Source organism: Cervus canadensis, chromosome 24 (assembly GCF_019320065.1).
Source record: "Cervus canadensis isolate Bull #8, Minnesota chromosome 24, ASM1932006v1, whole genome shotgun sequence".
Lineage (NCBI taxonomy): Eukaryota > Metazoa > Chordata > Mammalia > Artiodactyla > Cervidae > Cervus > Cervus canadensis.
Window position 1 is genome coordinate 1,023,246 of NC_057409.1, and position 278,488 is coordinate 1,301,733.

The window sequence follows — 278,488 nt, forward strand, 5'->3', positions numbered from 1 at the left end:
AAGACTGCAGCAGGTACTGCCTGCTGTCAGCCATACATAGCAGGGTGTTGCTCCAGGATCTTGCTTCAGACGTCTGAGATCGCCCATCTATTAAGCCATTAATGTTCGTCACTGACTGTGGGCTCTTTCTCTGGTCTTGAGGCTGGGCTGGTACAGGGCTTGCCAGCCTGTGGGGTGCAGCCCAACATGAGCCACGACTCTGTTGGATGGTCTGGTTTAACCAAGTGGGTTTGCCCGTAGGAAGCAGTGTTCCTGGAATCCATAGAAGTGGGTCAAACCCTAGCACCCTACTTACCGGCTCTGTGGGGCCATGAACAAGGCATTCCCCTTTCTGAGCCTCAGTTGCTTCATCTGCAAAACAAGAACTGCAATATCAGCCTTGAGGGGTGCTGGGCAGACAGGAGATGGTGAAGGGATTTAGAAGTGACGGTTGTTGTCATCTTCCACGCATCTGGGGTGACAGCCGGAGTTGTGAGTCAGGACTGTGGGACTGGGTGGTGGGGATGGAGTGTCTGTTGAACCCTGCATTATGGAGTTTTGGGGAGGTGTGTTAGCTGGAGCTGCATAGACCTAGAAGCCATTGCTTACTTGCTGTGTGACTTTAGGTGGCTTTCCTAACTTTCTGTGCCTAAGTTCCTCATGTGAAAAAAGGGGGACCTTGAAAGCAGCCCTTCTAGGGAGTTCTTGCAAGAGTAAATGGGGTCATATATGGAACGCACAGGGCCTGGCATCGCTCAGTAAAGGGGGATTTCCTGCTCTGCAACGGGAGCTAGCTCTCACGGGTTGGGGGGGAGTGGGGTGAGGAGCTTTGCGAGCATGAATGTGAGATACAGTGAGGGACTCTGGTTTCACCTGAGGGAGGGGGCCGAGGTCCGTCCCTTATGTGTCAGGAATCCCAGCCTGCTGTGTCTCTGCTGACAGATGGGTAGGTGAACAGAGCCATCCTGTGAAGGCTCTGAGGTCCCAGAAGATGTCCGTTTCCACGCAAAACCCTGAGAAACGCATTGACTCATCTCTTGGGGGATCGTAACCCGAGCCCACAGGGAGCGGGGCAAGGAGCAGATTCTGAATTTGAACCCCAGCTCCCTCACTCTGCCTCGGTGCGGCCCTGGGCGAGTCACTTCACCTCTCTGGGTCCGTATTCACAGAACCAGACAAAGCCACCTTCAAAGCAGGGTTCCCTGGAGGCCGAGCACACAGTGGGTTCTCTGTAAAGGGGAGTGATTTGTGCAGGCTCCGTGGAGGGCGCGGGAGTAGATGTTAATGAACACTGGGGCTGGTCCAAAAGTCCAGTCTATGAAACTCCTGCCTGCAGCTTCTGTTGCGTTGCTAATGGGAGTTTATGTGAAGGACACAGTGGGATAAGGGCCCATTGTTCTGAGTGGGGACGGTTTTATGACTCTTAGAAAGCGTCTTTCATCTGGGAAACCAGGGAGCGTATGGAACCTCCCAGCCCTGGGCGGTGAAACTGGGGGATGCTGAAGGCTTCTGGGGCCGGTGCCAGGTCGCAGCCACGGTCGGGCCCTCCTGCTGGCGCATCACGGCGGCCCCGCCTGCCTTTGCCCAGGCCCGGGACCGTCACCCCTGGAGACCTGCTGTCTGGTCCCCGGTCTGCAGCCTGGTCTGCTCGGCAAGGCTGGAGGCTCACAGGTCTGTGGGGCTCCCTCTCTGCTCCCTCCGTCAGCGGCCGGTGCCACAGCCTCTTCATCCTTACGGCAGCTTCTAGAATAGGCCTTGGACTCTGCCTGCTGTCAGCTGACCGGCAACTCTCCCTGCCTGGGAGGCTCGCCTGGCACCCTGAGCCCTGGGTAGGGGCAGTAACCTGATGCCAGGAAGCAAAGACCTTGTCTCTCTGTCCTTTCTGACCCGTTGGCCAGGGGCCAAGCAGAGAAACCCAACCTCCCCTGGCTCAGCAGACAGCCCCAAGCACTCTGCCTACTTCTCCCCTGCGGAGGCTGCAGATACCATCGCGAGTGGATGAGGCTGGCTGCCCAGCTTAGAGCGGGCGGGCACACGGGGTCTCTGGGGTCTGGACTGATGGGCAGAGGGTCTTTATGTGTTTGTAGGTGCCTTTGATGGCCTGGGCCGGCACTTCCCGTGTGTCTTTTCCCTTTTGGGCAGTGAAGAAAGGCTAGAGCAGGATGTTTAGATGTGCGAATGGTCCCAGAATCCCTGCTCATCCTGCAGCAAGACAGTGGCCACAGGCAGTGGGCAGCAGCCTCCTCTTATGATTGGACTAAAAATCCACTCAGGTAAGTGCAGGTGAAGTGGGTGTGTGGGGTCTCTGTAATGACCCAACAGTCACTCAGATGGACATTCAAGGCTAGGACAGAATATCACTGTGCCTCAGTTTCCTCATCTGTAAGTCAGGGATAAAAGTACCTGCTTTACAGGGCTGCTGTGGGGATGAAATGAGTTAACACGTGTTAAGCAATTAAACAGAGACCAGTAGAGAGTGTTGTGGACGTTTGCTAGTACTGTTGCTACTTTTTTTGCTAAGGCTGCATGATCTGTGTCTCCCTGTCTTTTTCTCCAACTTTACTTTTTCTTTTCTTTTTTTTTTTGGCCTTTCTATGGCGTTTCTGGTCTCCCAGAACCTCAGCTTGAACTTGGCTGTGGTTTGTTGCAGCGTGAATGCCCGCCCTGGATCTGCCCCGTCTTTCAGGCTCAGCGCCCCGTGGTCATTTGACTGACTCGGTCTCTCAGCTCTCCCGTTGGGAATTCCTGGGTGAAATGAGCTGATTGGCCCAGTCTGGGTCAGCTGTTGACCCTTTGGTCCAATCGGGTGCTCTGGGAAGGAGTGGGCTGTCCTGGCACATGGATGTCCACGTGTCCTGCCACATCAAATCCAGCCTCTTCAGAGGCTGAGTTGTAAATTTTTATGTGAGTTGTAAATGTTTGGCAGGAATATCATGAACTGATGGTGTGTCTCTTTCACTGAATCACATCAGGAGCCTCATGATGTCCAAATGCCCCCAGACTGGTCATGTTAACCCAATCTGACCGCGGGGTGAGGAGGTGTCTGCCAAGCTTCTCTACCGTAAAGTTGCTCCTTCCCCCTTTGCAGTTAACAAGTATTTCGTGGGAAAGTACTGAGTATGCAAATAGCATTCCCAGCTTTCGATTCATTCATTTACTTATTACATCAGTGTGGACTCTTGGCTTCCTATTGTATTTAGTAGAATATGAATCCCTACAATCATTACTTATTGCCATGCTCAAATTGCCCTTGGTTTGGCTAGTGGAGGTCTGTCTAGTCAAGGCTATGGTTTTTCCAGTAGTCATGTATGGATGTGAGAATTGGACCATAAAGAAGGCTGAGCGCCGAAGAATTGGTGCTTTTGAACTGTGGTGCTGGAGAAGACTCTTGAGAGTCCCTTGGACTGCAAGGAGATCCAACCAGTCCATCCCAGAGGAAATCAGTCCTGAATATTCATTGGAAGGACTGATGCTGAAGCTGAAACTGCAATACTTTGGCCACCTGATACAAAGAGCTGACTCGTTGGAAAAATCCCTGATGTAGGGAAAGTTTGAAGGCAGGAGGAAAAGGGGACGACAGAGGATGAGATGATTGGATGGCATTACCGACTCGATGGATGTGAGTTTGAGTAAACTCTGAGAGTTGGTGATGGACAGGGAAGCCTGGCGTGCTGCGGTTCATGGGGTTGCAAAGAGTCGGACAGGACTGAGAGACTGAACTGAACTGACTGAATGGAACTCAGCTAGTGGAAGCCTCTTTTGAGTTGGTTTCTGTGTCCTTTTGCTGTGTTTCCATGACTTGTTGAGCAATTTATTAATTTCTGGCCCAGAAATATGTTTCAGGCACAGCTTGTTCTTCCCCTGGAATCAGTCATCTTTCCAAGGAGATTTGGTCTCTTTTAGCAGAGAGTGGTATTTAGAATCCATGACCTGGCTGCAAAATTTGTTCATTGCGACTGGGTATCCCTGCTCCCAGGCCCTTGCCGGGGACAGAGCTCTGAACTCACACCAAAATCTCCAATTCCAGTCTAACACCACAGAATTCATTCTATTTTTCTCCCTTTTCATATTTGTCATTCCTTTAAACAGGGTTTGAAGTTTGAAATCTTGACTGCTACTATACTAGGCTATCTTTTATCTCTCATCAAAAATATCTTATGATATATAAGTATGCTTATGATACGATGGTATCAAATAGCATATGTATCTAATTCTGTCAGTGAGATGTTGAAAAATCTGTTAGACTATGTTAGATTGATCCTTCAAAATCCTATGGGATTCAGTTCAATTCAGTTCAGTCACTCAGTCATGTCTGACTCTTTATGACCCCATGGACTGCAGCACGCCAGGCTTCCCTGTCCTTCACCAACTCCTGAAGCTTATTCAAACTCACGTCCATCAAGTCAGTGATGCCATCCAACCATCTCATCCTCTGGCGTCCCCTTCTTCTCCCGCCTTCAATCTTTCCCAGCATCAGGGACTTTTCCAACGAGTCAGTTCTTTGTATCAGGTGGCCAAAGTATTGAAGTTTCAGCTTCAGTATCAGTCCTTCCAATGAATATTCAGGACTGATTTCCTTTAGGATGGACTGGTTGGATCTCCTTGCAGTCCAAGGGACTCTCAAGAGTCTTTTCCAACACCACAGTTCAAAAGCATCAATTCTTCTGTACTCAGCTTCCCTTATAGTCCAACTCTCACATCCACACATGACTACTGGAAAAACCATAGCCTTGACTAGACGGACCTTTGTTGGCAAAGTAATGTCTCTGCTTTGTAATATGCTGTCTAGGTTGATCATAGCTTCTCTTCCAAGGAGCAAGCATCTTTTAATTTCAAGGCTGCAGTAGCCATTTGCAGTGATTTTGGAGAACAAGACTGTTTCCATTGTTTCCCCGTCTATTTGCCATGAAGTGATGGGATTGGATGCCATAATCTTAGTTTTCTGAATGTTGAGTTTTAAGCCAACTTTTTCACTCTCCTCTTTCACTTTAATCAAGAGGCTCTTTAGTTCCTTTTCGCTTTCTGCCACAAGGGTGATGTTATCTGCATATCTGAGGTTATTGATATTTCTCCCAGCAATCTTGATTCCAGCTGTTGCTTCATCCAGCCTGGCATTTTGCATGATGTACTCTGCATGTAAGTTAAATGAGTAGTGTGATAATATACAGCCTTGATGTACTCCTTTCTCTATTTGGAACCCACCTCTTCCATGTCCAGTTCTAACTGTTGCTTCTTGACCTGTATACAGATTTCTAAGGAGGCAGGTCCAGTGGTCTGGTATTCCTATCTCTTTAAGAATTTTTTTTCCCCATTTCTTTAAGATAGAAGGAACAAAAGGATTATTGTGTTTTACAGGCACTGGGACTGAGGAAGAGGCTGAGGGTCCTATGGCGAGTGTGGGGGGCAGCGTCCCGTACTGTCTGTGTCCAGCCCCCTGGACATGGGTGTCCATCACCCCCAGTAGTTGTTTCGGGAGAACTTTGAGACTACATCCCTAAAAAAAAGAGCTGCTCAAACTGTCCTCTCCCTTACACCAAGGGCCATAAAGTGGTAGCTCAGAAAAGTCGTTTCCTTCTCCACCTGAGAGCCCGAAACCACCTCCGGCTGTGGCTATGCCTTTGACTTCAGCATGCGTGCTAAGTCACTTCAGTCGTGTCCGACTCTTCGCGACCCCATGACTGTAGCCCACCAGGCTCCTCTGCCCTTGGGATTCTCCAGGCAAGAATACTGGAGTGGGTTGCCATGCCCTCTTGCAGGGGATCTTCCCGACCCACGGATAGAAGCGGCCTCTCTTACGTCTCCTGCACTGGTAGGCGGGTTCTTTACCACTAGCGCCACCTGGGAAGTCCAACCTCAGGTTGTTTCCCCACAAACGCAGGTCTTGCCTCGTAAGGAACCTAGAAGACAGTGAGGGGACGGCTCAGTGCATCCCAGCTCCCTTCATAATGCCTATCCTACTGAACAGGGACAGCAGTGTTCTGGAAAGAGGTTTCATTTTGGTAAGACAGACCCCATCGTCCTCATTCATAATCAAAATGTGATCCAGCATCTCTTAGAGAAGAGTCTGTTTGTGATTGGTTTGATGACACGGGAAATAAGAGCTAGTTGCTTTACGCACACTTTCTATTTATACTGCCTGTGCAAGGGTGGTATAGGCTTGGGAAGTCCACGTTCCCATCCACCCACTTCTTTTCTGATCTGCTACAAGGCTGGGTTGATGGCAGTGGGGCTGGGCTGGGAGGTAGAGGCGGGAGCCCTGGGTTCTCATCCTCCTTGGTCATCGGTTTGCTGAGCAACCGTGGCCAGGTCACTGAGCTTCTCTGGCCAACAGAAGACACCGCTGTGCCCTGGGCCTCCCCCATTCCCCGATAGGCCCTGGAGCCCAGGGGGAGCAGTCCCAGTCCTGCCCAGACGTAGCATTCATGACGATGCTTACACAATAGATCCTGCACCACCAGGATGCTCGGCGAGTGTGAAATTCTGGTTAATTGAATGCTCTGGGACGTGGAAACAGTCCCAGAAATCCTTTTTGTTCCTTTTGGGGCTGTTGAAAGCCAATTGCTCATCTATTTAGCAAATATTTATCTCATGCTTCTGCGCCATCGGGCTCTGTCCCAGGTGTTGGGTATTCCAGCGTGAGTGAGACAGCAGGGTCCGTGCTTCCGAGGACTCACAGGCCAGGGGAGGACGTGGGGGCAAATCCCGCACAAAAGACTGCAGGAGGGTGAGGGGGAGACTATAGGGTGCTATGTGAGCCCAGGAGCCCCGTCTTGGGGCACTGGAGAGCAGATCCTTGAGAAGGTGTGATCAACGTGGAGAGCATCCGAAAGCCACAGTGTCTTGGAGGGGCGGGGCGGTGTGGGACAGTAACGGCATTCCAGGAGAAGGAGCAAAGGCCCAGTGAAATGCTTCGCGCCTTCGTTTATGCTGTGGCGCTCGGCATGTGAGGTCGGGCTGGTGAGAGAGAAGGGGTGCGTTCGTGTCAGAGCAGGATGACAAGGACAGCAAGAAGGCAGGAGAATTGGCCTGGCCTGTGCCTCGCTCGTGGCTCAGCTGGTAAAGAGTCTGCCTGAGATGCAGACCCAGGTTCAATCCCTGGGTCGGGAAGATCCCCTGGAGAAGGAAATGGCAACCCACTCCAGTATCCTTGCCTGGAAAATTCCATGGACAGAGAAGCCTGGTGGGCTGCAGTCCAGGGGGTCACAAAGAGTCGGGCACACCTGAGCGACTACTTCTGGGGCCTGGCCTGGCCTAGAAGGTGAGGGCTGCGGGCTCATTTATTCTCGAGTATGTGTTTCCATGATGTGATTTTCTTCTCAGTAGAATGTAGAGAGAAAATGAAAACACTCATTCACAGAGGGGGTCAAGGTCAAATGGGTGACGCAGGGCTCGGAGGGACAGTGACAAGTGGAAGGACACAGCTCTTTCTACGGCCCCGGCCCTTTGGGGCCGACAGAGTGTGGCCTGCGGAGCCGGGCATCAGCAGATCTTCAGATGTGTTAAGAGAAGCCAGCAATCCGGCAACTTAAGGGAAATCTATCAACTGTTAAATGTTGGGAGCTAATTAACAACAATTACAAAATCACTGTGGGCAAAACAAAATGCTTCTGTAGGCTCCATTTGTTGTATGAGCTGGTAGATTGCAATGCTGGCTCCAGAGGGGTCTACTGCTAAGGGCCTGAGGGTGCTCACTTGGTGTGCTTCTAACCTCTGCTGGGTTTTGGAGACACAAAGGGAGCCTGAGGTATGGCCTCCACCCCCAAGCCTGGATCATAGCTTCCCTCAAGACAGTTCAACTGCTTCGGAGACAGTTCAAGTCAGTACCTGCCCAGAATCAACTAAAAGAAACAGAAGTGCTAGCAGAAGCAATTGACCAAAGGGTGAAGCTGCAGAGCTCAGTGGGGGAGGAGGTTGGGGAGCAGGGGCCATGTGCAGAGGCGTGCTGGAGATGCCGGGCCTTCTGTTGGATCTGGGAAGAGGGTCGGCTTCAGTGCGGCCAAACAGGGGACAGGTGTTCCAGACCAGAGGACTCAAGAGGGCTCAGAACCAGGAGGGAAACAAGCCAGCCAGGGAGGGGGTGGAATAGGCCCAGGGGCTTGTACTGGCTCTTTCTGTGCCAGCAGAATCCAAATGTCTAAATTCTGGTCCAGGGCTTAATGCCATGAGCTCTGAGGTCACCTGATAGACATCTGAAGATGTTCTTGCCGCTTTTCTGGCATCCTGGAAACCTTCCTCCATTGTTTATTTGTCCCTGGAATGGATGATCCAGAAGTGCGGGGGCCTTGCCTGTTTCACTCCATGATGTCTCCTGTGTGCCTAGAATGATGTCTGGAAACAATAGTGTTAGTTGCTCAGTTGTGTCCAACTCTTTGCAACCTCGTGGACTGTAGCCCGCCAGGCTCCTCTGTCCAGGGGATTCTCCAGGCAGGAATACTGGAGTGGGTTGCCATTCCCTCCTCCAGGGGATCTTCCTGACCCAGGTCTCCTGCATCTCAGGTGGATTCCTTACCATCTGACCTACCGGGGAAGCCCGGAACATAGTAAGTGCTCAGCAAATATTAACTGGCTACACACTCTGAGCCCAGTGTTGCCCTGGGCCTGGGGGTTAGGATGACTCTGTGAACAACTCTTAAGCAAGCTCTATGGGGTTTATGTTCTCGTGTGGAGATGGACAATAAACAAGCAACCCCAACAATGAGTAAGATGATTTCAGGGAGCACGGACTGGTGTGGCTTGTCTTGCTGGACTGCGGAGGCCTGTATTCCGTGCCTCCTCCTTGGTGAGGGGGCAGGGCCGCGGTCTCTCTGGTTCCTTGTTTCATTCCTAGCCCCTAAGACTGGTGCCTGCCAAACAGGGAGTAGTTAAAAGAAAAAAAAATGGTGTTTGTTTTTTTTTTTTCCTGGTTGTTTGAATGAATAAACACAGGCCAACACAGACTCCAGCCAGCATAACACCTGTGCCCTTTGGAGGCTGCAAAACTCATCATTATCAACCCGAGTAATTGCTGATAAGCCTGAGTGTGAATTTCTTTGCAAATAGGGAGGTAGCGGGGCAGTGTTTAACAACAACAGGGATAATCTTAATTAATGGCCTGATAACTGTAATTAATTGCATCATATCCGGAGGCGTCTTTGGATTTCTGAGAAGGAGTGACTAGTGTTTGGCAGCTTTGGGAGCTAGAAGGGAGGGGTGTGCTAGGATCCCGGGTCAACCACTTCCATGCTGGGTGGGCTTTGCCAAGTCACAGCTCTGAGCCCCCGTTTTCTCATCAGGAAAATGGAGCCACATGGCAGGCTGGCTGCTAAGCTCAGAGCCCTCACCGCCCGCAGCTGCCAGTGCTGTGCTCCTGAGGCTGATCGGAGCCCTCAGGAGGCCCCTCTGCGGCTGAGACAGGGTGGGGGCATCGCAGGTCTGACTTTTCCTCTGGGGCCAACCCAGGCATCCTCACCCCTCCGGGGAGAGCCCGGGGCAGACTCCTGGAAGGAGGAGAAGCAAGAATGGGCCCGAGAGCCCTCCTGGGACGCCTGGGAGGGCGAGGGGACGCGCGGTGGGCGGTGGAGTGGGGGGCCCTGTGTGACCCGGGGGTCTCTGCGGGCGTCCGTTTCCCCTCGGAGTGGGGCGGGGGCGGGAAGGATCCAAGCCGCTGGGGCCTGGGGGGAGCTCTGGGAGGCTCCGGGCCTCCCGGGGTCCCGCGCGCGCAGCCGCCCGGCCCGCAGGGGTTAAGCGGTGACCTCAGCCACGGCCGGGCGGGGGGCCGGGGCGGCGCCGTGCGCGCGGGGCGGCGGCGGCGGCGGCGGGGGGAGCCGGGCGGCGTGACCTCGCGGCTGCCATCGGCGGCCAGCGGCGGCGCGGGGCGGGGCCGGCCCGGCCATGGGCGCCCGCGGCCGCCGGGCAGCTGAGGCGCGGCCGCCGGCGCCTTTGTGAGCAGCGCGGACAACAAAGGCCGAGCGGTGAGTGCGGCCCGCGGCGGGCGGGGGGGCTCCGCGATCCTGAGACCCCGGGCCGAGCGGCCCCGCGGGCATCCCCGCGCCAGCCCGGGGTCCCCGCTCCATCCTGTGTCCCCGGTTCTGGGGGAGCCGCCTCCGTGTGTCCGGGTGTGTCTCTGGGGGAGGCTCCCGGAGCCGCGTCTTCTCTCTGCGTGTAGGTCAGCCCTGTGTCCGGGAGTGACGGCCTCACCCGAGTGTGCCCTCCACGATAGGCTCTGTGTTCCTCGGCGTCCCGGCCGTCTTCACACCCCCCCGTGTGGCCTTTGTGCATCAGCGTGTGCGTGTGTGAGAGAGTGTGTGTTTGTCTGTGTGTGTGTGAGCGTCTGTGTGTGTGAGCGTCTGTGTGTGTGTGTGAGCGTCTGTGTGTGTGTGTGTGTGAACGTCTGTGTGTGTGTGTGTGTCTCTGTGTGTGTGTGTTTGTGTGTGTGTGTCTCTCTGTGTGTGTGTGTGAGCGTGTGTGTGTCTGTGTGTGTGGCAGGCTCTGTGCAGACAGCTCGGGAATCCTCACTCCCACGCAGTGCTTCCTTGTCCCTCCGGCTCCGCGCGGGCCTTTAGGTCCTGCAATCCCTGTGGTTCAGCTCCCCCGCGCTGACCTGGGGTCCCGGAGATGAGGAGGGGTCAGGGAGCGCTCTTGTTTCTGCCCTGGGCCGGCCTCTCCCACCCTGGAGCCCTGCCCGGAGGCGGAGCAGGGCGGCCTCCTGGAGGAGGAGAGTGTGGGAGGCAGGCGAGAACACCCCGGCCGTGGGGAGGCCACGGCCACAGAGCGCAGTCAGGCCTGGCCTCTGCTGGAGGCAGAAGACGTGTGTCCGGGGTGGGCCCAGGGAACACGAGGACCAGCCTCCCGGGCCCCCCTGGGCCAGTCCTGAGAGGGAGGCCGCCCCTGACCTAGCGGAGCCAGGGGGCAGTGCTTCCTCCCTGTCCCAGGCGGGGACCCTGGGCAAGGGGTCTGGAGGCCCCCTTCAGCCTGGGAGCCCGAGGACCCTGCCTCGGGCCACGCAGAGGGCTGGTGGGGAGGGGTCTCTGGCGCTGAGGCTGGCTCAGAGCCCTCGGCCCTAACCGGGGTTTCCGTCGGGGGCATCCCGCCCCTCTCCGCTGCAGCCCCTCTGCTACCTGCCAGACTCCGGGACAGAGGACAGGCCGTCCGGCTCACTGAGCCTCAGCCCTTCCCTGCGGGCCCCGCTGTGGCACTCCCCCTGTCCCTCTGTCTGTCCTCCCGGCACGGTGACCCAGGGCGTCCAGGCTCCGGGGACGTAAACCACACAGGAGGGCCCGGTCTGGGAACCTCCAGGCCCCCTGGGACTGCGGTGAAACCTCTGAGAGGGCTCCAAACCCTCCCCCCGCCGGCACTCGAGGCCTCAGGGGGCCGTGTCTTTCTCACTCCGCTGCCTCTCCGGCCTCCCCATCAGGGCTCCCGGCTCCTTGCTCTTCCGTCAGAGGGCCTCTGCCCCCGCGGCTCCCTCTCTCCGGAAGGCTGGCCCCGTGCTCCCCCTCGTCTCGCGTGTCCCCAGAGAGCCCCTTGGTTTCTCTTCGCCCTGATGGAGGCGTCAGTGTCAGTTTCCACGGGACGCCTAGTCTGATGGGCTCCCCGGAGTGACCTGTCCTCACGCAGGCTGTGCCTGGCCCCGGACAGTAGTGTGCTGGAGTCAGTTTGTACCAAAGTGAGAGCTGATTACTAAATTTTAGGCGTTTTGTGAGCTGGGCTTTTAACATGCAAGTTTACAGTATATAGTAAACTGGCTATAGTGTACAAATTTATACTTAAATAAATTACACTGGAAACAAGGGTAATAAATACTCAAACTATAGTTCTTCCTCCTTTTCCAGTTTCTCACTGTTGCCTCTCTCTTTGTGGTTATTTGTATCTTTTGTATGTATATATGTTTCTCTCTCTCTCTCTATATATATATACACATATATATGCACATACACAAATGTCCCTCAACTTATGATGGGTCCTGTTAAACCCATCCATCGTCTGTTTAAAATTGAAGTCGAGGGAATTCCCTGGTGAGCCAGTGATTAGGCCTTAGTGCTTTCACTGCCAGGGCCCAGGTTCCACCCCTGGTCGGGGAACTAGGATCCTACAAGCCACATGGTGTGGCCAATAAAGAAATAAAATGTTAAAAAAGAGAATATCATAAGTCAAAAATGCATTGAATACACCTAACCTACATTATAGTTTAGCCTCACCTACCTTAAACGGGCTCAGAACACTCCCATTAGCCTATAGTTGGGCAAAATCATCTAACACAAAGCCTGTTTATATAATAGAGTGTTGACTGTCTCATGCAGTTTATCGAACACTGGACTGAGAGTGAAACGCAGAGTGGCTGTCTGGGTGCAGAGTGGTGGTGAGCGACTGCGGGTCTGGCCGGAGTGGAGGCGGGCTGCCCTGCCCTGCATCACGAGAGAGTGTTGCCCTGCACACACCGCCAGCCTGGGAAAAGATCCAGACTCAGATTTCCAAGTGCAGTTTCCACCGAATGCGTATTGCCTTCACACCATCGTGAGACTGAAAAATTGTAAATGGGGCCTTCGTCAGTGGGGGCTGTACTGTCCACCCAGCCGCTGCCTCCCGTCTCTTCCCAGCTCTGGGTTCAGTGGCTCGCCTTGTAGCTTGAACTTGGCCACAGTGAGAGCATTGGGTGCAGGGGTAAGGAACCCGCCTGCCAATGCAGGAGACGCAAGACACCCGGGCTCGCTCTCTGGGTCGGGAAGATCCCCCGGAGTAGGAAATGGCAACCCACTCCAGCATTCTTGCCTGGAGAATTTAGGCGAAGAGTCGGACACGACCGAGCGACTGAGCACACGAGGGTGTTTACAACAGGGAAACCGGGAAACGCTGAAAATCAAGCCACCCCCGCGTCCCCCTCCGGAGAACCAGTGGTCAGACATCCACCCGCAAGCCGTGGGGATCTGGCAGTGGGCTCCCCGGGCACCGCCCCCCTGGAGCTGGCGTTCTGACGTGACGACCCTCCAGGGCCCTCACAGGAGCAGAGTGAGCCTGGCAGCTCGCCCCGGGGCGGGGCCGGCTGGGATGGCAGGTGACACTGAAGAAGTGGCCCTCAGGTGAGCTCTGCCCTCAGACACTGCGCGCTTGCCTTCCCAGGCACGTGGGATGCGGATACATTTCAGTTAATTGAGAGCCTGCTTGGCCCCGATGGGAAAACCACACTCAAGACGGCCCAGGTATCTGGGAGGCCAAGCGGCAGGCGTGCCCGAGGAGAGGCTGTGGCCAAGCTGAATAGCTCGGGGCTGGTGAAGGTGTTGTGGTTGGGATGCGGGTGGCTGGCGCTGCCTGGGGCTGGCTTCGGCAGCAGTGGGCAGGACGCATCCATGTGGAGTCAGGGGCAGAGCAGAATCGGACTGTCGAATGGGCAGGCTGTAGCTCCTGGACAGTCTGAGAGCCCTGGCTGGGAGAGGGGTGTGTGCCCAGCTACATCCAGGAGGGTGTGCAGAGTGCGGCAGTAGACTGGGTGGGGAGAGGCAGGGGTCTGGGTGGAGAGAACTGCCAAGGCTCAGAGGCATGAGCTGTCGGAAGCTTAGCGAGCTGGGAGTCAGCGAGCTGGGAGTCTGCAGGGCTCGCGACAGAACAGGGCAAGTCCTGAAACTTCCTCAAGTCTGAGTGCCCAGCATCATCTGGGTACCTGCAGAGGAACCCTGCCACACCTCTCCTTCCAGGCCATCTGCTCTGTGCCTGCTCCCTTCAAAATCTTTAATTTGGGGGCACTTTCTTGTTACCCCCTAAACTTGCCCCTGCGCCAGCACCAGGATCTGTGGCTGGTGGACTCTTAAAAGATTTCCGCTTTAATATGAGGCCAAAAGAAGAATTGGGAAGGTGTGTCTGCTTCCTTCTGTTCACCCCAAAGATGAAAGTCATGGTTATTTAGGTTATTCAGTGCCTTTTCTTTCTTTTTGGTTTCAACTTGTGGCATGTGGGATCTCATCATAGTGCCCTGACAAGGGGTTGAACCCAGGCCCCCTGCATTGGGAGCCTAGAGTCTTCACCACTGGACCACCAGGGAAGCCCTGGTTATTCAGTGCTTTTGATCACCTCTGCTACTCCTGCCCTTCGTTTAGGCCAATAATTAGGAGCTTGTTTCTTAAAGACAACTCATGTTTATATTTTATGGAAGACATTTTTCATGCATCGATTCATTTAACTCCATACTGATCTTTCAGGTGGGGACTATTATCCCATCTTATAGATGAGGAAGTGTGTTAAGTCGCTCAGTCATGTCTGACTCTTTGCAACCCCATGGACTGTAGCCTGCCAGGCTCCTCTGTCCATGGGATTTTTCAGGCCAGAATACTGGAGCGGGTAGTCATTCCCTTCTCCGGGGACCCGCCCAACCCAGGGACCAAACCCAAGTCGCCCACGTTGCAGACTCTGTACCATCTGCGCCACCGGGGGAACCCCATAGACGAGGAAGCGGAGTCTTGAGAGGTTGGGTGACTTTCCCGGGGCCACAGCGTGAGTGGCAGGATTCAAACCAAAGAGCTCTTCCTGCAGTCCCGCTCTGTTCCGTTTCCCTTCTCCCGTGGAAGAAGGGAGGGAGCGAAGACTGACACGTCTGGACTCGCGCACACCCTGCCCTTCACGGGAAGGGGATGTGTGTCTTCCCACCCACATAGCTGTGGTCATCACCCTGTAGTTTAGGGTCAAGGCCTAGGATAGAACTCGGTGCTCAGATGGACCGCTAGGCCTGGCATCTGGAAAAAGCAGATAATATCGACTGGTGTCTTGGAGAGCGCTGCGGGTCGTAGCTCATACTGACGCGGGGCAGGCTCGGCGGTGGGCACAGGTCTCAGGGAGCTCCTTCAGTCCTCGGCCACCCTGACGAGGGGCCTGTGTCATCAGCTCCCCTTACAGCTCAGGTGGGTTATGTCGCCTGCCCAGAGGATCAGACGCAGCATGGCTCATCCTGGCCCTGCTTGCCTCAGAGCCCCGGCTCTCACCCGTGTACCCTGGAGCCATGCCACCCCTTTCGGGGCCTGGCCTGGCTGCGCCCCTGACAGCCCCTGGCAGCAGGACCCCACACGGTGGGGACTCGGGGCAGGCGACGGGTCGCTCGGCCAGAGTATAGGTTGTGCCCACCCCCGGGTCAGAGCCTGCGCCGAGCCACGGGCTTCACCTTTCTCTGACCTGCTGGCTGAGAGGGGCCCATCTGCCAAGGGGTTTCAACTTGCCACCAGCCTGCCGGGAGGGCGGCCTCCCCACCGCCTTCGTGCAGGGACAGCCCAGGTCCGGGGCAGCGCAGTGGCTTGGGGTGACCCCTGTGCACGGCCGCGCTTGAGGCCTGAGGCGGGGCGGTGTTTCTGGGGCTGAGCCCCCTGCTCCCCGAGAGCCTGGCCTCCACAGGACCCCCTCCAGCGGCTCCTGATCGGGGTGCGTCCCCGAGTCCAGCCCTGAGTGAGAGGCGGGAGGCGGCTCCCGTTACTGCCCTCTCTGCACTGTTTGAAGTGGGCAGGCTTGGCGCGAGCTTTAAAAATGTGGGCTTTTTATTCAATTTCCCTAGGAAAACAATGGTTTAAATTAAGTAGAGAAATAACAGTCTCTGGAAATTGAAGAATATTCATGAACCCAAACATTACTCAGAACCTTTGAATTTCTTTTAAAATCAGGATTTATTTTACTTTTAAATCATGCATGTATTATGTGACCATTGAAGGAAACTTGGAAAGTTCAGGGAGAAGATGTTTAAAATCGCCCTGTGTTGCACCCCCTGAAGACAACCTCTCTCAGCCCTGCGGCGCGTAACCTTCGTTTGTTCAGCGGTTCATCTGCTCAGTTGGCAGGTACCTCTTCAGGACCCATGAAGGGCTGGGTCTGGGCTGGGCCTGGGAGGGGGTGCAGGGCGGTGGTACCCCGCTCCTCCCAGGCCTCTTTCTCTGCCGCACCTGAATCTGTTTCCCCGTCTGTGAAATGGGGTCACACGAGTACGCTGCTCAGGACAGTGCCCGGCCCCCACCAGAGCCTGGCAGGGTGGCCTGCTGTTACCACAGTGAGGACTTCCCCGTGGGTCTCTCGTGATGGCGGAGGAGACAAAAGCTAGATAAATCAAACAAGGCAACAGGGTAAACGGCATGTGATGAAACTAGTCCTGCGAAGCAAACGACCTAATGTGATAGGACGGGAATAATGGGGTGGGGGCGGGGTTGGCAGAGAAGGGGGTGTGTGTGGGACTAGTGCTGCAGAATCTGTCAGCTCGAAGAGGTCAGGGGGCCTCTCTGAGGGGAGGCATCTAAGCTGAGTCTTTTTTAAAAGATGTTTTATTTTCAAGTTTTTTGGCCACACCATGTGGCAGGTGGGATGCTAGTCCCCTGGTCAGGGATTGAACCGTGCCCCTTGCACTGGGAGTTTGGAGTCTTAACCACTGGACCCCTGGGAAGTCCCCAGGCTGAGTCTTGAATGACAAGGGGACCCCTCCCCCTCCCCCTGCTCAGAGCAGAGAGGAGTGTTCTAGGCTGGGGCACAGCAGATGCAAAGGCCCCGAGGCCAGAACGATCCGGCTGGTTTGCAGCAGGTGGGAGGCGGGAGCAGTGTGAGGGGCCGTGTAGGGCCCTTCAGATCACGGATCACGGCAGGTTAGGATGGTTAATCCAGGTGCAACAGGAAGCCGTCAGCAGTTTTTCTTTAGTTACCCGTGAATACTTTATTAATGAAATATGATCCCCAAGATTTCGCTGTTATCAGTGCTGGAAAGAAGTTTACCTTTTTTCAGATAATTTATTCAGAAATAAACCGAGCGCCTGTGACATGGAAGCTCTGGAGTGGGTGCCGGGGGGTGAGGGCCTCACGCACGGATGGGAAAGGGGAAGCCTTGCCTGCAGGTTCCCGTGTGCCCCCAGCCCGTCCCTGCAGCCCTCCACGGCCTGCTGGAGCCTGGTGGGCTCCGACGTACCTCGGGGAGGGGCCCTCTGGCTGCAGGAAGAGAAGCGGCTCGGGGGCCGGGTGGACTCGGGCCCGGGTGAAGGGCGAGCGTGGCCGGGGTGTGAGTGGAGGCCACGCAGCTGCAGAGAAGTGGTTGCATGCAGGTTGCTTATCAGAAAAAGAGGCAGCTGGGATTGCTGGTGGATTGGTCATGGGGTGAGGGAAAGAGAGGAATCAAGAGGAGTCAAGACTTCTGGAATCTTCTTTTGAGTGTCCGGTGGGTGGTGATGTCATTAAGAAAAGGTGGTTCAGAGGAGGCTGGAAGCATAGCTTTGGGGAATCCAAGAATCCAGTTGGGGTCAGATGTGAGAGGATGGCTTGAAGTCCAGGAGTGACGTGGGGGCCCCTTGGTTGGGTGTCATTAGCATATAGGTGGTGCAGGCGGGACCACACAGGGGTCAGGGGGTCCCGGAGGCTGGGGGGAGGTGGCTGGGTGCTCCGGGAAGGGAGAGTGGGGTGTCTGGGAAGCCGGCACGATGCCTGGGACCGCCGCAGTGCAGAGCTGGTAGTCGCCACGGCTGCAGGCTGTTGAGAGTGCAAGTCAGACCAGACGGAAGCACAGAGGCAGTGTGGGCCACTACTGTAAGAGCGCCTCTGGAAGATTGAGGGGCTGGAGTCTGAAGTGGGAGCGGCTGAGGGGCCAGGAGGGGACCAAGTGTTGAGATGCTGGCCGAGTGAAGAGCAGCTGGGAAAAGATGTCCCCGGGGAGGGAAGTGGCTTGTGCTGGGGGTCAGGCCTGCTTCAGGAGGGCGCAAGACACAGCCGGGCAGCAGCCAGGTCTGTTTGGTTCTGTAACTTTTTGGCTTCACCCTGAAGCATGTGGGGTCTTAGTTCTCCCACCAGGGATCAAACCTGGTCGTGCATTAGAAGGTTCAGTCTTAACCACTGAACTGCCAAGGACGTCCTCAGGAGCCTGTTCTTTAGGCAAACGAGAGAGGGTGGTCCCCGGTGTGATGAAGTGGGGGTGGTGGGGTGAGGCGCTGGGCCCTTGATGGGAGTTCAGTTCAGTCGCTCAGTCCCGTCCGACTCTTTGCGACCCTGTGGACTGCAGCACGCCAGGCCTCCCTGTCCATCACCAGCTCCCGGAGTTTACTCAAACTCATGTCCATTGAGTCAGTGATGCCATCCAACCATCTCATCCTCTGTCGTCCCCTTCTCCTCCCGCCTTCAATCTTTCCCAGCATCAGGGTCTTTTCAAATTAGTCAGTTCTTCGCATCAGGTGGCCAAAGTATTGGAGTTTCAGCTTCAACATCAGTCCTTCCAGTGAATATTCAGGACTGATTTCCTTTCGGATGGACTGGTTGGATCTCCTTGCAGTCCAAGGGATTCTCAAGAGTCTTCTCCAACACCACAGTTCAAAAGCATCAATTCTTCAGCACTCAGCTTCCTTTACAGTCCAACTCTCACATCCACACATGACCACTGGAAAAACCATAGCTTTGACTAGACAGACCTTTGTTGGCAAAGTAGTGTCTCTGCTTTTTAATATGCTATCTAGGTTGGTCATAACTTTTCTTCCAAGGAGCAAGAATCTTTTAATTTCATGGCTGCAGTCACCAGCTGCAGTGATTTTGGAGAACAAGAAAATAAAGTCAGCCACTATTTCCACTGTTTCCCCATCTATTTACCATGAAGTGATGGGACTGGATGCCATGATCTTAGTTTTTTGAATGTTGAGTTTTAAGTCAGCTTTTTCACTCTCCTCTTTCACTTTCATCAAGAGACTCTTTAGTTCTTCTTCGCTTTCTGCCATAAGGGTGGTGTCATCTGCATATCTGAGGTTATTGATATTTCTCCCGGCAATCTTGATTCCAGCTTGTGCTTCTTCCAGCCCAGCATTTCTCATGATGTACTCTGCATATAAGTTAAATAAGCAGGGTGACACTATACAGCCTTGACATACTCCTTTCCCTATTTGGAACCAGTCTGTTGTTCCATGTCCAGTTCTGACTGTTGCTTCCTGACCTGCATACAGGTTTCTCAGGAGGTAGGTCAGGTGGTCTGGTATTCCCATCTCTTTCAGGATTTACAGTTTACTATCCCAGCTCCTTGATGGGAGCAGGGATGCTTTTAGGAAATGGGAGAAGAGGGGGTAGATTTGGATTGCACAGAAGGAAGGCTGGAGACAGTCCCAGCGGACAGCCTCATGTTTCTCAATGAAACCTTGAGCGGAGGGTGGTGAGGTAAGGGCCATGAGGACTGTGAGGGTGAGAATGGGGAGGGTGTGGGCCCCCTGGGAGAGGTCATTCTGAAGCCGCTAGAGGAACGGGCAGAGATGCCTGGGTCCCCACGGTTGGCGGAAGCAGCGACTGACCCCTGTTGTGTGGAGAGAAGGGAGCAGAGAGGTCGGCGGCTGGTCTGAGATGGCGCAGTGGGGCTGAGCCCCTGATCCCTGCCTCCACGGGGTCCGTGTTCTCCAGGGCACTGGGCGGCTGGGTCGCGGGACACAGGTGGCAGATGAGGGCAGTGTCTGAGCCGGTCGGGAGAGTGGCGTCCAGGCGCTCGGAGGACCCTGCGGCAGAAGCTCAGGGCCCCGTCACGCCCGCCTCCCACTTGCCTTCCCCTGAGGTCCAGTGCAAGGAACCCCCTTTCCCTGCCAGACCCTGAACCCCGCCCCCTGGGGGGCCTGACCCCCGAGTCCTCACCGTGGGTGAGCTGCGGGTGCTGCTCCCGTGCTCACCGTTCAGGGGGAGGGGGCGAGGCCTGTGAGGTGAGGTGCCCCCCAGCAGGGCAGGCCCGCACCAGCCTCCAGGGGTGAGGGCACGCGGCCAGCGAGTCGGCTGCCTCCCCCAGGGCTGCGCGTTTGCAGAGGAGGACGCCGGAGCTCACGGGTTTGATAAGTTGCTTTCATCTGCTTGTCCTCGTGTTCCTCCCCGCCTGGCGCGTTTGTATCGGACACTTATTAGGAGCGGGGTGCTGGGCTCGGAGCTGGAGATGAGTGAGATACGGTGACCACGTGTCCGGGGTGGGTGTGGGGACAGGGAGGTAAGTGATGCGGGGGAGGCGCCTGACTGGCAGAGGTGCTCAGGGAACTTTCCCGGGGAGGGGGCGCTGGGCGGAGCAGGGTTCAGGGAGACGGAGGGGGCCCAGGTGTGTGCAGGGGCTGGGCTGTCCTGCCCTGCCTGGCAGAGGAGGTGTGGCCCGGGACTCCGTCTTACTAGGAGCTCAGCGTATCTTGGCCACGGGAGCCGTTGGAGAGTTTCAGTCTGGGGAGGGACGTGCTCAGCATGCTCAGAACTTGCTGTCCTGGGTGGAGACCGAGCCGGGAGGGACAGGAGAGGTCAGGGAGACCTGCAGAGGCTGTCACAGGTGCTCTGACTCCTGGGTTGTTGTTTGAACTCTGCTGCCTCCTCCGTGCTTCCCAGACGCTGCTCGTTTCTCTTGACTCAGGAGGTTCCTGAGACTCAGAGAGGTTAAGCAACTTGCCTGAGGTCACACAGCATGGCAGGGCACCCAGGTAGTGGTTCCTCAAGTGAAACCACCAGAGTCTCAAGGGTGGAAGCAGGTGGTGAGTAACTCCCGGAGAGGGGCTCACCGGAGCTCCCGTGGACCATCACCATCTGCAGGCCCCCCGTGCCTTTAAGTGTTGCCCTTTGGGTCTCCGAGGATGGGTGACGCCCTGGGAGGCGGGGGAGGAGCTGGGTCACTGCCGGGAGCTGGGAACCTGCCTTCCCAGGAGCCGGAGCCGGTGTTTAAGCAGTTTCCTGGGGCATTGGCTTCCTCCCCAGTGACTGACTGGAAAACTCTGGGTCTGGGCCAGGTCATGTGAGGCCTGTGGGGGCGGGGGCGGTCTCCGGGGGCGGGGGGTGGCTGTATTTTACTGATGCCAGGCAGAGGCCTCCTCCTGGGAGCAGGGAGACACAGGGAGGAGGTCCCAGGGCCCTGTCACTTGGGGCGGCTGTCTCGGCTCTTTGGAGTCTTGCTTTACCCCACCTGTGAGGCAGGGATGATACTAAACGTGCTTCCAAGGGAGTGAAAAAAATAAGCAGTGTTTGCTGAATGTGCCAGGCAGTACACATTATCTTCTTTCTGTTCTTCGTGGCAGTCTTTTCAGGTTTGTAGGGTTATTATCTCCATTTTACAGATGAGGCAGCTGAAGATCAGAGAGGGTAAGTAATTTGCCCAAAGTCACACAGCTCGCAAGTGACAGAACTTAAACCTTGATCTGCCCGACTCTGGAGCCTTCCCTTGAAACCCTTCTGGGCCCTGTCAGACGTCCTTGGCAAATCACCTGATAGAGTCCTGAGGGGCTTCTGCTTTCTGGCCGCCCCACTTTGGGGGCACCCCAAATCTGGTCCAACCCCTTAAGGTTTATCACAAGGCCTCGGAGCCCCAGTGGCCCGAAGCCCCTTGCTCATCATTTCATGAGCTTCCCAGGTGGCTCAGTGGTAAAGAATCTGGCTGCTAATGCAGGAGACGTGGGTTCGATCCCTGGGTCAGGAAGATCCCCTGGTTGAAGGAAATGGCAACCCACTCCAGTATTCTGGCCTGGGAAATCCCGTGGACAGAGGAGCCTGGCAGGCTACAGTCCATGGGGTCACAAAGACACGACTGAGCAACTAAACAGCAACATCATTTCCCCGCCGCTTGGGGGCAGCATTCCAGAGATTCTGACCTGCTCTTTTACTGCCCAGGGCCTCAGGAAGAGCCTGGGCCTGGGGTCCCAGCCCCTGGGTTCTACTCCCACCCCTTCCTCAAACCAGCCAGGAGAGCCTGGGCAACATTTCACCCTACCCCTACCTTCACCCTCAGCCTCAGTTTTCTTTTCTGCAAAATGGGCAGATGGAGAATCTAGGGTCTCTCAAACTACTAGTATGAGGTTTCCGGTTTCCAGGAGTCTGCAGGAATCAGATTTTGCTACTTTTTTCCTACTTCCCATCCTCTGTCCCTTGAGGGGAAGGGGGAGATTGAGTTGAGAAAACCTCTCAGGGAGCCTTATAGTTAGAGAGCAGCTTATGGTGTAAGCACTGGCGGAGTGTGGTGCCCAGTGTGAGCGCCAGTGGAGCTTAGGGCCCGGTGTGAGCGCCGGTGGAGCTTAGTACCTGGTGTGAGCACTGGCGGAGCTTAGGGCCCGGTGTGAGCGCCGGCGGAGCTTAGGGCCCGGTGTGAGCGCCGGTGGAGCTTAGTACTTGGTGTGAGCACCGGCGGAGCTTAGTGCCCTGGGTGAGCGCCGGCGGAGCGTGGTGCCCGGGGTGAGCGCCGGTGGAGCTTAGTACTTGGTGTGAGCACTGATGGAGCTTAGTACCCGGGGTGAGTGCCGGCGGAGCTTAACGCTGGTGGAGCTTAGTACCTGGTGTGAGCACTGGCGGAGCTTAGTACCCGGGGTGAGTGCTGGCGGAGCTTAGTACCTGGTGCGAGCACCGGCGGAGCTTAGTACCCGGGGTGAGTGCCGGCGGAGCTTAGCGCCGGTGGAGCTTAGTACTTGGTGTGAGCACTGATGGAGCTTAGTACCCGGGGTGAGTGCCGGTGGAGCTTAGCGCCGGTGGAGCTTAGTACCTGGTGTGAGCACCGGCGGAGCTTAGTACCCGGGGTGAGTGCCGGCGGAGCGTAGGGCCCAGGGTGAGCGCCAGCGGAGCGTGGCGCCCGGTGTGAGCGCTGGTGGAGCCCCACGGTGGGCCCGGCCCAGAGCAGGCCGCTTTGTGTGTATCTGAATGGCAGGCTCCCTGATAACGGGGAGGAGGGTATCACTGGCTATGCTGCGGATGTGAAACTGAGGTCTAAAGAGTTTGGCCGGCTTTCCCGAGGGCCACGCCATAGTTACCTGTATGTGAGGGCTGGACTTAAATGCCCGGGGGCAGCGCTGGGGGTCCCTATGGGATGTCTTGCCTCTCAGCCAATCATATGGAGCTTTGGGCAAAACCCGCCCTCTGGGCCCCCACCCCGTCCGCCCACCCTGGAGCAGGGGTGATGGGGGCCCGATCTGCAAACACTCGCTGGATGAGTCACGGTGGAGACATTGACGGGACCACGGCCCGGAGAGCAAAGCCGTGCTTAGTCCGCTGTTGGCCAGAGCTCAGCCTCACGGGCAGCCCAGGCCTGGGGTGCAGGCCACGGCCGTTACAGAGTCCAGGGAGAGCTGGGGGACATGGGGGCTGAGGACAGGACAGCGGGGTTTAGGACTGGAAGGGCCTTCTGGGGTTACCGGTCCCAGCTCCTGATTTTACACACGGGACATCCTAGTCTGGAGAAGGGCTGTGACCCGCCCCAGGTCCCACAGCCAGTAGCGGCAGACCCACGAACAGCAGAGGAGTGGGAAGCTGCTTTCTCAGCCTCGCCTCCTGGCCACGCTCACAGGGGTGACTTTCTGCCCAGCCCCTCCCACTGCCCTCCCCACCCCCCGCCGCAGCCTCCCATCAGAATATCAAGAGCAAGAACGATGATAGTAAATGAGAGGAACCTTTTTTTTTTTTTTTAAGGATTTCTGCTGCAATTTTCCTTTTTGTAATTGGTACATAACTGCTTGGCAGTGTTGAGTTAGTTCCTGCTGTCCAACGGTGTGAATCAGCTGTGTGCACACGCAGATCCCCTCCGCCCTGAGCCTCCCGCCCGCCACCCCGTCCCAGCCCCGGGCCATCCCAGGGCTCCGAGCGGAGCTCCCCGCGTGGCGCAGCAGCCTCCCGCTGGCTGGCTGTTTCACACGTGGCCGTGTGTATGTATCCACGCCCGCCTCCCCGTTCACCGCCACCTCCCCTTCCCTCACCGTCTGTCTGTCCTCTGTGTCTTCCTGAGAGGAGCCCTATAAGCCCGTTGGGTGCCGTCCGGACCCTGGAGGCGGGCTGCAGGCTCATCCCCCCCGCCCCCTGCTCCTAGCCCTATGACTTTGGGCAAGGCCTGTAATCCTCTAGGCCTCCAACCGTCTTCATCTGTGTCATGATTTAAGCAGACTCTGAGGTCGTAGCACTCTGATTTCTACTCTGGTGCTTCGTGGTCTGACCACTGAACTTTTTTTTTTTGTGGTAAGACTCTATTAGCATATTTCAGGACACAGGTGTTCCCCCAGAACACTTGTGCAGACAGAAACACTGATGCTGCCCGTTCCCTGGGCCGGTTTGCACTCAGGCCCTGTGGACCGACTGCTGAGTCTGGGGGGACCTCCCTACTGAACTGTGATAGCGAGCCCCACTCCAGTCTCCCCGGGATCCATGCCAGACTGTGTCTGCTCCTTTCATTCTCCGAAGCGCCCTCCTTCCTGGAGCGCGAGGCGCTTCATCACCGTCCATGGTGGAGACGGTAGGAGTCTCTGAGTAAAGCCACTCTGTCTTCCAGGGGCTGCAGGACTGGCTGAGACGCCCAGGCTGGCAGCCGCTCACCCGGGAGCAGGCTTGGAGGAGGGGAGGCAGGCGGCCGGGCCGTGGGGGAGGCTGGGGCATGGCCCCCTGGCTGCTGGGCTGGCTCTGCCCCTCGCTCTTTGCTGACCGTGGACGAGACGCAGCCCTCCCTGGCTCAGTGTCCACGTCTATACGATACGAGGCTGCGTGTGTGCTTTCTTGTTTCCCTTTAGGGCTGATGTTCTGAGGAGTGGGCACATTTGTTGTTTGTTTTTTGACCACATGGCATGCAGGATAGTTCCCTGACCAGGGATCGAACCTGTGTCCCCTGCAGTGGAAGCACAGATTCTTAACCACCAGGGAAGTCCGTAGGAGTGGGCACATTCAGTACCTTTTGGCCTCATGCCTTCCCTTGCCAGGTCTTGGAATCATCATCCAAGATGCCCTGGTTTCTGTTTTGGCCACGCCATGTGGCTTGCAGGATCTTGCTTCCTGGATCAGGGATTGAACCAGGGCCCAGAGTCCTAACCACTGGGCAACCAGGGAACTCCTAAGATGTGAAGATGTGCAGATGGGACTTTTCTCTCTCAAGAGGCTCGATGTGCGTGAAGGTGCCAGATGCAGGCAGGTGCTCTGAGCACCCTGGGGATGGGAGTAATTCTCATACGTTCATGCCAGCCTTGCCCCGACAGCCTGCAAAGAGTGCCCATTCTTGAGCCTCACCCCAGGAGACTGCAAGCTTGTAGGTTGGGGTTGGACATTAGAATCTACATTTTTAAAAGTCCCCCTCTCGTTCAGGTTGTCTGAAGTCAGTAGTTCAGGGGCCACACTTTGAAAATGGCTGTTAAGACTCTTTGAGTCGAAAAAGGCTTAGGAGAGTGCCAACCTGCCAGGCTTGGTGATGGCTCCGCGTGACCCTGTTCTGTGTTGCCCCCTTCCTTGGGCACAGCCTTCAGTAGCCAGCTACTCCACTTCCTACAAGCTAGCATTTCCCAGGCCTGGCTGATTATCAGAATCTCCAGGAAGCTTTTGAACAAAGTGCGAATTCTTGAGTCTCACCCTTAGTGATTCTAAACCAGCAGATCTTGGCTGGGATCAGAAGTCACCATGTTTAGAAAGCTCTCCAGGTCTTCTCCTCATTTGCAGTACTCTAGGCTCGGGGAAGGCATTGAGGGCATAACTGTCAGGTCAGACGCAGTCTCGGACCTCATGTCACATGTGCTAGAGCCTGGTGAAGCGGGCAGAGCGATCACATAGGGATGTTCAGCCGGATGGGAAACGTGTCTAGAAAGTGATTGGGTCAGACTCAATACCTGGGCAAAGCTGGTCGTCGTTCAGTCGCTCAGTCGTGTCCAACTCTTTGTGATCTCGTGGACTGCAGCACGCCAGGCCTCCCTGTCCTTCACTCTCCCCCGGAGCTTACTCAAACTCATGTCCACTGAGTCGATGATGCCATCCAACCGTCTCTTCCTCTGTTTGGCCTTCCTGGTAAATTCCAGATTGAAGTAGAGCCCTGAGACCAGTGGCCTTGGGTCACTACTTATGGACTCCTGTCATTTTTCATTACTTATTATTTTATCTACCTAACCATCCATCCATGTATTCATCCATCCATCGATCTACTAATCCACCCGTTTCTTTATCCATCCGCCCATCACTCTTGAATCTCTACCATGTGCCGAGGGCTGCGCTGGGATGGAAAGCATTGCCTCTGCCCTCAAGGAGCTCACAGTCTGGTGGGGGAGTCAGAAAACAAAGCAGATGACCCCAGTCCGGAGTGTTTGTCTCTCAGAGGGGTGAGTGGCTGGCCTTCCCCGTGGGCCTCTTGGAAGGGTTCCCTGAAGTTGGCTCATGTTAAGGTTCAGAATGTAGATGGGCGGGTCCCAGGCGGATGACACAGGGCACGGCTTCCAGGCCGAGAAAGGGTCGGGGGGAGGCAGGTCAGTCTCATCCGCAGTGCCGCCTCCCTCGGTCCCGGCCTCCCCTTCACATGCCCACACCGGTTTCTGCGGCCTTTTGGAGACGGATCATCATCTGATGGGCTTGGAGCCTTCAGAGCTGGCTGCTGCAGGCGGGGCTTCTCACTAGTCTGTAGGGTCATGGGAGGGACCTTCCTTCCCCCGCCAGCCTGGGCCTGGGGGCCTGGAGGGACTGGGGTCCAGCCCCACTCCTGGCGCCAGCTCCCTGCCCCTCCCACTTCACGTCCCCGCTTGGTTTGAGTTCTCAGGGCTGAGTGATTCGGGCAGGCCTGATGCCCTAGGAGATTTGGGTCATAAGCAGGTGAATATGAACCATAGAATCCGCTCCCAGGGAAAACCTGTCTGGGCTGGCTGCCTGGAGGAGGCCCAGGTTCTGAGCTCCCGCCCAGCTGAGGGTCGGGGCGGGCGAGCGCCCTGCTGCGGAGGGGAGGGCACGTGCTCCGTCCCCGTGACCGCGTTCGCCTGACGCTCCTGTCCCGCGGTCGGTCAGCAGCACTGTATCTGCTTTAGAGCGGGGAGGAAACAGGCTCGGCCAAGGCGGAGGTCTGCCTAGGTTTGCACAGCCAAGGGGGGCCGCCTGGAGCTGGGCCGAGAGGGTGTCCCGGCAAAGCCATGCTTTCTCCTCGCTGGGCCCCCAGTAGTTTCTCAGCTTTTCCGGGGGCCACGCCAATGTGCTGAGGTTTGCTCTCTGGCTCCTCTGAGCCGGGGCCTCAGTGTCTCCTTTTGCCAGGTGGGAGCAGGCCGGCGTGGGGTACCTGGCAGGCAGGACTGGGCCCAGGACACCCGAATGCAGTGATTCTGCAGGTAGGATCCCAGGGAGCTCTCCTGGGGCCTGGGCGGGGCTGTGGGACTGACCGCCCAGCCAATCAGTAAGCCTTCTCATGGGGACCCTGTACAAGGGGGACACCCAGGGCCCCCCATCCCTGTCCCCCGGGAGCTGGCCCGCATGCAGGGATGAGGACGTAGCAGCGGGGCTTCGGGAGCTCGTCGTGCTGGCTGTGTGGGCGCGGGCAGCCTCGCCTGGCCCAGCTTCCACGGCCGCCTCTGACAGATGGGAGCCGTGCCTCATGCCTCATCGGGCCATCGTGACGGGGGTGAGGCTGTTCCCAAAGCTCCTGGTGGCGTCGGTGCTCAGCTGCCCGCCCTCCTCAGGTCCTCAGAGAGTGACCTGCAGGTCTGAGAGGGGCTTCCTGGCGATGCCCGCAGCCCCGGAGCGTGGGGTTGTCCTGCAGGCATCGGGGGTGGGGCGGAAGAGGGTCCGCTCCGCAGCGGGACGGGGCGATGTGGGTCAAGCTTTGTCCAGGCGGGATCGGGAGGCTGCCTCTGGCTTGGTCCTCCCCACTCTCCACCCCCTACCTCCCAGCCCCGTGGGCAGCGGCAGCCCCAGACCCTTGGCCCTTCTCCCAGACCAGACAGTCAGAGCGTGGGAGAGGAAGTGACTTGTCCTGCGCTGGTGGGAGTTGGTGGCAGAGCCCGCCTGACCCCTCGCCCGAGGCCCACGGGTCCTGACGCTGCTCCGTCAGTTGCTGGGGCCGCGGCCGCCCGGCCTGCCCCAGAGCCAGCTGTGACCCGGATATTCTGGGCCGCGTGACTCACAGGCTGGCCCTGCCTCCGCCAGCATGCTTCGGGTGTTCCTTTCTTTGCTTTTCCTTAATAAGGTCTCCCGTGGCGCTGGCCTGTGCTTTCTCGGGGCCCGGAGGGGCGGTGGCTTTTGCCCCAGGAATCGTGTTCTGCGGGGGTGGGGCTGCTGGACATTTGGGCTCACAGCTGGGGGAGTTTGGAGGGCGGCGGGCAGAGGCTTACTGCTCTCTGACTGCCTGACTTCGGGAGGTCACCGTGCTTCTCTGAGCGCCCGCTTTTTGGCTCGGTTCAGTCCCACCCACATTTATTGAACCCCTGTTGGCAGCCAGGTGTGGCGCTAGGCATTTCGGTGGGAGCAGCGAGCAGACTCAGCCGCTGTCCTCTGGGAGCCTCGAGAGAGAGCGGCCCGTCCTGTGGGGACCCGGCTGGTCCATCCCGAAGTGCACGTGAAGCCCCGCACCCGGCTCCTGGTCCTACTAGAAGCTCAGCAATCCAGTGAGTCTAAGTTTGAGTCCCTGCCAGTGAGAGCAGCCGCTGGGCTTCCCTGTCAATTCCTGTCGCTTTGATTTCACACTTGTGAGCAGGAAAGCGCAGGACCTAATTCTGGAGGGACAGCCTTGATCATCCATGCACATGGGCAATGTGAGTCAGCGTCCCCGGGGTGAGCTGAACCGGCCGTGTTCCCCCGAGTGCCCTGACCTTGGCGAGGAGGATGTGCAAGCCAGGTCACATCCCAGGCCGTTCACCCCCGGCGTGCAGTGGGCACCCAAGAAGTGTGTGCTGAGCTCAAGAGGGGGACAGCGCCAGCCTGGGACACCTCCTGGTGATCGACACTCGGAAGGAGGGCCAGCTTATGAGAGTCCATGAGGCAGGGAGGAGCCTCGTCCTGGGAAACTCCACAGGACGGAACGAGGGCAGGCTTAGACCTTTCTAATGGGAGAGCACCGTGGTGGTTCAGACGGTAAAGAGTCTGCCTGCAACGCGGGAGACCCAGGTTCAATCCCTGGGTTGGAAAGATCCCTGGAGAAGGAAATGGCAACCCGCTCCAGTATCTGGTCTGGAAAATCCCATGGACGAGGACCCTGCCAGGCTGGGCCTGATGTCTGGTGGCCCTCCGCCCAGCAGAGGGGAGGGCGCTGGCTGGTACCCGGCAGGCACAGTGGGGCCCGAGTCTCGGCCGTCCCTGCCCGAGGGTCTGCTCCAGCGCTGGCCTGGGGGCTGAAGGGGTGAGAGTGAGTCCCTGGTCTCTCAGGAAGCTGCCCGCCCTCAGCCCCTAGCTGGTTCCCGGTGAGGTTGCCCAGCGAGACTTCCTGTGTTTGCATCCCGCTGCCTCGGGAGGGGCCCGCTCATTGAGGCTCTGCTGGGGGCAGCGTGGCTAGACCCCTCACCGGGGCCCCTGGCCGGAGCACTCTGTCCACCCGTCCCCCAGTCTCTCCTCTTGATGTGCTGCCCTGGGGGCCCCCGTCCTCCAGGCGCCCCCCGAGTGGGGTCCTCCCGGTCCCGCCCGCTCACCTGAGTGCTTCCCAGAGCAGGCAGCCCTGCTCGAGGCTGAGGACGAAGCCGTGACCGTCCCGGGGGCTCCAGGCAGAGCCCTGCAGCCTGGGATCCAAGCCCAGCTCCCCCGTGTGTTGGCTGCGTGACCTTGAGCCCTTTCTTACCCTCTCTGTGCCTCTGTTGCCCAGTCTGTAAAATGGGGATGGGAATAGTTCCTCTCTCAAAAGGTTGTTATAAAGACTGACGTGATCATAGGAGTGAAGGGCTTGGAATTGCTCTGGGCCCTTAGCAGGAATAACTGCGTGTTAGGTGTTGTGACGCTGATTTTGGTACTCGCTCCTTGATGGCACCGGGCCTAGTGTCTGGGCCCTGGATTCCACGCACTCAGTACTGCCTTCAGGGATGAGCTCCTGGGCCAGGTCACTGGGGAGAGGTGAGTCAGGGCCGAGGAGGGGCCCCTGACTCCCACTGAAGCCCCCTTTCCACCTGCCTCCTGCTCCTTCCCCTCCTGCTCCAGGGCATGCAGAGATGAACTGTATGTGGTTTCGCTCGCTGTTTCAAGGAGCATCACTCCCCGTCTGTGTTCAGGGCCAGTCCCAGGAGTCCCCCAGGCCCCCAGGTCTCCCCGCAGAAGCCCCCCGCCTGCTTTCGAACCGTGGGGCCCATTCGGTTCACCTTCCCCTGCTGGACTGTGAGTCCGGGGGCTCGGGCCGGTGTCCGTCTTTCTCAGCACCGTGCCAGCCCAGCGGGGCTGCGCCTGCACCCAGCTCGCTGAAGGTGCTTGGTGAATAAGCCGTGTGCTCGGCTAGGCTCAGGGTCAGAGGGGAGGGGGGCCTCGCCCCTGACCCGGGACGGCGCTCCATCTAGTGGTTTTTTTGTGAAATTGGAGGTGGCTGCTAGGTGCTGGAAACAGCGCTGGCTGCTGAGCCGGGGACGGGGTAAGCCATGGTCCCCTCTTTGAAGAGGCTGCCCTCTCTGCCCGCTTCCTGCCCCTCTGCCCACTTCCTGTATTCCGGATGCCACGCCAGGTGGTGGAGGCACACGGGGAAGCAGGCCATGGTGTCTGCTCCGAGATCCATGAAAACAGTGCAGGTCCTTTGGAGACTTGGAGCCTGGTACTATCTGCCATGGAATCTGGTGGCGGTGATTTTGGTCTCTGCGTCCCTGTGACTGATAGCAATAAGACAATCCTGAATTAACAGGCCAGGGTCTGCTCTGATCCTCAGAGGACTTGACCAGATGCCCCGTGACCAGGGTTTTCCATCTTGGCCCTGTTGATGCCGGAGCTGGACGATTCTCTGTTGCGGGGCCGGGCTGTGCGGAGATCCCTGGCCTCTGCCCCTGCATGCCACTCGCCTCCCCCGCCCTCCCAGCTGTGACAATGCAGATGCCTCGAGATGTTGCCGCATGTCCCTGGGGGGCAAAGTCATCCCTGTGGAGAACCACTGCCTTAGCTGGATCTGTGAAAATGTAATTGTGTAAGCCAAATGGAATGGAAAATTTGAAATCCAATACTGCCTCCCTCCAAAAAAAGCAAAAGAGGAAAGAAAAAAAAAAAAAAGCGCCCACAACATCCCGTATTCCTTGGGTTTGGCTTAAAATCCAAACATCCGTTGGGAGGTGGGAGGGCCCTTGGAGGCTGGAGCAGTTGTGAGCTTTGGCCCAGAGGTAGAGCCTCTGGCGAAATGGACGGGGCCATCGCCAGGCCCAGTCCTCTTGTCCCAAGCAGCTACGATGTAGGACAGGTCGTCCAGTGACCGCGGGGAGCCCCTGGGACCAGCATCAGTCCTTGGAGAGTTGAGCTGGAGTGTTGGGCTGTTGCGCTCAATCCCAGTTAAGCCCTGGCGTTCTCCGCCACCCCACGAGCATGGCCTGGTGTGTAACGTGTGTGACGTATGCCTGCGTGCACATGTCAGCCGCTCAGTCGTCTCCAAGCCTTGGCGACCCCACGGGCTATGTCCCGCCAGGCTCCTGTCCATGGGATTTTTCAGGCCAGAGTACTGGAGTGGGTTGCCATTTTCCTCTTCCAGGGGATCTTTTCCACTCGGGTCGAACCTGCATCTCTTGGGTCTCCTGCATCGCAGGCGGATTCTTTGCCTGCTGAGCCATCGGGGAAGCCCGTAACGATGGATTTGTGTGATTGTTTAGCATCTGCCTGCCTGTGAGGTTGTGGACTTCAAGGAGGCAGGAACTGAATCCCCAGAACCTTACATGGAACCTGGCATGTGGCAGTGCTCAGTGAGTTTTTGTGGAATGATTAAAAGATATTGTTGGGTGGGTCCAGAGAGATAAAGACTGGCTTTCCTGGGAACTTCCCTGCTGGTCCGGTAGTTAAGAACCCGCCTCCCAGTGCAGGGGCTGTTAGGGAACTAAGGTCCCGCCTGCCTCGGGGCAACTAAATCACAACAAAGACCAGTTGGCTAAAAAAAAAAAAAAAATACAAAAGCAGAACCCTGGCTTTCCCACCCTCCCCTTGAACTCTATTAGGTCCCCGGGGGAGGGCATGGGGCCTGGAGGCAGGCCTAACGTGCGTGGCACACACATGGAAGGTGGGCCCCTCATCACTCCCTTCCCGGTTTGCATCCTCATGGGAAAGGAGATGCTGTGTCTACCCCTGACCGACTCCTTGGCCACAGGACAGACCTCGGGTGAACCTGGCAGGCGGCTCAGCCTTGGCAGGGAATGCACAGGTGTCTGTGCCTGCGTCCAGCCCGCCCCCCACGCGAGTGTGGCGTCGTGGGGCACCTGTTCAGTCTGCCGGCTGCAAGCGGGGAAGAGAGCCCTGGGTCCCGGAGCCCTGGGTCCTGCCTGCCCAGGTCCATCTCTTCCCGCAGGTCAGCTGAGGATGCTTCTGACACAGTGTCAAGTGACAGCCATGGGCGGGCCGCGGCGGGGGGAGTCACTGTGAGCTTGTTGGCTGGAGGGGGCTTGCTCTCCCTGAGTTTAGCAGAAGACATTTGAGCTCAAGCGAGGGAAGCAGCCTGATATCTGCAGCTCTCTGCAGGCTGTCTCCGGCCAGGGTGCTTTGCATAAGGGCCCCTCCGCAGCGGGCTGCGAGGCTGCCCCGCCCCGCGACCGCGGCGTCCAGGCGGCTGGACGGCCTCCCTGGCGTCACACACTGGGTTTCGGTGGTCGCCATGTTTCACCTGAACTGAGGACACTCAGCCTCGCTGTTTCCTTTGGGGTCTTCTTCTCCCCTAACTGTGACCTCCCTTTCTGGAATCTTCACCTTTTTTATTTGGCTGTGTCTGGTCTGTGCAGCACACAGGGTCTTCACTGAGGCAGGATCTTCACTGTAACACACAGAATCTAGTTCCCTGACTGGGGATCGAACCCAGGCCCCCGCACTGGGAGCAGAGCCTTTCTTAACCACTGGCCCACCGGGGGAGTCCCTGGAGTCTTGACTTGAAAAGGGGTGGGAGGCAGGTGGAAACTTTGTGGAGCCGAGTGTTAGCCTCAGGGCCTGGCCAGGCTGTCCCCGAGCCTCAGTTTCCTCCTCTGTAAAATGGGCTGATTCGGTCCCTCGTGGGTGCCCCGCCCGCTTTGGGGCTTGGTGGGAGGACGGGCATCTCTGTGCCTCCCTGGCAGGTGCGGAGGACAGGGAGCTCCTGGAACACACTCACATCCGTGCGGGAGGCTGTGGCACGTAGTTAAAGGGGCGGCTTGAATCTTAGGGCTGAGACCTCTGGGTCCCCTGGAGCTCCGCATGGGGCATTTCAGGAGACCCCAGATGCTGCCCAGACAGCTTGCCTCACCTTGTTGGGGTGGGCTGATATATTTTTAGCTCCGAGTTCTGCACGGGTTATTTCTTCCTGCCCAGAGCTCTCTCGGGGACAAGTGACAGCCTCTTCGCTGAGGGAGGCAGAGCTTGGGCCAGAAGAAGTGGCTGGAGTCAGAGTGGACCCCTGTGGGCCTCGACCGGGAGGCTCCCTCCACGCGGGCAGACTGCCCGTGGGGGCTGTGTGGCCCTTCCCGGGGTGCCAGGGTCCCTCACCTTCCCGCCAGAGCGGCCGAGGGCTGCAGCCACTGCCGCCTCAGGGTCCCGTCCCCTCTCCCGGCCACGTGCTCCGGACTCACCGGAGCAAGAACCTGGTCTTTGGGGAGCGCGAGCTTGTAACAATAGTCCCACCCACCCCACCCCTCGTCTGATCACTGCCTGGCGCAGGGGCCCGGGCCTCTTCCCAGATGGGTTTGGGGAGCCGCCTCCTGCACGGCTTGGCCCTGCGTCTGTCTGTGCAGTTCTCTGGGGAAGGGCCGTCCTGGCTGAGGCTGGGTGCGGGCGGGCCTGGCGTGGGGCCCCCCTGGCCTCGGCCGCCTCCTCCCCGCCCCTGAGGGTGGCTTTGGGGCTGGCGTGGACCGGCCTTCCTCACTCACGAGCCAGTGTGTGTTGAGGTCTGCTGTGTGCCAGGCGCTGCCCCAGGGCCGTGGATGGAGTGGTGGACGTAAACGATTATGTCCACATTCTGGGCCAGTGTGAGCAGCTGGATATATAGACACCTGGAGGTGCTGAACGCCATGAAGACGGGGGCGGGGGGCCGGGCAGAGGCAGAGGAAACGGTGTGCTGAGGGCATGCGTGTGCTGTTTCAGAAGCGGGTGCTTGGAGGGCGCCTCTGACAGTGGCCTTGGAGCAGAGCCCCGAGTAGCTGCAGGAGTTGTCCATGAGCACAACCGGGGGAGAGTGTTTCAGGCAGAGGAAGCAGCCGCTGCAGGGCTTCTCCGGTGGGCCAGTGGTTAAGGATCCACCTGCCAAGGCAGGAGACACGGGTTCGATCCCTGGACCGGGACGATCCCACGTGCCGTGGAGCAGCGAAGCCTGTGCTCCATGATGTTGAGCCTGTGCTCTGGAGCCCAGGACGACAGCTGCTGAGCCCGTACACCCTAGAGCGCGTGCTGCACCAGAGAAGCCACCCCAGTGAGCAGCCCGCTCACGGCAGGGAAGAGGAGATCCAGGCAGCAGTGAAGACCCGGCGCGGCCAAGAGCAAGCAAACGACGCTGTCAGGGCGGAGTCCCCGAGGTAGGGCGTTTGGGAGCCTGCACGGCGGTCCTGGTGACCCTGGTAGAAAAGCTATGGAGAGAGGTAGGGCTTTAGGTCAGGGAGGGCGGGGAGGCACTCATCAGGTGGGGTCTTGTACGCCAAGGTGAGGAGCCCAGCTTCCACTCTGAATGAAGTGGGCGTTTGAGGGTTTGAGCAGAGGAGTGACCTGCCTGCTGGCTGAGAAGAGAGTGTGTCGGGCGAGGGGTGAAGGGGCAGCGGGAGACCCGTCAGGGGCTGTGCTGATGGCCCTCGAGGTGATGGCACTTTGGGGGGAGGCGGGGGTGGAAGGGGAAGTGGCCGGAAGTGGTCAGATTCTGGACGCGTCTGGAAGGCAGAGCTGCCGAGGTTGGCGGATGGGTGGCACGTAGGTGTGAGAGGCAGAGCGGCCGGGGGTGGGCCCGAGGGGTCAGCCTGCACCCCTGGCCAGCCGGAACTGCCGCCAGGTGAGGTGGGATGCTTGGGAGCAGGGAGGGCGGCACTCAGGAGCTTGGTGGGATGTCACGTCCCAGGTGCCCCGTAGACCGGGGAGTGGACCTGCTGAGCAGGTGTGCTCTGGGCAGAAGTCTGGAGCTCCCGGGGAGGTCAGGCTGGCGGCGTCAGCGCAGAGATGGTCTTTAAAACCACAGAAATGGGAATTTCCTGGTGGTCCAGTGGCTGAGGCTCCAAGTGGCCCAGCATCTGGAGGTCCTTGGCCCTTCCTGCAGCTTGGACCATCCGTCCTTCCGCCACGTCCAGCTCTGTCAGACTGGAGTCAGAGTCGGACTGGAGGCCTGGAGTCAGGCCCCTCCACTTCCTGGTCCCACCTCGTGTTCCCTGGGTGACTTTGGGAAAGTTGCTTCCCCAGTGTGAACCTCAGCTTCCCCATCCATGGAGGGAGGCAGTGAGGCTGCCTTTTGGGCTTCCCCAGTGGCTCAGCTGGAAAAGAATCCGCCTGCAATGGGGGAGACATGGGTTCGATCCCTGGGTTGGGAGGATCCCCTGGAGAAGGGAAAGGCTACCTACTCCAGTATTCTGGCCTGGAGGCTTCATGGACTGTGTAGTCCATGGGGTCGCAAAGAGTCAGACACGACTGAGCGACTTTCACTTTCACTTCTTCCAGCCTGGAAATGCTCTGCTGATAGTATGAGTGTTCTCGAGCCTCACTGGCACTGAATTGCCCGCGAGGTGGGCTCGGGATGGGGAAACTGAGGCGCGGAAGGTGAAAGGCTGGGGCAGAGTCCGTGCTGTGCCCTGCTGGCTTCCAAGTGTGTGTGCGGGGCTGCATCGTGTGGGCCGCCCAGGATGTGACCGGGGATGCAGAACGCGCGATCGGCAATCTTCCACCGGGCCATTTAGCCTGGGGCCTCCTGCCTGGACCGGCTTGCTGGGGACGGAGGGGTTAATGTGCTGGAGGCGGGGGTGGGGGGCCTGGAGGAGGAGGAGGGGGAGGAAGAAGGGGAGGGGCTGTTCTGGGGGCTGTGCTGGCTCTGGTTCCCTAGCAACAGCCCCCACGAGTCCCTGCCGCCAGGGGCCCGGTGGGATCCTCTGCCTGGTGGCCCCCTTCGGGTGGCTGTGGAGGGGGACTGCCCCCCACAGGTCCTGCCGGGGATCCTGGACCCGGGGCACGCCCAGGAGGTCAGTGCGGGGAGCGGGGAAGCTTGCCCGGGGCAGGGACAGGGCCTCCATTGTCCGAGGCTCAGGCACTGGCCAGCCTCACCCCTGCCCACGGCAGGAAGCCCATTGAGTGGCCTGGTGCCCGGTGGGCAGGGAGCGGAGCTGGCGCTGTTGTGCCTCCCGCCCCGTCGCCCCTGCCCTCGGCCACAGTCCGTCTCCGTGACGCCTGGTCCGCGCTGCGATCCCGGGAGAGCCGCCCTGGCCCTCCCCGCCCGCAGCCCAGGGACTCCGCACAGGGTGTCTGCCTCTCTGCCCCCTTTTCCTCGTCTGTTGCGGGAACCCAGCTGGGCCGATGCTGAAATGTTGAGCGGGGCATCTGGGGCACAGCAGTGCTCAGGAGACACCTACGACGACCACTTCCAAGGTGATCGCTGTGTGATCTCCTGGGTGGTGGGATCCCGGAGGTCAGGGCGGCGTCCCTGTGTTCGGGCAGCCTGGCCTCTGTGGAGCGATCAGCAGGATGGGGCAGTGGGAGCCCCGGGAAGGGGACTGAGGTCTGTGAAGGCCCCTCGGGCGCCGTCAGACATCTCTCCTCCCGCACCAGCCTCTGACGGGTGACGGGAAGCAGAGGGTGAGTGCCTTCCTGCGGTCTAGCTGCGGGGGAGCTGAGGTCGCCAGCTGGGCCGTGGCCCCCCTCCCGTGGCCGGGACGCCCCAACCCCTGGGCTTCTCGGCGAGGTGCCCTCGGCTCCGTTCTGTGAGCGCGTCTCCGCAGTGGCCTGTTTGCGAGTCCCGCTGCAGCCCCTGAGATGGAAGGAAGCGGCCAGCCTAGGGAGGGAGACAGGTCCGACGGGGCCGGTAGGCGTCCTGGGGTCACCTGTGCTGCTTGAAGACAGCCTTTCTCCGGCGGCAAACGTGAGCTCCCAGTCCAGGACTGCGAGCCGGAGCACAGGGCTGGGGGTTTCTGTCCGCACCACGCGGCGCGGGGGCCTGCTTCTCTGACCCTCGGCCCCTGCCTTTGAAGCGTGGAGTCTTAATCGCCGGACCGCCAGGGAAGTGCCCCCTGCAGCAGGTCTTCTTTTATTTTATTTTAAAAATTACTTTTGACTGTGCTGGTGTCCGTTGCCGCGCGCAGGCCTTCTCTACTCGAGGTGGACGGGGCTCGTCACTGCGGGCCCCGGGCTCTCCCTGCCGTGGAGCGCGGACTCGGCCGTGTGGGCGCAGAAGCTGTGGCCGAGTTGGGCTTAGCTGAGTGGGCTCAGCAGTCGTGGCGCAAGGACTCAGCTGTCTTGAGGTCTGTGGAATTTTCCTGGGCCAGGGATCCAACCTGCGTCTCCTGGCAGGTGGACCCGACCGCTGGACCTCCAGGGAAGTGCCCTCTCCCCCGGCAACACGCACAGGTAGTTTTTTAAACCAAGCTTGGGAAATACCGCATAAGATGAGTCTGGGGAGGCCTCGCAGAGGAGCAGGGTCTGGGTTTTGAAGGTTGAGTAGGAGTTTGCTTATTGGTTCTGAGAGTTCTCGCTGGAGGGAATAAACAGAGACGCAGAACAAGCGGGCTCAGGGATGGGCCTGAAGCTGCGTGCTCGGGCCCGGCGCGGGAGCTGCCGAGGCGGGAGAGGTTGTGGGGAGTTGGTGGCGGGGGCGGGCTTCATTTTGAGGCGACAAGGAGAGCCTGAGGGTGTGGCCCGTGGGACAGTCGCTGTGACGGCAGAGTTGGGCGGGCCAAGCCCACACCTGACAAGGGCTGAAAGTGCGCGTGGCCCCCGGGGTGTGTGGCTGCAGCAGGCCTGCCCCCGCCCGCCCCGGTCTCCTCCGGTCCAGCACTTTCTTCCTGGTTTCCAGGAGATGGACACGGTGCCTCTGAGGCCAGAGCTGGGGAGAGGCGGGGGCCAGAGCCAGGCCCTTGTTCGGCTCTGGGGGACGGGCTGGCGTCTCCCCGCCCTCCGGCGAGTCTGCAGCCTCACCCCGTCTGCCTGCTGCACCCCTGCCCTCCCTCCCCTCCCCAGCAGCACTCTCCCTCCAGCGTCCAGGCTTCCCGGTCCTCACCCTCCTGGCCTGACTTGTGACGATCAGAGAGGCTTGCTTGTGTATTTCTCTCCGCCTCATTTGGGCGAGCGGATGGGGCCAGTCACTGGAGTGGGAGGTGGGAAGTGGTCCAGCGGTACAGAACCCATCTGCCAGGGCAGGAGATGTTAGAGACCTGGGTTCGACCCCTGGGTCAGGAAGAGCCCCTGGAGGAGGGCGTGGCAGCCCCCTCCAGTATTCTTGCCTGGAGAATCCTATGGACAGAGGCGCCTGGCGGGCTACTGTCCACGGGGTCGCAGAGTCAGACACAACCGATCGACTTAGCACGCTTGGCCAGTTTTAAGAGCGAGTGAGGAGGGTCAGGTGCAGGCAGCCTGGAGGATGACTTTCTGCTGGGCCGGATGGACCTTGAACTCTAGAGGAAGGACAGACTGACAAGGGTTTGCTTAAATTAGAGCCTGGAAGACACCTGCTGTGGCGAGCAGGGCTGCTGAGGGTGGAGGCAAGTGTGAATCTGGCTGCTCTTCGGGGTTCTGGTTGCTGAACTTGACCTGCTTGGCGGGCACACCCAGAGCTGGGCTGCTCCTTTGCATCCTTCTCGGCCTGAATGCGCTTGAGAAACGCCACCTGGGGCTTCCCTGGCGGTCCAGTGGCTAAGACTCCGAGTTCCCAACGCAGGGGCCCCAGGTTCGATCCCTGGTCAGGGAGCTGGATCCCACATGCCGAAATTAAAGATCCTGCATGTTGCAACAGAAACCGGTGCAGGCAAATAAAATATTAACAAATAAAAATAAATATTAAAGAAGCACAACTTGCCTCTGGCCATTCTGCGCGGTGTCACCAGAAAGAGCTGTGTTCAGGGGGGGTCTGCCTGCCTGTCCAGTGCTGGCGGTCGTTTTGAGAGAGAGAGATGACCCCCAAGGGTAGAAAGTCTCCTCTAACCCCCCACCCACGCGGAGGGCTGTGAGCGTCACCGTGGCGACCGTGGGCAGGGGCGCGGGGGGCTGCCTCCGCATGCCCTGCAGTCCCGGGCCCAGGAGCACAGGGTCTCCGTGGGGTGGGCGGGGGCCATGGGGTAGACTGGAACGGCGGCGCGTGGCGGAGCTGGGGTGTGGACTCTGGTCTACCAGCCGCTTCCACCCTTCCCACACCGTCTTGTAGCTACTGTCTGCTCCAGCCTGTGATGTTATTTAGCCTTTTTACAAATGAGAATGCTTGGGACGTCCCTGGCAGCCCGGTGGTTAGGACTTCGCCTTCCACGGTGGTGGTGTGGGTCTGATCCCTGGTCGGGGAGCTAAGAACCCAGTTGCTCATGACGAAAAAACCAAAACATGAAAGAGAAGCAATATCGTAACAAATTCAATGGACTTTAAAAATGGTCCGCATCAAAAAAAATCTTAAAATATCTTAAAAAAATGGGAACGCTTATCTTCATCTTCCCTGCTTGTAATGCTTGCTGTAGAAGAGCTTGAAAATTCAGAAAAATGGAAAGAAAGTGGGAAGAAAATCTGTGGAACCCTGCCACCCTAGCGAACACTATTCATACCCTTCGTGCGTTTCCTTCTGTCCTTCCCCTCCCTGCGCCCTAGGAGCCCAGTGGGAATCCCCGGATGTGGGCGATCCGAGCCGCTCTTGGTTTTCAGTCGACTTTCCTCCCCAGCCAGACCGCCTCTTCTGCCAGAGACCGCCCCTGCAGGAAGGTTCTGGGTCGCTTTTCAGAGAGAGGCTCATTTTAGGGGCATCACAACACATTTCTCCTGGCTCAGGCTCCCACCCTGAAGCTTCCAGGCCACGCGCAGCTCAGGAGAGACCTTTAAAAAAACGAAACAAGGAAGTAGCCAAGCAGCCCCATCCGCTTCTTCCGCACGTTCACGCCTACTCCCGGCTCCTGGCCCTGCCAGCCTGTGGCGTCCTCCGGGCAGGGGCTGTCCTGCCCACCTTACGGAGAGGTAGCCCGAAGCTCTGGGAGGCCAAGAGGAGGCCTGGGGTCCCACCGCAGGGATGAGGCGGAACCCCGCCTGCAGCTGGGTCTGACTTCGCCCAGGTCCCCACAGCTTGAAGCCCTCAGGTTCCCCCGTGAGCCTCCTTCAGCGTCTCTTACGCCCTGGGGTGCAGGATCCAGATCATGGTCCCAGTCACTGGTCCCGTTTTGGTGGTGGCATCAAGGACGGGCATCTCGGCACCGACCGAGCCTGCCAGGGCTCTGAGGCTGAGCTTGGGTGCTGGTGGGAGTCCCGTGGGCCAGGTCCCAGGACCCCAGCTTCATAGATGGGGACACTGAGGCTCAGCTCCCCTGCCAGTGGAGAAGAGCCTTCCAGCCTGGGTCCCACGGCAGAGCTTGGTCATCACAGCCTGTGCCCTGCATGCTAATGACAGCCAAAGAGCGGTGTGTCCCATGGACCCTTCCAAGAGTGTTACCTGTATTTACTCTTAATTTTCTGGAGAACCCCATGAGGTCGGTCCTTTTTAAACCCCATTTTGCAGATGAATGAACTGAGGCCCAGAGGTGGTGGTAAATAGCTCCTCCTGGGTAAGATGGCCCCTGAGCGGTGGGGCCCAGGTGGTGTCAGGGAGCCGTGAATTCTCTGCTGACTGCTGTGCCGGGAGGGTCTCTCGCAGGGCCCCTGGCTGCTCTGAGCCAGCCCTCCTCACTCACGCATCCTGAGCCCTGGCGCACATGTGCAGAACGATCGTCACAGGCTCTGGGTGTGCCGGGGGCTTGTTGGCGTGTGTCCTTGCCCGGGAATAGAGAAGTGAAAATAGACGTCTGTTTGCTCCTCGAGTTAATCACTGTGCCTGGGGCTGCGTGCTAGGTCGCTTCAGTCCTGTCCAACTGTTTGTGACCTTATAGATGGTGGCCCGCCAGGCTTCTCTGCCCATGGACTTTCCCAGGCAAGAATACTGGAGAAGTTTGCCATTTCCTCCTCCAGGGCGTCTTCCCAACCCAGGGATCAAGCCCACATCTCTTGAATCTTCCCCAACCCTTTGCTGAGAGTTTTCAGCGTGGAACTGAAAGACACAGTCACGCACTTTGTGGAGAGCAATTGGTTTTTAATCAGAATGAAAAGTGCATTTCTCTGACCCAGCCCATCCCTCCTAGGAGGGTGCCCCAGAGGTTCACGCATCTGTGGCTCAAGGCCAAGAATGTGGAGAACGGTTTATAGCATCAAAGCCTGGAAACAACGTCGGTGTCCACGCAGGGGTTATGTCAGTCATGGTAGACACCCTCCCCCGGTGCTCTGCAGGTGTTAAAAATGTGAGACTGGTGTCTGTGTACTTGCTCTTCTGAAATGACCTTGGAGGTATGCAGCAGAAACAGTGGCTGCTAGGGCTTCCCGGGTGATGCAGTGGTTGAGTCTGCCGTCCCCCTGCAGGGGTTGTGGGTTCGATCCCTGGTTGGGGGGCTCCTGATAGGTCCCCACATACTGCACACGGCCAAAAAGGAGGAGCTGCCGAGTGAAGTAAATCAGACAGGGAAAGACAAATATGTAACGTCACTCAAATGTGAAATCTTAAAAAACTGACACAAATGAATTTTTTTACAAAACAGACGTAGACAGCAAACTGATTATCAAAGGGGAAATCGGGGGTGGATGGGTAGATCAGGAGTTTGAGAAGGACACACTACCGTGTGTAAAATGGGCTTCCCCAGTGGCTCAGGGGTAGAGTCTGCCTGCACGCCGAAGACAGTGCAAGAGACGCCGGTTCCATCCCTGGGTGGCAAGATCCCCTGGAGGAGGAAATGGCAAGCCACTCCAGGATTCTTGCCTGGAGAATCCCATGGACAGAGGAGCCTGGCAGGTTACAGTCCATGGGATCGCCAAGGGTCGGACCTGACTGAATTGACTTAGCATGCACGCACATGTAGTAAATACATAAACAATCTGTATAGCACAGGGAACCATTCAATATTGTGTAAAAACCTATAATGGAAAAGAATCTGAAAAAGAACAGATATGTGTGTGTATGTACATACACACACTACAAATATAACTGAGTCACTTTGCAAATAAACCATGTGTGTGCTAAGTCGCTTCAGTCACATCCGACTTTGCAACCCTATGGACGGTAGCCTACCAGGCTTCTTTGTCCACGGACTTTTCCAGACAAGAACACTGGAGTGGGTTGCCATTTTCTCCTCCAAGGGATCTTCCCGACCCAGGGATAGAGCCCACATCTCTTAAGTCTTCTGCGTTAGCAGGCAGGTTCTTTACCCCTGGTGCCACCTGGGAGGCCGTAAATAAACTATCAGTTCAGTCACTCAGTCGTGTCTGACTCTTTGCGACCCCCTGAATCGCAGCCTGCCAGGCCTCCCTGTCCATCACCAACTCCCGGAGTTTACTCAAACTCATGCCCATCGAGTCGGTGATGCCATCCAGCCATCTCATCCTCTGTCGTCCCCTTCTCCTCCTGCCCCCAATCCCTCCCAGCATCAGGGTCTTTTCCAATGAGTCAGCTGTTCGCATGAGGCGGCCAAAGTACTGGAGTTTCAGCTTCAGCATCAGTCCTTCCAATGAACACCCAGGACTGATCTCCTTTAGGATGGACTGGCTGGATCTCCTTGCGGTCCAAGGGACTCTCAAGAGTCTTCTCCAACACCACAGTTCAAAAGCATTAATTCTTCGGCGCTCAGCTTTCTTCTCAGTCCAACTCTCACATCCATACATGACTATTGGAAAAACCATAGCCTTGACCAGACGGACCTTTGTTGGCAAAGTAATGTCTCTGCTTTTTAATATGCTGTCTAGGTTGGGCATAACTTTCCATCCAAGGAGTAAGCGTTATTTAATTTCATGGCTGTGATCACCATCTGCGGTGATTTTGGAGCCCAGAAAAATAAAGTCAGCCACTGTTTCCACTGTGTCCCCATCTATTTGCCATGAAGTGATGGGACCAGATGCCATGATCTTAGTTTTCTGAATGTTGAGCTTTAAGCCAACGTTTTCACTCTCCTCTTTCACTTTCATCAAGAGGCTCTTTAGTTCTTCTTCACTTTCTGCCATAAGGGTGGTGTCATCTGCATATCTGAGGTTATTGATATTTCTCCTGCTAATCTTGATTCCAGCTTGAGCTTCCTCCAGCCCAGCATTTCTCATGATGTACTCTGCATATAAGTTAAATAAGCAGGTGGACAATATGCAGCCTTGAAGTACTCCTTTTCCTATTTGGAACCAGTCTGTTCCATGTCCAGTTCTGACTGTTGCTTCCTGACCTGCACATAGGTTTCTCAGGAGGCGGGTCAGGTGGTTTGGTGTTCCCGTCTCTTTCAGAGTTTCCCACAGTTTATTAAACTTCAATTAAAAAAACTGGTTGCACCACAGGGCACGCAGTGCGCTTCCTTCTGTGTAAAGAAGGCACGTGTGCAGATAAACAGGCCGACGCGTACACGGCGCAGTCCTGGAAGGACTCCTAGACACGTGTGACAGCGGTCACTCCTGGGGAATCTGAGAGACTGATTTTCATTGTACAGCCTCCGCTCTGTTTGGACTTTGAGAGACGGTGGAGCACGTGGTTATATAATGAGCACACGGTGGGTCCATGGACCGGGTTCACGCCCTGGCTCTGCTGGTCACTCGCTGTGTGATCTTGGGCTACTTTACTTAACCTCTCTGGGCCTCATTTTTGTCCTAACTTGGATGAACAGATATTAATATTTGTAAAGTGCTCAGTATAAGGTCTGAGGTATAGTAGACACTGACTGCATAGATATTTGCTACTGTTTATCAATTGCTATTTACATGCATTCTATTTTTATTTAGGAAGCCAGTTAATGTAAACAGAGGCTTTAGGATTGGAAAGGAGAACAGGCAGGCAGCCAGTCTGTGGCAGGCACTGATTAGAAAGGAGGGTTTGGAGCTTTCCCTCCAGGGTCGAGCCCCTCCTCCCCCGGCTCAGACTCAGGGGTGCAGAGAGGGAGAGGGGAGAGCTCGGAGGGGTGCGCCTGGCAAGGTTGCTCCAGGGCCCAGCAAGCCCAGCAGAGGCTCTGGCGGCTCGGTCGCGGGCTCCTCCACCGCCAGGCCTGGAGACACTGCACCCCCTGCTCCGAGCATTTGGGGTTCCGCCCCGATCTGGAGCCATCTGCCTCCATGAAGCCCTTTCCTTCCCTCGCACCCACGTGCCCGCCGGCCAAGCTCATGGGCAGAGCAGGGGGAGACAGAGAGAGAGTGGGCGGCCTTTGGTGGGGCCCACGGGGCGGGGGTGGCCCCAGGGCACCCGTGGTGACCAAGCAGCCACGAGCAGGAAGCGTCTGGCCGTGCCCGTGACCCTTCAGGCTGATCCGGCTTCTGGAACGCGGGGGCTGAGCGTGATCCGGCGTCTGAGGCTGGAGAGGGGCCACCTGCGGGCCCAGCTCGGAGGCGCTGGCTGGGCAGAGGGAGGCTGGGCTGGCAGGGCCTCCCGGGCGGTGAGTGGCCGTCCTGCAGCTGCTGGTCTCTCTGCGGGTTAATGATTCACCGTGCTCGCGCCGTCCTGGGCTCCCGAAGCTGCTGGGAAACGGGCTGAGAGCAGCCGGCTGACGTGCACCTGTGGGTCGCGAGCCAGTGACCCCTCTCTGTGGCTGGAACTTTGGCCTCGAACGCCCTCTAATCAGATTCCTGGCCTTCTCTTCACAGGCGAGCGGCTGGACAGTGCTGGTCTGAGCTGCGCCCCGTCTGATGGCTTCCTCCCGTCCTCCTCAGGCTGCCGTAGGTACGGTCCTCTCCTGCATCCCGCCCAGGGCCTCGGACCCTGGGTGTGAATCCGGCCCCGCTGGCGGTTAGCTGGGTGTCCTTGGGCCAGTGGCCTCTGTGGGCTCTGGGCGGGGGTTGCCCACCTGAGGGCCCCTGGGGCAATGAGCAGGACCCCTGGGGCTGAGGCGCCCTCGGGGTAAAACTAAGAACTGCGAGTAGGAGGCAGGGGCTGGGGGTGGGGCTGCCCATCGTCTCCATCTGCTGAGGCACCAAAGCCGGGCGTCCAGCCGTGGTGGGGTGGCCAGAGTCGGCGGAAAAAAAAAGGAAAAATACATACTTACGCTGAAAAAAATTTTTTCATAGAAATTCAGTTTGATGTCCTGTATTTTTACGTGGCGATCCTAACAGTGGGCCCTGGACACTGCTGGTAGATCTGGACCATGGAGGAGCTGGGCTCGAGGCTGTCTGTCCTGCTGGGCCCAGCTTCCCATCCTCTTGTTCTTCCTGGGGGGTGGCCGATGCAGAATGGTAATGAATAAGGGCAGCTTCTCGAGTCCAACCCTGCGGCTATCGCCGTGGGCCCGGCTCAGGGCCTTGGTGTCTCTCTGGCTGTCTCATCGCTCACAAGCAGGGTGTTAATAATGACAGCCTCTCCCATGTGATTGCAGGCTTTAGGTACAGGTGGGGTCCTGGCATGTGCTAACCAATGGCTCAGTGCCTGGGAAATGTTATCACTGGGGCGTTGGCAGGACTGGCTGCCCATGTTCCGCTCTGAGCCCCGGGGCCGAGCCCAGGAGGAATCTCTTCCCCCTTGAACCTGCATGTCCTTCTCCGGCGGGTAGGGGACCAGCATGCTGGGCCCGCCTCCTGCATAGCGTGGGCTGGCTTCCTGGGTCCCGGCCCCCTGGACTCCCTGGGGGCTCACTGGGGTTGGCTCTCTGGAGAAGGGGAATGTCCAGGAACATCACAGGCGTGTGTGGCTCCCTCCAGTCCTGCCGTCTGTCAGTCTGGGTGGGGAGAACTCAGTGCAGCTCTCAATCACCCAGGGATGGGCCGACTGACTTTCCCTTCTGATAAGGCGCCACGGCTAATTGTCCGGGTCTCAGGACCCTGGGAACAGATTCCGGGGAAAAGGGCATTTCCTGATTCATGGCTGTGGCTTTGGGTTCCAGGATGTCCCCCGTCCCCGTCATCGGCACCCCACACCCTTTCTCCTCCACACCAAGGGGCCAGACGTGCAAACTGAGAGCAATTACTTTATGATGAAATCAATTCAGTTTCTTTAAGCAAACATTTGATGGGTGTATCTGATGTTGCAGGCTGATATCTGGTTGAAGCAGGCTCTTGGCCACTCTTTCCGATTCTCTGAGAGCTTCGCACTGTCTCCCAGATAAATTCTAGTCCCCCCACCTCCTCACAGTGGTGTTCTCACCCCGTCATCCTCACTTGCGTCTTCGCTTGCACTGGGCCCCTCGCTGTTGTTCTCCGCCCCTCCTGTGGCCCCGGCTGCCCCACACCCTGAGCCTGTCAGGCCCTTGCTCCCCGTTTCAGGCCCTGCACAAGGGCAGCCTGGTGCCGAAGCTGTGCCCCAGGCCCTGGCAAGCTCGAGCCCCCTCCTTTCTTTAGCACTGGCTCAGTCTTGGGGGTTTTACGTTTTTCTCTGGTCAGATCTGCCTGCCTCACCCTGCAGTGAACTCCTTGACATTGAGGGACCATGTCTTACTTTTGTTGCAATCTTCTGGCCCAGGGGTTCCTGGGAACAGTTCACTGGATACTGTACAATCTGTATGATTTGATTAGTCCATCCTAAAGGAAATCAGTCCCGAATATTGATTGGAAGGACTGATGCTGAAGCTTAAGCTCCAGTAGTTTGGCCACCTGATTCGAAGAGATGACTCACTAGAAAAGACCCTGATGCTGGGAAAGATTGAAGGCGGGAGGAGAAGCGGACGACAGAGGATGAGATGGTTGGATGGCATCACCGACTCGATGGACATGAGTTTGAGTAAACTCCAGGAATTGGTGATGGACAGGGAGGCCTGGCGTGCTGCGGTTCATGGGGTCACAAAGAGTCGGACACGACTGAGCGCCTGAACTGAACTGAACTGAACTGATAGATTGCTGGGCTGACTGAAGCTATTTGTATTCTTTTTTTGATTTTTAAAGTGCAGTGTTTACTTGGCTGCGTCGGGCCTCAGTTGCGGCCCGCGGGCTCTCTGTCCTGTTAGGCAGGGGCTTCCGATGTGACTCGTGGACTCTCTAGTTGTGGCCGTCGGCCTCGGGCGTTGTGGCGGGCGGGCTCAGCTGCTCCGCAGCACGTGGGGGCTTAGCTCCCGACCGGTCCCCTGAATCTGCCGCGTTGCCGTGTGGGTTCCTAACCCCGGACCACGAGGGAAGCCCTGCTGTGTGTCCTCTTAGGGGGCTCGGTAAAGAATCTGCCTGCCAGTGCAGGAGACCCAGGAGATGCCACTCGATCCCTGGGTGGGGAAGATCCCCTGGAGGAGGGCATGGCAACCCACTCCAGTATTCTTGCCTGGAGAGTCCCTCGGACAGAGGAGCCTGGGGGCCACAGTCCGTAGGGTCACAAAGAGTCGGACAGGACTTAGCAACTGAACAACAACAAAGAGAGAAAATACAAAAGTAACCTAAGTCCCCGGGTCGCCTGGGGCTGCGCCTGGTCTGTGGATGGGGAGGCTGTCTCCATCTCACCCGGGGTCAGGGCCTGGGCTATATGACTCAAAGCGATAATAACAGTCATCGCGATAATGATTGGGGCTTCCCCGACGGCTCAGTGAGTAAAGAATCCGCCTGCAATGCAGGAGACACAGGAGATGCGGGTTTGATCCCTGGGTTGGGCAGATCCCCTGGAGGAGGAAATGGCAGCTCACTCCAGTATTCTTGCCTGGAGAATGCCACGGCAGAGGAGCGTGGAGGCCTACAGTGCAGAGAGTCGCCCAGACTCAGACACGACCGAGTGACTGAACACCATGATAATGGTGGTGATACGTCGCCCGTGACGATGAATAGAGTCGCCCACATTTAGCCTGCGAGCCCCTGCCTCCCAGGTGCTTTAGCGTGTGCCGGCTCATCCCGTCCTCCCAGCGCTCTCTCAGGCAGACACTCTTGCTGTTCTCATTCGATGGGCCGGGAAACTGCAGCCTGAGGGTGAAATAAGGCAACAATCACACGGCAGCCAGTACATAGGAGAGCTGGGGTCTGCACCCAGGCTCGCCACTGCAGCGATGCAGGCCGCGTGCAAAGGGAAGGCTCCCCACCGTCCGCCCAGCAGATGCAAGTGGGCAGGACCGTGGGCCCTGAAGCCTCCTTGGTCAGGACAGGTCTGACTCTGGTAGCCCAGAAATAGTTTTGGGCAGGGACTTCGTGGTCACTTATTCCAGTATTTTTAAAAATAACTTTTTGTATTTATTTATTTTCGGCTCCGCTGGATCTTCACGGCTGTGCGGCCTTCCTCTAGTTGAGGCAAGCTGAGGCCACTCCCAGGTTTTGGCGTGCAGGCATCTCATTTTTAAAAAAAAATTTATTTATTTCTGTATTCATGCCTGTGATGGTCTCCCTTGCCGTGCGGGCTTCTCTCTCGTTGTGGGGCACAGGCTTCCCCCTGCGGTGGCTTCTCTTCTTGCGGAGCTCGGGCCCTGTCGGGCTTCAGCAGATGGAGGTGCAGAAGCTTTGTTGCTCTGTGGCGTCTTCCCAGGCCAGTGATCGAGCCCTTGTCCCCCTCATTGGCCGGCGGATTCTCTCACCCCGGGGGCCACCGGAAGCACCCTGGGCTCCTCGTCGCGGGGGCTTCTCCGGGCGCGGAGCGCCGGCTGTCAGCAGTCGTGGCCCCCGGGCTCAGCTGCCCCCCGGCAGGTGGGATCTTCCCGCAGCGGGGACTCGCCCTGTGTCTCGTGCGCTGGCAGGCAGATTCTTTATCACTAAGCCACCGGGAAGCCGTATTCCAGTATTTTCAAAAGTCACTTAAAACTGCAGCCCATAGACCTGCCGGTAGGAGCGCGTGTGTGTATTCAGCAAGTCCTTATTCCGCGCCTGTCGTGTGCTGGGCACAGTACCAGGGGCCGGGAGTGCGACAGACTGGAACGCCTGCCCTCAGGAGGCCTGCGCTCTGTGGAGCAGACAGACAGAAGGACGGGGAGAAGTGCAGCCTGCCACGTGCGGATAAGGCCGCAGAGACGGGCAAGGCGGGCAAGGCGCATCGGGAGCCACAGGTGTCACCCTGGGAGTTCCGGTCCCGGCAGCCTCGGTGGGAGGTGCAGGTGGTAAATAGCCCTGGAGGACCCGAGGGCGGGAGACGCTCCCCGGGGAAGGGGCAGCCTGGACCCCAGGACTGAGGTGCAAAGTCCCGGGGCAGCAGCAGCGCGGACACTTGCGTGGTCCAGCAAGGAGGGCCACACGGCTGCAGGGAAGTGAGCGGGGGAGAGCGGTAGGGCGGGGTCTGTGCCACCCTGTGTGTGTGTGTGTGTGTGTGTGTGTGTGTGTGTGTATAAATCCGGAACGGAAGGGTTGGCAGCAACAGCAAAAGTAATAGCACACGTGAATTTATTAATAGTATGCTGGTGGCTGAGCCGTCATGTCTGACTCTTGCTACCCGATGGACTGTAGCCCGCCAGGCTCCTCTGTCCATGGGATTCTCCATGCAAGAATAGTGGTCATTTCCTTCTGCAGGGATCTTTCCAGCCTAGGGATCGAACTCAGGTCTCTTGCGCTCAGGTGGGTCTCCTGCATTGCAGGCAGATTCTTTACCGACTGAGCCACCAGGGAAAGCCTATTAGTATTATAAAATTTTAAAAAACATCTTCAGTAAGCAATTTATAAAACAAAAAGCTTCCCGGGAGCCCCCTAATTGATTTTATGATCCACCAGTGGGTTGAAAACCATTTGAAGATTACTATATTGCTGGGAGAAATATCAATAACCTCATATGCAGATGACACCACCTTTATGGCAGAAAGTGAAGAGGAACTAAAAAACCTCTTGATGAAAGTGAAAGAGGAGAGTGAAAAAGTTGGCTTAAAGCTCAACATTCAGAAAACTAAGATCACCGCATCCGGTCCCATCACTTCATGACAAATAGATGGGGAAACAGTGGAAACAGTGTCAGATTTATTTTTCTGGGCTCCAAAATCACCACAGATGGTGATTGCAGCCATGAAATTAAAAGACGCTTACTCCTTGGAAGAAAAGTTATGACCAACCTAGACAGCATATTAAAAAACAGAGACATTACTTTGTCAACAAAGGTCCATCTAGTCAAGGCTATGGTTTTTCCAGTGGTCATGTATGGATGTGAGAGTTGGACTGTGAAGAAAGCTGAGCGCCAAAGAACTGATGCTTTTGAACTGTGGGGTTGGAGAAGACTCTTGAGAGTCCCTTGGACTGCAAGGAGATCCAACCAGTCCATCCTAAAGGAGATCAGTCCTGGGTGTTCATTGGAAGGACTGATGCTGAAGCTGAAACTCCAATACTTTGGCCGCCTCATGCGAACAGCTGACTCATTGGAAAAGACCCTGATGCTGGGAGGGATTGGGGGCAGGAGGAGAAGGGGACGACAGAGGATGAGATGGCTGGATGGCATCACCGACTCGATGGGCATGAGTTTGAGTAAACTCCGGGAGTTTGTGATGGACAGGGAGGCCTGGCGTGCTGCAATTCAAGGTGTCCAAAGAGTTGGACATGACTGAGTGACTGAACTGAACTGAACTGAACTGAATCTGGCCTCTGATGCAGCCTCTGGATTTCCTCTTGAATTCAGCATCATGGGGCCAAGAGTCCAGGGGCTCAAGAGAGACTTCCAGGAGGCCTCTGGGCTGAGTGGAGAGTGGGAACCAAGGCAGATAAGCGTTCAAACCTGGCTCCCCACTTTCAGCTGGATGACTGGGTGCTTCAGCTCACCTCAGGAAATCTCTGTGGCCTCGTGAAAAGCGGGGGTGTTTGTGAGGCTTTGGCAAGAGTCACGTGGGCTCATCATAGACTCCAGGTGTCTGCTTCTCCACCTCCGGGGGAGGAGCTCGTGCCCCTGGCCATGTCACCGCCCAGAGGAGTCCACCCCGATGGCCTGGGCCTTAGGGTCCCCAGAGCTCCCAGGAGCAGGGCCTGCATCCCCCCCATTGGTCTTGTTTCGGTCATCACCCCCGGGAGACAGGGAGCAGGGTGAGCTCCGGCTTTCTACTGTGCTCATGCAGCGGAGGAAGGGGCTGCTGCTTTTTTTCTTTAAGATTTTTTTTGATGTGGACCATTTTTCAAAAAGTTTTTATTGAATTTGTTACAATATCGCTTCTACATTTTAATGTCCCCCCCCCCACTTTGGTCACATGGCATGTAGCATATTAGCTCCCCGGGCAGGCATTGAACCCCCACCTCCTACATTAGAAGTCAAAGTCTTAACGTCTGGACCACCAGGGAAGTCCCAGAAGGGGTTTCTTGAATTTCGTACACTTGCACCTGAAACATTCTGCTCTGGAACCCCCCCTACCCCAGTCACTGTGGATTTTTGGATTTTTCTCGTCAGAGTGACTACCGGAATCAGATACGCCCATCTGTCCATCCGCTGGTCTGTCCAGTTGCCTCTCTGCTCCATCCACCTCCCCGCCCACTTGCTTATCATCTATGGACAGTCCTGTCCTCAGGGCCCTCGGGCTGGGAGGGGGCAGAAATGACAACAGGTATCATTGTGTAACACATCCCGGGCAGTGTGCCAAGAGCTACATCTGCTCCAGCGGTTCTCCACTGGGGGCAGTTTCGTCCCCCAGGGGACGTTCGGCTGGCAATGTCTGCAGACACTTTCGGTTGTCATAGCTGGAGAGCAGAGGCCAGGAAGGCTGGTTCACCTCCTGTAGTGGCCCCAACACACAGACCTCGCAGCCTGGACGCGAGGCTGAGGAACCCTCACCTACATCTCGGGTCACTCACGTCAGCTTTATAAGGTAGGTGCCCTTTCATCCTCCACTTTACGGGGGAAGAGGCGAAGGCTCAGAGAGGTGAAAGGCGCTCAGACAGGACCCAGCAGGCCCAGAGCTCATGCCCTGAACTGTGTGACAGTCGCCGTGAGCGGTCTGCTCACGGAGGGAGGGGATCCCAGCGCAGGGAGGGGAGATCAGCTTTAGACTTAAACCCGGCCGCGCTGTCCTTGGGCTTTAGCGTGGGTTGGGACGAGCTAGCTTGTTGCTCAGTCCCTACGTCGTGTCCGAGGTTTGCACAGGCCAGGGAGATGGGCTAAATGAACACTTGAGGTTCTGTTTAGGTTCAGATTCCAGGAAAGAAATCTTCCAAGGAAGAAGACTAGGAGACCTCAGCTGGATGAAACGGGCGGGAAGGCGAGGGCTTGTGATGCCCTTTAGGATGGAGAGTCCGTTTCTTCACCCTTTTAGTGAAAGTTTCTGAGTTACATCTGTTAGTCGCTCAGTCGTCTCCGACTCTTTGTGACCCCATGGACTGTGACCCGCCAGGCTCCTCTGTCCTTGGAGTTCTCCAGGCAGGAATACTGGAGTGGGTTTGCCATTTCCTTCTCCCGGGGATCTTCCCGACCCAGGGATCGAACCCGGGTCTCCCACACTGCAGGCAGATTCTTTACCGTCTGAGCCACCTGGGAAGCCCCGAATTCTACTTGTTGACCAAGAAAAAATGCACAACCTACAAACTGAGAATGATGTTGTCCTTGGAGGGCTTACTGAGGACTGAAGCCCTGGAGGACGCTCTCAGGTAGCTCTGAGGGTCTGCAGAGGACAGGGAGGAGCCAGGGTACATGAGTGTTAGCCACAGAGACCAGGCAGTGAGACCCTCAAAGCGTTACAGTTCCGGAAAACCAGACCCCTCGGGTTAACGAATTTCGCACTTTTTGTGGGAGATGAGGGAGGCTGGGCTTGTTGACGTCATTTCTTCGGTGTGCGCTTCAGCTCTCTACAGCCTGTTCTTTCCCCCGAACCCCCCCAGGGCGCGCCACCGGGTGGGGGGGGGCTGCGTGTCCGATGCCCTGATGCCGGTCACATCCTTTGTTTACCGACCTGGCCGGTGATGTTCGTCTACATACCCCAGGCCGGGACCTGTCCCCTTCGAGGGGGCAGAACAGATCGTTACACATGTTACGGGAACAGATGAAGAGACCGGGAGGCAAAGACAGAGAAGGGATGCAGGCGGGGGGCCGGCCCTGCCTGAGTTGAGCTTTCAGGGATGACGAGGCAGACCTGGCCCCGAAGGGGGTCTCCCAGGAGGGAGCAGCAGGCTCTGAGGCCGGGAAGCCCTCCAGGCTGGGAGCGCGGCCCCCAGCCCCGCCGCAGCTGGTCTGGGCCCTGGTTCCCCAAACTGGCTGTCTTCAGGCCCCAACACTCCCAGATAGCTGCTCCCTGCTCTGTGCGTGCAGAACAGCGCAGGGAGCCCATTGAGGTTGGATGTGCTCATTTGCACGTATGCAAAATGTACAGATGGAAACACACACGTGGAAATACACCCAAAGGTGTGTGCCCGCCCCCCCTCCCCAGGCAGATGCATTTATAAACCCCTCCTTGCTTACAAAATAGGGAAATAGAAAACAAGAAAGTCAGAGGCTTCCTTGTATTCGAGCCCAGATGCACTCACCTCGGAAGCCTGTCCCTGCCCTCCGTGGACTGCCGTCTGTTTAGAGTCCCAACCCAACCCCAGGCCCCTCAGGGGACAGGAGGGCCCCCTGGCCCGGGCATGGGTTTGATCTCATCCCTGGGACCTGCCCTCACTTGGACCCCAGCTGCTCCCCACTTGCAGCCGTCTCTCTGGACCAAACGCGGAGACCCTGCCGCGGGCTAACTCCTCCTTCCTTCCAGGAGATCCGCTGCTTCCCGGAGGCCCAGGCCCCTCCCCCGAGGCGGAAGACGACCCTGGCGAGGCCTTTGAATTGGACGACAGCGACGATGACGAGGACACTAATGCCGGCCCAGGCATCCCAGGCGCCGCGCAGGAGACGGAGGCAGACACACCCCTGATCCACTTAGACTCCACCCCCGTCGCCGGTAAGGTGCTCTGGGAGCCCGATATCTTCACGGCTCAGGGTCTGCAGGACTCCAGGGCGCTCAGGGCCGCCTGGGGGCTTCCGGCTCCCCGTGATGAGCCCGATGTCTTCACGGCTCAGGGTCTGCAGGACTCCAGGGCGCTCAGGGCCGCCTGGAGACTTCCAGCTCCCCGTGATGCCTCGTGCTGTCCCCAGGACGCGGGGACCAAAGAGAGACCGTTGGGCAGAAGCTACATCCCATCGCTTCCCTTGGGCCCTGGAGATTCCTAGCATGCCTGCAGCATCTGGTGCGCTCTGGCACGTCGTAAATGGAAGCGACTGGCCGTCGGTTGTGCTTCGGGGACAGTTACCGCCCAGGGCTTGTCTCTCCCAGGCTCCCCCTCCCGCAGCTCCTTCCAGGGAGTCACCCCAGCTGGAGCAGCCTCCTCCCAGAGCCCCGTGGGCGGGAAGGCCCCGATAAGACCCGTGTGAAACAGCAGCCTCTGTCCTCAGGAGGGACTGGGGACTAGACCAGCAGGAACTTCCTGCAGGCTTGGGGGCAAGGAGCTTCTTGGGGAGCTGAGGGTGGGGGCAGGTGAGAGCCAGCAGGGCGACCGGTTCTGGTAGGAGGTGGGCCGCGGCCATGGGGTGGGAAGGCCGGCAGGACAGGCAGGAGAGCCCCACAGGACAGTGTGGGGCCGGGGGAGGCCGGGGACGGGGCGGGGTGTGCTGAGTCCCAGCCGCCGGCCTGATGGACGCTCCTGTTCACCTCCCGCAGACCTAGAGCCTGAACCAGAGCCCGCACAGCCCCAGACGCAGTAAGTGAGCCTCCTTCCTTTGCTTTGGCGGCTGGAAAACGGGGAGAGACTGGGCGGGAGGTGTGAGAAGGGGTGGAGCTGCAGCCATGGGGGCTCAGGGCAGGCCTTGGCTAAGGACCTGCTGGGCCGGAGGGAGGAGGTCAGTCCTGAAACGTGTTGCTTTTTCCTTCACTGTCCCCACGAGCCTGTGAAATACTAAGCAGGTCTTGCTCCACACCCTGGCTTTGCCCCTTGCCAGCTGCATGGCTGGAAGGAGTCACAGAAACACTCCAAAGTCAGGCTGTGTGTGTCAGTCAGTCAATTGTGTCCAATCCTTTGTGACTCCATGGACTGTAGCCCTACGAGGCTCCTCTGTCCTTGGGGATTCTCCAGGCAAGAATACTGGAGTGGGTTGCCATGCCCTTCTCCAGGGGATTTTTCCCTACCCGGGGATCAAACCCGGGTCTCCTGCATTGCAGGCAGATTCTTTACTGTCTGAGCCACAGGGAAGCCCCCAAAGTCCGACTGTTGGTATGCAACATAGAAGCAATGAAGTGTCCCCTCCACTGGGTTGTGGCTGGGAATTAACAGCTCTCTGGTGTCACCTGCTGCCATGGTCTTTGGCATTGCTGCTTATTCTGCTCCCTTTCCTGTGACTGCTGCTGGGGACTCTGCCCTTCTCCACCTGGGAGCCTGTCTGAGGCAGAACAGCCTAACGGCTAGCAGTCTGGGTATCACGTCACCCTCTGGGCCAGGTCTGGCCACCGTCCTGGTGTCCGTCTCAGCCCTCCAGGTCTTGGTTTTCTTGTCTGTAAAGTGGGCCATTGCCGCCTCCATAGAAGAGTGAAGAACCGTTGGGTCAGACCCCTGGGGAAATCGCAGGCACCTTATCAAGGCGGTTTTACCACTGTTTCGTCTGTGGTCTTGGCAAGTTGGACGGTGCATTTGGGGTTGGGGGCCGTGCAACCCAAGGGCTTTAAGAGCTCTGCTCATGGCTGCTGACTACCAGGCTTTGGGGACCTGGGTGTTTAGAGAGTCCTCTTCCCTGGTGGCTCAGATGGTAAAGAATCTGCCTGAAATGCGAGAGGCCTGGGTTCAATCCTGGGGTCAGGAAGACCCCCTGGAGAAGGAAGTGGCTGCCCACTCCAGTATTCTTGCTTGGAGGAGCCCATGGACAGAGGAGTCTGGCAGGCTACAATCCATGGGGTCTACAGTCCATGGGGTCGCAAAGGGTGGGACACGACTGAGTGACTTTCACTCTCACTTCTAAGGAAAGCCTCAGTGGTTGATGGCCCGGGCATCTGGGACCTGGAGTTTAAATCCTGGTTGCCTGGTTTGGGAGGTGGGGACGATCTGAGCCTCGTTTTGTTTTCTTGGAGTGAGCTGAATCTGGGGAGCTGACTCTCAGGCAGGTGTTGCCAACCTGGAGATGCAGGTTGTGGCCCAGGGCCCTTGGAGCCAAGGCAGTTCTGGATTCAAATTCAAGCCTGGGACACCTTGTTTGTGCTCATTTGCCTGTGGGAGCGAGTGGACCGCGGGAGGGTTTCTGCTGGGCCTGCCCCTGGGTAACTGATTACGGCCAGAAGCAGGGGCCAGGCTCTCCTCCCTGACTGGGGACCTGAAATGAATCAGTGCTTCTGCACCTGGCCTGGCAGTCCTGTCCTGGGTGATCTCCCAGGGGTTATGTCCCTCCAGGGTGGGCCGGGCGAGAAGCCACCGGCAAACTCCATCTGGGCAGGGATACAGATGCGTCCAGGTGGGCACAGGGGACCGGGACACTGACGGGGAGGGGCTGCGGTCTTGGCTGAGCACGGGAGCGTGAATTCACCAGTGGAGAGAGGGGAGGGGTCTGTGTACACAAGGAAGCCGCTGAGCGGGCACGTGTGTGTGAGTGTGTGTGTGTGTGGGAGTGAGAGAGAAGCGGTGTGGGCGCCCAGCCAGCCAGGGCTCCCCTCCCAGGGGTCTGGCTCTTGGCTCTCTCAGGCCACCCTCACTCCCTGGTCTCTGCGTCAGGACACAGCAGCCCGGCCCGGCCCTGCCCACCTCTGCTGTGTGTCCCGGAGGCTGGTGACGGCGGCCAGAGGGGAGGGTGTGTCTGGCTGGCGCTGGCCCCGCGCAGAGGCCGGCTCTGTCGAGATGGCCCAGCGCAGGTTGCCGGGTTCTGGGCAGGAGCCCCGCCTCCGCTTTACCCACCGCCCGCCCTCCACCTGCTCCTGGAGTCGGCCCAGCCCCCGCGAACACCAGCTCCTGGAGCTTCCAGCCCTCCCTGAGTCCTTCGCCAGCTGGGTGGCTCTGGGCTGTCTGTGAAGCTCTCCGGGCCCCAGTGTCTGCCTCTGGGAGGTGGAAACGGCATCCGCCCCAAAGCGTCCTGAGGAATAAGAGGCTGGTGGGGGAAGCACTCTATACCCACACCGGGCTTGCTGCTCTCCCGCTCCTGACCAGCCCGGATGTTCCCAGAGCTGTGGGCCGGGGGCAGAGTCACCGCGCCTCTGACTCCTGGCTGGGCCTGTTCCGCCAGCAGCTGTGGTGGTACCAGTGGTTAGAGACCCGCCGACCAGTGTGGGAGACGTAAGAGACACAGGGTCCATCCCTGGGTCAGAGAGACCCCCTGCAGGAGGGCGTGGCAACCCACTCCAGTATTCTTGCCTGGAGGATCCCACGGACAGGGGCCTGGCAGGCTACAGTCCACAGGTAACAAGGAGTCAGACACGACTAAGGGGCCTTGGCAGGCATGTGAGTGAGGATCACTGTGAGATCCCTCACTGGGGCAGACATTCACGGCCCGCGGAGTGTGGACGTCACTGGGAGTGCTGAGACTTCCAGTCCAGCCCCTCCACTTTGCAGACGCAGACTGAGGGCGGGCCTGCCCCCAGGCCTGGGAGACTCCTCCTCCAGAGTCTTTGCGGCTCCCAGCTTCGCTCCCTCCCTTCCTGGTCTCCGCTCACTTACGTTCCTGCTCCTTCTCCGGATGGTGAATTTCCACTCTGGTCTCCTCTGGGAGAAGAGCCATTCCAGATTGCTTTCCTTCTCCTTGTTATCCAAGAGAAAGGGGAAAACAAATCTTGATTTTCTTTCTTTTTTTTAAAAAAATTTACCCCAACCTAGTCACTAAGCAAACGTTGCTTAGAGAAAAACAAAACTCCCCAGTGGAGGACGTTTCACCTCTTTACACTCATTTCCTTCACGGCTCCTGCCCGGAGGCTTGGAAATGGCCTTGGGCTCTGTCTGGCTGCCTACCTGCCCTGCGGAGACGCAGGGGCTGCCTGACCCGGGAGCCGAGCCCGTTAGAGTCACTGCCCACATCAGGGCCAAGCTGCTGCCTCCACGCTGGGGAGGGCGGGAGGCAGGACCGCCCCAGCCTTCCGCATCCCAGGCGGGAGCTGGGTGTGTGAAGTGGGGCCTGGAGCCCGGGGTTCGAGGGCCCAGGAGCTTGGTTCTGAGCTGCATGGACCTGGCTTCAAGTCTCACCTGTTACTCACCAGCTGTGTGTCACCGGGAAGGTTGTTTTCTCAAAGTTCTTTCTTAACCAGTAAAACGGGGGTGATAAATCAGTACCACGGGGATAATTCTGTGAGGTGTACTTAAATCAACGTTTATTCGGTGCTGTATCCTCCTGGCATGTGTTGGCTGCTCTGGATGGATTTGCTTTTGTTCTTCTGGGGCCTGGTCTGGATGTTGCGTTAGGGGAACTTGCTGGGGTCTGCCCCCCAGGAGTCAGCAGCCCTGGGTCGGATCCATCTCCCTGACCCTGGTACAGAGGATCACAGCCGGGCCGGCTGGGCCTGTGTCACGAGGACGCCCGAGGCTGCTGGGGGGTCCGGGTGACCTGGTCAGGGCCGCTGGGCCCATCTTTGGCCTTGAGGCCTGAGGACTTCCGGGTCCCTTCACCTGGAGAGGGGGCGTTGCCTGCTGGAGGCGGCCAGGCTGATGGGGAAGCAGAGTTGAGGGCATTGATGCCAGTGTGCTGTGCCAAGGCCCCTGGGGCGATTTCAGGGTCGTCCCCCCCGCCTCAGTCCAGGGGTGAGGATGGCTGGGACTGCGTACGTCCTTCACAGTGCCCAGTGGGCTGCGGCTGCCTTCTCTCGCCGCAGCGGGCCACGCTGTCTGATGATAGCAACCGCAGCAGCAGCTGATGATGATAGTAATGGTGGTGACCGCGTTCACTGTGTACCAGGCACCAAGCTAAACGCCCAGTCCCATTTGCGTCTCCCCTCTCCAGGAAGTGGCCAGTTACCCATTCACAGGTGGGGAGATCTAGGCTCAGGGAAGCTGGGCTCTGCCCCCCAGGAGTCAGACAGACCTGGGGTTGCAGATCGACTGTGCCTGTTCATTCACCAGGGCTTCTCTGAGCAGAGGCCAGCTGTTTGACCCTCACGCTACCCCCAAGGGTGCCCTGATGACTCCGGGTCCAGGCTTAGGACCCCAGACCTTGGTTCACGCTGGGGGAGGTGGCCGGCCCACACGGCCAAGCCCCTCTGTGTGGGTTTACTGGGGGGTAGGAACTCTGCCTCTTGTGAGAGCTGACTTGACCTCTCTAAGCTCTTGGGAGAGCAGTTTTAAGCTGTCACTGCAATGACGCATAGACCCCATCTGGGGAGCCAGGCAGAGTGGCCTCGACTCTGCCGGTGTGCTTCTGTGTGGGGCCCCTTCCCTTAAGACAGAAGCAGAGTCAGGCAGCCCCCTCCCCTCTGGCCCACGCGGGGTCTTGTGATGCTTGAGGGTGGGGGGATCTCTCTCCGCCTGTAGGGCGGCTTCGAGGGGACAGGCGTTCTTCATGGTGGGGGGTGGGGGTATTTTGTCTGCTGCTTGGTCCTCACGGCTCAGCGCGGAGCCAGTCCAGGGCCGGTGCTGAAGGCATCCCTGCTGAATGAACAAGGGTTCTGATGGGCAGAGGGGCAGGTCTGCGGGGCGATTCTCAGTGTCTGTGAAAAGGAGGCAGAATCTCTGAACCAGGCTCTGGCTCACGGCTGGCGGGGGTGAGGACGGGCCAGCGGGAAGGGAGGCGTCCAGGGCGGAGGGGCTGGCCCGGCCGGTGCCGTGGGGTCAGCTGCCTCCCCGAGCGCTCTGAGCTGCGTGTCTCCTGTGGGCGATCTCATCTCCCGGTGACGCGGCCCCAGGCGGCGGGGTCACTCGCTGTGCCCGCTTTGCAGACTGGGAACCGAGGCTTAGAGCATTGAAGCAGTTTGCCCGAGCTGTCGCGGAGCTGGTCAGTAGCGGGGCTGGAGCCTGTCTGACTGCAGAGCCACCCGTCAGTGGGAGCTCGCGGAGCCTGCCTTTCTCGTGCACTTTGAACCCTGCACACTCACGGCTGCCGTGAGCGCCCAGCACAGGGCTCTGGCTCCCTGTTTTCCTGGACGCAGGCCGCTTCCCACCGCCATCCCCATGGCCCCCCGCGGCCTTGGCATTTCCTGTTGGCTCCCAGGCTGTCTGCAGGGGCTCTCAGTGGCTCCCGGGAGGTCCCTGTCCTGCCCCTTCCTGGCTTATCCAGACAAGATGGACTGTGTTACCTACGGGCTGGCACCACCTGGGTGGGCCCAGTGGGATCGCGAGGATTTCCATGTGGGGGGCGGGACAGGGTCAGAGAGGGATCGAAAGATTCACGTTGGCTTTGAAGACGAGGGACCACGGGGCAGGGCTGCTTCAGAGGCCCGAAGGGGCAGGTTCCCCCCAAGAGCCCCCAGAAGCCGGCCCCGCCAGCACCTTGCTTCTGCCCCAGTGAAACGCTCTGTGGGCGCCTGACCTTTGCAGCTGCAAGTTGATACATCGGTATTGTGTGAAGTCACTCAGTTTGTGGTCGTTGGTCACAGCCGCAGGAGGAGACCAACGCAGCAGGCTTGGGAAGAGGGGCTTATTGTGGGTCCCCTTGTGCAGCCCCAGAGAGGCACCCTCACGGCTCCCAGGAGCTCGAGCGGCCAGTGGTGGCGCTGGGTTCACAGCCGGCGGGCGGGGGGCGGGCAGGGGCTCTCTTTGCTCTTCCTCTGAAGCCCCCTGCCCACCCAGGTCAGCCCTTCAGCTCCGTCCTCCCCCCTCCAGCCTGCATCTCTGTACTGAGTGCCTGCCCATGCCAGGCACTGTGGCGACCGAGGTGGATCGTGCCTGCCCCCCGGGGGCTGATGGGCGGTGTCTGGGTGCCTTTATCAGCTCTGGAGCCAGGTAATAATGGCCTGCACGTCTTCTGCACATATTACTCACCAGGCCCTGTTCTAAGAGACTCGCCTGCCTCCATTAATCTTAAAGGCACTCTGGCGGGGGCTCTGTCACCCCCGTTTTATAGGCGCAGAGAACACACGTCGTCAGCCTGAGGTCACAGAGCGGGGAGGAGGCAGAGCCTGGGTGCTTCCAGCGCCGAGCTCTGCGCTCTCTGGTTTCGATCCCGCCCACCCTCCACATCCCAGACCCGGGCAGTCGTGGTCTGATCTGCCTAACCTTCCACGTGGTCTCTGAAGTGGAGGCTGGATGAGACGTGAGGACCAGACGCTGTCAGCGAGCTGCTCGCCTCACTCAGCGTCTCCGAAGTGTGCGGGTCTGTCCCGGGCGGCTCCAGGCCCCCGAGGGGCCCTGCACCAGCCAACCCATTGCTCAGTGTTCCCTGGGATGTTTCCCTTCTCCCTTTCTTTCTCTTAATTTCTCTTTTGGTAATAGTCATGCATATTTATTATAGAAAAGTTGGAAAGTGCAGAAAGTGATATGCTAAGAGCAACCTCTAATTCTACCGCTGGAACACGCCCTGCTCAGCATCTTCGCTTTGTATGTGAAGTGCACACACACATTTTATGGAAGCTTGGTTTTATTGCACGTGCTGGTTCCCCGCTCACCTTTTGACCTAATTACAGAGGGTGAGCGTTTTCCCACGGGAAACTGTATTCAGCACCCTACAAGGCTCTTGGCTTGCTAGGGGAGCTGTGTCTCTCCGGGGTGTGACCTCAGAGCCGACGTCAGGAAGTGGGTGCATGCGCCCCGGAGCAGAAGGCCAGGGTCTGTGCAGTGGGACCAGGGTCGAGTGTTGAGGAGGTTCCCCGGGGGTCTGGTGCTCACCCCCAGTGAGGGCTGTTTTATAGACACCACGTCGGGGGCCCCTCCTCCGACTTCCTGGGGCTTCCTCCCGCTCTGGTCATTCCATGAGGGGATTTGTGACCGTGTGGGGGGTGGCATGGGACAGGTGGGCCCAGGACCCTTCCGTACATGAGGGGTGGCCGGGCTGCAGCGTGAAGAGGTGAGCGTGTGCAGGGACCCCGTGACTGGAGGGGTGCAGGGGAGGAGGGGGAAGGGAAGTGGTGTCCTGGGTGTGTGGGAGGACTTATCCTTGCCAGACCCTCTGCCGAATTTTACAGGCCTTCTTCATCTACTCCTTGGGACCCTGAGAGGGAGGTATTGCTGCCCCATTTCACAGATGTGGAAACCGAGACACAGAGAGGCGCTCAGTGCTGGACGCGTGTTATCTCACTCAGTCCTCACGGCAGGAAGCAGAGCACTTATTCACCCTGTCACGCGGCCGCTCCGGGATGTTAAGCCACTGTCCTGGTCTGCAGCCACGGGGCAGAGCTGCGGGCTCATCCCAGGGCTGTTGGCTCCGGAACATGTGTCTCTTGCCCCTTAAGTCTGTAATTCCGCAGTTCTCAACCCTGTCGGCACAGTGGAGCAGCAGGGAGCTTTAAATATACTGCTCCCTGGGCCCCTCTGGACCAATGGGACAGAATCGCAGGGCGGGCCCTGAGTCTGCATCTCAGAGGAGCTTCCCAGGGGACTGCAGTGAGCAGCTCTGTGAGCCTTCTACCCAGGTGATTTCCAGGGGCCTCCTGGCTTTAATGTGCCACATGAACTAGAAAATGGCCAGGGCTGGAATCTGGCAGCAGGCTTCCCCCGGGCCTGCTGGTTTCTGCCTTTCTTCTGTCTCTTGGATTTCGGGACGGTGGAAGTGGTGCTGCTGGGGGGTGTTTCTCCAGGGGTGATGCCAGGAGTCGGGCCACGTCGGGCAGGCCCTGCCGCCCCAGCCCTCCCCGCCGTCTGCTGCAGACTGGGTTTGCTCCAGGCCTTATAAGGCTCATGTTATTCTGGTCCTTTCAGTCCCCAAAGGTGGAATTCTTCCCTCTTCTTATGTTTCATAGCTTGTCCTGAAAAGGGATTCCCTGAGAGCTCAGTTGGTAAAGAATCCGCCTGCCATGCAGGAGACCCCGGTTCGATTCCTGGGTCGGGAAGATCCCTGGAGAAGGGATAGGCTACCCACTCCACATATGCTTGGGCTTCCCTTGTGACTCAGCTGGTAAAGAATCTGCCTGCAATGCAGGAGACCTGGGTTCGATCCCTGGGTTGGGAAGATCCCCTGGAGAAGGGAACAGCTGCCCCCTCCAGTATTCTGGCTGGAGAGAATAAGGCATCTGGAATACTCTGTGTGTGGGGGGCTAGGTGCGTGTGTGTGCCCAGCCAGCCAGGATCCTCAGATCATGCTGGTCTCAGGGGTCTTCTCCCTGACAACTCACCCTGTGTAGCCTCTGGGAAGGGACCCCGGGAATCCGCTGAGCAACGGGGCCCAGCAGCAGCGGGGCTGGGGGCACTGCCATTCTTGGAGTGGGGCTTCCTGTCTTTGAAATAGGCTGGGAGGGACTTCCCTGGTGGTCCAGTGGGTAAGACTCCACGCTCCGAATGCAGGGGCCTGGGTTCCCTCCCTGGGCAGGGAGCTAGAGCCCCATGCCACAGCTAAAGATCTCGAATGCCCTGTGCCTCAACTAAAACCCGGTGCAGCCAGATAGATTGTAAAAATAATAAATAAATCAACAAAATAGGCTGGGGGGACGGGGGCATCCGTCATCACCGAGTGTCCCCCAAGTGAAGGGGCTGACGGAATGGGGCGACCAGGACAAAGGTCCCTGTGGTCACAGGACACTCACCCACCTCGTCCCGGGCTTGTCCCTGGAGTCAGAGGTGGCGGGCTGAGAAGGTGCCTTGAGCTCCGCGGTGGCCTCCTTAGTCTGAACGCCGCCATGGGGGCCTGGGAGACCGCTCCTATCCTTCCGCCGCCTCTTTGCCGCCCGGCCCCTCCTCCTCGGCTCCTCCCCGTGGCCTGCAGTGACAGTGCCCTCACCTTGTAAGAAGGTGTCGTCTTAGTGGCTGGCCTTTCTGCACCTGCAAGCTGAGAGGCATTAGACGTGCAGGAGGCTCAGATAAGGGCGAGATAATTGGCCTCTTATTGCTTTTTTATGGCTCTTTCATTATCTGAAACCTTCGGGGAGGCCCCAGGAGGAGTGTTTGCCCGCAGGGAGAATTAGGTTTTCCTGCCAGGCAGCAGCTGGGAGGGGCTGGCCCTGGGTGGGCGCGGGGTGGGTAGGGTATGGCCGTGGCAGGCAGCCAGAAGGGCCAGGGTGGGCGGAGGCCCCCTCATTTCCTGCCGCGCCCACTGCTTCCCTTGCCGGGGGGTCCCTTCCCTCCCCCTGCCTGGGGTCGAGGAGGACGAGACTTTGCAGGTAAATGGCAGATCTGGCGCCTGCTGGTCAGATGATCTGGGGCAAGGTAATTGCCTATTCTGAACCTCACTTTTCTCATCTGTACGATGGTCATAAAAGGACACGCACTTGTTCTCAAGCATTCTGCAGAGCCCTGGGTGCAGAGGAGATACCCCAATGTGCAGGGAAGGGGTGGGTGGTCTCTAGCCAGGCCTGGGAAGGCCTGCCCACCCACGGGCACCAGCCTCTTCCCTCCTTTAGGGGCTCCTGGTCTCTCTGCTTCCCTCGGCTGTGGGGACAGTCAGGGTGGGCGTGAGGGTGACTGTCGGACCCCCACTTCCCCACCCAGGAAGCCAGGACCAGTGCCCTGACAGCTGCTCAGCAGAAGCCCAGCCCAGCCCAGCATCTCTAGTTGGGCCAGTGGCTTAGACCTACGCTGTCCTGTTCACATGTAGCTATTTAAATTACTTAAAATGAAATAAAATGAAAAAGTAAGTTCACTATGTTTTGATAATGTGAAAAACAGGGGCTCATATTTTCAACCCCACTGTGGCTTTTAGTATGTCATAAAATATTTCCAGATCCATTCTAAAGTTGTCTGACTTCACGCCCAAATACCCACATCCGTTCTCGATGTCACCTTTCGAAATTACCCAGGGCCTTCTCCCATGTCCTCTAGTGGAGACACCTTGCTGCTGGGTGTTCCGATTTCTCCAGGACAGAGCCTTGAACTTGTGTCTCTGACGCTGTCTATGCTGAGCACTCTTTCTCTCCTTTTGAAAACACGGATGGGAGAGGAGTCAAGCGAGGTTCCGTGGCCTTGTGGCACAGTGAACCTGCTGTCGGTGAAGGTCTGAGTGCAGATTCCCTCCTTCCACGTGGTCTGGTTGGAAGAACGCAGACTCTGCAGGCGGACAGTCCAGGCTGCAGGCCCCAGCTCCCTCGGACGAGCCGAGTGATTTTGGGTAGAGTCATCAAGACTTTGAGAGGCTCAGTTTTCCCATCTTAGAGTGAGGACCGCGCTGCCTGCCTCACGTGCATTCCTGTGAAACGAAAGGTGCGAATATGGGTGAAGCCCCGCAAGCGGCACCCAGCGTCAGCTTCCAAGAGCCGCGCGTCGTCCTGGTCGCCAGCTCAGAGCAAACTTCTTAACAGTTCTTACTTTGTGTTGGGGTACAGCCAGTTAACAGTGTGACAGTTTCAGGAGAACAGGGAAGGGACTCAGTCATACACGTATCCATCCTCCCCCGAACTCCCCTCCCATCCAGGCTGCCACAGAACATGAGCAGAGCTCCTCGTGCTATAGAGTAGGACCTTGTTGGCTATCCACATTAAATGCAGCAGCGCGTACAGGTCCCTCCCAAACTCCCTAAGTATCCCTTCCCCTCATCCTTCCCGCTGGCAAACATAAGTTCGTTCTCTAAGTCTGTGAGTCTATTTCTGTCAAAACAAACTTTCAGACCATGCTGACTTCAGCTGGAATGGTTTGGCTCCATCTGAGCTTATCCGAGTGGCTGGACGTGGTGCTTTGAGGCGTCTCCTGGTTAAGAAGGTGGTGACCTAGGACTGTTGTTAGCCACCAGGGCTCAGCTGGCTCCCTCCAGACCAGCTCTGTCCCATCTTGACCTTGACTTCCTGCTGACAGAAAGCGTTACCCCAGGACTGAAACATGCCCCTCACCCCCGGGGTGACTCTGCTCACTTCTGGCAGCAAAACTGGAGTTGAGATGCTTCTCCAGTAGTGCGGAGCTTAGGCCTGCGCCATCCCGTTTGGGGGCTGCTAGCCACATGTGGCTACTTAAAGTTACCTAAAGAGAAATAAAATGAACAATTAAGTTCCTTAGCCACACGAGTTCCACCAGCCGCCTTCCACGTGCTCCGTAGCCACGAGTGGCTCCCTGGACAGCAGAGATATGGTATGTTCCCAGCGTCACAGCCGCCTATGCTGTTACTTGAGATGCAGTCCTGAGGGCCCAGCTTCGGGACCCAGCAGGCTGGCTTCACCATCCGGCTCTGCCACTCACGGGCCCTGTGATCCTGGGAGGGTTCCTCTGCCGTCCCCTGCAGAGCAGGAAGGATGTTAGGATCTGCCCGAGAGTCACTGGGGAGGCGAGGCCATGGGCCAGCTCGCAGGTAGGGGTCCTCCCCTCTCCCTCCTCCTCCCCTCCTCTCCCCTCTCCTCCCCCCTCCTCCCTCCTCCTCCTCCCCTCCCCTCCCCTTCCTCCCCCCTCCCCTCCCCTTCCTTCCCCCTCCCCTCCCCTTCCCCCTCCCCCCTTCCCCCTACCTTCTGGGTGGCAGATGTGGCTTTTTTTGGGGGGGGGGCATGGGCTTTATTTTATTATTAAAAAATATTTTATTTACTTTTGGCTGTGTCGGGTCCTAACTGTGGCCCACAGGCTGTTTTTTGCGGCACAGGCCTCTCTCTAGTTGGGGAGTGCAGGCTCAGTGGTGGTGGGCTTAGTAGCTCCTGGGCATGACGGATCTTAGTTCTCCAACCAGGGGTCGAACCTGTGTCCTCTGTACTGGAAGGTGGATGCTTAATCCACTGAACCACCAGGGAAGTCTCCTGAGCTTGGGCTTTAAAAAAAACCCAAACAAACCCTTTCCACCTTGGGATCGTTTTAGATTTAGAGATGTTGTGAAGGCAGGAGACAGAGCTGCTTGTACCCCCACACCGTTTCCCCACCGCTGGCAGCCGGCACGACCACAGGGAATTTGTCAAAACCAAGAAATCAGCGTCAGTATGTCACCACTCCCCGAACTTCTCACTTTATCTGAATTTCACCCATTTTTCTGCCTACGCTCCTTTTCTGTCCCGCAACCCCACGCGGGACTCACGTGGCCTGCAGGCTCCCGCGACCCCACGCGGGACTCACGTGGCCTGCAGGCTCCCGCGACCCCACGCGGGACTCACGTGGCCTGCAGGCGTCATTCACCCTGCTCTGCTCTGCCTACGCTCCTTTTCTGTCCCAGGACCCCACGCGGGACTCACGGGACCTTCAGTCACCATTTACCCTGCTCTGCGAGTTTCTGTTTCTTCACGATCTTGAGAGTGTTGAGGTGTAATGGGCAGGTGTTTATAGAAAGGTCCCCCAGTCTGGGCTTGTTTGGTGTTTTTTCACAATTCGCCTGGGGCCATGGGCTTGGGGTCAGAGCCCCTCAGGGGTGAGTACCCTGTCGAGTCATATCTGGGGACACGAGACCTGTGTGGTGTCACTGGGGATGCTCACTTGACTACTTGGTTATGGTGGTGTCTGCTTTTTCCCCACTGTGTTCCCTTTGCTTCTCAGCTCCCAGAAGCGCATCTCTGGTCCAGCCCATCCTCAAGTGTCTGTGGGGATGAAGCCCTGCTTTCTGTGTGCAGTCTTTTGAAACTTTGCAGGTCCTTGTCATTCAGATGCAGCCCTCCCCACCAACTACAGCCTCTGTTTTGTATGTAGTGACTGGGACACAGAGATTCCCCCCGGATCTGCCCTGGACGAGGAGAGTCTGGGTGCCCTGGCCAGGAATGCATGTCAGTCAATCCTTGTCAGTTATCATGATGAATACATTTGACCTTTATGCTCTTGTAAAGCAGCAGGCCGGCTTTGCAATGCCTTCTAAAGGTGAGGACGCCAGGAGGGGAAGGGGCTCCTCCGTGCCGACCCAGCCGTGGCCTCCCCAGCCCTTCTGACTCCCGGCCTTGGGGGTGAGTGGCCCCGTCACCTGGTGAGGAGCTGCCTGAGGCTTCGAGGAGCCAACTGTCCCACCCTCCTGGCTCACGGCTCCGTTTCTTGGCCCGCAGGAGGCCGGCTGCCGTGAGCAATGGGGACGCCGTGGACGCAGCTTTCTCCGAGGTCCAGCGCTCCAGCTGGAGGCGGAAGAGTTCCCGTCGCAGTAAGTCCCCCTCCCCACCCTGCCCCCCAGGTCTCAGCCCCAGGAGGGTGATGCCAGGAGAGCCCCCCTTCTCTAGGCTGAGGGAGCTGATGTGTGCTCACGCTCCCTGAGGGGCTGCCTTGCTACGTGGGCTTGGTGCATCCAGCTGTTCATCTGTCCCCCACACCCCCCAAAGCTCCTACAGGTCGATCTGGGCAGTGGGTGTTTCCCGGTGCCCAAGACGAGGGGGTCCCTCTGGCAGCAGTACCAGACACATGAGTGGGCGCTTACTGTGCAGAGGGCGGGTGCCAGGAGGAGGGTGGGAGCTGAGAGAGCCCACGAGGCCCGAGGCAGAGCACAGGAGCAGGCGTCAGGGCCAGAGTGTCCAGGTTGAGGGCGAGGGGATGCCTGTCACCGGGGAAGCAGTGAGTCTTGGTGTGGTGGAGGGGAGGGTCTAGGGGTGAGCAGGGCCCGGTGAGGCTGCCATCTCCCCAGGTCCTCCCAGGGTGCGTGGGGGAGGCCTTGGAGGCCCTGCTTTCCCGAAGGTGCCAGGGAGCCAGCTGTGTGGCCACGTCTGCATTTCGGTCGCATCACTGATGCTCTGGGAGAAGGTAGTGGGGCTGGGTGCTGTCCGGGGGAGGCAGGCGACGGCTGGAGCTAGGGACCTGGAGAGAGGTGGGCAGGTCTGAGGGCCACTGGAGAGGCAGAATCTGTGCTGGTGGGAGGGGGCGGTAAGGGTCCTACAGGGCTTTGGAGGCCCTGCGACCACAGGAGGCAACACAGTAGGGAGGAACGTCAGAGTCCATCTGGTCCTCTGTTCCTGGAAGGCCTGTGGGGGGAGGACAGGTCCCCCGCAGGGCTGGGGGCTGGTTTTCCAAAACCTGTCTCTGCAGGGCTGCATGTCCCTAAAGAGGGCACAGACTGGGCACCCAATTTTAGGGGCAAGACCTCTGTAAATATTGTTTCGGGAGCTACTAACATGGCTACCCATGTGTGTGCTCTGCCCTGCTCATAGTCCACCCAGCAAAGTGTCAAGGGAATAGCATGCTCATTTGCTGATTTTTTTTTTAACCAGTCAGGACCCCACTGGCTGAGTTTTGGGGGACTGTCCTTAACCCCACTCTCCAAATCCCATCATCCCTGCTCCCTGCCATCACGTGTAGTCAGGGTGGCTGCCTTGCCCTCCCCCACCTCTGGGCACCAGGTGACTCCTTTGGGGCAGTCCTGGGGGCCTGGGCGGCTTAAGAGGCTTCCGAGGCCCGGCCCGGCCCGGTGCTGCGTCGCTTCAGGCTCTCTGCAGGTGCCATCAGCCAGGTGCGCAGGCCTGCTGAAGCAGGCGGGGCTTCCGCGGCCTTTGGGAGGGCTCCTTGGAGGGCTGGGGGCGGGAAGAGGCAGCTGTCCCAGTCTTCCGAGAGCAGTGGCCGGCGGGGGCTCCCCAGGGGCCGGGCTGCAGGCTGCTGGCCCGTCCGGGCCGCGGGGACGCGGGCGGGCGGAGCGAGCTGCCGGCTGGTGCAGTCCTGATGTCAGTCTGGCGGCCGCCTCCCGCTGGGCGCCACAACCTCATTCGTGCTCCCTCCCTGTCCTTCTCTCGCAGTCGAGCGGTTTACTTTCCCCGCCCTAGAAGAAGATGTGATTTACGACGACGTCCCCTGCGAGAACCTGGACGCCCAGCAGCCCGGTAAAGCCTCTTCTTTCTGGACAGAGTGGGGGACGGAGGGGGGAGGCGGGGCCTGGCGAGGGTCTCCTTGTGCACTTCCTGCCCGGCCCCACCCGGCGCATGGCCCCTCCTCCCTGCTGTTAAAAACCGCTGCAGTCAAACCAGGAGACTGGGAGAAGGCTGCGAGCTGGCCGGGCTGGGGCGGGGCTAGGGCTGCATGGGCGGGGCTAGGGCCGCATGGGGCGGGGCTAGGGAGCGTGGGAGACGGCTGAGAGCTGGCCGGGTTGGCGCGGGGCTAGGGCTGCATGGGGCGGTGTTCGGGACTCTAGGGGCGGGGTTAAGGCTTCATGGGGCGGGGTTAGGGCTTCAGGGACGGGGTTGGGGCTGTATGGGCGGGGCTAGGGCTGCCTGGGCCGGCGTTAGGGCTCCATGGGGCGGTGTTCGGGATTCAAGGGGCGGTGTTAGGGCTTCATAGGGCGGGGTTAGGGCTTCTAGGGGCGGGGTTAGGGTCCGTGGGGGCAGGGTTAGGACTTCAAGAGGTTGGGGTTAGGGGTCCAAGGGGCGGGGTTAGGGCTCCATGGGTGCGGTATAGAGCTTCCAGGGGAATATTGGGGCTTCAATATTCCCAATAGGGTGGGGTTTGGGCTTCTCTGGCAGGGGGTTGCTGGGCTGTGGATCCCCAACTGTGTCCGACTCTTTTCTAAGTTGCGTCTGACTCTTTTGCGACCCTTATGGACTATAGCCCGTCAGGCTCTTCTGTCCAGGAGATTTTCTAGGCAAGAATACTGGAGTGGGTTGCCCTTCGTTCTCCAGGGGATCTTTCAGACCCAGGGATTGAACCCGTGGCTCCTGCCACATTTCCAGCATTGCAGGCAGATTCTTTACCGCTGAGCCACTGGGTTCTGTGGATCCCCAGGCAAGTCATTCACTTCTCGGGGTGTCCTTTCCTCCTGAAAATGGGTTAATAGTTCAGACATCCCAGGGCTGTTGGGAATGATAGCTTGTTAAAGCTGAACGCAGCAGAGAAAGCCTGGGAAAGCCTGGGCCTGCCTCTGGAGACAGGCCCCTGGTGGGCTGGGAAAGTGGGGAGATTGCGGCCACAGAGGGTGGACAGGGCAGAGGAAGGTCAGTCCCCTGGCCCAGGCCCACATGCTCACCTGGCTCGAGAGAGGACCACCCAGGGAGGAGGGGTGTTTAACGTCCATTCACCGTAAGAGCCATCTTTGCTTGAACACGCCAGTGGCTCTTCATGGTTGGTCTCATGTAATTTGGTTTGAAACTTTGACTTAGGCTGTGTGTGTGTGTGTGTGTGTGTGTGTGCTCAGTCGCTCTTTGAGACCTTATGAACTGTAAACTGTCAGGCTCCTCTGTCTGTGAAATTTTCCAGGCAAGAATACTGGAGGGAGTTGCTATTTCTTACTCCAGGGGATCTTCCTGACTCAGGAATCGAACCCACATCTCTTGCATATCCTTCTACCACTGCACCACCTGGCAAGCCCCTTGGCTTAGGGGATTACTTCCTTATTCTTCAGAGGAGGAAGCTATAGAGGAGGGCTGGGATTTGAACCTGGGTCATTCTGACTCCAAGTCCAGTGCTCTGTCCCTTCGCTGCAAAGGATTTGGGTGGCATTTTATGGCAGATGAAGCACAGTTGCTCCCCCTGCTCAATCAACCTGAGAGATTGGTTGGGTAGGGCCTATGGCTCCAGTTGACAGTCACATCAGAGAGGTTAAGCCACCAGCCCCAGATCACACAGCCAGAATTTGAATAGACATCTGTTTGATCTGCTTTTTGCATAACACGATTCTGCCTGTCTTCAGGGGCTCCCCGTCTCAAGCCCCTGCATTTGAGGAGCTCCCAGTCTGAGAGGGGCAACCATAACCGTGCTGGGGCAGCGTATGGTCCAAGAGGAGAGCTGCGCAGACAAGACGACACGGCCCGGGGTCCCCGGAGGCACACTCCCGACGCCCACCCCAGGAACCGGGAGGCTGGGCTTGTGATCCACGCATCCATTCGGCAAGCCCATCCCTGGAGGAGCCCGGAACCCTTTTCTGCCTCTAGCTGTCTCCAGTCTGGAAGAGTGGGAACGGGTGGCTATATGAAGGTCCCAGAGCCGGGAGATCTGAGTGGCCTGAGGCCATTATTTGGCCTCTTTGGGCTTTTCTCCCACCTGAATCCCATCGAGCCGGTGATTGCTTGGTCACAGTCTTCACTGGGCACCCCTGTGTGGGGATATGGCATGTCCTGTAGTTTACTCTGAGATGGGCAGGAGCAGGTGGCCTAGAGCCAGCTCCAGGCCTGCAGACTGAGGACCAGGGTGCCTGCCCTGGGACACCCGCTCTCTCTCGAGGCTGTGGCCGGCCCTCAGCAGGTGCACGCCACAGGAAACGGCTCTTGTTGTGAGCGTCATACCTGCCAAGGCCCAGCGCTGACCTGTGTGGCCTGTGGGCTCAGTGGGCCCTCCATGGGGAGGGTGTCCACTGAGGTGCAGACCACACAGGCCAGTGGACACACAGCCCTGGGTTCTTACCTGGGTGCTGCCATTGACTCGGGCACAGGGTTCTGTGCTTTGGGCATCGACTTCTTCATGTGAAATCAGAATATCATCCTGATCTTGTAGGGCTTTGGGGAGGGTTGCACCACAGAACATCTTAACCTCTCTGGTCTCATCGGATGCATCCGTAAAACCAGGCAGTACTAGCTTCCTCCTTGGGTTGTAGTAGAGCCCTGAGCAGGTGGTGGTCAGTGCTTTGAAACAGAGGCTGTGATCTTGAGCGTTAGTGAAGCCTGAGGCATCAGCCAGGGCTGGAGGTGGGGAAGCAGACCTCTGTGAGGCCCCTGAAGACTCAGGAATTTGGTGACTCTGACTCCGCAGGAGACAGTGTTTCTCAATGAGCCTGGGGATCGTAAGCATGGCCTCTGTGGAAGGCAGCGTGGTAGGTGGATGGAGCCCCCTTCCCACTCACTGCCTGACTTTGGGCTCCGTTGGTCTCATTTATCTGATAGGATGAGGTGGTAGTTTCTGGCGCCAAGGACCGCTGGGAGAACCTGGCATGTAGGTGGCATGTAGGTGGTTGTAGGTGGCCGGGGCCAGAAGCAAGGGGCAGTGGATGCCACGTGGTTCTTGCTTCAGGGTGCCCCAAGAACCGAGCTCTGCCCCTTGGCTCATGGGTCGTGGAGCTTCTGCTGCAGTGATGGGACAGTCACCCCAGGAAAGGGCACAGCCTGGTCTCCAGCCGCTCGACTCCCTGGAGACATTGGTCACTATTGTCTTTTGCTGAAAAAATAACCGTGCTCCCTCCTGACCCCGGGACCAGAGTCTCCAGCTAAGCCCCGTGTGTCTGTTCTGCTCTTTGGCTGACAGTCTCTCCACACCCCTCACCCCCAGCCTCCCTGTGTGGGGAGGTGGAGGCTTGGGGTCAGTGCAGAGACACTCAAGCCCACCCAGGGCCCCCATGAGAAAGGACCAGCTGCTCTTTGCTCAGCGCCTGCCGCGTACCAGGCTCTTGGCTAAGGGCTTTTCATCCCTGTTTTTTATTTCCTTCACCTTTCAGCTTATTATTATCCCCATTTTGCAGATACAGCTCTGAAAACCAAAGTTCTCAGCTCTTCAGTATGTGCGGTTTCTGAGCAGATTTTTTTTTTTTTTTAATTTTAACCCCCCCACCCCAAAAATAAAATAAAATTTAAAACCCATCCTAGTGCCATTTCCTCTGAGCTGACAGCAAGCATTTTCACCTTTGTGCAGTTTTGGGAGTCTGGTCTCACTTTTGTGAGGCCTGCGTCCAGGTAACAGCCCAGGACGTGAACTCCCATCAGTGAAGTGGAGGCTAGGCTGGGACCCTGGGCTCTGGGCCCAGGAAGGTGGATTTCCTGTCTCGGAAGCAGCATCTCAAACCTGAGTTTACAGGGACCACAGCAGGCCCAGCCCTGATGGCGCCTGTCCCTCCAGGCTGAAGGACTCCCAGGTCTCTGTCCCTGTTTCCTGTGGAAGAAGAGGGAACACTCCTGGATGCTGGGCCAGGCGCGCCCCCTACTGGACTGTCCTGGAGCCTCATGGGGAACTCAGATCTGGGGCAGGGGACCCGAGTCATTCAGTGCTTCAGAACATCTTCACTGCCCGTGTCCCTCCTAAGGGTGCTGAGGCCAGAGCTGAGGGCCTGAGTCAGAACTGGGTTCCCGGTCTTCTCTTTTCCACTAAAAAATGCCAAAGAGGCCCAGAATGAGCACTGAGATCCTGGAAAAGTGATGCCAATAGGGGGAAGAAATTTGTTTTTTTAACTTTTCATTTTCTCTTGGAGCATAGTTGATTAACAGCTTGTGTTAGTTTCAGGTGTGAAGCAAAGTGATTCAGTTAAACATGCACGTGTATCTGTTCTTTTCCACCTTCTTTTCCCATTTAGGTTATTAAAAAAGTGTTGAGCAGAGTTCTCTGTGCTATAGGGCTTCCCAGGTGACTCAGCGGTAAAGAATCTGCCTGCAACACAGGAGATGTGGGTTCGATCGCTGGGTTGGGAAGCTCCCCTGGGGAAGGAAAGGGCTACCCACTCCAGTTTTCTTGCCTGGGAAACCCCATGGACAGAGCAGCCTGGCGGGCTACAGTCCGTGGGGTCTCAGAACTGGACACGACTCAGGGATGGAGCACACATCTCTACTGTCTCTGCCGTACAGTAGCCCGTGTTGCTTATCTGTTTTAAGCATAGCCACGTGTACATGTTCCAGACTCCCAGTCTGTCTCCCCCACCAGGAGGACGTTGTTGGGCCTGTTGTGTGCCGGGCGCATTTCTTGTGCTTTTCTGCATTTTCCACGTCCTCCTCCCTCTGCGGGTGGATGTCATGTTCTCCTTGCCCCACGCTATGGACCAGGAAGCGGAGATGGAGGTCCACCCTGACCCCACCCCCCACCTGCCCCCGCCCACCCCGAGTTCAGAAACTGGGTCTGCTGGGCTTGGCCGCAGGATCTCCGCTCACCAGCCCCGTCTCTTGGCCCCCAGAGGCGGAGAGGAGCCAGCCCTACGAGGATGCGCGCCAGGACAGGGCGCCCCGGGAGCCGGAGGACCTAGGCTGGAGCTCCAGCGAGTTCGAGAGCTACAGCGAGGACTCGGGCGAGGAGGCCAAGCCAGAGGCAGAGCCCGCCAAGCATCGAGTGTCCTTCCAGCCCAAGGTGAAGGGAGGGGGCATCTGTCACCCCAGCCCTGGGCCCCCGAGAGCCGGGCGGTGAGGGCCAGGGCTGAGACTCGTGGCTCAGCCTCAGTGACTCCCAGGAGTGTGGTGAGAGAGGGAGCAGGGGCCCTGGTGTCCTGAGACGGGAAATGACCCGCCGGTGCTGGTTGGCCACGGCGCGCCCCGTACCGAGAATGGGCGTGGTTAGTGCCCTCGCCGGCGCCGCCCAGCTCCGCTGTGCCTGCAGCGGCCCCAGCAACCGAGAAGGATGCTCACGGAGTCAGATCCGGCTTCAGAATCCTCCTCCTCACGGGCTTGGGCAGCCTCACTGATGGCTGAGAGATGACATGTGCCCTAATGGTGAAGTCCAGTCTGCCAGTGCAGGAGACACAGGGGACGCGGGTTCCATCCCTGGGTCGGGAAGATCCCCTGGAGGGGGGCATGGCAACCCGCTCCAGTGTTCCTGCCTGGAGAATCGCAGGGACAGAGGAGCCGGGCAGGCCATGGTCCATGGGGTCACAAAGAGTTGGACACAACTGAAGCGACTTAGCACCAACTCTGCTTCTCAGATCAGTCCTAGACCCCACAGCCCTCTGCCCTGGGGAGGTGACCAAGCGGGCTCAGACAGAGCTGCCAGAGGGCTTCTTTTCCAAAGCCTTGCAAAGTGCCTGGAACGTAGTTCATTCTGTTGACTTCACGGAAGGAGCCACGGAAGCCAAGAGGACGGACTGTCTGGTCCCTCCTCTCCTGTGACAGCCTTGCCTGTCCTATTTGTTCTGGCTGTTCGGTCCCTAGGTCGTGTCTGACTCTGTGTGACCCCGTGGACTGGCTGTAGCCTGCCAGGCTCCTCTGTTCTGTAGAAGCCACCAAAAGGCAGACGCTGTCCATGCTGAGATTTGGGATTTAATGGGAGCCACTTCTTTGAGACAGGCATGCCCGACCAGAGGTGACTGGGTCCCTCTCAGGTTTTTTTGGAAAGACCGAGGCAGGCAAGTGAGCGAGGTGTCCCTGAGTCCTGCCCACAGGGAGGGCAGGGAGCAGGCAGGGGCCTCAGGCCTGGGCTGGATTATGGGGGGTGTCCAACTCCATGTTTTCAGAGTGCCTCCCACCCCTTTCTCAGTTTGGGGATCCCCTGGTGGGGAGGGGGTGCAGGCCAGAGCAGCACCCACGCCTAGGAGTCTTCAGACAGACTTTACTGAGATGAAGAAGGCACCCCAGTCCTCGGGAAGACAGGGCCTGAGCAGGTGTCCCCTGAGCCCCAGTCTCCTCTTGGCTGGTCCCCACGGCAGGGCCACAGAGAGCAGCCTTGACCTCTTGCTAACCAAAAAGTTAAGCATCTCTGACACCTCTTAGGGTGCGGATGGGGGTCTCGGGGGGCAGGAAGACCCAACCCAGGCTCAGGGAAACCTTGTGGCCTAGGAGGAGATACCAAGTACAAAACGGTTTGTCAAAAAGGAAGAAAAACAGGCCTTTCTGTGAACCTGAGCCTGTGTTCCTATGGCCTGCCTGATGCAGGTGGGATTTGATGGGCCTGATCACAGGAGGCTTCCAAGAGAGGCGGCAGGAGCCGGAGGAGGCGGGGGTCCCTGGTGGGAGGAACAGCCCAGACGAGAGCCGGGGAACAGGCCCCTTCCTGCTTCTGCCCTTACAAGACTGTGAAGCCACCGCTCCCCCAGGGGAGCCTCTTGAGAGGAGGGTGGGCCCTGTGTGCCCAGCATGGCTCTGGAGAGTGTGGGCAGCTGGGACTCCAGGCCTGGGCCAGCCCTTGTCCCCAGCCCCTGGCTGTCCCTCCGAGTCCCCTGTGGCCGCGTTCCTGGCCCCCTGCCTTCTTGCTGGGGACCGAGAGGGAAGCGTCAGGCCCTCTCCAGGCAGGAGGGGTATGTGGAGTTTGGCCTCTCCCGTGGGCATTGGGATCATGGGGGCAGACGCTGGGGCCTCACTCCCAGCTCCAGGGCTGGATGGGGCCTGGCCACCTGCTTTTTAACAGCCCTGGGTCCCCAGGGGTGGGCCGGGGGCCCACAGAGCGCTCTGAGAAACGCTGGGAGAGCCCTCAGCTTGACCTGGCCCCAGGTGGGTCCTGGCGGCTGCCTGTGGACCCGTGTCCCGCACACCCTCAAGCTCTTCCTCAGCAGACACATGGCGTGGCAGAGTTCTTGGAATTTCTCACTGCGAGGACTTCTTCCCTGGCCGCGGGCCCGGCCCACCTGCTCCCCTGCGGATGGTGGAGGGCTTTTCCTCTGACAGCCACCTCTGCCTGGGAGCCCCCCGCCCTGAGCCTCTCCTGAGCTCCGGGGCCCCCTCTGCTTGCCTGCGTGCTGTGTGCTCCGGGGCCGCTGACAGCAGAGCTGGGCAGTGTCGAGTCCTGTCCTCGGAGACTGACGGGCCTGCGCCCTGTGCAGCTATGAAAGAACCAGGGGAGCCCCTCCTGCAGGGGTCTGGCCAGGCCAACCCTCGGCGGGCGGACTTTTGCCAAAGAGAATGACAGGGTCTGCAGAGGGACCCCTCAGAAGCCCCTGACCCAGACCTAACTGGAAGCCTGGTCCAGGTTCGCGAGGGCCACGGTCAGTGGGAGGTGCCTTTTCCAGCTGTGAAATGAGCTGCACTGAACGTTTTCCTGACTGTGGCGTCTTCATAATTAAGGTGACCGTGGTCTGGCTGTCAGAGGCCTGGGCAGTAGAGCCAGCTGGGAGCTCAGCTGGGTGACTCCGATCTGGCCGCTGCAGTTGGCCTAGTCCTTCCGACCCTCAGGGTCAGAGAGGCGGAGGCCCAGGGCCTTCATGACTGTATCACATCAATCTTTTTTACAGATGAAACAGGACTCCAGTTTTTTGGGAGGCTGAGTAACTCTCAGGATTTTCCCTGTCCCGTTACTTCTTTGCATATCAGTAGCAAACCTTTGCCTAGTATGGTACAGCTTACAGAGCAGTTTCATTTATTGTTCCTGAGACCTCAGAGTGGTTGGTATCATTTGCTTTAAGAGTCTCATTAAAAAAAAAGAGTCTCATTTTGTTAGGATCAGAGAACCTAAGCGACAGAAGCTCAGAGAGGTTAAATGATGTGGTGAAGGCCACGCAGCCCGTAAGTGGTAGAACCCCAACTCAACATCACATCGGGTTGGGAAGAAAATACTGTGTCCATTCATTCATCCATCCATCCATCCATCCATCCATCTGTCCATCCGTCCATCCAGCCAACTGTCCATCTGTTCAACAAATATTGGGCACTTAGTATTTGAAAGACAGTCCAATAATACTGGCTTCCATTTTTTTGAACACTCAATAAGCTCTAGGTTCTGTCTGCTTCGCCCGTTTAACCTTCTTAGTGATACTATGAGGTGGTTACTATGGCCACTTTACCTGTGAGGAAGCTGTCACTCAGCGAGGTAAAGAGACTTCGAAGCTGGTCAGCGGGGAACAGAGATTTGAAAGTAGCCTCCTTGCCTCTGAGCTCATGCTCCCGACCCCTCTGCTTGTCTGCTTCCTACAAGTAGTTCCAGTCTTATCTTCTCTGCACTTGGCCAACTGCTACCCTTGCTCCTGAGGTTCATGCATTTGAGTGGCTGTCTGTCTGTGCATCTCTCTGTCCATCTCCCCAGATGGTACGAAGCCAGTCAGCCCCGTCCTTCCATCCAGTCGCCCGCCTCTCCCTCCCCGAGCTGTTCCTCCCTCTGTCCGTCCACCCTTCCTCCAAGTGACGGGCTCTGGCCAGTTGGTCCTAGCTCATTAGAACCCGAGAACCAAACATGCACATCCCTCCCCAACCTCACGCTCAGTGATGTCACATCGGTAGCCTGAAACTGTCCGCGGCGAGCATGCTCGCGCCACGGAAATACAGCGAAGCAGGGTGCTTTTCCCTGCAGAACCACTGGTTGACTGTTTACCAGCATAGCACTGCTTCCGTCCACTCACTAATTCATCCACGTTGTTATTCATTTATGACTATCGGTTCGTCCCTCTACCCATTTGCCCAGCTGTAGAATCATCCAACTGAATGTATCCACTTGCTCTCGCATCCATCCATTTATCTGTCCATCCATTCGTCCGTGGGCCTGTTCATCTACCATCTGTCTGTTGCCCACCCAGCCAGCCACCCCTCTCTGCACGCAGCCATCCAGCCACCTACCACCCTTCCATCTCAGAAACTTACCAAGAACTTCCTCTGTCAGGAGCCCCACGCTGGGCCCCCAGGATGGGGAGATAACGGAGACACAGCCCTTGTCCTCTAAGCGCTGGGAAGGGGCCTGGGCTGTTCCCCTCCCCCCTGCCCCCAGCTCCTGAGCCCCGGCCCCCAGCTGGCTGGCGTGTCGGGCTGCGTGCTGCTGGAGCTGACCCCAGGCAGCAGGTCCCCAGGCCCCATCCTGCTGCCCCGCGCGGTCCCTCCTCTGCCTCACCCGAGTCTCCTTTCTCCTCTGTCGCCGTGTCTGGTCTGCTGCCTGCCCTGCCCCTCACCTGCTCCTTCTGCTTGGCTGCCCGGGGCTCCAGCTTTCTCCAGACCTGACTAGGCTAAAGGAGAGATGCGTCAGGACTAAGAGAGACATCCTGGCTCTAAGAGTTGGGGGGAGAGACATGCAGGAGCTGAAGCACAAATGCGATTGTAAGGTACCGTCTGCCTGTCCCTCCTGGTCCCGGGGCGCCCGGGGCCTTTCCTGCTGCTTCGGGGGCCGCGCGCGGGGGGTGGTGCCTCGAGCCCCGGGCCCTGTCGGCGCCTCGCACCTGTGGCCTTGTCTGACGCCGCCGGCTGGCTTGCTCCTGTCCACGTCCTCACCTTTCTTTCTCCCCACCCTTCAGCGACCCCTTATCCGTCTATGGGAATTCCTGGGTGGGCTCTCAAACTTCAGGGCCCTCAGAATCCCCTGGGTGCTTTGAAAAACACATTCCTGAGCTCCACCTGCAAAGAGCCTGATTCTGCCAATCCGGGCCAAGGCCCGGGAATCTGCAAACGGGATGACTCTGGCTAGGTGGGTCTGGGTTACACCTTAAACGTGTGACTCTTGTTGATGCTTCACATTCCTCCTGCTCTGAGCCGCTCAGAGAGCTCCGGGGTTGGGAGGCCAGTGCGGGACGCCTCAGCGCCGCTCCTTGGCTGGGACTCCTGCTTCAGCCTAAGGGTGATGCTGCTGACGGCCGTGGGTCCCACTCACTGCACCTACTGTGCGCCGTGGGCTCTGCAGGCCTGGATCTGAGTCCCAGGTCCGCCCCCGCTCACTGTGTGGTCGTGGGCGGCCTCTCGACCTCTCTGAGTTTCGGTTTCCTTGCCCGTGAGATGGTGGCAGAAACAGTGCTGGCCCTGGGGGGTATGAGCTCAGACCAGTCCGGTGCCCAGCGCCACGCTGGGCACCCCCCCCAGAGCTCAGAGCGTGCTGACTGATGTTACGTGTGTGACCGTTTTCTCCCCCGGCGCCCGGGAGGCCGCCATCCTACCGCTGTCATTAGCGTTAGTGAGGCCGGCGAGTGGCTGGTGGTCACAGCAGCGGTCAGCAGCTGAGCCGGGACTCGAGCCTGGGTCTGTAGGAGTCAGAGCCGGCTCGCCCTCCGTCCTGCGGCCTAGCCCAACCCTCAGAACCGGAGGTGTCTCTGGAGAAGTGGGAGAGGCGCTGTTAAGGTTTGCAGGTCCCTTACTCAGCCCCTCTGAGAGCCTGTGCTGGGGGCGGGGGCAGGTCTGACTTCTCAGGGAGCCTCAGCCCAGCGGTGGCAGAGAGCGCGTGGAGGGCGGTGTGCGGCCTGGGTGCTCTCCCGGCCTGGCCCCCGAGTCGGCCCCGGGCCGGCCCGTCCTCGGCGCCGTGCGATGGTGGAGGGCGGTGTGCGGCCTGGATGCTCTCCCGGCCTGGCCCCCGAGTCGGCCCCAGGCCGGCCCGTCCTCGGCACCGTGCGGTGGTGGAGGGCGCTGTGCGGCCTGGGTGCTCTCCCGGCCTGGCCCCCGAGTCGGCCCCGGGCCGGCCAGGGTGACCCAGCGATGTCCCTTGCGTGTATGCCTATTGCTCTATTTTTGCCTAGGAAGGGCTTCTGATGGTTCCCCCAAAGACCACTTTGGGGGTCCCTAGGGCAGCCCCCCAGTTCCTGTCTCAGGACAGAGACCTCCATCTGGGAGTCATGACCCCCCAGAGGAGGATGGGCATCTCTGTGCGGTTTCTGGGGTCAGCGTCTGTCTCTCTCATTAGATTCTCACAGGCACGTATGGTACCCCCGCTAGTCCCTCCAAAAGGCCGAGAATCGCTGCTCTAGAATCGAACCATTTAGATGCAGGGAGGGGCCCGGGAACTTCCCTTCCCTCCCCAGCCCCACACCAGCGCCCCCTGGCTGTTGGTTATTTCCAGACAGTCGCCTTGTTCTGAAAGGTTACCGTCCTGCCTGCAGCCTCAGCACCCACTGGGTGTTCAGCAAGCCTTCCTGGCCCAGACCCGCGAGAAGTGCCGGGGCTCCTGCCGTGGGGACCGGGAGGTGGCGTGGAGGACGGTGATAGTGAGAGCAGAGAACAGGGGCCCCCAGATGAGTGCTCCCCACTTTCAGCAGAGAGCTTCAGGGAGGAGGGGTTTCCCAGAACTACACTGTCCACTGTGGTGGCCACGTGCCTCTTCACGCTTAAGTTAATTAAGTTTAATTAAAATTAAACATCACCGGGACTTGAGGTCCTCCGTTGCACCAGCCAGCTCTCGAGTGCCCCGTGGTGACGTGTGGCTGGCAGCCACCTTGCTGGGCAGCGTGATTGCCTTGCAGAAACTTCCAGCACTGGCCGTGCACTGGGGAAGCGGCCTCGCTGGGGGGCGAGGTGGTCGGGCTGAGGGGACCATAGCTCTGTGTGCCGGTGAGGCTGCCACCCCCGTCCTGGGCGTGTGCCCGCCCGGGGAAGCTGTGCCCGGCTCTGTGGTGCCCAGCCTCCCCGGTTCCCAGGCAGAGGCTCAGCAGAAGCCTGGCTGTCTGGGTGGGGTGGGGGGGTGCCCCAGTGGGATGGAGGGAGCCCCTGCGGTCGTCGTTAGCTGTGAAGGGAGCCTGGGGACCTGTGCTGCCCGTTTACTGTCGGCGTGCTCACCCGCACCCTGTCCGTTCAGTCCTCAGGCCCTGGCGGGGCTCAAGGGGGAAACTGAGGCTCGGGGAGGTTGAGTGTCTCGTGCAGGGTCGGGCAGCCGGGGGCGGCGGGGCTGGAGCTTGAGGCAGGCCTAGGACTCCAGGCCTCGAGGCTTTTTGCCAGTGTCACACCGTGTCCTTAACTGGACCCCCAAGGGAGAAATCTGGGTGAGGAAGTCCCCAGGGAGCCCCCCGCGACGTGAGCCCCTTCCCTGGAGGCCTTGGGGTGGCCCCGCCCTTGGCCTCAGCTGCCAGCACCCTGGGGGGGGGGCCACTCTGGGCTCCCCGCGTGTGTAGCCCGGTCCGGTGGCCCTGGGTAGTGGCGGGTGTCCCCAGGCCCGCCCTGCATCCCTGAGAGCCCCTCTGCCTCTGCCCAGATGACGCAGCTCATGAAGGCGGCCAGGAGCGGGACGAAGGACGGGCTGGAGAAGACGCGGCTCGCCGTCATGCGCAAAGTGTCTTTTCTGCACAGGAGGGACGTCCTGGGTGAGGCGCCGGGGCGGGGGGCGGGGCCGGCGGGCGGGCAGGGTGAGGTCGCCGGGCGTCTGGGCGCCTCTGATGGGGGGCCTGGGCCTGGTCCCCACAGGCGCCAGCTTGTTTCCCAGGCTCCGGCAGGGGGCCCTGTCTCTCCTGGGGACCGTGGGCCTCTCCCTTCAGCGTCCCTGCCCTGGGCCTCCTGCCTCTCACACTCACCTAGCCTCATCATTGCTTTTTTTTTCAATATTTATTATCTGGCTCAGCTGGGTCTTAGTTGTGGCATGAGGGATCCTCGTTGACTCCTGTGAGGTCTTCCTCTCAGCGAGCTGGATCTTTTTTTAGTTGCAGCTCCTGGGAGCTTTAGTTGGGGCTTGCAGGATCTAGTTCCCTGCCCAGGGATCGAACCCTGGCCCCTGGCCTGGGGAGCACCACGTCTTAACCGCTGAGCCAGCGGGGAAGTCCCTCCCGACCTCATCTTTGAACGTGCCTTTGTCCACTCACCCCTCTCTCCACCTGCCGACATTTATGGAAAGCCTGCTAAGTGCCCTGCTCCCTGCTGAGTGCAGGGACGCTGTTAGCCGAGTCGCCTCCAGGAGCGCCTGGTACACTGCGGGAGGCGGGCGTGTCAACAGGAAGTGACCAGCTGCTCCGCGGGGTACCATGGTGGGAGCCTGGGGGAAGTGAGTCTGGAATGTGGGAATGAAAGATCGGGGCTGAGAGCAGAGGAGAAGGGGACCCAGGTCTCTCGGGCAGGGCACGGGGGGGGGACGGGCGCTCCTGGCCGAGGAGCCGCGTGGGCGACGCTCCGGAGGTGGGGAGGACGAGACGGTCAGGAAGTCAGTGTTTGTGGAGCGTCTGTTGGGATGCCAGGCGCTCTGCTAAGAGCTTTACAGCTTCTCATTCAATCCTTATAAGCACCAAACTGGTGCGGAGGGCTGTCCTGTTCCCACCTGGACATGAGGGAACAGACACAGAGTGGGTGAGTGTCTTGCCTGGGGACACACAGGCGTGGAGGGGACGGAAGAGGCTTCCTCTGGCTGGAGTGAGGCCGGGGTGAGGGCTCAGGGCCCGGTGAGCACAGGCGTCCACGCCAAGGAGGACGGTGAGGCCCCGCACCTTCCTCAGGGCCCCGTAAGCACAGGCGTCCACGCCAAGGAGGACGGTGAGGCCCCGCACCCTCCTGAAATCTGTGCACATGGGCCTCCCTGTGGCTCGGCTTCCTCGTCTGTACGTTGGGGCTGATCGGGCCTGTGTGTCGGGGGGCCTCGGGGAGATGACTGAGCGGTACGTGGGAAGAACCCAGCACAGCTGCCCGCCCCGCGTGTCAGGCCTTCTTCCCGGCGGAGCCCCAGCAAGCAGGCGTTTGGTGCTGGGACAGCGTCTCGGTGACCTGGCTGCCACCCTGGTGCCACGGCCTCCTGGCCTCGCCTGGTCCTTCCCCTCATCTGTGAAACGGGCTTAATCCCGCCACGGCATGTGCTGCAGGAAGCCCCGGCCCCGATCAGGGAGGGAACGCTGGGCTGGGCCGGAGCCGGGACGGGGCGGGCAGGCTGGCTGGCCAGAACGGTCCCTGGTCGCCTGCCCCATCCCGGGGCCCTCCCCACCCCGCCTGCGAGCCCGGAGCCTTTCCTAAAGTGACCCTCCCACCAGAGGCGTTATTAATAGCCGCGGCCGGCTCGGATCACCAGCCAAGAATGTTCCCCCGGGGCGCGTGGGGGAAGAGGAAGCCGCGGGCTGGGCGGCCTGGCTGGGTGCGGGGCCGGGCCCAGGGGGCCATGTGGGCCGGGCAGGGGGCCCTCCCCCGCGCCCACCCCCCCACGGCCGGGCGTGGCCCGTCCTCCTCCTCCTCCTCCTCCGTCTCCTGCTCAGGTAAGGCCGGCCAGCCCGTCCCCGCCCTGCCCCGGGCACCTTTCCTCCTGCTTCCCCGGCGCCGCCTCCTGCCACTCTGGCTGCTGACCCGGCTCCCAGGGCCGCAGGCCGCGGGGTCCCGTGTCCCCGGGCCGGTGTCCGCCACTTGGGGCCTGCGCTCTGCCTGACTCTGCCTCTCTGCCTGAGCCTCTGCCTGCCCAGCTCTGCCCTTGAAGAGCCGCCCCCACTTGCGTCCGCGTCCCCTGCTGGACTCCAGCTGAGCCTTTTCCCTTTTGGATCTCTTTTTTGGGGGGGGGGGAGATGAAAACACAGAGCCAAACAGCTTGTTCTCAGGGCTTGCTTTCTTCCCTCTTTTCGGCGTCCAGAAGAAAACTATTTTTAGTGCCTGGTGATGGGGACATGGGTGGCCTGGCCTCTGGCAGGCAGAGGCGGGTGGCTCTGAGCAAGGACAGGGACTCGGCAGGGTGGGTCCTGAGAGCTGAGCCCCTGTGGCCTTCTCCCCCCTCGCTCCATCGCCCTTCACCTCTGTGTCCAGGCGGGCATCCCCCAGGGGATGTGAGGAGGGCCGTCACCCTCCGAGCCGCTCCGAGGAGCTGCTCTTCCCAGGACGCTGGTCTGCAGGGGGCATGGCTCCGGCTCCTGGAGTCTGAGCAGGTGCGTCCTTCTCACCCGGCACACGTCACCAGCCCACCTCCCTTTCCAGGTGACTCGGAGGAGGAGGACATGGGGCTTCTGGAGGTCAGCGTTTCGGACATCAAACCCCCAGCCCCGGAGCTGGGCCCCATGCCGGATGGCCTGACCCCGCAGCAGGTCTGTGGGGGCGTGGGTGTCCCTGGGGGGTGGGACAGCGGGTCCCAGCCTGCTGCCTGGGACTGCGCCTGTCTGGGTCTGGAAGGGGAGGCGACGGTCAGTGGCAGAGCCCAGCTGGGAAGGGGCCTCCTGGGACCCCACTCAACCCGCCGCACAGGCTGGCCGCGCTGGACCCTGTGGGTTGGCGCTGCTGTGCTGGGTGGGGCGGGGCTGCCCCCGGCATCGTCGCCGCCCAGCCCCGAGGCCACCAGAGCAGCTCCTGCAAAAGAACGAAGGTGTCTGAAGAAAAGGCCTGCAGTCAGGAGAGGGCTGGGCAGCATCGAGCTCACCCAGCTCGGAGGGGACCCTGGGGGCGCCTGGCCCCCTGTCTGCCCGCCTGTCATCAGTTCAGACCCCAGAGTCACTGCGGGTTTCCCAGGAGCCTGGCTCTTGGGTGTGTGTCTTCCTCCTCCCGGAGGGTCACATCGAGATCGGGGCACCCGTGCCCTGGGACCCTGTGGCAGAGCCATGACCGAGGCCCTCCCCATGGCTGGTTTTCCCCTCCCCGAGGCCGGGGGGTGACCCCTACCTCCCTCTGGTCACGAGGACTCTGAGCAAGACACATCGGGGCGGCAAACGCATGGAGCAATTGGCCGATTTGGCGTTGGCAGGACATCCTGACTTCGCACCCCTTTTGAAAATGAGAGATTCGGCCACACCTCTCTCTCGGGAGCCTGTCTGCCTCCTTCCTTCCCTCTTTCTCCTACTGGGACCCTGGCAGCATCGGGGCGGTGGCCCCCAGCCTCATCCCTTGTGCAGTGAGTCACCGTCAGAGCTCAGAGCCGGGCGGGACCCCAGACTGCCCGCCCAGAAGCCGGGCTTCCCCTTTCTGGCGTCGGCCGGGTCGGGAGCCTCTTGCATCTCTTGGAGCAGCGATGTTAGTTGCTCCAGGCCAGTGGCTCTCGGTGGAGGTGATTTCGCCCCCCAGGGGATGTTTGGCCGTGTCTGGTGATGCTTTGGTGCTCACCGCTGGGGGTGGGGCCCCTGGAGTCTACTGGAGAGAGGCCAGGGGTACTGCTGGCCGCCTGTGGGGCACAGGACCGCCCCCCACGTCAGCAGGCGGAGGCCGAGGGTTGCTCTGGGCGCCCCTGGGAGCCGGGAGTCCTGGACAGAGCGTCCGTTTGCAGGGCAGCTTGAAGGGCGGCGGCTGGCTCGTCAGACAGCCTGAGGGGCACAGTCAGGCCCAGGCCAGGCACGGCGGTGGGAAGAGAGGCACAGGGTGCCCCAGCGCGGGGAGGGAGGAGGCGGATGGTGGTGGGGGGCACCTGCACCGCCGTGCTCAGGACGGCTCGGGGGCGTGGTGGGGGTCGGTCACCCTCCCGGCCCCGGGCCAAGACACCTCTCGCCTACGACACCTTTCTTGGGCCCTGTCCCAGCTTTGCTGCACAGTGGGGTCACGCGGGAGGCTTAAAAAGCCCCGCTAGCCAGGTGGCACCCCAGAGCAATTCAGAGTGTCCGGGGTGGAAGCCACGCGACTCCAGGGTGCAGCAAAGGCCCCCGCCCCCGTGTGCTGCTGTGTCCACGTGAGGGCTTCCTGAGCGGGCGCTGGTTGGGCCGCCCCTGGGGGAGGCATGATTTGGGCTGAGAGATGGGGGGAGAGGGGAAGGGAAGGGCTGGGATGTTTAGCCTGAAGCAGAGTCCGCTTGAGCAGGTGGGAGGACACCCTCAGGACTGTCTCCTGGGAGAGGGATCGGTTAAGGATTGGATCTGTAAGTGGCAGGAGCTGAGATTTCAGTTCTAAGAAGGAGCTCTGTACAAGGGTGGGCCAGAGGTGGAGGAGGCCTCCCGCCCCGTGGAGGAGCGAGGTGGCTCCCCATCCCTGGATGGGAGTGCACAGGCCGGGCAGGACCCTGCAGTCCCCGCGCCCCCGGACCTCATGCTGCCATCTGGGGAGCTCGGGCATCTGTCTGGGCTGGGCCGGGGCTCTGGGAGGTGGTGCCAGCCGCCAGAATCCAGTGGTCCAGGGGTGGCTCTGGGAGAGACGACTTCCTGCTGCTCCGCTGGCTGTGACGCCTCTCCCCGTCTCCGGGTGCCCCGCCCGCGCTCCACTGGCGTCCTTGGCACGGGTGCTGACTGTGCTCTCTGCCTGAGCAGGTGGTCCGGAGGCACATCCTCGGCTCCATCGTCCAGAGCGAGGGCAGCTACGTGGACTCTCTGAAGCGGGTCCTCCAGGTACGACTCCAGGGGCTTCAGGAGCCCCTCGAGGGCCGTGTTACAAGGAGTGTTTGGGGGCTGTGGGCAGTTTTCAAGGGAAGGCACCAAAAGCCAGTGTTTCTATGGGGACAGCAGGACCTCCGAATGAGGGACACTGCGAATTTCAGGTGCCTCAGTGCACGGGATGACTGGGTTTTCTGAAATGACGTTGGGGTTCAGTGAGATGAGATCTGTCCCGTGGGCCTGAGAGCGAAAACCGAAGGGCACGCAGTCGTGTCCGACTCTTTGTGACTCCATGGACTGCAGCCCTCCAGGCTCCTCTGTCCATGGGATTCTCCAGGCAAGAATACTGGGTGGCCATGCCCTCCTACAGGGGATCGCCCCGATCCAGAGATCTAACTCAGGTCTCCTGCACCGCAGGCAGATTCTCTACCATCTGAGCCCCCAGGCCTGGACGGGAGACTGTGGTCCCTCTGGTGCCCAGAATAGATCCTGCGTCCTCATCCCTCTGGGATCCCTGGGGCGGGGCCACAGCTCCCCATTGTCTCAGAGCTCCTGGGATGGGGTGTCGGGCTCACCCCCTCCCTTGCCATCAGAATGCCCAGGAGCTGCTGAGGAGAGCCTTGCATGACCAAGGTGTGCCGGCCTGGTCTGTTTGGTTTACATTCCTGAAACAGTGACTGTTCCGCCATGTTGTGGGCTGTCTGTAAGGACCCCGGGGAGGGGCATTGTTGGGGTGGGAGGATGCTCGGAACACTCTTGCTTCCCCTGCCGAGTCTGGATCCACAGCGGAGGGGCCCAGACCCCGGGCAGGTGGAGACAGGATACCCCGTGTTTCTGACAAAGCCGGCTGGAGACCGTGGCTCTCGGTCTCGCTGTGACGTCTCTGCCACTGCTCCGTCGGGCAGACTGGCTCAGTGGTGGGCAGAGCCGATCCGGGCCAGCCCCTGGGGCCTGCCTCCATGGCGCCCCCTGCAGGCAGCGTCTCCCCCAAACCCAGCTTCCCACTGAAGTCACGGGGGTGGGCTGTGGACGGGCGGAAGGCTCAGGAGTGCTGCGTTCGCGGAGACCCGTCCAGGCCGGGTGAGGAGCGCGGGCCGAGTGCTCTCGGCGGCAGGAAGGTCCGCGGAGTTCTGCTCGGTCGCGCCCCGGGGTCCCTGAGGGCAGTGGGGGGCGGGCCTTGGGGCGCTCACCCGCCCGCCTGCTCCTGGCCGCAGGATTACCGCAACCCCCTAATGGAGATGGAGCCCAAGGCGCTGAGCGCGCGCAAGTGCCGGGCGGTGTTCTTCCGCGTGAAGGAGATCCTGCACTGCCACTCCATGTTCCAGATCGCCCTGTCCTCCCGCGTGGCCGAGTGGGACTCCACCGAGAAGATCGGCGACCTCTTCGTGGCTTCGGTAGGTGTCCCCAAGCCCCCGCCCCCCGGCCCGTCGCGGCGCACACCGCGGCCCTCACGGGCCGTCTCTCAGGCCAGCCTGCTGCTCTCCCTGCTCCCCGTGTCCACGCCAGCGGGGTCCGAGGGCGGCAGCGCCCGAGTCGGCCGGCCTAAGCCGGGGAGGGCGCGCCGCCGCGCCGCGTGTCCTTGCAGACGTCTCCCGGCCGGCGTTTGCTCACTGCTCGCCCCCAGGAGGCTGGCCGCTGTGGGCAGCCACCTAGCCCATTCTCAAGTCTCCCGCGGAGCGCTCACACAGGGCCGGGCCCGGCCCCGGAGGACCCCCAGGGGCGTCAGGGCAGGCCCGATGGGCCGTGCGCCCGGAGATCTGCCTGTTCCCAGCGCCCCCTGCAAGCTCGCGCTGTCTCTGGGCTCAGCTCCCCATCTGTGGAAGGAGAGGATTGTAGGCTTCTGAAACGGCGTCTGTGGGCCCCAGAGAGATGCCGGGGGTGAGAGAGGGTCGGGTTGGCGAAGCCTGCGTTGACGTCTTCTAGGCAATTGGGTTAAAGGCAGAAAGTACCGTTGTGAGAGCCCAGCGCCCTGGTCGGTGCGTCCGTGGCTCGGCCGGGGAGCGCCGTCCTCGGTGGCGGGGCTCGGGGGTGGGGGTGCGTGGAGCACAGGCCCGCCGCCCCCTCTGCCCGCAGCCCAGCCCCCGGGCACCGCCGCCTGCCCCCCGTGACCTGGGGTCTGCGCCTCTGCGCCCTGTCCGCTGCCCTCACTGGGCGACAGGTTTCCTGACCTCCAGGCTAGCCAAGAGCCCCCTGGAGGGGAGGGCTGTGGCCGGCGGGGAGGGTGGGGGTGCCGCCCGCCGGCCCCCTCGCCTGGATGTGACCCTCTGGCGGCACCCCTGCCCGTTCCAGTTCTCCAAGTCCATGGTGCTAGACGTGTACAGTGATTACGTGAACAACTTCACCAACGCCATGTCCATCATCAAGAAGGCCTGTCTCACCAAGCCCGCCTTCCTCGAGTTCCTCAAGGTGGGCTTGCGGGTGGTCTGGGGCCCCTCCCAATGGAGCCCCGGCTGTGGCGGGAGGCAGGGAGGCTTCTCAGGAGGGGGGGCCGCTGCCCACCGTTTCTCTGGTCCAGACACCTCTCTTCTTTCCTCTGGGGCATCCCCAGTCCCCTGGGAGAAGATGAGCCTCTGCTCCCCGCCCCCTAAGGGGGTGATCGAGAATTAGAGGGTTCATAAGCCACTTGGGATCTGGAGCTTTGACTGGAAGAAGGGGAACCGTGACATCTTGCTGATAGGGGCTGGGCTTGGGTGGGTCTTCAGGTGGGCCTCGGCGCTGTGGGGTCACGTGGAGTAGCCCCCTCTCCTTAGAGCACGGTCATAATTCAGACGGAGACCCTGCCCAGCAGAGGGCACAGGTGGGCCAGGACCCCCAGCCCCAGAAGACAAACCCACAGTCCAGATCCCAGAGGGTCAGGGGGCTTTCTCAACGGGGTCCCATCTGACGCGGGTCCTGGGGGGATGGTGGGGTTGAAACAGGGAGACAGGAGAGTGTGTTCCAGGCACCAGGGCGGTGGGCAAAGGTCAGAGGCAAGTCCAACTGGATCCTGGGGGCACGGGGTGCCCGGGAGAGAGGCGCAGAGCTGCTGAGTTCAGTTCGGGTAGATCTGGGCCTCAGGCCCAGGGCCTGGGATGTCATAGTGCAGGCAGTGGGGTGCCGCTGAGCTTTGGGTGGACGCAGATGGAAGTGGAGGCCGGTGGGGACGTCCCTGGGTTGCAGGGGCCGAGGTGTCAAGGTGATAGGTGTGTGGGTGGCGTGGTGGAGACAGAAGGGAGACCCAGGACAGTGAGAAGCCCCGTGCCCACCCCACCCTGGCCCAGGCCCGTTCACTTTACTTTATGTGGAGGGAAAGGTGGTCTCAGCTCCTTCCAGAGGCCTGACCTCTTGAACAAATGGCTGAAGGTCCTAGTTATTACACTTTTAGCCCAGAGACCTTAACGTGGTCCTCCAGGCCCCCGAGGCTGCGGGGCTGTGCTGGGGGCCCCCATGGAGGCAGGGACCCCTGGCTGCGGACCTGGGGGCCTCCCTTGCTCTTCCCTCGGGCCCGAGGCCAGCCAGCGTCCTGGGGAGGGGAGCCCGGGTCTGCACACTGTGTCTGGGAGCAGGGCCCCCGCGCGGGGCGCTCAGTGAGTGACACCCCCTCCCCCAACAGAGACGCCAGGTTTGCAGCCCTGACCGCGTCACGCTCTACGGGCTGATGGTGAAGCCCATCCAGAGGTTCCCGCAGTTCATCCTTCTGCTGCAGGTACCCCAGCGGGTTCTGGCGGCCGGGGCGGGCGCATGCCTGGAGGGGTCGGGGTGGAGGCCTGGCTCTGCCCCGGCACCCACAGCCCTCGCGTAGGCCGTGCAGGGTGGGCAGGGTCTCGGCCCCTAGCCCTGCTTTCCTCGCCCCCGGGGTGGAGCCCATTCAGTGCGACCACGTCCTTTCCCTCCGCTGGTGGAAACCCGGTGATGGGTGCGGACAGTCACCCACGACAGTGGGGGGCACATGGAACCCCAGTGCCCTCGGGGCTCCTGGCAGGGGGGAGAGGCCTGTGAGGGCTTTGGTCTGGGTGCTCCAGGCTTCCCGAGGGAGCATCAGCCCCCCAATTGCCGGGGGTCTCTGGGCAGGAGGTGAGCCCCCGGAGGGCCCCAGCAGCGTCTTTCCCCGTCCTCAGAGCGGACAGCGGCAGCAGTGGGTGTCGTCTCCGTGCTCTCTCTGTCACTGGGGCCAGGCTGGGTCCCCCCAGTCGCGTGACTTCACGTTCTCACGCGGTGGCTGTTTCTCGGGGCCTTGCTCCCTGCCAGGCCCCGGCTCCCCGGGCTCCCAGCTGGGTCCCTGTCCGGCCGGGTCTCTGCGGGGACCATAGAGGCTGAGGGTCTGCTGGGGTGGGGGTCTCAGTCCTGGCTCCCCCTGGGCCCCCACAGGACATGCTGAAGAACACGCCCAGGGGCCATCCGGACAGACTGTCGCTTCAGCTGGCCCTCACGGAGCTGGAGACGCTGGCTGAGAAGCTCAACGAGCAGAAGCGGCTGGCCGACCAGGTGGCCGAGATCCAGCAGCTGACCAAGAGCATTAGCGACCGCAGCAGCCTCAACAAGGTGGGTGCGGCCCCCGCCCGCCACCCGCCTCCCGCCGCCCCGCCTCTCAGAGCCTCTGGGTGGCCGACAGGGGTGGCTCCTTGCTCCTCTGGGGTCTGCAGACCTTACCATGAGGATAAGTCTTTTTTTCTCCCCTAACATTTATTTATTTATTTTGACAGTGCTGGGTCTTTGTTTTCCTGTGGGCTTTCTCTGGTTGCGGCATGGAGGCTTCTCTTGTTTTGGGGCACGGGCTCTCGGGGGCGTGGGCTCAGTTGCCCCGTGGCCTTTGGGGTCTTCCCAGACCAGGGGTCTAACCCGCATCCCATGCATCGGCAGGCGGCTTCTTAGCCCCTGGACCTCCAGGGAAGTCCCGAGGAGCAGTCTTGACTAGACCCCCTCCCGGCCACCCTCACATTAGTTTACTACTCAGGCATTGTTAGGATAAAAGCTGATTTTGTTTATCTGTAGAATTGCCAGTAAGGACGCCAGAAATGATAGCCTAGTATTATGTTTAAACCACTGGGCCGTGGAGGCAGAGTCTGGGTGTGAATCCGGATTTTGCCACTGGTGTTTACTGTGGGGACTCACCCAACTCTCTGAACCTCAGTTGCTTCCTCTGAAACCTTCCTCTGAAAGGAGTTGGACAGCGCCTGACTCTCAGGGTTTCTGCAAGGCCAAGGAGAACACTGGCAAAGTGGCAGACCCAGAGTCCTTAATGCAAGGTGGCGTTGTCATTAGTAGTGTTACGTTTTAAGAAGAAAGACCAAAAAAAAAAAAAAAAAAAATCCATGCCATATTTTGAGATTGCAACTTAGAAACATTCTAGCAAAAAAAATCTTAACACTTCAGATGAGTCTATTAGAGAACCCTGTTTTTTAAACTGTTATTTATCTATTTTATTTTTGGCTTCGATGGGTATTCTTTGCTTTTTTGTGGGTTTTTTTTTTTAATTTGCAGCGAGGAGGGGCTACTCTTTGTTGTGGTGCATGGGCTCTCATTGTGGGGGCTTCTCTTGTGGGCACAGGCTCTGGGTCCTTGGATTTCAGTAGAGACAGCTCACAGGCTCAGTGGTCACGGCTCGTGGGCCCTGGGACACACAGGCTTCAGTGGCTGTGGTTCCAGGGCTCCGTGGTTGCGGCTCTTGGGCCCTGGGACATGAGGCTTCAGTGGCTGTGGTTCCAGGGCTCCGTGGTCGCGGCTCTTGGGCCCTGGGACATGAGGCTTCAGTGGTTGTGGTTCCAGGGCTCAGTGGTCGCGGCTCGTGGGCCCTGGGACATGAGGCTTCAGTAGCTGCGGCTCGTGGCCCTAAAACGTGGCGCTCAGCAGTTGTGGTGTACAGGCTTAGGTGCTCCCAGGCGTGTGGAGTCTTCCTGGACCAGGGATTGAACCTGTGTCCACTGTGTTGGTAGGTGGATTCTGGGAGGTCCCTGGAGAACCCTGTTTGTAAAACACAGAGAGAATCAGTCCCCTCCCGGAGTCACCCGCCGGGGAACTTCAGTCCTGTGTCTCCTTGGCGGCTTGTGGCACACACATCTTGCAGCTGCACCCACATCTGGGAGGTCCCCCACCCCGGGCTCCGCCCCCTTTCACTCAGTAGAGGGTGGGATTTGGCCCTGATGGTTTGCAGGGAGGTGACCACACCCCAGGGCACTTGGCAAGAACAACAGTTGTTCCCTGGGGAAGGGACATCGCGTAGGGTCACAGGAAGGTATTCAGATCACCCGGGGGAGAAACTGGGAGCCTCCTGGCTCTGTGCCCCCAAAAGCAGAACTCAGGCCGGTGACTAAGGTCAGTGGGATTTCAGCCACAGGGGAAGAGCTTTCTAATGTTTGTCGAGCGTCACCATGAGTACCGCGGCCCTCCCCACGTGGCCGGCGCTTTATAGCCTGTGATGCTCTCTGACCTGTACTGCAGGCCCGTGGAGCAGGGCCAGGACAAGGTGTTCTAAGCTTCGGGGTCCTGCATCTTAAGACGGTCCCACCTCAGGCCAAATTCAGGCTGCACAAGTGTACTCAGGCCCACACAGGACTTTTAAGGAGATGAAATTGGTTGCCAGCATTTAGAAATGGAGAAGTGTCCCACAAAATTTAGACTCGTTCATCTTCTTGAAGGGTTGGAAGAGCTGGCATCCTGGCCCACCTTCTCACGCAGGGCCAGTCACCCAAGTAGCAGGTGCCCGCGCCCCTCAGCCCCCATCCGGGTCTTTCCCCTGAAGTTACCTTCTGGCAGCTGGGTTTGCTTCACCCGTTCCAGGAGGATAGAGCTGGGAGGAAAAGATAGGGCAGGAGAGGAGCCCCCTCCCCAGGGGTGCCCAGGGTGGGCCTCCAGGGTGGGGGCATCCCTCCGGGCGGGGCTCCCCCCAGCCTTCTAATTCGGAACGCCTCTCAGGCACGTGACTTCGGCCCAGTCCGCTCGAGAAGCGCCTTCTTCTGTCTCCTGCTTGCGCTCCTCTTCTGTGACCGTGAGGGCTTCTCTTGCTTCGGTTCACACACCTGTGCAGTCACCTGGGGGAATTCTCTTTACACCTAGGCTCGAGAAAGAGCTGTGCTCCCCTCCCCTCTGGCCACTGGGGGACACCCAGGCCGCAGGAGCAGTGGCCTCTGGCTGGAGGTCAGGGAGACCCGTCTGGTGTTGGGAGACGGCCTGACAGCCCGGGCCCGAGTCCCCCATCGTCATGTGGCCGTGCGGGATGCGTTCAGGGTGGTGTCGGTGGCTGCACACCGCGCCTTCTCTGGCGGGGGAGCTGGCCCCCGGCGTGGTCTCGGCCGCTCTGAGCCGGCGCTGTCCCCTCGCCGCCCGCCCCCCAGAGAGAAGTGGAAGCGAAACCGGGCGTGCCCGGAGCGGAACCGGTCGGCCGTTTCAAAATGTGCCTGCTCAGGAGCTGGCCGCGGGGGCTGCTTGTGCAATATCCGAGCGTTCGTTTGTCTTTTTTTTTATCTGCTTAAGTGGCAGGAGGGTGGTTGCCAGAAGGCAGGGGACTTTCCTGTCCCACGTTCTGGGTCACGGCACATGTGGCTGTCTTTTCTGGGGCCCGCTATCCTCAGGGTCCCAGCTGTGTTTTCACAAGCCGGTGGTCAGCTGGGTGGTGGAAGTTGTGAGGTGGGGGAGCCCAGCCTTTGCAGTAATGGGGGGACCCCTGGGGGACCCTGAAATTTTTTTGTGTGTGCGTGTGTTGGGAGCCACGGGCCTTTCCCTGACTCCTCTCACCCCCAGCCCAGACCTGGCGGGTGTGCGGCCAGCTGCCTCGCACTGAAGACAGTGCGTGTGGCCCGGCTCCAGCCTGCCCTGCTGCTCAGCCAGCAGGGGGTCTCGGCAGGCCGCTTTGCCATGGGGGTCTCTGTCCCCTCATCCGGGAATGGGGGGCCTTGGGACCCTCGAGCTGGTGAAAGGAGACGTGGGCTCTCTAGTGGCATGTGGAGCTGCTCAGGGTTCCGTGCTGCCCGGAGAGACATGGTTCTTCAGAGGATGGCAGGGTGTTCTCTCCGGGAGAGGTTTTGGGGTGATCTGCCCTTTTCCTTGCGAGGATGGGGAGGACGGGGGTGGCTCTTGTGAGAATGTGCTTGGCTTTGGGAATGAACTTGGCTGAACACTCTTCTTCCTCCGCAAAGTCCCTTCTTAGCAAAGACGTGTTTTCCGTGGGTCCCTGGCTCTGATCCCGGTCCCGTGCTGGCTGGTGTCCGCCTGGGGTGGGCACACGCCTGCCCAGAGGTGTGAAGGTCTTCAGCCTGGTCAGCTTGGTCCGAGGGCTGCCTTGCTGACCAGCAGAGCCCTCCCAGCCCCGCATGAGGCCTTCCCGAAGGTCTGGGGCCGACACAGGTCAACAGGTCAGGGTGAGGAGCGGGACTTGCCTTCGGGCCAGGAGTCTGCCTGCTTGAGGCTGCGTGAGCAGTGGGGACAGGGGCCATCTGCGGGGTGTCCCACCGTGGGGCTGGCTCCCTAGGGCCAGCACTCAGGGGGCCCTGCATTTGGGTTAACGCTCTGCCATTGTTGTCTTGAAGTTCTTAATAATTCTGAGTGAGCCCCGTCCGGGGCTCTGTAGGTCGCGTAGCCGGTCACATGTTTCCCTGGCGACCTGAGCTTTGGTGCCGTCACCCACGTGACAGCCGAGGAGGCCGAGGTGTGGACAGGCGGCCCGGCACCGGCCCGAGGGCTCCACGGCGTGCCTCGGGGCCAGGGCGTGGCTCTGTGCCCCGGAGCCTTGCTGCCGGCAGGGATGGAGGGGCCTGGTGGTCAGTGCCTCTGGTCCCCAGGGGTGGAGGACGTGGCCCCGCCTCACCCCCGCCTCTCCTGGTCGCAGTCCCCTTTGGGCGTGGAAGGACCATCCTGGGTATCTGGTGCAGTGCTGTCTGCGGATCAGTCCGTGAGCGATGCTGGCGTTGACCTGGCCCTGTCTCCTCTCCTAGCTTTTGACCTCGGGCCAGCGGCAGCTGCTTTTGTGTGAGACGCTGACGGAGACCGTGTACGGCGACCGCGGGCAGCTAATCAAGTCCAAGGAGCGCCGGGTCTTCCTGCTCAATGACATGCTCGTCTGTGCCAACATCAACTTCAAGTAAGCAGGCCTGGCCATCACCCCCCACCCTGGGGACCCCTCCTGTCGCGTCCCAGTCTGTCCTGCCGGGGTCCGGTGTGAGCCCGGCTGAGGGCTCCAGCTGTCTGACGTCCTCTTTACCCCTCTTTGCCTGCTGGAATCCCGGTTCCCAGAGCTAGGAAGCACCTGCAAAGGTCACTGAGGCCAACGGCTGGCCACGGCTCAGAGTGGGCTCTTCTGGAGCTCTGGCCTCAGAACGGAACAGCCTCCCGAGTTTTGACCACTTTGAAATCCAAGAGGGTCTTCCCTGTGTCCAGCCCAGATCCCAAATTCCTGCTGTAGCATCGTCATCATCATCATCATTATTTTTGGCTGTGCCATGCAGCATGTGGGGTCTTGGTTCCCAGACCAGGAATCAAACCTGTGCCCCCTGGGTTGGGAGCCAGGAGTCTTAGCTACTGGACCGCGAGGGAAGTCCCCCAAGTCCCGGCCACTTTAAGTCAAGTAGGTTTTCCTCCAGCCAGGTCGCAGTGGTTTTAGCACAAGGCTTTGCCTTTTTCCCCCACTCCCTGCCAGAGCCTGGTTTCCTGGTTCTGGGTCAGAGGTTGCAGAAATGCCTGGGGCCAGCCCGCCGGGCCTGGCTGGAGTTGGGACTGGAGTTGGAGCCTTACAGTGGGACAAGGGCCATGCCTGAGGCCTGAGTCTGCAGACTCGTGGCCTGAGGGTTGCAGTAGCCCTCCGGAAATCTTATGTCTGGCTCCTCTGGGGAATTCACAGAAAGATTGAGACATCCAACTTCTCTTGAAAATGGAAGATCCCACATTCTGGGCCCACACTGCCTGGGACCACATGGGCCTGTGTCTGGGCTGTGTGAGCCCTTTACGGGGCTTCCCAGCTGACCCGGGTCACCCCCACCTGCTGCTCGGTCCTCTGGGCATCGGGGATCGTGACTCTTGACCCCGTGAAGGCCCGCGGGACCTTTCCAGCAAGACTCTTAGCCCTGCCAGTGGAGGAGAACCTCATTCCTCACTGTTCGGCAGCGCTTTCAAAAGCTCCGGAAGCAACAGCTGGCAACAGCACCCCAGACCCATGAGGAGAGTCACCCACAGTCAGGGGTGAACCCTGCCCGGCTCTCCTACACGCTCAGCCTCCGCGCCCTCGTCCGTCCGTCCGATTGTCCTTCAGTGTTTACTGGACCCTTACTTGGTGCCCGTTCACAGGTCTGGGGGGACCCTGGTCGGGGCCTCAGGCCAGGCAGCCTCTGACCCGAGTCGGTGCGGCTCTGCTGGCGACTCATCCCTTATGCACTCACTCAGTCACCCTCTCATGTGAACACTGGAGTTTTTTTTTTGACTGCACCGTGTGCCATGAGGAATCACTTCCCTGACCGGGGATTGAACCTGAGCCCCCTGCATTGAGAGCATGGAGTCTCAACCACTGGACTGCCATGGGTGCCCCGAGCTCTGTGATTAAGTCCTGTCTGCATCCTGGCTCCGTGCCGGTGCCAGGGATCTGACCGGTACCCGCTCTGCCCTCCTGTTGCTTGGAGCCTCCAGTGTGTGAACGTGTGATGGGGGTGTTGAAAAGTGAAAGCGTTAGTCGCTCCGTTGTGTCCGACTCTTTGTGACCCCTTGGACTGTAGCCCGCCAGGCTCCTCTGTCCATGAGATTCTCCAGGCAAGGATGCTAGAGTGGGTAGCCATGCCCTTCTCCACAGGATCTTCCCCACCCAGGGATCCAACCAGGATCTCTTGCATTGCAGGAGATTCTTTACCGTCTGAGCCACCAGGGAAGCTGATGAGGGTGTTGGTGGCCCACTTTTGGGGGATCATTTTGGGTAGCTTGGGGTGAGTCATGTGACCTGTCTGAACCTCAGTATCCTTTTCTGAAATAAGGCAGGCTTCCTAGCAGGGCTGTGGTGGGAATAGGGGGTGAAGGAAGGCTAGCGTCCGGCCTGGGGAGAAGCCCCACATGTGGTCCCCCTCCGCCCTCACATGGCCCAGCCCAGCGGCCGCCCCGCAGGGAGTCTCAGCGCCTGCAGAAATCGCTCAGCAACAATAATGACCCTTCTTGTCTTTTTCCTCAGGCCTGCCAACCACAGGTAGGGGCTCGAGGCGCGGGGTGGGCGTGCGCCTCTGGGGCTGGCCTGGGTGCCGACGCTTGCGCCTCGCCCGGCTGCCCGCTCCACCTGCTCGGCTGGGCCCCGGGGCTGTGCTGGGCTGCCAGGTGCCTGGCTGAACGAACGTGCGGGGGAGCGGCTCTGGGCTGACCCTGGGGCTGGCGCGGCAGGCTCTCCAGGGCTGTGTCCTCTGTCCCTGGCAGGGGCCAGCTGGAGATCAGCAGCCTGGTGCCCCTGGGGCCCAAGTACGTGGTGAAGTGGAACACAGCGCTGCCGCAGGTGCAGGTGGTGGAGGTGGGCCAGGAGGGCGGCTCCTACGACAAGGACAACGTGCTCATCCAGCATGCCGGCGCCAAGAAGGCCTCGGCCGCGGGCCAGGCCCAGAGTGAGTGCCCGACCCCCTGCCCCCGCCCGGGCCGCCCGCGGGCACTTGGCCTGGAGACTTTTCCTGCTGTCTGTAGCTGTGCACACACACGCACCTGTGTCCCTACCCGAGTGTGCAAATGCAACCCCCCTGCAGTCACCTCTCCACCCCACCGCCCCGCCCACCCCAGCCCTGTACACGCTCACACACATGCACATACATGCACACACAGGCGTGCACACGCAGTGACCTCAGATCTGAAAGCATGACCTCTAGGGCCTGCCTGGCCATCGCCTGCCTCCCTGTGGGACTGCAGTTTGCCCGTCTGTTCTGTGAGGGGCCCGGGTGGCCTGTCCCCAAAACCCCCAGAGCTCAGGCTCAGGGTGGCCTCGATCTGCCTGGATCCTCCTTCCCTACCCTGAGTGTCCCCTCAGACTCTGTCCGATGACGGGGACAGTGAGAACTGGGGGTGACCGGCTCCCCCGTCCGCCCGCTTCCTCCGTCTCCTGCTGCTGCAGGACCTCCTGGCTGCCCCCCCGTCCTGCCCGCCTCCCTCCCGGGCCGACTCTTCCAAGTGCACGCCAGAGCCGCATGTCACCCCGCACCTGAAACGCGCCGGTGGCTTCCCGCTGCCCTGGGCTGAAGCCCGGCGTCCTCGCTGAGGCCCGTACGCCTGTCCCGGGGGCCCACCCCCCACCCCGCCTCACCCACCCGCCCCCTCCGGCCCGGGCCTCTGTTCCCGGGGGGCTAAGTGCCCTCCTGCCCCAGGGCCTTCTCCTGGCCTCTGCCCCTTTCCGCGTGTTCTCTGCTCTCCGGCCCTGTCTCCCTGCCGCTACTCATCTTGGCTCAGGTGACCCCTCCTCGAGAAGCCTTCCCGACTCCTTCGGGCCTGCCAGCTGCCGGTTCTGTGCTCTCAAGGCCCGGCTGTGTTTTCACCTTTACAGTGATGCTTTGGTTGCCGTCTCGTCTCACCCCCTGGTGTGACTGTGGCCCTGCGCCCGGGCGTGTGGTGGGTGTTAACACACGTTTGCCGAGTGAACAGAGGAGGTGACTGCAGGGCGGCAGGGGTGCCCGTGACTCTCGGCCTCCCCACCAGCCCTGTCCCGCCCTAACCCTGGGGGTGCCCTGAGGTAGGGGCTCGCCGCACACTCTTGCCCTCGGGGGGCCGTACCCACTTCAGCCTCTGGGTGCACCTCCCCAGGGGGCTGTCCTGCTTTCCCGGCTGTCTGTTTACAGAAGCCCCGCCGGGAGGGGCTCCCAGCCCGCCTGCCCCCTTCCGAGGCACCTCCAGCCCAGGTTCTGTCTGCTCCACTTTCCCGGGACCACTCGGACTTCTGCTCTGGGCCCCCTCCTCCAACCACTGTCTTATCTGTGACCGCATTTCTCAAAGTAGAGGGCTAGGGTGCCAGTCCCCCTTCAAAGAGGAGAGAAGAAATCCTTGTTGAGCCCCAGTTGGCCTTGGATGAGATTTTATTATATTGTTATTCAAATATGTGCAGCTCTAAGACTAGGTATAATTTTAATAAACTTCTTACGCTTATATCCCTTGAACAACCATAACATCTAAACAGAATCACAAGCGGAATAGAAATGAAGCTACAAAACAATAAAATGCGAATTAGCAGCATTAGTGGAACATGATGGATGAGGTTGTTTTGCTGGAATGAAGTCGCTCTCAGCCTGCGTGTGATTCTCTCACGGGCCGGGTTCTTTCGAGCTGTCTGCGCCTGTAACCCTAAGGTGCCTCGTGTGGTCCCCGTTGCCCTCCAGCTCGTCCCGCTGGGGTCACTGCAGAGCCCGTCTCTGCCCGTCCTTCGGTGGGAGCCTGTCTCTTACCGCCCACGCCCACCTTGCTCCATGTTCATTGCCTGCTGGCCAGCACGTGGCTGCAAAGTCAGGAAGCCCTCACGCTGGCAGCAGGGCGTGGATTTCTTCCTTCCTTCTTTTCTGAACACACCACGAGGTACGTGGGACCTTAGTCCCCGACCAGGGATAGAAGCCATGCCCCCTGCAGTGGAAGCACAGATTCTTAATCCCCGGAGCGCCAGGGAAGCCCAGCATGTGGCTTTACAGTCATTATATCCAGGTGACTGAGGGTGTGCACCTGTTTGTTAGATGATCATCTGGATGAAAATCCAGGTTAAGTGCCACCACCCTGCCCTGGGGCTCCGTGAGAGCTCAGCGTGGGTAACCGCGGTGTGGAGAACACAGCCGGCTTCCCTGGCCTCGTGTCTAGAGCCTCCCCGTCCGACCCTGCTGGGCACTCCTGCTGTTTGTCGCTGCCCTCCCCCAGGTCCCCGAAGCTGCAGCTGTATCATCCCCAGAGATCTGGGTGCTGCCACCCCATCCCGTCTCTGTCCCATCACCCTGATACCTTCCTCCCTAGTGCCTCCCACAGTCTTCTTAACTGGCTCCTCCCCCACCCCACTGGGCTTCCCAGGTGGTGCTAGTGATAAAAAACCCGCCTGCCAGTGCAGGAGAGGAAGACACAGGTTCCATCCCTGGGGCAGGAAGATCCCCTGGAGGAGGAGATGGCAACCCGCTCCAGTATCCTTGCCTGGAGAATCCCGAGGACAGAGGCACCTGGCGGGCTACAGTCCATGGGGTCGCAAAGAGTCGGACTCCACTGAAGCGACCTAGCACGCGTGCCACCCCGACCAGGTCATCCGCTCCACGAGAACAGGGACCTTGTCTGCCTCACGTGCCGCTTTCTCTCCAACACGTACAATCCAGCCTGCCGTAGAGCGGGCTCTCAGAGCATCTGTGAGCTGCTTGCTGTTCACGGTCCCTCGGCACGGCTGCTTTCCTCTAAGGCGGTGCCTCCTGGCGCAGCTGGCTCTCAGTCTTCCGGTCTCCTGTGACCCGCTGCATAGACTGAGTGTGGCCCAGGCCCCAGGCGCTAGACTTTCCCCCGACTGGATGGTCCCCGCTCGTAGACGAGAGCCTGGTAACATTTCCTTCTGTATCTCTAGTGCCACATCCCCAGGGCGACAGCTCTTCTTTTTTTAAGATGTGTTTGTTTTATTTATGGCTTTGCTGCCCCCATGGGCTTTCTCTCCTGGCCTGAGCTGGGCTCTTCTCTGGCCGTGGTGTGCCGGCTCACTGCAGCAGTTTCTTTTGCGGAGCGCAGGCTCCGTACCTGTGGTGCACCGGCTCGGTTATCCTGCGGCTTGTGGGATACCCCCGGGCCGAGGATCCCCCCGGGTCTCCTGCACTGGCCGGCGGACTCCCAGCCGTTGAGCCCCCGGGACGCCCGGCAGCCCCTCGCCGCTGCCGTGAGCGCCTGCTGGGGTTCCTGCTGGTGCCTTCCCCACCCACAGGGTCTCTCTCTGCCCAGATAAGGTGTACCTCGGGCCGCCGCGCCTCTTCCAGGAGCTTCAGGACCTGCAGAAGGACCTGGCCGTGGTGGAGCAGATCACCCTCCTCGTCAGCACGCTGCACGGCACCTACCAGGTACCCGGCGCCGGCCTGGGCCGGGGGCACGGGCCGCTGCCCTCGCTCGGTGCCGGGTGTGCCCTGACCTTGGCCCCCCAGCAGTGCCGGGAGGTGCCCCATCGCTACTGGGAGCCCGGCCGCGGTCTGTGGCTCGGGCAGAAGCTTTGGTTCCGGTTGAGCAGGGCCCAGCTGTGGGCATCGTTTTGTTGTGCTCTGTAAAGAGTCTGGTTTGTCCTGCAGCGCCTTCCCAAGCCCATCCCAGGCTGGGAGGGGGTGTCCCTTTCAAAGGAGGGGTGCTGGGGGCGGTCGGAACCACGGCCGGGCGCCCGGGGAGTGGTGGAGTGCGGGGACCCCCGCTCCGCTCCTCGTGGGCCCCGACTGCGCTCGAGGGCGGCTCTCGGGGACAGCGGGCCTTGTGCTGACATCCTTGGCTCCCTGCGCCCCAGAACCTCAACATGACGGTGGCCCAGGACTGGTGCCTGGCCCTGCAGCGGCTCATGCGGGTGAAGGAGGAAGAGATCCATTCAGCCAACAAGTGCCGCCTGCGGCTCCTGCTCCCTGGGAAGCCCGACAAGTGAGAGGAGGGGCCTGGGAGGGGCGTCGGTCCATCCTGCTCCTGGCTAGGAGGGGCTGGGCATGGGCTGGGCCTGGCGCGGCGTTTGGCACAGTGCAGGTGCCCGTGGTCCAGTGCATCAGTGAATGAATGAACAGAGGACCCGTTTGTACCTGGGGGAGCCCGTCCTCCGTTAGGCTGCTCGGACACTTTGCCAGCGGTTGGTCGACCGTGCCGTCCCCTGGGACCAGGTGCACCCAGCCTCCCCCAGATGCCCACACAGGAGCTGGTGCTCCGTAGACCCAGAGCTGGCATTTGTGGACTTGACGCAGAGATGGAGATGAGCCGTGTGGTCCCCACTCTGCAGGTGGGGAGGTGGGGCGCAGACGTAGGGGGCGGGGCCGGGTCCTCAGGATCCCCACTCCCAGGCCTAGGCCGGGCGGTGGTGGTCAGAGCCCAGTTTGTGACCCGCTGGGTCTGTTGTCACGAAGACTCAGACATGACTGAGTGCACGCGCGTGTGTGGCGGGGTTAGGCAGGGAGTCTTACAGGCTCCGTGGCTGCAGGGCACGGGGATTGAAGCCCCGGGTGGGGGCCTGAACCTGCGAGCGGCCCTCCTGCTGGCTCCCGGCGCCCTGCTGAGCCGCCCTGTCCCCCCAACCCCGCACGTCCTCCTCCCCACGCCCCACAGAGTGCTCGGGACCCTGGGCCCACCCACCTCTCCCGGCTGGGGTGGACCACAGGGGTGAGACGAGCTCAGAAACAGTGAAGGCGCCCTGCCGCTCCGAGGCGAGGTGACAGGGACAGCAGGGACCTCGCCCCCCAAGCCTGCACACACCTCCGTTCACTCCCTCCATCATTCATTCATGTATCGTTCAGGGGACGTTTACCGAGCAGCTGCCCTGCGTTGGGCCAGGCACAGGCCCGAGTCACAGGCTCTGGGCCAGGCGTGTGCGGGCGGCTGGCGAGGCCTGTGGACGCTGACCAGTCGGGCCTGGGGGGCCGCTTGCATTGCAGCCTGCAGAGGCCCAGACCCCTCTGGCCTTGCTGGGCCCCTGGGCCGGGCTGGGAGGCCGTGGCCTTGTCGCTCTGGGGACCTACCTGTCCCTGCGGCCATGGTGGGTGGAGGAACTCTTTCCCCAAGGGACGGAGTCTTTGCCAGGCCACCAGCCTCTCTGGCCGTGTTTCGATGCTGTGCACAGACCACGATCTGTCTCCAGGGCTGGTGGGGGCGGGAGAGGGGCTGGGGGCCTCCCCGGGGAGCCCCATTCCGGTACTCATACCCTACTCTCTCACCGAAGGTCTGGCCGCCCCATCAGCTTCATGGTGGTCTTCATCACCCCCAACCCTCTGAGCAAGATCTCCTGGGTCAACAGGTTGCACTTGGCCAAGATCGGACTCCGTGAGTAAAGCCCTAGGGTCAGGGGTGGACGGGAGGTTTGGGGTGTGTGTATGTGTGGGTACGAGGGGGGCGTTCAGTCTCAGGGGCCGGGGGGGCTTCTGGGTGAAGGGAGATGGTGTACTGGGCTTAGTGACCTTGGACATGTCACTTCCCCTCTCGGAGCCTCAGTTTCCCTGTCTGTAGAATGGTGGGAGCTGATGGAAAGTTAATTGGTGGTTGCCTGGGGTCTGGAAGAGGAGAGACTGGAGCGTCACCACTAAGGGGTTATTTTTTGGTGAGAAGGATGAAAACGTTCTCAAACTAGAGAGTGGTGATGGTGCCCAACTGAGCGCCTATACCAGAGACCAGTGAAGTGTACTCTTTATTTAAGGGGTGGATTTTACGGTAGCGGAATTATGTCTTGATAAAACTGTTGTAAAAAGGATGATGCAGGTTAGACTAAACTGATTCTCAACCATAGGCCTCTTTATAATTCTTTTCTCCGCTGCGGTGCTTAGTCGCTCAGTCGTGTCTGACGCTTTGCGACCCCACTGACTGCAGTCCTCTAGGCTCGTCTGTCCATGGGACTCTCCAGGCCAGAACACTGAAGTGGGTTGCCATGCCCTCCTCCAGGGGATCTTCCCAACCCAGGGATCGAACCGAGGTCTCCCGCATTGCAGGCAGATTCTTCACTGTCTGAGCCACCAGGGTCTTTTCTCCTATTCATCCCCCTTGAAATAATGGACATTTCTATTTATAAAGTGTCTCCTGTGTGGCAAGCCTTTTTCTAAGCATTTTACACACCTCTCTCTCATTTCACATTCTTAGTAACACCAAGAGGCCAGTCTGTTGTGAATCCCTTTGAACGGTTGAGATTCTGCGGCCCAGAGAGGTGCAGTGACCTTGCGGAGCTCACGCAGCAGGAACAGGTTCAGAACCTGGGCGGTCGGCTTTAGAGCCCACTCTTAATTCTTGTTCATACTTCCTCAAGTTGGTGAGCTTCTGTCTGCCAAACCACATTTGTTAAGCTATAAGCACTTTATTTGTGCTTTTTTTGAATTGACAAAAGGCCTGGTTTGTTGCCCATCAAAACCATTATTGTCTGTGACATGCTAGAATTTCCATATGCTGATTCTAGTCAATAGCAGTGATTTTGGAGGTTTTATTTTATTTTATTTTGTTTCTGTTTCTGGTGTGATCTTTTTCGAGATAAGTATTCGATATATATCTCCAATAGATTTTAAAACGTTTCTGGAAAGGGGTCAGGACCTTTGTCAATGGCTTTCATCAATTAAAAAAAGTATTGAGTCTCTACAGTTATTTGAGAGGATGAGATGGATGGCATCACGCACTTGATGGACATGAGTTTGGGCAAGCTCCGGGAGTTGGTGATGGACAGGGAGGCCTGGCGTGCTGCAGTCCACGGGGTCCCAGAGAGTCGGACGCGACTGAGCGACTGAATGACAACAATGCAGTGATTTTAGGCACAGGGATGAGAACAATGAATAAACAGAGGTTCACTGTTCTCACGGAAGTTACAGCTTACAAGGGCAGGCAGAGGCTCACAGGAGGAGCAAGTCCGCAGGGAGGGCCTGGAGCCACCAGGCGGGTGAAGCCGACGCGTGACCCGCACGCAGCCTGGGGTCTGGACTGGTCAGGGCGGGCCCTGTGGAGGTGACGTCTGGAGCTGTTTGGAGGTCTCGGTCCAGTGAGCCAGGCCGTATGGCAAGTGCAAAAGTCCTGAGGTGGCCAGAGCTGGTTCACAGCCGGGTGTGAGGGGCGGCCGGCGGAAGTGGGCAGCGGGTTTACCGGAAAGCCGGGGTGAGGTGTACGGAGTTTGTGTCTGGAGTGTGGGGGCTTGGTTGCTGCGCTGAGAGCCGGAGGGCGGTGTGACCTGATTTCCGATTCAGTGGCTCGTCTGGCTGCTGCGCGGAGGGGGCGTGGAGGGCGCGTGGGGGGCGCGGAGGGGGCGTGGAGGGCGCGTGGGGGGCGCGGAGGGGGCGCGGAGGGCGCGTGGGGGGCACGGAGGGGGCATGGAGGGCACGTGGGGGGCACAGAGGGGGTGTGGAAGGCGCGGAGGGGCAGAGGGGGCGTTGAGGGGGTTTGGGGAGGTGGGCGAGGGAATAGGGAGAGGGCCTGGGCTTGGAGGAGCCGGGATCGGGCCCTCCGGGGTCTGGTGCTGACCCGTATGGGCCTCCGCGGGATGTTCCTATGAGCAGGAGGCCTGTGGACGGTGGAAGAGGGGGTTTAAGCCGAGGCTGCCCCGGCCCTGGCGGAGGGCGGCGGGGATTCTGGCCGCGGTGGCCTCCCTGCTGGGCGTGGGCCGCGTGCTCCGCTCCCCCCGCCCCTGGGGGAGGCGTCCAGGGCCTGAGCCCCATGTGTGGACCTGTGAGCATCTCCCATCTGAAGCTCAGATGCTTTGCCAGAGGGTCCCAGCATCGGCCAGAGAGGAGCTCACTGGTGTGAGCAGCTCCCTTCTCCGCGGCCTGTGAGGACGCTCAGCTAGCTTATCTCCACCCAGTTTCACTACAGCAGAAGTTTTAATGGAAAGAGAGTCATTTCAAATCTTATTTGAATGCCAGGGTTCCCCTGGGGCTTGAATAATTTGGTTCTTTTATTTGGCCAGTTTGTTTTTTTATCTGCAGTGCCTGGTGCAGGAGGGGGGTGGGAATAATATGAGCCTGTTAGAAATAGAACATGTTAAAAGCATTGATTCACAAAGGATGTTATTCCTTTAATTTTTTCCCCTGTATCTTCCTCTCTTCCTGAGTCCAGTCTGCCGAGATCATAATCCACAAAGGCTGAGAGCTGAGGGCTGGGCAGGGGCCCTGGGAACTGGGATGGGGAGTCAGTCCTACCCTTCAGAAGGGCAGGGGTCCTGGGGGGTCCTGGGACCCCACTGACACCCCTGTGTGGCCACCGCCGTGCACTGAGGCCTGAGGAAGGCGGGCTGTCTCCCCTAACCCGGCCTGAGTCTCCGGGGCCTCTTCCTGTGCATCGCGGGGTCTGAGCACCACGTGACACGGAGCCAGACTCTGTGGGTTCAGTTCCCAGCTCTGCGGCATGCCAGCTCTGTGATCTTGGACAGACGCCTTCACCCCTGCATGCCTGGGATTCTCCATCAGAAAATGGGGATGTTCTCAGGGTGTGGGCTGAGCGTAGGGGAGATGGTGCCTGGAAGGGGCACTCCCAGGAAAGGGGTGTCTGCGTCTCCCGGGGGAGTGGCCGGGCCAGCCTGGGGTCACATTTAGTGCAGAGGGGGCCAGGACACCCTCCCCCTGCCCCCTGCCAGTTAATCTCCGTTCTCTAAGGCTCGGGAAAAGGTTTGTCGAGAGGAGGCCCCGGAGGTGGGGCTGAGGAAAGGACAGGTTGGGGCTTCCGGCCTCCCTTCCTGTCCCCCAGCCCTGCGACTCTAAGTGCCTCATCCGTGGCCCAGGGACCCCTGGAGCCTCTCCTGACACGGCCTTCCTTGTTCCCACCCCTGGAGGACCTGGGCCAGGCATACCCCAGGCCGGTCCCGCGATCAGACAAACAGGTCCTCTCTGGGTCTTCATTAACCCTCAGCCGTCAGAGGGCGGCGCCAGGACCTACCCAAGCGCTCAGCTGGAAGCAGCGGGTCTGCTCTGCAGGGGGGCCGAGGGTGCTGGCCTGGGAGCCCCTCTGGGGTTTACCCCAGCCGGGTGACCATGGCTGCCGCCTGGCCTCCCTGGACCCCAGCGTCTCTCTGCAGGGGCGAAGTGTCGGACAAGACGCGTGCGGATATGCCCATGGCCGCGGTCTGCAGCATCTTCGTGGGCTGGGCAGGTGTGACGGGGCCTTGGGTTTAGGGCGTAGAGCAGGGCAGGCTGGGCTGTCTGCTGGGGCCGCCGTGGGGGCCAGGGTGCGGGGCTGGGGCTGAGCGCGAGGAGTGGGAGGCAGGCGGGGCTGGAGACGCTGGGCAAGGCCGGCAAGGGTGGAGGGCTCGGCCCGGGAGGGGGGTGGTCCAACCTCAAGCACAGTAGTCGGCATCCTCTTCACCACGAGGACGGTGATTGTAGTGGGTTCTATTTCTTTCTGTAAAAACACACTTTAAATAATTGTTTATTTCTTTGGCTGCGTCGGGTCTGGGCCGAGGCAGGCCGCTTCGTTGCCGCAGGCAGGCCTCTCTCTGGCACATGGAGGCCAGGGGTTGCGGTGGGCGGGCCTCGCTGCCCTGCGGGGTGTGGGATCCCAGTTCTCTGACCGTGCTTCGAACCTCCGTCCCCTGCCTCGCAAGGTGGCCTCTTCGCCACTGGGCCAGCAGGGAGGGCCTGGGTTCTGTTTCTTGAGTGTCTGGATGTTTGTGTGTGGTCTTCCCTGTGCTCACAACTCTCAACGGCTGGAGTTATTTCCCCCATTTTCCAGATGAGGCCACAGGCTCAGAGAGGTGACATGTGCGGCTCTGAGCCACGCAGGGCCCTGCTGGCAGAGTCAGCCTCCTGCGGCCGGCGGGCGGTCCCGAGGGCTCGGGGGCGTGGGCGCGGGCAGGGACCCCAGAGGTGGGTGGGTGCTGGCGGACACAGCCGATGCTAAATAAGCCCCCACTTAATGTCAGCTGGAAATAGCGTCTCTGCCGTTGGTGCCAGCTCTTAATGTCACTTACCCCAAGCGGGCTTTCAGCCTCTAAGGAGGCAGCCTTCTGATTCAGTCTCAGCCACCCCGGTTTTGTGATGGGAATAAAGGCAGCGGCAGATGGGGAACAACAGCCCCATTTTCTGTTAACATTCCCAGTCACAGGCCGGGAAGGCACCATCTGGAAGGAGAAGGTCAGATCATTAAAGGAAGAGACAGGATAAATTGCTGGGACTCGATGCGCTGGGAGTGCGTGGAGGGGAGGGGAGGACAGCTCCGGGCGACGTGGTGATGGGGGAGCAGACGCATCCACTCACCGAGCCCCGGGCGGGCAGGTGGGCTCGGACCGCTCTCCTGAGCCCCTGCCCGCGGAGGCGGGGGTCTGCGTGACTGTGAGTGCCTTGAAAGCGGGGCCAGACTCTGCAGCCTCGCCGTCTTACTCACCGCCTGGGGCTTTGTCCAAGGGTGGCGGGCAGCCCTAACGTGAGAGGGCGTCCCCGGGCAGGCAGGCGGGCTGTCTTAGCGCTCACCTGTCTTGCAGGTGCCATGCAGGCTGCCTCCGGGGTCTGGTTCCTGGGCTCCTGGGCCCTGTCTTTGGCTCCCGCCCTCCGTTCCCCCGTGTAGATGGGGACAGAGACTCTGAGCTCGCCTGCCGGCTGGGGGAGGGCACATGAAACAGAGCACTGGAAACCGTGAGGTGTGGTGCGCACGGCCGTTCCGCTGCAGAGGTGCACATCCTCTGCTCAGGTCCTTTCCTTGGCGGCCTCTCCTCCCCAGCGGCGGGAACCAGGGCCCGGTGGGGCAGAGGGCCTGGCGCTTCGGGTGCCCCTGGCCCGCTCAGGGAGGGAGCTCTTTGCCCAGAGACTCCGCTGCTCGAGGCGGTGGGCAGGCGCCGTAGCCTCTGCTGGAGCCGGGGCTGGTTGTTCGTGAATCCCCGCTTTTGTGAACGTCCTCGTCTTCTCCAAGAGCCTCGGCCCCTGCCCCCTGGTTCCAGCTCGTGTTGTGACCTGCACACGGACGTCACCTTTCTCTAGTGGAAATGGCCATCTTAAAGCCCCTTTACTGCGGTCTTACTGATATACAAAGAGCCGTGCATATTTCATGCCTACAACTGGATGAGTTCAGAGGTAAGCATACCTCGTGAACTCCGTCGCCACAGTCTACGCCCTAAATAAGTGCGTCCTCTGCAAACTTCCCTCCCGCCCTCTGCCTTGTTATTGTTACTGGTGTGTGTGTGATAAGAACACTTAGCATGAGACCTGTCCTCTTAGCAAATGTCAGAGCACACATTGCGTGCTCAGGTGCTTCAGCCGTGTCCGACTCTCTGAAACCCTGTGGACTGTGGCCCCCAGGCTCCTCTGTCTGTGGGATTCTCCAGGCGAGAACACTGGAGTGGGCTGCCACGCCCTCCTCCAGGGGACCTTCCCCACCCAGGGGTTGAATTCACGTCGCTTACATCTCCTGCATTGACAGGCGGGTTCTTTACCACTAGCTCCACCTGGGAAGCCCAAAGCACGTGATACAGAGCTGTTAGCTACAGGCGGTGCAGACCATCTCTGGGATTTATTCATCTTGTGAAAACAAAGCTTCATGCTTTTCCCAGTTGGCCATATTTCTGCAGTGCTTGCTCTGTGCCGAGCGGGGCTTGGGGAGGTGGCTGCTCTTGGAGGCCATCGTTCTGATTTGACTAATCCAGAAAATGGGGCTCGGGGAAGGCGCTTCGTTCATGCCACACGAGGGCATGAGCCCGCTGTGTGCCTTGCCGTGTGAACGATGGAGTGGGGCGGAGGACGAGGTGTGGGAAGCTTCGGCCTTCACGGGAAACGGGCGTAGGGGGAGGCCGGTGGACACACGAGGCCATGAATCACACGTGCACGTGCATTCACGCGTACACACACGTGTACTTGTGCGTCTGTGCACACACGCACACAGAGGGAAAAAGACGCAAGCCTATTAATAGAAGAGCCAGAAATTGTGGTCAGGGCCATTGTACACACCCGCAGGGCTGGGACAGAAAGCGATGGAGGTGGGGGAGTGGGGCGATGGTCAGTTGAGGCCTTTCTGAGAGGGTTCAGCCTCAGCCTCAGCGAGGAGCAGAGCCCGCCCTGGAGAGGGCGGAGGGCAGAGGGACGCCCTCCTGCGGGCTCGTCCCGTTTCAGCCTCCGAGGAAAGCCTGGCACGCCGGAGCCTGCTGCCGGGGGTGAGGCTGTCAGGGAAGGAGGGTCCTCGCGGCCCTTCCAGGAAGAGTCTGGACTTTACTCCAAGTGGACCAGGACCCGGCGGAAGGGGGATCCACGAGGATGGCAGAGGCTCAGCAGGACGGCGCTGGCTGCCGCGGGGAGGGCGGGCTGTAGGGGGCAGCAGTGAGCGTCCAGCGGCAGGGTCAGCACGTGGGCGCGGGCTCCCAGGCCCCGTGGGCCACTTCGTCCCCGTCTCTAACGGGCCCTCCCCGCCCCTTCCTCTCGCGCAGGGGAGGAGAACCAGCCCGGCTGGCTGTGTCCGGATGAAGACAAGCAGAGCCGAGCCCCGTTCTGGTGCCCGATCCTGGCCTGCTGCGTCCCCGCCTTCTCCTCCAGGGGCCTCAGCCTGCAGGTGAGTGCGCCCGGGGGCTCCCAGGGCAGGGGAGGCCCGGCCGCCTGCCCCAGCTTCTCCACGTCGGGCCCAGGGGCTTGGTCTCGGGTCGGCGCTCCCCCCAGAGAAGGGGGCAGGCGACCTCTGTGGGTCAGGGAGCCGATAGTTCCGGCGTCCTGAGCTGACAGACAGCGGCAGTCTGTCAGCTGCTGGCGTGACGCCCGCTCAGCGGACAGACTGGAATGGTTTCCCCTCTTAGGACGCTGCCGGGCCAGCCGGCTTTGGCTCCACCGCCGTCACCCCTCAGTGCTCAGCCATCCCTCGCTTGTTATCACGTATGAGATCCCACGAGTAGATGTCTCTAGGTCTCCTTCGCAGGTCAAGGCTCAGGTGACATGATTTTTTTAAATGTCGTGGCCAGTGAGGGTGAGAGGAGGAATAGGAATCTGGCTCCCTGACGCCTGCACCCCGGCTATAAGCCCAGGGACGCTCAGCTCCAGTGCGTCCATGCCCGGGACCCCGGCTGAGCGCAGCCGTCCGCCTGGAGAAGTGCCCGCCCATCCTCCTCCCTAGGAGGTGAGGTCGTCTGAGCTCCGGGCAGGGGAGAGCAAGCCTGGGACCTTGGGACTGGATTAACCCCCAAGAGACAAACTGGACTGTGGATCTGGGCTCTGAACAGCTGAAGGAACGTACCCTTGGGACGCCAGTCCGTTCATTCGTGTGTTCATCTGTTCTGCATGTAATTTTTCTGAGGACGTACTGTGTGCCCGGCCTTGTGCCCACTCTGGGAATGTGGTGGCGACCTAAACGTGCAAGGTCCCTGCCCTCTTGCAGCTCTCAGTCTAGACGAGAGAGGCAGGCAGTTAGCACTACCTCCCACCCACCCCCTCAGCAAACAAGGCAAAGAGAAAGGAGTGCTGCGTGCTATAGAGAATAAATCAGAGACAGTGGATGCAGGCCTGGGGCCACGTAGTTAGGGGGTCAGAGGGGGCCTCTCAGAGGAGGTGGCGTATAAACTGAGCCCCTAATGGTGAGGAGGATCCAACCACGGGAGGGCCCAGGGGGAGGATATTCGAATCAAACAAACCGACACAGAAGCCTGCGATCAGGGCAGCTGGCGTGGCCGTGGCTCCGGGAGCCAGCAGGGAAGGCTGGGCTCTGAGACCCGACGGTGGGTGAGCTGGTTCAGCTGCCTTGCAGGCTGCATCAGGTTTGGATTTCATCCTCGGAGCAAGGAAAAAACCAAACGTGGCTCCAAGCAGGGGACCAGCGGGACCTGGTTTGCCTTTTGGAAGGGTCATCTGATGCTTCTGACCGGTGTGCGGGAGGGAACTGCGGACCCGGAGGGGCCAGGACGGGAGGCTGGGACCCTCGCAGAGCTCAGGGCCGGGGTGGGGTCCCGCTGAGACGGGGCGGGACTTGGTGCAGGTGGAGGGAGGCCAGGGTGAACGGAGACCAGGGTGGCTGTGGAGAGCTGAGTGAGGCACTGATCGTCAGAGTAAGTGATGTTTTACTGCAACGCTTAAAGAAAATTTAACTGTTTTACTTTAAAGTGATTCTTTACTACTGTGGCTCAGACGGTAAAGTGTCTGTCTACAATGCGGGAGACTGGGTTCGATCCCTGGGTTGGGAAGATTCCCTGGAGAGGGAAATGGCAACCCACTCCAGTACTCTTGCCTAGAAAATCCATGGACTGAGGAGCCTGGTGCAGGCCACTGTCCATGGGGTCGCAAAGAATCAGACATGACTGAGCAACTTCACTTTAAAGAAAAAAGTCAGACCGGCCCACTGTGGGCTTGGCTTGCCTGCCTTTTTTTTTTTTTTTTTAGTGAATAAAGAGCCAGGATTAGGGAAAGGCAGCATCCGGTCCTGTCTTTATTTCAGCTCTTAGTAATTGTTCACCATTGATTTTTTGTGTGTGTGTGTGCTAAATTTTTATTGTAAGAAATTATGTTTAAACCTTTTCTTGATGTCTGAGTATTGCATCCCCCGCTGAAGGGTGCCCCTGGGGTGAACATCCCGCTCTCCTCCCCCTGGTCCTGGCCCAGGTGGAGGCAGTGGGCAGGGGGAAACTTGGGGACAGGTCTGGGCAGTGCTCTGGGCTCGGCCTGGCTGAACTGGTGAGAAGCTGGGGGCCGGGTTGAAGGAGACGAAGGACTTGCCGGGTCTTCGGCTTTTGCTCCTGAAGGCTGGGCTCAGTGGGGTGCTGGGCCCTGTGCGGCGGCCTGATTTAGGGGTTCAGTGACTCAGGCTCCTCACAGTGAGCCTGACTCCTGGCCCCTGCTCGGGGGACAGTGGCCACAGTGCTGTGCTGTGCCGAGTCGCTCAGTCATGTAGCAGTGACACTAATAACAATCAAGACGACCGCGACGTTACCTTAAGTTCTTTAGTCTTGACAACCACACATCATGTATGGATGTGAGACTTGAACTGTAAAGAAAGCTGAACACCGAAGAATTGATGCTATTGGACTATGGTGTTGGAGAAGACTCTTGAGAGTCCCTTGGACTGCAAGGAGATCCAACCAGTCCATCCTAAAGGAGATCGGTCCTGAATATTCATTGGAAGGGCTGAAGCTGAAGCTCCAATACTTTGGCCACCTGATGGGAAGAACTGACTCATTGGAAAAGACCCTGATGCTGGGAAAGATTGAGGGCGGGAGGAGAAGGGGACGACAGAGGATGAGATGGTTGGATGGCATCACTGACTTGATGGACATGAGTTTGAGTAAACTCTGAGAGCTGGTGATGGACAGGGAGGCCTGGCATGCTGCAGTCCATGGGGTGGCAAAGAGTCGGACACAACTGAGCGACTGAACTGAGCTGACCGGAGTGTTGGCCACAAGGGTCAGGTCCTTCCGGGACCTGTCTGTGCCAGGCTCCGCCCTGGGCCATTCCCGGGGATGGACTCTGTGATCCCCAGCCACCCTGAGATGGAGATCCAGGGGCCGTCACTTGCTCACGGCCCTGGGAAGGAGAGTACCCTGACCCTTGCCTGATCTGCTCCTCCCCAGCCCGGCCTTGGCTGGCACATGGCCAGCGCAGTTCCCCCTCAGACATCGCCGGCCTCTGTGGGCCTCCAGTCCTACCCCATTAGTAAGGGCTGCCTGCGGGGGGTCCTGCCGGCTCTTGCCCCAGGGGCACAGCCTGTGAGCGGATTCCGGTCCACCCGCCTGCAGCTCTCCTGACCCGAGCAGATCCCATAGAGAAGGACTTCCGGGTGCGGAGTGCATCATCCCGTCTGCCCCAGGGCGCTGGACCTCTGCGGAATGCAGGACACAGGCCTGCCCTGACAGGTCACGCCCGGGGTGGAGGCGTCCCAGACAGGCCGCTGCCCCGGGGCCTCCCTGAAAGGACGCCCTCCACCCCCGAGCCGGGAGTTACTCGCCTCCTGTCACCGGGGGTCGTCCCCATGTGAAGCCCTTGGGCTGAAAGCACCCTCAGGCCCACTGGTGTCATGGTTTGGGGGTTTTCTGATGGCCTGATTGCTGAGGTGGTAGGAGGTTCTTCTTGGACTTGGGCTCCATCTGAGCTGTAGGCCCGTCCCTGGAGGGTGATTGGGGGGGGGCAAGGGGAAGGTTCAGGGCAAACCCATTTCCCCCTGCAGGCTGAGGTTCCATGACAGGCCTGCCAGGGGCTCGGGGCTCGGGGCGTGGGTGGGCTGCTGCCCGCTCCAGGTAGCTGTCATATACAGGTGTCCCGGGGGGCCGAGGGCTGCAGCCCAGAGCTGCAGAGGCAGGCTTGCTTGGGCCTCAGCGCACCAGGCAAGTGGCCTCAGTGCTGTCCGCTCCATCAGCCAGAGTTACCGTCAGTGGGTCCCTGTCCCCGAAGTCTGGGCCACCGTTGCCCCTCCCCCACAGTGCTGTTGGCTGATGGAGTTACTCCCGTGAAGTGCTAACGTGTCCCAGCAGAAGTCCTCCTGACCAGTGGCTGCTGCCGGGGACTCAGGCCCTGCCAAGGGCGTTACGTCCACCATCTCTAGTCAGGGTCCTGCCGAGATGCCAGGGTCCCATGACCATGAGGAGCTGGTCTGTGGGGTCCCCTAGCTGGTAGCACATCCCAGGGGGTTCTAGGGGTGAAGAACCCACCTGCCAGTGCAGGAAACTTAAGAGACGTGGGTTGGATCCCTGGGTCAGAAAGATCCCCTGGAGGAGGACATGGCAACCCACCCTAGTATTCTTGCGCGGAGAATCCCCATGGACAGAGGAGCCCGGCGGGGTGCAGTCCACGGGGTCACAAAGAGTCGGACACGCCTGAGTGACCGAGCGCGCATGCTGGTAGCAGCTGAGCTGGGACTGGAGCCACTGGCTGCACCCAGAGCCCGGCCGTTCAAGGAACCTTTGAGTCTTCGCCCCCGCCTCAGGCCCGGGCTCTGCTGACTGGCTGACGGCTGGCCCGCTGGGGTTGCCATGGAAACACCCAAGCCAGGCTGCGGTCCCCACGCCACCCCCCACCCCCGCCCCACCAATCCAAGAGGAGAGGAGCAGGAAGGGCCAGGCACTCAGTGGGCTGTGGGCCCCCAAGAGACAAGGTGATGGGTGCAGGGCCTGAGGGTGCCCGGGAGACCGGGTGTGAGCTCCCGGCCCGGCACATGCTGTCCCCCAGGGGGCCACGGCCTCCAGCGTGGTGGCCCGGCCTTCGGGTAGCGTTTTAACCGAAAAGAGCACTGGGCTGGGATTCACAGCTAGATTCCGTCCCTGACTCCGCCGTTCCCTGCTGTGTGACCCTCAGCCAGTCACGTCCCCCTGTCCTCCGAGTTCACGTTTGCCAGCCTCTCAGCAAGGGGGCTGCGGCAGGTGACCCCTTTGGGTCCCGTCTCCCGTGGCCCTTGGAGACTTCATCATTAGATCATCCCAGCGGGCCCGGGACGAGCAGGCCATGGGCACCAGCAGAGGGCAGCACCTGCCTGCTCAAAGGCCCTGCGGTGGCCGCGTCCTCCCCAGGCACCCCCACGCTCCCCAGCCAGCTTCCTCCTTGTTCTGGCTGGAGTTTCCAGCAAGGCCCCTGAAAGCGCCAGGCCCTCCCCTCACACTGCCATCCTGGCCAGAGACGTGGACGGCAGATTTAGTTCAGGAAGAGGCCTGAGGGCCACTGGCGTGGGGTTGGGGGCTGTGATGCTGAGGAGTAAGCAGCCGTGGTCCTCAGTGACAGCGCCGCGCGGACGGAGCCCCCAGACCGCGGACCGGCCCTCCGGTCCTGGCGGGGTCGGCTGAGGGGGGGCTCTGTCAACCCGGGACCCCCTCTGTCGTGCTTCTCAGGGGGTATGGGAAGGCCAAGGGTGCATGCCGCCTCTATGGCCTCGGGCAGTTGCTTGTTTTCTGTGGACCTCATCTTCCCCACGTATGAAATATGAGCGGTGCATGTCCATGGTTTTCAACAAAGCCCAGGTTGGAAATCCCTCTGCTGGCCCAGAGATTCGTTCAGGCTGCAGAAGGTTCCAGGAGGGCGGAGGTCACCTGTGAGTGCCTGGGGGCTGCCTGGGAGGAACCTGCCCCTCGCTGGCCCTGCCCGCAGGGGCCTGGCTGGGGGCCTGAAGGGGACGCAGGAACCGGCAGGGTTAGCAGCCCCTGACGGACGTGCAGACCAGCCGGTGCTGCCAGACGTCAGCACCCCCGGCACCGCGATGCTCACCCCGTGTGCCCTCTGTCTCTGCAGCTCGGGGCCCTGGTCCACAGTCCCGTCAGCTGTCCTCTGCTGGGCTTCTCGGCCATCAGCACCTCCCTGCCACAGGGCTACCTCTGGGTGAGTAACCCCCACGTCCAGCCGGGGCCTCGGGCCTCGGGGCACGAGCAGAGGGGAGGCACCTGGGAGGGGTGCTGGAGAAAGCGGCCAGCCCGTGGGCCCCGTTGTGCGCACCTTCACCCAGCGAGGTCTTCCTGGGGACTCCGCGGCAGGCTCTGTGCTCAGAGCTGGCATGTGTGACCTCAGCAGGGACAACAGAAAGCCAGGGGACCGATCAGAGAGTAGGATTCTTGCAACTGGCCTTGGTGCTGTGACAGAAATGAACAGAGCAGTGCGGAGTATCGGGATGGCAGGTCTTGCCCCCGGGCGTCAGGAGGCAAGGCTGCCCTTCTCTCTCAGAGATCCCAGCCCACCTTTTTGCACCGGGATTCTGCAGAGCCTGCCTTGATCCACATCCGTGACGTGCTCCTCATGTGACTTGTGGTGCAGACTGTGGCCTCCCATAGGTTTCCTGAGGTTCCAGCCTCACCACCCCTCCGGTCAGTCTTCAGGCATTCAGGCAGGGAAACTCTGGCTTACCCTTCAGAGTCCAGCCCAACTGTCCCTTCTGAGGGTGATTTCTTCTTCACTGTTTTTCCAGTGTCTAGTATATGATGTATCTACCCATCCACTATCCTTCCATCCATCCATTAATCTTCATCCATCCATCCATTAATCTTCATCCATCCATCCATTAATCTTCATCCATCCATCCATTATCCTTCCATCCACCCATCTATCTGTTATCCTTCCATCCATCCATCCACCGTTAGAATCATCTGTTCATCTACCCATCCATCCATCCATCCATTCATTCAGCTAGTCGCTGTCCCTTCCATCCATCTGTTCATCCATCCATCCATCCATCATCCAAAAGTCCTTGTAATCATCTGTCCATCCTTCTAGCCATCCATCCATCCATCCTTCATCCATCCATTCATCCAGCCTTCTATCCCATCCGTCCATTCTTCTATCCATTCATCCTTGTGATCATCCATCCATCCCTTCATCCATTCAGCAAGGATACGATGAGTGTCTACCATGTGCTAAATGCAGAGGTAAAACTGAAGGAGACAGGGCACAGTGTATGCTTGCTCTTTGTTGCTTGAAATTTTCCTTAAAGATAAAGCAATAGAAAGCTGGCTGGGTACCTAGTCCACCTTAGCTCTTTTCCTGATTTTCTTTGGGCCCCGAATCTAACTTGTTGCCGTGGCAGCTGGGAACAAGTGACCTTCAGTGACCGCAGGACACCTGTGGGCAGGAGCGGGCATGTTTCTCTTGGTGCCTAACCCCCGTGACAAGCAGATGCTCAGGGGGGCGGGTCATGGGAGGCAGGGGCTGCGTCTGCGTCCACCCAGGAGGTGCTCACCTGACGGCCTCTCTCGCCTCTCCCGTAGGTCGGAGGTGGGCAGGAGGGTGCAGGCGGCCACGTGGAGATCTTCTCCCTGAACCGGCCGTCACCCCGCACGGTCAAGTCTTTCCCGCTGGCGTCCCCCGTGCTCTGCATGGAGTACATTCCAGAGCCAGAGGAGGGCGACGGCAGAGACGGGGATGAGGGCTGCCCCGCTGCTGACGCCTCGGCCGGGGTGCACCCCATCATCTGCCTCGGGCTCCAGGACGGCAGGTGAGGGGCCCGGGCCAGGGAGGGGCTGGGAACCCTGGGCTCTGCCACTCCAGCTTCACTCCTCACCCCCAACATTCGGTGCCCCTGGTAGGAAGCAGGAGGTGGGGGCCAGGAGTGGGAAGTGGGGCCCAGAGTGGGAAGTGGGGTTCAGGAACAGGAAGTGGGGGCAAGGAGTGGGAAGTGGGGGCCCGGAGTGGGAAGTGGGGTTCAGGAGCAGTAAGTGGAGAGCAGAAGCAGGAAGTGGGGGCCTGGAGCAGGAAGTGGGGACCAGGAACTGGAAGTGGGGGCCAGGAGCGGGAAGTGGGGGCTAGGAGCGGGAAGTGGGGGCCTGGAGCAGGAAGTGGGGGCCAGGAGCAGGAAATGGGGGCCAGGAGCAGAAAGTGGGGGCCAGGAGCGGGAAGTGGGGGCCTGGAGCGGGAAGTGGGGGTCAGGAGCAGTAAGTGGAGAGCAGAAGCAGGAAGTGGGGGCCTGGAGCAGGAAGTGGGGACCAGGAACTGGAAGTGGGGGCCAGGAGCGGGAAGTGGGGGCCTGGAGCGGAGAGTGGGGGCCAGGAGCGGAAGTGGGGCCTGGAGGAAGAAGGGGACTGGGAAGTGGGGGCCAGGAGCGGAAGTGGGGGCCCGAGGATGTGGGGGGCGGAAAGTGGGGGCCAGGAGCAGAAAGTGGGGGCCAGGAGCGGGAAGTGGGGGCCAAGTGAGCAGGGAAGCAGTGGGGGCCAGGAGCGGAAAGTGGGGGCCAGGAGCGAGAAGTGGGGGCCAGGAGTGGGGGCCTGGAGCGGGAGGTGGGGGCCTGGAGCGGGAGGTGGGGACCAGGAACTGGAAGTGGGGGCCAGGAGCGGGAAGTGGGGGCCAGGAGCGGGAAGTGGGGGCCTGGAGCGGGAAGTGGGGGCCAGGAGCAGGAAATGGGGGCCAGGAGCAGAAAGTGGGGGCCAGGAACGGGAAGTGGGGGCCTGGAGCGGGAGGTGGGGGCCTGGAGCGGGAGGTGGGGGCCTGGAGCGGGAGGTAGGGTTCAGGAGCAGGAAGCGGGGGCCGGGAGCGGGAAGTGGGGGCCGGGATGCCCAGCCAGTGTCAGGAGCTGCTCACACTTTAACCAGGACGATCCAGGGGCAGCTCTGTGCCAGCTGGCTTCCCCCCCGGAGTGTGGTCCTCGGGCGACGCTGGCCCCGCTCTGCGGCAGAGCTGGGTGTGGGTCCTCTACTTCCCTGGGCCGTGTGGCCCTCTGTGAAGTGGTGTGACCATCCCCCGCGTGTGGGGCTGCTGCGGGAGCTCGCCAAGACGTGAGACACGTGAAGGCTTCAGGTCCCTTTGCTGTCACTGCCCGCGTCCAGCCGTCTGTGGCGTCAGCTAGCCTTGCAGGGCAAGTGAGGGTGCGGGGTGTGCCCAGGCTGTGAGACCTGCTGGCGAGGCGGCCCCCCCTGTAAGGCCTGCCTGGAGCTGGTGAGTCAGCAAACACTTCCGTGCAGCAGGGGCCGCCCCTGCCCGAGCTTGGCCTGCTGGAAGGCCCAGCCATGTGGATGGAGGGTGAGCATTCATCCCGTTAACTGGACTGTGAAGACGGCTGTGAAGAACCTGAGATGGGCTGCACCCCCATCCTCGTGTCTCCGTGCGCCTGGCACCTGCCGTAGAGTCCGGGGACTTTATGCACACCTGCTGTGTGCTGCTCCCTAGGCCAGGAGCTGTGAGCCTCGCAGGGGCTCATTTCCCGCATGAGCAGCCGGGGGGAGGAGCTGAAAGCTAATATACTTAGAACCAACTTGGAGGCACTAGAGGCTCCATGCTGTCCGGGTCTGGGTTCACGGGGGCCTTGTGAACACTTTGCTTTTAATGAGATCAAATTCAAACTACATAAAATTTATCATTTTAGCCATTTAAAATCATGCAATTCAGTGGTTTCCAGTACATTCATGATGGGTAGCCATCACCACTACTTAATAACATTCTCGTCACATCCCCCAGAACCTGTGTATCACCTCACATTCCCCGCCCCAACCCCTGGGAACCACTAACCTGTTCCCATCCACTGGTCTAGGTTTGTCTCTTCCGCTCACTTCATACGAACGGATTCACGCAGCGTGCGGCCTTTTGTGCCTGCCTTCTCTCGTTCCCCCTAACGTTTCAAGGTTCATCCGGGTAGTGCACACGCTGGGGCTTTGTTCCTTGGTGTGGCCGTGAGGTAGGCAGCCCGGCCCCATTTTTCAGAGAGGACTGAGGCTCAGTGGTCCAGGCTGGCCAGCTGGAGGGGGACAGTCAGCTGGGTTTGCCCTCAGATGTGACCCTGGAAACCGTTCTCCCAGCCCCCCAGCTGTGCTGTGCCCAGAGACCCCTGTTTTCCGCGGGCTCTGACCCCAGCCCATGGAGAAGTCTGAACAGTGGCCTGGCCACACAGCGGGAGGCAGGCTGAGCTGGTGGGAGGTGGAGCTGGGGGCTGGAGCCCTCTCGCCAGGAGGGCGGGGGGGCTAAGTGAGTCACCGCCTCTCCCCGCAGCGTCCTGCTTTACAGCAGCGTGGACACGGGCACGCAGTGCCTGGCGGCCTGCCGGAGCCCCGGCCTGCAGCCCGTGCTCTGCCTGCGACACAGCGCCTTCCACCTGCTGGCCGGCCTGCAGGATGGCACCCTCGCCGCCTACCCTCGGACCAGCGGTAAGGATGCGGTGCTGGGGGTGGTGGGAGCCGCCCTGGGCCCCGGCCAAGCGCCAGACCCAGGACCAGGGAGGCAGCTCGGCGAAGAGTCTGGGAATCAAGTGCTGGAGAGACTGCAGGTCCCTGATCCCCATCAGGGGCCCCAAAGGGACGGGGCGCTCACTGTCCTACGGACAGCTCAGCCCATTGCAGGAGACTCTGCTGCGTAGGAACAGGGTCTCTGGGCTCAGGGAGACCTGGCTTCACATCTGGGCGCTGCCCTGATGACAGGCATGTCCGCGGGTGAGCGGCTGCTCCTGTGGGCCTCGGCTTCCTCATCTGTAAAATGGGGATGATGGTAACACCCGCTGCTCATAGGTACAGGAGCGGGTGAGCCTTTCAGTGAAGGCAAAGCTTAGCCCGGCACAGGCGGTGCCCAGCGGGGTCAGGCACTTCGGTCTCCGCTGTTCGATCGAGCCGTCGATGGCACAGACGATGACGTCTGGAGGGAAGGCGGACGGCGTCTGAGCTGCCGTGCTCCGGGACGGGGTGACGTGGCGCGTTCTTTTAATTCTCACCACGAGCCTCGGGAGTGGCCGCCTCCGGACGGAGACCGATGCTGAGGTGCAGGAAGGGATGTGAGTGCTACGGTCGCCTCCCTCACGGCTTCCTCAGCTCCCAGTCCAAGGACAGGAGCCGGGGTGGAGGGGAGCAGGTCCAAGACCAGCGCCCCCAGAGGCTGTGCTGAAGCCTCAGCCTTCCTGCCCGCCCCTGCCCCGCCCCGCCTCTGATTGCTGCGTCATCACAGCCTGTTGCAGCTTATAAGCAGATATTTGTACTGAGCTTTTTGTTTTTGCCACTTGGCACTGTGTTGGTATTTTAAATTAGCTTTTGATAAGGCGTTTATAGTTTTTAATTACGGGGGTAGAGGGAGGGGAGGTGATCCCCCTCACTGTCAGACACACCGTGTGTGAGTGTCGGGCCGGGCTCAGATCTTCGGCAGTCTGCACCAGGGCTTCTGGAGGAACGGCCACCCTCTGGCTCCTGCGGGAGTCAGGGCGCCCGGCCTGGCCCGCTCTGCATCCCCCCCAGCCCCCAGATGGGCTGCCTCGGGCCTTTCCCCATTAGCTCCTGACTCTTCAGTTTGGGAGTGCTGGTTGGGAGGAGGTGGGCAGGGTGTATCCGTGTGCCGGAGCTTCCAGGACCAAGTACCGCAGGCCGCGTGGTTTCAGCAGCCTGATTTACTGACTGCCATCTGGAGGGTGGGGTTTGAGAGCAGGGTGTCGGCCGGGCCGTGCTCTCCCTGAAGGCGCCGGGGACGGGTCTGTTCCAGGCCTGTCTCCCGGTTTCAGGGGGTTCCTTGGCTTGTGGCAGCATAACCCCCATCTTCACGCGGGGCTCTCTTTGGGGGAGCCTGTGTCCAGAGAACCCCTTGGGTCACGCCCCACCCTCCTCCAGCGTGACCTCATCTTAACCAGTTCCATCAGCAGTCCTACCAGCAAACAAAAAAAGGTCGTGTGCTGAGGTGCTAGGGGTTGAGGCGCCAATGAATGAATTTGGGGGACACAGTTCAACCCATTGAGGGTTGGGGTCTAAGCACTGACTTTCAGCCTGGGGTTTCTCAGAACCAGAAGAGCCACTGGGGACCATTGGACCCAACTCCCTCACTTTCTGGGTGGAAAGGGACTCCGCGGAGCCCCATGGGTGAGCCAAGACCCGAACCTCAGGGTCCTCCTCCCAGGACTGGAGTCCTCTCCAGCTTTCAGGGGGCTTTGGCTGCTCTGGGCAGAGCGGGGTGGCGTCTGGCCTGGAGGAGGAATTGAGATGCTCCAGGAGCCGTCCTGCCTTGCAGACGTCTGTCCCCCAGATGTTTACCGAGCACCCATTAGGCCCCGTGGATGTGGTGGCCAGCAAACCGGACGTGAGTCCACCCTCACGGCTTACAGTGGGAGATAAGACAGGTTTGTAGATGAGTCGAGCGAGCCCGCAGGAAGCTGACGGTTATAGGTGGCGCTGGTGGTGCCAAGGGGCGGCGCAGGGTGTTGGGTGAGGGCCTGGCCCTCTGTGCCCGGGATGGGCTGGTTGGCAAAGCCCCTCTAAGGGGCGGGACCCCGAAGCTGAGACTGAAGAGAAGCGGCCAGCAGTGGTGAGATGACTGTGAGGACTCTCGGGTCACTGGGCCGCCTGGAGCCCGGGGCTGTCGGAGCTGGAGGGGCCTCGGGGTCCAAGCAGTGTGGCCGTGGCAGGCAGCCTGCGGCCCTCAGGGTCTCTGCTTGTCTGCGTTCCTTCCTTCCTTCCTTCCTTCCTTCACTCGCTCAGCAGGTACGCGTTCATGAGGTGCCAGGTGAGCCCGTCCCTGTCCATCCTGGGTTTGGGCAGAGCTGCCTGCGTGCCCTCTGTCCATTCCCCCTCCTGGTCTGTCTCCGAGCAGAGACAGGGACTTGACCAGGCCTGGTGGGGCTGCAGGAATGTCCCTGGTTAGCCACTGGGGGCGGGGGCCACAGCTGCCCCCCAGAGGAGCCAGATGACGGGGTGGGTGAGGGGGGCTGAGGGGTCAGGAGGAGCCCGATGACGGGATGGGTGAGGGGGGCTGAGGGGTCAGGAGGAGCCCGATGACGGGATGGGTGAGGGGGGCTGAGGGGTCAGGAGGAGCCCGATGACGGGATGGGTGAGGGGGGCTGAGCGGTCAGGAGGAGCCCGATGACGGGATGGGTGAGGGGGGCTGAGGGGTCAGGAGGAGCCCGATGACGGGATGGGTGAGGGTGGGCTGGGGGGTCAGGAGGAGCCCGATGACGGGATGGGTGAGGGTGGGCTGGGGGGTCAGGCTGTCGGGATCGGGTCCCCACTGTGAGAGACTGGACCTGTCCCTGTTTCTCCTCTCGGGGCCTCAGTTTCCCCACCTGTAAAGTGGGCGCGAATCCCACCCCTCCGCACAGGGTGGCTGTGAGCGCCAGGGCCAGGCATCGCAGGTGCTCAGCACGGAGCATGGGGACAGGCGTGCGTTTCCCTCCCTACCAGCAGCGTCACTGTTGTGATCACTCCCGGGGTACTGGCCGCCCTTTGGGTCCCCTCGACCTCAGTGGCTTTCTGTCTGTGTCCTCCCTTCTGGCCCCAGACCCCCGAGGACCCCGCTGGGCTTTCTGCCTGCAGTGCGCAGCGGGAGGGACGCCTGCCTCTCGAAGTTGCCTTTGCTGTGACAGGGCCTTGGTCTCCATTCACTAGACGTCAGCGCGGGTCCAGGTCCAGACAAATGGGCTGTCATGCCGGGGCGGGTGTGACTTTGGAGGTGTGCATGCCTGTTCTGGAATTGTGTATGGACAGCCGCTGGAGGGCGGGGAGAGTGGGGAGGGTCGTGGACCCCCCAGAAGGCTTGGGGTGGGCAGGGGGCTGGCCCTGCCCAGAGTGCCCGCTGATCCCGACTGAAGTCTTAGACTTGCGGCCTGTGGAGGCTGCGAAGAATCTTAGAGGTCAGAACTCTGGGGTGAGAGGGTGATCTGCTTGTGACATCTGTCACCCCGTTGACCACGAGGGGTGAAAGTGAAAGTGAAGTTGCTCAGTCATGTCCAACTCTTTGCGACCCGTGGACTGTGCAGTCCATGGAGTTCTCCAGGCCAGGATACTGGAGTGGGTGGCCTTTCCCTTCTCCAGGGGACCTTCCCAACCCAGGGATTGAACCCAGCTCTCCCACATCGCAGGCGGATTCTTTACCAGCCGAGCCAGCAGGGACACCGCAGGGAGCTGAGACAAACCCAGGGGGGCGCCAGGCTTGACTCAGCAGAATTCCATCCCCTTGGGGTGCAGGCGGGAAAACGGAGTCCCAGCAAGGGACAGCCTCTTGTCCAGGGTCCTACCGTGGGCCCCTGAATCGAGGAATTCCTGTCCTGTGTTCTTTTTGACATAATGATATTGGTATTATTAAATTTTTTTAGAAGCATTTTTAATTGGAGGATTAATTAATTTAATTGGAAACTATAATGTGTTGGTTTCTGCCAGACAACAACGTGAATCAGCTGTAAACATATGCAAGTCCCCTCCCTCTCGACCCTCCCTGGTGTTATTACTTTTTATCGGTTAATCATTTTGTCCTGAAGCCAGGTCTCTTAGGAGATACCAGCAAGTGGAAGGGTGGTCAGGACACGTGTGACCCTCAGGGGTATCAGACGCTTCCCCTCCCCCAGGCAGGCGCTGCTCCTGGGGGGCAGAGTGTACGGGGGCTCGGGGGCGATGCTGCTCCCAGGGCAGAGCGTGCGTGTCCGCTGTCGGGGCGCGGTTCCAGCGTGTCTGACCGCTGCCTTCCTCACCGGCCCGGGTGGCGGGCGTTCCGGCTTCTGGCCGCTGGGGGGCGCTCAGAGCACCGCCTTTCTGTGGCTCTGGTTTCCTGGGGGGGCCACGGTCTGCGGTGGAGGCCCGGGCGCCTGTGGTCCCTCTTCCCTCCTGGACTCCAGCCCTGGGCTCAGAGATGTTTGGAAACTCTAGGAACCTGAGAGAGCAGCCAGGAATGGGGACCAGGGTCAGCTGAGTTCCGGCCCTGGCTGGCCGGCACACCCCCGCCTGGGGTGTCTGCGCAGACGTCCCGGGCTCCCCGCGTCCCTGCCGTCGCGTGAGTCCAGTGAGGTCCGCACGCTTGCGCAGGCGGCTGCCTGGAGGCAAGGGACAGCCAACGGCCAGGGCTGACCCGCGGCCGGCCCTGCCCAGCCGCGTGGTCTGAACTGGTTCTTTCAGCCCTGCGCCTCAGTTTTCTCAGTTGTAAAAGAGGGAAAAGAATAGAATCTTCCCCCCAGGCTGGTGAGAGGTAAGGAAGCAGTTCATGGAGAGAGCGCCCTGCACGCTCACGGATAGCAGAACATGGCGACAGCCGGCGGCGCTCTCCCTCTGCTAAACGTGCCCCACCTTTCCTTTGAGCCTGGCTGCATCTGCGAGGCGTGGGCGCGCTCATCACACCCGCTCTACAGCCCAGAAACTGAGGTTCCCAGCGGCGGCATCGCTTGTCCAAGAACCTGCAGAGGTTGACAGGCTGCAGCCAGGACTCCGGCCCAGCCTGCGTCCCGCGTTCACCGCTGGGAAGGACCCGGCGTGTGTTGGTCGGGCAGGGGTGCCGGGGTGTGCGTGTGTGTATGTGTGTTTCCCGACTCAGCTGAGCTAGGGGTCTTCCAAGTTTAGGGGGTGCTGAGGGGGAGAGGAGGCCCTGTTTCACAGAAGGGGAGGATGTGGTGGGGGAACCTGCTCTGCCGTCCGGGGGCTCCTCTGCAGACAGGGGTGCCCGTCCCACCGCCCAGCAGCTGGCTCGGAGGGACGGCCTGCGCCAGGGCTACCCTGCACCCCTTCCAGGGACCCGGCGGAGGAGCAGTGGGGGGCCGGGGCCTGGTACCCAGCGGCAGGCTCCGTCCTTCCTCCCTCCACCGCCCGCCCCTCAGGGGTGGGCCCCACTTCCTGCTCAACCCTCCGGGCCCACCTGGCACCCTGGCAGGACAGGACAGCCAGGGGGGTTCTGTGTGGCGTCAGGCGTGACTGCAGAGAAAAACCCGTCTCAGTGGACACTGCTCGCACGCCAGGGGAAATCCTTGGTCTGTTCTTGGGTGAACTGAGCATCCCTCGGGTGGGCAGAGGAGAGCGTCATTCCACGCTGGGCCAGGTCCCTTCATCTGCCCATCTTCAGGGATCGTGGGCTGGGGGCCGATGGCCTATGAGGACTTCCTCCTTCCACACCTGGGGTGGTGGCATCTCTGGAGGAGGAACGTCATTGGAGATCTCAGTAGAGGTGACAGAGTGCCTTGGAGTGGGTGAGAAGGTCTGTGAGAAGCAAGGACAGTCTCAGTAAGTTACGGCCTCTGAAAAGTCCTCGGAGAGAGTCTTGTTGGTGGCACTCTCCCCATTCTCCAGATGGGGAGACTGAGGCCTTGAGAAGGCGAGAGAGACTCTCGAGGTCCATAGTGAGCTGCTCACAGAACCCAGTCCGGGACACTTCCCACCACATGCTGCCTTCTTGGCAGGGCTGTCTGGATGCGGCCTCTTCCGGGAAGCCTTCCTGGATTTCCCCTGTGCAGAGCTGGTTCTTTCCCTCTTAATGGTGCTCAAGGCCGTCTGTGCCCGCCTGGCCACTTGGGCCTGGCCCTTTGTGTGGTAACTGTTGATTAACCTTTTGGTCTTGCCGGCCAGGGGGAGTTTTCTTGAGGGCAGGGTGTGTGTCTGATTTATTTCTGCCTCCGTAGCCCTGAGCACGGGGCCCGGTGAGTCGGCGTGCGTGTGGGGTGAAAGCATGGGAGAGGGGAGAGGAGGAGGGAGGAGCGGGGGGCACCACAGAGGGGAGCAGGGGCTGGCGGGGGGCAAGGGCGGGGGCCGGGAGGAGCCTGGAGCCGGGCTGGGCCCCCGGGGGCCTGGTTCCCGAAGGTTGGGGAGCCCGACCTGTCTGCTGCCCGCCGCCCCCCTGCTGACCTGCCGGCTTCCTCTCCCTGCAGGAAGCGTCCCCTGGGACCTGGAGAGTCCGCCCGCGTGCCTGCCAGTGGGGCCGGGGCCCGTCCGAGCCCTGCTGAGCCTGGAGGAGGCCGTGTGGGCCAGCTGTGGGCCCCGGGTCACCGTCCTGGACGCCACCAGCTTGCAGACTCAGGTACCGGCCCTGCCTCGTGGCTCGTGGCCCCAGGGGGCCGTCTCTAGGCGTCCCCTCTGCTGACCCCTCGCACACCCTGCCGGGCACTGCCCTGGGCTCCCAGGGGCGTCTCGGGGTCGTCAGGGTTTCCTGGGCTGCACGGGGGGCGGGATCCCCATGTGGCCGCCCCCTGCCTCCCCCGACACGCTCCCTCAGGGCTGCCGAGAGGGAAGGGTCCCCACCCTGCTGGGCAGTGGGCTCACTCCTCCGTCGTGTCTGCTGCTCCCTGGGGAGCTGGGGCTGGGGTCCCTGTGCCCCCAGGGAGCACAGTGTGTGAGGAGCCACACCCTGGCTAGAGGCCTGAAAACCCGCTCTCTGGGGCTGCCTCTCCTGCCTCCAGCTCACTCAGGGACCGGGCTGTGCTGAGGGAGCAGCCGGTGTGGATGCCGGCACTCGGGGCGCCGGGCTCTTTAGCCACTGTGGACCCCACGGGGAAGGGGCGCTCGGCCAGCACCGGGCTCCTGCCTCATCCCGTCGTGAGCGCTGCCCGATCCTCGGCCGCTGCTATGCGGGCCTCGTCTGGGGGTCCTCCCTGGCCCGGCCTGGACCCTCTCCTGTCGGTGACCAGCAGCCCTGCCCACCCCCTTCGCCGCAGCCCAGGCTCCATGCTGCCTGGCTCCCTGCGGGGTATTTTGGTGACGATCCCTGTTACTTGATTTGCTTGGGTTACCAGCTTGGCCACCAGGCCCCGGGGGAGCCTGAGCCTGACCCTGCTGCCTTCCTGCAAGGACCTTCTTCCTCGCCCCCTCGGTCCTGCCTCAGCTTCTTCAGCAGCCAGGCAGTCTGGGCTGGATCCCGGATGACAGGTCCTGGTTTGGCAGATGCAGACCCTGAGCCCGGGGAGCTGAGGGTGAGCCCCGAGACCCGGGTTGAGCCTCAGGGTCCCAGTGCTGACTCCCTGCCTCTGTTGAAGCTTGAAGCTCAGCCTTCACATCTGCGCCTTCCCGGCTCAGCCTCCTGGTGCTGGCCCTGTGAGCACACACGTTTTCCTGCCCCTTCCCCGGGGTCCCTTCACCTCTGTGTGAGATGATGCTCGGGGGCCCCAGTCCTGGCCAGGGAGGTGTTTGGGTAGCGGCCCTTCGGGGCGCTGGGAAGGCAGGTGGGGTGGGTTTGCCCCCAGCACCTTGGACAGCGGTGAGAGGCCGCGCGCGGGCAGAACCAGAGGGTTTGGGTGTGCAGGTGCCATCAGGTTTTGAGAAGCGTCGGGGGGCTCACGGTGAAACGTGGCCTGCCCCCCCCTTTCGGGGCTGCTTGAACAGCCCTCCCCCCCATAGGCTTGCACCGTGGCACCGGGGACCTTTGGCCTCCCTGCTGGGGCAGGCCTGGCAGAGGGGGTGGGCTCTGGGAGGGGCCAGGGAGGGGCCGCCCCTCCTCTGCTTCTGGATTTCCTGGTCCTCCTTCTCCCTGGCAGATGGGTGGGGACGGGGGGCCCTGACTGGCTGCAGCCTCAGACCCCCTTCCCAGCCCTGCCCCGTCACTGCCTTCCGGGGCCTCTCACCTCAGCCTTCTGGGAGGAAGCTGACCGGGGGAGCTGGCTCCCTGGGCGCTCAGGGTCACTGATGGGCTTGGGTCTCAAGGCGTTTGGGCGGAAGAAGGATGAGTACCCCCTGCAGCCCCCCCAAGCAGACCCCTGCTGTCCCCATGCCACGCCCAGTGTCTTCCCGGGTTTTTCCTGGGCCTGGGGAAATGGCAGCCCCCTCCAGCGTTCTTGCCTGGAGAATCCCAGGGACGGGGGAGCCTGGTGGGTTGCCACCTATGGGGTCGCACAGAGTCGGACACGACTGAAGCGACTTAGCAGCAGCAGCAGCAGGGGCCCAGCTTAGGGCCTTGGTGGATGGGCCTCGTTAGTGTTGTGACTGCCTAACTTGCATCCTTCCCGCCAGATGTGTGATTTCTTCGGGAAGTCAAGCCGCTCCTTTGGAGTCGCTGGTGTGGGTGGGGTGGGGTGTGTGTCCGCATCGCGGGTCTGCCATCCCCTCGCTTCGTTGGCTGGGAGGCCCCCTTCTGCCGACAGCTGTCCCAGGAGCTTGAGACAGATGGACCAAGGGAAGGACAGGGCCCAGGCGTGACCCTGCCTGCCCTCCCCCGATCCCACTCCTCGCCAGCGGCCGCACCGTCCTGCCCAGCCCTCAGCTCAGCTCCGGGAGCCCTGCGGTCCCCAGGGCGGAGGGGCCACACGCTCCAGCGCGAGGCTGCGATGATTTAAGATGAGCTTGGACCCCCCGCTCTTAAGAAGGGCTCAGTGTGGCCCTTGTCCTGCTCTGCATGCACGGGGGCATCGGGTGGGCCCTGGGTGGGGGGAGGCGGGATGGAGGAAGGGGTGGCTGAGGAGGCCCCACGGCAGGGCGAGAGGGAGCCTGGAAATGGAAAAGTTTGTGGGGGCGCGGGGCGGGCAGTTTGCCTTCAGCACACACCATCCTCCACACAGTAACGAGGAGACCGCCATGCATACTTAATAGAGCCTCGCTCCGCCGCTGCTCAGAGAAGAGGAGGCCGACCCACCTCCGCACTGGGCTCCGGGACGGCCATCTGGCTGCTGCTAGAGACCGCCGGACCCAGCCGGGGGCTCCGTGCGCCCGGCCGGAGGACTGGCCTCTGGGCTGGCCTGCTGTCCAGGCTGCCCCGGTCCCCAGGGCTCAGGCGCGTCCTCACCGCGGGGCACGCCTCCGCCTAGAAGGGCGTTGTGCCAGACCCTTCCCCAGGACCAGGAGCCCCGTGGGGGCTGGAGATCTTCCACGCCAGGGGGCCTGGGAGGGTCCTGGCGGTCCTGGGTGTGGTTGCCCATCTCTGGCCCGAATGAGGACATGGAGGGTTCATTTAGAGATTTTGTCAACACTGAGGCGCTTTCTGCAATTTCTCCACCACCAGGAAGTAAAATAATAACCAACACACACTGAGTGCTTAGCATGGACCCGGCCTGGGGTTAAGCGTTTTACGTGTCTTAGCCCACTTAATCCTCAAACCACCCTGTGAGCTGGGTACTTTTATTGTTCGTAATTTACTGGTAAGTGAACAGAGGCCCAGAGAGGTTCAGTGATCGCCCAAAGTCACACAGCCAGAAGGATGCGGAGGTGGGATGGGAGCCCGGGCGTCCGCGTCTGAGTCTGCTCTGAAGCCCCGGGTCGGCCGCTGGGGGCAGAGGGGCGGTCTCCCTGGGCCACACTGTCCGCCACAGTCTCTATCGCATGTAAGTTTCGGGCAGTGTCATCTGTTTAAGTGCCGCGTTCGCCAAAAAGTTTATTTCGGTCTTTCTGTAACCTCTTACTGCTTTTTCCACCAACACATCTTCTGGGCCGAGGATGGACCTGCTCGTTTCCCAGCGTCTGTCTGGCTCCCGTAGCAGGCGCCCTGAGCCAACAGTCACGGAGGATGGGTAGGAGGGGTCCTGATTGGCAGGGCTTCGCGCAGAGAGAGGGCTGGAGGGTGGACTGGAGTGAGACCTCGTCTCAGCTCTTCAGGAGCTCGGAGCAGGCCCAGGATGGTCAACGCTGGCCCAGGGAGGGAAGAACCGTGGGGGGCAGGCCCAGGCCCTGTGGGGGCCCAGGGGAGGAGAGAGGGCTTCCAGACCAGGGAGGAGGGGCGGGAGCAGGGGAGGTCTGGGCGGGGCAGGTGAGCGGGCCTGATGGAGACAGTGGTGGGGGGGGCTTGGGGGTGGGGAGGGGGGGCCACTGGCTCAGGCAGGCCCGGCTGTGTGGGTGGGGGGCTCCCGGGAGCGGCCCTGGGCTGCCGCCCCCATTAGGCCCGCTGGCCTCCGCGGCCGCCCTGACCCTGCAGAGCTGGTGACCGTGCGTGGGGCCCGCCCGTCTCTGGGCTCTCTGCTCGCCCCCCAACTGCTTGTTCAGCCCCTTGATCCCCGCGGAGGCCTCGGTGAGGCCTGTTAAATAATAATGTAGCTCACCAGGGCCTGTGTCAACACCGCATCCTCCGTGTTCATTATCTCGATTGCCACCTTCAAAGTCTAATCCAGTCGTCTGGAGTTCATTTTAACTGATCGCTGGAGGGGAAGCGGGCTGTGGGATGACTGTTGCATCTTAATTAAAAAAAAAAAAAAAGAATGGGGACAGGAGGCCTGAAGCTTGTGGGGCGCCCTCCACCCAGCCGGCGTGGTCGGGGCAGCGGGGCAGGGCGGGGTCTCCCTCCCCAGCTCAGGGGAAGGTGGAGGTGTGATGGGCGGGGCGCCGGAGAAGGGCCTGAGCCGCGGGTGGGTTTCCTGGGTGGGTTTCCTGGGTCGGGGCCGGCAGGGCCCCTTGTGCCGAGGGGGATGCCCACTGGAGGGCGGGGGTCTCTGGCCTCCGCTCCAGGCCCAGCTGGCCCCTCTGCCGCCCTCTGAACGTGCCAGGCTCCTTCCCCTGCCAGGCCTCTGCCTGCGCTCTTGCTCTTCCCCTGCCTGGGGCAGGAACTCCGTGCCCGCGGGCTGTCCCTCGGGCGGCTCCTTCCCGTCCCCCCCCCGCCCCCCCCACCTCGGCTCGGCGGCCCCCTCCTCTGTCACCTCCCCCCCGGTCAGGGTCTGCACACGTCAGCGGCCTCACTGTCCCCAGAGCATTGGTCACCGTCTGCAGCCGTCTCCCAGATGGCTGTTGTCTCTCTGCACCCACCTGGCCGTGAACAGATGAAGACAGGGCGGGGCCTGGTCTTTTTTTGTTGTTTTTTTTCTCGGCAGGATCTTAGTTCCCTGACCAGGGATCGAACCCATGCCCGCTGCACTGGCAGCGCAGAGTCCTAGGCACTGGGCCCCAGGGAAGTCCCATGGCCTATCTTGTCCCCAGAGCTCCCACGGCTGCGTGCTGCGCCCGCCTCTCAGTCAGGGCTGCTGGGCGTTTGCGAAACCGCCCCTGACCCAGGGCGGGTCGGCAGGGCGGCTGCCCGCTGCCTTACATGTTCTTTGGGGCCAGGTGTTGAAAATCTGGGTGGGAGGAGGCTTGGGGTTCTGGGGCCAGTTGGGAAAGCGCCCTGGGAAGAGTTGGGCCTCAGAGGAAGCGGATCAGGTGGGGGAGGCCACACTGGACGCGCTGGGGAGGAGCCCTGGGCAGAGGGTCTGCAGGCGGGCAGGGCTGGGTCCCGCTCGACAGTGGCCGCCAGCGCAGGGCAGAGGGGCTCGGCAGCGGCGGCTGCGTCCCCCCCGACCTGCCCCGTGCCTGCCTTGGCGGCTCCCTCCTGGGGGCCACTGCAGCAGAACAGGCTCCCCCGGCCCTGCCCGGAACGTGCCGGAACGCAGGGCGCCTTGTGTCAGGTTGGGCCCGGGCGTGGCTCCCGCCCCGTGGGGCTCTCCCATTAGGCTCCGACCCCCCACCGCCCCCCAGAAGCCTGTCTGGACCTCCCCCTCCCGCCCTTTCACGGGCACTGGGTCACACCTCGTGACCTGCAGCCGCAGCACCGCAGCGGGCCCCTCTGCTCCGCAGCGCCTGACTTTAGGGGGACGGTTAGTGGGAGCTTAACCGGATGGAGCCCCGTGGGGCCAGCCCACATCTGGTGGGCTCCCACAGCCCCCCCCCTGCCACATTCCTGGGGCCGGGAGCAGGCTGACGCGTGCTCGGTGAAGGGTGTGAAGACAGCAGACGTTTCTTATCCTTTTTTTTTTTTTAACTTTTTTGGCCATGCCGTGTGGCCTGTGGGATCTTCCCCAGCTGGGGTTGAACCTGCGCCCCCTGCGTCGGAAGCACAGAGCCTGAGCCACCGGATGCCAGGGAGCCCAGGCCGAGGGCGTCTCTCTCAGGGGGGTGGGCTCCGTCTGGGGTGGATCTGAGGGTGCGGGTGGGCGGGACAGTCGGCCAGCGGAAGGCGCTTCCCCACGTGCGTGCTGCCGGCTCTCCGGCCTCCTGGGGCTCCAGCGCTGCCTGTCCGTCTGCCTCCCCGGCACCCGGGTGCTGGCTGTGGATACCAAGGCGCGGCAGCAAAGAAACTTCTCCGGCTTCTTGGACCAGCACCCTCCAGACTTCCCTGCCCATCCCCACACCCACCCACCTTCCCCACCCGTGATTTTCACGTTTACTGCCCAAACTTAGTTTGCATGTATTAGCTGTTGTAAATCTATCATAACAGTGTGACGCGGCATGAATAATGCATCACTGGGCTGTAATAGTTTTCTGTCTCCTATCTTATTTATGACATGAAACGGGTGGGAATTTGCAAAAGCGAAATTCAGGCGCAGGGCTTTTTGGGTAATGGCATGCAAATCGGCTTGAGGGGCGGAAAGAGCCACTCAGCCCGCGGGCGTCCGGGGGCCTCCGAGGCCCGGACCCTGGTGTTCAGGCCCCTCAGGCTTTTGGGTCAGGGGGCCTCTTGCTCTGCGGAGTTGTCTCAGTTCCGCAGTTTTAATTTTTTTTTTTAATGTGTCTGTCATCGTTTATTGTTGTCATCCTGTTCTTTTTGCTTTAATTAAAAGTTGGCAGGTGAAACTTAAGAAATCGATTTTCTAAAGGTTGTGGGGACTTCACCGGAGGCTCCAACACTAAGAACGTCCAAAGGAGTGCAAGTGTTTTCTAGCAGCATGAAGGACTGAGGTTAGATGCTCAGAGGGACTTCCTTCCAGGCCGCTTTTGGAGGATGGAGTGTGACCCTGTGGGGGCTTCCTTCCTAGGAGGGCACCGAGGGGTCGGAAGGGGCTCCTGGCCGTGGTTGTGGCCTCTGCCCTCGGGTCTGGGGCTGTGGGGACCCACCTGGAGGATGCCGGCGGGGCTCGGGGGGCTTAGGGGCTGGGGTCTAGCTCCCCTTCTTCTCACCAAGATCTCAGGGCTTTCTTCTAACAGTCAGTCTACCCTTGTCCTGAAAGATGCAGGTTGAGGGAAGGATTTCATGGTTTAAAAACAATAGTTTGAAGTTGTTGGCCGAGGGAACAGGTTCTAGGAATCCGTGGAGGGAGAACAGGGAGACGGTGGAGGGAAGGCGGGATGGGCGGGGGTGATGGCGGGAGAAGAGACTGGGGCCTGAGGCGGGCGGGCGGGAGGGCAGTGGGGTGGATGGCGGCTCTCTGCCCTCTGAGCCCTGTCCCCCAGCATCTCTGGCTGTCAGAGGCTGTCCCCCCTCCACGTAGCTCTTCCGTGTCCACCCCTGGTCCCCCGAGGTTACTCTCCCCGCTGAGCCCTGCTGCACAATCAGGGGAGGAGACACCATAGGAGCAGTTGTCCAATGCCCTGGGATTTGGCAAAGACTCAGCGAGCCGTGGATGGACCTGCGGGATGCCAGGCCTCGGGCTGGGCCTTAGTACAGTGGAGACTGGACGCTCGGGCAGGAGGGATCACGCGGGCAGAGGGTTGGGCTGGTGCCCGGAGTTGAGGGTGAACATGGTCGGGCATGTGATGGCCTTAGCGAGCCTGGCCGCGGGGCTGGGGGAAGCTCTGCCCAGTGGGGACCGTGAGAGGCGTTGCCTGCTGCCCCTGCCGTGGTCTCACTGGGCTTAGACGGTGGGTCGGTGTGGGTTCGGGAGCCGGGCTGGCTGGTGTGGGTTCGGGAGCCTGGCTCCACTACTGACTGCGTCAGTTTCCCCACCTCTAAAATGGGGAGAATTATAGACCCTGCCTCAGGACTCAGCATCGAGATGCACATAAGACTCCCCAGTTCTGCCTGGTGAGGAGTCAGCACGGGCAGGGAGGGTTTCAGCCTTCGTTTTGTGGTGACTGCAGAACCTCCTCAGGGTCACAGGGGGTGGTGGGCTGTGCCCTCCTCCAGGGGCTCTTCCTGACCCTAGGATGGAACCCGCATCTCCTGCACTTTCCTGCATTGCGGGCGGACTCTCTGCCCACCAAGCCGCCCGGGAAGCCCTGGTCCTCTTGCCCACCCCTTCTAGCCTGTCGGGACGCGTCCGGCTTCTCCTCGGTCATGGTCCATCCTGATCTCTCAGGTCTGAGAGATCTCCTGGTCTGAGGCGGGACCCTCCCGGGCCTCACCCCGCACAGGAGGGCAGGACCATTCCCGGGGCCTCGCCCCACACGGGAGGGCGGACGCTGCCTGGCCAAGCCCGCTCACCTTCTGCGCCGAGCCCGGGGGCCCTGGGGTCCAGGCTGTCCTGAGCCGGGGCCCGTGGGTTGAGCGGGTGCCGTGGGTGCTGAGTGTGGGCCTGTGAAGAGGAGCCTGGACTAGCGCCGTGTGGTCTGGCTTGGGCAGGGCGGGCGGGAGCAATGCCATCCGTCCCTCGGAGCTGGGATCAAAGCCAGGCCTCCATGGTGGACCTTTCTGGAACACAGCTTCCTCACGCCTCACCCTGCTCCAGCCTGACCACCCCGGCCCCCTCTGCCCTGGTGGCTCCAGGCCCTCGGCTCCAGACTTCATGCCCGCTCCGGGCTCCGGTAGCCGCCCCACCCTCACGGGCTGGCCACCCCCCAACCCCGGAGCGGCTGTGGTGAGGGGGTCCCGGGGCGACAGGCAGCCCCTCCCGCTCCGCGGGGGTTGAGGCTGATGGAGACTCACCCAGAGGCTGGTCCAGGCTCTTAGTGAGGAGGAGCCCATGGAACCTTTGCGGTGGTCGTCTGATGGAGTTCCGCTCAGTCGCTCAGCCGCGTCTGCTCTTTGTGACCCCGTGGTCACCCACTGTCCCCCTTCTCAGTGTGAGGAAACTGGGGCAGCAGGTGGAGCAGCTGGGCCCCAGACCCCGAAGGCCTGGTCCTGCGCCCCTGGCCTCGCTGTGTCTCACAGGCAGGAGACAAGTGACAGACATGCTCCAGCCGCGGCAACGTCCCAGCAGAGGGGGGTCAGGCCGTGCGCTCAGCCTGCCGCCTCCAGGACGGTCGCGCCCCCTGAGTCCTGGTTTGGTCTCCCCGTCTGACCGGAGGCTCTGCGGTCCCGCCTCCCCTCGGCCTCCCCGTCCAACCGGAGGCTCTGCGGTCCCGCCTCCCCTCGGCCTCCCCGTCCGACCGGGGGCTCTGCGGTCCCGCCTCCCCGCAGGCGGCGAGGGCACCCAGGCTCAGCAGGTGTCAGCAGCACGTGCGGCGTCTTCTGCTCGGTCTTCACCTGGTCCCTGGCTCCCTCCTCCGCCCCTGCGCCGCCGCCGGCTTCTATAATTGAAGAGAACAAAAGGAAATTAAGTAGGACTAACGAGGAGCGAGGAGCGTCTGTAGCTCACGCTCTGAGACGGCCTCCAGCCAACTGCACGGGGGATTCAGTTTGCGTTACTGGATTTTGGTTTGTTTTTGTGCATCATTGTCTCGTTTGTTTTCTTGTTTTCACTGTGATTTATCGCAGACGTTGACGTTCAGTTCTGTTTATGAAGACGGAACGCTGTGTGGCGGCAGCAGGGCCACCTCCCTGCTGGTGGCTCTTCCTGCGGCCTCGCTCGGGGTGTGGCCGCGGCGGCAAAGGTGGCCTGCAGCCAGCTCCGAATGCACTTAGTGATGAAGGCACTGTCGTTGCAGGAACTTTTAACTCTGGAGGGGAGGGTTGTTTACAGACTCTTTGGAGATGTTGGCAAAAGTTATTGATCATCTTTCTAGAAAAATGTACCGAACACACCAAATTTTTGCCCAGTTAATTCAAAAATGGCTTGTTGAAGACAGGTTTGGGGATGGCTGTCGGTCTAGGGGCAGGGATGTCGTCCATCACTCTACCCCTTGTAGGTTCCCGGGGTGGCCCTGAGCCAGGAGACCCCAGAACGTGTTGAAGTCTCTTGTGAGACAGGAGTGGCCTCATCCCCACTTTACAGATGAGGGAACTGAGACCCAGAGGCTTTAACGGACTTGCTGGTGAAAGGCAGAGGTGGAGCACGCCTTAAGCCTCCCTCCCGGCACAGCATCCCTTGGTCTTGACCAGGTAAGGTTGCAGAAGCAGAGTGTTCAGCTTTGGACGGAGCCCCCCACAGGTGTCTGTCCATGGAGGTCAGGTGTATGCTGTGGGGTCCTGTAAGTGGGTGACCCACTGTCCCATTTTGCCCAAACGAGAAGCTGGACTCCAGTGCTCCAGCTGGGGCCTGTCTGGGCATACCGGGGGAAGTGTAGCCCTAAGTTGGAATCCTGGCTTTCCCCCCGAGTTTTCCAAATACTGCAGCTCTGTGAACGGCACTCAGCCGCAGTTTGTTTTTTCAGCAGTGAAATGTCGTAAGAACAAGACAGATAAGGGAGGCTGTTGTGTGCTAGTTGCTTTTGAGAGACTACCTCTGCCCACTCGGTGCAGCGGCTCGGAACGTGACCTCTGGTCCCAATCCCCGGCCGTCCCCTGGCTGGCGGCGTTGACCCCACAGCTTTCTGAGAGCCTCGGACCTGCCTGTTGGGAGAGGGTGGAGGGTGATGCCCTCCTCCCAGGCTGCAGGGGCACCAAGCCCCCCGAGCAGAGGCGAGTTGGGGAGCTGCTGGTGGGTGGTCTCTGGGCCCATGACCCAACCTGCCAGGCGAGGGGGGACGGGGCCCCTTCAGGCCCACGCCCTGCGGGGCAGCCGGCAGGAGGGTCTCTGGGGGCAGCCCCACGCCCCCGCCCTGCCCCTGCCCCACGGGTTGCCTGGGCTCACCCTGTCCCCTCCTGGGTTCTTTGCCTCTTCTTTGATGAAGACCTCCGGGAAGATGAAATACCCCGCGTGGCGTGGACAAGGCCTGGTATACAGTAGGCGCTCCGCGGGCAGTGGCGTTGCCGGCCTCCTGCTGTTTCCTCCACAGCTCCCGGCCCCCAGAGGCCCCAGCCCCCTTCCCAGCTCTGCGGCGTCGTCTCAGCCCTAACCAGTTGGAGTGCTGAGCCGCTCACCCGGGGAATTTATGGAAGCAGGCACAGACGCGTCACCTGGAGGCACATAAATTGTGCAGGAGGCGGCTGGGCTGTGTCAGCCCTGTCGGGGGCGGGATGGCTCACCTGAGACCCTCCGAGCAGCGGTCTGCGGCCACCGGGAGAGGGCGAGGGGCCCGGCCCCGTGGGTGGCCGTAGGACCCTGGCTTCCTCCCCGCTGCCCGCCTGCTCCTGCCTGCAGCCCCGGGCGTGGGGTGCTCACGGCCCACCGGGTCCGTCCCGTGAACCACCCAGCACATGAGGCAGGTTCTCCCAGCTCCATGACACTCGAGAGAGGAGACCCAGCCACCCCGCCGGAGACAGCTGGAGCCGCGAGGCAGCCCCGCCCGGGCCCTCCCGTCCAGCTGCCAGCCTTCTTGTTTTTGAGTAACTCCCCCAACCCCCACACAGCTTTTATTTTTCAATTTTTATTGAAGGATAATTGCCTTACAATATCGTGCTGATTCCTGCCACACAGCAACGTGAATCAGCCTCAGCAGTCCACGCGCCCCTCCCCTGGAACCTCCCCCTCCTCCCACGCCATCCCAGCCCTCCGGGTGGTCCCAGCGCTGGCCTCAGCCCCCCCCCACACCCGCCTCCCACAGCAGACTCCCACTGGCCGTCTCGTTTGCGTGTGGGAGTGTGTGTTCCCACGTCTCAATCCGTCTCAACCTCCCCTTCCACCGCTGCATCCACAGGTCCATTCTCTGTGTCTGCGTCTCCTCTGCTGCCCTAGAAATAGTTCCATCAGTACGTTTCTAGACCCCACACGCCTGCATATACGACATTTGTCTTTCTCTCTCTGACTTACTTCACTCTGTACGGTAGGCTCCGACGCATGTACCCCGTATCATACATAAACACACACGCCGTTTGGGACTAAATCATTTAGAAGCCAGTCGCAGATGTCTTTACCCTCCACACTAAATACTTCAGCAGGGCCTTCTTACCTAACTTCAGAAGCATTGTCGTGCCCAGGAAGTTCACATGACTCTACCGCCCAGGGACCCGTTTTCCCGGTTTGTCCCCAGAGTACCTTTCGTAGCCACTGCCCTCGCCACCTCCAGCACCGGCTGGGAATCACAGGCTGCGTCTGATGGTCGTACTCCTTTCTCTCCTTTTATTTTTAAATAACTTCATGTGTTTGTTTACTTTTGGCTGCACTGGGTTCGTTGCTGTGTGTGGGCTTTTCTCTAGCTGTGGGAGCGGGGGCTCCTCTTTGCGGCAGCACGGGCGTCTCATTGCGGCGGCGTCTCTGGTTACGGCGGGCTCTAGGGCGTGTGGGCTCGGTAGTCGAGGCTCACAGGCTTCGTTCCTCTGAGGCATGTGGGGCCTTCCCGAATCAAGGACGGAACCCGTGTCTCCTGCGTCGGCAGGCAGATTCTTCATTCCCGAGCCCCCAGGGAAGCCCTCGTCTCCTTTTAATCCAGGACAGCTCCCCTCCTTTTCCTGTGTGTGTGGTCTGAGAGTGACTTTTTGGAGAAATCCACGCCCGTGTCTTGTTCAAGGTCCCACCAGCTGGAGTTCCCCCACTGTTCCGTCCTGATGAGGTCGGAGCGTTTGGCCAGGTTCTCTGCAGGGAAGCAGGGCTTTCCGTGACATCGCTGGGAGGCGGGGAGGCTGTAGGCTGGTCCCATCCTTGGTCGCTTGGTTGAGGTGGGGTCTGCCAAACGTCTCTGTCCTCAAGGTACCAGCTTCCCTTTGTAACTACTGTGGGTAATTCTTGCAAAAATGGGAGAATACCCTGTTCCTCGCGAATTTTCACTGCAAACTTTTATTTAAAGAGGATTGTCCTTCACTCCCACGTAACTGCCCTCCTTGACTACCACTTCAAATGCATAGATTATTTTTAAGGCCCCGCTGAGCTATCATCCAGGACCACTGTTACTATTTCTGATGCTCGAATGGTCTCCGATTCAGCCATAAGGAGCCCTTTGTGCTGGCTCCTGGCTCCTTCGGACGCTCCCCATCACTCTCTGGTCGCCCTCTTGCTTTCTGCCTCTGAAGACGCTCTGCGCTCACCTGGCATTCCCCTGCCCCAGTCACCGTTTCTGCAGGCACCCTGCTGCTTCCCTTTCACGTGGGATGGCATTTAGAAACCAAGAAGGGGTGTGCGCACTGCTGGTGGGGTGTCACTGCTTCCAGACGCTTTCAGTGCACAGGGCCAGGGGAAAAACCTCACGTTCATGCTGATACCTCTAATTCAAACCCAGGGTCACAGAGCGCTCCTGTCGCCTCTCACGTTACGCTTGACTCTTGCTGTTTACCTTCTCCCTCTGTGTTGCTTAGTCGAGTCTGACTCTTTGTGACCCCGTGGACTGCAGCCCGCCGGGCTCCTCTGTCCATGGGATTCTCCAGGCAGGAACACTGCAGTGGGCTGCCTTTCCTCCTTCAGGGGATCTTCCCGACCCAGGGATCGAGCCCGCGTCTCCCGCATCTCCCGCGTGGCAGGCAGATTCTTTGCTACTGCCGCCAGCTGGGCAGCTCTGCTGCTGACCCTGGCTCCTAGTGATAAAGCATGCCTCAGCCACACCACGTGATTTCAGAATCAGCGTGCCTGTCCCATCACCACCACTGCCCAGCCTACTTAGCAGAGTTCAGGGTTTCTCTGTGGATCTTCTTGTCCTTAAACAAGGACCGAGGTTGTGTATTCAGAGGGCAGAGTTCTCAACCGACTTGAATGGATTCTTTTCTATGTGGGTGTGACCGTGTTCCAATAAAACTAGATTCACCAAAACGTGTCAGGCTGGTGTAGCCCGGGGGCCACTGTGTGCGGGCTTCTGGTCCAGACTCTCATCCTAACAGAGCAGCTCCCGGTGACAGGGAGGCAGCCAGTAAATAGCCTGGCACGTAGGGGCCCCGCGGGCAGGAAGCGCTGGGCCTCCTGGGGCCCGGAGGAGGGGCATGCCTGGGCTGGTTGTGCGGGTGGGCGGGGGACCTTCTTCAGATACCAGGGGGGTAGAGGCCTCTTCGACGGTAAGGTAGCACCCCCCTTCTGGGCCCCCCTAGACTGGCCAGGAATTAGAGGAGGGGTCCAGAGGTGAGAAGGGGGAGCCATGGCCTGGAATTGGGGTGCCAGGTGGGTAGCGTTTCATCCGGCCTTGGTGGATGGCCTGGCTGCCTCCCAGGCAAGGATTTCTGAGCTCCTGTCTCCAAACACCCCATGTTTGGGAAACAAAATGAGATGCGTGCCTCTCAGCACTGAGCCCCTGCTCCCACCCAGGGTGCCACCCATCCCTGCCCCGTGTGCCCAGGAGGCCCAGCCGGCGCACCCAGACCCAGCCTCCCCCAGCAGGCTCCTGGGGAGGGGAGGGGTCCTGGGCAGGGCAGAGATGCCTGAGGAGTGAGGGGGGAGCTGGGGCTGCCGCCGCTCATGCCCATCCCTGCCCCGCCCCCGCCCTGCCTCGCCATTGGACTTGGCAGGTTTGCACAGGCCTCGGGCAAAGCCCTTTGGGCCTGGAGACAGACTTGTTACGCCTCTGGAGAAATGAGCCTGGATTTCCGCTGCTGACTTCTCTTTTAATTAGATTCCGACAGCAGCACGCAGGGGCAGCTTTCCGTGGGCCCAGGCCTCTGCGCTTGCAGCGCAGCCTGGCGTTCTTGGAGTCGGGAAGTGCTCCTGACCTCCCTCAGCAGCCAGGCAGGCGTCTCGCAGCACGCGTGTGAGCGGGCACCCACCTTCCCGTTGGTGTCCGTGTGTTTGTACATGTGTGTGTAAGTGTGTGCGTGCCGGCTTTTGGAAAAGTCTGCAGACGAAGCCTGCCGGGGGCCCCTTCCGTCCAGCTGCCCCGTCCGTTCATCCGTCTGCTGCTCTAGGTGGCGCTGTGGGTCTGGCCGCAGGGTCTCATCTGCGATGGGGCTGCTGGTGCCTCGGCTGGCAGAGGGGGCCTCCTGTTGGAACCCTGTGCTCCGCCCGGGTCTGGGCCTTCAGGAGAGCTGAGTGTGGGCTGCTGCAGGAAGACACCCCCCCAACCCCAAAAGGGGTTCTTTCTTTGAAGAAGAGCTCCTCTAGAGAAAGGAGCTTCTGGCCATCGCCGCCGGGGCTGAGTGAGAGGCCAGAGACACGGACGTGCCCCTCCTTGCCCTGCACCGCATGGACGGAGCCGGCTTTTTGGAGGCTGTGGGGGGCTGGGCCTCCCCCTCCATCCCAGGGGCTCTCTGGCTGAGCCTCCAGCCCTGGGGTCTTCTCTGGGGTGGGGGAGGGGTGCTGAGGGAGGAGGAATTGAAAAGTACCCCCACAGAAGGCCCTAGTCTGAGCCCCCAGTCTGAAAAGGAGAGAGGCACTCTCTGGCCTCGGAGCGTGCCTGGCCTGATAGTAGACCCCCTCCTCACCCCCCGGGACCCCCGCTCTGATGGACGTGACACGTTTCCACCTCAGAGGAGCTGCAGCTTCTGCCCTCAGGGACCCCATCAGGACCCTGCCCGCTGAAACCGCCTGGCCCTCCTCTTCTGCTGGGGGTCCTCTGGGACCCTGGACTTTGCTGTGACCCCAGCCTGCCGGCCTGCCGGGCCACCCCACCCGGGCTGCAGAGCCCCGCCGCTGGGGCCTGGCTCAGAAGATGCCGTCTCATTGGTCGTCTCACAGTCCTGCCCGCCGGCCCTGCGTCCTGATCGGGGCACGCATGGAGCTCACCAGCTCGGCTCCCCTGAGGCTCCCTGGCGGAGACCCCCTGCCCCAGCTTCTTTATCGCAGTCGGAAAGCTCTGGTGATCCGAGCCGGGACAGACTTGGGGCTGAGCCAGGGTTAGGGTGATGGCGGCAAAAGAAATAGAGTGCCTTTATTGCCATTTCTCACTTGCTGAGCCCATGCGAGGCCCAGAATTCCTGCCTGCTGCCACATAGCTCTCAAACTGAGCCTCTTTGCGAGGTAAACCTGATGTGGTCACTTACCAGGCCCGGCCCCCTCCCTCACTTAAATAAAATCTCTTTACCAGGATCCTCAGGGCTGCCTGGCGTGACCGGCCCTGACTGCCTCTCCCTCCTCTGTCTTGCCACAGTGCTCCCAACAGACCCACTAAGATGGCGAGTTCATTCCTGCCCCAGGGCCTTTGCACTTGCTGCGTCCTTTGCCCAGCGTGTTCCCTTCCCTACCCCGTATCCCAGGGCTCATTCCTTTACGTTTGACAAATGCTACTTCCTAGAGAGATTTTCCCTGGCCACCCAATCTTAATGGGCTCCCAGTATTTTTTCTGTGCAGTGGTTATCCCTATTGGGAGTAATCTTTGTTTGTCTTAACTGTGTGGGCTCCTTGGTTACCTTGTTCACCACTATATTCCCAGCATCTAGACCCATGCCTAGGGTCTCAAGAACATCTGTTGGATGAAGGAGACTGTGTTGAGAACTGGGTTTGTGCTAAACCCTCCCTCACCCGGAAGTCCCTATAACCCTAATGACAGTCTCCACCTACAAATGGGGAGACGGAGGCCCCAGCCGGGGAAGTTACTGAGGAAATGAGATTTAACAGCAGGTCTGATCCCACGCCCATGTTCTAGCCAACATCTCCTGGAGTCGTGGGCTTCCACCCAAGATCTGTTTTTTATAGAAAAAAAATGGAAAAAACAGAAAGGAGGAAAGTCACCATGTTCTGCCCTGGAATAATCCTCACTGTGCAGGCTTCACCTCCCCCGCCCCTCCCCTGGTTTTGGAGATGGCCTTTTTTGTTTCTTTTTGTAATAACTGCTATGACAGTCACGTTTTTCTGTGTTTATCACCCAGTCTCTGTAAATGATAACGTGATATTGAGTAGATGGATGGTCCACTGGGTGGATTCGCCAGAGTTACCTGACTGTCCCCAGCGGTCGGGCATCTGTCTAGTCTGCTATGCTGGGGGTTGTTGATGATTAGGTAACAACTCAGTATTGTAGCTGGATTTCAAGCATCCATCCCTTTGCTCTTTGATCAAATTTTGCCGTGTGCCGAGCTCTCTGCCGGGCACGCCGAAGGGCCTGAGGCGCAGTGTCTGTCCGTGGAGTCCATGGACCAGGGTGGGAGAGAGCCAAGCGTGGCCAGAGTGGGACAGATGTCGCCAGGCTGGAAGATGGCAGGCAGAGGCCAGTGCGAGGGTGCCCGGGGTGGGCCTTGTGGAGTCTTCAGGTGCTGAAAAGCTGTTCCCAGGAGGGCAGTGGGTGATGCCCATTGCAGGCGGGCCATCGCGAGAGCAGTGATATGCGTCTGAGCATCGTTTGGGCCCAGGCTTTGGTTGGACAGGGAAGGCGGGGTTGGGGCAGAGATGGGCCTGAAACGCTGAGCTGAGGAACTTGGACTTCCTCCTAAAGTAGATGGGAAGCTGGGTGTTTATCTCCTTGCTCTGTAAGAGTTATTTTTTTAAGATCAAAATTTTATATATACCTGTAAAAAAAATCAAACAGCATGGAAAGATTTATCTGGAAAGACCCTCCCCCGCCATCTCCCCGTCTCCTGTCCTTTCTGAAGCGTCCTATCCCATCTCCTGCTTTCTGAAACACTCTCACCTGTCCTGTTTTTAAACCATCGGGCACTTCCCTTGTGACTCTTGATTGTCTGTGCCGCTGTTTCTGGGTTTGTCAAGGTATGGACGCGCGTCGTGTCTCCCTGCAGTGACGACGAGGCTCAGGCCCACGCCGCCCGCCTCCCTCCAGCAGTTCTGTTCCGCTGTTGTCTCTGTTGCTGCTCAGTCGCTCGGTCGTGTCCAACTCTGTGACCCCATGGACGGCAGCACACCAGGCCTCCCTGTTCTTCACCAGCTCCCGGAGCGTGCTCAAACTCATGTCCATTGAGTCGGTGATGCCAGCCGACCATCTCATCCTCTGCCAGCCACTTCTCCTCCTGCCTTCAATCTTTCCCAGCATCAGGGTCTTTTCCAATGAGTCAGCTCTTTGCATCAGGTGGCCAAAGTATTGGAGTTTCAGCTTCAGTTCTTCTAATGAATATTGAGGGTTGATTTCCTTTAGGATTGACTGGTTGGATCTCCTTGCAGTCCAAGGGGCTCTCGAGAGTCTTCTCCAGCAGCACAGTAGAAAGCATCAATTCTTCTTTCTGTGGCTTCGTACCTTTAGATAACGTGTACAAGCTGCCACTCCCTCTTCCGTGGACTCGCCGCCCTGTCCTCCCCTCGTGTCAGGATAGAGCCTGGTGTGTGCTTTCCTGTCCCTCTTTCAGGGCTATCCCATGGGTAGCTTGAGCTGGGCCACCTTAGAAGTATTGACACCCCAGGAATCAACAGTCACAACACACCAGGATCCCCCCGCCAGCTGTTAAGCATTTGCCAGCACACTGGTGCAGGGCTCCTGAGTCCCCTCCCTCTGACCTGGGTTCGGGGTGGGGTGAGCTTGGCCCGGGGCTCCTGAGTCTCTTCTCTCTGTCCCGGGTTCAGAGTGGGGTGAGCTTGGCCCGGGGCTCCTGAGTCCCCTCCCTCTGACCCGGGTTCGGGGTGGGGTGAGCTTGGCCCGGGGCTCCTGAGTCCCCTCCCTCTGACCCGGGTTTGGGGTGGGGTGAGGTTGGCCCGGGGCTCCTGAGTCCCCTCCCTCTGGCCTGGGTTCGGGGTGGGGTGAGCTTGGCCCCCAGAGGCTCGGCCGGCCAGCCCGTCACCGACAGCCCCCCTTCTGCGCTGCAGCAAAGCTTCGAGGCGCACCAGGATGAAGCCGTGAGCGTGACCCACATGGTGAAGGCGGGCAGCGGCGTCTGGATGGCCTTCTCCTCCGGCTCCTCCATCCGCCTCTTCCACACCGAGACGCTGGAGCACCTGCAGGAGATCAACATCGCCACCAGGACCACCTTCCTGCTGCCAGGTGAGGCCCTGCTGTCCCGGGCGGGGGCTGTGGACGGGGCAGCGGACGCTGGGGAGGCGGCTTCCAAGCCGGGCCAGCTTATCTCACGAACCCTCAAGGCAGCCTTTGGTCAGCCTTGAGAACCGGGCCTCCCCGGGGAAGCAGCTGACTGAGGGTTCCGACCCAGGCCTGCCCTCCGGAAGCCCTTCTGGCCATGCCCGCGGCACAGCAGGCCGGCGCCCCTGCGGAGGCAGGCTCCAGGCCCGGGGACTTGCGCGAGCCAGGTTGCTGACTCGCCACGTTGGGCAGGTGCCTGGGCCCACCTGTACCTGCCACTCCTTAAGCCCAGTTCTGCCTCAACTCCCCTTCAAAATGAGCAAAGGGAGAGAGAGAAGGCCTCTTTCCTTAGAGGTCTCTAGAGAAAGGCAGGGGTCCCTCTGAGTGTGCCATCAGGGTCTGGGTCAGGGGAGGGCGAAGGCCCCGATGTCCTCCGCTTGGGGCCGGTGCTTCGTCCTGCAGGGCTGTTTGTGGGACCCACGGAGACAGTTACGATCTAGGCGCACCCTGCACCTTGCCCCCTGCCCAGAGGCTGCCGAGGCCTCCGGGGAATTGGCCGCAGGCCTCGCCCTTAGCGCTGATCCCTGTGAGCTGTGCTGGGAGCCAGGACCGATGCGTGCTCAGGGTCCACCGCTGCCCCCAACCGGCTTGAGAGCAGCCCTCAGGGCCAGCGGGCCTCAGTGTGACTTGCCCCCAAGTGCACCAGACAGACTGACCTGGAGCTGGTCTGGGAGGATGCCGGCTGGGCTGGGGGCAACAGGGGGAAGGACCCCAGGGCCAGGGAAACAGCAGGTGTGGCAGGCTGGCCCAGAGCTGATGGTGACAGGGACTCGGCAGACGGCCACTGCAGAGGCTGGGAGTGGCCTACGCTGAGCCAGGGGCCAGGATTCCTGCTTGGTGAAGCTGGGCAGAGGGCAGTGACGCCAGCCAGCACCTCAGAGGCCACAGAGGCCTCTGTTCCACCCCAGAGGCCTAGTCCCTGACCCACACAGGGGGCCCAGCAATCGCCCTGGCTCCCGCTTCCCCAGCCAGTCTCACCGGCCAGTCCTTGAGTCCAGGCTGGTGGCCGTAGCAGGGGATGGCGGCTAACAACAGCGACAGGTCACAGTGGCTGCCTTCCGCCAGGGCCCTGCAGTGAGCTGGGCGCCAAGTGCTTTACGTAATCGGGCCTCACTGTCCCCATTTTACAGATGCAGAAACTGAGGTTTGTTCGGCAGGGTAAAGTGGCTATCCCCTGGTCACATGGCCAGAGACAGGAGCGGGAGTCATGTCAGGTTGGACTTAGTGCAGAGCCTTGCTGCGTGTAACCGGGAAGAGATGGCTTCAGAGGTGACCAGGGTCCCGACTCGGCCACTGTGGGCTCACAGCAGGTCTCTCTGCCTTGCGGAGCCTCTGGTCCCTCTGTGGCGTGGGCAGTGCTTCCTGGCTCCAGGTAAATACTGTCAGGAAGACGCCTTGTTTAGGTCTGGGTCATCTGTGAGGAAAACAGACGCCTTTCTAACCTGCCCCCAGGGTGTGGGGTAAGGGCTTGGGGGACGTTTGTCATGGGCCCTCCCTCCCTCCCTCCCTTCTTTCCCTTTTTTATTTTTTAGCTTCAGTTTCATTGTCTCTCAAAGTGTTTAGCCATTATGTGAGGTAAATCTATTTTAATTACAGTAAAAGTTTCTCAGCATCACAGAAATATTTCCACATCTGTGCTGATAGCTAAATTATTTCAAGTTAGTGGAACAATGGGAAAAAATGGATAATCTTAAGGGCCTTTTTCATTGTCTCAGTAAAGCCGGGGGAGGGGGGGGAGGTGGAGCAACGTGGAGAAAGCGTCAGGTGTGTCCAGCGGCCAGGGGTGGCTCTGGGGGCTGACCTGCTGCAGGCGGAAATCCCGCGGCTCCTGCTGCAGGCTGTCACCTCCCCGTGGGTTTAAAACGCGTCTTCAAGTCCAGTGATTGGCTTGTTCTTAGCAGTTAGTTACCCTTAAAAAAGAACTTCCCTGGTGGCTCAGACCGTAAAAAATGTGCCTGCAATGCAGGAGACCCGGGTTCGATCCCGAGGTCGGGAAGATCCCTTGGAGAAGGGAATGGCAACCCACTCCAGTACTCTTGCCTGGGAAATCCCATGGACAGAGAAGCCTGACAGGCTACAGTCCATGGGGTCGCAAAGAGGCGGACACGACTGAGCGACTGACACGCTCTGAAGACACTTAAAGAAGAAAGGGCGATTGTTGCCATGAGGATGCCTGCAGAACAGTACACGGAGTCCCCGGAGGTCACGTGACCAGCCTCAGGCCACTGCTGCAGGGCCCAGAGCCAGGACCTGGGTCACAGCCGCCTCACGGGCTAACCGGGCGCCTCCCGCTTCTCCAGCTTCTGCTTCCTCGTCTGCACGACGAGGGCCTGAGATGGGAGCTGAGCTCACGGGGCCAGTGGGAGCCCAGAGTCAGACAGGCCCCGCCAGGATCCTGGCTCTGCCAGCTTCCAGCTGCGTGACCAGGCGCTGCAGCCCCGCCTCTGAGGGCAGGTGCAGGCTTCACCTGAGAGGTGAGGACAGCGCCCCAGGGTCCCCAGGAGTTACAGCCCCCGCCCTGCTGGCCAGGAGGAGCCAGCCCTGGGTGGAGGGGGCCTTCAAATCCACGCCACACTGTGTCCTGGCGGAAGAACAGAGCAGGATTCTTAAATTCTTTATTAGAGATATTTTTAAAAGGCTTTTAGGTATTTTTTTTTCCCTTCCCCCACACCACCAAATGAAATAATTGCGTAATTACTAATGAATTTGTTCCTCCTCTAAGTGTGGATTTTTTTGAGGGCGTGTTAAAAATTCATCGCACTTCCTTCCCGGGACCCCCTCCCCCACTCGCCTCCCCGACTGGTATTAACGCAGCTTTGAACCTAAGCTCCCTCCTCCTCTTAACTAGACAGGTCATTAATAAAATGTTCTCCGAGAGCCTGAGCTTTTTAAAGTTGTATATCTCCAGATAGATGGCTTGGGTGAGTTGAGCACTGCCGCATTAAGTCTCTGTGATAAAATATTTATCCACCATTAGACTTTTTTTTCCCCCTTTCGGACTGTTTGTGAAGTGCCTCGCTCTTTTCCTCGAGGCAAAGCGGGAGGAGGAAGGGCCCGGAACGAGGTCTGCAGATGAAGTCATTTCTCTGTTCCGGCGCCTCTTGCGGTTTCTTGCCGCCTTCCCCTCATTTGCCGGGTTTCTGTGGTCTGAGGGGCTCAGGGGAGGGAAGGGCATCAGGAAATGGTCTCTTGCTGGTCCTAAGGTCCCCGGGGCCCTGGAAAAGGAGGGGAGGCATGTAGGATGGAGACATCTGCCACTGCTTCTGCTCTTGGCTTTGATTATTTTCATGGATTTCTGGCTCTGATGGAGCTGATCTTAAAGCATTCGAGTCTAGGTCCTTTTAATAATCACATTTTCCTAATAGCCTCCACTTATTGATTGTATATTATGGGCTAAGAGCTGTGCTGAATTGTGTGTATACATATTATAGTGTGTGGGTATATATGTGTATATTTATGTACACAAAGTGTGTATTATATACATATATAAAATTTCTAATAATCATAAAATTGAGCAGGGGATGTTTGTTGAGCGATGGTGGAAAGTGGCTTATCGATTCACGCAGCTGCTAAGTGACGTCAGCGCCCACATCCTTGTTCACTTCTCTGCTTTCGTTCATTCATCCTCTCATTTAATCACAGGTCCTTTTAAAAAGCATTTGTTGAAAAAGTGTAGTTGATTTACACAATTACAGAAGTTGCAGGAGGGCAACGTGGATTCACACTTTGGAAAGGTCGTGCGCCTCCAGCAGTTACTGTGAAATGTTGGCTCTGTTCCGTGTGCTGGGCGGTGTATCTTTGCCGAGTATTTATTTTGTTCCCAGTGGTTTGTACCTTCTACCCCCCACCTCTCTCCTGCCCCTCCCGCCTTTGCTCTCCCCACTGGTAGCCACTAGTCTATTCCCTGGATCTGAGTTTGCAGATCCCCTTCACGTGTCTGCCAGGAGCCAGGGCGTTTGATCAACGAGCTGGGGAGTCAATTTCGACACACAGATAGGCTGCTGCCCTCGGGAAGCTTACATCTGGGGAGGCAAACGGTAAATGAGCTGAGAGCACATTTACGGAGCTTGAGCAGAGCCACGAGGAGAAGACAAGAGGGGCGCGCGGCCCGAGCCTCCTGCACTTCCCGAGTCCCGGGGGCTGCGGCACCCGCTCTCAGACCATCCCGGGAGCCAGCCCTGGTGGTGGGGGGCCTACACTCTCCGAATTGGTGCGGGGGTGGAGAAGAGCCCCAGCTCCCCCAACCCAGACGCTGTCTGTGAAATAGCCCGACACGCCGGCTTCTTTCCCCCACTCTGATTTGCATTTGCTCATGGAATCAACACTATGAATGTGACCTGTGGAATCTGCATCCTGTCGCCAGACTCATATCCCACTGCCTGCCGACAGCTCCACTTGGGTGTCTAATGTGCGTCTCAGACAACATGGAGTCCGGAATTGGACGTCCCGCCAGCCTGCGCCTCTCCCATCACGGTCCGTCTGCAGCGCTGCCTTGCACCCAGCTGCTGGACACGAAAGACCTGGGGGCTGCCCTTCCTTCCTCCCCTCCTCTCCCCCCGGCCTGTCAGCAGGCCGGCCTGTCTGCAAAGTGTCGGTTCAGCATCTCCCTGTCACCAGCGCACCTCGGACGCCATCATCCCTGCCTCGCTCGTCTCTCTGCTCGCTGCACCCCACCCCATCCTCCGTCACGCGGCACCCAAAAGGCCTCTCTAAAATCACGGTGCACCGCTCCCCTGCTCAGACCCGCCAGCCGCGCCTCGTCATGCTGAGTGAACAGTCCCTGCCCTCACCTTGGCCCGGCCGCCCTCCGACCCTCCCCCGGTCACCTCGAGGTGCCTGGTGCCCGTGCCGTGCTGGCTCTGCCCTCCACAGAGCCGCTGGCTCATTCCCATCACCCGGCCTTTGCACGTGCCGTCTCCAGAGCTTCCCTTGGGTCTTGGCGTGGCTGCCTCCCCTTGTCATCTGATCTGGTCTCCTGTCTCCTGGCCCCCATCCTCCCAGGAAGCAGAGTGAGGCACGAAACCCGAGCCTCCTCCCACCTACTGTCCGCCTCGCGCCCCCTTGGAGTCCTCTGCTAGTGTCTGCACTCCTTGTGTTTCCACTTCCTCCTTCCCTCTCAGGGCTCCATTAATACGGGTGTGTGTGTGTGTGTGTGTGTGTGTGTTCCATTAATACGGGTGGGTGTGTGTGTGTGTCTGTGTGTGTGAGTCGCTCAGTCATGTCTGACTCTGAGACCCCATGGACTGTAGCCCACCAGCCTCCTCTGGTCTAGGAGATTCTCCAGACAAGAATACTGGAGTGGGGAGCCATTCCCTTCTCCAGTGGGTCTTCTTGACCCAGGGATCGAATCCAGGTCTTCTGCACTGCAGGCAGACTCTTTACTGTCTAAGCCACCATGGAAGCCCCCGTTAATACGGTCGCTTCCATTACAATTGAAGTGAAGTGAAATAACAGACTCAGTCTGTCTGCCACTAGCCACGTTTCAAGTGTGAGTAGCCACATGTGACTGATGGTCACCAAACTGGGCAGAGAACATGTTCATTGTCATAGAAAGTTCCAGAATGTTTGCTCCTCAGGGGCAGCACTGTGTGGGGGTCCCCTGCACCAGGTGCAGTGTCCCCCACAGGAGGTCCCGGGCTGTGCCGGGGCGCTGAGTGCGTCAGGTGATGCTGTGTGAACCCTGTTAGTAACCCCTCCTTCCGGGCTGACTGTGGAGCCGCACCAGTCTGCTCTGGGACCCTGCTCTGCAGAGGAAGCCCATACACGTGCAGGTGTGGAACTCACGCAGTTTGTTCAAGAGTAGAGAGGCTGGGACTTCCCTGGAGGTCAAAAGGTTAAGACTCCGAGCTTCCAGTGCAGGGGCCGCAGGTTCAATCCCCGGTCAGGGAACCGAGGCCCCACTTGCCATGAGGCAAGGCCAAAGAAAGAGCAGAGAGGCAGTGTGAAAGCATCAGCGTGTGAAAGTGACGGACCGAGCTCTTCTCCTCTCCCCCGCCCCGCCCCACCCCTGCCCCGCCCCGCCCCGCACTCACCAGCTGGGTGACCTCGTTGGACCTTAACATCCTCATCTGGGAAACGGGCATCCAGGCTGTGCTCACCTCTCAGCTGTTGCAAGGCTTGTATCGGGCTGGGGCAGGTGTGTGAAGCGCTTTGGAAACTGCAAGGCAGTATTTCTCACAGAGTGGCCCCGGGACCAGCAGCCTGGGTGTCCCTGGGAACCTGCGGGAAATGCGGGCTCCCCTCTAGGGTTGGCCCGTGGGTGTCGGCTCTCCTGCTGGTGCTGACGCAAGCCCAGCTTGAGAACCCCCTATTCCAAGCATCACTTCACATGTCGTGGCGTGACTTGGGATTTGAGGAGAGACTAGGTCTGTCAGTGGGCAGAAGGATCCCGGCTGGAGGTGAGACAGCCCTTTGGGAGGGCAGGCCTGGGCCCCCAGGGCCTCTCTCATGACCCGGAATTGTCAGCAATAGAGCAGCAGTGATGGTGGCTGGCACGCACCCGTGTATGCCCTGTGCCAGGCTCTGGGTTACGTGATTCGCAGCCACCAGCTCATTTACTCCTCAAGACGAGGTTGTGAAATGTCATCACTGTCGCCCTGTGCAGTGAGGGAACCCGGGCACAGAGGGGTTTTGTTTCCGGCCCTGGGACATGGAGCCAGGAGGTAGCCAAGCCGGGGTTTGGACCCAGAGCCTGCGTTTGGCACCTTGCTCTTGGCCAGGGCTGTGTGGCCAACACCGCGCCTCCCCCGAGAAGGGCACAAGGACCCACCTTCCCCCGTCACTGCTCCCCCTCAAAGGCAGAGCCAGCCCAGCGGGTGACTGGACAAGAAGTGGTCTGCAAGTCTGGACTGGCGTCAGAAACACGCTAGTTCCCGGCGTTGAGAGCCCATTCCCTCGGGGCCCGGGGACTGCAGCTGGGCCCCCACCAGAGGAAGGCCTGTGTGGGCAGCATGTCAAGCCCGGGCTGGAACCCACAGGGCCGCCAGCTCGCCCAGACCCCTGCCCACACGTCCCTTCTGCACTGTCTGCTTTACCCTCAACCCGCACCTCCCCAGGCCTCTCTCTACTCCCCAGCTGGCCGGTTATGTCCTTGGCATGGGCGGGCCTCAGCCTGCACCTCGTGCCAGGAGAGCCGGCTGCTGCATTGAGAGCCGACGTGGGCCAGCACTGTGGCGGTCCCTCATTGTATCCTCAAGGCAGCCCCGCTTTACACAGGAGGAAACTGAGGCTGGGGGGGTGGGGTGCTCAGCTGGGGGACCCAGGGCCAGACGCCAACCAGGTCAGCCTCCCAGGCCCCACTCCTCAACCCCAAGGCTGTCCAGCTTCTTGCTTGTCCCAGGAGAGCTGCCCCGAGGAGCCATTCTCTCAGCTTTGGGGCCCCCACGCACCGCCATCCCCCAAGAGGCCCTGCAGCTCATGCTGGCTTCTCCCTCTGCAGGCCAGAAGCACCTGTGTGTCACCAGCCTCCTGATCTGCCAGGGTCTGCTCTGGGTGGGCACCGACCAGGGGGTCATCGTGCTGCTGCCGGTGCCTCGGCTGGAAGGCATCCCTAAGATCACAGGTGAGACCCGGGGGTCAGCTGCACGTGGCCAGGGGAGGCTGGGTCTTGGGCCCAGATGCGTGCACTCTCTTCTGATCTGGGGACAGGGGTCCGTTCCCCAGTGTCCTCTCTCACTGTTGGTGGCTTGGTGGAATTAAATCACCTGGCCCCTGCAGTCTCCTTGCAGGTCTTCTTTCTGAGACTCAATTACCTCATCTGGCAGTGGGCGTAGGAGGCACACTGGCCAGATGGTTTGCGGATTGGCCGAGACACCCAGCTAACAGGAGAGGTTCTGCTGGCCTCCTCCTGCTGTTGCCGCAGCAGCTTACACGTGTCCCGGCTCCAGAGACAGAAATAACTGGGGGCTCGCGGGGACGGAGGTCCATATGCAGCTGTGTTTGCCTGAGTTAGAGGAGGGGCCGCCCTGACGTGGTGCTGGGATCTAGGGTCAGGGAAGACCCCAGAGCTCTGGGCCCCCTCTCTGCCTCTGCCCTGAGTGGTGGATGATGAAGTGGCCTCTTCCGGCTTCTGCAGGAGGGCAGGGCTGCATGGAGTGGGAGATGCCCCGGGGGAGACCAGCCCCAGGCAGACCGCAAGCCTCTCTGCCCAAGAAGACCCTCTTCCTAAACTGTGGGACTTACTGCTTTCCTGGTCTCATCACTAGGTCATTTTTCCCATCCCGGGATCTGTCCTGGGGTTGCAGGGATGTGTTGGGCAGAGACCCTGCCCCCACACACTGACAGCCTGGTCGGGGTGGCTTGTAGCCAGGGCAGCAAGTGCTACGATGGCAGGTGTCCTAGGGTCAGTGGAGCACAGAGACAGGAGTGATCATCTCTTATGGGTGAAGGCAAGGAGGGAGCCCTGTGGAGGGGCTGAGCCAGGCCTCAAGCCCTAGTTGTCGAGTCAGGTGGATGCGAAAGGCTCTCTGGGCAGAGGCGATGGCTTGGGCAAAGGCACGGAGACGTGAGGATGGCCCAGGCAGGGAGCTGCAGGTGCTTCCACGCCAAGGTTCCCCATGTGGTTTATAAAGTCACTTGTGTCCCCCTGCCCCACTCTTCCAAGCACTCCTCCAGACCCATGGCCTTCCGGGAAGCTGCCAGCATAGATCGCAGTAACCCAAATAAGCCAAAAATGAAACCCAGGAAGTTCTCCAAGAGACTCAGTTCAGTTCAGTCGCTCAGTTGTGTCCGACTCTCTGCGACCCCATAGACTGCAGCACTCTAGGCCTCCCTGTCCATCACCAACTCCTGGAGCTTACTCAGACTCAGGTCCGTTGAGTCGGTGATGCCACCCAACCATCTCATCCTCTGTCGTCTCCTTCTCCACCAGACTCAATGGATCTTTAAAACTCTGGGCCTTTGGGCCCCTTCTCTCTGCCCCCTTCCTGCAGGGAAAGGCATGGTCTCGCTCAACGGGCACTGTGGGCCCGTGGCCTTCCTGGCCGTGGCCACCAGCATCTTGGCCCCTGATATCCTGCGGAGCGACCAGGAGGAGGCCGAGGGGCAGCAGGCCGAGGAGGACAAGGTGGATGGGCCGGCTCCCGAGCCTGCGCCCGCGAGCCACGTGGGTGGGGAGCTGATCCGCAAGAAGGGCATCCTTCTGCAGTACCGCCTGCGCTCCACCTCCCACCTGCCGGGCCCGCTGCTGTCCGTACGGGAGCCGGAGCCCGCGAACGGCTCGGCCCTGGAGCACAGCGAGGAGGACGGCTCCATCTATGAGATGGTGGATGACCCTGACGTCTGGGTGCGCAACCGGCCCTGTGCCCGCGACGCCCACCGCAAGGAGATCTGCTCCGTGGCCATCATCTCCGGGGGGCGCGGCTACCGCAACTTCGGCAGCGCAGCGGGCAGCCCCGGGAAGCTGGCCCCGTGCGGGGAGACGGACAGCACCCTCCTCATCTGGCAGGCGCCCTTGATGCTGTAGCCCCGCCCAGGTCACAGCGTAGCCCCGCCCAGGTCGCACCGTAGCCCCGCCCAGGCCACTCTGTAGCCCCGCCCAGGCCACGTGGCGGCAGGCCTGGCTGCGGCCGGCCTGACTCTCAGCCTGCAGTGGGCCCTTCCAGCTGTTCAGGGTCCCCAGGGAGCACTGGGTGGCCTCGCCCTCAAGGGGCCTGCACGGGGCTGCGAGGACAGGCCTGGAACTCCACCATCTACCTGAGTGGAGCAGAGGGAAACCTTCCTTTTTAAGAAAAAAAAAAACAATTTCAGTGTTTAGGGGAGTGGTTTGGGTTTGGGGAGAGGGAGGACACCTCCTGAGGAGATGGCCTTCTTTTTTAAAAGCAAAAAAAAAAAAAAAAAAAACACAAAACCTCACAACTGCCTGGCAAGCCCAGCGCCTCTTGTCGGGGCCCGAGCAGGGCTCAAGGGCGGCCACACGACCCTCCTAGGAGGGTGCGTGCGTGTGAGTGTATGAGAGCGTGTGGGCTGGTGTGTGAATATATATAAATACGTATATATGGTGTATATTATATGTGTATAAATGAAGTTTGTACATATTGGAGCTCTGGGAGATGCTGGAATAAAAGGCAAGAATAATGTCAGTGCTTGGGTTACGGGTTGCTTTTTAATTTTGTTTTGTTTGAGACATGATAACCTAGACAGCATATTAAAAAGCAGAAACATCACTTTGCTGACAAAGGTCCATATAGTCAAAGCTATGTTTTTTCCAGTAGTCATATATGGATGTGAAAATTGGACCATAAAGAAGGTTGAGGACTGACGAATTGGTGCTTTTGAACTGTGGTGTTGCAGAAGACTCTTGAGAGTTCCTTGGACTGCTAGGTGATCAAACCAGTCCATCCTGAAGGAAATCAATCCTGAATATTCATTGGAAGGTCTAGTGCTGAAGCTGAAGTTCCAGTACTTTGGTCACTTGATGCGAAGAGTCGACTCACTGGAAAAGACCCTGATGCTGGGAAAGATTGAGGGCAAGAGAAGGAGGCAACAGAGGATGAGATGGTTGGGTGGTATTGACTCAATGAACATGAGTTTGAGCAAACTCTGGAGATAGCGAAGGACAGAGGAGCCTGGTGTGCTGTAGTCCGTGGGGTCTCAAAGAATTGGGCACGATTCAGTGACTGGACAACGAGGAAAGAGGGCAGCTGTCACTGTCCCAGGTTGTTCTGGAACCAGCAGGAAGGACTGAGGCTCGGCAGTGTGAGAACAGGCCCTAGATCTGTGGGCTGTCTGGCGCAGTCGCTGATGGCCTCATGTAGCTACTTAATTTTTTAATTAATTAAAATGAAATATTGCGGATTTTATTTTATTTTTCAGTCCCATTAGCCACATTTCTAGCGTGACACAAGGTGCCGCACACACGAGGTTTTATGCCGACTGCATTCGACAGCACGGATATGACTGTTCCCGTCACCCCAGAAAGTCCTCTCCTGCTAGAGAGGGGCTCTTGGGAGCTTCTTTTCTGAATGTTTCTGGAAGAAAAGGCTGGGCCCCAGTTCTGGAATGGTGTGGAGGCACAGGCCTTGGCATCTATTGGGAAAGTCTGGGAGGAAAAAAAGAAGAGGGCTTCACTGTGTGGAGGGTGGGGGTCTGGGGCTGTTGCTATGGGCAGCAGAGCTCTGCAGGGAGGTGCCTGAGACCCCTAGGGTGTGAGGGAGGGTGAGGTGAGTTCCAGGGGGTGGGAGCAGAGCCCAGGCTGAGGGTGGGATGGGCAGCTGGGCCCTGGTTCAATCTCCACCCTTGGGTTTCTAGAGCCGCCTACAGGGGGAAAAAAAAATAAACCCAACCCACCACCCAGAAGGGACGTGTTCTCTCCGCCTGTCCGCCCATCCATCTCTCTGTCGTCTGTCCACGTGTCTGTCCGCCCCCCACCCACGCTTCTGTCCTCCCCTCCATACTTAATGGTGGCAGCATTGGCATGCAGGGAGGAGGGAAGCCAAGGGGCAGGCGGGCCTCCCGGGATGGGGTCACACAGGGTCACACCTCCCGGACCCCGGGATGGGGTCACACAGCTCGACGCGTGTCTATGGGATGCTCCGGGAACCCAGGGCAAGAGCCGCCAAGGAGGGGACGTTTCAGCCGGGTCTTGACCAGCTGGTGGGGTCCCCACTGGAGGAGTCATCCCCTCGTCCACTCCTTTCACACGCCCCTCGAGCCCTGTGGTTCTCAGGCCCCGTGCTGGCTGCTGGAGCCACAGAGGTGAGCAGGTCTATAGGTGTCACTGTCCCCAGGACAGGCATGCAGAAAGGGAGGGCAGGCGGGGTGCCCGTGCGCCAGGGCTGAGGGAGGGCAGGGCGCAGGGAGGACCGCGCGAGGCCCTCACGCGGGAGCGGGCCGCCTGGGGACAGTTTGTTTCCTGGAGGGTGAGTGTCCAGTGTGGGTTCCGGGGAGTGGGAGGGGAGCTGTGTCTGCAGGGACCCTGGCCCTGGGCGCTGACCAGCTGCATCTTGTCCAGACGTACCCACTGTCTCTGGGCCTCAGATTTCTGTTTTCTATCAAAGGGAGGCTCATTCCTGTCCTGCCGGCCTCTAATGGGAGCGGGGGGCCTTTCTAAGCACAAACAGGATAAAGAACAGGTCTTCATCTCATTGCTCAAGTTAATTGAATGCCCTGCCTGGGTGCGACTCTCAGGTGGAGCTGGAGAGGACTTTTCCTGGGACAGTAACTGTAGGTCGAGTGTGCTTGGGAGGATGGACAAGCCTGCAGCCTCGGATCTGACAGGCCTGTGTTCATGTCCAGCTCTGCCAAAGCCCGCTGTGTGTCTTTCAGAGCATCCCTTCACCCTGGGTCTCAGTCTCCTCATCTCTAAAATGGGGATGATGAGACCTTGTAGGAGTGCCAAGGACAAGTGGTGTTAATAATACTTATTTCCAGGAAGTCCAAGGAAAGCGCTGGAAAGACCCTCCCCCGGCAGCTCAGTGATGATTCCTTGTGTCGTCCTACTCAGCCTTGCTCCAAACGATTTGAGGCAGACTGTTCATATTAAGAAACCCCTCCTCGTTAGCATATGGGAGCTCTGCGGTTCTGTTAGATCCCAGCCCCGCAGCTCGCTCAGCAGAAGGGGACCCGGGAGATGTGGTGGGGCCCATGAAATCCGTCACCGAGCAATTGACTGACTCCGCTACTGTAGTGAAATTATCATATCAGTCACCAGCTCCTCTCGCAAGCCTCTGACAACAGAGCGAGGCAGGGTTGGGGGAGTCGGAAGCGGCTCCTGAGACGCCAGGAGGACGTGCCTCGCATAGGAGAGGAGACCCTCGCTTTAGATACTGATCAGAGTAATAATAACCGCAAGCACGCGGGGTGCCCCAGCTCGTTTCATCCTCACGGCCGTGCTCTGAGTAGCTGTTCTGTTTGCCTCGTTTTGCAGGTAAGGGATCCGAGGCACCGGGAAGTTAAGCAGCTTCCCGGAAAGTGTCAAGGCCAAAGCCTGAGGTCTGTCTGCCACCACAGCCAGGCTCTGAGCCCCCGGGCGACTCTGCCCCCAAGAGCAAAACTTGGGAGACGAAGTTCCAACTGTGCTTTCCCCGGTCACTAGCTGTGTGACGTCTGGCCCACGCCTTAACCCCTGTGTGTCCTAGCAAGGGGATGGTAAACAATCCCTGCCTTGGGAACCGAGTGCCTTCCATTCAGTGTTCATTGAAAGCTCACTCTTCCCTGACACCTCAGTTGGTAAAGAATCTGCCTGCAATGCAGGAGACCCTGATTCAATTTGTGGGTCGGGAAGATCCCCTGGAGAAGGGATAGGCTACCACTGCAGTATTCTTGGGCTTCCCTGGCGGCTCAGCTGGTAAAGAATCCGCCTGCAATGTGGGAGAGCTGGGTTCGACCCCTGGGTTGGGAAGATCCCCTGGAGGGGGGAATGGCTACCCACTAGTCCATGGGGTCGCGACGTTCACTTTCGTGTGCCGGGGCTGGACACGGAGTAGACTGGTGAACCATACCATGCGCACATCTGCCCCCTCCCCATTCCATGGGGGCTGCAGAAGGAACAGAAGATAACTAAGCAAAACGTGTCAGATGGTGTCCATGCTCTGGAGAGAAATGACGTGGCGGGTTGGGGGTGGGAAGTCCTGGGGAGGGCACGGTGATGTTAAGCAGGCTGGGGAGGCCTCCCTGAGCGAAGAGCCAGGAGGAGCACACACGAGGCAGCAGGACGTTCTGGGTGGAGCGAGCACCGTGTACAAAGCGCAAGGGGGCCGCTGGAGCGGAGGGTGGGGCACCCGGGAGCTGCTCATGTGTCACTGGGTCGGATCGTGGGGGGACCTTGCCTTTCCTTGGTGACAGGAGGAGTCACGGGAGGGTTTTAAGCAGAGAACTGATGGCCTGTCTCTGGCTTTGTAACAATCTCCTTGTTGCTAAATGGAGGAAAATGTGTGCGGGCGGGGGTGGAAGTGTGGGGGCCAGGAGACCACCCGGGAAGCTGTTGCCACAATCTAGGTGCTGGTGGCCTGGACCACAGTGGGTGTGGCTGAGGCAAGGGGCGGTGGTCAGGGTGGATGTGTTCCGATGCTGGAGCATCCGATGAGCAGACACAGCCCCTCGTCAGGAGGCAGCTGTGAGCTGGACCCTCTCCCAGCTGAGATCTGTGCATCAGCTGATCGGGGAGCCCGGGCTGCTGGCAGACTGCTCCCCACTGGGCACCCCAGCCTGTGGTCCTTCCCCGGCTACTCCAGGACACTCACCCCCTGGGCCATTGCAGGCCCTCAGGCTGAGACCCTCCCATGCCCTGCAGTCAGCAGCTCTCTCCCGCCCTGCTGGGCACGTCAAGGACGCAGACCTCTGCCATCTGCCCACTGCTCTGTCCCCCTTCACCTCCCTGGCTTTCTCCTGCATGTGCGATGCCCAGGGTGTGGATGGGGAGTGCGTTTCCCGCCCCAGGAGCCCAGGCAGTGTCCATCCTCAGGCTTGTTCCCTTTGGTCGGCCCCGTTTCTGACTTGCCGATTGAAATGGGATTTCCAGCCAGGAGAGAGCAGCTTGGGGGCCCGGGGGAGTGTGCTGGGCTCAGACAAGGAGCTTTGATCTCGATTAATAAAAGGAAGTGGCTCATCTCGGGTTTCCCCAGAAGCAGATCCTGAGACGAGGATTTTGATTCCAGTTGGGGACACTGAGAGGGGACATGAGACAGGGACAGAAGTCAGAGCTGGGTGTGTTAGCTGAGCAGGTGACCCGTGCTGGGGAGCTTGGGAGACACGCAGAGCTTCAGAGTTGCCCCAGCTGTGGGGTGAGGATGCCCAGCATTTATCCCCACCTCTCACCAGGAGTGTCCTGGGTGGACGCTGTTCCCTGAGCCATTTGTCCCAGCCTGCCTCACTGCTCAACCAGAGAGACGGTCCTGGGGAGCATCCCCCTTACCCCCGGGAGAGCGTGCACAGCCCGGTAGGGCTGGCTGTGGCTTTTATAACTTTAGAATGGTTTCTTCCCCAGCAGAGGCAGGCTTTCAGGAAGATAATCTTGCTATGGACACAAAAATATCTAGTTAGGACCTCAAAGCTGGTTGTTTCTGCTAGGTTTCATCCCCTCTGTCTTCGCTTAGGCTGCTAAAACAAAAGACCATCACTGGGTAGCTGAGACAGTTTCTCTTTCCTGGAGCCTGGGATGTCTCAGATCAAGGTGCTGGAGGATTTGGTATCTGGTGAGAACTCTCTTCCTGGCTTGAAGGCTGCCTTCTTGCCGTATCATTAAGTGATGGAGAGAGGAAGTTCTAGTTTCTCTTCTTCTTACAAGGGCACTAATCCCATTGATGAGGGCCCCACCCTCATGACCTAATAACCCCAAAGGTTCCACCTCCAAATACAGTACCATCACATTGGGGATCAGGGCCCACATTCAGCCCATAACACCTTCCCTTTCTTCCCTTGCAACACACACACACACACACACACACACACACACACACACACACACATGCTCTCTGGCATTGTTTTAGTGGCAGGCATGGGGGCAGGCAGGAAGATGTGGACTCACCAGGGTTTATAGGGGATGAAAATAAACCTCAGGCTTATATCTCGAACACATCACCTTGCTACACAGCTGGGCACCTTGGGCTAGAATCACTGGGGATGTAAGATTGTCCCTTTCCTCATGGAACATGCAGTCCAGCAAGCAGGATGCTGGTGCCAAAGAGATTTATCGAGGGAGGCTTCCTGAAGGCAGTGAGGTGTCATGCACAGATATGGACGTGGGAGTGATGCAAATTTGCACTCGAATCTCGGCTCTATCATGTATTTATCGTGTGGCTTTAGACAAGTGACAGTCTTCTGTGCTTCTGGTCCTTAGCTGAATAAATGGGTTAGTGATGCCTTCCTTGCAGGCTGGCTGTGATGGCTTAGTAGATGTCAGGCGTTAGCTATTACTGTTACTTCTATGTCTTCTAGTCCTGCTGCTACATCCACAAGCATGATTTCCCCGGTTAATCTTTGGAATTAACCGGATGGGGAGGGGGATGAAGAAGGGAGGCTCAGTGGGTGCGGTAGTATGCAGTGCACACAGCCCGGGGAGGGGTGAGGATGGCGGGACTGAAGTCTGCCCTCCTGGGACGTCTGGTCCGGGGAAGGGCTGGGAATAAGAGAGGGGTCGGGGCTGTGTTCTGGCCCAAGCTCTCCTGGCCTGTTCCTAAAGCCTGGATTCAGCCCAGGAGACCTCAGCTGTCCCTCCCTGTCCCTCCCAAAAAACCATGTCAGTCTCCTCTTTGCCCTGTCAGAGGGGAACCAACCCTCCGGCCACCAACTTGGTTCATGTGACACTGTGAAAGTCCAATTGTTGTTTAGTCTTAGTTGTGTCTGATGCTTTTGCAACCCCATGGACTGTAGCCCTCCAGTCTCCTCTGTCCATGGGATTTTCCAGGCAAGAATACTGGAGCGAGTTGCCATTTCCTCTTCCAGGGTGTCTTTGTAGTACCAGGATCGAACCCGTGTCTCCTGCATTGGCAGGTGGGTTCTTTACCCTGAGCTAGCAGGGAAGCCTGCGTGAAAGCTCTGTGCTCACACATATAAGTGAGGGACCTGCCCTACTGTTCCCCCGGGGGTCACAGAACCTCTGAAACCTGCTTCCTTTGGGCTGCCATGCATGTGCGCGCATGTGGGTGGGGTTCATACAAGGTCAGCCTCCGCCACAGAACATGAGGACATTGACAACACCTACCCCACCAGTCTGATGGGTGAGACAGAGCCCGCCCAGCATGTCCTGGGCCTGATGGGGAAGGGATCCTTGTTCTCGGGGAATGCCCAGTCTGATGGAGGACTCACAGCCCTTCTCACCTAGTTCTTTGTGGGAGCTGCTAGTCCAATGGGGAGACATGGGCCTGCCCTACAGGTTCCCAGATCTGATGGGGGACTCCCAGCCCAGCTCCCGAGGACCTGCCAGTGTGATGGGGAAGATGCAGTTTCTCCCCAGGAGGAGACCCTAGTCCGAAGCGGGCATCCGTTCCTGCCCTTGGAGGATGCTCCGGTCGGATGGTGGAGACGCCTGGCCTGAAGTGGGAGCTGATCCCTTGCCCTTGGTGAGCTCCCCGCCTCTGACGGGGGAGGCAGGACCCTCGACAGTGACAAGATCTGATGACAAGACCCACAACAGAAACTTTTTCACAACACAGACCTAATTACAGCGCTGCTGACCTTCTCTCAACTCCTCATTTACACTTTCCTGGGGTAATGGCAAATAGCAAGAATGTGTAAATTGAGAAAGATTAATATAATTACCTGAGCTATTTCTTGTCATATTTTCATATCAACAAAAATCACAAACCTTTCCTGGGGAGAAGCCTGGCCATGATGGACTGTCTCCCCAAGGCAGGCAGCTGGCTTCTTCTCTGCAGGAAGCAGAGTCTTGCAGATGCCCCGTTCTGGAAGCCAGCCCTGATGGATGGCAAGGCTGTCTGCTGGCGAGGGCGCTGGGCCTCGAGTCGGCAGATGTGGACTCGAGTTTGGGCTCGGTCAGCACTCCGCATGCGGCTCGCCGGCCCCCAGCTCTGCGAGCCTGAGCCCTGCCCGTAGGAATCTAGAGGCACTGATCACAAGTCCAGACACCGTGTTAAGTGCATTATAACCTTGATGGCAAGGAATCTGTGCAAGCCCACCCCTCTCAAGGACGTTCTGCTATTACCCCCACTTTACAGATGAGAAAACTGAGGCTCAGAGAGGTTATGTCACTTGCCCAGTGTCAAACAGCACAGAAGAAGCTCCCAGGGCTGTGACCTTAATTGTTGCTTTGTCATTCAGTCACTAAGTCATGTCCGACTCTTTGCAACCCCATGACTGTAGCATGTCAGGCTTCCCTGTCTTCACTGTCTGCCAGAGCTTGCTCAAACTCATGTCTATCAAGTCAATGATGCCATCCAGCCATCTCATCCTCTGTCACCCCCTTCTCCTCCTGCCCTCAATCTTTCCCAGCATCAGGGTCTTTTCCAATGAGTCAGTTCTTCGCATCAGGTGGCCAAAGTATTGGGAGTTTCAGCTTCAGCATCAGTCCTTCCAGTGAATATTCAGGGCTGATTTCCTTTAGGATGGACTGGTTGGATCTCCTTGCAGTCCAAGGGGCTCTCGAGTCTTCTGCAGCACCGCAGTTGGAAAGCCTTAATACCCACCGCCTGCCTCCCTGGGCCCGCCCTCTCCCGGTGCCCCCAGGGGACAGAGGGGTGAGAGCAGGGGCCCAGGCGGCAGTGTGGCCACAGGACGTTTGTGGGCCTTTCGCTTCAGCTTCCTCTTCTAGAGCGTGGGGCTGGTAAGAGCACTGACCGCGTCAGCTGATTTGAGGATAACGACTTAATTCATGCAAAGCACTCTGAGCAGCCCCTGGCCCTTGGTGAGCCCTCATTAACTGGGTGGTTATTCTCTCACACGGGAGCCTTGCCAGGCATCTGTATCTGAGACGCTCCTCTTGAGAGCGTTAAATGCCCAGGCACGTCATGAGCCCTTAGCACCTCTTTTCAAGACGCAGAGCTCAGAGAAGCCAGCAGGGTGCGCAGAGAGTTCTGTCGGTTCTCCTGTCTTGGCTCACACACACCCTGGTACGCGCACCAAACATCTGGGAAGGCACTGTAAGAGCGAAGTGTAGTGGACACGGTGCTGAGAGACACCCCACTGTGAGCCGTTTAAGGTGTCCAGAAAATAGTCTGGGGCTGCAAGGAGATCAGACCGGTCCGTCCTAAAGGAAATCAACCCTGAATAGTCATTGGAAGGACTGATGCTGAAGCTCCAATACTTTATCCACCTGATGCAAAAAGCCAACTCGTTGGAAAAGACCCTGATGCTGGGAGAGATTGACGGCAGGAGGAGAAGGGGATGACAGAGGATGAGATGGTTGGATGACATCACCGACTCAATGGACATGAGTTTAAGCAAGCTCCAGGAGATAGTGAAGGACAAGAAAGCCTGGTGTGTTGCAATCCATGGGGTTGGAAAGAGTTGGACACGACTTAGTGACTGAATAACAACAAGTTTGCAGAAAACATATCTGTGTTTGAGCAAATGATACCCTGGAGTTGGCTTTGTTCAGGGCTGGGCACCAGGCTGTGGGCGGGGCTCCAGGGCAGATACAGTCCCTGCCTTCCCCGAGCTGAGCCCCCAGCCTCACGGACAGCACAGGTGTGAAATGAGAAGGTCTGTGGAGGCCAACCTGTAGGGAAGAGGATGCTCCACACCCATGAGGCGCCAGCCCAGCATGGAGACCTCAATTTCTCCTGTTGTGAAATGGTGATAACGGTTCCTTTTCCCCAGCTGCTTCCAGGAGTGAAGGAGCTGTTGTGGAAAGTGCTCGGCACAGGGTCTGCCCACTCGGTGGCAGCTTTTCTCTCTTTATTTGTTTATTTTTGGCTGCACCATGAGGCATGCAGGATCTTAGTTCCCTGATAACCAGGGATCAGACCTGTGCCCCCTGCATTGGGAGCCCAGAGTTTTAATCACTGGACCGCCAGGGAAGTCCTGGTGGTCACTCTTTTTAGTAGAATGATATTAACAGTGGGCCTGATCAGTAGTGAGCATGTAGGTGTGTGTGGGCAGGGAGATGGGACTGGGGGGGCACCCCCTTCTGGTGGGGGGATATCTTGGGTGCCAGCCTCAGGGGGACTGGGCACTACTGTGAAGCTGGACGCTGTTGGCAAGCCCAGGGCTGGGGGCTTCTGGTTCCAAGGGTTGGGGGGTGGTCTGTGGCCCAGGGTGATCAGGGATCCCTCAGCTCCATTCCAGAAGGCCTCCAGGGTTCTTTGAGCCTGAACCTCACTGACTGACAGACATGATCTTTTCCCCCTGTTATTTCTGCTAAATTAGGTGACCAGGCCTTTTTCTTTGGCAAATCCAGGGACACAAAATTGCATGCTACTTTGCATAAATCAGGGACTCATTTGCATCTATTTGCATATTCTCTGGATATGAGGTTCAAGAGGCCCAAACTCAATGTGCGTGAAATGAAATAAGTATGTCGAGTTCAACCTCTCTGAGTTGACCTGAACGCCACAGACAGGGATGGAGGAGCTCAGAGGGGCCAGGGCTCCCCTGGGGTCTATCAGATCATTGAAGAGCCCCGGGGCCCGCTCTTTGCAAGGATGCTCAGGACTGAAGTGGGGAGGAGGGCTTTGAGCACCTGGGCACAGAAGCTGACTCAACTGAGGTGAAACCGCAGGGCAGGTGTCCTTGGGATGCAGCACGGAACTTGGAACGGGTTGTAACCCCTCTAATAGGGCTTCGTTACTGAGCACCTACTCTCTGCCACACACTGTCTTAGCTTCTCGACAGGACTCCCTGCTCTCATTGCAGCTGAATGAGGTAAGTTATTATCAACCCCATTTTAGAGATGAGGAGACTGAGGTGCAGAGAGCCGAAGGGACCTGTTCAAGGCTACAGGTCTTTGGAGACCCTGGACTCTAACACAGGCCAGTTTGGTTCCAGAACCTCCCTTTTCTGATGAGGGAGAATGAGAAACCGGACCATTGGCAGCTCAGAGCCCCCCCAGAGCCCCCAAGCCTCTCTTTCCTGGGGCGAGGCCCTCTCCTCTCCGTTCCCCATGTTTCACTGGACTGCTTCGTGGGGAAAGAACTGTAGAAGCACCAAGGAGCATTCTTGGTTTCCATGGCAACAAGGGCACGACAGTCTCCATCCCCCACGGGGAGGGAGTGGCCGGGTAGCTCCCTCGAGGGAAGGAATGCCAGGCCCAGCCCCTGATATCAGACCTGGCACCAAGCAGGGCCTCCGTGAGTGCTTCTGGAGTTAATTCACAGCTGAGTGGGCGTGGGGGCATACCTGCCACCACTGTTAGCCCAGCCCTCCGGGGACGGGTTACCCTCCCGAGACAGGTTACCCTCCGGGGACGGGTTACCCTCCCGAGACAGGTTACCCTCCGGGGACGGGTTACCCTCCAGAGACAGGTTACCCTCCGGGCATGGGTTCCCCTCCAGAGATGGGTTAAGGTGCTGCATATTCTCCATCACTTTTCTCATTGAGATACTTCTTTACCTTTCTCTGAAATCTGAGTCTGTCTTTCTACTCGATGGTGGAGTACGATGGATGTGACACCATGCCGGTTCTGGGCCTCATAGCTTCTTCTTTCATGCTTTTGGGAGCCCTAAGCTCCCATGTGGAAAATCCAGCTACCCTGATGGCGAGACGGCTGGGAAGACCCACAGAGTCAGAGAGGACCCGAGAGAGAGTCCCGCTGATGGACGCCGCGCACACAGGTGGGCTGTCTTGGACCCTGTTGCCGGGTCAGGCCCCCAGATGACGACAGCTCCAGATGTTGTCGTGTCGAGCAGAAGACCCACAGAACTGAGCCCAGTCAACCCAGGGATCATGGCAGGTCATCACAGAGGATGTTGTTCTAAGATGCTAAACGCTGGGGCAGTTCGTTGTATGTAACCACATGCCTCCTCCCCTTCTGGTAGTAAAAGCATCCTTGGGGGATGCCCTTTCACCTGCTCACCTTGGGGGGGGGGTGGTACCAACCCTATTAACACCTTGTTCCTTCAGTTCCAGGAAGAGTTGGGACCCAGGCCTAGTCAAGATAGTATTAAACCACATGGCAATAGTGATTGGCTCGGAGATGGCGTGTGACCCTAGATGAACCAATCAGGGCCCTTCCTGGGGTTGATATGGTGATGCTGGGTGAGAAAAGCTATGTCTTCTGTGTGCTGAGCTGGGATGAGGTAAACCCAGAAGCTGTCTGTGGTCCTGTTCCCCCCTGCCTCCTCATGCCAACTGGAAGTGGACCAGTTACAGCCACGGTCCGAGAGGACAGCAAAGGCGGTGGGGCGACATCGCTGGCCCAGTTCTCTCCCTGGACTTATAGTTTCATAAATTACATGTTCTTTCTCCTTTAAACTGGTTTGAGGTTGTTTCTGTCACTGGAACTGATGGGCCACATCACACTGACTCCATTTCTTGCCTTTAAATGTCTTGGGCCACGTTGTTCTGTCTCAGAGGCTCCATCCTCACGGGGAAGGGAAGACAAGGTGAACCCGTTCTGTCCAGGGCCCTGGTGTTGGGCTCTCGCCGCTGCCTGCAGGGGAGCTGGCCCCTGGCCATTTGGCAGGGTTGGGGCGGGTCGCAGGCCGAGTGGCAGACCCCCACCCATGTCGTCATGTGGCAGCTCTGCTCCGGGGAAGAGCAAGGCAGAGACCAGGCGGGGAGGAGGGGGGGAGGTGAGGGAGTCCCATTAATTTTTCCAGCCTTAAATCAATTTAATGGGAGCCTCCGATGACTCTGATTTAATTTTTCATTTTCACCATTACAATTATCAGCTGATATTACCGGCAGCTCAAGCTTGAAATGGGACAGCAGAATAGAGGCTGTCAGAAAGGAACAGGACCAGATCACACCAGTTATCTAATATTTTGCTAATTAGACACTCAATGCATCTCTCTCATTTACAACAAGGGGGAAAAAAAGACCTCGCGCTATTATTGTTATTCTTCTTTGCTGATCAGCAGTTATCACGTACCCTAGCTTGGGGATTTTACAACCCAAAGAGAACCGCTGTTTCCCAGATCCTTCGTCCCCACAAAACTGCGTCCTGTGACATCAGGGCGCTCCTGAAGTCTACCTTTAGTCCTTCTTGCTGCTCTGAGGAGGCAGTGGAGGTGGTCCCGGTGTGCTCAGCCCCCATGGGTGACGCAGTGTTGAATGCAGGTTGCATGGTGAGAAGCTTCATGCATCTCCAGACCTAAGAGCAGGTGGTTCAGAGGAGCACCCATGGAAGGAACTGGACTGGAATGTTGTTCAGTCTGTCTAGTCAAAGCTATGGTCTTTCCAGTGGTCATGTGCAGATGTGAGAGCTGGACAATAAATAAGGCAGAGCACCAAAGAACTGTTGCTTCTGAACTGCGGTGTTGGAGAAGACTCTTGAGAGTCCCTTGAACTGCAAGGAGATCCAACCAGTCCATCTTAAAGAAAATCAACCCTAAATATTTTTTGGAAGGACTGATGCTGAAGCTGAAGCTCCAGTGCTTTGGCCACCTGATGGAAACAGCCAGGTCATCAGAAAAGACACTGATGCTGGGAGAGTGAGGGCAGAAGGAGAAGAGGGTGACAGACAATGAGATGGTTGGATGGCATCTTCGATTCAATGGACATGAGCTTGGGAAAACTTTGGGAGATGGTGATGGACAGGGAGGCCTGGCGTGCTGTAGTCCATGGGGTCGTGAAGAGTCGGACTTGAGTTGGCAACTGAACAGCATAAACAAATTGTTCAGGGTCAGAAACCTTCCTTCCCCTTTACAGATGGAGAAGGGGCACAGAGAGGTGGTGTGATGGAGCTATGGAGCCACAGAAAGTTCCAGCAGAGCTGTGCCTGGACCCCGGGTCTCCTGAGCCCCAGTCCAGTAGGCTTTCCACTCACTGCACGTGGCCAGTGTGAGTGCGAGGATGTCAGTGTCCTGTGCAGCTGACGATTGGTTAGAAGGACACGTGGTCAGCGAGTGTGTTCGTGGATAGCCCACCTGTCTGCAGGCTCACACGTCCACACGGCCGCCCCTCTTTAGCATGGGGGGGTGGGGGGTGGGAAGAGCTTAGATTTGAGGTCAGAAAAACTGGGTTCAAATCCTGCATCTACCACTGACCAGCTGTGTGATGTTGACCAGATTCTTCAACCCTTCGAATCCCAAAGGGAACAGAAAGCCTGGAATGAGAGAAGTCTCTTGAAAATCAGGAGTCTGCTGTTTATCTCACAGGACCATTTTCCAAATGGACACACAGGGTCAGTGATGGGGCTTCACTGTTTTATTTCAGTAATAACAGTAACTGCTACTCTGTACTAACGACCCACTGTATACTCTAAAGGAAAGGAAAGTGGAGTCGCTCAGTCATGTCCGACTCTTTGTGACCCCATGGACTGTAGCCTGCCAGGCTCCTCTGTCCATGGGATTTTTCAGGCAAGAATACTGGAGTGGGTTGCCATTTCCTCCTCCAGGGGATCTTCCCGACCCAGGGATCAAGCCCGGGTCTCCCACACTGCAGGCAGACGCTTTACAGTCTGAGCCACCAAGGAAGCAAGTGGCTCAGTTGTGTCCGACTCTTTGTGACCCCGTGGACTATACAGTCCGTGGAATTCTCCAGGCCAGAATACTGGAGTGGTAGCCTTTCCTGCTTCAGAGGATCTTCCCAACCCAGGGGTTGAACCCAGGCCTCCCACATTGCAAGCAGATTCTTTACCAGCTGAGCCACAGAGAAGCCCAAGAATACTGGAGTGGGCAGCCTTTCCCTTCTCCAGAGCTGGACAATAAACAAGGCAGAACACCAAAGAATTGTTGCTTCTGAACTGTGATGTTGGATCTCCAGGGGATCTTCTGACCCAGGTATTGAACCAGGGTCTCCTGCATTGCAGGCAGCTATCAGGGACGTGCTTGTCCTCTATGCACTTGTCAAATGCTTTATGTGCATCTCATTTAACCGGCGCTAGCAAGTGGGATTGCCACGTCTATTTTACAGCGGAGAAGACTGAGCCTCTCAGACGTCAGGCGACTTGACTCCTATGGCGCAGAGCAGAGCAGGGCTTGTTTCCCAAGCCCTTGAGGACAAGGATGTTCCGCCAGTTCCTTCAGCCTGAGGATGAAATGCATGGTGGTGGGGCGGGGGGGACCACCGAGGAGGGGACAGCATGCCCTGGAGGCATCGGCCACGAGCCCTTTGACCTGCGCCTCCATCCTGGTCCTAGAGCTCAGGGCAGCGGCTCTCAGGAGCATGGTCGGCTCTGCTCTGCTGAACTTCACTGTCTTTATCAAATTAATGTATGCGAACCAGTGTGACCACCTAATTAAGACATTTCCCAGGGCCCTGTGCTGGCTGCTTAATGATGTGCGGGCAGCTGGCCTCATGTTCAGAGAGTCCTGGGGTGTCAGGGCCTGACCTGACTGCGGTGGGGCTCCCGCTCCGCCACGGTCCGGGGCTGGGAGGGACCAGCCGCGTGGTGGCCGCCACTCCTGGTGGGACTCCGGGACGTCTCAGGAAGCGGGTATGCTGTGCTCCGCAGTGCCTGAGTCCCTCGGAGCTAATTGGTAAGTGATGAGGTGAGACTATCTTTTGTGCCCATAACGGCTCAGCCCTGCAGCAGAATGCCCCCAATTTGGTTAATGAACTTCTTTTCTGTTTGGAAATGAGATTTCTAAGATGGGAAAGGAGGGCAGGCAAGGGAGGCCGCAGCAGTGTTCTGAGTGAGTGAGGTTCCGCTCTGGGGGGGGAGGTGTGGTGGCTGAGAGAAGTGCTGGTCCTTAGGAGGCAGACGGATGGACGGTCGGGAGGAAAACTCAGGGGTGGCATCTTTGTTTCAGGTTTGGGCAAGTGGACAGAGAATGGTCAGTCCTGCCAACGCATTCATTCATTTATGCATTCATTCACTGATTTATCCAACACCCACGCACACACACCCACGCACACACACCCAGGCACACACATTGCTCACCTGTTTGCCAAGTCCTGGGAGCCAGGTACTGGAAATACAACTACTGAACAGTGTAGACCAGAAATGTCTGTCCCCACAGAGCCAACATGCTAGTAAAATGTAGTCTTAAACTCATGAGCCATTTAGAATCATAAAACCTGGAGTCTTGGGTTCACTGAATCTTACAGTCAGAGACTCTTCACTATAACTCCTTTATGTGAGCGCTGACTTCGTGTAACACCTCAGTCCTTGCAGTGACCCTAAGAGGCGAGTTCTGGGCTTGGTAGCCCCGTTTTGCAGATGGTGCCACTGAGGCTCAGAGTGTTTCATAAAACAGCTGCTAAATGGCTGAAGCCGGAATGGACGAGGCCTCCCCTCTGCGGCGCCTCTCATCTTACACACTGTGGTGCCTGCCGGCGGGCGTGTCTGAACATCCCAGAGCAGTCTCCTTACTCCTCGGATGCCCTCTGTGGTGTGTCCCGAACGAGGCAGCCTCCCTGGGCTCCACGCTCTTTCCTGTCCAGAGCCCCAGCCCCTAGGACCCCCCTCCCCTGCTCAGCCCCACCCTCCTGACCCCAGCTTCTCTGTCCCCGGTTGACTGTCTGCTTCTCTTCCTGTCTCAGCCAGACTCTGGAGCAGGCACCCCCAGGCCCTTCTCTTTGCCTTCCCCGTTACTCCCAACCCACTGGGTCTGCCTATGGTGACTGCAGAGCCGTCTTGGATCACAGGAAGGAAGGAATGATAATGAGAAAGCAGCGGTAATCGCTAGTGCTGTTGAGGCTTGCTCCATGCAGGCCCCGCCTCATTTGACCTTCCCAATGTTGTTAATCCCCACGGCTAGATGCTGTCGCTACTTCATCCCGCAGACCAGAAACGAGGCCCCGGGGCACACAGCTAGCAAGCGGCAGAGCGGGAGCTGAACCCAGGACTGTGGCTCGGGAGCCCACACGCTAAACCAGCGCTGTGTGGAGACAGGAAGCTGGGTGAGGAATCCCCCTGGGCGAGGCTGCAGAAGATGAGGCTGATCCGCAAACAGGTAACAGGAGGCAAGGGAAGAGCCTGGAGGCCTGCTGCTGGAGCGTGCGTGCGTGTGCTGACACTATGTGACCCCGTGGACTATAGCCTGCCAGGCTCCTGCTGACTCTATGTGACCCCGTGGACTGTAGCCCTCCAGGCTCCTCTGTCCACAGGATTCTCCAGGCAAGAACACTGGGGTGGGTTGCCATGCCCTCCTCCAGGGGATCTTCCCGACCCAGGGATCCAACTCGGATCTCTTACGTCTCCTACATTGGCTGTTGGGTTCTTTACCACTAGCACCACCCGGGAAGCCTCACCTTGACTGTGGTACTATCTAAATGCGGGCCTGCGCCCATCTGATCATTTCAGACCCGATGATTACAAACAAACAGCAGCAACCATCAGTCACGGCCACTTTGCCCCTTCCTTCTATCCCAGAATGAACACTGCTGAAAGCTGCCTCCTCCACTCAGCGCCAGCCCTGCCCCCAGCCGTGATGTCAGCGTGGCTGCCCCTGGGATCCCGTCTGATTTGCCTTTAAATTTTACAACCTTGTTTATGTAACTCAAGGCCCATGCATTAAAGACCACATGCTCTACTGAACATTTATGGCTGAGATGGCTCAGTGTGGGCAAGGGAGGGGCCGTGTGCAGTTGAGGTGGGGGGGGTCTTCTCCCTCTTAGAACTCTTTCCCTGGCTGACTCGCTAAATCTTTCTCTTGGGCATCCCTTGGTTCAACCGTTCCCCTGCTCCAACCGTGCAGCTTGTGTCTGGACCCCGTGTTAAGATGGGCGTAGGGACTTCCCTGGTGGTCTCTATGCTTCCAATCCAGGGGGCACGGGTTTGATCCCTGGGCTTCCCAGGTTTTGCTAATGGTAAATAATTCAATCCCTGGGTCGGGATGATCCCCTGGAAGAGGAAATGGCAACCCACTCCAGGATTCTTGCCTGGGAAATCCCATGGACAGAGGAGCCTGGCGGGCTGAGGTCCATGGGCTCTCAAAGAGCCGGACACGACTACAGCGACAGCAGCTTCGGGTGACTAGGACCCCACACGACGCGGCGAGGACTTAGGTGTGAGGAAGGGAGAGGCAGCTAGGATGGGATGGCTGGGGGCCCACCATGTCGGTGTCTGTTTTCAGGCAAAGCCCCTCGGAGAGCCGTCTCTACCTGATCCCATTGCGGGGCAGGGGCTCTGAGGTCCAGGTGTCACCTTAGAGTTGGTCTTGGCTGGTGACCCGTCAGTCACCGGCCAAGGGTTAGCCTCTGGCAGGCAGAGTCCCGGGCCGCTCCACGCCCTGCAGACCTGAAAGAAGCTGCCCGTTCTCTGGGGGAGAGCGGTGGGCGCAGGTCCTCGGGGGCAGGTTGGCGAGCAGGCTCACGGAAGCAGCGAAGGGGTCTGCGGGAGCGCCCGACAGCCTTCATGACGGGCGTGGACGAGCTCACGAGCCGGGGCAGAGGACAGTCTGGCCGACGAGGCGACGCCGGTGACACTGGCCGCTGATAGGAGCCACACGCGTCTGTGAGTGCTCCGAGCGTGCCCGCCGCCGCCTGAGTGCCGGCCTGCCTCCTGGCCCCGACAGTTCTCCGGGGCAGACGCTGTTGTTATTACCCTCCTTTCACAGGTGAGGACATGGAGGCCCAGAGAGGTTGTGCCACTTGCCCAGAGGCGCACAGCTGGTCAGGGCAGAGCCCAAGCTTGAACCCCAGAGCCTGCACTTAAAAAGTTCTGGGCTTCAGGGAAGCTCATCCAAAGAGCCACTAACCTAGCCTGGGTAGAAAGTCTGGGAAGTCTTCCTGGAGGAGGTCGCCCGGGTGTCAGCTTCTTGGACTCTGGTTTTCCCGTTGGTTGGTCATTCAGCAGGTACTCACTTGCTGTTGCAAGCCCCAGAGGACCACAGAGGACAGGACTGGGGGAAATGATCCCAAAGGAAAGGACATTCCCGACCCTGGGGAGACAGGGGCAAAGGGGCAGGAAGGGTGCCGCTGGAGCCTCACCTGAGGAGGCCTGCTGTGTGGACAGGGGCGGGGTGGAGGCTTGCGCTGCTTCTCCACGGGGAGAAAACCCACGTCACTGAGTCCCCCTGGAGTGCTGGAGCCACGCTCGGGAGAGTTCTGGCATGTGGCTTTACCACCTTCCGTTTCAGAGGGGAAAATCGAGGCTCAGAGGGGCCGCCGGGCGCGGGGCGGGGAGGAGCAGAGGGGAGCACCGTGCCACAGCAGAGGAAGGAGCAGGAAGCAAGCGTCCAGAGGCGCTGGGGGCTGCGGAGGTGCGCCCCCATTGACCCAAGCTGCTTATAACCTGTCGCCTCTGCCTCCATCAGACTCGGAGGACAGCATCTGGCCTCTGTGTTTCCTGAGCACCTGAGAAGCTCCGGCCCCTCCTGTAGACACTGAAGTCCTGCAGGGAGGCGCCTGCAGCCTCCCTTTGGCCGTGGAAGCGCAGGGTCTGGGGTCACCCATGAAGGACCGGGGATGGGGACACGGTGGCTTCCAACACCTCCACGGCCTCCTGCAGTCGGTGACCGTGCTGTGGTCCTCTGAGAGCCTCAGTGTCCTCCTCTGCACCGTGGCTACCTTAAGCCTCTCAGGCCTGTAGAGGTCAGGGTTTCCTGTCTCAGGCCCAAGAGGCAGATGTGGGAGCCAAATACTCATCAGTTTGGTGCAGGCAGCCCTGGGCAAGGCCCGTGACGGGGAGGGAAGCAGGCCCTCCGCCCGCCTGTGTCTCTTGGTTCTGACCAGAGGGGGAGGCTCCTGGCCCTGGGAAGAGCCCAGGCTGCCAGTCCACTGGCCTCCCAGCCCAGCTCTGGGCTTGTGGTGAGCCGCTGAGCCTGCCTCCGCGAGCCTGCGTTTCTCCAGAGTTCAGGTTCCATCGCCAGGGCTGTTGGGATCCTTAATTCCTGTGTCTGAGGGGGGAAGGAGTCTCCGTGACCTCCCACTTCTGTTTCTTTTCTGGAACTTTCCAGGTCCTTCCAGGCCTTCTCAGGCCGTCAGCCACTGCCCCCTCCATGCATTCTGTCTGCACGAGGGTAGGTGGTCTGAATGAGCTGCCTTGAGGGGCGGCAGTGAGGGCCCAGGATCACGGTGCTCACCCCCGAGGCCCCCCCGACTAGTCCTCCGGGCCCTTTGCTCTCCCCTAGCCCCACCGTTTTTCTTAAGCTGCAGCAACCGTCTAGGATTATATATATATGTAAATCCGTAGTAACAGTGCAGCAATACTAATGAATGTTAGCACTTGCCTCTGAGCCCACAGTCCAGTCCGCTCCGGGCTGCCTTCGTCTCTTCACCATCGGGGTGAGTCCCAGGCTTACGGAGGCCTGTCAGCATCACAGACACCAACTCCGAGACCCGCGCTAGGAGCGCGGCCCCGGGCGGTGCACAGATCCAAGCTCAAATGCTGCTTTCCTGCAGCCCCAGGCCTCCACCTCCCGCCTATGCCCGCCCTGTCACCCTGGCAGCCCTGGGTTTCCTCACCTGCCGAAGCGGGGAATGCTGACGGCCTCCCGGTGCTGTGAGCCTGAGACACGGCAGGCCATGGGGCTTGCTTGTGCCTTGAGGACGGGCTCGGGCACACGGCCCTCTTCGCCACCCTCGGCAGGGTGCAGGGGTGATTCCTGGCCCCTGCCTGCAGGGAACTTGCCGTTGGGCTCAAGCAGGTAAAATGCGACACCAAGCAACCATTCAGTGATGGTCTGCGTTGTTACAGGGGACGCACAAAGCCACACAAACAGCCCCGTTGCCAAGGAGCTCACTGTCAGGCCTGAGAGATAGGCATCAACAGAGATGGCCATTTCTGAAACAGCAATGCTGTTAGCAAATAACGACCATCTGTTGAACTGACCAGAGAACTGTAAAGTGCTTTGCATGGATTTTATCAAACTTCTCATAGAAGGCCAGGGAGTATCCCCAGAGAGGTGTGGCCACTTGCTTTCAGGGTCACGCAGCAGAGACTCTGTTCTCGGCCTCTGTCCACAGGCCGTGGTCTCCTGAGTGCCCTCCGTGCGTCAGACCAGCCAGGGTCCCTGCGCTGTCACTTGAGCTGCCAGGGACAGAAAACCCAACTCAAAATAGCTTAAATAATAAAGGGAATTCACTGGCTTACAGAACTGAAAAAGAGGCAGGACTGCTTCAGGCAGGGTTTGCTCCGGCTCCCGGACCTCGTTTAGGATGCACAGGGCTACCGGTGCATTCTCCCTGTTTTCATTTCTTGGCTGTGCTTCCTCACTGTTGCATCATTTTCAGCAAGTCTGTCCCTCCTGCTCTAGGATGGTCACCAGCCGATTCCCCCTTCACGTCTGCGAGTAAACAAGAGTCCAAGCCAGTCAATAGCTCAGCCCAGGTCCCAGAATTTGGCCTGTGGTTAGCTAGACGTGGGTTATGTGCCGATTCTTGTACCAGTCACTGTGGCCAGTCAAGCCCTCCTGTGGACAAATCACACGGCCAGGAAATTTAGGGCGATGAGAGGAAGAAGGAAGAGGATGGTAAACCAGAGATACACACCCATAGCTTTTTTCTGACCAGAAAGGTACTCTACCCGTTTAATGTGTGAGCAGAGTGGGGTCAGAGCCGCCGCGCACCTGGATGGTGCTCTCTGATGGGGAGGGAGCCTTTCCAGGAGAGGAGAGCCGACTCACCGCTGTGGGCGTCCTACCTAAAAAATTCTGTGCGCACACCCATGCCTAACAAGGGTTTTGTTTTCCTAACACTTCCCACTTTCCTAAAACCCACAGCCGCACCTCACTCTAGCAACTGAAGAATGCAAATAGAAACAGCCAGACTCTCATTTTTTGGCTCAACACATTGGCAAAGGTGGACAAAATAATGATCCTTGATGCTGGGGCATGTGGAGTGAGGCAGGCTGTTTCTCCCTGGCTGGTCTGAGCTTTCTGGGAAAGAGAGCATCTAGATTGTGTTAAGAGCCTCGAGCAGTTGGTAGCCTTTGACTCCCACCAATTTTGCTTCCGGGAATCCATCCTGAAGTGATGTGGACGGTTCAGTAAAGAAACACAAACCTGTCCAGGCTGTGTTACTGTAGCAGGGGAAGCCAGTAACGCTGTGCTCCCAGTTGCTCGTCAACTGACTGCAATGTGCAAAAAAATGCAGCCGTCTTTGTTGCTCCAAACCTGAGCTTAATTTCTATTTCCGTATTCCATTCTGACCAGGGACAGAAACCTAATCTCTGTGGCTCAGGCTCCCTATTCCCCCTGCCTCTTTCCCTCCTTGGGATTCTCTTGGTCTTGCGTGATTGTTCGCTCCTGACGCATTTAATCAGGGCCTGTCCCCCGGGTTCCTCTCCCTGCCTCTGTGTGGGGGACATTCTCCTTCTGAGACATGAGGGCCTGACAGACAGCAAGCTCAGACCCTCTGTGGGCCCGCAGGCAGATATCTCCTCTGCACTTTTTCTGTGTTATGTAGGCACTTGGACAGCGGCAGGCGCGTCCTCCTTGCCTCAGGTTCCCGCATCTTTATAGTTTCTACCAGACTCTAGCGCCTTCTTGCTCTCTCAGATACCCTTGTGCTCAGCCCAGGGATTCCTGAGCTGGTCTGGGGTGGGAATCCTTGCTCTTAGACCTTTCTGCTTTCTTCCTCATCTTCTGCCTTATGTTCAGAAGCCAAGACAGCACAGTTGCCTAGACAAGGTGTGGGGTGGGGCAGAGATGCTGGTATATGAAGGAGAATTCTGGGGTAACCTTGTTCAAACCCCAAACAAGAACAACTAATATTGGGAATTCTCTTGTGGTTCAGTGGTTAGCACTCCGTGGTCTTAATACTAAGGGGATGAATTTGATCTCTGGCTGGGAAACTCAGATCCACAGGCTGTGTTGCAGCCAAACAAAGCACAAACAACAACAACAAAAATCTAATATTTATTCAGCACTTACTATGTGCCAGACCTTATTCTAACTGATTTACATGTATTAGCTTATTGTGCGTGCTAAGTCACTTCAGTCATGTCTGACTCTTTGGGACCCCATGGACTGTAGCCCGCCAGGCTCCTCTGTCCATGGGATTCTCCAGGCAAGAACACTGGAGTGAGTTGCCATGCCCTCCTCCAGGGGATCTTCCTGACCCAGGGATTGAACCTGCCTCCCTTCCTTCTGTTTCCTGCATTGGCAGGCAGGTTCTTTACCGCTAGCACCACCTGTGAAGTCACGTTAGCTCATTAATCTGTCTTAAAACCAACTTTGGTTGTTGAAGAAGCTGAGGTTCAGACTATGGAATTTTTATTCCCAAGATCACATAGCTGGAGATAGGACAGGGCTTTGAACCCAGGCAGTTCAATTTCAAACTTCCTGCTCCCAGTCATTCCTTCCATGACCAGAAGGGGCTGGGGGAGCTGTTGGTGCAGAAAGAGGGGCTGAGCTGGTTTGAGAGCTCAGGGCGGGTTAAGGAGGGGAAGGAGGTTCAGGGTCAGCCCTTCTCCTCCGCCTCCTGCTGGTACGAGCAGCCCTTCCCCCGGCAGGGCTGAGCTCCTCGAGCCGGTGTCCTGCTGTGGTGACCAAGCCTCGGGCCCCCAGCCTTTACCTCAGCTCTGCCGGGGAAGTCCCCTCTCGAGGCTTCCTGCAGTGGATGCATTTTGCACAAGAGCCTTGGAGGCTAGATCCTTCTGCCGTGGGCCTGGGAGACCCAGCCTCCTCTGACCCCACATTCAGTCCTGTCTAGGCCGGGGGTGAGTTCTGAGCACCTACTGTGTACCCTCTCTCTCTCTGTGTTTATCTATGCTGTCTCGGTGGACCTCACCTTGGCCCTGTGTTACAAGTCACTTTTTACAGTTGAGGGAATTGAGGCTCTGAGAGGTGGAGTCGCTTACCCGGCCCGGGTCACACAGCCAGGCAGGGGGCAGCGTGGGGTTGAACCCCAACTGGCGTGAGCTCATTCCACTCCATCAGGGGTGTGAGTAGGAGGGGTGGCCCCTGGCCTAGAGTTCTAGACCCGGCAGGGCCCTCGAGGGGACAGAGCCAGGGCTGGGGGTGCAATGGACTAAGGACCCTGGGCGGAAGCGCGGGCTCTGTGAGTGCCAAGCTGGGGAGCCTGCCTGCTGTCCTCCGAGGCCTCCAGACGGTTCAGCTGTCGTCGGAACTTCCTGTGGGGGTTCTTTCAAAGGGACCACGTGGGCGAGAAGGGACGGTGACAGGGATAAATCTGCTTCGGCTGTCAGCGGATGGGCTCTGTGATCACAGAGTCCGGCTGAAACCGCAGCTCTGCCTTCGAGCAGCTACGTGGCTTGGGACAAACCCCTTGTGCTCTCCGAGTCTAGGACTTCACATTTAGAAAAGGGGTATAACAGTACCTTCCCTGACTCTGTTGAGATCAAAATGTTCAAAGTCCGCACATAACCTTTGCCAAATTCACTGCGTGTTTTCCATATACTTGGCACCATCATAACCCTTCACACCCTTCACTTCATTTGATCCTCACTACAACCCAATGTAAATATGACAGACTTTATTTTCTTGGACTCCAAAATCACTGTGGACAGTGACTGCAGTCATGAAATTAAAAGATGCTTCCTCCTTAGAAGAAAAGCCATGACAAACCTCGATAGCATATTAAAAAACAGAGACATCACTTTGCTGGCAAAGATCTATCTAGTCAGAGCTATGGTTTTTCCAGTAGTCATGAATGGATGTGAGAGTTGGACCATAAAGAAGGCTGAGCTCTGAAGAACTGATGCTTTCGAACTGTGGTGTTGGAGGAGACTCTTGAGAGTCCCTGGACAGTGAGGAGATCAAACCAGTCCATCCTAAAGGAAATCAGCCCTGAATATTCATTGGAAGGACTGGTGCTGAAGCTGAAGCTTCAATACTTTGCCCACCTGATGTGAAGAGCTGACTCATTGGAAAAGACCCTGATGCTGGAAAAGACTGAAGGCAGGAGGGGAAGGGGATGACAGAGGATGAGATGGTTGGATGGCATCACTGACTCGATGGACATGAGTTTGAGTGAGCTCCAGGAGATGCTGAAGATCAGGGAGGCCTGGCCTACTGCAGTCCCTGGGGTCACAAAGAATCGGACACGACTGAGCGACTGAACCACAACCCCACCCCGATGCGGGGGTTGGGGGGCTCAGAGAGGTGGGCCACCGGCCTGAAGCCACGCAGCACGGCCTGGGGCTCAACTGGCCTGTCCCCCTCGAATGCCCACGGCTCCCCCGCCTCCTCTTTCTCTGCCCCTTTCACGCTAGGGCTGCGGCCCTGGTACTTCTGATGCTGTGGCTCCTCCCGCGCAAGTTGGCTCAGGATTTTGCAGGAATCCTCCATGAGCTTCCTCGTACTCCTGGTGAGTATGGGCCGCTGGGGGGTGAGGGCGTGCGTCCTCTTGTCTCTTCCTGAGACCTAACAACCACTTGCCTCCAACCTTTCTTCCCTCCCTGCTTCCCCAGGCCTGTGAAATCTTGCCCAAGGGACAGTGACGCTCTCCAGGAACATCGCTGGGAGATGACACTCTGCTGGGGCTCCCAGCTTAGCTGCCTACCTCCTGCAGCCACGAGGTGGCTGGTGGTGGTCCCTGGGGTCACCCCAGCAGACTTCCCGAAAGCCTTCCAAATAGCACCTACAGGCTCATCACTTCAGAGACTCGTCTCCTGGAGTGTCTGTCTCAGCTTGCGTCCCCCACCCAGCAAGTAGAGTCTGAGACGAGGCTGGGTGAGGCAGTTGGTTTGGGTCTAACCCCAGGGGCCAGGGAGCAGAGCACAGATGGAGGCGAGCGTCATCAGACTGGCTGCTGGCACGCTGGGGGCCAGGGCTCTGCTGCTGGGACCTTCTCAGGGGACTTGGGAAACCCTTCTCTGGGGACGGAGGGAAACACCTCCCCACTGGCTCCCGTCCCCAGGGGTCTGGGCTCCCCCACAAGGTTGGTCGCGTATGTGGGTCCTGCTGCAGCTTCAGAAGAGGGGCCAGAAGTGCAAGGTTGGCACCCTGGGTGCTATGAAGTGCCCCCTGGATGAGGCTGCTGGAGTGGTGGGTGGAGAAAGGGTGGGACTTGGGGGGGAGTGGACCTGTGGAGCTCCGCAGGGGGCGTCCAGCACCAGCATCGCTGCCTGCCCCTCATTGCAGGTTCTCTCCCCATTCCAGTCCCCATGGGGTCTCGGGCGTATCCCTCTCTGCCAATGGTCTGCAGTTAACAAACTCAGCTGGGCTTCTGCTGTACTGGGTCTTTCTGAATGCCCACCTCTTCTGTCCTGGGCCCTGTGTTAAGCACCGTGCAGATGATCTGAACCTCACAGTTCTATGTGGGAGGCTCTGTACTCTTCCCATCTTACAGTGGGGAGGAGATGGAGGCCCAGAGGGGTGAAGTCAGGAGCCCCGGGTCACACAGCTGGACGGGGCTGGGCTGGGCAGTCAGAGGCCCGGCTCCTGCTGCTGGCCTGCCCGCCCTGCTCTCCTGCCTCATCTGCATCCCCTGTCTGTCCCTGGGGCCAGACACCTGGTGGGAGGCGGTAATAGACTGTTCAGGGAGGTGGGGGCAGGGAGGCCCTGGTGGGAAGGTGAGAAAGGGGGGGACGGGGGAGTCGGCGAGTGGGGCCGTGTCCGCTCTCAGCCCCGACACCCCTCCCCCATCAGGCAGGCCCCCATCCTCTCTCCCCACCGCCCCCCCGCACCCCACTCTCAGCCCCTGAGACTCCCAGAAGAGCCTCGTGATGCCCTAGTCCAGGCTTTCAAGATTCCTTGAAAGGAGTGAAGTCCTTTGTTGAAATGACATCTTACATGACTCACAGCACATCAAGCAGATGAGAGGAGTCTGGTCTGAGGGCAGCTGGAGGTCAGGGCCAGAGCTCCGTTTTCTCTCCCTTACCTTCGAAATGGCTAGTGGTAAAGAACCCGCCTGCCGGTGCAGGAGACGTAAGAGACGCAGGTTCGATCCTTGGGTTGGGAAGATCCCCTGGAGGAGGGCCTGGCAACCCACTCGAGTATTCTGGCCTAGAGAATCCCATGGACAGAGGAGCCTTGTGGGCTACAGTCTATGGGGTCCCAAAAGATCGGACACGACTGCAGTGACTTAGCGTGCACCTTTGAAATGCCTCTGAGACCGTTACAGTGAACCCTGGGGTCCCAAGAAATCCCCTTTGAAAGCCCCTACTTATATCCACAGCCTCCTAGAGGAGATGGGGAGGAGGCCCAGGGAGGCCCCCGACAGGTTAAGGTCACGCGGAGAGTCGGGGGCAGAGGCAAGGCCGTGGTGGCATGGCCGTAGCCACCAGGTCTGTTTGCTATGGAGACCACAGAGGCAAGGCCGCAGCATCCAGGGGAGTGTGTCCCCGCGTCCTCTGCGCTGCTGGGGGCTCCACGCTGTCAAGTTCCCCTTGCAAACGCCACGCGTGCCCCCTGGGTCTGTGTTTGCTCACCGCTGTGGAGGCTAGAGCTTCCAAACCCTTATCGTCAGAGCAGGGCTACACTCCCAGCCTCCCCCGCCCCGCTCTCCAGGCTGAGATAAGGGGCGTTATCTGCCTCGGAGAGCTGAACTCCTGGAGCAGCGGAGGTAATGAATGGTGTTTGCTGAGGAGCCCGTGTTCCCTGAATCTCCTTGAAGAAAAGATGCAGAAATAGCTCAACGGGCTCCGAATGCCCCGAGACCTGAGTGCCCTGGAGACATGAAGACCCGGCCACGTGAGGGAGGACCCCTGCCTTTCCTGGATCCTGTTCTCAGGGGGAGCCCACAGGGAGCCCCCGCAGTGACGCAGGGGTGACCTGGGTCGCCAGCAGGCAGGAGGAGGGCCTGGGGTCCAGCTGGCTGGGTATCCCTAAGTCTTTGTGCCTCTCTGAGCCTCAGTTTCCCAGTCTGCGCCAGAAGCCGGGGACCTAGATCACCTCTAGCGCCTCAGTAGCCAGGCAGCCTCTGGCTCTAAAACACGCGCTGCCCTGGACCCCAGAGGCAGGCAAAGCCCGCGGGCTCCCGGCCCCGGTCTGCATGCCCCAGGATCAGCTGCACACTCCAGCCCCCCCGCCATCCGCCGTGGCTCCCACCGGCTCCCTGCCCGGGGGACCAGCTTCAGAGGAGGCCTGTCCTTTGTCAGCAGAGCTGCCTCCCCCGGCAAAGGGCTTTCATCTCCGTGAGCAGGACTTCCCGCCACATCAGCAGAAACTTCTGGCTGGGGAAGAAACGGTCTCCTAACTCCAGAGGGAGCCTTCAGAGAGCCCAGCCTCTGGCCCTCTGGACCGTCAGGGCTGGAGCGGCGGCGGGATGTTGGGTGAGTTGGTGTGGTTCAGGGGTAAAGGGTGAAACAGACCCGGCCATGAATTCTGACTCTGCCACTTACTTTCTGTATGACCTGGGACTCAGTTTCCCTAACTGGATTGTGAGGGTTGATAATATTAATCGTACCCAATTCAGCGACAGCAAAGGTTCAAGAAATAAACAGCAAGTATATGAGATACGGCACACTGCTTGGCACGTGCTAAAAACTCTACTGAGATAAATTGACTGTATTACCAACCTCCTTGTACCTCTATCCTTTGCAATAAGATCCTGCAGCTGATCTTGCTCAGCAGGCGGACTCTAGCTCCCCACACCTGGTGCCTGGTCCAGCCCCGTGATCGCTGTGACCAGGTTGGAATGTGGCCGGAGCCATGCTGCACCCGTCCCAAGGCGGGGTCTTGTACGTTTCCACGTGTTTGCTTTTAAACTTTTGCTTTGTCATGAGGACACACCCAGGCAGGCCTGCTAGAAGGTGAGAAACATATGGAGAGGAGCTGAGCCGCCCTGGGTGATTAACCACCAGCCAACTAAACCCCAGACACAGGAGCCCAGCCCAAACCAGAGCCTCTCAACTGACCCACAGACTCATGAGCTAAATAAAGCCTTGTTTAAGCCACTGAGTTTTTATGGCTGTTATGCAGGTTTGCTATGACCTAGATGACTGGTGTTGGAGAAGACTCTTGAGAGTCCCTTGGACTGCAAGGAGATCCAACCAGTCCATCCTAAAGGAAATCAGTCCTGGGTGTTCATTGGAAGGACTGATGCTGAAACTCCAATACTTTGGCCACCTGATGTGAAGAACTGACTCATTGGAAAAGACCCTGATGCTGGGAAAGATCTGAGGGCAGGAGGAGAAAGGGACAACAGAGGATGAGATGGTTGGATGGCATCACGGACTCAATGGACATGAGTTTGCGTAATCTCCCTGAGTTGGTGATGGACAGGGAGGCCTGGCGTGCTGCAGTCCATGGGGTTGCAAAGAGTCGTACATGACTGAGCGACTAAACTGATTGAGATGACTGATACAGATGTTTATATTGTTAAACTTTGGGTATCAGAGGATGCAGCCCTAGTACGAACTTGCTGTGTGGCCTTGGAGAAGTCACACATGTCTCAGCTGCCCTTCCTATTTGCTAAATGGCAGTAATAACCCCCAGGGCTTTTGTGATGACTGGGCTCAGCTGCTGGAGTTGGACTGAGGTTTGAACACCAGTTCTACCGCTTTCTGAACGCCCAACCTTGAAGGATCCCTTGATGTGTCTGGGCCTTGTGTTCTTCACTTGTTGGGTAATAAAACTATCTCAGAAGGAGTGATGTGAAGACTACCGCTTATCCTGAAGGCCGAGTCCGGTGCTTGCGCATGTTTCAGTTATCCATTCACTACGTAACAAAACACTCTTAAATTGGAGGTTTAAAACAAAAATTGTTTACTGCTTCTTTTGACTCTGTGAGTTGATGGGTTAGTTTTTCTGCTCCATCTGTTTTTGGTAAGGTGTCTAGGGGTGGGAGAGGGTGCACGTTAATGGGAGGTGACACTTTTTCATGCTAAAACTGGAGTGAGTGAAAGTCGCTCAGTATAGTGTCCGACTCTTTGCAAACCCATGAACTATACCATCCATGGAATTCCCCAGGCCAGAATCCTGGTGTGGGTAGCCTTTCCCTTCTCCAGGGGATCTTCCCAACCCAGGGACCAAACCCAGGTCTCCCGCGTTGCAGGCGGATTCTTTACCAGCTGAGCCACCAGCAAAGCCCAAGACCACTTGAGTGGGTAGCCTATCCCTTCTCCAGCAGATATTCCTGACCCAGGAATCAAACCGGGGTCTCCTGCATTGCAGGCGGATTCTTTACCAACTGAGCTGAGAAGGAAGCCCCTAAAACTGGAGAGTCCCAGGGAAAACCTGAGATCGTCACTGTTTTTGCCCGATTCACTCGTGTGGCTGCGCCCGGTGACGGGCTCACCTGGGCTGGGCTTTTCAGGGCGGCATCACCGTGTGGTTGGCTGGTGGTTGGTGCTGGCTGTGGGCTGGCAGGCAGGGGTGCAGAGTGGTGCCAGTGTGCTGGTCTGCTCCTGGCTTCTTAGGTGGTTTGGGTTTTGCTGTGATTCTTATTGATGTAATGAAAGGCCTGGATTGATGATCTCCCAGGTCCCTCCTTCCCAGCTTCTGTGCTCTGCGATCCAGGAGGATAAATGACTCGCCCAGGGCCACCCAGGGAGGTGGGGGCAGAAGTAGATACATCACAGGCCTCACACAAGCAGCGCTATTGATAAAGCAATCAGGAACTGAGAAATGACAGAAGCATGAAATGTACATCTGAGCATTGGTTAAGAGTTTTGAACATGGCAGGACCATCCCAGGGGGCAGGCTGTTTTCTGATTTATTGCAGACAGTGAAGTGTTCGGAGAAGCTTTAGAGGGGTCTGGGGGCAGTGTGGGTGATGGTCACACAGACCCTAGAGCCCCCGTCCCATGACTTGCGGAAGCCCTGCTGGAGGGGCCTGTTTTCAAACTAAGGGCTGAGGGTATGTTTCAAACCTAGGCTCAGAGAAGTCAAGGCACTTGCCCAAAGCCACAGTTAGCCCACAGCCGAGCAGGGGTGGGAACCAGGACGGACTGCTTGCAAAGCCCAGCTTCCAGGCTGCCTTCAGACTTCCTCCTGGAGCTTTCCTCTGGGAGGCAGGGTCAGGGAAGATGGCCAGTGGTCAGATGGGTAGCAGCCTCCTGCTTCTGCCCTGGAGGAAGGGGAAAGCCATACTGAAATGAAATAGGGTCACTGGGAATCATAGCCAGTGGGTCTACAGGTCAGGAAATCTCATTTCTTCCACTTTCTGACCCCAAAGCCCTTCTGACAGGCAGCCTGGCAGGTGGTTAAGGTCAGACTTTGGATTGGGTTGAGCTGGACTTTGAGGCTCAGCCAAGTCCCTGAATGGCTGTGGGCTTCAGGCAAGGCCCGTACGGTCCCTGGGCCTCGGTTTCCCCAGGGAAAACCTAGCCCTGCGCCCAGCGCCCAGCTCCCGGAATCCCTCCGTGGTGTCCTCGGGCATCCTGCAGTGGCCGAAGGGACAGTTGACAGATGACCTCTTAAGGCATCTTTCTGACAGGGTTCTCCCCGCAAAGCCCAGCAAAGCAGCTGCAGACATGCCCGCTGCCCCACCCCTCCAACTCCGGGCACCAGGGCACGATCACAAAGGAAACGCGAGTCAAGCAGATCGGCCGGCTGGGGGCGCCAGTTGCTGATTTATTCCTGATTTATCCCTTAAGGGCCCCGTATCCCCTGAAACAGTGACCTCTATTAATGTTGACGTGTTCAAAAGCTGCAAATTGGGATGCAGCGTGCCTCTCCGGTCGCTTTAAAGAACCCGCTGTTAAGTTTCAAAGACCCTGGCGGAGCGTGAGGAGTGTCTGGGAATGCAATTCCTCCAGGAGGAATATTCCATCAAACGCCTGCGTGATAAATGGGTACCCGAGTCACGGCAGACACTCACCTCGGACCAGCTGCCCAGCGCGGAGACTTCACTCGCAGGGATGAAAGGAGATTCATTCCAAACGGAATGCCTGAGCAAACAGCCAGTGCCTGCGTGATCTCTGCCGCTCTGTCCTTTGCTGTAGACCCAGTTCCTCCAGCCCTGCCAGAGCCAGTGTGGGCTGGAAGGCCAGCTCCTTGCCAGGAAGCCACACAGACAACCAACCCCGCAGAGGTAGGAAGCAGCCTCTGTGTGCCCAGGACACAGCCCGGGTGCTGTCCATAAGCCATCTCACGTGTGCCCGTTTGTGGCCGGGCGGGGTGATTAGCTCCGTCCTGCGTAAGAAAGTGAAGCCCGGAGACTTTGGGGTGCTTGCCTAAGGTCTCACGGCCCAGGAGCCAGGACTCTGACTTGGAAATGGTTCTCTTTGTAGTATTTAGCCCTGGAAGAATGCTTAAAGGGGTCTTCCCAGGTGGCGCTCATGGTAAAGAACCCGCCTGTCAATGCAGGAGAACTAAGAGACGTTGATCCCTAGAACGGGAAGATCCCTGGAGGAGGAAATGGCAACCCACTCCAGTATTCTCGCTTGGTGAATCCCACGGACAGAGGGGCCTTGCGGGCTAGAGTCCATGGGGTCACACGGAATCAGACATGACTGAAGCAACTTAGCATGCACGTACGAACCGCTAACGAGGTCCCAACAGCGGCATTTTATAGCTCGAGGCCCCGAGTGTGGTCGTCGCTAGCCCAAGGTCACACGGTCAATTCAGTAGAGAGCAATTTTCCAGTGATGAAAGGAAGTGCAGGTCTTGGCCTGCTGTTGGCATTTACTAGATTTAAGTCAGTTTCGTTCTTTCTCCTTTTCCCACCAGACTGAGGGAAAGGCCATGGCCGGGGGTGGCCACAGTGATGAGAGCTGACCCCTCAGTGTGCTGGAGTGAGCGCCCAGGCTGTGCGGCCAGCCTGGGTAGGACGGGGCTGCACTGAGGCTCCATGTCACGCACTCGCGGCCCTTCCACGCCAGCCTCAGGCCTGTGGCTGGAAAATCAGCTGCAGGAGGAGCCCTGGACCCGAGGTGGCCGTCAGCCCTGTGGGTTCCCGCTGAGCTCCTGCACCCCCTGGAGGATCTGCACCCCCGAGAATCCAGGGCTGCTCAGAGCCTTCCAGGAGCCCAGGACGACAGCCTCCTCCTCTGGAGGCCTGCTCCCCACCCATACCCACCACCGAGAGAAGGACCAGAGCCGACTCTAAACGCTTTCAGTGCTTCCGCCCCGCTACTGCTCAGGGGATAACACCTTGATCCCTCCCCCTGGCCTCCTGCGGGATGGTTTCTGCGCGCCAACACACCCGGCTCTTCCTGCCTTTGGCCCTTTCTCATGCTGTTCCCCTGACCACAACACTCTTCCCTCTCTCCCTAACACTCGCCTCCAGGGCTCAGCAGAGGGCTGGCCTCCTCCCTGCCTACTAGCTTGGGCGTGCGCCCTCCGTGGGGGTCCTGCAGCTCCTGGGCTCTCCGAGTCCCCATCGCCTGAGCACTGATTCCCTCCCGCAGGTCTGTTTCCAAGACTGGGCTGTGAACCCTCGAGAGGGCAGGGCTGCCGTCCCTCATGTTCCTGGCTCCAGGGCCCAGCACGCGTTGGGTGCTCCGTAAGCAGCAGTGTGACTGAATGGAGTTTGCGAGGTGCTATCCGTCCCCCAACTTGCGGTTGTCCCTGGGATGTGGGCACTACTCAGAGTGTGTGTGTGTGTGTGTGTGTGTGTGCAGGGGCTTTAGCTTCCAGCTGCTCCTTTGGGAAAAGGCCCCGGAGTCACGGCTCAGGCCTGAGGGTCCTGTGGGTGTCCACCCTGAGCCCCTCTGCAAGGAGTAGCCTGTGGGGCTCGACTGGGGTCAGGGTCTGGTCCCCATGGCCTCCGTTCATCACACCTCCCAGGTCCCCATCAATCCCGCTCCTAATGTGCCCAAAGATTGATCTTCTTCCTTGGCCTGGCCAAGGGCTGGATCGATTTCTATCTTAAAGGCACCAGCCTCCCTTCAGAGCCATCAAATGAACATTTTGTGGAGGTGGTTATTTAAAAAACAGCGCTTTCATGCTGTTCTTGACTCAGAAATACTGCAGGCTTACGTTCACTGACCCGGGCATGAGGCAGGGCTGTGTCCCCGGCTCCGAATGCATGCTGTGTCTCTCAGTCGTGTCTGACTCTTTGCGACCCCGTGGCAGACTGTAGCCCGCCAGGCTCCTCTGTCCATGGAATTTTACAGGCAAGAATGCTGCAGTGGGTTTCCATGTCCTTCTGTGGGGGATCTTCCCAGCCCAGGGATCGAACCTGCGTCTCCTGCGTTGGCAGCAGATTCTTTACCACCGCGACACCTGAGAAGTTCCCCTGCTCCGTATGGATGGTCTCATTTAGTCTCTCGATAACTGTTTGAGACAGGTTATTATGATCCTTGTTCGGATGAAGACATGGAGGGGCAGGCTGGTGTGGGAGCTTGCCTTGGGGGCAGAGCTGGGACTGGAACCCCATTCATCTACACATGCTGGGTTCATATGCATAATGGGGACCTAACCCAGCTGGGGCGAACCCCACCCCCCGCAGCCTCCTGCCACGCCCAAGGGTTGGGGGTGTCCCTGAGACGCCCTGCTGTCTGCTGCATCCCTGTTGCCTCAGATCCAGGCCCCTCCCGTCCTTCCCACAGCCTCCAGCCCGCCTGATTGCAATTAAGGACGGAACAACCGAATAGGGCTGGACTGGGGAATTAATAACCTTATCTCGCCCCAGCTGACTCTGGGGCCGCCGCACACCCCTGGCTGGGGCGGGGGACACTTTCTCTGTCTGGCTGCAGGCAGGGCTCAGATTTCCCTCCTTAGACAAGAGGGCTCCCTGATCTCGCCTGCTGGCAGCTTCTGGTCCCCGCCCCCAGCTCTGGCTGCGGGCGCCTGCCCACTGCCCGGGGTTTCCCCAAAGCCCGGGGCTGCTCTGCAGAAGTGTCCCCTGAGTGGCTGGTTTGAAGTCTCAGGGCTGGACGGGCTCCAGGGGCTACTGGGCGCGATCCTCTGTCCGCGTGCCGGCGGTGGCCGCGTTCCCCTGGAAGGGCTGGCTCTCCATCCAGGTTTGCTGGGGTGGAGGTTGTGAGTCTGCGCAAGGGCCACGTCAGGCTGCAAGCCCACACTGCAGAGACGGGAGCCTGCCCTGGGCCTGGCTCTGGACATAGGTAGCTCAGGAGAAGGTTGCCGCCCAGGACCCTCTGTGGCTGCTGGCTCATTGTCCTCCCAGTTGTGATGAAAGAGAAGGTCTCATTCGCCAGTGGAACCGCCAGGGCTCTTGTCTTGCAGGTTGCAGAGAAGCGAGGCTGATGTCCCTCCCCCCCCAGAAGTTGTTCCTGCTCAGCCGACTTTGGCTGGTTCATTTGCCACAGAGCAGAGACCCTTGTCATTGTGAAGAAAATCAAGTGAGGCAAATGATGCCGGAGGGAGAGAAACAGCTAAACCACGTAACGTGGGTCCAACCCCCAAAGTCTCTTCTGGGTGGCTCAATGCATGGATCTTGTGGAACCCTGATTCTGCCACTAGAAAATCAGTGTCTTTGGATGAAGGAATTTGATTTTGCTGAGCCCACTTCCTCTCTGTGAACTCTGAACTACAGCAGCTGTATGTACCTCATGGTCTATACAGTCAAACCTGTAGTTTTCCCAGTGGTCATGTCCGAATGTGTGAGTTGGACCATAAAGAAGACTGAGTGCCAAAGAGCTGATGCTTTCAAATTGTGGTGCCGCAGAAGACTCTGGAGAGTCCCTGGACTTCAAGGAGATCAAACCAGTCAATCCTAAGGGAAATCAACCCTGAATATTCATTGGAAGGACTGATGCTGAAGCTGAAGCTACAATACTTTGGCCACCTGATGCGAAGAACTGACTCCTTGGAAAAGACCCTGATGCTGGGAAAGATTGAGGGCAGGAGGAGAAGGGGACGACAGAGGATGAGATGGTTGGATGGCATCACCGACTCGATGGACATGAGTTTGAGCAAACTCTGGGAGATGGTGAAGGACAGGGAAGCCTGGCATGCTGCAGTCCCTGGGGTCACAAAGAATCGGACACGACTGAGCGACTGAACCACACGGCTAGGACATGAATGAATCCATCTGTGTAACCGCCTAGCAGGGGACCCGGCCCAAAGTCAGGGCTGTGAGAGTTTATGGTCACTATTTTATCTTCATTTGAGACTCCTCTGAAAGGTCATCAGAAAACTGACGGTCAGAGAAGGGAGGTCACCTGTCCGGGGTCACACAGCTGTAAAGGCAGAGATGGGATTTAAACCTCAAGAGCCACCCACCCCAGAGGAGACCATCCTTTCTTAGAGGGTAAGCATCAGGGCTTGGTTCTCCCCTCTGTCCTTGACTCCTCACGTGACCTTGGGCAAGTCACGCCACCTCTTTGAGCCTCAGCTGTTCCATCTTTAAGATGGTCATATTACTTTTGCTGAATGAAGGCCAACAGCTGGACTGGATGGATTGAATTAGACTGGAAGCCTGGAAGGGGCCTCAGAAATGATCCAGGCTCATTCTGTCCTTTGAAAGATGTGGTCACTGAAGCCCAGAGAAGAGGAGAGAGTTTCCAGGGTCACACAGCATTTGGGATGCAGAGCCGGAAGTTTACAGCCTCTAGGGCCAGCACTCAGGGGGTGACCTTGGGGGGGCCCTCTCTCCTGCTGAAACCTCTGGCTCCTCCCCAGTGGGCAGGGAGGTAACCCATCTCTAGGCCGCAGGCTCTCTGCTTCTTGCATCTCCGTCTTCTGCCTGTTTGGATGGGTCCAGCCAGGTAGAAACCATGCCCTGCAGAGCTACGGTTCCAGAGTCCGAGGCTTCACCTTCCCTGTCCCCACCCAGAGCTGGAGTGGGCCCCAGAGAAACCCACATTCTGATCGGAGCATCATGAAGACGGTGGACTGAGGAGGAGTCTTGCAGTTTCACCAGGCAGCCACCCAACCCCCCTCTGTCCCATGAGGAGCCCATCAACAACTTGGGGGACAAAGGAGGAAGCATGTTTTGGAACCTGCAGAACCCCTATTGCCCTCTCCTTCAAGTGTCTGGGGCTGGAGGAAAGAGCCAGGGAACAGGCCCTGTTTGGCAAATGGGGTGTGAAGGAAGGGCCTCCCGCAGGACACAGAGAAGCAGCCTGGAAATAAACGGGCACTACCAGACTGCCTACTCAAGGGGGATTGGAATTCCATCTCGGGAGATTAATGCTCCCTCCTGCTGGTCTCCCACTCTTGATATTGGATTGCTGATACCCCAGAAAGTTAATGCCCCAGGAGCACTGATGTTTAAGGATCACTGGAGCCACAGTCTCGGGGAATTGTGATTGCAGGAGTGTTAATCACCGGAGAAGGCAGTTACTCAGGACGTCCCGGACGACCATCCCGGGAAATCGATCCTCCCAGAGCACTGATTCCTTGTGCTGCTGGTGCCCCAGGAACAATCCTTCCTCATCCTCAGGCCCCTGGCCACCTGGTTTCCCCGGGAGATCATTCCAGGCTTGATGGAGACACTGTGAGGGACTTTTCTCCTCAGAGGAGTTTTGGAGAAATGCTTCTAGACCCCAAGCAGCGGTCCCCAATCTTTTTGGCACCAGGGATTGGTTTTGTGGGAGACAATTTTTCCATGCGTGGTGGGGGTTGGTTTCGGGATGACTCAAGCGCATTATGTTTATTGTGCATGTGATTTCTGTTACTATGACCTCAGCTCCGACGCGGGTCGTCAGGCGTGGATCCTGGAGGTTGGGCCCCCTCTTCTAGAGCACGGTTCTCTCACTTGCATCACTGGAGGGCTTCTCAAAGCTCACACTGCTGGGTCCCTCACAGCTGCAGATCGGGCAGGTCTGGGGTGCAAGAGTTTACATTTCTAAAAAGTTCCCAGATAACACTGATGTTTCTGGTCCCAGGGACCACACTGAAAGCTTTTGTTCTAGAACTTAGATGCTAAGTTTTTAACTCTTACATTTTGCATTTACATTTAAAGTAATCCAGTCCTGTCCGACTCTTTATGACCTGATGGGCTATACAGTCCATGGAATTCTCCAGGCCAGAATACTGGTGTGGGTAGCCTTTCCCTCCTCCAGGGGATCTTCCCAACCTAGGAATTGAACCGGGGTCTCCTGCATTGCAGGGGGATTCTTTACCAACAGAGCTATCAGGGCAGCCAAAAATCTGACACTTGTAGTTTGTTTCCTCCTGCCGTTTAAGGGAGAGATTAAAAAATGTCTGACACTTGCAGCCTATTTCCTCCATTTGGAGACCCTTAGCCTTCCTACCTGTTACCCTCTCGTTCTGCCCTTTTCTTATAGGAGGATTATGTTGCCTAGGGAAAAGAGCATCGTCCCTAAATTGGTGAGGCAACATATTCTCCGAACCCTCATATTGAGGGTTAACTCTGGCTGCATTTTACTTCATTTACTTATTTTTTTTTTTTTTTTACTTCATTTACTTATTATTAAAAATTTCTTTTTTGTTGAAGTATAGCTTTTCTTAGGCTTCGAAGTACTTTAATATTTTTTTAAACTGAGGTATAGTTGATTTACAATGTTGTGTTAATTTCTGCTGTACAGAAAAGTGATTCAGTTATACATATATCTACATACATTCTTTTTCATGTTCTTTCCACTATTTACCATAAGATATTGAACAGTTTCCTGTGCTATACGGTAGGACCTTGCCATTTACCATGATGCATATAATAGCTGCATCTGCTGATCCCCACCTCCCACTTCATCTGTCTCCCATCCCCTACCTCCGGCAATCTCAAGTCTGTTTGTGAGTCTGTTCCATAGATAGGTTCATTTGTGTCGTATTTCAGGTTCCACATAGAGCGACATCGTATAGTATTCGTCTTTTTCTTACTTCACTTAGCGTGATAATCCCTAGCTGCATCCCTGTTGCTGCACTAGCCTTATTTCACTCTCTCTCATGGCTGAGCAGTATTCCGTTGTGCATACGCACCACATCTTCACCCGTCCCTCTGTCAGGGGACATTAGGCTGTCTGCATGTGTTGGCTATCGTGACTAGTGCTGCTGTGAACACAGGGGTACATGTATCTTTTTTAATTGTCGTTTTGTCTGGATATGTGTCTGGCTGCATTTTAGAATCAATCATTGCTGAAGATTTTAAACTGTTGTCCTACTCTGAGAAATTGATTTAATTTATCTTGGATGGAGCTAATAATTCAAAAAGTTCTCAAAGTGATCCCAGGGTGTGGTCAAGAGCTGAGGACAGCTGGGCTCAGCAAGCCTGGGATGGGGTGAAGAAATAGCAGCTGTGTCCTGTTAGAGCTTCTGAGACAGGAGAGGTGAAGACATGCACTGGGGCTTTGGGGGAGAACCTTGGGCTGAGCTCCCAGAAGGGGTGCCCCAGACTCAAGGCCCAGGCAGCCTAAGACCCTCTTCTTAGAGCTACTGAGATGGCTTCTCCTGAATCTGATACTGTGACGGGGGTCTGTTCGTTCATTCACCCATATTCAGTAGACGTGTATTTGGCACCTACCATGAACACTGTTATAGACCCTGGGGTACACAGCTGCGAGTGAAATAAACAGATATCCCTGCCCTCATGAAGCTCACGTCTGAGTTCATAGCACGGATGCTGCCAGAAGTGGTCCAGAGGCACCCTGGCATCTGAGCATCCCTTTGCTCATACTCACGGCTGGCAGAACGATGGCGTCTGGCACCTGGGTCAGGCGGTGAGGTCAGGGCTGGTTATGGGGCGATGGAGGCAGCACCCAGGGCACCCCTCAGGTGGATTCTTCCAAACCCAGCCGAGAAGGGAGCCAAACCGTCTTCTGGGTTCTGCTTGCCGTCGGCAGACCTTGGTTCAGCTTTCAGGTGACAGACATGTGACACCATCCAGTCCATCCCCCTGCCTCCAGGGAAGCTGAGGGCAGGTCTTCCTCTGGGGCATCCCACGTGGGTGGGTCTGGAGCCCCTCTCGCTCACGCCCTTGGCCTCTTCTCTTCCTCCGTTGGTTCTGTCCCCATCTCTTATTCTTGCTCCATCTCAATCTTCTGTTTTTGTCTGCTTCTTTCTGCTTCTCTCTCTCCATTTTCCCCTTGTTGGCCCATTTCCATCCTTCCAGGCACACGGAGACCCCTGACCACCCTGGGACTTCTGGAAGCATCTCTTGTGATTGGATCCCTCTTCTCTGGCCACATTCATTTCCTCTTGATGCACATGTTTGAAGACCGAAGCTCCACGAGTCCCCTGGGGAAGCCTGACTGGTTTCCCTTCCTCGGCCGATGGATGCAATTTCCCCTCCCTGGCGGGGCCCACAGAGCAGACTCCAGCATCCTGCCTTTCTCTCTCCTCACAGACCTGGAGGAGCTGGGGGTTACTCAATGGTCAGAATCCCCGTTGAGGGGCTTCCGACCTCCGTTGGATCAGGAAGCCCGGCCCTCAAGATTAGTTAGGGAAGCGACACTGATTCATTCTCTGAGACATGAATTCAATGAACATTTATGGGCCGCCTGTGATGTTTCAGGCGCTGAGATAGAGTGAGAAATAAATCACAGTCCTTACCCTAAGGAGTCAAATGAGTAATGTTGAAAGTGCCATTCATCGACCCTTCTATTCTTTCCTTGTTCGTTTGTTCATTCATCCATCCGTTCACCCATTCAATAAATAGTAACCACCTTCTACGTCACAGACACTTGGGGATACAGAGGAGATAGAGAAATAAAGGTGAGACATCTCTGTCGTCAAAATCACCCCCTAGTGGGGAAGACAGACAAGGTGACAGACAGTTCAGAGGCTCTGAGCTCTGGGCTCTCGGCAGATCCCAAGTCTGGACGGCGGATCTCCTCTTCAGCCCGTCTGCTGGGGGCTGGGTGGCCTGGGCTGGGACGGTCACCTCAGGCCTGGCTCAGGAACAGGGCGGGGTTGCCCTGACGCTGCTCGGAAGGCCTCTGTGGCCCTGACGTGCTGCCAGGTCTGCGAGAGCTGGGTTAGGGGTTGCAGCCCAGAGCCCGCTGTAAAGTGTGCCCCTTAATACCTCGAAGGCGTCAGGCACAAGAGTGAAAACCGTCTGCCGCGGGGAAGTGGAGGAAATAATTTCCCAGCTAGGAAATTATTGAATATTTAGGACCAGGAGCAGATTGTTTACAGGGGGAAATGAATTTCTCCGGCTTCCTCTGGCCGAGATAAATCAGCCCAGATGCTCTCGTACTTTCATTTACCCCTGCAGAACGGGTCTGGATGGGTGTTTATGCGATGAGAAGGTAATCGTTCTTCCAGAAGTGGTAACAATTGCTTTCAAAGCCACCAGTTCCCTCCTGGGGCTGCTGTGGCCGACCCCATCGGTCACCCCTTCCTGAGTACACCACCAGGCCCTGGAGGCCAGGAAGGGCAGAAGCGGGGTGATGCCGTCTTCCCTCCACATGGTTGAGATCTTGTTTTTTGATGGGGCATTGAGGAAGTTCCAAACCTTGGTCAGTAACAATGGGAGACCCAACAAAGTGATGGGGTTGGGCCAAGGGTCTGAGCCCTGGGGGGCGGGGGGGAGGGAGCCGGATTTTAGTTGGACTTAAGGACTTCCCCTGTCAGAGGACAGTTGTGGCATTGCTCTCCTTGGGTGATTGGTCAGAGCAGAGGAGACCCTCACCATGGGGGACGGAGGTGGGGGATGGACTGAGTGGCCTCTGAACCCCAATGACACAGGATTCTGTAACACCCAGATTACCAGCCCATGAATGTTAGTAATCTTGCCTTGACACTGGGCACAGACTAATATTTTCTTCACAGAGTTATGTTCTTCTAGACCAGAGTGGTCAACTTTTTCTCTAAGGGCCAAATAGTAAACATTTTCCTTTTGGCTGGCCACACACTTTCTGTAATAATTACTCAGTTCTATGGTTGTAGGGCTGAAGGGGCTATGCTGCTGTCCAGTCACTCAGTCGTGTCTGACTATTTGCGACCCCATGGACCGCGGCATGCCAGGCCTCCCTGTCCATCACCAACTCCCGGAGTTTACTCAAACTCATGTCCATCGAGTCGGTGATGCCATCCAGCCATCTCATCCTCTGTCGTCCCCTTCTCCTCCTGCTTCAATCTTTCCCAGCATCAGGGTCTTTTCCAATGAGTTGGCTCTTTGCACCAGGTGGCCAAAGAGGCTGTAGGCAATATGTAAATGAATAGGTGTGGCTGTGTTCCAATAAAACTTTATTTATAAAAACATGTGGCAGGCTGGATTGGCCCCCTTATCTTAGTTTACTATGGCCCCCTGAAGATCCGCTGGAGAAGGAAATGGCAATCTACTCCAGTATTCTTGCCTGGAAAATCCCATGGATGGAGGAGCCTGATGGGCTACAGTCCATGTGGTCTCAGAGTCAGACATGACTGAGCAACTTCACTTTTACTTTTCTGCCTTAATTTACTGACCCCTCTTCTAGATTTACTCAAACCCATGTCCATCGAGTCAGTGATGCCATCCAACCATCTCATCCTCTGTCGTCCCCTTCTCCTCCTGCCCCTAATCCCTCCCAGCATCAGGGTCTTTTCCAATGAGTCAACTCTTTGCATGAGGTGGCCAAAGTACTGGAGTTTCAGCTTCAGCATCAGTCCTTTCAATTAACACCCAGGACTGATCTCCTTTAGGATGGACTGGTTGGATCTCCTTGCAGTCCAAGGGACTCTCAAGAGTCTTCTCCAACACCATAGTTCAAAAGCATCAATTTTTCGGTGCTCAGCTCACGGTCAAACTAAGACTGAACCAGCAGTTTCTGGCTTGTGTCTGTTTTTGAAACGGCTTTATTTCATTTCCCTGATTAGAAAAGCAATGTCTGCTTATAGTAAAAAATTAATATAGAAGGTGAAAGTCACTGGTAACCCTCCCCCTTCTCAAAGACACCGGCTGTTCACAGTTTAATGTCTGTATATATTTTTGTCCTAACACCATATTCTTTTTAAAGGTCATCTTGTACAGACCGTATTTACTGAGGCTGTTATATTTCGAATCCCAAGTTGACTCTAGCTGAAAAGAAAATGGGAAATGGCGGCTGGGAAATGAAGCTCGGGGTGATAGGAAATGGAGCAGGTGGCCTTTCCTCCCTGGGAACCCCCCTCCCAGGGAGCAGCCTGGTGCCTTTGGGATGCCGCTGCATGCCAGCTGAGGGCTGAATGGCGGGCGGGCAGGCAAGTGCGGGGAGAGAGCCGGGCCCCCGGGAGTCAGGTGTCCTTAGGAAGAGCATGCTGAACCCAGCAGGGGTGCGGGCACCCTGACACACCACTCATGGCTGGTGGGAGAGCTCTTGGCAGCCAGAAGGGGAGTCCTGAGTCTCACGGGGCTTGGCTGCCCCGAGGGGCTCTCCCAGCTTGGGGCCCCGGGAGGGGCTGATCTGCCCACTGCCAGAGGAGCGGGAACGCCCTTTTCAGAAAACCCCAGAAACGCAGGGGGAGGGCACGTCTTACCCCCACCTTGAGCAAAATACACTGAATCAATGGAAAAGGTGGGGTGCAAAGAGGTAGAGAGAAATCTAGTCTCAGAAAAAAGCTCCCACGGCCCCCAGGACTCCCAGGCTCCCTGGGGATGGGGGGGATAGAGAGCCTGACGCCCTTCATGGGTTCTTAATGCTGTCTGTGCCCTGAAACGGGAGCCAAAGGTCCCAGACATCGGCTTTCCTGCAGTCTCGGTTCCATGGAGGAGAAAATGTCTTTCTCCATCAGTGACAGGATGGAGAAGAAGGAAGGAGGAGAGGATGCCCCCGGGCCAGCTGTGTGTCTCCCGGTCGGGGCAGGGAGGAGGCCGGGGCACCACTCCCTCGAGGCCGGGCTCACGCCCACCGCCTCACTTGGTGTCCCCTCATCTTGGCCCTCGATCACTCATTTCCAGTCACGGGTGTTCTGGGATCACGCGCAGGTCTGATCTGGGAGCATGGAGGTGTGCCATGGTTTTCCGGGAGAGTCAGAGCACCTTGATAGTTATGAGAACAGGGTCACTGAGACCTGGGTTTAAGGCCCACCTTTGTTGTTTCCTCACTGGAAGCAAGTTTTACCCTCTTTGAACCTCAGTTTTTCATCTGTAAAATGGGTGTGCTAGTAGCATCCTAACAACCACGTGAGATGGTCCCTGTAAAGTGCCTGCCCCAGTGAAAGCTATGGGAGCCATCTTTTATTCCTGTGATAAAATATAACTAAGGACATCAGTATAATCTCGTACTAAATCTCAGGCTGATAGAAGGTCTGGAGAAAACAACTAGGAGTGGTCAGTCACTTATTTTTTTTCCCCTCTAGAATCTAAGAGCCTTAATGACTAAGCTGGACTGCAGACTCCTAAGCCAAGAACCTTGACGGGCTGGTTCACAGTAGGGTCTCTAATGCCCAGCTTGGGCCTGGTGCCTAGCAGGTGCTTATAAGCAGTTGTGGGAGGATGAATATGTGCCCAGGGAAGGGGCAGAGGAGCTGAGAGGTGATCCCCTAGGACCCTGCCTCCCCTCTGGCCGCTGGCCTGAGACCCGGCTTCTTGCCTCTGCTTCCCCAGCAGCCCAAGAGCGGATGGCCCAGTTTTCTCCATCACCGTGTTATGCCACAAATGAATTTCAGGTTGGTTGGATCCAATTTGGCTCCTGAGCCACAAAAAATAAAAGACGTATAATTAAAAAACAATAACAACAATGGAACAGAAGTTCAGCTATCAGAGTTGATTTTTCTCAGAAGTTGATGATGGGGAAGCTAGTGCAGCCTCACGTGGTTCTGGAAGCTGCACCAGGCGGGGAGCAGGTGCCGTGGGTCCTGCCTCCCAAGCACATGCGGTTTTCTGGGAGGGGCCGGAGGTTGGGTCCTCTGCTCCCCGCCAGGCATCCGCACCTCCCACCGATCTTGCATCCCTGGCAACCGGGCTGACCTTTGTCCCTCGTTGTCTTCTGCAATGTCAACTCTCCAGTCAGCCTTCTGCAGCCCTGGCCTGTGCTCCTCTAAGATTCACTGCAGTTCTCTGCCCCCGACTCCTTCTGCAGCAAGGCTCCCCACCTGCTCTGTGGCCTCCTCGGAGAGCACAGACCCAGCAGCGCAGAGCTGGGAGGGCCCTGAGGAACACGGGCTCCCGCCCCGCAGGAGAGTCGATGATCACAGTGGGTTACGGCACACTTACCATGTGCCTACATCTCCTTCTCCTCATGACTGCAGAGTAGGTCCTGTCATGGCCCCATTTTTATAGATGGAGAAACCGAGGCTTAGAGAGGTGAAGCACCTTGTCCAAGGATAACAGCCAGGTGGTTAAGCTGGAGAAGACTGTGCTAAGCACTGCGCCGCATTGCAGCTGGAAATACGAAAGGCGAGGCACAGCCCGTGACTTCACGATGCTCACAGCCAGGGCAAGCCTGGAACGAGGCTGACTGGTTGTCAGAGTGGACAGACGAGCGGCTGGATGGACGGATGGATGAATGAATGGATGGACAGAAAGCCAAATTTGGGGACACAGGAAGACAGGCAATGAAGAGAGGCTGCGCGAAGATCTCTCTGGGCTTAATGTGATGGGCAACCAGTGAGCAGTTCTCACTGGCCCTGATGGTAACCTGCTGTGTCCTCAGGGGTACACGTAACGTCTCTGAGCATACTAGTCTCATTTGTGCAATGACGGCTTGATCGCCATAGTCTCTAAATTCTCACTGGACTCCAATGTTCTCAGATTTTCTCTGTCTCTCACCTCCAGAGTTGGGAGATTCACGCTCATACTGGAAAGCAGAGGTAATTGTGTGGGTCGTGGCAGTGGACGAAATTTGAATTCTGACTTGCTGAAATTCGCAGAGAACAGCGATTAAAAGCTGGCAGCTGAGAGCTGGACACAGGTTTCTTTTGTTCATGTCCATAAATACTGTTTTTTTCTTAATTAACAGCCAGCATTTACGAATCAGGCAAATTTTCAATTTCACTTGGAAAACTGAAAGGTAGGGCAACCCAGGCTCCTACTCCCAGAGTGAGTTAGTGGTCAAGAGCCAAGCTTCGCCCCGAGTCAGAAAGAGTTCAAGTCCCAGTGCTGACCTTTTCTAGCTGTGAGTGTTTGGGGGAAGTTACTTACACTCTGTGCCTCAGTTTCCTTATCTGTAAAATGGGGATGATGATAGCACTTACCCCAAGCTTTGCCCTGAGTCAAAAGGAGTTCAAATCCCACTGCCAACCTTTTCTAGCTGTGAGTTTTTTGGGGAAGTTACTCAAACTCGGTGCCTCAGTTTCCTTATCTGTAAAATGGGGATGATGATAGCACTTACTTTATAGGGTCATTGTGAAGACTAGATAAGTTAGCGCATGTCGAGATTTAGAATAGTGCCTGGAACTCAGTGAGGGCTATGTCAATATTGCCTTTTCTTATTGTGAATCTCCCCCCAAGGCTATTATCCTGCTAAGGGCTGCCAAAACCAAATTCCATGGACTGGCTGGCTTACACAACCCATTTTCTCATGGTTCTGGAGGCTGGAAGTCCAAGATCAGGGTGCTGGCAGGGTTGGTTTCTCTTGCAGACAGCTGCCTCCCTGCTGTTTCCTCATGTGGCCTTTCCTCTGTACATGGGCATCTCTGGTGTGTCCTCCTTCTTGCAATCATACCAGTCCAGTAGGATTAGGACCCACACTGAAGACTTCATTCAATCTTAGTTACCTCCTTAAAGACCCTATTTCCAAACATAGTCACACTAGGGGTTAGTGCTTCAACTCAGGGGACACAATTCAGTCCCAACGGCTGTGGTGGAGCATCGGCCCAAGGTGAACAGCAGCTGCTTCCTCGGACAGGATTGTTTTTTCCTACTTACAACAGTCCCAGCTAGGCTGACTATGCTTTGTGGCTGGGGTTCCTAGTTGGAGTGGTAAGGAATCCGCCTGCAATGCAGGAGATGTGGGTTCGATCCCTGAATTGGAAAGATCCCCTGGAGAAGGAAATGGCAACCCACTCCAGCATTCTTGATTGGAAAATCCCATGGACAGAGGAGCCTGGTGAGCTATAGTCCATAGGGTCGCAAAGATTCGGACACGACTTGGCGACTAAACAGCATCAACCCTTCGTGATTTGCTTAGGACTGAGGGGGTTCCTGGGGCTCTAGTCTTTCAGTTTTAAAACGAGGCAAAACCCAGGATGAGCTGGACACACAGCCCACTTCCTTCATTTATTCACCTGCCTGGCCCTTGAATGTTGACCTTGCCTCGGAGGGACACCTGGTCATAGGAAGGCTGGTGAGAGGCGAGAAAAGAAGAGTGCCCTGGGCTTCAAGGCACAGATGAGTTTCTTGGCCAAGGCGGGGAAAGGATGGAGCCCTGGGACTCTGTGGGAGCCTGGGCAGCAGAGGGTTAAACCTGCCTTGGGAAAGAACACCCAGCAAACACCAAGGGAAGGAACCAGCAAAAGCATTATCATGATTAATGTTATTTCAAAGACTTAATTTTTCCCCCCTCTTTCAGAAATGTTTGTGCGCTGTTGTGCTGAGTGCTCTTTCTTGATTCTGAATGTCCTTCCCCCTGGAGTAATTTGGAACAAGGTCACTGTTTAGCAGGCGGGCCTCCTTGCCTCTCATCTACCTGCTGGCGGCCCTGCCAGGTGGAGGGGCTTGGAGCCAACAAGAGGCAGACCGATGGAGGAGGCGCCAGGACCGGTCCTGACACTTTCAGGGCCAGGCCCCCTCTGGCTGTAGCCTAACCTCGGCTCACCTGGGACACACACAGTCTTTGGTCCCAAGGGGTCGAAGTGGGAGAGATCTGGGGTGAGGATCAAGATCTATGTTCTGGCTCTACCCTTTGTTGGGCTTCCCTGGTGGTTCAGAGGATAAAGAATCCGCCTGCAATGTGGGAGACCTGAGTTCCATCCCTGGGTTGGGCAGATGCCCGAGGAGGGGATGGCAACCCACTCCAGTCTTCTTGCCTGGAGAATCCCCATGGACAGAGGAGCCTGGCAGGCTACCGTCCATGGGGTTGCAAAGAGTCGGATATGACTGAGCGACTAAGCACCCCTTGTTGTCTGGGAGATTTCCCACGACTGTTTCCTTACCTGCAAAGTAGGGACAAGAATGGTATGTCCGCTTCCAGATGGATGTGTTAGCTCTTAATTCTGAGAAGTTCAAGCGCTCCTCCACTTCAGCGCTGCACACTGACCCCCTGGCGTGGGCGAGCGAGGCAGCCTCAGAATTTCTAATAAGTGTTCAGGCGCTGCTCATGCCGCTGGCCTATGGACTGCACTTTGAATGACAGAGGTTGTGAAGATGGAATGAAATGTAAGTTCCTAGCATCGTAGGAAGTGCTCGAAGTACTACTTATCACCATCATATCATCACGACCACCATTATTATTGCCTCATCTTCATCATCTTTATCGCCAGCATCAGCATGATCTTTATCACCACTGTCATCATCATCTTCATGGGCTGGCGTCGTTACTGGAGCTTATCTATGCTTTTTCTTGCTCCCATTCTCCAGGGAAGGTAATTGAGACCCAGAGCTGGTTTGAGACTTGTACCAGCCAATTTTACACAGAAGAGAAGTTCCCTGGAGTTGAGGGCTGTTACACTGAAGTGGTCAAGAGCCTGATGGTTAGAAATCAGGAGACTGAGGTTCAGGTCTCACTCTGTTCCTTGTTAATTAAGCCTTTGAACTTTTACAACAGATGGATCATGACCTTAAAGACTATCCAGTTTAACTCCTTCCTCTAAGGTGTCTAATATGTGGGGACACGGAGGTCAGATAGAGGAGAAGATACACAGTTAAGAGTATAGATATTAGAAGTGGACAGTCTTGCATTCAAATCTCTTCTTCATCACTTGCATTACCTTGGGCAAGTCACTTAATCTCTCCAAGTCTCAGTTTTTCCACCTGCAAAATGGAGTGTGATAGCCAGGTTCCAAGATGGCCTCCAATGAACCCCACCTTCTGCTATTTATACCCTTTATCAGTATCCTTCCACATTGTACCAGGTTTGGTCTGTGTGACCAACAGAACATGTCAAAAGGGATGGCATCCACTTCCAAGGTCAGGAGACAAGGTTATTAAAGATGCGGAGACTCTCTTCAGTTTCTGTCTCTTCCTTCCACTCGCTCTGGGGGAAGCCAACTGCCTTGTCCTGAGACCACTCAGGCCCACGTGGTGAGGAACTGATACCTCCCAATGGCCATGCGGATGAGCCTGGAAGTGGACTCCCTGACCCCCTTTGGACTTTGTGATGGGACAGCAGCCCTGGCTGACTGCCTGCAGCCTCATGGGAGACCCAGAGCCATCCAGCTAAGCCACTCCCAGATCCCTGACCCCCTGAAGCTACAGGAGATAATCAGTGTTTGTCATTTTAAACTGCAAAGTTGTGGAGTAACCTGGTACACAGCAGTGGGTAAATAACACATGGGGACAATGTTGTCTGCCTTGGAGGTTTGTTGTGAGGATGAAATTCAGGTAAGCACTTTGCATGGTACATGATGCGTGTTGAAGGCTGTGTGAAATGTAAGACAGCGAGAGCGTGAAGCAGATCTTTGACAGCTCCAAGGTCACATAGCAAGGGGGTGACAGGGCTGACGATCCTGTGGCTCCCAGATGCCCAGTGTTCACCATTTGTGTCCCCTGAGGCTTCATGACCTAGGTGAGCCCCGAAGGCTTTGCCAGAAAGGGAATGGCGGGACTAGGGGGTGCGGGGGGAGTGGAAGATGCGATGGTGCTGGTGATGGTCCTGGGCCTCTGGGAGGGAGAGCAGCTGGGCTATGTGCAGGGGGTGGGGCTGGGCACGGGAACAGTGTCTGGGTGCATGCGTGTGCGCATGGATACATGCGTGTGCATGTGTGTAACGGCATATGTGGATGTGCACATGTGCAAACACATGCAAGTGTGTACACTTGTATGCCCACACGTGTATATGTGCGCGTGCATGTGTGTGCTCGCGTGTATGCGTGTGTTTGTGTGTGTGTGTGTGTAGGTCACCTCTGAAGACCCTTCAGCTCAAGAGCGGCTGATGATCTGATTCACTGCTTGTTTCTGGGCCTGCTGTCTGTGGAAGGCTCAGAAAAACCATGGCAACAAAGAGACAATTAATGAGCAGGAATGGAGGAGACCAGGGACTAGGGCATCTCTGAGGTGACAGAGAAAGAGGCCCAGGAGGAAGGCCCACTGGGGCTTGTTTCCCTGGCCCTCATGAGGCTTCTTGGCAGAGAGATACCAAAGGGGGTCAGAGTGACACATAAGCCCCCGGGCCTCCAGTTCCACACTCCAGGCAGCCCACGTTCTCAGTCCCCACCAGAGGGCTCCCTCGGGTCGTCTGCTCCCAGATCCTGGACCTGCGGACGTTAGAGGCTTTGTTCCTGGGCAGCTGCCCATGGCTTCCCCCAGCTTCTTAGAACCACGGAAAATTCCTAGATATTACGCATTGTAGAGACAAGCATAATGGAGGCACAGAGACGTTAAGGAACCTGCCTCAGGTCACAGAGCAGGCTGTGACAGACTCAGGCCTGGAATCCAGGCCTCCTTGCTGAGCACTGTCTCCCAGGGTGGAGCCTTTGGTGGGTATCCTCGGACACCCTGGTCCAGAGGCCTCTGTGTGCACAGCCCCCTCTGGCTGGGAGACCTACTGCCAGGAGAGTTGACCCACCTTTGCCCCCTTCCTGGACCAGATGGGCCACCCTCTCACCCCCATCTTATCTACCTTTGCATTTCCACAGGGAACAACTGGAGAAGACAGTTCTGGGGGAATACAAAGTCTGCCAGGTTTGAGTCTAGCATTAACATGGGCAGCTGGGTATCAGGTTGGTTGGAAATAGAATCAGGAAAAAGGGTCCCTGGAGGACTGCTGGGAATCAGCTTGGCAACTGTCTCTTCTGGCTTTTCCCTGACCATCCATCTCAGGGATGTCTCCTCCTAGCCAGATCCCGCCTGCCATGTACCAGGAACATCTGAGAGAGAGTGTATTGGGAGGTTCTAGAATGTAGAAGTGGGTTACCAGGGTCTCAGTTATGTACTCCATCACAAAGAAAGGGAACTGGTGTGCATCTGGAGAGACTGCTGGTACAAGGCATTGAGTGAAACCCTTGTACACCCTTAGCTTCCCTTCTCATCACACCTGGGGTATGAGGCCCCATGTTATAGACGAGGAAGCCGAGACTTAGAAACTCTAGATTACTTTACTAAGGTCACCCATCTTCTAAGTCGCAGAGCTGAGATTTGAAATCTAGATCTGTTTAACTCCAAACCTGGCCTATTTCCATCTCTGATATCTCTCTGCGTACCCTCTACACCCACTGTGTCCAAGTACTAGTTTGGATAATGGAGACACAGAGGTAAATGGACTATGGGCCTTGCCCTCAAAGCACTCACAGTTTAGAGAGTATAGTAGGTATTGCTGTGATGTTAATGCTGCGTAACAAATAGTCCCCCCAAATCTCAGTGGCTTATAACTCTAAGCAATTACTGCTCTTGCTCACAGTGGTTGGGTCAGCTGGAGTGGCTCTGCTTCAGGCTGCAGGGTGGGTCCAGTACGGCTTCCCTTGTCTCCATCTTCTTCTAACAGTGGCTACTTAGTATGCTTCCATGATTGGGCAGAAATATACGATATCCTCTAAGGCTTCATGCTGAAATTGGTGCACTGTCCTGCTGCTCAAATTCTAGGGCAAGTTACACGGCCAAACTCTGCACTGATGGGGCGGGGAAATTTTCCTTTTTCACTTAGTGGGAGGCACTGCAAAGTCACAGGGCCAAGGCACAGACGTCTAACTTTCTAATAGGGAAGCAGGAAGAAGAGGGAACAAGAATCTAATCATCTTCTGGGGGAAGACAGACAGGCCTGTGATGATAATACTGCACTGCATTTCATCAAATCTAAGAAACCATTAACTGTAAGACACACCATTAATTTATGTACCACCAAGAAAGAAAAGTGGCTGCCAACTGAAGTATGACATGATGCTTTCTCAGCTCACTGTATTTTTTTTTTATTCTTATGGAAAGAGCTATTTGATACTTACGTAGACATGGAAGTGACAGCAATATGGACAGCTTTGATCAGGTTTCCTCCTGCACGGGCTGTGACAACTGTGTCACCACAGCCATTGTCCAAGGAGACTGTGAGATGCCATGGATTGCAAGACACAATCTGTTTTTATGTGAAAACATGTGGGTCTTAGAATCGATGAAATGAATTGTTTATTCATGGTGAACCCTTGTCCACAAATGGACACTGTGCTAGATAGTTTACGTGGATAAAACACTTGTGCCTTATGACAACCCAAGGGGCAGTTATCATCCGCATTTCAGAGGTGGGAAGAATAAGGCTCAGAGTAATCAGTAGACAGCATATTAAAAAGCAGAGACATTACTTTGCCAACAAAGGTCTGCCTAGTCAAGGCTATGGTTTTTCCAGTGGTCATGTATGGATGTGAGAGTTGGACTATAAAGAAAGCTGAGCACAGAAGAATTGATGCTTTTGAACTGTGGTGTTGGAGAAGACTCTTGCGAGTCCCTTGGACTGCAAGGAGATCCAACCAGTCCATCCTAAAGATCAGTCCTGGGTGTTCATTGGAAGGACTGATGTTGAAGCTGAAACTCCAATACTTTGGCCACCTGATGTGAAGAGCTGACTCATTTGGAAAGACCCTGATGCTGGGTAGATTGGGGGCAGGGGGAGAAGGGGACGACAGAGGATGAGATGGTTGGATGGCATCACTGACTTGATGGACATGGGTTTGGGTAGACTCTGGGATTTGGTGATGGACAGGGAGGCCTGGCGTGCTGTAGTTCATGGGGTCACAAAGGGTTGGACATGACTCAGCGACTGAACTGAATCAGTTGTCTTGCCCACGACTCACAGTTAGCAAGTGGGGGAGCTGGGATATGAACTTCCAACAGTCTGACTCAAGACAAAGTGGTTAAGAGGGCAAATAAACTGTATCTCAGTTTCCTCATCTGTAAAATGGGGCTGCTAGAAGTAACTACTGCATAGGTTGTGAGACATCTATTGAAAACAGAGTGAAGCACGGAGCACTCACAACATGCTGGTCATTCTGACAGTACATTTTGCCCTTCTGCAGGAAACATCAGTATAATAAAAGTATGACTGAACTAAGAGCTAAGGAATATGGGGGCCCAGAAAAGCAGACCAGTAGCTTAATGATTTGGGGGGATTGTCAAATTAGATATGAGAACATAAAAAAAGAGTGTATGATCCATGCTGCTGCTGCTGCTGCTGCTAAGTCACTTCAGTCGTGTCCAACTCTGTGCGACCCTATAGACGGCAGCCCACCAGGTTCCTCTGTCCCTGGGATTCTCCAGGCAAGAATACTGGAGGACACATTTAGTTACACAAACACAGTTGTTTACCTACCGTGTACAAGCAGTACACAGTGACTGAATTTGAAGCCAAAAATTGGGGGAGCTAATTTTTAAAATTTGAGTTACAATTTATCTTAAGTTAAATGCACAGATATTGACCGTTCCATTTGAAGGTTTTTCACAAATGTAAATGGCTGTGTTACCACTGCCCCAATCACACTAGAGAATATTTTCACTACCCTAGAAAGTTCCATTGTATCCCTTTTCAGTAAAATGTCTCTCTCTATCCTGTTTTTAAAATTTCTGTCATTGTAGATTCAGTTCAGTTCAGTTCAGTTGCTCAGTTGTGTCCAACTCTTTGTGACCCCATGAATTGCAGCACGCCAGGCCTGCCTGTCCATCACCAACTCCCGGAGTTTACTTAAACTCATGTCCATCGAGTCAGTGATGCCATCCAACCATCTCATCCTCTGTCGTCCCCTTCTCCTCCTGCCCCCAATCCCTCCCAGCATCAGGGTCTTTTCCAATGAGTCAACTCTTCGCATGAGGTGGCCAAAATATTGGAGTTTCAGCTTCAGCATCAGTCCTTCCAATGAATACCCAGGACTGATCTCCTTTAGGATGGACTGGTTGGATCTCCTTGCAGTCCAAGGTTCTCAAGATTCCTGTATTTGAACTTGAATAAACAGGAGCATACAGGATGTTCCGTTTTCTATCTGGCTCCCTTCACCCCACAATAATACCTAGAAGATTAATCCCTGTGTTAGTAGCTCCGTCTTTTTCATTGCTGGGTGATATTTCACGGCTTGCTGGCTATTCACAATTGCCCTGTAGTTCTAAACTCACCCTTCTTGCCTGCGGACTGAGAGTGAAGCTGGGCCCTTTAAATTTTCCCCCGGTCACACAGCAAGCTCAGCCTCAGCCTGTAGTGGGCGCCAGAGAGGCACAGGGCCCCTCGCCCCGCCCCTGGCTCGCCCCGCCCCCCGGCTTCACGCGCGCGAGGGCCTCAGAGCACGTGCGGCGTCTCCCGTGCGCGTGCGCGGCGTCTCCTGCCCGGTCTCTGCGGCCGCGTGTAGCAGCCGGCACCCTGCACCCGTTTGAGGGAGGTTTTGTCGTGGGGTGACTCTGGTGAGACGCCTCCTGTGAGCAGCCCGTGTGCCATTCCTCAGGGCGGACTTCCGGTGAGCCCCCCAGGCTGGATTTCTAGCAAGCTCCGCGGGTGTGCGGCGCGGATCAGCTCTCCGCCAGAGCCACAGGCGTGCCCCTTGGTGAGGTCTGGATGCCTGCGCTGGCGTGTGTGAGGGCACTGCTCTGGGGCTCTGCTTTAGCCCAGGGGATTCTCCGGGGGTTTTACCTCAGCTTTAGGAGGGGCTCTGACTTGGGGGCTCTGTCTCAGCTCTGGGGGGGAGGTCTTCTTTGAGCCGGGGCGCTCTCACCATTGAGGGTTCTGTCTCAGCCTGGTGGGAGGTTTGTTTTTGGGGGCTCTCTGCTCCGTATTAGCCCCGGGATCAGGGTGCTCCCCCAGGGCTCTGTATCGGCCATGGTTTGGGGGGCTCGTTCTTTAGGGCTTTACCTGAGTCCTGGGGGGCTCTCTCTGGACTTTCACCAAAGCCCTGAGGCGCTCTTCCCTGGGGACTGTATCAGCCCTGGGGGTGGGTGGTGGACGCTTTGAGGCTCAATCGCTGCGCTGTGGGTTGTGCTGCTGCTTATAGCTGCTGTTCTCACATTAGCTATGGTTCTTTCTATTAGCCAGGGTTTGTTGGTTCAGCCCCCTGTTACAATTTAATAATTCTTCATTTGAAACATTCCCTGTTAAAATTACTGTGTGATTTCTTTTTCTCAGTTGGACCCAAACCAATATAGAATTGGTTTCAGGAGAGAGAACAGGAGATTGACCTGTAAATATGAGATTTATGGATTAGTTTCCTCGTGTCTTTGGGCTTGAGCATGAGCCCTTGCTAATAGGAAATGGAATGTGGGTAACCCAAGGCGTGTAGTGGCCATACAATTAATGGAGATACCACGCGTGGTAGATTGAGATAAAGCGCCACTCAGGCACATTACTTGGGAGCCTGAATGGTACTGGCCTTGACTGTTAGGGCAGTAATGATGGCTATAAGGACTGTGGGGTGGGGTGGATTCTTTGGAGGGCTCTTGAGTACTACACAGAGGAAAAAACAAGCTCAGGTCCATTAACTGTCTTCTCATCTGGTGTGAGAACCAGAGAGCTTCCATGACAGCCCCTTAAAGAAGCTCTTATTTCTTGCAGCCCCAGGGCTGATATTGCTGAAAATAAAATAAAAAATTTAATTGTGCTGGTTGCTGAATTAGAACCACAGTTGAATTCACAGCTTGACAAATTGCTCATGTGGAAATTAGGGCATTAACTGGGAAAGAAGGGGGTCCTGAAACGTGGGGTGGGGAGTCTGTAGGACCCAGATGAAGCTGATGGTCTCAGACTCCCAAGTGGCTGTGAGCACCCCGTGTGGGTTGTGGCAGTTTTCCTTCCAGTGTCTGAGGAGGCTGTTCTTCCTCTGCTTAAAAACCAGGTGATAACCTCAGCGGAGGCAGGTACCTTGAAAGGAGATGCCTGTTTCCCTTAAGATTCACCATAATCAGCCTCTCTTGTCACTAGACTTTAAGGGTCAAATCTCAGTCCATTCCTTGGTGGCTGGGACTCAATAGGACCTATGAGGGAAAATACAAAAGAATTGCTGTACTTTGCTTATATATATCAGCAGAAACGTGGGACACATGTGTGGGTGTTTATTATAAGAGTTTTTGACCCAAGAGGGCAGGATATCACAGTGGATTGGGCTGAATTCATTGCTGTGGATGCCCTGACTAGAGATTCTGGGTTTGATTATTAGCATGTGCAGCAGAGGGTGGCTCTGACTGTTTACTTGGTTGACTCACTGAAATCTGGACTTGGTAGTACAGTTAATGGGGTTTTATGTGGAAGAGGGAATTCAAGGGCTTGGGGAGACAGAAATGTTGGGCTGGATGTATTACATGAAACCTGCAGTTTCCAGATCCAAGTTGATTCACAGACCTGGAAGCCCTCTGGAGGCCAGGTCCTGTGGAAGAAGGAGCCTGCATCATTGCCACAAGTACTTGCTGTAAATATTCCTCCAAATCTGCCTCACAGGGACTGGCAGCCATTTACCAGAATGGCTGTGCATTGGGGCACAGGAAATGCCCACATGGTTCTTAAATTACTAGGCACAGGCTCTGAATTCACACTAATTCCCAGGGACCTGCAGACCCACTGTGGCCCATATGATAAAGTGGGGGCTTATGATGGGTAAAAGAAAGAGTCTTGGCTCCCGTCTGACTCACAGTGGACCTGTTTGGTCCATGGACCCACCCCGAGGTTATTTATGCAGTTTCTGAATGAGTATGTGGAATAAGCGCACTTTGCAACTGTTTTGTTTTCTCGCCTTTCCAGTTATATTTCACATGCAAGTTTTTGGAAGCTAGCTTTAAAGTATAGTCTTTAGGCAACAATATTCCATGGAACTGTGACTGAATTTGAGGCGTAATACAGTCTTATGACTGTGGGGCTGTTGGTTTCATTTTATGGAGAGAGTGAGAACTTTGCTTGTAAGAAGGATACCTGTGTCTTCTTAGGTGGAGATACAGAGCTGTGTTGTCATACAGGGGTTTGGTTCCACGTGAGAAGGGCTCATGTGGAAGCCGAGTCATCAAAGAGATGGGTATGCTGGATAAACTCACCCTTCTTGGCTGCGGACTGAAAGTGAAGCTGGGCCCTTTAAATTCGCCCGCCTCCCCCTCGGCCACACGGCAAGCTCAGCCTCAGCCTGTAGAGGGCGCCGGAGAGCCGCTTGCCCTGCGGGGGGGGCCCCCCTCCCCCCTCCCCCCTCCCCCCGGCGGGGGGGCTCTGGCGTGCGCGTGCGCGGGCGCCTGAGCACGTGCAGCGGCTCCAGTGCGCGTGCACGGCATTTCCGCGCCGGGTCCCTGCAGACACGGTGTTGCAGCCGGCACCCCCCGCATCTCTTTAACGGCGGTTCTGTCGTGCGGTGACTCTGGTGAGACGCCTGGTGTGAGCAGCCCGTGTGGTGTTCCTCAGGGCAGACTTCCGGTGAGTCCCCCGGGCTGGATTTCTAGCAAGTTCCGCGGGTGTGCGGTGCTTTCCGCCCGAGCCACAGGCGTGCCCCTCAGTGAGGTCCGGGTGCCCGCGCTGGGGCGAGTGTTGGGCATTCTTCCATAGGGGTTCTCCTGCCATCTTGGGGAGCTCCTCTTTGGGTGCACACTCGTCCTGGGGGACGGGGTGCTCTAGGGGGCTTTGTTCGGTTCAGGTGATGGTGGTGGAGGAGGCAGTTCCTCAGGGTCTCTGTGTTAGCCCTTGGGGGAGTTTTCCTTGGTACTGTTCTCTAAAGTTCTCTTTCCTTCTTTCTAGCTAGGCCTTGTTAATGCAGCCTGCTGTTACAGTTGATAATTCTTTATATGGAACTTGCTCTGTTCACATTGCGGTGTGCTTTTTCCCTCCTGTCGGTTGGAAAGCGATATACATTGTACGTATAGATCATAAGTTTGTTTATCCATTTTCATGTTGATACTTCCAATTTAGGGCTCTTATGAATAATTTGCCATACATATTGTCAAATGGACAAGATTTTCTGTGTGATATGTTTTCATATTGCTTGTATGGATAATCTTGAATCAGTTCCATTGTGAAGGCCAGGCTATTGAACTTGAACTTTGGAGGGTGCTGAGGAATTACTGGGAGTTTTATGGTTTTTTTTTTTGGTAGCAGTGATGGGATTCAGTGTGGGTCTTAGAAGGATTGCTTGGCCCTGTGTGAGTTGTGGGGGCACCAACCTTTAATTCCCTGAGATGAAGGTGGCAGCTCAGTTTAGTGGCTGTCTTCTATTTGTAAATCTGTGAAATGGGAATGTTCTCATGCATCTACAGAATTGTTGGCAGGACTGAGTGGGATGATGCCCATGGGGCCTTTGGCATGGGGCTGGCATGGGGTTGACGTGCCTGGGGCATTGTAGCCAAAATGCTGGTTTTGTTGGGTGTTTAAGCCGGGGTTTTCTGGTTTCTCCCTGGCACGAGCTCCCATGTGTCCAGAGATGGAGCCTCGAGGGGCGGACAAGGGTCTCAGCACGCTGCCCAGAGGCACCTCTGGGCCCAGAAAAGGCAGCGCTCCGCTGCCCGCTGCTCCTCAGTGCCTGGCACTTTCCAACACCTTCTTGTGGCTTCCCTCTGGGGAGTGGACCCACACGGTGGCCTTGTGTTCTGGGCTCTTTGCCCAGCCCCTTGACAATCACCTCAACTGGCTCCCTGCCAGCCTGAGCCCCGAGCCTCCGCACCCCAGCAAGTCAAACGGCCATGATTAGTCAAATAAAATTTCCATCTGTTGAGGAATTTTCAAGAGTTATTACTGGCTATAAAACCGATCGGAGGAGAAGGATGGCTCTGAGGGGGTAAGTGCCTCTAATTGTGCGGTAGTGACTTTTAAACAAGGTTGCAGATGTCCTTATCGCAGGGATCCAGATCCCGGTGGTGGGCCAGGCCGGGGGGCTGGGCTCTGCGGGCCTCCTTCACTGCAGAGGGAGGAAGAAGAGGGCCCTCTGCATTCAAACCTTGGGGGTCGTGGCATTTCAGCATGATCCTGGATGCACAGTGCAGGCGCTTAATGAATGCACGTTTCTGCTTTCTCTGCTTCCCTCAGTCTTCCTCTGGGGCCTGAGGCAGGCTCCTGGTCAGAGGCAGCAGTCTTTCTGGGCCAGGGTCCCACTGTAATAGACTCAGTGTGACCAGCAGTGTATAACACCCCTGGGCTTCCATAGCTTCATCTCTGAAATGGGACAATTAATTACCAAGCATCTGTCCCAGAGGAACACCGAGAGGAAAGGTGTTTGAGAATGTGGGCCCAGCCTTGTTCTCTTATAATATACTGCTCTGCTCTGGTGCCTGGCTCATTTTATCCCCTCCGCGTCTGGGGTTGGAGGTGACATCTTTCGTCTTGGATGGGGAGGTTTGAGGTGGCTGAGGGACTCCTCTGAAGTCACCGGGATGCCAGGGCCTCCTGAAGTCCAGCCCCCTTCCTTCGTCCTGCCTGAGAGACTGAGAGCAAGACTGTGCTCTGGGGGCAAACTCAAGTTCCTGCTGACTGGGGTGAGCTGGCGAGATCGGGGGTCTTGCTGAAAAGGATTCAAATAGCACTGAGGGTAGAGATAAATTACCCGACCCAGAGAGAAGGGTTCCCAGGGTCCAGACCCCCAAAGGCAGGGCTTGGGCCTGCGACCTGAAGACACACAGCCCCTGGCCTGCTAGGCCAGAGGTCTCTCCGTGGTCACTCTCCATTCCTCCCTGGCCTTCCTGCCCACCTTCTGGTCAAGTACAAACTCGCCTGCTGCTCCCTCTGGGGCCTTTTAAAATCGGGGGCACACGCCCAGACCCACAGCCGGCAGCGCTTTCTTTCCTTAGAGCCGGTTGTCAAATAGCTGACACCTGGGCCCGGGAGCCGTCGGGACTCCGCCCTCGCTGGCCCTGGCTCTGGTAACTCTGGCGCTGGGCCCCTTCCCCTGCTGGGCACTTTGCGGGGGCCTCTTACTTGGAGTGTCTGGAGTTCGCTGGGGATGGAGGGGCTGATGCTGACGTGCGGGGCCGAGCCCTGTGGTGGGGCCTGTCCTCAGGGACGCCTTCTCCCTGAGTACCCTCCCCCCCCGCCCCGCCCCAGACTGGGTGTTTCTACAGCTTGTTCCTTTGGGCCGCTGGCGGCTGGTGAGGGGGAGTCCGCCGTGCAGGGCTTCTGGCTCAGCGGCAGCTCCGCGTGATCTGCTGCGTGAACCCGGGGCTCGGTCTCCCATCTCTGTGACGGGGAAGGTCAGCCTGCCTTGTGGGCTCATCGTGAGCGTGCGGGGGAGAAACTGCTGGCAGGATCAGGTCTCCAATTCTCTGTTTCCCCTTCTGAGGCACGCGAGGCCGTCTCTGGGGAGGGGAGGCTTTTGGGGCTGGGTGAGGATCTAGAACTTTCCCTGGTACTCCACTAGGGGATGAGAGACCGTGTGATGGGGTAGGCGCCAGGGAAGGGCGTTGGTGCCTGTGGGGTTTGGGTCTTTGCATGAACTTCCATTGTGCTGACGACTTCATCCCCAGAGGGCTCTCAGGGTGTCTAAAATGGGGGGGGGGGCGCTTCGTCAGTGCAGTGCCTGTGGTGGTCCACGCGTGTGCCCTCATTTGTGCCCCACCTCGTCCCCTTCCATTCCCCCACCCCCAACTCCTGCTCCTTCTGACGTTAATATAGCAACACAGCCGTCGTCACTCCTTTCACAAAGGATGAGACGGGCCTCGGGGCTGGGGCTGCGTGGAGAGAGGTGGCTTCAGGCCTGGGAGCTCGGCCTTCCTGTCTCTCTAACAAATACAGCGTTTACCTGGTGAACGTGCCCGCTGATGCCGGATGCTGTGACAGGGCAGGAGAAGCCAGCCCATCCAGTGCCCCTGGTGGGTGGGGAGACGGGCAGTGAACAAGCCCACCCAGGCGTGGAAGGATTGCCGGTTACAGCAGCGCTGAGACCACCAGAAGTGGGTGGCGTGGGTGAGGGGTGGGGTGGGGGGCCTCCGCGTTCCCTCAGTCACACTGCATGTTCCTGCCCCCCGTGGTTCTCCCATCTCAACCTGGGGAAGGACGGGCTTGGCGGTGGGAGCCCCTGCCTGGAGTCTGGCCGCTTCTAGCCCCTCCGGGTCCCCTCCCCACCTCCCTTCCCTGGGACGATGACAGTGTAGGACCTCTCGCCTGGAAGGAGAGTCTGGTGAGTCCCGTCTGGAAAGGATGGTTTGGAGGGCACAGAGAATCCCCCTCAGGCTTGGAGAGGCTTTTCTAAGGGGCTGATTTCATCTTTTCGTCCCAATTTCTCATTAACTGGAGGCCTTCTCCGGGGTTTCTGGGCTCATGCCCCGGCCTTGGGCACTGGAAGGCCTAGAGCAAAGTGTTCCTTCATCTTACTCCTATGTTTTCCCTTCTGCCCGCCACCCCCTGCCCAAAAGAACAGGGGACTGGGGGCTTCCAGCTGAGAGGTGTAGTGGGTGGTGGGCGTCCGCCGTCGGGAAACCCCAGTTTGAGGCAGAGCTCTGTGCTTTACTAGCGGATGGCCCAGAGAGTCTGAGCCGTAGCTTCTGTCCGCTAAGTGGGAGCATAAGCTCCCAGCGCCGTCAGCAGGGTTAATGAGACAGTGACTTCTCTCATACTTTCTATCACAATGACAGTGATTTTTGGCGATGTGTCCCAGATCCAGTAGCAAAGGACGGAAACAGCCACGAGGTGTGGAGCTGGCTGAGGCTCCGGAAGCCGGCGGCAGAGCTCGCTGGGTTGCCAGGGCCCTCGATGTGCTCACGGCCTCTGGCTGGCCCCTCACTCAGGTGGCCGGCCTTAGTGTGGGGCCCCTCTGTCTTTCCCTCAGAGTCTGGTCCTCATCGCGTTTATCGGTGTCCTCTCCAGCTCTGATTTCCCCTCTTCTTTTTTGAAAATTGTTTGTTTATTTTTGGCTGTGCTGGGTCCTCCTCGCTGCACAGGCTTTTCTCTGGCTGTGGCGAGCAGGGGCCGCTCTGCAGTTGTGGAGCACGGGCGCTAGGGCACAGGCTCAGTAGTAGGGGGTCACGGGCTCAGCTGCTCTGCGGGCTGCAGGGTCTTTCTGGATCAGGCATCAAACCTACGTCTCCCGCACTGGCAGGTGGATTCTTTACCTCCGAACCGCCGTGGAAGCTGCCTTGGATTTCCCTTCTTGACCAAAGGAAAGAGTGAGTCCCCTTTCAGTAGGAGGCAGAGAAAGTATTAGTCGCTCAGTCGTGTCTGACTCTTTGCAACCCCATGAACTGCAGCCCGCCAGGCTCCTCTGTCCATGGGATTCTCCAGGCAAGAATACTGGAGTGGGATGCCATTTCCTTCTTCAGGGGATCTTCAGACCCAGGGATTGAACCGGGGTCTCCTGCACTGCAGGCAGATTCTTTCCCATCTGAGCCACTCATTCTGTTGCAAGTTTCCTGAGGGTGAAGGCTGGCCTGGGCAAGCAGGTGACTGCAACGTGGTCCTGCCTACAGAATCCTAGTTGGAGTTAGAGATGATGGAGCGCGATATGGGGCGTGGGAGCACAGAGTGCGTGCAACTTCCCCCGGGTGGGGAGTGGCAGGGAAGGCTTCCTGGAGGAGGCTGCATCTGAGTGGACTCTAAACACGAACTGGCAGAAGGCAGGCAGATGAGAGGACTGGAAGAACAACAGGCCAGGAACAAGGAAGGCTTCTGGGCTGGGATGACCCATGCTGTGTTCTGTTGGAGGGCCAGGTGTGGGGCAGGGGATGGTGAGCGTTGACGGGGTGGAGCCCTGAATGTCAAGCCACGGAGCTTGGGGTCCATGCCGAGGGCGATGGGTGCCAGGGACGGTTTGAAACGGGGACAGTGAGATCAGGCTTGTTCTTTGATGGTTTTTATCTCTCTAGCCCAGTCATCTTTACTATGTTTTTTGCAGTTTTTTTTGCCCTTAAGGGGACTTTAGTTGTCAGAACTTGGGGGCAGGGGTGCTACTGACATCTACTGGGTAGAGGCCAGGGATGCTAATAAATCTGTCACACCGCACAGGATGCCCGTCCCCCACGACAGAGACTTACCTGGCCCCAAATGTCAATATTCCCGGGCCTGTCGATGGCCCTCAGTAATGAGGATTACTGAATGAGTATCTGGGGCAAGGCTGGGGCGACTCATATGAAGTTAGCCTAAACTTTGGGGATTTTCTTCCGCTTCGTGTGTTTCTTCCTGCTGCTCTGACGGGTGTGGGCAGGGACATTACAGATCCCCACAGGCGGGCCTGTTTGAGTCTGGGCGCCCTTGGCCAGGGCAGCCTGTGGCCGCAGCAGCGCAGCCTCCGGGGGCGCCCCTCGGTGACCCTCCTCCCGATGCCCGGGTTCCTTCCAGCCGCCGCCGCCTCGCCCCACCCAGGCGCACTCACGGTCCACCAGCCCTGCTCAGCATGCAGCCCAGGCCTGGCCCGAGAGCCAGAGCCGGGGTTTTAATGGCTGAATATTTCTTTAAAAAAACTCCGCTTGTCTCCAGGCCCTCATTCCTCCGACTCTGCCCGCCTGGCTCCCTGTGGGAGTTCATGCAGAAACCCGTGTGTTAATAGGCCCGCAGTGTCTCCGGCCGGCTCCCACTTAGCCTCCTGCGGAGAAGGCCTCACTTCTGTGCCTCTCCCAGGCCCCTGCCCGCAGCCCGAGCTGTGCTAGATTCCGGCTCCTGTGCAGGCGCTGGGGGCTGGGTGGGCACAGAATGTCAGAGTCTGCTGGGTGCCATGAGTGGCAGCACCGGGACTGCCAGACCCTGGACCCGTCTAGGGCACGGACATTTATTTGTGCCTTGTCTGGCCACTCCCCTCTCCATAAGTGAAACAGACGGAGGCCTTCAGGGCTGTGCTGGGGACAGATCACCCGCTTTACCCAGCTTTCAAGGCCCTGTGATCTGCCTGCTTCCAGTGCCTCCCAAGTCATTGCAGAATTCCTGGAATGCTTCTGAGCTAGGCTCCCAGTAACCTTGTGTGGCTCAGTGTAAAGAATCCGATTGAAAAGCAGGAGACATGGGAGACAGCAGTTTGATCCCTGGGTCAGGAAGACATCCTGGAGGAGGAAATGGCAACCCACTCCAGTGTTCTCGCCTGAAAAATCTCATGGACAGAGGAGCCTGGCGGGCTCCAGTCCATGGGGTCACAGAATCAGACATGACTGGGCGACTGAGTGTGTGCACATGCGCGCACACACACACACACACACACACACACACACATCCCAGCCTTATGTAATAATGGGCACACTGTTATTTCCCCGATTTTACCAGGAAGGTGAAACTTGGAGGGGTCACTTGCCCAGGGTCATACTTCTGTTGAGTGGTGGTCCGGGGCTTGGACCCCGGTTGCTCCCGCTGAGCCTGCCACCCTCAGCTGACCTTCCAACCCTAGCAGGTCTCCCGTGACTTCCCTGCAGTTGGATGAAATGAGAAGCAACCTCAGTCTGTGGAGTCAAAGGGCAGGACTGGCCTGTGAAGCGAGAATGATGATAATGAAGTCACTCAGTCGTGTCCGACTCTTTGCGACCCTGTGGACTATAGTCTACCAGGCTCCTCCGTCCATGGGATTTTCCAGGCAAGAATCCTGGAGTGGTTTGCCCCCGAGAACTTTCTAGCAATGGACCAGTCTGCCTGTGTGCTGGGCTTTCTCGTGAGGTGGTGAGCGCCCCGTTGCTGGGGCTATGCAAGCAGGGGCCTGATGGCCATTGTCCAGGTGGGTCAGAGTAGACTCTCCTCAGGTGTGTGAGGGACTGGATTAGAAGCTGTCTGAGATAAAAACCCTCTGAGCCTGGAGTCCTCTGCACCTTGGCGTCAGGCTCCCCTCCTCAGGCTGAGGAGCTGCAGCTCGGAAGAGGCGTTTCTGCACCAGGCCGCCCGTCCTGCCCTCCCCTTCCTCTGACCCCGGGGACAGGTGCAGAGCCGGTCGCCCCTCGCGTCTTGTGCAGTGACTGCACTCCGGGCCTTGGGCGGGGAGGGAGGAGGCTGGGATCTGGTTCACAGTGGCCGTGTGCCGGGCCCTGGGCACTCAGGGCTGAGGGGGTGCCGGGCAGACAGGTTTGCGTGTGGTCCTCTGGCGTCCGGGTCTTCCTCAGACCTGCAGAATCTCTCCCATGGGGCGGGGCCCGGGCTCTGTGTGTGTCACAGAGACGCTGAGACCTTGATTCAGGGGCCGGGGCACGGATCTCAGCGGGCAGCTGGGCGGTGGTGTGGGGAAGGGGTGCCCTAGGGACCCAGTTCAGAGGCGGGTGGGATGAGCTGGGGGCTTGCGGGAGCCGTGTCGGGCGGCCTTCCTCCCGCGCTGGTCCCGGGGCCGGGGTTTGTACCTCCTCCAGGTCACCGCCACGTCTTGGTGACTAACCTGGGTCTGGCACAGAGGGGCTCACGCTCCATCAGGGGACAGCGCCCGCCTGGCCTCCAGACCACAGCCTCTCCTTGAATCCAGTGGACCAGACCCGGGGCTCACGCCTCGTGTCTGTACACTCATCACGCCCCAGGGAGGAGGCGTGCTCTCCAGGAGGGAGGCACGCTGATTACACCCATTTGACAGACTAAGAATCCGAGGCCCAGGGAGGGGAGGGGGATGCCCAGACCCCTCTCCATGGCTGGCTCCTCCTGCTCCTTTAGGGCTCAGCTTCGGTTTTGCCTCTGGGATCTGTCCTGAGCCCTGGGCCACTGACACAGACTTCAGCCTCCTCGCTTTGTAGCATGTAGAAATGTCCTGTCTCTACTGCCCTGGAAGGTGAGGTCTCTGAGGACAGCGTCTGCCTTGTGGTGATCACAGGAGGGCAGAACCCACTGATCTGATGTGACATCTGGGTTCTTTTCTTTCCTGTCGCTTGGCCTGACAGGAGCTGTGAGTTCATTTTGACATCAGCGTCATTTCCCCGGGACCCTGATGAGAGGCAGAGGTTCCCCTGTGTGTTTCTGCCCCCTCTCCCAGGTAGTTAAATCTCACCCCAGGTTTTAGATCAGCCGAAGTTCACGCAGCCAGCCCTCCCGAGGGGTAATTACTATAATTTCCCCTGCATAACCCTCAGCTCTTGGCTGATATTGTGACCGAAATGTAAGGAGCCGTGACACTCCCTGCCCTTGTAATTGAGGCTTTGAAAGCACAGCCGACATCTCCAAAGGGAGATGGGGGATCGTGGCATGAGTTGGAAGCACCGTCACATTTGAACTCTGGCTTTTTGACTTCATGGCTGTGGTGTGCATAGAACCGTGAGTAAGGGGTGGGTGCTTTGGTTCACTGCCCTGCCCTGTTGTGCTCACAAGGCTGGTCCAGCTTGGAGTCCGCGGCAGCCCCGTGAGCAGAGGGCGCTTGGCCCGGACAGTTGGGTGGAGAAGTCGTGTGTCTCCCTGAGCTGCATAGCGTGTCAGCGGCAGCGCCCGGCTCGCGCTGGGGTCTCCTGTCCCCCCATCTGGTGCTCCCCTGCTGTCTCCCACCCCTTCTTCCCAGAGGCCCCCTTAGTGAGGACCTCCTGAGGATTCTGCCACCCGGCTGACATTTAAACAGTCACATAAAAGCAAAAATCTTAACCTTGGGCACTCACGGCTCATCAGGCACCATCCGCTTCGCCTTGTATAGTAACCCATCTCATCTTCCCAGCCTGCCGTGGTGGAGGCTGTTACTGTCCCCAGTTTACGGAGGAGAAACTGAAGCCCAGAGTCGGTGTGCTGACCCGGGTGATGGGGCTGGAACCCAGGCAGTCCCCAGGGCCAGGCCTCCGATCATCCTGCCCTGTGAATGGTTCAGAAAGCCAGCCGTCCTGGATGTGCTCTGGTTTTTCTTCAGGGATTCCGTTCGTTCACTCAGCCCTTGTTTATGGGCACCGACTGTGGCCCAAGCATTGTCCTCAGTGTTAGGGATTCAGTCCTGAACGGAACAAGGTTCCTGCCCCCGTGGAACTTCTGTTCCAGCTGGGGGAGACAAACCATAAGCAGACAGATAATTCCATCTCAGAGTGGGAGAGCCGTGGAGAAAGATGAGTTAGGAAGGAGGCCCCCGTGATGGGCGAGGGAGATGCTAGCTAGAGAGGTGGGGGTGGGTTAGAGACCCGAGGGAAGCCAGCAGTGGGCCATGAGGACGTGACGGGGAGGAGGTTTCCTGCAGCGGAACAGTGTGTGCAAAGGCCCCGTGGTCGGGCTGTGCGAGGCCCGCTCGAGGCGGGGTGGGAGGGGGTGAGGTCGGAGAGATGAGAGTGGGGGGTGCCGGGTGGTGGCGGGGGCGTTCGGGCAGAGGAGAACGACCTGACGTGTGCTGCTGGGGAAGGCTGCGGGCGATGCAGCGGCAGAGGAGGCAGAGAGGTGGTTGCCGTGCTGCGGAGGAGACGGGAGGTCCTGGCTGCCTAGGCCACGGTGGTTCTGAGCACGCTGTCCTTAGACACCTCTCCTCTCGCCCTCCTCCGGCGCTGGCTCCCAGCGGCCCTGCCTCGTGTCGGGCCTTCCCTCTGCTCTGGGGAGGCGGGCTGGCTGCCTGTGTGCCCAGGCCCCGGTGCTGCTCATGTGCCGGACGGTCTCGTCCTTTGGTCTCTGCGTTCTCAGCCCTGCGCCCGTTGGACACTGACTGAAGATCCACGCATGCTGTGTTTGTCCTACTGGGTCCTCGAGTTTCACTTTTGACACCTGCAGAAATACCTGCTTTATGTGTAATCTGCTCAATTACGTCTCATTGTTACCTTTTACTTTTTCCAAGCAAGAGGTACCGCTCCCACTTGGCTTCTCCGTGCACTTGGATTCTGTTTCTGACATGGGGAAATTAAGCCGTGTTACTAAAGCCATTGAAATCCTGGCTTTTTCTCGAAAGCATGAAGGTTGTGGCCTCTGCATCTACGCAGAAGTGGTGCCCATGCGCCCCTCTGATGGGTGTCTGTGGTCGGCTCTGGGGAGCATGTGGGAGCACGTATGTGATGGGGGCTCTAGCGAATCAGGGAGGGCTCTTTTCTGCAAACTTCAGCAGAAAAGGAATTGACCAAAAGCAAGTTTATGGGATCAGGTTGAACTGAAGGACTGGCTTTAAAAGGCCAGGAGCTCGGGTAACTCTAGGGAGGCAGTCTCTTGGCAAGATCTGTTCAAAGTCTCTGGGACCCCACCAGGATGGGCACTGTGTGTGTGCACAGTTGTGTCTGACACTTTCGACCCCGTGGACCATAGCCCGCCAGGCTCCTCTGTCCACGGGATTCTCCGGGCAGGAACACGGGAGTGGGCTTCCATTTCCTATGCCGGGGATCTTCCCGGCCCAGGGGTTGAACCCGCACCTCTTGATTCTCCTTCGTTGGCAGGCAGGTTCTCTACCACTTGCACCACCAGGGTGGGCGTCCCCAGCTTTTAAGGACCAGGCAGGATGGAATTCCATGTTCTGGGAGAGACGAATCTAACTGAGGGGGCTTTGGGTGTGTGACCAGTCCTGGCTTGGGGGCATTTGGAACTTTGTGATCAGTAGTCCCACCAAGACTGGATTTTGGAATGGAAGATCAGTCCTGGACAGGAATTTGGGGTGCTTGTGTCAGAAGAAGAGGGGCTGGGCATGTGGCCACTATAAACACCTAATGTCCCCTCAGAGGATCTCAAAGATGTGTGAGCCACATCCTTCAACATGCTAAAGGCAGAGGGTGGCGCCTTACGGAATATTAGAGAGCAGGACCAAATTTCTCAGGCGAATGAAGGAGCAGAGGTCAGGGTGGACAGAGGCTGAGGGGCTGGGGGAGGTTGTGGGAACCCTGGATCTGGGTGGTCTTGAGTTGGAGGGGTAAGTGTGGGGAACGGTGTTCTGAGCGAGGCTCACCGCTTGGGGTAAGTCTCAGAGGCGGGGATGTGCCTCCTGCATTTAGTGGAGGCGGAGACCAGCTGGTGATTCACGCGCTGGTGGGGAGCGGGAAGTGTGGCTGGAGCTGCAGGTGGAGGGTGGAACTGATTAGCAGGTGAGGGAGGATGACTGGCTGGCCGGGGTGGGAGCGGATTTTGAGGATTCGTGGGTACACTGGTTTATGGGGGACCTGGGGGCTCAGACAGTGAAGAGACCACCTGTGATGCAGGAGACCCAGGTTTGACCCCTGGGTCAGGAAGCTCCCCTGGAGAAGGGAGTGGCTTCCCACTCCAGTGTTCCTGACTGGAGAATCCCATGGACAGAGGAGCCTGGTGGGCTGCAGTCGCTGGGGTTGTGAAGAGTCAGAGCCGACTCTTGACTTGTGCCTGACACTGCCGAGTGCTCTGCTGCGGCTTCGTCTGGCCTGCACGGCAAGATGACCCAGAGGGCTGCTGTCACCCCTGCATGCGGGTGAAGAGACAGGGCTCAGAGAGGTTGAGTGGCTTCACTGAGGCCACACAGCGAGCAAGTACCAGAGAGGGGATCTGAGCCAGGCCCAGCCGATGTTCTCTGCTCACCTGAGCTACAGCCATCAGCTGTGAAATTGGGGGCTGCCTGGCCGCCTGTCCTGGGCTGCGGCCCCATTGTTTTCCCCCAGCCTTTTCTTCCTCCGTGTCCTAGACAGCATTGGGCACGGCCGTGGGCCAGCAGGGGTGGTGGGAGACGGGGGTTGGGGAGGGTCTGAGGAGACATTGTCCCTGTCTCTGCAGAGCTTTCCCTCCTCCCCTGCTCCCTGCAAAGAGATGGAGCGAAGCTGGCAAAGTTGGAGTCAGCAGAAAAGTCTCATTTTTACCTTAGACACGTTTGTTTGTAGCTGACAGATATTAACCCAGCGTCTTGGCTCTCCTTCCAGACAGGTCTGAGCTGGGTCCTGCCGTGCATGTTGGGGGAGACCAGCTTTGTCATGAATCTGCTGTTGCATTTTAGGCACGATGTTTTTCCTCTGTAGGTCTCGGTGCTTCTACCAGTAAAATGGGGGTGCGGGTCCTCGGGTGGGATGTCACAAATTCGGAAGCCTGCGGGACGCTCCAGAAGAGACAGAGTGTGAAGAGCATGCTGGGGACACACGCAGGGACCCCCCACGAGAGAGAGGGTGTGGAGGATGCCGAGGGCAGAGGTGCCTGACATGCAGGTGCCTGCCTGCAGGGACGGTCCCTCGTCAGCGCCCGCTGGTTGCTGTTACCTAGGGTTGCTACCGCCCAATCTTTAGATTCTTTTCCAAAAAAGGCAGAACTCTGAATTGTGCTGGAAAAAGATTTCAAATTTTAAATGCTAGCAACTTAATTAGAAATTTTGTGGAAGCCAGTAATAGTGGCTCCATGGTCTGATGCTGGCCTGTGGGTTGCTAGCTTGCAGTGCCTGGGCTGTTTTGTTTGGGTTTCTTCTAGCTGGCTGAGATACGGCTCCATTTAATATGCATATAAATAAAAATCAAATATTTGCCTTCCAGATATATTGATTTGTATTTATGGATGAGCTCTGTGGTTTATAATGTGCATCTAAGCTCAGAGTTAATAATGGGGCAGAAACCTCGTTGAGAAACTTTAATCTCAGATTAGGGACCCGTGTGTCTGAACCTCCCTCTGGAGTACTTCCGCCTCTAACGTCTGTCTTTAATCCTTCCTGATGCAGATGTAGCCTAGCCCCGTTTCCATGGCAACAGAGCATGCTAGTGTCTCCCCTCATCCTATATTCACAGAGAGCGAAGAGTGGGGAGGGAGGCCTTGAGATTTCCATAACCTGGACAGCAGTCCCAGGGACTTCTGCTTTCTGCTTCTGGGAGACCGTGGGCAGGATGGGTTTATTCTAAGCCAGTGGGCAGCCCAAGAGCAAGATTTATTGGCTCTCATAAAGTTTTAGAGACCTCTGGCGAGAGCTACTGACTTTATCATATTTGCTGCTGTCCGTAGACTGGAGGGTGCTTGTGGATCGATTTTTTTTTTTTTTAGTATCCAGAGAGCAGTGGGTTTATAGGCCCATTTAAGGGTGGACTTGGGAAAGACCGCAGAGAGCCGCAAGGGTTAGAAGAGTATTCGGGGTCACAGAGGCCAATGAGCTGACCAGGTGTTCTGGTCATTCCCACTAGGCACAGCAAAAGCCAGGAGGGCTGATAGGCGCGGGGGAGATGGCGCCACGGTCTGCGGCGTGTGACAGACGTCAGCCCTGGGCTCCGATGGGACGAGGGGCGTGGCTGAGACGCAGACACGTGTCACGTTGTCTGGGTCCCAGTCTGCGCTCCGCCACCGTGAGGCAGCTGGGCGATTGAGCTCCTACTTCTTCGTCTGTAAAGTGAAGGTCGCAGTAGTCAGCTCCTCGTGGGTTATGCTGAGGATTGAGATGGTGCGTGTAAAGCATCTAGAATAAGAACCTGCAAACTGTTCCTGTAACGGTTCCAGATAGTAAACATTTGAGCCTTTTTGGGCCTTGGAGTCTCTGCCAAACTCTTCAACTCTGCCGTAGTAACTTGAAAGCAGCTGTAGCCAATATGTAAATGATGGACAGGGCTGTGTTCCAATAAAACTTTATTTTTATAGACACTGGAATTTGAATTTCATATACTTGCCATGTGTCACCACTGAGTCCTCTTTTTCTGATTCCCTCCCCCTAGCCATTTAAACATGCAAAACCCATTCTTGGCTCACAAGCCATACATGTAAAAACAGACAGGCGGGCGGATTTGGCCCACGGGCCAGAGTTTGCTGATTCTTGATGTAGAATAATGCCTATTATATGTTCGTTAAATGTTAGTCACTGAAATTACCTTTATCTTCTTCATTATCCTTTCCATCCCTGGAGGGTGGGTTGAAGGCAGTAAAATTTTCGGCCCAGAAAGAGCCATGGGGAGCCAGGGTGCGTGGTGACTGTACTCAGGGAGGGACGGCGGAGTTTGTCCCCACAGCCCCGTGGGGCGTCCTCTGGGCCTGATGACTTTTTGGGTCCAAGGCCTCCAGCAGCTCGAGGTACCTACCGTTGGAGCAGAGTGCCTTGGGCGTGGTGGGCTCCTGCCCCCAGAAGTGCCCAAGCAGAGGCCGGATGCCCCTGACATCCTGCTGTGGGCTCTGGTCACCGGGGAATGGACGCGGAGGCACTGGGGTCTGAGCTGGGTTCCTGCAGCTCTGGCCAGCGACAGGGGAGGTCGGGCAGGTTCCCCTTCTTCCAGGTCCCCTCTCCTGATCTCAGAGCACCTTGCCCTCTTGCTTCTTGAGTAATCTGGACCTGGCATTGCTCCTCTTTAACAGGAGGGGGGTGGGGGATAGAGGATGAGCTGACCACGTGGCCGGGCCTGTCACCTAGGCGGGGTGGGGGGCGGGGGGGCAGGACGGGAACCGAGACTGTGGTCGTGGAGCTGGCTCGGACCCCAGCGCTGCGGCTTCCTAACTTTGTGAGCCTCTCTGAGCCTCAGTTTCCCCATCTGTGAAGTGGATGTGTATTACCTCCTTGACAAGGCAGTCACGAGGCTGAAATGGGTGGTGGTGGTTCAGTCGCCCAGTCGTGTCCGACTCTTTGCCTACTCTTTGCAGCCCCATGGACTGCAGCACGCCAGGCCTCTCTGCTGCTCACCGTGAAATGAGTGAGCGCACGTGAAATGCAGCGTCCCTGCTGACCGACGGTCGGGGCTCCAGCTCTGCCCTCCTGTCCACCCTGGGCCCAGGCTGCTGGGGTGTCCTGGGAGGGTCAGGGAGGAGCTGCTGTCCGGGACGTGGCTGCTCCACGGTGGTTGGCGGTGTCGGTCCTCTCTTGGCCTTGCGTGCCGGCATCTTCAGGGCATGGGTGGGTGGTAGGGATGAAGGGCCTCCAGCCCAGCGCAAACCTCTCTGGGCCCGCAGGGCTGTGGGGCTGAGTCTGGGGCAGAGCAACTGACTGAGTCAAGGGTGACGGTGGATGGGTCTGCTGGGTGGAGGGGTCCCGGGGTTCATGTGCTGGGCCCCCTGCACCAGTGACTCCCATGGGGTGTCCATGAGTCCTCAGCTGCTCAGTGAGGGGTGTTTTACCCCATCATGTGGATGCACACGTTGCGGCTGAGCCCAGACACCCCTCTGGGGCCGCAGAAGAGGAAGGGAGAGCTGAGATTTGAATCTGGGTCTGGCAGCAAGACCCTGCACCTGCCAACCCGGCATCCCCACCCACGTCCGTCTTTCAGCTGCCGCTGGCGTTTACGGGGGCCTGGTAGTGAGTGTGGCCGCTGTTTTGGGGGTGTTGACAGTGTCCCAGGCATTGAGCTAAGCAGCAGTGTAAAAGAGCCGCTGGTCTGCTCTGCCGACTAACTTTGTAATCGCCACAATCACTCTGAGCTGTTCCCATTGTGTAGCTGAGAAGACTGAGGCGTGGAGAGGAGGTTGTAGCTTGCTCGGGGTGCAGAGCTGAGCAGTAGAGCCGGGACTTGACTCTGAAGCCGGTTCTCACTTGGCTCTCCTGCTGTCACTGGACGCAGGACAGGTGAGCCGTCAACATAAACACCCAGGGCTGCAGCCAGCGTGACGTTACCGGTGAGTCCTGACCCGCCCCGGGGCGTCACGCTCCCGCCCGTGTGACGGCACGTGATCCCCATCCTGCTCTGGCCTCCAGGCTGGTTTGTGCATGAGAAGAGCCCCCGCTTCTCTGTAACAGACCCTTCCGATTGCCTCAATACCATTGTGCTACATGAAGTCACACAATGAAATTCACAGGGCCTATGGGAAAATGGGGTGAAGAGCACAACAGTCAAGCACATAAAAAATAGAAATCGAATGAAACGGTAGCCGTGTTTGTCCACAGTTAAGGTTAGGAAACACATAAACGTTAAGCTAATAAGCACGGCACTTCATCTCGAAGGACACCGGCGTTTGCTCGTGGGCGTGTGTGCCGCCCGCCTGCGGGCCACCCACGCGGTTCACACGCCTGCCACCAGCGTGCAGGAGGAAGGAAAAGGAAAGCAGATGCGAGAGAAAAAGGCAAGAGGATGGGGGGAAAAACATGGACTAGGCCACAGGCAGAGAGCGGGGAGGGTGTGAGGGGCCCTGGGAAGCGACGGGAGGGAGGTTTGTAGCCCGGGCGTGGGTGGCCCCGTGGTCTAGTGAGGTGCGCGTCTGTCTTCCTGCCTGGCTCGGCAGGGCAGGTGTTCTGCCTATCTGCTGTTTCTTGTGCGTGAAATCTCGTGGAAGCAAATGTAAAATCTGCACGGTGCTCAAATCGTCCCCTAATAGAGGGATTGCCCTGGAACAGATTTGCATTTTCCGAACAAGTGCTCTAGGCGAATTGGCCAGACTTTGAAAAGTTGGGTGTTAGGAGGCATGGGAGGGGCTCCTAAATAGGGACTTCCTTGTAAGTGTCGCCTGCCCCCACCTGGGGGGCTGGCGCTCTGCAGTTCAAGGCTGGGGTGGCCCGGGGGCTTGAGTGAGGTTGAGCCTCCCCTAACATCTGTCTCCCCTGTGACTCCCGTCAGCTGGTCTCTCAGATCTCAAGGTACCACACCGGGTCCTCTGCTAAGTCCAGCCCCCCTCACACATCCCCAGCTCGCTGGAGCCTCTGCCATGCGGCTGGCACACCCGGGGCCTGGGGCTTTTCTCCAGTCAGGCCCAGGCCTGCTGTGGTCTGCTTTCCTTAGCAGCAGAGTCCACCACGGGGCCTCCACGTGGGCAATGAGGTCTGGTACGTGGCTCCTCCTTGGAGCAAAGAGGGAGGAAAAAGCACAGAAGGATTGCCCAGAATTTATTAGTCTAATTACATTTTCCTAATGTGGTTGACCCCCGCGCGCAGCAGTGCGCTTATCAAAGCCGCAATCACACCAGCATTATTGGAGTTTTAATAAGAGTCAACCGGTTATTGTCCTTGCTGCAGCGGACACTGTAGACGTAATCCCCTGAAGCCCCTTGGGGAGGCAGGAGGCTCGCTTTCTTGGCCAGAATATTATTTACATTAATAACAAGGATTAGGCTCCGGCTTTATGTGTTCAGGAGAAGCAGACTTAGTTCAGGCAGCTTCCTGCCACCAACTGGGTGCCTGCGGGCGCCCCGTGAGGTCAGGAGAGCGCTGGGCGGAGTTTGGGAGCGCCTGGAGCCGGGGATCACTGCTCCCCGCGGTCGCACCTCGCCGGCCCCTCGTTGACGTGAGAGCCCTTCACAGCGGCAGTGAAGTGAGAAGGCCCGGAAAGCGCTTCTCTCGGGTGTGAACAGGCGCTGGCTGTCTCAGAAGTGGCCGAGCAGAGGGGCGGCTCAGCCCCCCTCACACGGATGTGTTTGTGCCTGAGAGTCTCGCAGCGTTGTATCTGGAATGAGCTTTTCTGGACTGCTGGTTTCTGTCCTAGTTTGCGCCATTTGGGGAGCGGTCTTGCTTGGAGGACAAAGAGACGGTGTCCCGGGGGCTCAGACTTCTGCTCTCCCATCGGCTGTGTGACTCTGGGCGCCCTTCTCAGCCTCTCTGCGCCCAGCTCTCCCTGCCTGTGAGATGGAGACAGGAGGAGGATCGCTCCCGCAGCGTTAATAGGAGATTAAATGAAGTGACAGTGCAAAGTGTGAGCACAGTGCTTGGCCCGTGCTGGTTGCTGGGGGATTGACAGGGTTTCAAAGCTTCCGTTTTCTGGGTAGTGATGCCACCTTTTAGGATGATGAAGAGGGTATGGTGCAGTCGTATCTGTGCGGTGCCTGGCACGTTGAGAGTAGTCAGAGATGGGGGTCCGTTCTTACAAGGACCCCAGAGGTGTCTCTTCATTCGTTTTCACAGACGAGCACAATCTGAGGTGTAGACTGCAGACCGCAGATGGGAAGTTGAAGTCTGGGATTCTCTGAGTCCCAAACCTGGGCTTGTTTGGCTCCAGTGGGGGGGGGGAGCAGTAGGGGGCTTTTATGAGCAAAGGCTCAGCGGCCTTGCAGATGATGGCTTCCTGTATTGGTCCTGGTCTTGCATTTCCCCCTTTGGGCAAAGGGGACACTCTTCTGCCCGCTGAGCAGCTGTGGTCCCCTTGGTCTCGGCCACGCTGGGCATCTTGGTTTATTACTGGCTGGAAACTGTGCCAAGGCAGCAGTGTAGACTGCCTGGCCCACTGCTACGTCTTCAGGGCCAGACACAGCTCCTGGTACCTAGTAGGTGCTCAGTAAACGTCAGACAGACAAGCACCCTGCTGGTGTGGAGCTTCTGGGATGTTGGATGGCGGTCAGTGTAAAGCAGGGAGTGGGACTGGGATTCCGCAGAGCATTTCAGGAAGCTTCCAGTTTTAACTCCCCAGGGGCTGAGAAAGAGCCACTGAGAGCGTGCCGTCTGAGTGGAGACTCCAGAGTGGGACGGGCGCAAGCCGTGTGGATGTCTGGGGGAGGGGGTTCCAGCAGCAGGAGCAGGAAGCGCAGAGGTCCCGAGGCAGGCGCGTGCCTTAGCGAAGCAGACAGGGCGCGGGGATCCTGGGGTGCAGTGAGCGGGGTGACGTCAGAGCGCTCCCTGCTTTGACAGCAGCTGGGGGCACCAGAGGGCTTCAGGGGGCACTCGTGGTAAAGAACCCGCTTGCCAGTACAGGTAGATGTAACCAACGCGGGCGTGACCCCTGGGTTGGGAAGACCCCCTGGGGAAGGGCATGGCCACCCACTCTAGTATTCTTGCCTGGAGAATCCAATGGACAGAGGAGCCTGGCGGCCACAGCCCAGAGGGCTGTGAAAAGTCCGACACGATTGAAGCCGCTTCGCGTGCTTGGGAGCACCGGGCTGAGTGGCGACGGGGCAGTCGGTCCCCAGGGCAGCTGGAAGGAGGCTGAGGAGCTCCTCCTGGAAGCCTCCTGCCGGCGTCTTCATCCAGTCTCTGGTGACAGGCGTCTCCTCGCCCCTCGTGGGGTGCGCCCGCCTTGTCAGGCTCAGCCTTCTCCTTTGACACGGCCTCTAGCCATCATTTAAAAAATCCGATTCATGTGTGGGAGCGCTGGCCCTGGAGGCTGGGAGTGAGGAGAGAGAAGTCTGGGGGTTCCTGGCAGGTGCTGCTTCCCCAGGCTTCGGGGAGGGTGGTCCCCATGGCTCCTTGGAAGGGACTCGTGAGATGAGAGCAGAATTAACTCTTGACTCTCTCAGCCTGCCTGCAGAAAGACTGAGGTCAGATGGGGCAGTGTTTGGCCCAAGCTCACCTAACAGGTGCTGAGACCCAGGGCTGACATCAGGCTGGAAGTCTGGGGCCCAAGGTGTCCAGCGGAATGGGGGCAGGAATGGGGGTCCTGGGAGGGGCCTATAGAGGCTGCACCCTGCCCACCTCAGTTAACTCTGTGGAAGTGAAGGAAAGGGAGGTGCCTCTTGGGGTGGGGGTGGCCAAGAAGTTCATCAGTCAGCAGCGGGCTGGGCAGGCAGGAGGTTTTGTAGGTTTTGTAGAGAGAAGTGGACGCGGGGTGCCGGAGGCCGGGCAGAATAGTCGGCAAGGTCTGCGCCATCAGCGCAGGCGTGCCCAGAGGTGACCGTCAAAGGCATCCATTGTAGGCTTGGACCAGGGCAGACCTTCCAAAGGTGGCAGGCCCTGGCAGGGGCTGTCACCTGTGACTGTGGACGGCGAACGCTCACAGCCCCTTCAGTCCCCAGAGATAATACTCTCTGGGCGAGGTAATACCCCCTGTCTAGGTGTGAGCGCTTCTCCCTCGGAGCTCCTTGGGGTCTCTCCCAACCTCCCTCCTTCCTAACCCTCACCTGCCCTGGATGTCTCTGTCTGGTGGGGTGGACAGACAAAGCCTGGTAAAGCCAGCGTGGGGTGGGAGGGGATCTTAGAGCTGGAAGGGGCATCCTCGGACAGCGGGGAAGCCACTGGTCTACCTGGAGGAGTCAGGGAGGGCTTCCTGGAGGAGGCGGCCCTCAGTGAAAGGACCGGAAGCAGAAAAGTTACCTGGGAGCGTAAGGTGGGGTGAAAGGAAGGTCACTGCAGGCGGAAGGGCGGTGATAGGAATGCAGCGTGTCTGAGAGGTGACAGGAGGCTCCACGTGACTGCTGTTATTCTCTGAGGGCTGGAGAAGAGTCGTGGGAGGTCTCGTACAGACCGACGACCGTGACAGAGACCCCCTGAGATCCGGTGTTCAGGGAGCACCGCCTCCTGTCCTCAGAGCTGGGAGCAGCCGTCGTCATCTCTGCTGCGGAGATGCCGAGGGGCAGCTGGTGGGGTCACTGGCCACGGTCACACAGGCAGGAAGTGACAGGGATGGGGTTTGTACCTCTAGCCTCTGCTGCCTGACCAAGACTTAGGACCTGTCCCTGAGGGCCACAGGGAGCCACAGAAGGCCTTAGAGCTGTGGACAGAAGTGACGAGATCAGGGGAAGGTCCTGGCGGGTGCGACCTGCCCAAGCAGCCTTCCCTTGCCCTTTCCACTGGCTCCGGAAAGACCTGTCCTCTTCGGGAGGCGCTGCTGTGGACTTAGACGATGGCAAAGATGATGGCTTTGAACCAGATCCTGTGTCAGCCCCTGGGGCCAGTGAAGCTGGGAGGCTCGGTCCCTGGAGTGGCTGCAAGAGCCTCCGTGTTGGTCCTGAGCTTGCCTTGCTCCTGTTCCAGGCGTCCTGGCTTCCTTTCCACCTCCCCACTTCTTCCTCCTCCCTGCCGCATGTCCCGATGGCCTCGTTTCCCCTCGCAGGCAGGCGACACCATCTGCAGCCTTGGCAGTCTGGGCAATCTCGCGCACATTCTTCTGCCTGGCGCACTTGTGAGGGTATTAAGTAAGCCTGGTTCTAGCACCAGTCCTTAGGGTGACCTTGCTTTTCACGTTTTCCCTCCAGGGGGATCTGTGTGTCCCTGTTCTTTTCCTTTTTCTAAGCCAATAACCTAACCACAGCAGAGGAAGTGAAAAATGCAGGTAATATACATGTTGCACCCCGCCAGACCCTCCAGGAAGTCTGAAATTCCGTGTCCTGGTTCTCAAGGAATCTCGTGGCCTCTCCAGAGTGCTACCTGGTGTTCTACATCGTGCAAACGCCACCTCCCCCTGCCCATCACTTCCGTGTGCCCAGCAGCTCTTGCTCAGCAGGAGCTTGAAATCCCTTTTCCCAGGCATGCTGCCTTCCACGTCTAGGCGTGTCCTGATTCTTTCACTCACGACATCAGACAAATGTGTGCCCAGAGGTGAAAGGCAGCCCTCTTGTCTGAGATCCATGGCTGTGATGGCAGGTGTGAAAAGTGGCTTTCCTTTCGTGCGCCAGCTCTGATAGATGGCCGCTGCTGACCGGAGTGGGCTGTGCTCAGTAGGGGAGGGTCCTGTGATTGATTAGTGATGTCTGTCGTGACTGCGAGGGGGCAGCATAGTGGTGGACGGCGTGCTCGAACCTGCCATCTGGGCCAGGGACCTTTCCTCTGGCCTTTTCTTCCCTCGTCATGTCTGTGCTGTGGAAGCTGGCGCTGTGGGTGGAGGTGCCCGTTGGCTGCTTTGAGAGCTGAGTGGGAGACAGGTTCAGGTTTGGGGGAACAGTTGGGAATTGCTGCATTCTGAGATATGTGTTTATCCAATAGCACATGTTCTGCCAGCAGCCAGCATACATTTTGGGGTGAACAGGAAATGGTTCCCCGGGCACCAAGCCTTGAGATTCTTCTAGTCTTGGTGCACAGGGCCTGCTGTCTTCTCAGTGGAGCCTCACGGCGCAGAGGGGCTGCGAGGCTGAAGCACCCTCGGGCCACACCCCAGGGTGTCTTTCAGGCTCCTGGGGAGTGCGGGTGGGGAGGAGCCCGGGGCTGGCGGAGCGCAGGTCCTGGTTCTGCCGGGACCCGTGAAGGCGTCCAAGCTCAACATTTGCCCCTGAGATCTGGGTCATCTTTCCCCTCCTCGGTGCACACTAAGCCAGAGCTGACAGCCAGTCGGCGGACGGTGTGTTGCTGGGCGTGGCTGCTGAATCAGCAGAGGGCCGGTTTCTGGTGAACCGTGTACCCTAAGGGCCCTGAGGCCTTAAGAGGTGGAGTAGTGAAAGAAGAGCTCGCGGGGGCCCAGTCCCCACGCTGCGCCGCGGGCTTGCTGTGGGCTTTAGGCAAGTTGCTTCCCCTCTCTCCCTGTCTGTCTTCTCTGTACAAGAAGGGGGATGGCCAGAGATCTGCGGCCTTTCCTGCTCTGACTGCGGACGTGGGCTGTCCTGGGCACGCGTGGGTCTGACTGCCCTCAGGTGGAGTGTCTGTGGCTTGAGCCCAGGAGCCGGCGGTGGTGGGTCCCGGGAGCCCACCCCCCCCATCGTGACGGACGCTCCTGCGGGCTGTAGAAGTGCCAGAGCTGAGCGGCCGGTGGGGAGATGGCAGATGGGCCGATGGCGGGCTCTTCCGGGTCAGGACAGACACGTCTGCAGGCCGCCTTGCCCCTGGTTTTCCAGGCACGACCTGGGAAAGCCTCTGGTCGCTCCCTCCCCTGCGGGGGCTCCTGTCTCTGCCTCTCCAGCCCTCGTCTCCCTGCACACCCCTGAGATTCCAGCCACGTTCGACAGTTCACGGCTCCGTGTTTGATTTCTCCTGGGTATTTGCGCCTGCTGATTCCTCTTTCAGACCTTTCCTTCCTCTGCAGGCGTCCGTCCCTTTAACATTCAGCCGGGGTGGGCCTCGCTGGGAAGCTGTCTCTGCCCTCTGCCCTGCGCCTGGCACCTGGCCTGCGTTAGAGGCAGTCCGACCCCCACCACTCACCCCTTGCTCATTCAAGTCTTTGTCTCACTGTCTGCTTATTTCTTAATGATTTTTTTTTTAATCTTCTGGACGCACTGTGCAGGGATCACGCCCATGCCCTCTGCATTGGCAATGCGGAGTCTTAACCCTGAACCACCAGGGAAGCCTCTGTCCCTCTGGATCTGACTGCTGTCAGTGTGTGAGTTTGTGGAAGGCCCCTTTACTTTCCGGGCTTCTGTGGTGCCTCAGATGGTAAAGCGTCTGCCTACAATGCGGGAGACCTGGGTTCAATCCCTAGGTCGGGAACAGCCTCTGGAGAAGGAAATGGCAACCCACTCCAGTACTCTTGCCTAGAAAATCCCATGGACGGAGGAGCCTGGTGTCCAAGGGGTCGCAAAGAGTCAGACACGACTGAGCGACTTCACTTCCACTTTCCCTTACTTGCTGCCCAGATTCCTCATTATCAGATGAGAAACAGTACCTGTGCTAGCCAGGCGAGGCCAGGCTGTGCTGCTCTGACGAATATGTCCTGGGACCTCAGTGGCTGAGACAGTCAGGTCCAGCTTTTGCCTGCCCCAGGTCTGAGATGAACCGGGTGGCTCTCCGGGGTGGCTCCCTCCCTCCCGCTTTGTAGCTCAGAGACCGAGGGTGGACCTCGGTTCCACCATCTCGGCGTGGCGCTTCCGTTACTGTGTGCTCACTCAGTCGTGTCCGGCGCTCTGTGACCCCGTGGCCTGTAGCCCGCTAGGCTCCTCTGTCCATGGGATTCTCCAGGCAGGAATCCTGGAGTGGGTTGCCATTTCCTTCTCCGGGGGACCTTCCCGACCCAGGGATCAAACCGGAGTCCCTTGTGTCTCCTGCCCTGCAGGCGGGGCCTTTGCCGCTGCGCCCCTGGGAAGCCCCAGGGGCTCCCGTGGCCGCTGCTAAGGGGGCAGCGGGTGGAGCTGACTTAGTGCCTGTGCCCAGGAGGGACGGCTCCTGCTCGAGTGTCACAGGCCAGAACTGGTCTCGGCCCCGCCCAGGGCGGGGATGTTTCTTCACGTGCCGGGTGAGGCGGACTGCATCTGGATGAGCCCCGAGGATTCTCATCATAGTCCAGAAGTCCAGGTCGGGTCAGCGGCTCTGGTTTCGTGACTGGCAGCAGCCAGGAAGGGACGTTAGCCTGAGCAGACTTGGAACACCTCCCGTGTCGCGTTACAGATGGGAGAGCTGCGGTCCAGAGGGGCCGGGGGTCCTGCCCGAGGCGGCCCCTGGGGTCTGGGGGTCAGGGAGCTGTTCCCAGTCCTCCCGTTGTCCAGACACCGTCCTCTCCTCCTTACGGTTCTGATGCGTCGCCTGGTAGTCGTGCTGTCTGATCCTGCTGTGTGATGCAGGCGGGGATGGGGGCGGCGTTGCTGCGGCTCTTGTGAAATTATTTTAAGACCTTGGAAAGCAAATTAGAATTTCAAACCATCCGGCCCTCTTGAAAGCAGACTGGGGGTGTGTTAGAAGTAATTTAATTTTTACTTTGTTTTATTAATAGGATGTGGGAGGGGAGGGTGTGAGTTGTGGCTGAGGGTGCTGGCTTCAGAGCCTGGGTGGATGGAATCGGCATGAAGCAGGAACCCTGGAGAAGGGCGGGGTGGGGTGAGGGGCACCCTGAGGCTCCGACAGAGAGGCGGCCACGGCGAGTGTCCAGGGGACTCTGGCCTGCACACGTGGATTCTGAGAAGTGAAAAGTGTTAGTCACTCAGTTGTGTCTGACTCTTTGCAACCCCATGGACCTTAGCCCTCCAGGGTCCTCTGTCCGTGGGATTCTCCAGGTGAGAGTGCCGGAGTGGGTTGCCATTCCCTTCTCCAGGGGATCTTCTTGACCCAGGGATCGAACCCAGATCTCCTGTATTGCAGGCAGATTCTTTACCATCTGAGCCACCAGGGAAACTGTAATGGGTCTATAATACTTTTCACACAAATAACATTTAAAAACAAACACACAAAAAAGCATTTTTAATCTTACGGTACAGTACCTTGCAAAGTACAGTAGTGCCAGCTACATCAGCCTCCGAGCTGGCTCAGTGGTAAAGAATCCGCTTGTCAGTGCAGGAGACGCGGGTTCGATTCTTGGGTCGGGAAGATCCCCTGGAGGAGGAAATGGCGACCCAGTCCAGTGTTCTTGCCTGGGAAATCGCCTGGACAGAGGAGCCTGGCGGGCTGCAGTCCATGGGACAGCAGAAGAGTTGGGCATGACTGGGTGGCTGAGCGACAGCTCCCAGCTACGTCACCGTTGCTTCCGGACACGCTGGGCTTGAGATAAAGATGCCGCCCTGCTGTCCTCTGTATGGTCCTGCGAAGGGCCCCACGGCACAGCCGCTTGCGGAGGAGGCACGCGCGTGACCATGGCTGCCAGGCACGTGAGCTGTCGGTAACTTACGCGACTGGACCTGCCAGTGCACGTTTGAACCTTTGAAAGTTTGCAACTCGAAGGTTTGTATGTAGGGGACTTACTGTATTTCCAAATAAGGTCGTATTCTGAAGTTCTGGGAGGACGTAGGCTTTGAGAGGGATACTGTTCAGCCTACTAGAGTGCCCAGTCACGAGTAGGTCTCAGGAGGGTGCAGGCCTCCTAGAGCCATCATGAAATTCAGTGTGTGTTTCCCCCTAGGCGGACACACGACTTCCTGTGATGTGTCAGCCCCAGGGTGAGAGAGCGGCAGTCTTGCAGGACCCAGATCTGGCAGATGGGACCGTAGGGCAGAAGACAGCGCGTGGGAAACACAGGGAGAAGGGGGGTTCTGGGGAACTGGCCACCAGGGAAGGAGCCTGCTGGAGCGAGAGGAGCTGGGAAGAGGGTGCTCTGGAGGGCCGGGCACAGGCTCCCATTCCGGGGGCCACGGCATCTTTGCAATACTGGGACTTCCCTGGCTGTCCAGTGCCACTGGACTCTGCGCTTTCACTGCTGGGCCCAGATTCAGCGCCTGGTCAGGGAGCTGAGATCCCTCGAGCCACGCAGCATGCCCCCCAACCCCCCAAACATAAGAACATGATCTTTTCAGTGTTGTCTCCAGGAGACGGTACTTCTTAGACACGCCTGCTTTAGTGTGTGACTCAGTTCGCGTGTGCCTGTCCCACCCTCATTCCTGGGTCCCCTGAGACCTCAGTTAGGGCCCCCCGCCGGAGGAGAAGAGCTTGGAAGAAAGAGGGAGAAACTGCAAGAAGCACTGCAGACAGCGTGGACGGCTCGGGTAGGATTTGGTGGTTAGGGGCCAGCGGTGCAAGCCGTTGCCTCTGCTGCTGGTTTTGAGGATTACAGGAGATAACATGGGTGAAAGTGCTCCCAGGTTTTAAAAGCTAAATTACTTATTTCATCTCTTTTTTGTTAAACTGTGCAAAGCACTGTCTGTTCACAGTAAGAAGAACACATGCAGATAAGCCCCGAGAAAGAAAATCCCTTTAATCTCATTCCCTGAAGATGGCCCCCGTAACACCTCTGACCAAGACCTTGGAAACCTTTTCCTCTGTATTCTGTTTGACAGGAAGGGGATGATAATATTCGTAATAGTTTTATGCTTTTAATAAAGGGTAAAACTCACGTTTTAACCTAAAATATTAAATACTTCTTCATGGGGAGAAATGATGGTCACGAACCATCCTTCCTGACTACAGGATTCTGGTGTCTGGATGTGTGGAGCTTAACCAGTCTTCTGCTCCTGGGGCACACTGCCCTGTTTCCTGTCCTTCTTTGTAAACAATTCTGTTGTGAACACCCTTTTAGCTTTTTTGTAGATGTGCATCTGTGCAGGGACGTGTGTTGTAAGCCTTGAGCGGTAAAGTGTTCTATGGATTTCCCATCTCAAAGCCTTTATTTGACACTGGGTCTGTGTCAAAAAAAAAAAAAAGAGTTCCAGAAAAACACCTATTTCTGCTTTATTGACTATGCCAAAGCCTTTGACTGTGTGGATCACAATGAACTGTGGAAAATTCTGAAAGAGATAGGGTTACCAGACCACCTGACCTGCCTCTTGAGAAACCTGTATGCAGGTCAGGAAGCAGCAGTCAGAACCGGACATAGAACAACACACTGGTTCCAAATAGGAAAAGGAGTGCGTTAAGGCTATGTATTGTCACCCTGCTTATTTAACTTATATGCAGAGTACATCATAAGAAACGCTGGGCTGGATGAAGCACAAGCTGGAATCAAGATTGCTGGGAGAAATATCAATAACCTCAGATATGCAGATGACACCACCCTTATGGCAGAAAGTGAAGAAGAACTAAAAAGCCTCTTGATGAAAGTGAAAGAGGAGAGTGAAAAAGTTGGCTTAAAGCTCAACGTTTAGAGAACAAGGATCGTGGCATCAGGTCCCATATGGCAAACAGATGGGGAAACAGTGGCTGACTTTATTTTTTTGGGCTCCAAAATCACTGCAGATGGTGACTGCAGCCATGAAATTAAAAGACACTCCTTGGAAGGAAAGTTATGACCATCCTAGACAGTATATTAAAAAGCAGAGACATTACTTTGTCAGTAAAGGTCCGTCTAGTCAAGGCTCTGGTTTTTCATGTATGGATGTGAGAGTTGGACTATAAAGAAAGCTGAGCACAGAAGAATTGATGCTTTTGAACTGTGGTGTTGGAGAAGACTCTTGAGAGTCCCTTGGAATGCATGGAGATCCACCCAGCCCTTCCTAAGAGAAATTGGTCCTGAGTGTTCATTGGAAGGACTGATGTTGAAGCTGAAGCTCCAATACTTTGGCCACGTGATTCAAAGAGCTGATTCATTTGAAAAGATGCTGATGCTGGGAAAGATTGAAGGCCGGAGGAGAAGGGGACGACAGAGGATGAGATGGCTGCATGGCATCACCGACTCAGTGGGCATGAGTTTGGGTAAACTCAGGAGTTGGTGATGGACGGGGAGGCCTGGTGTGCTGCGATTCATGGGATCGCAAAGAGTCGGACACGACTGAGCGACTGGACTGAACTGAACTGTGCGGTGGGAGGCACCCCTGGCGGCTCAGCTGGTTAAGAACCCGGTTGCCAATACGGCAGATGCGAGAGACTTGGGTTTGATCCCTGGGTCCGGAAGATCCCCTGAAGGAGGACAGGCAGGCAGCCCACTGCAGTATTCTTGCCTGGAAAATTGCATGGACAGAGGAGCCCATGGGGGTCAGAAAGAGTTGGGCATGACTGAGCAAGCCCCCCATGCTCTGTGTGGGGAACGGGGGCGCCCAGAGCCGAGGGTGACCCCCGGGCTCTTGTGCTTCCTGGCGTCCCGGCTGGGTCTCTGTGTCAGCTCACGCCTGGGGGCTCTCTCTGAGGTGGTGGTTGTTATTTTTTAATTTTCTACTGAAGTGTCATTGATTTACAATGCTGTGTTAGTTTCGGTGTACAACATAGCGATTCTGTGTCTTTATGGCTTATGCATCACTTAAAACTGTTGTGGAAGGTTGGCAGCGTTCCCCGTGCCGCCCTGTGTCTCGTTCATCTTACCCAGTGGTGTGTGCCCTCCTAATTGTACCCCTTAGCCCGTCTTGCCCGTCCCCGCCCCTCTCTCCATGGGCAGCTGCAGAGTCATGCTCCACGTCTTAGAGTCGGTCTGGTTCTGTTTTGTCTTTAAAGCATTCATTGCTTTCTGCCTGCGGCCTGGCCTGGCCTGGACTAGAGGAGGCGGCGCCCTGCCCCCGCTGACCCTGACCCCCAGTGTGTCCTGGAGATGAGTCCTTGCTCTCTCGTGAGGTTGAAGGGTCCAGAACTGCGTGGTCGCGGCCCGAGGGGCCCCGTCTCCAGGCCTCTTCTCGTGTGCGCGTCTCTGCGTGCTCGTGCCCCGCCGCTTCAGTCGTGTCCGACTCTGCGACCCCTGCAGTGCAGCCCACCAGGCTCCTCTGTCCATGGGATTTTCCCCGCAAGAATACTGGAGTGGGCTCCCACGCCGTCCTCCAGGAGGTCTTCCTGACCCAGGGATCAAACCCAGGTCTCCTGTGCCTCCCGCCCTGGCAGGTGGGTGCTTTACCCCCGAGCCGCTGGGGAAGCCCGTGTAAGTGCTCATTTCCGACTTAAGGAGAAGTTCTCTTTTCCAGGGGTGTGTGTGTCTCGAGTTCCACTAGCCTGGAATTCTGGAATGAACAGTAGCTGTTAGCCTGAGCTGGTGAAAGGGGAGTCTTAGGCAGTTGGCTGAAAGCCTTTGAACTGTTAATCACTTAGAACTTAAGGGTTGCTGGGGTGGGTCCTCTGTCACCCTCTTGATCTAAGTAGGAGTCCGTCTTCCGTCCTGCCTCGCGCTGTGCGGACGGGACAGGTGGTTCAGCCCTTCCGGGCCTCCGTTGTCTGGTCTCCGATGTGGGAGGACGGCCTCTCCCTTACGTGCCCCATAGGAATGGGTAGGGGCTAATCTCCTTGAGCCCTGTGTGTGAAGAAAGGGCTGTAGGCACGGAGGAATGATGTATATTAACCCATTTCTCCCAGAGTTCAGAAATTGTACTTTTGTTCGTTTGGTCCTCATTGTTTGGAAGGTCCATATAGTCAAAGCTGTGGTTTTTTCCAGTAGTCATGTGCAGATATGAAGTGCTGGACATGAAAAAGGCTGAGTGAACTGTGGTGTTGGAGAAGACTCTTGAGAGTACCTTGGACTGCAGGGAGATCCAACCAGTCCATCCTAAAGGAAATCAACCCTGAATGTTCATTGGAAGGACTGATGCTGAAGTTGAAGCTCCAACACTCCAATACTGATGTGAAGAGCTGATTCATTGGAAAAGACCCTGATGCTGGGAAAGATTGAAGGCGGGAGGAGAAGGGAGTGGCAGAGGATGAGACGGTTGGATGGCATCACTGACTCGATGGACATGAGTTTGAGCCAACGCCAGGTGATAGTGAAGGACAGGGAAGCCTGGTGTGCTGCAGTCCATGGGGTTGCAGAGTCAGACACGACGTATCAGCTGAACAACAGTAGGAGAGAGATTTCAGCACTTTCCAAGTGCTCCTCCAAGTGCTGTCTGTGCATCAGGAGCTGAGCCCCTCCCTTCTCCCCATTGCACAGATGGAGGAGACTGAGGCCAGCGAGGCAGCGTGGCTGCTGAGCGAGGGCTGTGGCTGAGAGGAGGCCCAGGGCAGGGCGTGTGCCCTTGGGGCCCCGGCCCTGTGCTTGCCCGGTGTGTGGGCCCCACGTCAGCACACGTGGCGCGCGTCTCCACGGGAGCGGATCCGTGCTGCCGTGCGCTGCCGGTTCTTGCTCTTTAAGGCTCGCACTTTATTTTTAAGCATCTTATGTGCTGACTGACTTTCGTGCTGAGTCTTCCTTGCTGCTCGGCCTTTCTCTGATTTCGCTCTGTGGGCTCCTCCCTAGTCGCGGTGCGCGCTCTTCTCGCCCAGCGCCAGCTCCGGGGCGCGTGGGCTCCGCAGATGCCGCGTCCGGGCTCCAGGGCACAGGCTCAGGAGTTTGTGGCGCACGGGCTTCATCATAACAGATGACAAGATTTAGAGGTGGGAAGCAACACAGTTACTGTGTCATGGTTTCTGTGGCCAGGAGCCCAGGCATGGTTAGCTGGGCCTTCTGCTCAGGGTCTGATGAGGCTGCAGGGAGGTGGACTGGGCTGTGTTCTCATTTGAAGGCTTGATCAGGGAACAATCTTTTCAAAACTAGTTTGGGTTTTTGGCAGAATGCAGTCCCCTGTGGTTGGATGACCAAGGATGTGAGTTCTTTTCTGGCTGCTGGCTGGGGCTGCCCTCCAGGGGAGGCTACCCTCAGGGCCCCCAGGCTCCCCACAGACCTGGGCCTGTGGCCTCTCCACGGGCAGCTTACAACCAGGCACTTCGCTTCTCCCAGGCCAGCGGGGGGCATCCCTCTCTTAGCCTGCTGAGACAGAGTGGTGTGTCTGAGACACACCTAGGTGTGAGACAGTCCTGGGTGTGCTATCACACCAGCTTTGTCACTTTGGTTTGTTGGTTTAGCTTTGTCTGTTGGTTAGAAGGAAGCCTGCCTGCCAGGGGAGCGGATTATGCCCTGGAGTGGATCCCTGGGGTCGCGTTCAGGCCTGTCTGCCACAGTGGGTTTGATAGGCTTATTAAAATGGTATGAAATAAGAGTAATTAGCTCAAAGCACTTTCCTCGGGTAAAGAACATATAATCCTTTTTGGCTGTTAGATCTCTTTTTGCTTTGTAGTTCCAACCTGTGTTCTGGAGAGTCAAGGGGGCCAGATCAATAAGGTATTACTTCTTATTTGGAATCTTTTTGCTTTTCTTGTCTGAATTGTGTGACCTGAGAGGAAGAGTGAAGAAAGTAGGGGATGATAGCGAGCATGAAGTCGAGAGGAATAAGGAGGGAGGGGGACAAACGTGAGATTTCTTTGCACACAGAAGTAAATTCCTTTCATAGGCAGTTTTATATAAATGCATAAATATTGCATTATACATTTTGGTGTAATTTTCCTTTCTTTTGTTTATCCCAAATCTTTTGTTTATTCCCCTACCCAGTGACCTTGAGAAGGGAACGGCTTCCCGCTCCAGTATTCTTGCCTGGATAATCCCATGGACAGAGGAGCCTGGCGGGCTACAGTCCATGGGGTCACAGAGAGTCAGACACGACTGAGCAACCGATGCTAACCAGTGACATAAACCTCCCTGATTCCCACTCTGAAACCATGCCCATGCTCTCATGTAGATCCTTTCACATGTTCCCATCACCTCAAAATCATATATATAAACATCTCTTAAATGTTTTCACATTCCTAGATCATCACTCATTCAACAGTACTTTGTGGAAATCCTTCTGTACCAATAGCTACAGTTCTAGTTCATTCTTTTTAGCAACTGGATAGTATTCCAGAGCCTGGATGTCCTGTAATCTCATTGGCTGCTCCCCCATCGATTGTCATCATTTCCTGTTTGTTATTATAATAAGCAGCGCGAAGATAAACATCCACCCACATGCACATCCTTCGGTTTTATTTCTCTGGGGCCTGATTCCAGGAGTTGAATCACCAGGTCACAAGGTTTGTGTACTTTTACTTTCAGTAGCTGTTGCCAGCTTGATTTCCCCAGAGGCTGTAGCACTTTCACCCCAGTAATTGGAAACTCATCTTTTCCCTGAATCCCACCAGTAAGACTTGTTATTGGTCTTGTTAGTTTTGCCCAGGTTGCGAGTTATGAAGTGACAGCTCATCATTGCTTTTAATTTGCATCTCCCCCATGAGCAGTGGATCTGAGCTGCTTTTCATCTGTTTGGCCGTTTGGATGCAACTGCCTGTGAATTGTCTGCGTGAATCCTTTGCTCATTTGTCCGAAGGGTCATTTGTCCCCGTCGTGCCGACTTGTCCGCTCTCTGTATCATGTAGATATTAACCCTCTTCTGGCCTCTGTGGAGAAGTTCTTTTTCAAGAGATGCTGCATTTTCTGTTAACTCTGTTTGTGGTTTCTTTTGCCATACAAAAGTTTAGAGTTATCATATAGTTAGGAATGCTTGTCTTTTTTTAAATAATTTTCTTAAGATTTTCGGTGTGGGCCCTTCTTAAAGTCTTTATTGAATTTATCACAGTGTTATTTCTGTTTTATGTTGTTTTTTTTTTGGGTGCAAGGCATGTAGGAAGTTAGCTCCCTGAACAGGGTTGAACCTGTACCCCCTGCATTGGAAGGTGAAGTCTTAACCACTGGACCACCAGCGAAGTCCCAGGAGTATTTGTCTATTTGTCTGCAGTTTCTGGGACTCCGTGGTCTTCTTTGGTTGAGAAGGCTTCCTCCCCCGCCCGGGTTTGCTTTCTTTTCACGTCACAGTAAAGTCTAAGGAGCGTCTGTCAAGGGTACGACCCAAGCCAGGCGGAGACCGGGGTGGAGAAGAGGCGTCCCCACCCCGAGGGAGCTCGGCGTCCCCGGGGAGTCACAGAGCGGAACACAGGTGGGGGCTCAGAGCCTCCGGTGAGGCCTCAGGGTGCGGGGCTGCCAAGGCCCAGTGCCCTCAGCCCTCAGAGCAGACAGGCAGGGCCTGCAGGGGCCCAAGCCCCCAGAAAGGTCGCTGCCCGCCGTGGGCAGCTGCATCCATGGACCCCACACGAGTATCATTTTCTCTATGTTTGATGTCGTGGGGTTGCCTTGGCTGATGCTTTGGGGATGGTGGCTGAGTTGGCCAGGTGAGGAAGGGGGTGCAGGTCCTGGGGGGCAGTGGGAGGGTGCGGCAGGGCTTGTGCTCCCTGAGGGGCCCTGGCTGGTGGGAAGAGGGGGGTGCAGGGGAGGCTAGGAAGCTGGAGAGGGGTGCCAGGACCAGGCCTCAGAAGGTCAAGTGCAGAACAGAAGGAGGCCCAGAGCTGATGCCCAGTGTCGGGGAATGTGTGGGGAGAGAGCTGAGCAAACGTGACTCCTGTCTGCTGCGTCCGTGTTGCAGGGGCAGGTGCTTGCCAGCCGGCCTCCTGGCTTGCCTCGGGCATCTCAGGGCTCCGGATCAGTGGTTGCCAAGTGGGCTCTGTGGATGCCCAGGAGGGTGTGAGAGGAACCACGGAGAGTGGGAGGCAGAATTAGAAGTTCAGTTCTATTTATGTCCTCCTCCCTCCTCTAAAGGTGTATTTTTGTGTGTGTTTAATGATGTACATAAAATTAAGAAGGCAATGCATGGCTGTAATGATAAACATGCACACGGGGACGTGATGCACAGTCACGACTTTGGAGCACATTGATCTTCGTGGGATGAGTGACTTTGGCCATCCCCAGCAGCCCCAGGAATGAGAGGGCCCCCGACATAGACGGGAGGGCTGTTCGCGTGGTTGGGGAGATCGAGAGTGACTTCGGGAAGGAAACAACTCCTCCCACGGCCCTGGAAGGCTGCCGCTTCTCATCTGTCACCTCCTCGGAACAGCCCCCTTCCAGTCCGTCTTAGAGTTTATTTTAGCTTCTGTTTTCTTTTTCTTTAGAAAATCTTTTATAATTTGTCGTTACTTGGTCTGTTTAACTTCTTGCCTGTGTCCCCACTAGACTGTCAGGAGGGGCCTTGAGAGCGAGAATCAGTGTCTGAGTCCTGGGGGTCGCACAGGGGGTTCTCACTGCCGTCCGCAGCGTACTGGAGGATGTTTTGAGACGTAGGCGCAAACTCCGGGAGTTAGCGAAGGAAGGAAAGCCTGGCGTCCTGCAGTCCATGGGGTTGCAAAGAGCCGGGTGTGGCTGAGTGGCTGGACAACAGCGGCAGAGGTATTCTCCGTGCCCCCTGAAGGTCGACATTCCTGCCCCCATCCTGTAGGTGAGGAACTTGGCCTCAGAGGGCGAGCAGCCTGCTCTGGGTCTCATAGCTGTGGGCTGACGGGAGCAGGAGGCGGGGGCTCGCCTTTGTGTCTGAGTGTCTGACTCTCGCTGTCGGCTCTGAGCGGCCTGTTCGCAGAAGGGTGGACTGAGGCTCGGAGCTGGGAAGTGACCTGCCCGTGGCCATGCAGCTAGAACGTGGGAGAGCTGGGGTTTGAACTCAGCTCCATGTGGGGCCCAAGCATCCTCTTTCTGGTAAAGAGCTCCTTTACCAGAGAAAGCATCCTCTTACCATCCTTCACAGCAGTTCCTCGTTATAAAAATTGGTCTGTGGTTGACTTGGGGCTTCCCACGTGGTCCTGGTGGTAAAGAACCCTCCTGCCAGTGCAGGAGGCATAGAGACGTGGGTTTGATCCCTGAGTCGGGGAGATCCCCTGGAGGAGGGCACAACAACCCCCTCCAGTATTCTTGCCTGGAGAATCCCATGGACAGAGGAGCCTGGCGGGCCACAGTCCCTAGGATTGCAGAGAGTCAAGCCTGACTGAAGCGACTTAGCACACAACACATAGTCGGCTTACTGTGCTGTGTTAGTTTCAGGTGTATAGCAGACTGATTCAGGTGTACGTGTCCGTATATCTGTTATTTTTCGGATCCTTTTCCCTTATGTGGTGGTGGTGGTTTAATTGCTAAGTCGTGTCCCACTCTTTGTGACCTCATGGACTGTAGCCCGCCAGGTTCCTCTGCCCATGGGATTCTCCAGGCAGGAACACTGGAGTGGGTAGCCATTCCCTTCTCCAGGGGATCTTCCCGACCCAGGGATCAAACCTGGGTCTCCGGCACTGCAGGCGGATTCTTTACCAGCTGAGCCACCGGGGAGGCCCCCCTTTCCTTATAGGTTATTGCAAAACATTGAGGACAGTTCCCTGTGCTATACAGGAAGTCCTTGTTGGGTATCTGTTTTTTATATCTACATAGTAGCATGTATGTGTTCATCTCAGATTCCCAGCAGCTCCTTTATTCACAGTCACCTCAGGGGCTGTGGAGTCCCTGAGGTCCGTCGGGGGCACAGACGGGCTCAGACTGAAAGGCAGGCACTCTGGCAGACACCTCCCTGTGGGCAGGTGATGAGGAAGCCGGCTGGATCGGGCGCCCGGTGGAGGGCGCTGATTCGCGGGCACCAGGCCCCGAAGCCCGGCTGATTTGCCTGCTTGACGAGGAGGGTGATGTTTTATGCATGGCGCCTAATTTTGCCCCGGCAGTCTCTGGCTATATTTAACACCATTAATCATTATTGTTGGCTCCCAGGGGGATGGATCTCTGATTACTGTCAGAAACACATCACACAAGGAAGAGAGGGAGGAAAAAATAAGAGCTGGTCCCCAAGCTGGTTCTTCCGAACTGGAGATGGGAGGCGTGTTCGCGGCCCTCTTCTCGCTACCATCTGTGAGGTTCGTGACTCGCGGCTGCCTTGGGTTGGAACCCTGCCCCTCCGTGGCTGGGCTGCAGCCAGGCCCCACGCCTCGGGACCCCACTTCTCCGCATCAGAGCAGCTCAGTCGACTGAGGACAGCCGCCTCGGTCTGAGCTTGATGAGGGGGCAGCCACGCACTTACGGTGCCCACTGTGGGCAAGTGTCCCTGCCCAGGGCTAGCCACCTGAACCCCATCACTCCAGCTCTCTCCTTCCTAGGAGGTGCATTTTAACTCGTCTAGTGAAAGTGAAAGCCGCTCAGTCGTGTCCGACTCTGCGACCCCATGGACTATACAGTCCATGGAATTCTCCAGGCCAGAATACTGGAGTGGGTAGCCTTTCCCTTCTCCAGGGAATCTTCCCAATCCAGGGGTCGAGCCCAGGTCTCCCATGTTGCAGGCAGTTTCCTTACCAGCTGAGCCACAAGGGAAGCCCAACTCTTGCTAGAGGATGTGACAGATTGGAAACTGAAGCACAGAGTTGGGTTTCACGGGGCTGTGACTGGTTTGATCAAATGTGGACCCCCCCCCACCCCCCGCTATTTATAAGAACTATTTGAAAGGGATGTGATCCTGTGACTTTGCTTTCGGATATCTGGAAGCATTTTCTGGTTGCATCAGACACAAGAAAAAGCCTCATCTTTCTTTGTAAAATTTTTTATGCATTTTCAAAAAAATCTGCTTTTGACTGTGCTGGGTCTTTACCGCTGCAGTTGGCCTCCTCTAGTTGCAGCGAGCAGGGGCTGCTGTGTGCAGGCTTCTCTCTGCGGTGGCTTCTCTTGTTGAGGGACGCGGGCTCTAGGGGCGTGGGCTTCAGGAGCTGTGGGGCACGGGCTTAGTTGCTCCGCAGCATGTGGGATCCTCCTGGACCCACATGGGATGGAACCCGTGTCCCCTGCACTTGGAAGTGGAGTCTTAACCCCTGGACCACCAGGGAAGTCCAGCCCCGCGTGTCTCATCATCAGAGGCAAACCTCCATGGAGGCCGGGTTGGAGGACTGCACTTGTTCTCTGTCCTTTCAGGCCTCAGGTGGGTGAGTGGAGTCTCACTCACCCATCTCCACCGAGCTCCTGCCTTACCTGCCCTGTCCTTCCTGCAGGGCCCTGCTCACCCCTCCACCACCTCTGTGTTGACATCGGGGGCAGTGGCTCCTGTCTCATCCCAGAGGTCGTGGGGGCCTCTGTTGAGCAGTGTCCACCCTCCTGCTCGTTTATTCACATAGCCAGTTAACCGAGGCGTGTTCGTGCTTTGTGGGTGAAGATGGGTTTGAATTTTCCCACCCTTAGTGGAATTCCTTTGTGTTCTCTTCCTGGGCCTTAATGTCTTCAGGTGAGTTTCGCTCTTTTCTGTCCCTTCTAGTTATTAAATTGTAGTCCAGTCTGTTTCAGAGCTGTGGGTCTTGTGCCTCATCTAAAGCTATTCCACTCCCACCGCAGACTGTTCGCGGCTTTCTCCAGGAGGTGGGGGAGGAAGGGGAGGAAGGGCCCGCTCTCTGTGGGACCTGCAGGCTGCAGTGGGCGGGGGCGCCTGTCCTGCCGGGTGGGTTCTGTGCCCTCTGGCGGGCTCCGCCCTCTGACAGCACTGCCCGACACCCGCTGCTCCGCGACCGTCACCTCTCCACGGCCGGCGCGCTGCTGTCTGTAAGGCTGCCCTTGTGGACACAGCACGTCAGGAGCGTTGGTGTTTGGGGCTGGCTGTCCTGCCTCCTGGCGAGCCCTGGCAGGGAGCAGAAGGGGCGGTCTGGCCCAGGTTCTAGCGGTTACTTGTCAGCTGTCTGTTGACTCTTAGGGCACTTGGTCGTCCTTGTCTCTCGTTTTGGTTTCGGTGTAATCCCAGGCACCAGGAGAAGGCCCCTCACGTTCTCTTCTTGCCACTTTCTTTCCGGTTTCTGGGATTATTTCCACTGGTGAGGAAATAGAAGCTCAGGGAGGTGCAGTTACTCACCCAGGTCTCCGCAGCAAGTAGTGAGTGAGATTTGAACCCAGGTGAGGCTAACCTCAACCCCCTTGGTTAAAAGCCTGGATTATGATGCTTGATTTCCTGGATTGGAATCTTGGCTCTGACATGTCCTAGATGGGTGACCTTGGACAGAGTCACTTAACTCTGCCTTGGTTTCTTTAGCTGTAAAATGTGGATGACAGTTCACAGTAATACCAAGGGTGGCTGGGAGGATTGAGTACTTTATACTGCAGGACTCCTTATTGCACATTGCGCTGGCCCTGCCCCGCACAAGCTCCATGGGGAAACGCCCTTCAGGCCTGGGGGTGGTTACTGAGCAGGGTCACCATGTCAGGTGTGTTTCCCTTTTTGCTTTGTCTGCTAGGAAGCTCAGTCAGAGTACTGCAAGTGTATATAGGCCTTCCTGATCTCATTTTGTTTTTTTCTACTTTTTTCTTCACAGTGATTTTTTTTTTTTTTCCATTGTGTCTTATTTCCTACCATAAGAACTTATATGACGTTTCCTAAATTCCTCTGTGAAGCTCTGGTTGCCGTTGGAGGGGAAGTTGAGGGTAATATAAAGATTCTAGTTCTTCCTCCTCAGAGAAAGCATCTTTAAAAACAGAACTACTCTTGTTGAAGAGGGTGGTCAGTGATACTAGAAGTTCCCTTTAACCCTTTAAAGGCTGAAGCAGTAGACAATCTGCTGATAAGGTCTGCCAAAGATTACCTCATACATAGGTCCTTGTGTCCATTTACAATTAATGCAGAAAAACCCCCAGTAAGAGGCTTAAGCAACACAGAAGTTAATTCACCCCTAAGTTCAAATAGTTTAGAGGTGGATCTGTCCTGGCGTGGCGCCCCAATGTGTTGGGATCTATCTTCCTCTATTTCTGCAGTGTAGTCATTTCATTCTCCAAGATACTCGTGTTCCAAGGCCTGGGGCTCCAGCTGGCAGAAGGGAGAAGGGCAAAGGAGGACACAATTTCTCTGCATTAAGGACCCTTCCTTGTTGTTGCAGATAGACACCTAACCCTGTACTCCCACTAACCAGTTTCAGAACCACATCTAGCTTCAGCGAAGGCTGGGAAAGGAAGTCTTTATCCCACGCAAACCTGGGCTTCTCCAAGCCTTTATCTTTTACCAAAAACAGCCTCACCACCTTGCAGGGTTCTTGGGAGGATTAAATAAGAATGTGGTAAAATTTAACAGGTGTTCTGCACATGTAAATTTCATTCTATTTTTAGTTTTCCCTTCCCTCCATTACTTGGGACTAAGAGGGAAGCTTTAGCTACTCCAGGAAAGATTTAGGAGCAATAAAAAAAAGAACACTCTTTGAGAGGGAAGGGCACACACACGTGAATGCTGGGAGAGTGGATTCCCTTCGGCTCTAGTCAGTGAGGCTGTAAAACGGAAATGAAGAAGCAGGGTGTGGGGCCCATGTGGGCCACTCGTGTAGATTCGTGCAGAAACAGGGTCTGGACCTGATGACCTTGGATGACCTTGCCCACCCAGGATTCCCCAGATCGCTGTGACTGCATCCCTGACAGTGCGCGACCCTTGCAGAGGGTGGCCTGGGTTTGCACATTTGTGCGTGTGACTGTTTTCCAACTGGAGGTGAGTTCAGCAATCCCAAGACTGCACAGCAAGCTGTGTGTCGTGGGGTGTGGTGTGGTGCAGCCCCCTCCCTGCCCCACCCTCTCCCCGTCCCTCAGGGGCCGTCAAGAGCTGAGCTGGCGAGTGGGACCCAGCGGGCGGCTCGCTCTGCTCAGCGGAGCCTGCTGGGGGTGCAGCTCTTCCGTGGCGTCTCCCCGCGGCGGGGTGGTCCTGGCGGACCCCCAGCTGCCCTGGCTGCTGAGCATGCCAGACCCACTCTGCTGGGCACAGTGTAATTCCCTGAGGATGGAGGAGAAGAGGAGGAATGGGAGGTAGTTTTGGGGGCGTTTGACTTGATGGCTGTGTGTGTGTGTGTGTGTGTGTGTGTGTGTGTACACAGCCTGGCACAGGAGATTGAAGAACTTTCCAACCTCCAGGCTCACACAGATAGCATGGGGCTGGTCTGGGATTCAAATCCAGGCCCAGCTGGCTCAAGGCACTGACAGTGTGGTTTTTTTGCAAATTAAAAAAAAAAATTATTGGAATATAGTTTATTTGCAGTGAGACAGTTTGTTTCTTGATGTCCTCTTCTAACCCCTTCCAAGTGGACCCCTCTCTGCAGTATGATAGTGTGTTTCGGACTCAGCCTGAACCCAGAAGGACGGTTTAGATGGCAGCTTGTTGGGCTGTTACCTTCTTGTCCTAGAGTCGGCTTGTCGGCCTCCAAGCTGGGACTTTCCAGAATGACAGAGTTGGAATATCTCCGGGACTCTGGGGGCCAGGCCAGCTCCAAGGACTGAGGTGGAAGGCGGAGTCTACCCTGGCCACTGGCAGGAGCCTTCTGCTCTGGCCTCTCCAGAGTGTAGCCACGGGGGCTCTGCCTGGCCCAGGGCCGTGGCCGTCACTCTGGGCCCCACGTTCCCCACCACAGGCTTCGAGCCTGGTTTGGGAGCCCCATGCCTAGGAAACACTTGGTTCCCAGGGAACGTGCGGGCCTCGCAGCAGACCAGGCTGGAGGCATAAATCCCTGCTGCCTCCCTGATGGCCCAGGGCCGGGCCCCCAGCATCCCAGAGCCGCCGTGTCTGCATCCTCACAGGCAGGACAGCACCCCCTCGGACCTGATGGCTGAGCCCCGCGGTGATAGGTGCTCCATCCGTCGAGGTCGTCAGTCGTGATGTTAAGAACTCCTGTGTCTCCTGGGAGGCTGTGGTTGCTTAGAGTTGGGCCCCATCCTTCCTGGAGCTGACCTACTACCACCTGGGCCTCTCCCAAGCCATGTTCTGCAGATATGAGCGTCCCGGGAAGCAGGGTCTGTAGTGAAACGTGTGTGAGAAATGCTATATTAAACAGGTTCCAGGGTCCTCCATGTGCCAGAGAGGCTGTCAGTTTCTCCAGGGGACACAGGGCGAGGGTGTAGCATTTCTCAGACTCGCCAGGCAATCAGACCTTCTCATCCTTCCTGTGGAGTACATTGTAGAGCATCCTTAAGAGAAGGTTCTGGAAACCCGAGGCCTGGGCGTGGCTCTGGTGGTGTCCTCCGCTTATTAGATGTGTGCAACCTCTCCAAGCCTCAGTTTGCTCATCTGTGAAATGGGAAGAGGGATCCTCAGCTTTCTGGGTGCTCCAAGGATTAAATGATGGGACAGACATAAAGCTGTTACCACAGCACCAAGCATGTTGTGGGTCTCCAGCCAGGGCAGTCTTATTACCAGCACAAGAGGGTGTGGGGTGGGGAGCAAGGCATCTTGAGTTGGCTTCAGAGGAGATGAGGTGGGACCTGGATTAATGAAGATGCTAGAATGCCATGGGGTCTGGAGGTGGAAAGGATGGAGGCGAGGGAGGAAGTTCCCCTCTCCCCATGATGGTTTTTCATGTAGCTAAATCCCTGGGTGAGTTCACCATCCTCCTCCTCTCCCCTCACTGCACTGCTCCAGGGGCACCTGGCTTCTCTCTGAGGAGCTTGCTAGTTAGCTCACTAGTCCAGCTCTGCCTGGAAGGCAGAGGTGAGGTTGCATCAGTTTGCAAGCCTGTGAAATCTGCGGCGCAGCTAGGCCGCCTCGCCTTCCCTCTGGCCCCGGGCTCTGCAGGGAGAGTGCTGCGGGATGCGGCGTGTGCTGTGACTTCACTCTGCAGACATGCGCCACCTTCGAGGTGCCCGGAGCTGGGACAGGGGACAGACGAGGTCCCCCAAGGAGCTGACATCTTGCGGGGGGCTGGGCAGTGAGGGTGCAGCTGGGGTGGGGTCCCAGCTTGACGCTGGGGTGCAGGGCCTGGTGGCCGGCGTCCTGGAGGGGCACAGGCTCTCAGAGGAAGACTCACAGCCGACCTGTGCCCAGTGCAGGGAAGGACAGGTGAGAGACATACACAGACAGACAGGGGATTTTCCCAGTAGTCATGTACAGCTGCGAGAGTTAGACCACAGAGGAGGCTGAGCGCTGAAGAATAGGTGCCTTCGAACTGTGGTGTTGGAGAAGACTGACTCTTGAGAGTCCCTTGGACTGCAAGGAGATCCAGCCAGTCCATCCTGAAGGAGATCAACCCTGAATCTTCTGGAAGGACTGATGCTGAAGCTCCAGTCCTTTGGCCACCTGATGCAGAGCCAACTCATTGGATAAGACCCTGATACTGGGAAAGATTGAGGACGGGAGAAGAAGAGGGCAGCAGGGGACGAGAAGCTAAAACTCCCATCCTTTGGCCACCTGATGCAAAGAGCTGGCTCATTGGGAAAGACCCTGGTGCTAGGAAAGATGGAAGGCAAGAGGAGAAGAGGGCAGCAGAGAATGAGATGGTTGGATGGCATCACCGACTCAGCGGACATGAATCTGAGCACACTCTGGGAGACGGTGAAGGCCAGGGAAGCCTAGCGTGCTGCAGTCCATTGGAGTTGCAGAGTCGGACACAGCTTAGCGACTGAGCAACAGCAGCATGAGAATGGTAGATTTGAAAGGCCCGCAGAGTTTTCTTGGGAGCTGTGGTTTCAAGGCTTGTTCGTCTGAGTCCTGCCCTGATTTCTACCAGGGAGATGGAGACACGTGACTTTTCAAAAGCCAAAACCAATACAAAAGCTTCTCCTGTTGCCCCCCGGGCGAAGCCAGCTCCTGTCGTTCTACCACCTTTCGGGCAGAGCTCTCGGCCTCACTCTCTTCGTCTTTGATTCCCGGACTCTGGTCGTCGTCCTTCGGCTCGGAACACACGTGCTTTGGCTGTCTTCCTTCTGTCCCGAGGTGTGTGTGTGGGTAAGAAGAGTGTAGGCTTCTGTGCTAATTTCCATCACTGGTACTGTGCTGCTGAAGAGCAGTGTTTCATTTAACTGTTTCCCTTCACCACTGTTTTAAAGATGTCCGTGCGGCGGGTGTGACCCTGGACAGGCACGCGTTTCACGGGCGCCTCAGGTGCTTGGTCGCTCCCTGAGTGGGCGTCTCCCTGAGCAGGGCTGCAGGAGGCGTCCTCGTGCAGCCGCGGGGCGTCTGAAGGGGGTGTGGACCCAGGAGGGGAGAAGCTGACACCGCGGCGTGCCCTTGGCATGCATCAGGCCCCACCAGCTGACTCTACAGAAGGTCCCGGCGGGGCCGGGAGCAGCCTCTCCCTGCATCGTCACCAACGCTTGGTGACTTTCTGGTTCCACTAACTGAAGCGTGCAAAGCATCTGCTTGCTCTCCTGTGTGTGCCTCGGACGCGTGTGTGGCCGAACACCTCTGCATGCTTGCTGGCTGTTTAATGGCTGATCTGCCGGTCACCTCGGCAAATCGATTCCTCATCCAGTTTGTCCGTTTCCCTGTTTGGGGGGCGTTTTTCTTGTTGGTTTGTAAGAGATCCTTCCTTGTCACTTTTATATGTTGCCAGTATCTTGTCCTGTTTTGATAGATTTCTGTTAAATGCATCTGTGCTTTCACCAAATGGAAGTCTATCATTTTTATGTTCTTACATCTCCCACTCTCTCTCTCTTGGCTTTAGGAAGTGTGTGTATGCATGTATTTTTCTGTCCTGGTTTTAGAAGTCCCTCCCTACTCCAAGGCCAAAAAGATTCCCCCATGATTTCTTCCCTTAGCTTTCTTTATAGTTCTATTTTTAAAATTTGGGGCTTTAATCCGTCGGGATTCTGTTCTGTGTTCTGCGTGACCAGCACACAGCTTTACTTTTTCCCACACTGTCCATCAGTGCCGCCCCTGCCCCCTACCACCCACATCCCGTCCTTTCGCCTTTGGTTTCTGGAACCACCTGCATCACGCTTTGATTTTCCATACCCAGAAGAGTCTATTTCTGGGCTCTCTCTTCTGTTCTGTTGGTTCATCTGCTTTGTATGTGAGCATCACAGCTGTTTTTATTACTGCACCTCTGGAATCTCTCTTAATCCCTCAGAGGCCAGATGTTTTTCTCTTCCTTTTTGAGATTGAGCACATAAAGGACATTTTCTTCTTCCAGATGAATTTTAGAATTAATTGATCAAATTCTTAAAGAACACCTCACCGTCATTGTTATTGAAATTGCATTAAGTTTTTACGATTACTTTGGGGAATTAGCATGCTAATAATGTTAACCTGACATTTAGGTTTCCTGTTATTTTTTATCTTGGGTTTTTTTTTTTTGGTTATTTAATAGTTTTAAACTTGCCCTGTTCAAGTCTTGGGCAAGTGGGTCAATTCCAAAATAGTTTAAATATATATTTGTAATTTATTTATCTTTGGCTCTGAGGGTCTTCGTTGCTGCGTGGGCTGCTCCAGCTGCAGTCCGCGAACCTCTGTTGCGGAAGCGTCCTTGGTGCGGAGCGGGGACTCGAGGAGCACAGGCTTCAGTACTTATGGCACTTGAGCTTGGTAGTTGCGCTCACGGGCTCTGGAGCGCTGGCTCAGTTGTGGCCCACGGGCTTAGTTGCTCTGTGGCATGCGGGATCTTCCTGGTCCAGGGATCGAACCTGTGTCTCCTGCATTGGCAGGCGGATTCTTTACCACTGGGCTACCAGGGAAGCCCTAGTTTATATTTTTGATTGATAATATGAATAGTATCTCATCTTCTATTATGTTTCTAGTTGGCTTATGCCAGTGTCGAAGAATGCTGATGATTTTTAAGTTTCCTGTTCCACTATTCAGATTCTGTCAGATTTTTTTTTTTTTTTGTAAATGCTGACATTTTTATCTGAAATGTGAACAATTTTTTTTTCCTCTCTTCTTCTCATTACCTTGTATTTTATTTTGTCTTACCCTGCTGAAAATGCCAGGACCTCCAGTGCAATGTGAAATAGTAGTAACAGGGGCCGGACTTCCTTGCTTTATTTCTAATCTTAAAAGGAATAAGGCTAAGATTCTCAGCCAAGGATGGCATTTGCTTTAGGTTTTACTCTGTAGTGTTGATCCAGTTAAGGAACTTCTCTTCAATTTCTTGTTTGAGTTTGAAAAAATAAATAGATGTTAAATTTGATCAAATGCATTTGTCAGTCTTGAGAAATAATTCCTGCGCTTCCGAGTTAAATCCCACTCTGTCTAAAAGTACTTATAAAGGCCGTCTCTGTGCCAGACTGAGTTAGGAGTGCTTTATAAATATTAACTCAATCCTTCTAACAACTGTATGAGCCAGGCACTATTTATTATCCCTTTCTTAGATGAGACAAGGTAGGCACAGAAAGGCTAATTAACCCTCAGCGCCCCACAGCCAGTCAGGCCCCACTCTGGCATTTGTAGATCCAGGGGAAGAGTGTAAGTGGGTGCTCACATACCAGTTATAAATATTTAAAGTTCTGAAACAAGCTGACAAACTGTTAAGTATATTCCATCCTCCTATCTAAGAAATAGACCTCAATCAAACCCTGCAAGATGCCAATCTACGAGATACCAAGATGACAGAATTTAATTATTTGTACACATTTCAATATTCTGTTCATAAATCTGAGATATTTGGATGAGTCACAGAGTCATACATAATTCATAATTTATACTTGTTTTCCATAAAACTTAGTCTTCTTGCCTCCAATTCAATAAAGTAAATTTTGTAGTGATTCAGACTTTCCTATGGTTTGTGTTGTATTGATAGTAGTGATATAAAACATGAAAATATGGAGCAGAATTATGTTCAGAGTGTACAAAATTAAACTTTAATCAACTATGAGATAAATGCAGAAAAGAATTTTTTCACCTTTCGAAAGGTTTTTCATCTAAAATGTAAAATTACCTGCAGACCCTAGAAAGCAGAATATGTATCAATAAAAGTTTACATTCAAACTTACTTAAAGCTCGAATTTATTTACCCTTTGAAAATATAATTCTAGCGTTCAATATCCATTTAGTTGCCAGTATAAATAATTAGTATCATGCTTTTACCCGAATTGCATCTAGATCCAGGCTTACCTTGTTTTATTGTACTTTCCTTTATTGTGCTTCGCAGATGTCGTGGTTTTTATTACGCGTTCATCCATCTTTGACGGCGGTGGGTCTTCCTCCGTGCACGTGGGCTCCTCGTCGTGGAGCGCGGGCTCTAGGGCGCAGGCTTCCTTAGTTGTGGTTCACGGATTTAGTTGCTGAGAGGCGTGTGAAACTTCCTGGACCAGGGTCAAGTATGTCTCTGCACTGGCAGGTGGGCTCTGAACCGCTGGACCAGCAGAGAATCCTGGCTGTGTGTGTGTGTGTGGGGGGTGTGGGGTGTGTGTGTGTGTGGTGTGTGTGGTGTGTGTGGTGTGTGTGTGTGTGGTGTGTGTGTGTGGTGTGTGTGTGGTGTGGGGTGTGTGTGTGTGTGTGTGTGGGTGTGTGTGTGTGTGTGTGGTGTGGGTGTGTGGTGTGTGTGGGGTGGTGTTGTGTGTGTGGTGATGGGTGTGGGGTGTGTGTGTGGGGTGTGTGTGGTGTGTCGTGTTGGTGGGGTTGTTGTGATGTGGTGTTGTGTGTGTGTGTGGGTGTGTGGGGTACATGGATTGTGTGTGGGTGTGTGGGGTGTGGGTGTTGTTGGGTGTGCTGGTGTGTGGTGTGTGTTGTGGGAGTGTGGGTGTTGACTGTGTGTGTGGTGTGTGGTGGAAGAGGTGTGTGTGTGTCGGTGTGGTGTGTTATGTTGTGGTGTTGTGGGTGTGTTGTGATGTGGGGTGTGATTGAATATTAATCGTGTGTGGGTGTGTGGGTGTGTGTGTGGTGTAGTGTTGGGTGTGTATGTGGTGTGTGTGTGGGGTGTGTGTGGGGTGTGTGTATGTGGTGTGTGTGTGGGGTGTGTGTTGGGTGTGTGTATGTGGTGTGTGTGGGGTATGTGTATGTGGTGTGTGTGTGGGGATGTGTGTATGTGGTGTGTGTGTGTGGTGTGTGTGTGGTGTGTATGGTGTGTGTGTGTGTGTGGTGTGTGTGTATGTGGTGTGTGTGTGGTGTGTGTGTGGGGTGTGTGTGGTGTGTGTGTGTGTGTTGGTGGGGGGTGTGTTGTGTGTGGTGCTGTTGGTGTTGGTGTGTGTGGTGGATTGTGTGTTGTTGGGTTGTGGTTGTGGTGTGGCTTTGTGTGTGTGTGATGTGTGTGGTTGGTGGTGTGATGTGGTGTGTGTGTGGAAGAGGTGGTGTGGTATAAATGTGTGTGCTAATTCTTTGTGTTGGTTGTGTGTGTGTGTGTTTGTGTGGGTGTGTGTGTTGGTGTGTGTGTGTGGCTGTGTTTGGTGTGTGTGTTGGTTGTTAATTCTTTAGTGTGTGTGGATGTGTGTGTGAATGTGGGGGTGTAGTGTGTTGGTGTGTCGTGTGTCGTAGTGAGTTTTGGGTGATGTGGGGTGATGCTGTGTGGTGTTGGGTGTGTGGTGTGGGTGTGTGTTGGTGTTGTGGGTGTGTGGTTGTTGTGTGTGTGTGGTGTGTGTGTGGTGTATGGTGTGTGTGTTGTTGGTGTGGTGTTTGGGGGGGTGTGTGGGGTGTGTGTGTGTGTGTGTGTGGTGTGTGTGTGTGTGTGGTGTGTGTGTGGTGTGTGTGTGGTGTGTGTGTGTGTGTGGTGGGTGTGTGTGTGTGTGCATGTGTGGTGTGTGTGTGGTGTGTGTGTGGTATGTTGTGTGTGGTGTGTGTGTGGTGTGTGTGAGGTATGTGTGTGTGTGTGTGGTATGTGGGGGGTGTGTGTGTGTGTGTGTGTGTGTGTGGTGTGTGTGTGTGTGTGGTTGTGTGTGGTGTGTGTGTGAGTGGTGGAACGCAGCGTTGTATGTTGTGTGTGGTGTGTGTGGTGTGATGTGTGTGTGTGTGTGGGGTGTGTTGTGTGTGTGTGTGGTGTGTGAATGATAGTGTGTGTGTGTGTTAATGTGTGGTGATGTGTTGCGTGTGTGTTGTGTGGTGTTTGGTGTGTGTGGTTGCTTGCATGTGGGGTGTGGATGTGGTGTGCGGTGTTGTGGTGTGTTGTGGGTGGATAGATTGGTGGTGATGTGTGTGGGGTGTGGGTGTGTGGTGTGTGTGTGATGTGTGTGTGTGTGAGTGTGTGCATTGTGGCTGTGTGTGTGTGGTTAGTGTGTGTTGTGGTGTGGTGTGGTGTGTGGTGTGTGTGGGTGTGTGTGTGGGGTGTGTGGTATGGGAATCTATATGGTGGTGTGGGGTGTGGGTTTGTGTGTGGTGGTGAGTGTGGTGTGTGTGTGTGTGTGTGTGGTTGTGTTGTGTGTGGTTTGTGCTGTGATGTTGGGTGTGGGGTGTGTGTGTGTGTGTGTGGTGTGTATGTGGTTGTGGTGTGGTGTGATTATGAATGTGTGTGGTGTGTTGGTGTGTGGTGTGTGTGGTGTGTGTGTGTGTGGTGTGTGGTGTGTGTGTGTGGTGTGTGGGTGTGTGTGTGGTGTGTGTGTGTGTGTGTGTGTGGGGTGTGGGGTGTGTGGTGTGTGTGGTGTGTGTGTGTGTGGTGTGTGTGTGGTGTGTGTGTGTGTGTGTGTGTGTGGTGTGTGTGTGTGGTGTGTGTGTGGTGTGTGGGTGTGTGTGTGTGTGTGGGGTGTGGGGTGTGTGTGTGTGTGGTGTGTGTGGTGTGTGTGTGTGTTGTGTAAAGTGAATGCGGCTCCGGCATCAGGCAGGTCTGTCACCGGCGTTTTCCAGCAGCACCTGGTCACTCCGTGTCATCTTGGTGATTCTTGTAATATTTCACACGTTTTTATCATTATTATATTCATTATGGTGATCCGTGATCAGTGGGCTTTGGTGTTACAGTTGCAAAAAGATTACAGCTTACTGAAGTCTCCAGTGATGGTTAGTGTTTCTTAGCCATAAAGTATTTTTAATGAAGCTATATACATCGATTTTTTGAGGCATATGCTGTGACATGCGTAATAGACTGTAGTGGAGTGTACACATAACTTACATGCACTGGGAAACCAAAAATTGGTGTGACTCACTTTATTCTGATACTAGCTTTCTTGGGGTGGTTTGGAACAGAACCCACAATATCTCTGAGGCCTGCCTGTGCACGTGTGAGTCCTGTGATTTTCTCAGTGTTTCTTTTTGTATTTAATTTTTTTCCTGCACTGGGTGTTCGGTGCTGCGCACGGGCGTTCTCTAGTTGTGGTGTGCGGGCGTCTCATGCGGTGGCTTCTCTCGCTGCGGAGCGGGGCTCTGGGGCACGCAGGCTTCACTGTTTGTGGGCCTCGGGCTCAGTTGCCTTGTGGCATGTGGAATCCTCCTGGACACTTGGCCACCAGGGAAGTCCCAGTGTTTCAGAATGTTCCTGAGGTGCCCCATGAGGCTGTTACGAAAACTGTTCTAATCCGGCAAAATCGCGAATACTTTTGCCTCCTGCAGATTAAAACACAGGGGCCGGGAAGTGGGAGCTCCCAGAAGCGTCCTTGGCTCCGTGGGACCCTGCTGCGTGAGCCCTGGCGGGGCTGGACGGGTCCGTCCCTTCTCCTCCCAGCGGCGTCTGCTGCTCCGTTCCTCTGCGGCTCCGCGCCGGCGCCTCTGGTCCTGCAGCGCGGCTTCCCTGGTTCTGTGTCCAGCAGGAGATGCTGCGGAGCGTCTTCCGGGGCCGGAGCGTCAGTCACGGCTGTGGGTGCTGACCGGGGGGTTTGCTGTGCCGCGGCTGTGATGGAGGGGTGTGCATGTACCTGTCACAGGCGGGGACCAGGGCGGGGACCCCGTCAGCTGGGCCTCAGGGCGTTACTGCAGCGCGTGCGGTGTGGAGGGGCTGAGGTTGGAGCCCAGCTGCCTGACTCTCCCGCCCTGCTCCCCGCAGCGCCGCACGCCTGTCCGCCCGCTGTTCTCAGGGGACTTACCCTTGGCTGGCTGGTCCTTCACTTTGAAATGGTCTGTCCGTAAGTGAAATGGGCCTGTGATTTCCTTTATTACGTTATCTTTATTCCACTGTGACGTTCCGTCCTTACCAGCCTCATACAGTAAGTTTGGTAGCTTTCCTTCTTTCTGATGCTCTATAAGCTGGGTGTGTGTTCACATGTGCTCCTTCCCCGTCGTGGCTCATCCCAGGACGCGGAGCATAGTTCCCGGGGCTGCGCACTGGGGCCCGTTGTTTACCCTTTCCGTTTATACAGTTTGCATCTGCTGACCCCGAACTCCCAGCCCTTCCCCTCAAGCCGCCTTGCCCTTGGCAACCACAGGTCTCTTCTCTCTCTCTGTGAGTCTGTCTCTGATTTGTAGATAAGTTCATTTCTGTCATATTTTAGATTCCACGTAGTTGTCTTTGTCTGAGACAGTTTCACTTAGTATGATGATCTCCAGGTCCGTCCATGTTGCTCCAGATGGCGTTATTTCATCCTCTTTCATGGCTGAGTCGTAGTCTAATATATGTATGTACACTTCTTTGTGGGCATAATCAGTTTGGTAGAACTCACCCATACAAGCATCTGAAGTTACGGTCCTTAGGTCAAGGAAACTCTGATTACCATTTCAGTTTATTGAATAATTTATTTGGTCCACTGTTGGCAGTTTATATTTTCTGGAAACTTTGTTGGTTTTCAAAGCTGTGTCTGAACCATGTGGGGGACCCAGAGAGAAGACGCAGCGTTGGCCTTTGTCCGTCTCCAGTGGACGGGGCCTGGCCGTCTTCTCCTCTGGGCTGCTGCCTCCCAACAGGGCGCCAGCCACTGCCCACCTCCCAGTGGCTTCTCCTCGGTTTCAGCATCCACATCCACTTCCTCCCGTGGCCCCCGCAGGACAGGATCTGGGAGAGGGCCGCTTGCCAGAGTTCAGTGGCTGGTGTTGCATCTCTATCTCATCAGGACCGTGTTAGTCATTATCTAGGGGCTGCAGGGGTGTTAAGAGATGCCATATTGCTTCAGGGCCCTGCAGGAGCGAGTTCTTCAGATAGTTAGAGGTGCATGTTAGCGATGAGGCTGCTAAAGGTGTAGGTAGGGGAGAGGGCCGTGTATGTGGCACCTGTTGTTCCGAAATTAAATCATTAAGCCCACCGAGCAACATTTTTAAAGATATATATATAGAGAGAGATGGGCTTCCCAGGTGGTGCTAGTGGTAGGGAACTCGCCTTCCAATGCAGGAAATGTGGGTTTGGTTCCTGGATCAGAAAGATTGCCCTGGAGGAGGGCCTGGCGACCCACTCCAGGATTCTTGCCTAGAGAGGAGTCTGGCGGGTTACGGTCCATGGGGCCGCAAAGACCTGGAGGTGACTGAAGCTGCTTTATCTCACGCAGACAGAGGGAGATACACGTGGAGAATGAGAACAGAATGTCGAGGCAGGGTTTAACCAGCACTGCTGGGCTCACATTCCAGCTCTGCCACGTCCTGCAGCGTGCCCCGGGCGCTGAGCCTGGGTTTCTCGTCTGTAAGTTAGCAGGTTGGCTCTGGTGCTCACTGCTTAGGCACCTGTGAGCCCTGGGTGCGGTAACACACAGATGAGGTGCCGTGTCAGTCAGGAGCCTAACCTCCTCCAGCTGGCTGGAAACAAGGAAACTGACGGAAAGAACTGGCAACCTCAGAAGTAGCTGGCTTCAGGAACAGTTTGATCCAGAAATCGCTGGTGTCACACTGTGGCCCTGTTTCTCCGTGACTTCCTTGGCTCTGCCCTTCTGCAGGGATCTGCTCCGTCCTCAGGTGGAGGCTGTGGCTATCTCGGAGCTGACAGTCGTGCGGGGAGCCGTGGGGGGCTCCTCAGTCAGATCACAAGCGGTCAGAGTGCTGCGACAAGCCCATCGGGCTAAACCTGCTGAGACACGCCTCTGAGCTGAGAGCCGAGTGAGCCCTGTCCTTGCCTCAGTGGGGGCAGAGGGGCGGGTGGGCCCGAAGCCAGAGCAGGTGCTGTTGGCTGGGGAGGGGGCACGGGCACTGGGGAGGCAGCAGCTGGCCGCCCCTGATGGTTCAGTGGCCTCCGGCGGGACTCCTGCGCCTGCCTGTGCCTCATCTTCCGGTGTCGTCACCACGGCCAGCATGCTTCTCCTCTCAGGAGCCGTCAGTAGCAGCGTCCCCCGGGCAGAAGCTAGTCTCTGTGGTTTCCTGGCCTCAGACACTCTGCACCCTTACTGCCCGGCTGCCCCCGAAGCCCGCACTCCGGGCACTCCCTCCCAGCCTCTGGGTGGCTCGCGCTGGGGGCCTTCACCGCCCGCCTCCCCAGACCCCTCGACGCTGCGTGCCACCACTTCTTTCAGGCCTCATGCAAACGGCATCTTTTCAGAGAGGCCTTTTCTGATCAGCTTGTCTAAAGTGAGAACTTTTTTCTCCCATGATACCTACCGCCATCCCTTGCTGTATTTTCCTTATAGCCAATGTTTTAGAAAACAAGCGTTTCCTAACACCACCCACACCCACACACAGACAGCTCTGCCGTCTCCTTGATCACGGCTGAACAGGCAGACCTCCGAGGTGTGGCAGGTTTGGTTTCAGACCGTGGCAGTAAAGCCAGCGTTGCGGTAAAGCGAGCCACACAAATATTTTGGTTTCCCGGTGCATATAAAGGTTATGTTTACACTCTACTCTAGTGAGGACTTTCCTGGGGTGCAGACAGTAAAGAATCTGCCTGTAATGCAGAAAACATGGATTCAATCCCTGGGTCGGAAAGATCCCTTGGAGAAGGAATCGGCAGCCCACTCCAGTGTTCTTGCCTGGAGAATTCCATGGACAGAGGAGCCTGGCAGGCTTATATAGCTCATGGGATCACAGAGTTGAACATGACTGAGTGACTAACTTAAACTTTTTTATTTCATACTGTAGTCAGTTAGGTGTGCAATAATGCTGTGCCTAAAAAGCCAGTGTACGTACCTTAATTAAAAGTATTTTATTTGAAGAAATACTAGCCATAATCTGGACCTTTAGTGAGTCATAATATTTTTTTTTTAAAAAATAACTGATTTATTTAGCTGTACCAGGTCTAAGTTGCAGCGTGTGGGATTTAGTTCCCTGACCAGAGGTGCTGGGCCCCCAGCAGTGGGAGCGTGGAGTCTTATTAGCCACGGGACCACCAGGGAAGTTCCGCGAGTCATAATCTCTTTGCAATAATAACTTTAACGATCACTGATCACAGATCACCGTGACAAATACAATAATAATGAAAACATTTGAAATATTAAAATAATTATCAAAATATGACATGGAGACAGGAAGTGAGCAAATGCTCTTGGCAAAATTATACCCATAGACTTGTTCGAAACAGGATTGCCACAGACCTTCAATCTGTAAAAATGAAGTATCTGCAAAATGCAGTAGAGTGAGCTCTGCCCGTATCTGCAGACCCAGCACAGGCCTGGCACTTAGAAGGTGCTCAGTAAGTATTTGCCACAGGTGGTAGCTCTAAACCCACCACATCCTCCTAACAGCCCGGGAGCGCTTCCTTTCTCTCTCTCATCTGCCTGCCCTTGTCCTAGGGCCAGGGCGGGAGGGCCCAGGAAGCGGGTGTCCCCTGACCCAGTGATCTGGGCTATGTGGCTGGGGCATCGGTGTGTCCACTCTGGTTCCTGGGGGTGGCTGGTTAAAGTCATTGCTCCCCCGGCTGCTTCCTTTTGCTCCTCACTCTAAGCTGCCAGGATCTTATTAGCCCTGTTTACACGGCTGGGATGTCGAGCGATTAATTTTTAATGGCTTGGTTTATTGCATGTTTGAACGGTTTATTGAGTAATTCCCACATTTAAGTGATTAATTCCCCAGAGTTCAGAACGACTGGTTAGTTTTACATTAATCAGGGTTTCTGAATGCCAAGAGACAATCAATCAATCCTTCCTGCCAGGGAGAGTAATGTTAAAATACCTCAAGGCACAATGAGGTTAAGAAAAGGAGTAATTAAAACCCTGTCCTCCCCTCATGCAGATTTGATATCTCTTTCTGTCTCTCTCTGCTGTGTCCTGTGCCCCCAACCCTTTGCACAGTAAAGGCTCAGACGGTAAAGCCTCTGCAACGCAGAAGACCTGGGTGTGATCCCTGGGTCGGGAAGATCCCCTGGAGAAGGAAATGACAACCCGCTCCAGTACCCTGGCCTGGAAAATCCTATGGACGGAGGAGCCTGGTAGGCTACAGTCCATGGGGTTGCAAAGAGTCGGACACAACTGAGCAGCTTCACTTTCACTTTGGACCCACATGCTCCTTGGAAGGATCAATACCACCTTTTTAAAAAATTTTATTTGTATATTTTTGCCTGCACTGGGTCTTCATTGCTGCATGCGGGCTTTCTCCAGTTGCGGGCAAACTCCTCACTGCAGTGGCTTCTCTTGTTGCGGAGTGCAGGCTCTAGGCACGCGGGCTTCAGTGTCGGGGGCGTGCGGCCTTAGTTGCCCTGGGGCACGTGGAGTTGTCCCAGACCGCGGACCGAACCCCTGTCCTTGGCATTGGCAGGTGAGTTCTTAACCGCTGGACCACCAGGGAAGCCTCTCCACTTCAGCTTTGTCCTTAGGCTTCTTGTAATGAGTTTCAGCCCTTCTGCCTCTGGCAGGTGGGGCCTGCCAGCACCTCGCCCCCAGGGAGGGGACTTGTGAGCCCATGTCCTCGGCCTGTTGTGTAGGGACCCTGGCTTCTGTGCTCCCAGCTTGGTTCCTGGTTTGCAGGGAAGCTGGGCCATGTCTGGTCCCGAGATAAAATGTCTGGTTTCACCTGGTAGGCAGACAAAGCCTGAGGGAGCCTTGGATGGATCCCCCCATGGGGGCCAGGGGAGGGTGCTGGGGTGGGCTCTGCCTTCGGACCCTGCCACCGGCTGCGATGGCCTGGCCAGCTTTGAGCAAGAAAGGGCTGTGAGCTGCTTCGGCATCTGTTTGAGTTTCCCGTGGCTGCTGCTATAACAAGAGACCACAAACTTCATGCTTAAAATTGCAGGTTTAGTGCCTTGTTGTTTGGAGGTCAGAGCACAGAGTGGGTCTCACTGAGCTGAAATCAGGGCTGTGTTCCTTGGGAGGCTCTGGAGAAGGGTCCGATTCTTTGCCTGTTTTGGTTTCTGGAGGCTGCCTGCATTCCTTGGCTTCAGAGCCAGCAGCGCTGTTGCGTCTTCACACCCTTCTCTGCCTCCGTCTTCCTCCCTCTAAAAGGTCGTTGTGGTTCCCCTGGAGAATCCAGGTAGCTCTCCCTAACGCATGGCCAGGTGATTAGGAACCCTCGTTGCCCTTTGCCCTGTATCCCAGCACGTTCGCGGTGGGTGGGATGTGGACGTCTTCGTGCTGTGCTGAACCCAGCAGCTGTGGGATGAGAAGCAAGGTGGCTGCCTGGTGAGAGGCCTGGACTCGGGAGCCAGAGACTGTGGGTTCTGACCCTAGTCCAGCTCCTCAAAAGCTGTGGGAAACAGGGTGGGTTTTCTGTGGCTCCGTTTCCTTAGACATAAAACAGATCAGCGATAGTGCCTCCTTCACAGACAGGCTGTGCTCCGAAATGAGGACGGACGTGCCCGGCAGGTGCCTAGGTTGTGGGAAGCACACTCCACGTTCTCTAGCAGCAGAGGGTCCTGGAGATGGATCCGGAGATGGATTATGGGTACATAAATGAATGAACACCGGGATGATGGCACCCACCCCCTGGCACCAACCCTCCGCTAACCTCTCTAAGCTGTTTAAGAGTCCCTGAGATTGGATCGGCCAAAAAGCTCATTTGGTTTTTTTATGTAGGATGTTATGGAAAAACTTGAACAAATTTCTTGGCCAACCCAGTAGATAAAAGTGCCAAGTGGAGAACTCCTTGCAAAATATTTATAACCACAGAGCAGTTCACAGGGGCCCCGGATGGAGCCCTGATGGGCAGACCCTCAGGGGCCCCGTGTGGACAGACACTGCAGACCCTGGGGAGGGGAGAGGTGATGGCCAGAGGTGGTAGGAGACCCCAGGCAGACAGTTAACAGGAGCAGGCGCAGTCGGGGCGCTACAGGTTTAGCAAAAGCCAGTGTGTTCAGGTTTGCATCCTGTTTCCTTCAAACGGTATTGCTAATCCTTCGAGCATCCATGAAAGGGAGATTTTCTCATCTGAAAACTACGGCTTGGAGAATGGAGTAACCTAAGGTCACGTGGTTAATCACATGGTAGTTAGGAGCTGGGCCTCTGGAAACCCACAGGCGTGGGTGTGACTCCTGATTGCCCTGAAGCCAGGGTGTCTTGGAGCCGATTGCTCCGTCCATAAGCCAGAGATAGGACTAGAGTTCCGCGCCCTCGTCCTGGGGCTGCGCGGGTTAATGGGCTCATCTGCGGCCAGCACCGCATGCGCGGTGAGCGCTCAGTGAGCGTTGTGTGGTCCGTGGAGGCGTGAGCTGCCAGGTGGAAGTTGCCTTTGGGAGTGAAGGGTTGATTGGGATCTCAAAGACCGCTGAGGTGGGGTGGGAGAGAGCTGCAAACGGAACAGGTGCAGGAAGGGCCCGGTTTTTAAAGCAGCGTCTGCTGCAGCCCAGCTCTAGTGTCAGGTGTGTGGAGAGGAGAGGAGGTGGGGAGGCCGGCCGGGGGCCGGGACCGGGGGCCTCTGCAGATGAGGGTGAGTGCAGACTTCATCTTGTGGCCCGTGTGTGGGCCTGCTCGGACTCTCGGTCGTGTCCATCTCTTTGCGACCCCCCCCCGTGAACTAGCCCGCCAGGGTCCTCTGTCCATGGGATTTCGCAGGCAAGAATATTGCAGTGGATTGCCATTTCCTCCTCCAGGGGCTCTTCCCAACCCAGGGATGGAACCCACATCTCTTGCGTCTCCTGCATGGCAGGCAGGTTCTTTACGACTGGCACCACCTGGGAAGCCTCCTTATTGGCTGTGGGAGCTGTTAAGGGGTTTTGAGCGGGCAGGGAACCAGAAGCCTGCAGAAGGATCTGCTGTTTGAGGGACATGGGCGCGGAGTCCATATGGAACAGTGGCGCTGCCAGCGAGTTGGTGTATTCTAAGAAATGCATCATTCAGCCCAGATGGATTTAACAAAAGTATGCCAGTGATGTGATGGGGACATGGAAGCAAAAGACCAGAACTCGTCCACCTTGGACTCTAGATTCCTGTTTCCTGAGAGGGAGCCAGATGGCTAGACAGAAAAGTGAGCGAGGGCTTACTTGGGTGAGTGCTGTGCAGATAATAAGAGCAGCTAGTGTAAAATCGGTTGAGGACAGGGTGAGTGGTCCAGTGAAGCCTCCTCTGTGGGGTGACCCTTGAACTGAACCTGGAAGGGGGGTTCCCTGTAGAGCTGGGACAGGTGTTTCAGACAGAAAGGGACGCACACGCTGGACCCCACGGGAGGAGGGGACAGGCTGTGGTCCAGGGACAGAGGAACAGGAAAGGTGAGTGGGGCTGGAGGCCAGCGATGTGGAGAAGCGGGCACGGGTTTGATAGTTCAGAGTCTAGATCTACTGTGATTCTGCTTTCTGCCTCCACTGGATTATTGCAATCAGCATAAGCCCTTAGCATATTATTCCTTATCTTAAAAAACCCCAAACCTCCTGGGGTCCCATACCTCTTCACATCTGTTGTATTTCTTTGCTTCCTTTCATAGTAGAACTCATCAAAATTGTCTACCGGCTGTCTCCAATATAAACTAATTTCCTTCCTCTCATCTTTTCTTTCTCTCAAAGCTTTTAATTTTAAGAACTGTTCTTACCTAGAGGTGTAAGAATAGTTCCGTGCACCTCAGAATGCACCCTTCACCCATATTCAGTAGTTTTTTTTTTACCACTTTGCTTTGAGGCTCTTCCTATCTATACGTGCTTTTTTCCCCTGATCTACTTGAAAGTAAATTGCATGACATTCTACCTGTAAATACCTCTTCACAGATCTTCTTAAAATCAAGGATATTCTCTTTCAAAACCACAATATAGTGATCAAGGGCAGGAAATTTAACATTGAAAATATAACCCATATTCACATTTTACCCATAGTTCCTGAAATGTGCTTTTTAAAAATTTATGTGCAGTAAGAGTCACTCTTTTTGATGTGTAGTTCTAAATTTTGACAAATGCACACAGGTATGTAACCAGCGCTGCTGCCAAGATATAATCTAGTCCCACCCCGCACTGTTCCCCCCTCCCCTGTGTGGTCTGCGCATCCCCCCACCCCCAGCCCTTGGCAATAGCTGATCCGTCCTCTGTCCTCAGAGCTGTGTCTTTTCTACAGTGCAGATCAGTGGAAATTGCGGCAGATAGGTCCAGCTTCCTTCACTCGGGGGCTGATTTTGGAAGTCAGTCACTGTGTTGTTTGCTTCGGTAGTCAGTTTCCTTTCATTACTGAGTGGAGGGAACACCGTGGAATGAGGGTACCAGAGTTTGTTTATCCATTCACCAGTTGAAGAACTGGTGAACAACCAGTTCCAGTTTTTAGTGATCTGCAGTGGTATAAAGTGATTTTTACATTGGCACAAAAGCTTGTATGCAAACCTACGCTTTTATTGCTCTTCAGAGGAGAATTGCTGGTTTGAGTGGTATCTGTTTAACTTTGTAAGAAACGTCCAAGCTCTTTCGCTAATTGTACCTTTGTATATTCCCACCAGCAGCTTGTGAAAGTTCCAATTTCTCTAACCTTGCAGCAGTTGGTATTGTACTTAAATTTTATTTCAGCCTTTCTAGTATGTATGTAGTAGCATCTCACTGTGGTTTTAATTAGCATTTCCATCGTGATATTTAGCATCTTTTTGTGCGCTCACCATCTATAAAGCCTCTTTGATGGCATGTTCACATCTTTGGCCCAGTTTTAAAATATTCATTTCCTGTCATCTTTTTAATTTTAAATTGACATATACTTGACTTATAATATTATATTAATTTCAGGTGTACAACATAATGATTCAGTATTTGTATACATTGCAAAATGATCACCACAGTAAGTCTGGATACCATCTGTCACCATATAAAGTCACAAAAAAATTCTTTTTGTGATGAGAACTTTTAAGATTTATTCTTAGTAACTTTCAGATATGCAGTACAGTATTGCTGGCTGCAGTCACTGTGCTGGACGTTAAATCATTAAATCCGTTAAATCAAAGTGACTCACTTTATAGCCTCTTCACCCCTTTACCCATTTTGACCTCCCCTCTGGCAGCCCCCAGCCTGTTCTCTGTGTATGAGTTTTGTTCATTGTTTTTATATTTCACATATAAGTGAAATCATACAGTATTTGTCTTTCTCTGTCTTATTTCACTTAACATAATACCCTCAAGGTCTATCTATATCATCACAAATGGCAAACTTTCATTCTTTTTTTCTGGCTGAGTATTATTCCATTGTGCACACACGCGTGCGCACACACGCACACACCTTTTTCTAGTCATTTGTTCACACTTCTCCCAACCTGCTTCTTTAAAAACAGACCCAGAGCCTCTAGATGAGTGGTGTACCTGTAGCCTGCCCCTCTGGCTGCAGCTCCAGGCCTTTTTCACAGGGAGCCTGGGAGTGTGTCCGGTCCGAGGGCTCTGCAGTGCCCTGCAGGTGGTATCCTGCCAGGAAATGCCTTTGATTGCTTCAGGTCCACGGGGCCCGGAATCGCGAGCCCCCCGTGGACACCAGAGCCAGGCGCTCAGGGGATGTCCCCTGTGGGGGCCAAGTGCCCACCAGCTTTAGCAGGGCCACGGGGGAGTGTGAGGCTGGGCACGCCTGCTGGCTTTAGCAGGGGCAGCGGGTAGCATGGAGGCGGGGCCTGCCGCCTGGCGCTCGCGGGGTGGAGAGGGCATCCACACAGCAGGCTGGCTGGCGCCCCCATCCCGGGAGAGCCCCGCAGGCCCCCATCCCTGCCGCAGACGCTGCCCGGCTGACTGCTCAGTGTCCCGCGTGTGTCCAGGTGCTGACGTGCTCACTGCTTTTGCCTGGGGTCCTGAGGCAGGTGAGGCTGCCCACGAGCCCTCCCAGAGTGGATTCTCTGGCTGGACGATTGCCCTGTCCGTCCTACTTCTCACATCTCCCTCCTTGTCCTGGAACACCATGGGGAGTCTCTTCTATTTTGGGGGGACCTCTTTCGGTTCCCAGCTCGGCCCCTGCTCCAGATGGCACTGTTGCCGTGCCCCCCCACCAGGCTCCTCCTCACCCCACGTCTCCGTCGGCCCTCTTGGCCCAGCGAAACCCGACACATCCTTTTTGCAAACGTGTATGTCTCAGGCTTAGCATGACCCCCCAAAATAAAAAGGAAAACGTGTTAAAAGAAAGAGTGGGGTGTCCACTCCCTCTCGGATGTGAGTTCTGTTGGTATTCAAAGCCAGACGCGGCGGGGCATCTGTCTCCAGGGCAGACCCCAGGGTTGGGGTGCCCGGTGTGAGATACAGACCCCTCTCTCTGCAGAGAGAAGCGCCATACGTGAGATCCCCCAGCTGTGGGTCTCTGGGCCGGGGATGGGGTTTTGGGTGAGACAGCCAGCGTCTCTGCCTCTTTTATCCTTTGTTGTCGAGGAGCAGTTGAGCTGTTTTCAGAGGGAATTGTCCTGCATGTAGCTGTAGATTTGGTGTGTCCTGTGGGAGAGGGTGAATTCAGGGTCTTCCTACACTACCATCTTGAACCACCTCCATTTCTTTTCTTATTATTGATTTTTTGATAGCTCTTTATATTCTGGACACAAGTCCTATGTCAGAAGTTTGACTTGCAAATACAGTTGACCCTTGAACAACATGGAGGTCAGAGACACCGGCCCTGCACAGTTGAAACTCTGAATGTAGCTTTACAGGCGGTCCTCTGTGCCCACCTTTTTGCATCTTTGGATTCAGCTGTGGGCAGCATTGCCTTGTCGTGGGTGTTTATTGAAAAAGCTTGCCTGTGAGTGGACCTGTGCAGGGCAGAGTTCTGTATCATTCAAGGGTAAACTGTATTTTCTACCATCCTGTGACTTGTCTTTTGAATTTTCATTAATAGTGTCTTTCAAAAAGCAGGAGTTTTTAATTCTGATTAAGTCTCAGATACAAATGTTTCCTTTTATGGGTTCTGCTTTTGATGTTGTATGTGAGAACACTTAGATGTTCTTAGGTAAAGTCATAGAGATTTTCTCTTTTGTTTTCTCCTGTAAGTCTTACAGGTATTTTTTTTTTGTTGTTGTCGTTTTATAATTATGGTTTACATAATTCATTCTGACTTAGTGTTTGTATTAGAGGTGAAGAATGGGGTTGAGGGTTTTTTTTTTAAACCTCTCAGAGGGATTCAGTTTTTTCCAGCATCGTTTGTTGAATAGACTGTCTTTCATCACTGAAATGTCCTTGCGTCTTTGTCACAATCAGCTGGCTCTATTTGTCGCAGTCTGTCCCTGGGTGCTGTTTTCCGCTGATCTGAGTGCCCATCCTTTCACCAATACTGTACTTTCTTGATTACTATAGGTTTATAGTAGGTCTTGGAATCACATTGTATTAGTCTTCCAACTTTGTTCTTCTTTTTCAGAATTATTTTGACTATTGTAGTTTCTTTGTCTTCCTATATAAATTTTAGAATCATCTTGTTGATATCTAAAGCAAAAATCCTACTGGGATTTTGAGTGAGTGAGTGAAAGTCGCTAAGTTGTGTCCATCTCTTCGCAACCCCACGGACTGAAGCCTGCCAGGCTTCTCTGTGCATGGCGTTCTCCAGGCCAGAATACTGGAGTGGGCAGCTGTTCCCTTCTCCAGGAGGCCTCCCCCACCCAGGGACCGTCCCCTGCACTGCGGGCGGACTGTGTACCATCTTAGCCCCAGGGAAGCTTGATTTTGGTGGGGATTAAATCTAAAGGTCAGTTTAGGGAGAATTAACACCTTAATGATGTTGAATCATCTAATCCATGAACACAGCATATCTATTTATTTATTTAGGTTTTCTTTGATTTCTTTCATCAGTGTTTGTAGTTGTTAGCATATTGTATTCAGTATAACATGTTTTGTTAGATTTATACCAAAGTATTTTATAGTTTTTGATGTTATTGTAAAAAATTTTGATTTCCAGCTGTTTATTGCTAGCTTATAAAATACAGTTGATTTTTAAAATATTGAACTTATCTCATGGGAGTTGTCCAAGCCCAGTTATTACTACTAAGATATTTTTTTGTAAGTTCTTTGGGATTTTCTCTGTAGACGGTTGTGTCTTCTGCAAACAGGAACAGTTTTATTTATTCTTTTCCAGTGTATATGCTCTTTATTTCATGATTTCCTCACCTTATAGTGCTGGCTAGAACTTCCAGCAACTGAGTGTTGAGAATTGACCTCCTCGCTTTAGTCCTGGTCTCAGGAGGAAACTTAAGTGTGTTATTTGTAGGTTTTTTTTTTTTTGCAGATGCCTTTTTTTAGGTTAATAAAATTCTCTTTTATCCCTAGTAATTGAGAGTTTTTATTATAAGTTTATGTTGAATTTTATCCAATTGTTTTTTGCATCCACTGAGATGGTCGTGTAGTTTTTCTTCTTTCTTCTGTCAATAGGTTGAATTATATTAATTTAAAAATCTTAAACCAGCTTTACATTTCTGGGAAAAGCCCCATTTAGTTGATGAGTGTTGGGAAGATCTCCTGGAGAAGGAAATGGCAACCCACTGCAGTGTTCTTGCCTGGGAAATACCATGGACAGAGGAGCCTGGCAGGCCACAGCCCCTGGGGTCAGTCACAAAGAGTTGGACATGGACACAACTTAGTGACCAAACAACAAAAATTAACAAAGTATTCTTTTTATATATTGCTGAGTTTGCTGATCTTTTATTCAGAATTTTGTTCATCAGAGACTTTGATTTGTATTTTTCTTTTTTGTAGAGTATCTTTGATTTGGTCACCAAGGTCACACTGCCCTCACGAGATATGGTACTTTATCTTCGGCTTTCTGGAAGATGTTGTACACGATTAGAATAACTTTTTCCCTTAAATTTTTGGTGGCATTTACCAGTGAAGCTATTTGGTCTAGAGTTCTCTTCATTGGGAGGTTTTAAACGCCGAATCTCTTTAATAGTCATAGTGCTGTTCAGGTTATATATTCCTTCTTGAGTGAACTTGCATAGATTATGTCTTTGAAGGAATTTCTTCTTTTCACCTATATTGTCAAATTGATAGTCACAAAATTGTTCATGATCATTTCTTGTTATTCTTTCCATGTGTGTAGTGTCAGAGTGATGTCACCTCATTCCTGATAGCAATCCTTTGTGTCTTACCTCTTTTTTTTTCCTCAACATGACTAGAGGTTTATCAATTTATTAATCATTTCAAAGAACCGACTTCTGGTTTAATTGACTTTTCTCTATTGGTTTCCTGTTGATTTTGTTCTTTATTTCCATCCACTGCTTGCTTTGAATTTAATGCATTCTTCTTTTTCCAGCTTCTAAAGATGGAAGCTTATTTGAAACATGTTTTTCTTTTTAAAATATAAACATTTAATGCTATAAATGGTGCTAGAGAAGACTCTTGAGAGTCCTGTGGACTGCAGGGAGATCAAAACAGTCAATCCTAAAGGAAACTAATCTTGAATATTTATTGGAGGGACTGACGCTGAACCTGAAACTCCAGTACTCTGACCACCTGATGTGAAGAACCGACTCATTAGAAAAGACCCTGATGCTGGGAAAGAGTGAGGGCAGAAGGAGAAGGGTATGACAGAGGGTGAGATGGTTGGATGGCATCACTGACTTGATGGACATGAGTTTGGGTAAACTCCAGGAGATGGTGAAGGACAGGGAAGCCTGGTGAGCTGCATCCACGGGGTCACAGAGAGTCAGACATGACTGAGTGACTGAACCGCAATGCTGTAACTCCCCCGAGCCCTGTTTTAGCTGTGTGTCCCAAGGTTTTAGATTCTGCTTCAGTTTTCGTTCAGTTTAAGTATTTCATAATTTTTTTTTTTTTGACCCAGGCACCCTTTTAACTTTATTTTCACATATTCGGAGGTTTTCCAGATATCATTCTGATTTTGACTTCTTTTAATTCCTTTATGATCAAAGGACATGCTTTATATGCCTCAAGTCAATGCTGCGGGAGAAAAGAGGACCCAGAACCAGCAGCAACCTCCCCCTTCCGTGGGTTGCTTCTCTAAGTTTGACTTTCCTCCTCAGTCTGTGGTTTTGTTTTCCTTTTGCTTTTCAGAGTCTCCAGGTAGTTGCTTTTTGTGTTTTCAAACTTGTTAGTTATCTTTCACGGTAGAGAGGGCTATAGTGCACATACTCCATCTTGACTGGTACCAGAAACATGTTACTGATGCTCTTTGTGGGAATTCATTTCTCAGTGATCCAGGATCAGAAAACGCACATTGTGCTGGTGGCCACGTCCTTTAATTCTCAGCGCTCCCTCAGCCTTGCTTTTTGTTTTGTGGAGTGCTGGTGTTTCTGCAGAGCAGACTCGGTTCTGTGGAATCTCCCCCACTCCTCAGACCTTTCTCCTTGCCTTTCCAGTGAAACTCTCTTGCCTGATGGCTTCTGTGTTGCTTCATCCAGTCGGTCTTTATCTTCATCTTGATTTCTCAGCACATGCAGTTCTTCTCTTCTTGAAATATTTTTTCTGCTTGGCCTTTGAGACAGTCCCTCTGGGTTCCTGCTCACCTCCATGGCTACTGCTTCTCATCCTCCTTATTGGTCCCTCTCAAGGCCCGGCCTCCAGACCTTAGAGCCCCTCAGACATCAGTGTTCCTCTACACTGAGTCCCTGCATGATCTCATCCATCCCCAGAATCTGCAGTTCCGCCCATTCATTAGGGCTCCCCAGGTGGCGCTAGTGGTAATGAGTCCGCCTGCCAACGCAGGAGACACGAGAGACGGGCGCGTTCGATCCCTGGGTCGGAAGATCCCCTGGAGGAGGAACTGTCAACCCAGGCCAGTATTCCTGCCTGGAGAATCCCATGGACAGAGGAGCCTGGCGGGCTATGGTCCACGGGGTCACAAAGCGTCAGACAGGACTGAAGCGACTTAGCATGGGTGCACCCAGTCACTGATTCTCAGTTACAGCTCCAGCTCGGGCAACTGTAAACTCTGCCTCAAGACATCCTCATGTGTGTCTAGTAGACATCTCAGACTTCCATCATGTCCAAAATCAAAGTCCCGATTTCCTCCCTATCCCAAACCTGTTCCTTCCATAGTCTTCATCTTAGTGAATGCATACATCATTCTTCTGGCTTTTGGGGTAAAAATCTTGGCATTGCACTTTATTCCTCATCTTGTCTCCCATTCTGTCGTATCCATCTTTCTTAAATACACCCAGACTCGGACCGCTTCTTGCCTTCTCGGCAGTTTCCAGCTTAGTGCAGGCCACCATCATCTTTCACATCTTTCCTCCTCCTGCTTCTCCTCTTGCCCTCATGGTCTGTGCTTCACATCAGCCCAGTTGTCCTTTTTATAACTCAAGTCAGATAATATTCATTCCCCAATGAAACCCTTAGTGGCTTCTCTCAGCTCGAAGCACAACACAGACACCCCCTGAAAGCCCCATCCGAGGTCTTCAGCACCCTTCCCCTTGCCCGTCGCGTCCCCCACTGGCGCTGGGCTGCTCTTAGGTCACGGCAGGCGGTTTCGCCTCGGGGCCTCCGCGCTCGCTGTCCCTTTGCTTGGCATCCTTTCCCAGGTAATCATGTGCCTTGTCCTCACTGAGTCCAGTTCTCTGCTCAGCCGTCACTCTGTAAAGAGGCCCTGTTTGGAATAACGCCAGGCCTCTGTGACCCTTACACTCCGTGTTGCTTCTACCAGATTTTCCTTTTCTTTATTGCGCTGATCCCTCCTGGCATGACACATTTGATCAGGCGCCATGATCTGACAGTCTTTCTCCGTAGACTGTAAGCTCTAGGAGGGCCGGAACCCTTTCAGAAGGATTTGCATCCATAATGCTTAGTAGGGGTTTGTTTTGTACAATAGGCAACTCAGTAAAATGCTTTTGAACGTGTACATTTCAGTCTCTGTCCTGGGGATGGGCTCCTTGGAGCCATCCGGACTTTCTTCCTACAGTCATGGTCCAGGAGGCGGATGGCCCCTGCTCCCCATCCTCAAGTTCCCAGATCAGGGCAGCTGGGCCACCCACCTGGAGGCCCCTAAGTGGGCAATTCGGTCCACCATCGCAGTGGACATTAGCCTGCCCGCATCTGCTGCGATCCCAAATGCCGAGGCGGGCGCCAGGGGCGAGGAAGCGGTTACCAGTTGCCCCGCTCTTGAGAGAGGTCGGTGCTACAGCCTACCTCCCGGAAATCATCCAGGTGCCCGTTTCCCCATCACTCTGGGTCCCAGCAGGCAAGGGAGGAGACCGGCGCCTTGCTTCCATCTTGCTCCTCTCCACTCTCCCCCATCTGTTGTCAGAGCTAATTCAAGGAAGCCTAATCACGGCCCCAGGGCTGGTGACAGCGGGTGGCTGCTGGCCAGGGCCAGGCGGTGGCTGCCACGCTCTGTAGCGACAGGTCGATGCAGCTGCTGCTCAGAAACGGAAGCAGGCGCGCCGCTGGTGGAGTGACGGCTCCGGAGTGTGGCCTCGGGCGGAACTGCCCCTGGGCGTGCCTCTCACGCGAGACACCCACGCGCATCCTTGGTACCAAGTCTGCTGAGTGTGTGACGGTTTGCCTTCTGCAGGGGGATTTCATGTGTCTTTCATTTGTCTCCACACCCACTGGGTTTGCTTCTTAGTTTTTACTGTGAGGATGTGAGAGTTTTGACAAATGCATGCAGTTGTGTACCCACCACTACAGTCAGAATAGACCATCGCCCTCCAGGGCCTCCGTGCCCCTTGGGGTCAGCCCTTCTCCACCTCTGGCTGCTGACAGCCACTGGTTTGTTTTGTCTTTACAGTTTTGCCTTTTCCAAAATGTCGTATGAATGGGAGCTCCTCCAGCACGTGTCTTTTGAGTCTGACATCTTTCA

The 278,488-nt window shown here is 57.3% G+C and overlaps 2 protein-coding genes across 18 annotated transcripts in view; both read left to right on the forward strand.

Annotated features, from left to right (window-relative positions):
- Positions 1-1,971: 1,971 nt before the first annotated feature.
- Positions 1,972-156,103, forward strand: ARHGEF10L (Rho guanine nucleotide exchange factor 10 like). Of its 13 annotated transcripts, none has more exons than XM_043444602.1 (30): positions 1,972-2,252; positions 44,491-44,566; positions 53,358-53,543; positions 54,300-54,339; positions 67,329-67,442; positions 67,539-67,630; positions 69,204-69,287; positions 74,261-74,430; positions 78,911-79,027; positions 81,868-81,976; positions 84,540-84,646; positions 86,780-86,857; positions 88,057-88,236; positions 89,132-89,248; positions 90,435-90,527; positions 91,190-91,363; positions 95,749-95,894; positions 97,959-97,973; positions 98,195-98,376; positions 101,693-101,808; positions 102,237-102,364; positions 103,644-103,744; positions 110,784-110,905; positions 116,539-116,625; positions 118,002-118,228; positions 120,709-120,863; positions 127,298-127,446; positions 145,754-145,928; positions 153,463-153,585; positions 154,955-156,103. In XM_043444602.1, exons 2-30 carry the CDS (start codon positions 44,533-44,535, stop codon positions 155,485-155,487), a joined length of 3,954 nt encoding a protein of 1,317 aa, XP_043300537.1. In that variant the 5' UTR covers positions 1,972-2,252; positions 44,491-44,532; the 3' UTR covers positions 155,488-156,103. The 13 variants fall into 13 exon arrangements, with proteins under 13 accessions (XP_043300537.1, XP_043300536.1, XP_043300540.1 ...); XM_043444601.1 differs by lacking the exon at positions 1,972-2,252 and adding an exon at positions 9,799-9,929; XM_043444605.1 differs by lacking the exon at positions 1,972-2,252 and adding an exon at positions 9,799-9,929 and having other exon boundaries at positions 67,332-67,442.
- Positions 156,104-209,287: 53,184 nt separating this feature from the next.
- The window catches only part of ACTL8 (actin like 8), a 75,727-nt gene continuing 6,526 nt past the window's right edge, over positions 209,288-278,488 (forward strand). Inside the window, exon 1 of one of the 5 annotated variants that reach the window (XM_043445405.1) lies at positions 209,288-209,569. Coding sequence is in view for 1 of the 5 variants with exons in the window: in XM_043445404.1 (XP_043301339.1) it covers positions 265,818-265,834 (17 nt within the window). In the remaining 4 variants the exon portion in view is untranslated. Of the gene's footprint in view, positions 209,570-212,200; positions 212,404-212,469; positions 212,488-265,814; positions 265,835-278,488 lie in introns of those variants that run through there. The other 4 variants (XM_043445407.1, XM_043445406.1, XM_043445408.1 and 1 more) reach the window with 4 other exon arrangements.

Coding starts and splice junctions, on each gene's coding strand:
- ARHGEF10L (XM_043444602.1), top strand. CDS start 44,533: ATGGCTTCCTCCCGTCCTCCTCAGGCTGCCGTAG. Junction 69,288..74,260: donor CCTGGACGCCCAGCAGCCCG/GTAAAGCCTCTT, acceptor CTTGGCCCCCAG/AGGCGGAGAGGAGCCAGCCC. Junction 103,745..110,783: donor CTTGGCCAAGATCGGACTCC/GTGAGTAAAGCC, acceptor CCTCTCGCGCAG/GGGAGGAGAACCAGCCCGGC.